This window comes from Cricetulus griseus, chromosome 2 (genome assembly GCF_003668045.3).
Source record: "Cricetulus griseus strain 17A/GY chromosome 2, alternate assembly CriGri-PICRH-1.0, whole genome shotgun sequence".
NCBI classification, from domain to species: domain Eukaryota; kingdom Metazoa; phylum Chordata; class Mammalia; order Rodentia; family Cricetidae; genus Cricetulus; species Cricetulus griseus.
Window position 1 is genome coordinate 151,250,996 of NC_048595.1, and position 288,358 is coordinate 151,539,353.

The window sequence follows — 288,358 nt, forward strand, 5'->3', positions numbered from 1 at the left end:
TTATGGCTGGTTGAAAGTTGAACTGGTTTCCTGTTTCCTTTAGGTTGTTCAACTAACAAATCTACCTACCAAATGCTTAAAATGTAAAATAATTTACTAAGCATTATCAATTAAAATTTTCATTTGATATTAAGCACTCTGGTCATATAAGTAAGTGCCTACGTCCTACAGAGGGGTGGGGGATAAAATATCTGCATATACCCAACTGGTCTGGGAAATGTGGTGTAAATAAAAAATCCTAACCTTTAACCTCTGTTTTCTTTCTGACTTCCTGTGGGTGGGGACTGGGGGTCTGTTTCTAAGGAGAATGGATAAAGAAGTAGATTGGTCTTTGGCATTTCATCTTGCATTCCTGGTCTTCTCTTAGCTCTTAGCTCGGGACTTAAATGCTGAGCCATCCTTAAGGGTCTTTCTGTGTAATAGACTGTCTGTCCATTCAGGGCCTTTTCCCACACTTCATAGGATGGTGGGGAACTAAGTGACTTGCTAGCACTTTTCTTTTAGAAACCCAAGAACTAACTTGAATGGACTCACTCGTCAGTGTGTTGGGTTTTGTGTGTGTGTGTGTGTGTGTGTGTGTGTGTGTGTGTGTGTGTGTGTGTGTGTTTATTTTCAACGAGTTGCTTCCTCTCTGTAGACATTCCCCCAGATGCCTACAGGAAATCACTTTGCTAAGATGAGGCAATAATTTGTTAACTGCCTGTGACTTCTTTAAAACCAGTTCATGAAGTCAGCTGGTGGTCTGACAATATGATGTCCAAATCATTCTTGCAGGATATTTAAATTAAAACCTTTGCAAACAACAAGACCTGTGAGATCGCATTCTCAGGCTGAACACTTAGATGCTGGTGATGGGTCAGAAAATAAGTCAATAAAACTGGAAATTATCGGAGCTACTATTGTCTTGGGGTTCTGCACACCATTAAGCTTGATGTTATGTCTGCACAGTTTAACTCTGTTGTATTTATTTGGAAATGCACTTTATCTTAATTTGCAAAACCTGGAGAGGGTTCCTGTGTGAACCTTTAGAGCAGTTCTTGTCCTAATGTATATGCATCAAATTCAGTCTTTCCTTTTTTAAGTACATTTGCTACCATAAATATATGGGGAGGGGGAATCATTTTTACTAAATGCCTTGCTTCATCTCCTAATCCCTCCCTAAAACATAAATTAATTAGTTAAATTAAGTTTTAAAAGCATCTTTCAGATCTTTGTCCAATGTGGGCTGCTCAGACCAATGGCTGCTGACAGTCATGGCTGGGATGGAGTGGAGGACCTCTAGTCAAGCTGAGCGGGTGTCTGGAGGTCAGTCGCACAGGTGCTTCCTGGTTGCTGCTCCATTGGAGGGAGACTTGTGCATAGCAGCATCACATGGTGTGGCTCAGTCCAGAGCCAGCAGTGGCTGAGTGTTCTCGTTTTCTCCCTTCTCTTCGTGTTTCAGGGTCCCAGCTTCGACCACAGACTGAGATCTAACAAGAGAGAAAGGAAACACACAATCACAGAGAGTTCATGCTAATAACAGTTGTTAATTCTCCTTGAGAATCAAGATATAGGTATTAGTATTTCCATTTTGCTATCTGTTTTCCACACAACACTTTATTTTTTTTTTTTACTGAAAATGGAACCTGACCATGCTGAGATTATAACTATAAGCCTTTTTCTTCTGCTGTATCTTTTTGCTGTAATATAATATAACTGTGAGTGTAACATTTGTGCTTTTATCTATCATATAAAAATAAAGGTGATCCCAAAGACACAAAAACACTAATAAGTGTTTTATGTGAGCTTGGTGAGTGTCTAAGGCTTCCTCATATGTGTGAGGTTACCACTTTCACAGCCTTGAAAAATGGTACTACTTCTCCACTTTTAACAGTGGAAAACAAATTAAGGGATTAATAGACAAGTAATTTAGGCAAAGCAATATGACAAAGTGGAGAGCAGGTTCTGTTCATTACAGCTCTGCCCCTGAAAGCACTGTGGGCTGCAGAACTGTCTTTCAGAAAATATAATGACCCTTCCTTCCACTCTACTAGGAAAATAACTTACTGCCCAAGGGTCTTAGCCCCTTTCATAATACATATATAGCACAGAAAGCCCAAGTCTAAGAAGTAAATTAAAGCTGAACATGAGAGGTGTGTTTGTAATACCAGCTTTGAGGAGACAGAGGCATCATAATTTCAAGGATAGCCTGGGCAATATAGTCAGTTCCAGATCAACCTAAATTGCATAATAAGATCCTATTTCAAACAAAAAGAAAAATGAAAACAAAACACTATAATTGCTGTACAATACACAAACAGCTAGTTTCTACTATGAACACCAGTCAACTCAAATGCCATAACTAGATGTCGTGTGCAGCATTCGGGGGCGGGGGGGTGAAATGGATCCATCTGCTGCGGTGGCCAGATGAGCTGTGGACAGTAGTAGAACTTTGGATTTTTTATACAGTTCCTATGCATTTCTCTGCCTGTTTTATTTAAGAGCCCAGCATGAATGTTAAGGTGAGAGAAATGCTGATTTACATAAGTACCAAAAAACATTAGAAACTCCAGAGGAAACAAGACAAACAGGCCTGGGGTTCACACTGGTACAACCAGAATCTGGGAGGCTGAGGCTAGAAGATTGTGGGCTCAAGGCTAGTCTGAGCTATATTTTGAGGTCTTATCTAAAAAGTAAATAAAGAAAACATGAATGATACCCAGGGGATCACATAGTGTGGCTACCCACACACATCACCTTCTTCCAGCACTTTAGCCCGATGCCTAACTGCTTTGCACTAAGGATTTTGCAAAAATAATGGAATCTGATGGCAATCTACCATTGAAACTTTAAAGGCTGTTTTCTTCTGTCATGTAAGTTAACTTTATTACACAAAGGTGCACCTGGACCACAGTCTGAAGCCAGAGTGAGATCCAGCAGTTCAGAGGTGCTGCTCAAACATGCTTATTGAAGATCCATCTCAGGAAGCTTACTCTTCCATGCCTCCAAAGGTCAACCCCGAGATTCTCCTTAACATTGAACTCAAACCTGGTTGTGAAAACATCTACATCCTATCTTTTGTTCCTTCTCCCAGAGGCAGAATTACTGCCATCCATCCCTCTCTGCATGTGGGGGTTGGTTCAAGGGTCCTCATGACCATCAGAATCAGCAGATGCTCAAGTCCCTCATTAGGGTCCAGTATCTGCTCATCCTCTTGTACATTATAATGCCTGACACAAAGTATAGACTATAGTGTTTAGGGAATTAAGACAAGAAGCAGAGTCTGTACCCACTCAGTACTTGAGTCCACTGTGTACAACCTTTGGCTGTGAATAGCTCGGCAAGTGCAATTCCACCAGGAGCCTGCTTCAACGCCTTGTTTTAATTCAAGTTCTCCCTCCCTAACTACACTTCGCAGTGAGGTTAGCTGGATTCTACTTGTGCCAAGATTTCTAGAATTTTCCACCCCTGGCTGTCTTCATCTGCCAGGTGATTACCCACCATATTCACGGTGTGACTCTAGAATAGCGTAAAATGATTACTTCATTTGTCATTGTTCTGCTGGTGTTATCAAGGACGACATTCTCAGTTCTGGCATCAGTGTACACAGGCTGTCCTTATAAATGATGCTGCTCACCCATCTCCTTCCCATCTTGAAGGTTCTTCCTATTCAAGAAACTTGAGGTGAAATAATAATTTTCATCTTTTTTAATTTGCTTCATATTTCCATCCTTTTAGATCTTAAAATGTTTGCTCTATCCATGTTATTACCTATGACTATTAGATTTGTTTTCAAATGCTCCCTTCTAATACTATGATGAGAGAAAATGGAGTAGATCTCAATGAGTCTTCAAACCATCATTTATTCCTAGTGACTGATGCTAAGTGATGTTTGTGAAGCTTTGCTAAATACCAATCACTATGAACAAATGTACAGAGACCTTCATTTTTAAGGCACCCAGACACAGATCCAGAGAAGAATGCTGACTTGCCCAGATGCCTCATTGCCCAGCTAGAGAGATATTCTTGAGAAGAGAACGTGGAAAGAAGGAGTGGAAGGATAAATTTATCTCACACACAAGTGTCATTTGTCATTATTCAGATGACCAGTGTTCACTCTCCCTTTCACATGAGATATAACTGAGAGCTTATGTTATTTCTTTCAATAGATACACTGGTAGCAATGACCTGGAATGTCTTAACCTAACACACTGTGTCTTGGTTGAGTGGTAAGTGACATTATGCCTGTTCCAAGATATAAATAATGAGGAAGCAAACAACATTTTACCCCAGGTTTGCATGTTCCCTAATTGAGAAGAGTGCCATGACTTCTTAACTTTCAACATGATGGAATTCTTTTTACCTAGTGACTCAATAGATATTAAGATGTTATATAACTGTCTCACTGTTTCATGAAAATTTGAAAACCACTGGAGAAAAATTAGCAAACCCTTTTTTTAATGGAAAGGGTTAAAATGAGATTTAGCCAATGTGAGCACTTTGGGAAGAGAGACATTGGCATGCAGCAAACCCTTCAAGTCCGTCTTCTGGTTTCTAAAATGAGATCAAAGTTTAAATATAGGGTGGAGGATATGAACAGTCTGGGTCAAGGTGTGGTCTCAAATACCATGGACCCATGGCTATCTGGATTTCAGTTTCATCTTGTCAGACAAATTGCTAGAACTGTTGGAAATCTTTCCAGGAGACAATTCCCCCCTCTGGCTGCACCCTTTCTTTCTCCCAGCATGAGATCGCTGGGGGAATTCCCATTTCTTGGGGATCCTTCTTGAATGCCTCAGTGCATTAGCTAAATTAAATTCTCTCTGAAAGTCAAACCAGCTACTCTCTGATGACAATGTCTCAATCTGGACAGAGTGCTCAAGTTCTGTGTTTAGTGCAGCACAGTAGACAGGTCCATTCATGGGCTCCATCTACACAAGAGAAGCTGAGTTTTTGTGCTAAAATAAACATTTCTATTGGCCATCTTTCCAACACAGAATACCATCCAACCCCAGCCTCAAGCAGGGAATGATGTGTAATTTCAGTGGTGGAGCAGGCAACCCCTAAAAGGCTTCGCCTAGATGCTTTCTTGCTGTTCTCTGTCTTGGTCTGTTTTTCTTTCTCCCTCCTTTATTTCCTTATTTGTCTCTCTTTTCGCTCTTTCTTCCTCCATGTTTGGAACTTTTCCTACTTCATATGATGAAGGACTATGTCTAAGGTTTAATATTTGGCAGATCCCAATGATGGGCTTCCAGGAAGAAGATGCAATAGAAAACACGGGACATGAGCCAGTTCATAGATCAACAACAGGGACTATAATTTTGGTCTCAGGAGGTTTATAACCAAAACCTTATTTAGCCATGTTAACAGCTGACAATAACATTGTGTTCTTACAATGGACCTCCAGTGCCCATCTGAGCTACGGAGGACTCCTACAAGGGCCTGACTGTCATGTCTTCTACATGAAGTATACACCATGAGTTACAATGAAGTGCCCAAAGGAGCACAGAGAGAGTTTGGCTATGCACTCCCTTGAATCAGAGGCTAACCATTTGTTTTCTACAGATAAGCCCCTGTGTTTCACCAGAAAGAATCCCACAAAGGTCATTTTAGGTTTTCAAGTCAATAGTGGCTTTGGTGTTGTGGAAGAACTCAGAACCATCTGATACCATAACATATAGGACTTCTCTCTAGGAAGAGAAATTTCTATTGAGGGTGGGTAGCACAATGTATTCATGTTTGGAATTCTCCAAGAATAAATTTAAAATATATTTAGGTCTGAGGAAAAAGCTGTCAGTTAAGTGCTTGTGGCATAAACATCAAGATCTGACTTAAATCCCCAGAATACACATTTTAAAAAGCCAAACAAACACGTCTTTGTAATCCCAGTGCTGGGGGAGAGGAGACAGATACATCCTCAGGAGTTAGCCCAGCCTGCTCAGTCTACTCCAGGCCAATGGGAGAAATGTTCATAAAGAATCAAGGTGAACTACACGAGGAACATGGTCTGAGGTCTGAAGTTGTCCTCTGACCTATACAAGAATGCACACACATGTATATGCACCCCATGTACACACACACCCATATAAAGTGCACATCACACACAGAGACACCGACACACACACATAGGTGTATATATACATACCCCATATAATATATATATATATATATGTATACATACCCCCATATTATATATATATATATATATATATATATATATATATATATATATATATATTCCTAAGCAATCTGTATAACTTTTTCTCCAATAACTACAAATGTCAAAGAAATTCCCCCAAGAGACTCCCTGTTGGATTAGAATGATGGCGCTACTACCAACTTTATGTCCTTAGGTAAACTCTGTTTCCTCCTTTGTAAGTTGGAGATGATAATAATGCCTATATTACAGGGGTGGTATGGTATTGGTCATTAGGGACATTAGGGAACACATATGGATTAAGGGTATACATATGATTAATGTTGGCTCTTATTCTTATCCATTTATATACATATATCATTTTCATATCAATGATTTAACTTTTTATTATTCTTATTTGTATTTTTTGTTTTTTATTTAAATTGTTTTTTATTTAAATTGACATGATTTTACATGTCAATTCCAGTTCTCTCCCCTCCTCCCTTGCCCCCCACAGACTGCTATTCCATCCTCTTTCTGCTCCCCAGGGAGGGTGAGGCCTTCCATGGGGGATATTCAACATCATATCATGGAGCAGGGCCTAGACCCTCCCCCTTGTGTCTAGGCTGAAAGAGCATCCCTCTAGTTGCAGTGGGCTCCCAAAGTCCATTCGTGTGCTTGGAATTAATACTGATCCACTACCATAAATTAACCAGACCTCCAAACTGACATCCTCATTCAGGGGGTCTGGAACAGTCTTATGCTGGTTTCCCTGCTATCAGTCTGGGTTCCATGAGCTCCCCTTGTTCAGGGCAGCTGTTTCTGTGGGCTTCTCAAGCCTGGTCTTGACCCCTTTGCTCATCATTCCTCCCTCTCTGCAACTGGCTTCCAGAGTTTAGCTCAGTATTTACCTGTGAGTGTCTGCTTCTGCTTCCATCAGCTACTGGATGATGGCTCTAGGATGGCATATAAGGTAGTCATCAATCTCATTATCAGAGAAGGAGATTTAAGGTAGCCTCTCAACTATTGCTTAGATTGTTAGTTGGGGTCAACCTTGTAGATAAGGCCTCACTATGTAACTCAGACTGGACTTGAACTCACAGTCCCCCTACCTTAGTATTCCAAGATCTTGAATTATAAGCTTTGTGCCAATACTCAAATTCTTATAGAAACATGTCTTCCATGCCTGTCAGGGAATCCAATAATTAATATGATTACCCATTATTTATTAAAACTTTATTTTGTGTCAGGAGCCAGCTCTGGTTAGATATAAAAATGTCCTCCTTTGCAAGAGGCCTGGCAACCTCCATGCTCAGCTAACCGCCAATTAGTCAAGCATCCCACCCTTTAGGTTAGTGTTCGAGATAACCACAGGAGGTTCCAGATACCTGCCTTGGCCTGAGAGCAATTAACACCCATTCCTCCCCCACTTCCTCTTTCTCTGCTTCCTCCTCTCTCTTAAAAAACCCCTTGTTTATAATCAATAAACAGACCTTGACAAGGAAAAACTGCTTGGTCTTGCTTTTCTTTTGTGCCCATTATTTTCAGACTTAGTCCACCTTGGACCCACGAGTTACCAGAACCCCGAGGGCTGGGGCAGGTGGCGCCCAAACATGCGGCTGGAGGTATGGACTCTTCGACGAACAGAGACCCCCCCACCCCAGGGAAACCACGGCAGTGCATGCCGTCAAGGAAGTCTCACTCACTGAATTGCGAAGGACGTTCGTCTGGGAACGTCCTCACCACTCATGAGTGACTGATTCCCTGGTAAGTCCCCCTCATTCCGTTACATAATAATGGGCCAAAAGTTGTCTAAGGAGGTCAAAGACTTCCTTTCCGGAAAGAGGAGTTTGAGTAAAATGTAAGGACTTGATTCAGTTTTTTGCCTTTTTGTCAAGAACATGTCCATGGGTCATTTTAGAAGGCCCAGACATTCATCCCCTAACTTGGAAAAAAGTCGGAGAGGATTTTAATAGATTACTCAAAGAAAAGAGACCTGAGGCAGTTCCCTTACAGAGTTTTAGTTATTGGAATCTTATTAATGATATCCTTACTAACTCCCCTGGCTCTGCTCACCTTACTTCTGCAACATATACCATCCTCCTCTGACCAAGACCCCTCCTCTACTCATACAACTAGGGAGGAGGACGAGGAGGAAAACTCAGAGGATGAAATTAATAAGAGGGATAAAAATGACTCTGAGTCAGATAATGAGGACCAAGATAAACAAACAGAAATAACCAAAAACACCTTTAAAAAATTAAAATTTAAAGCCCTTAAGGAACTTAACTCAGTGGTCAAAAATTATGGTCCCACTGCATCTTTCACCCTTGCCTTGCTAGAGGCCCTCTCAGGAGCAGGATACCTCACCCCAGTCAAATGGCACCATGTTGCACAGGCAGTCCTTAGCCTTGGGCAATACTTAACTTGGAAATCTGAATTTTTTGACCATTGCTGAGACCTTGCTACCAAAAATCAACAAAGTCCCTCCATTCAAGAATGGACCTTTGATAAACTCACTGGTTAAGGAAAATTCATCTCTGAAAATCTCCAAATTAAGCTTCCCATAGGTCTCTTAGGACAAACCTCTTGGGCTTTGCTTGGTGCTTGGCGGGCTCTCCCAGGCCGAGGGTCCATGTTTACACCCCCACTAAGATCATTCAGGGAGCCAATGAACCTTATACAGAATTTGTAGGGAGACTTACAGAGGCCGAAGAATGGGTTTTGTGCACAGAAGAAACTGACAGCAGACTCCCTAAATAACTAGCCTTCGAGAACGCCAACAGCGTTTGCCGCAATATCCTCAGAGGCACCTTTAGAAACAAGTCCCTTGAGGAAATGATTCGGGCCTGCAATGATGTTGACCCTTTTTCTCAAAAACTCTCACAGAGCATTTCCCAGGGGGTCACTATGGCTATTGGTGCAGCTCTACAAACAACAGGTAACAACAGAGCTTGCTTTAAATGCCACCAACGCCCATGCCTGTAGTCCCAGCTACTCGGGAGGCTGAGACAGGAGGATCGCTTGAGTAGGGAGTTCTTGGCTGTAGTGCGCTATGCCGATTGGGTGTCCGCACTAAGTTTGGCATCAATATGGTGACCTCCCTGGAGCGGGGGGTGGGGGGAGGGTGGGAGGTGGGGGGGAGGAGGGTGGGGGGGCACCAGGTTGCCTAAGCAGGAGGAATTCTACACCCCACTAAAGGCAATCATAAGAACCTACTCAATCATGCATTGTGCTAAATTTCCTCACATATGATGCTACAGGAAAATCAGCCTCGGATTGCCTCTGGCATCCATCAACGGCTCAAAATTATGCTCAGGCCTTATAGAAAGATCCCCTAACTCACAAATGGCATGGGCCAGACCCGGTCCTCATTTGGGGAAAAGAACATGCATGTATTTTTGATACTCAGGACAATAATGCTAGATGGTTTCCTGAATGCCTTTTAAAACTATATAATCCACCCAGGGAAGCCCCTGAGAAGTCTTCTAATTCTGCTTAATTTTCGATAAAAGATGCTGTTTTTTTGGCTACTCGTGTGTTCTCACCTTTGATTGTCATTGCTGTTGCAAACACCTGGATGATCATCAACCAAGCCGGTGATGTTGCCAACGCCTCCACAACTATTTCGACCACCCCCTCCTATTCCCCCCAGGACCTCCCTCCTCCGCTGACCTTATTCTCTCATTAATTAACTCTACTGTTCAGGCCTTTCATCAAGCCAACCACTCCCTCATAGAGGACTGTTGGGTCTGCTATTCTTCCACCCCTCCCTTTTCTGAGGGAATTGCAGGCATTTACTAATTCCTACCTTGCCTGTTCTACTGCATTGACTACTTATATTGTCACCTCTACCTTCTTGTCTAAGAGAGACTATTGTGTTTTAGTTCAGCTGCTACCCCGACAATCCTCCTAAAGGCCTAGATTTTTCGGGCCTTGAACATCGAATCTCTTGGTTCCCTTTGCCTTGGAGATGTCAATGACAGGATTATCATGATGCTGCAGGCCAGATGCCGACCCATGTCACTGGTTGTAGTGCCCTCCATGACAGGATTAGCATGAGGCCGAGACCCAGATGCCCACTCCAAGCCTCTCGAGCTGCTCAACTTATGAAAGGTCCCCGGAGTGCTGGGGGCAGATGCACCTCATGTAGCCTAAGACAGAGGCTCTACCCCTCATTGTCATATAAATGACAATATCATAAACATAGGGTCCTGACTGCGGATGCCCATCATGTAGCCTAAGGCAGATGCTCCATTCTATTATACATAGAAGGGGGAGATGTCAGGAGCCAACTCTGGTTAGATATAAAAATGTCCTCCTTTGCAAGAGGCCTGGCAACCTCCATGCTCAGCTAACCGCCAATTAGTCAAGCATCCCACCCTTTAGGTTAGTGTTCGAGATAACCACAGGAGGTTCCAGACACCTGCCCTGGCCTGAGAGCAATTAACACCCATTCCTCCCCCACTTCCTCTTTCTCTGCTTCCTCCTCTCTCTTTAAAAACCCCTTGTTTATAATCAATAAACAGACCTTGACAAGGAAAAACTGCTTGGTCTTGCTTTTCTTTCGTGCCCATTATTTTCAGGCTTAGTCCACCTTGGACCCACGAATTACCGGAGCCCTGCAGGTCGTGGCAATTTTGGTCACAGTGAATGAAATCAGAAGAATCGAAGATCTTCTTTGAGAACAAAAGTGCCATAAAAATCACAGGCTGTAGAATATCATTTTTATTTTAATTACTAAAGGTATTTAGTAATATCTGAAGACTCTTCAACCTGTGCAGCGTTCATCCTAATGCCTCAGACACCTACAGGGAATGAGCGCAGCCAGTCAAGAGTGGTGAGAATGGTGAAAGAGCAGAGCAGGATTACCTGAGAATAGAGCTCAGGCAACAGAAAAATCAGAAACAGACTGGCAGTGCAATAATCCTTCTTTACACTGAGAGGATATGTTGCTATGATTGGTTTAAGAAACAAGGTGACTGGCCAATAGCTGAACAGGATAAAGATAGGTGGGAAAGCCAAACTGTGAATGATGGGAATGAGGAAGGGCGTGGGGGGGGCATCACCAGACAGACAGAGAACAAATCAGACACACAAAATGGGATAGAGGTAAAAGCCATGAGCCTCGGGGCAGCACATAGATGAATATAAACAGGTTAAGTTGTAAGAGATAGTTAGTAACAAGCTTGAGCTATTAGCAGAGCATGTATAATTCATATTAAGTCTCCAAGTTAGTTATTTGGGAAGTGGCTGCCGGTTATTTGGGAACAGGCAGTAGGGATAGGAAAATTCTGCCTACAGGAGAATGGGACCAGGGAGGCCACAGTGAAACTAACAGCCTGATGTGAGATTTATGTTTGTTTATTTACAAAGGGTTTTATTGTCTATTATGAAACCATCTCAGTGATGGGTATTCTCCTGCATCAGTCTTCCTTCTACAAATGAAGTTAAGTGATTTCAATATGTCCACTGGAAGATGAAAATAGAAGTACTCAGTCTTTGAAATGTGAACTAATTTATAACTGTTACCACATGAAGACGTGTCCCTGAGTGTGCACTTTCTGAAAATGAGTGCCTGAGGCTCAGCTTACTTGGTAACAGAGAGAGCTGGCATTGCCTCTTTTGAAGAAGATGAAAGACAAGACCAAAACTTAACAAAACACACGCAGAGCAGATTGCTCACACTATAAAATTGTTTGACTAAGCAATGATCAAACAATTCTTTTAAAAGAGTCACTCAATTATACACCATATAAGAGAGTACTTGGGGTCAAGACTAGAGTTTTTTGTGCCCATTCTCTTTATGAGGACGGCAGGCACTGAAGTGAGAGCTACAGGAGTTCTAGGGCCTCGTCTGTGGCTGAAACAGTCACGTCTCTGCAGTCAGTGTTTGGTGTGTGAAGATTTGTGAGTATTGAGGTTTGTGGTGTTTTGCAAACACCCATTTTGAAGTGAGCTCAGGTGTTGGAGATGGTCATAAGGAGCATGAGATATGTGTGGTTTGAATGCATAGCTATTTCTGGAAGTTCTTATCAACTATTAAATCAGAACTAAAAATAACAGCCCAGAAAAATGACTACACGTGTTCACACTGCCTATTTTGAGCTGAGTCATGTTTCCTCAGCATTAGACCAGCATGGAGAGCAGTGATTCGGCCTCTGCATCCACAATCCTTTCCCTCCATCTGAAATCAATGGTGTGAACCCCGTGAAGTCACCCCTGGGATGTGATGTTGGAAGAGGGAAAAGAATGATGGGGGCTGCCAAGAGGCAATGCTGGTGACTCATTGTGTCCATGGCTTGGAAAATAATGGCTAGTGCTCTTGATAATAGTGACCTTTCATAGATCTGTTTCTTTAACCAGATGAGAGGATGTTAATGGAACTTCTTTGACATTATTAGATCCGTCTGGGTTTTAGTCTTCTTCTGAATATCTGTATCTATCCTATCAGAATGGGGCTTGCAGAATGGGCAACTGTCTGCATGACGCAGTCAACTTTCAGCTGCCATGGTGGGAACTAACAGCCAAGACAGCAGCAGATGGTAAGCAAAGACCCAGTGAATAAAGGAGAGGAATTAATGGACAAATGGGTGAAGGAAGAATGGACACTATCTGTCCATCCAATGGTGACTTAAATAGCATTTTTTTCTGGAATGGAGAAAACAAAATGGGTTATTTTGCTCCCTGAAGTTTTTGTGAACTTATAGCCTGGTACAGTAGTGCATACCTAGAACTTCCACATTCAGGAAGCTGAGGCAGGTGACCGGGAGTTTGGAACAACTCCAGACTCTATAGCAGATTCCAACCTATCCTCAGCTACACATCAACCGTGACCCTGCTTATAAATACATGAGTAAGTAAGTGACAAGAGAGAGATGGGATAGGGGACATTGCTCTGTTGGGAGAATACAGTTCCTAAGAGAAGCAAGGATGGAAATGGCAGCCATTGCCCAGTGCTGAGAAAGACCGAGCCAGTTCCATGGCTGCTTCTTGGCAGTGAGGAGGCACATTTCATCACACTGAACATCCATGCAAACAGGATTTACTGTGCAATTGGAGCATCTTAGATTCAGTGAACTGCTAGTTTTCCTTTCTGAAGTTTAGAGGCTACAGATCAGAATACAAGGAGAAGAATGTCTGGGTTTGTATTCAGGGAACTGCATGCAAGCCCAGTAAGGTATAATACTAAGTGTGCAAGACTTTGTCCTGGGGCAACAGAGACTTGAACAAAGGCTGTACGTGGAAGAAAGAGAACTGAAATGCTTGTTTCTCTTTCTTTGTTCTGTGTGCATGTATTGCATGGAAGCTTACATATGGGAATGTGGAGGCCAGAGGACAACCTTGGAGTCTTGTGGGAAACTTCACAGGGAATCTTTCCAACACCTTTCTCTGCTGTGACTGAGTTATGGGCCCCAGTATACAACTCCTGGGTACACCCACAGCACTGTGGGACCCTAGAGGAGGGCTGCTTGTACAGCAGCATCTGTCTTCTACATAGGCCACAGACTTGTAGGCAGGCAGGGACATCTCAAACCTGCTTATAGCTTAGTCCTCAGCATCTAGTGTTAATGTTTGCCCTTCATTTAATCTACACAGCACAATAATAAAGTAGATGGGGGATTGTTGTTCACTTCAGACAGAGGAAAATGAACTCATAGATTGTTAGCTACTCAGGCACACAGCTGCTAACTTGAGTTCATGGAGCCTGGTTCCATATCCTAGTTTCTTAATGGCTCTTTATCCTTTACTATATGTTGGCACTTAGTGAATGGTTGTTGAATGAATGAATGTTCTGAAAAATAAGAGCTGTAAGTTTTAGTTGTTAATGGAATTTCAGAATCTAGGAGGAATCATAAGACTATTTTTGTATCTTAGAGATTATTTCAAATCCTAATTGAATAATGAGTACAAAGGCTGTTACTGTTCACTCCTCTACAGATTGTAAGTAGTGTTTCCTTCATCACTCCACAGAGTAGAGTGTCTATAGTAATATTTGCTATTGTGGAATTACTTCCTTCCCTGTTCTCCTTTGCTCCTTTGCTATTTTCTTCTTTTCTTTTTTTCTTTCTACTCCCTTATCTGCCCTTCATAGACGTTGCCCTGAGCACCTCTTATACACCTTTAAGATTACATGAAACAAAGGACATCTAATGAATGACCATGCAGTGTCTACCCTTGGAGAATATTCAAACTTATAGAAGTGTCATTTGAAACTTGACAAGACTCACTAATATATAATAAAATGAAGTGATGCTTGTTAACAAAAGGAGAGTAGAGAACTTGCTTCAGGGATGTGATCATGTAGTGCAGACTTGATGAGTGAGGAGTGGCTGAGAACCAGAGGTGTGCAGTCCTGACACTGCGAGAGTGGTGAGAGCTGAGCATGCCATGGATGAGGTGGGGTGGGAGGGAGCAGGGGTGGTCTTCCATAAAGACAGAGGCAGTTATCATTAAAGACTGAAGCATGGGAGAAGAGGTGCACAGATAATGGTTTCCATGAGAGCAGAAAGAGGAGACAATGGCCCTGATAACAGACTTGCCACCCAGGCCAGAGGGCAGGCTCAGGCTGGGATAGGATGGTGAGCAAAATATGAGGGTCCTGTAGGGGACAAGGCTCTTTTGCAGACAGGGAAGGAGGGAGGCAGAATGCTGTCATTACTTGTTTTTACTTTCTTCTCTTTTTGGCTTACTTTGTTGTTCTATACTCACAATGCCTGGCCATATTCTGAGTGCAAGAAATGAAAGGTTTAAAGGAGCCTAGATTTGACTTTCTGTACAAAATATATCCAAAGAAGAGAGACATGGCCAATAGAAACCTGATTTCTAACCAGGAACTCAAAACATCTTCCTGGAGGCCTGGGCCTTCCCTGTTTCTCTGGAAATCCTTGTGCATGGTGCTGGGAAGGGAAGAATACAAGTGTTCCTCACCTAGTTCTTCTATGGTGTTCCACAGTTTATATTGTCATCCTGCAGTCATTTGACACTTGCAGCAATACCCAAGGCCTTGCAAGTTATTACACACACAATATAGCTGAAGAAGATGAGACTTTGTGAGGTCAAGTGGTTTGCCCAAGACCGGTGAAACAAGGTGACAAGACGGAAATAAAAACAAATACAGAGGAAAACAAGTGTAGCCATTCAAAATCACGGAACTGAAGCAGGTGGGATGAGATTAGGATGCAGTGCAGCAGACACAGGGACCCATGAGGAACAGCCCAGAGCAAAATGAAAATTCCCTGTGCTGATAACAGGGTGATAGGAACCCAAGTGTGCTTTCCAAGTGGGCTTCCCACAGGGTTTCCAGTTAAAGTCTCATCCCTTGCCATCTTGATGGAAAAACTCAAATAGATCTGTTTGGACATCTTAAGCTCAAATGAGTGCTAGGAAGATGGCTCAGTTGGCAAAGTACCTGCCATATAAGCATAAGGATCTGAGTTCAGAGGCCCAATGCACAGTTTTACAAGCCAAGTGTGACTTTGCACTCCTGTAAAACCCCATTGCTGGGAAGGCTGAGGCAAGAGAGTCCCCGGAGTCATGGGTCAGCCAGCTAGCTGAATGGGAAATATCAAAGATAAGTGAGGGACTCTACTTCAAAGATAAGATGCAAAGGGAATGAGGACTCCTGTTGTGGCCCATGGCCTCCACACACATGAATGCAACACACACACACACACACACACACACACACACACACACACACACACACACACACACACACTATATGCACATAAAAAGATAACAAGACACCTACCATAACATCACTTTGAAGCAAAAAGTATTGCTCTAGCTGCATGCAGCTCTTCAACATGACAGGACTTTCATGTTTCTCTCATACACTATGTCAAATATTTTGCTTTGCTCATATGATCATTAAAGGCTATAAGAGGTTGGTTGTGGGCTGGCTGTTAAGGACAACAGCTTCAGCTTATTGGAATCAGCCGAGCATTTGTTTATCAGTACATGTCACACAAAATGGATATGCCTTGCCTTTCTTGTCTGGGTTGTGGCTCCTTTTCTAAGAGGCTGCATCCAAACATGGTGCTTTAGCAAATAGGAAATCTCTCAGAGCACACACTATTTCATAATTCCCCATGTCATCCTTTAAAAGGAGAGACAGCATGCCTCTGTACACAGGCTTTAACAAGCTCCATTCATTTTCTTGCTAACAGATTCATCATCCAGATTTTCTTTCACTCCACTGAGCCATGGCTACATATGATATGATTGGAAGAGATGGCTCCCTTCATTCATGCCTCAGAAAAGAAAGCTAAAAGCTGCATGTCTTTCTCTGTCAAATTCCCAAGTAAGGAGCAGGCTAGACAGCTAATTTTCTCCATTCTTTACAAAATGCTAACAAATTCCTGTCAGTGTGTGTGTGGACCACCCCAGTATTTATTAGCCTGAACAGATACAGGACTTGTATGGCTTCCTTAGAAGTTTCTTCCTTCGAAGTGCTAGCATTTAAGCACCATCTACCTGAGCAGCAATAACACCCCAAAATAAGTTCAACCTTATTTGAGCTGGACACCAGACTCTGGACAGCTGAGAGTGTAATATAGACTGTGTCCCACTTTTTTTTTTGTTTGTTTTCTGTTTTTTTTTTCGAGACAGGGTTTCACTGTGGCTTTGGAGCCTTTCCTGGCACTCGCTCTATAGAACAGGCTGGCCTCGAACTCACAGAGATTCACCTGTCTCTGCCTTCCAAGTGCTGGGATTAAAGGCCTGCACCACCAATGCCCAGCTATGTCCCACTTATTAAAAGATGATGAGCTATGTGACATCTGTGGATGCAGTGAGTATTTGTTCTTTACTTCAAGACCCCTTTGCCCTGCTGCTAAAAAGACAGGGTCACACAGAGATAGTGAAAGACAGAGACAGAGCACTTGGGTTACATTTTTAAATCTCACTAAGGTGATGGCCAACTCTATCGATAGATGAAAATCAGTCAAATTGATTTAACTAACCAGGCAGGAACCAAAGTGGAACACATGGCTGGAATTTTCCATCTTGCTCAGAAATTTGAACTCAATCAAAGCTATCCTCTGTTCAGTCACTCCCCAAAGCAGGTGCTCACAGTATCATTGTATCATCTCCTCACTTGTGTGCATAATCTAGCCAAATGTTCTAGGAACATAAGGACGAAGATGTTTGGCAAAAAAACTCAAAACAAAACAAACAAAAAGTAGACTTTTTACTGCAAAGCTGATCAAGACCACAAAACACTGGCCCCTCCCTATGAAGCTGGAACCAAAAGTTTCTCTTTCCTTGTGACTGAAGTCATAGCCAGAGTTGTTTAGTGTTTCTCATCTGTGAATTTGCTTTCTGCACCTGTGTTAGTAGACTTTCTATCCCTATACAAATATTAGAGATGATCAAAAGGTAAAGAGAAAAGACATATTTGATTTATGTTTTCAGAGATTCCATTTCATAATTGATTTGCTCCATTGCTTGTAGCTCTATGGTTACCCAGTACATCACATCATGGAGGGAGCACGTGGCAGAGGAAAACATCCCATTTTGTGGGGCTTGGAAGGGAGACAGAAACATGTAGACACACATGTCTCCAATGGCCCAAGACCTCCCACTCTAGATCTTCTACACATCCCCCTCCTCTTAAAGTTCTACTGTCTCATAGTAGTACCACACTGGAGAGAAAGCCTTTGTATTCAATGTGTCAGACCATTACACAACCACTAATAAGTGCTAATATTTAGCTTTATCTCTAAACATGCTGCAGCAAAAACTTACTCTAGGAGTCCTAGAAATTACTAGAATTGAGTTTTCACTTTATATAAACAACTCATGTCACTTTCTGAACAAGATCCAATTTAAAACCCAGGCATAAAAATATTTCAACCTAAACATATACCAAAGGAAGCCATGACATCTCATATCAACCTAGGATATCAGCACAGTGTTAATAACCAAAAGTGGGATGTTCATTATCTACCTCATAAATGAGGCAGCAGAATCACATTTGTGTGTGTGTGTGTATTACTGGGCCAGGCAGACCCTGGTCTTTCTGTTCCATGATAGACATCTGTGACCTCAGACCCACTGGACATGCTCTTAGAATGCATGCTGATACTATGGATGGGGTGGGCAGGCATGACTCTTTGCCTGGTATTTGGATCCTATAAGAGGTGCCTCTTCTCACTGTTCTTCTGTCTGCATTAGCTCCTCTCAAATGGACTCTATTTAATGTTAGTATCCATAGCAACTGTATCTTAGGTAGAGGGATCTGGCTTATTCACTTCATCTGCTGAGCAAAGAATGTTCCCTTGCTGCCATTACTTCTGGGCTGTTCAGAAGGGATTGGTGGCTTCACAATCATTAAGCTTCAAGTCTCTCTTTTCATTGCCAATGTGCAAATGAAGTTCTTAGGCTGCACAAGGCTGGAGTAACAGTCAGTACATTTTTTTGTTTTTTCGACACAAGGTCTTTCTAGGCATTCCAGAATTTAACAATTCTCCTGCCTCAGATTCCCAAGTGCTGCAATTGCAGGCAAATGCTCCTAATTGTGTCTTTCTTATATAGCATGGCACCCAGACTGAGCTCAAAGTGGAAAGAAGATGCTTCTGAGCAGCCCAGGAGGGAATGTGGAGCTTAATGGTCAGTCAAGATTCATGCAGGTTGGGTTTCTCAACTCCAATCACCTCAGCAATTCTTCCACAGAACCAAGAGAAGGCCAATATATGGCAAAACAGGAAGTCATTCTACATGGAAAGAAGCTTGAAGAAAAGCCAGTTTATTGATATGAGATTCTCTCTGCTCCCCTGCATGACTTCTCATGATATTGGCTATGAAGAAGGAGAAATGGTATACCTTTGATGTAATAGAATGTGTATACACTTGTATTTTTTACACTAAAAATATTAAATTTGTATAGATCACGTGCCAGGCAAAAGACACTAATATGCTTGCAAAGGAAATTAAAAATAATGGGGAAAGTCCTTAGGTCTAAAGTCAGGAGGCTCAAGCTTCAGCCACAGTCACAACTCATGAGCAGAAACAGCAAAAAGATGGATAAAATACTTTCAAATTATTCTTCATATTACATAGAATGATGGGAATTTCATACATGTGAGAAACTAAATGTATCAAGCGAATCTGTTTTGTTGAAATCTAAGAAAGTTTTATAAACTAGCAATGTCTGTATTACATATAGATTTGTGATTACTCAATAAATGTGACACCCTTAGTAGTCAAGGCCAGGTGCACCCATAAGTATATGGAGGGTAACAGGAAAGATCTTTAGTGGTGTAGACCCTGAAATCTTCTAGGAGACCTCCAAGGACATCCGCTGCATCTTAAATGTCATAAATTTCAGAGACGAGTAAGTAGTTCTCTCTCTCTGTCTCTCTCTCTCACACATGTACCCTCACTCTCTTCTGAGACATATACATCTTTCTCTCTTATTTTGAGACTGCAGTCATATACAGTGAAAAAGCAGCTTTTTCAAGTTTAGCAAGAGGATGGGTTAAAATATGCTTCTCTTCTGCCATCCCTGGAAAGGAACTGCCTGTCATTGTTGAGGTAGGGATACAGTTTTGATCTGGTCCATGCTCATTCAGCTTCCACCCTCTTCTATAACAATCTGATGTAGTTCAGGGCTGTCCCCTGCCTTTGCTGAGTAACCTCATGGCATAATCCTGCAAATCAGATCTGTCTTTTCCCTGGGAAACACAAAGCCTGGCCTTTCAAAGTCCCCTCTTCTATTTGTGCCCAAGAAAACCAAGAAAGAAAGATGCTTTTTAATTCCTTGAGACCATCAGCTGCCATGTCAACAGCTGCCTTGGGGTTGAGGAAAATTAGAAGAAATAAACAAAACAATGAAATCCAAGAGCCATTTGGGATCTCCAGTATGCTGCAAGCTGCCAGCCCTGACTTTCCCTTCTCAATATTGCCTTCGAGCCAAGTTCCTGACAGAATTCCCTTCTCTGCACCAACAACCTTCAGTCAGATGGCTCCAGCTTCAGCTCAAATTCCTAAGCCCAAGTGAGTCGAGGATAAAACCTTAATGAAATTTGTCAATAATCTTCTAGTCAATGCTTATATACATATACATACACATGCGTATGAATATGTATATATGGTTACATGGATACATATCTGTATATATACATGTATGTCATACATATGTTGTATGAATGTATGCATGCATGCATATATGTATGTCAAACTCTCAGGAAATGTCTAATCATTCACCAGCAGTCACTTCAAAACAGTGTCTCTGTGGGTATTTAGATTTTTATCATGTCTATAGCCATTTTGATCACTTTACCAGCAAGAAAGGCTAGAATCAGAAATTAATAAATATTGCCTAATGATTAGAAGAGATGTCATAAAATCTGCACATGGCCTTAAAAGTCATGCATTTACTTCATGGGAAAGAAATTTCAGACTTACATTTCTAGCTAAGCCTACTTCAGGACAGTTGGTTTCCAGCCCCAGGCCCTCCCTCCTCCATTCCAGCTAACAAAGCCCCCTTTGTCTGGACATTGTTTTCCCACAGACATTGGGGCAGTAAGCCTGGGGATCCCACAGTTGTGTCAGACTTGTTGGAGAGAACCTGGGTTCTGTGGTCATCACTCAACTCCAGTTATCCAATTCCTGCAGTCATGTTAATCTGACACATCTCATTATGTATAATAACAAACTTCCCTTCTTTTTAAAGGCAGTTCATTTGAGGTTTTGTCTCATTTGCAACACAAACAATCATTGCTGATAAAAAAAAAAAAAGCTGCACACATTTGGCCACATGCTCCTCAGACACATTGAAGCAATGAATTATGGAGGAGGAAATGGGCTATTTCACACTTAAACTTTTTTTTTTTACTTTATTTTTTCTGCAGATTTTTTTTATTTGAATTAGAAACAAGATTGTTTTAGATGACTCTCCCTTCTCTCCTCCCCTACACGCCCCCCCCCAACTAAAACCCTTCCTATCACATTTCCTTTCTGTTTCCCCGGATGGTGACATACTTAAACTTTTAAAATACAGTTACCAGACTAAGAAAGATGAAGAGGGCTTCTATGAAAATAATAATTAAAATTCTCCAGGAATGATGGGCTCAGAGAGGACTCAGTGGTTAAAGTACTTGTTGTGCAACCATAGCCACCCAAGTTTGAATCCCAAGGACCCATTTAAGCCAAGTGTGGTAGCAAATGCCTACAATCCCAATTCTCATACATGTGATGGGAGGCAGAGATGGACAAAGTCCATGGGTCAATTAGTCTGGCAATTAGTGAAAATTAAGGGAAAAAAAGAAATACAGATGGTAAGAAACAGCATTTTAGATTCTCCTCTGACTTCCACACATTCCCTGCAGCAAGTGTGCAACACACACACATACACACACACACACACACTAACACACACTAAAATACAGAACTAAAAGAGCCTAGCTGAATGGGATCTTGCCCTAAGTTCACCATTCCTTTTATTCCTTTTCTTAATCTGTTTATTTTGTTGAACGCAGGAGTTTGCTCCTTTCTATTTCTTGGTGCCCCTATAGTCTTCAATCTGTCAACTTTGTATTTTTCCTTGCACAGCTTGCTTCTTCATTATAAATCTTCATTAGCGTCAACACTAGTAACAACCAACAAACTCCATGCCATGCTGTGTTGAGATTTCCCCTGCCAATGCAATTAATTCTAAACTCTTTACTTCAGCATCAGGCAGATTCTTTCTGGACAAGGGCAAAAGCAGCCATATACTTGACCGAATCATGACAACAAGGCTCTCTAGGCAACATACTAAAATTCTTCTCCTTTGAAATCTCTTGAGCCAGGCTCCCACAGTTCAAATCACTCTCAGCACCACTGTCTTCCAGGCTCCTACCATTAATCCCCACTTAAAGCATTCAACCTATATTCTAATTCAAACTCCCAAAGTCCACATTCCTCCAAACAAAAGCATGGTGAAACCTATACCCTAGTCCCTGGTACCAACTTCTATCTTAGAGTTTCTATTGCTGTGAAGAGACACCATGACCAAATCAACACTTATAAAGGAAAACATTTAATTGGGACTGGCTTACAGCTTTAGAGGTTTAGTCCTTTATTACCATGACAGCATGCAGGCAGACATGGTTCTGGAGAAGGAGTTGAGAGTTTTACATCTTGATCTTCAGGCAACAGAAGCAACTGTGTCACTGGGTATAGCTTGAATATATGTAAGACCTGAAAGTCTGCCTCCACAGTAACACACTTTCTCCAACAAGGTCACACCTACTCCAACAAAGTCACACCTACTAATAGTCCTACTGCTTATGGGCCAAGCATTCACACACATGAGCCTATGGGAGCCATACATATTCAAACCATCACACACACCATATATGAGAAGTTAAATACAGGAGATTCCAGAGAGTTTAATATTGGAACAAAGAATGCCTCAAACTCCAACGTGATATTCACTGATTAAAGAGAACAATCCTGAAATAATCTGTTTAAAGAAAGTTCCATCAAAATAATAATTATTCTCACTTCTGACTAAAGGCAGAATAACAATTATTGAAGGGAAAAAGAACCAGTACCTGTTGCAATCACCCTTTGATGAGAGTGCCAGTTGTCTCGGATTTTACTTTACACTATTCTGTTGAGAAACACTGTTCCAGTGAGCCACTTGGAACTCAGTGGCCATGTGTGCTCAGAGGCCTCATTATAAAAAGTGATCAATTCCCAAAGATGGTCCACAAAAGGCCACTTCCTTCCTAGTGGACATGAATCATGTAGAGAATTGTGGCAGAGACAAAGACTGTGACACAATGCCACTCCAAGATCATAGTCTGCAACTTGGACATAGCCATGCAGCAGGGGCATGCTGTCTGAACCTGGACAGTGAAAAATGAGGCTTCCTGGATATCTGGGCTTGAGAAAAAGATTATCTAGCAGATGAGAAACCAGAAAAGTTTATCTTGTAGTGTTTCCTCTAGTTGTTTTCATTTTCCCCTGCATCCCTGCAGGTTCAAAGAGGTGAAGAGATGCCATGAAATACACAGTTCTGTACTTCCATCAGTGAGGTGTCTGAGGAAAGTTGAATCTTAATCACTGCTGGTAAAACTACCCCTCAGTATGCCTCTGTTCAGTATGGGCTGAAACTTAAAATGACAGGCCCTCTGGTCCAGAATGGAAGGGATCTGAGGATTTCCAGACAAACCTTCCTAGGAAAATGTATAGACAAGTTAGGGACAAATACTGAGAAAATAATTGAAATAGCAAAAAACCTGAGCAACAGCCTAATAAATGCTCTCCATGTTCTAGGATCCTGTGCAACACCAGATACAGTCGAAATATAACTATATAGACACTGGATATTCTCTCACCCTTGCTAAACTTACAGTCTGTATTTCTCACTCCAGTCCCTCTGGTTGTGGCTGTATTTGAAGATGGAGTTTTAAAAAGGGGTCATTAAGGTAAAATGTGGTCAATAGTGTGAGCTCTAAACCAATATTTCTACTGTTCTCGTAAGAAGAAATTAGGACACAAACACACAAAGGAAGATTTCCTGAGGACAAGGGTGAAGATAGCCACCTGCACCCCAGGAAGGGAGGCCTCAAAGATGCCAACTGTCTTGGCACGTGAATCTTTGCTCTTTCTGTTCCAGAACTGTGAGGAGATACTTTCTTGATGTTTAGGGAACCCAGACTGCCTTATTTATTAGTGCAACTTCAGCCAATGAATCCTTACTATTAGATGTCATAAAACACCAAGGTGTTAGCACAAATGCATATAACCTCCCTCCCCCCCCAAAAACTACCCCAAAATAAAACAAAACAAAAACAAGTAGAAGGGCTGCCCCAGTCTGGTAACGGTGGTCACATATGGAGAGAGATTAGAGGGGGGATTGAGATGGTGACTAAAGGGATTTTAGCCTAAAAAGCTAACAGTTGAGAGTGTACAGTTGTCTAGCAAATTTAAAAAGCCACCTTCAGCCTGGGGATGTACATCAATATTAGGCTGTGTGAACTAGCATGAACAAAGCCCAGATTCCATCTCAGAAATGCCAAAATAATTACAAGTGGTCAAGGAAAGAATGAAAGGAGGGAGGAGAGAGAGAGAGAGAGAGAGAGAGAGAGAGAGAGAGAGAGAGAGAGAGGGGGGGGGGAAGGGAGGGAGGGAGAGAGAGACCTGAAAGCAACCTTCTTCCGTGGCACTGTCCTTAGCATGCATGCAACACAATTCACCAGCTAAGTCCAGCTCCCTCTGTGGATTTACTCCATGCCCATGACCCTCTTTCCACTTGCAAGCCTGCATCACAGTGCCATCTGTCTTTGTAAAGCTCTGTTCCTCTGTCCATCCCTCATGCTAGGCACACCAGTTCTCTTTTAACTCAAGAGTTTCTGACTTTCAATCTAAGAGTAGCCCAAGTGCCAGCCATTTCATGCACAAAAGTCTTTCTTGGTCTGTTTTCTAGGCACTCCTTCATCATCTTATTGGTATTGATGACCACAATGCCTAATGGTGCTATAGTTAAATAATGCTCCTTTGGTTTCAAAGAGATGAATGATAGGCAGTTCTCTACTGGGTTGTTTTGCCATCAGAATATTCCAAAGATCTACCATTTCATCTGAGTATCTTAACAGGCAGACTGCAATCAGGACATAGAGTTCTTCCCTCAATTTGTGTAAAGGAGACAACTACATTTCTGGGTGAGCTGAGCCCATTTGCTGTAACCTCTAATGAAAATAATTTTATTCAATTATGTGTCTACAAAATTTTCAATTTCTTAAGCCAAGGTAGATCTACATCAGCCCTCTCATGGCCTCTGGAAAGCCTTACCTTTTCATGGGCTTGGGTGAGCACTCTCTCTCCAGGTTGGAGCAGGTGTGTTTCACGTGCATGGCATTATAGGAAGTGTGGGTATAGTCATTTTCATCGCTGTAGTCAGGACCAAGTAATGTCCGGGCCCAAGTCCCCATGTCATAAGGAGGAAGGGTTCCTCCAAATTCAGAAGGCAGAAACTCAGGGTGTATTAGCTGGTGAAGGCTGTTCAAATTATTTCCATGTAGGAAAATCTGGAAAGGAGAACAATTAACCAACATAAAAATTTAAAATACAAGTGTTTTGTCTAATACACAATTTAGCAAAGACAAATTGTGTCTCTGGTGACCATGGTGTTCAAGGAGGCAATTTATTTTGTGCCCATGGCTTAGTCATCATAAAAGGCTGTTTGGTTGCTTAGAAAATGGTAAAATTGATAGTTGTTTTAACAAGTGAAGTTTAAGAATAGAGTGGACATTATTTGGCCACCACTCAAATTTGCCCACACACACAGCCATCTCCTAGTTACTCCTGAGAATGGGGAAGTGATGTCTAATGCTCCAAGGCTACTCATGCTTTAAATGCCCTGAGAGCTCTGGTCCCCAGAACCTCCCCAGTTCTACCATCTTCTCAGGCCCCTCCAAGTCAGCCTCTCCCTGTAGAGGTCCTGGACTCTTGCCCATTCTGTGTTTCCTCCTTAATTCAGTCCCAGGCCCTAGCCACGCTGATTCTCCATGCCCTTCCTCCCATATACTCCTCTGTATCTGATGGCTTCTAGCTCTGTTCCAATGTATTCCATTGGGTCTTAGAGATGATATTTTACTCTTCTAACATACCCTGTAGTTCCCAAGATGGTGTGAAAGCACTAGATAGACGCTCAATCAGTTCCTGTTCGGTATAGAAATATGATCTGAGAATGTGTTGTAAGAAGTTCTTTGAGGTAGTTTTTCCTTCTTGTCTGCATAGAGTCCTGAGAGCCAAACAAGTTTGTGTTTTCTGAGCACACAATATTTAATGTTCTAAACTGGCCAAAATGAGGGGTGGGGGAGCTTCATGTTTTAGTTATTTTTAGATAAATCCACAAATGGCATGTAATAAGTAGATAATTGTCACTGATGACAATTTAGAAATTGACCTTGAAAGTCCATGTAAAGTACATCTGTAGTGACGTTGGTTCCTAGATACATTGCAGGCATGAAGCACTTACATCTAATGCATAAATTACACACAATTAACTGCATGGAGTAAGTGGTACTCAAGTAGACCACCATCAGTTATATGCTTGGACATACATGGCACAGCTGACAATGGTGACATTTAAATGTGAGTTTTAAAATACCCACATTCAGACTTCAGCAACAAACTCCTGTTACCCCTGTTACCCCATTCTCTTCATTTTTACCCTGCCATGTAAATAGCATCATGTAAAGACAAAGGGGAAAGAAGGTAAGTGTGGCCCTCTGCTGAGTGCCACAGTGCCTGGGAAGGCAATGAGCATTTCTGACATTACAGTTGGATATGACCAAAAGTTAGTAAAAAAGATTTGTTGTAAATAAATTAAAATATTCTGTTTTTTATGAAACTCTGAGGTAGATGCTGGAGAATTAGAAGCATATAAGTCCTGTCCCTGGTGTTTACATTCAGCTTTGTGTTCACACATCCCACATACTCAGTTCTTAAAGGACAGGGCATGCTGCTGAAGATGACTCTTACCGAATCCCTACTGATTGTACAGTGGGACAGAGAGGAATGCAGAGGAGGAGGCTGGGCCCTCTTGTCCCTCATCAAGAACTCCAAAACTCCCTGCTCTGATTCAGCAGACAGTGTCCACTGTGGGAGGAGTTCCCACTGTCCTCATTCTAGGTAGATGATGCAGGTTCTGAGGCCTGAAGTCATGTTGCAAACAATACCAGGCACATGGTTCTTGATACTGCCCTGGGCAGACTATAGAATGTCTCAAAACGTCTTTGCTTTTTGATGCTGGTGATATCTAGTTCAAAGTTCTGTCCTTGTTTGGAAACTGGAACTTGTCCTTCTCCCACGGACCACTATAATGTTCTCCAAAAACCAAGAAGCATCCAAGACTTAGGAATTTGGAACCCCAGTGTGTGTGTGTGTGTGTGTGTGTGTGTGTGTGTGTGTGTGTGTATCAGTCACATAACTATGCAAGATAATAAATATCTAATCATAATTGTGGTTATCATGCTACAATGTATTTATATATTATATTTATATATAAATATATATATTTATGTATAATTTATATTATAAATTGCTGTGTTGTGTTCCTTAAACACACACAATGTTTACTTGTCAAGTATATTTTAGTAAATATACTTGGGGGGAAAAGAGATAAAGGGTAAAAAGGAATAAAATAGCCAAGTTTCTGGTATGTGAATGGCATTATGCTGTGTGTTTTCATATGTTGCCTCATTAAATTGCTCCAAAAAGTCTGTGGCGTAGGAGTTAGTTTCCCACATAATAAATGAGAACAGTGAGACTCAGGGTAGCTAATGGAGGCTTGTTACTCAGCTGAATAGAATGCCATGCCAGCCCTGCTCTGATGAAAGGGACAGGCTTCTAAAATGTAGACTGATGTCATTACTATTTCAAGCCTTCCGTTAGCCATTATTACATCCAATGAACAATGCTTTCAATCTTACAGATGATGGATCTGGCTGTTGCCATCCAAGGGCCAAAGGGAAAAAATATATAAAGAACCATTTTTCATAGTGATAATACAGGACAAAATGCCAGCTACTGACATAGTCCATAAACAAGAAGTAGCAACTGTGTGAATGCCTATAATCCCAACTCCAGACTTGGAAACCAGAGGATTAAGAATTTGAGGCTAAGGGCTGGAGAGATGGCTCAGCAGGTAAGAGCACCTGTTGTTACTGCAAGGGACCTAGGTTCTGTTGCCCACACCGACATGGTAGCTCACAATCGTCTAACTCCAGTCCCATGGTATCCGATATCTTCTCTTGTCCTTCATGTTCCCTGCATGCATGTGGTCCATATACATACATGCAGGCAAAGCACTCATTTACATAAAATGAAAATAAATAAATCTTTAAAAAAAGAAGTTGAGGCTAACCTGGGCTACATTATAAGATTCCCCCACAAAGAAACAAACATACCCCACAAAAAACAAAAATAATCAAATAGGAGCAGGAAGTGGCTTCATGTACCACTCCCAGAAGCATCTGCACTGAAATTGGCATCTGGTATTTGCATGTTTTCAAAGTTTCTTTTGGTTTGTCTGGTGCTCTAAAAACAACCCATTATGCTGAATTATTGATAAAATACAAGTCATTTGCAAACTCTTGCTAAGGTGCAAATGTTCAAAAGTTGGAAAACCCATGGTAAACACTACTGGGGGAATGCACACATATAATAGCACTGTACTTGTCACCAACACGCTGGCAACCCTCTCTCCCCCATTCAGAAGTTAAAAGACACTTTTTCTCATTACCCGCTTTCTTGTCTTGTCTTTAAGGAATGGCTTGATGAGCGTGTACAGGGCATGGATGTACCAGGGCTGGTTGACAAAATGGACTCCTCCAAAACGGGCTGGAAAGCTGTCCTGAGAAAGAAATACAGAGAGGAAGAGGGCATATTGGTTACCAACACTCCAGGCTAGGTGACAACAGCATAGCAATGCAGGGGGCAGCCTGTTCCTCTGGCAGAGGCTTCCACTTTCAGGTAAAGAAAGAACTCAAACACTCAGTTCCTCACCCAGCTACCTGTCCCTGCTATCCTTTTTCATTCCTCCTCCTCCTTCCACTCCACAGCCTAAAACTTGTTCGTAGGTCAGGCTAGTCTTCCCAAATGGCAATGACTGATTATCTAGGTGGTATGTGAGACCCAGATCATTGGGAGTGAGAAATTTTCAAAGATTTGGTAAGCACGTTTCAGTTCCTGAAGGCCTGAATACAGCTCTCACTCTCCGCTCTCCTTCCCATTTCTCTCCAAGATATGGTGTCACGTTGACAATAGCCCAGAGCTAGAATTTTGTGGGTGAGTAGAGCAGGTTACACAGGACAAGACTGAAAAGGACCCCAAAGGATTTTATGAGCTGAGGTTCTCTGCACTGACCCTGGTCTGACAACAAGTGCTGTTGTTTTCTCTCTGTACTATCTGTCCACTCTACCCTGGAAGCACACAGCAGATCCTAGAGAAAAGATAATACTGGTAGAGGGCTAGTTGACCACCCTAACTGAAGAAGAGCTCCTTCCTCTGCAGATCAGCACAGTTTGGAAATATCAAGCCCTTAAGAACATTTTCAAAATGTCTCTTAGCTTGGAGTCCAGGCCAGAACATAAGCCCATGCTTTGCAAGCTCGTAAACTACTCTGAGGGTTTGAAATCACAGGAGGAGGGATCTTGGCCAGGAAGTCCTGATGTATGGTTTCAGCAGGCTGGGTTTGCCACTGCTAATGGAATAGAAAAAGAGGCAACACCTAAAATCTATTTGTGTCACCAAGGTTCATTGCAGCAAACATCTTGTAATGTGTTAGCAAGACAAGAAGAAGCAGGGCAGTTAGCAGTTCAGGCAGTGTGCACTCTCCGTGGGTGTATGAAATGCCATGCCTTGCTCTCTTTTAGTATAATAACAACCAAAGAGGGCCGTTAACTTTCCCAGAACTCTCTGCATCTACAGGATCCCTAGGCATCTGTCATGAGGAGACCTAGTTCCAATGAAAGGATATGGAACTGAGATTAAGGGCTGACATTTGGAAATCTTAAAAATAACTTTTACATCTAGCTAGACATTTTACAAAATAGGAAATAATGAAATACTTTAAAGGCTAAACTAGACAATTTCAGTTTATGTATTCATTTTATTTATCTTGATTTTTAAAACTCAATGGAACCACAACCAAATATAGGGATTGAGCAACCATTTACACTAATTTAAGTATTTGCCACTGTGTGTGATGTTCTCCAGACATGAGGGCTGTTGCCCTCTCGCCCTCTCCACCAACATGATGTCAAAGTAGATCTCACAAAATTTTGGCCCATTATCCTTCTATCAAGGAGAGTGAGAGGGATTCAGTTCACTACAAGGAGGCCTGGCTACCTTCCAGTGCCCAGTAAGTCTCAGTGAAGGTAGTTCCCTTTGCTGTAGGAGCAGCCTGTGGTCACTCTTGTTCTTGCAATTAGTTCCTCACCCTCACTCATCAAGTAGACTTGGTAGAATTGTTACTTTAGTCTGTCTGGGGAGACTGCATGTTTGTCTCCGAAGGAAGTTTATGAACAGTGGTGATCTTATTATTGCATCTGCTTTCAGAAAAGGCAAAATTTTCAATAAGCTAGGTTTTTGTGTGTGAGGGCGGCAGTTGGAGCTTTTGTTTGTACCAAGCATTGAACATAGGGCCTTGCTCATGCTAGGCAAGCACTGTACCAGCAAGCTACATGCCTAACCCAATGCTATCTTTTTATGTCTAGTTTGAGACTGAACAATGTTTTTTCATTCCTTAAAAACAAAAGGTCACCCTACAAAGCTCTTCCCTGTCACAGGGTAAAACCTCAGTTTCACGCTTTGTGGTCCTTTCCATCTCTTATTCAAAAACACAACTTACATGATAAATGTGAACTCCGAGAGGCTATAGAAAAAGAACATGAGTGACGAATTTACTCACAAAACTCAGGCTTTACTGTCTCTATTTTTTACTGGAACTAATAAGAACATGTTTATTTCTATTGGTAGTCTTTGTATTCTATATTTTTAGGTTAGTAAGGTGGAAGAAAATGCTGAGAAATACTCAAGAGACAGTTGGAAAAAAAATCACAATGACAATATTATCCTTTAAAAACACCTAGAGACACTTATGAAACTTCAGTCATCAATGATATCAAACACCATCCTCTGTTTTATAGCAGGGGAGGTTGAAAAGAAGCTCTCCTTGCAGCAACTCTAAGTTCTCTCAAGTTTGGCTCAGGTTCAAGATTCTGCCAGAGTGCAGGCTTTTGTTGCCCTCATTCAGGTCAGCCTGGGAAAATATGCAAACAAAAACACATGAACCTGGGCTTGGGTTCAAGTAGAAACCAGGTTGTTTTTCTCCAGGTCCCTCCCATAAACTTCAAATGAGGGGTCTTTCTGCTTGATAATGACCATGTAAAAATGTTTTGGGAAAGCCTGGCTGTATGTTAGTGTGTGTGTGTGTGTGTGTGTGTGTGTGTGTGTGTGTGTGTGTGTGTGTGTGCGCGTGTGTGTGCAGGCATACACTTACACAGGAGCATGCAGAGGGAAATACTGAAATTAGGAAACCCATTGTTATAATTTGAATCTGTAATGTCCTCCATGGTCTCATGATTTGAGTCCTTGGTCCCCCTCGTTATAGGGATGTATTGGGAGGTTGTGGATCTGTAAGTTGAATGCTAGGAATGGGCCTTTGAAGTCTACATGCCAGCCCTACTTCTGCTTCCTGTTCTGCCTATCTTTGGCCACCACAGACCAAGCTGCTTCAGCCACTAAGTCTTGCTCACTGAAACAAACTGTTTTCTCTGAAACTACTAATGGCACGAATTCTTCCTCCCATGATATCCTGGTTGGAATTCTGTCACAGCACAGTGATGATGAGAGAAATGACAAATCAAGCTTCTCAGAGTTAGCATCTGCCAGTGCAGCACACTTGGCTGACCACACAGTGAACTGCAAGGAAAGGGGAAGCTGTCATCACTCAGGCATCTCACACAGACCTAAGGGGCTTCATGGAGGTGCATGTCTTATGGGCTGGAACAGATCTCAGATTGGCTGACCTTGATCCAGTTAGTGCATGCCTTGTCCTGCTTCATTTTAGCACATACTTATGAGTGCCCATTATGCCAAACTGGGGCTACATTGTCTAAACTGAATTTATCTTAAATGTTGAGCTGCCAGAGTCTTTTTCTGCCTCCTGTCACTTGAGGGTTACCTGTGTCCCTCCCTTGCAACACTAGCAAAGGCAGCATAAACTGTCACCCAAGTGAGGGTAAAGCTAAATAAGGGACACCCCTGTATGGAGCATGCTGGGATAGACCCAGGGGAGGTCCAGAACCTCCATCCCCAAGGTCAGCAGCTACCCCTTCATCCATGCCTATGATGTCAGTAAATACCATCTGGAGAGCAAGGTCTCCCCTCAAACCTCATCAGTAATGATAGCTTCTTGACCTTACCCACTGGTAACTTACGTTCATATATTTATAAACTATTCCACCCAACAGAAGAATACACTTTCTTTATATACAACCTTGAAGCATAGAACAAGACAAAGCAATCCAGACCACAAAAGATCTAAACTAAAGCCAAATAAAAGCAGTCAGAAAACTATATTCAAAACTGAAAATGGATCAAAGTCGAAAACAGAAAAATCTCAAAGAATTGGAAACAAAACCACTCAATTCTAAATAACTCATGGATGGATCAAAGAATGGCTGGAGAAAAAATGTAAAAATATATGTAACTGAATGAAAATGAAAATAGAGCACATCTAAATGTACAGGACACAGCTAACCTAGTGCCAAAGGGAAATCTGCAAGACCAAATGCGCATTCAACAACAGAAGAAAAGCCTCAATCAATGAAGTGAAGCCCACCTGAGTTTGGAGAAGAAAACAAAGCCACAGCAAGAAGAAGAAAGGAAACAATGAAAATAAGAGTGGAAATCAATGGCATTTAAAATGGAGAAATGCTCAAGAAAATCAATGAAACCAAGAGTTGGTTCTTTGAGAAGGTAAATAGAATTTTCCAGGCTTTTATCAAGACTGACAAAAAGGGATATCATAAAATACCAATGTCAGCAACAAAACTGTGCCTGTCACTTTGTCGGCTTCAAAAGGACAGCCATGGGACAAAGTTACACTCTACATGGGGACTTGACAACCTAAAGGACAGGAATCACTTGAATTTCAAACTGCCACAACTCATCAGAAAATAGGTAATTCTAATAGCCTTCTAATTACTAAGAAAATTAATATTGTCATATAAATAATTATTCAGGCTTACATGGTTTCATCAGAAAAATATAGTTCCATACAATCTCTTCCAGAAAATAAAGGAATATGTCCCAACTTCCTTATGAAGCACATATCAAAACAAGACAAGAATAACACTAACAAATCAAATTATATACTGATATTCTCTGTGAGTGCAGATGAAAATTCCTTCACATTACATTGGTAAATGGAACCTAGTTTTTTTATGAGGGGAATTATATACATTATGGCTAAATAGGGTTGACTCCAGGTCTACAAATCTGGTACAATTTCCAAACAAGTCTATGTAATTGTTTTGACATCTTCTAGTTTTTATATTGGATACTTTGACATATGGGATCTTCCTGACTAGGGTAAGGAGTTGTCTCCCTTATGAGTGAGAAAGTAAATGAGGAGCCTGGGAGCTTTCCTTGCACAGTCAAATGAGTCACCCATCTCAAACTTCTATGAACATCTTTCTCAGGCTCTTGAATGCTGCACTGTTGTTCCTTTGCATTGTTACTCCAGGTTCAGAACCCCGAGTGCATGGGAAGACCCCATACCCAGGAGTCCTTGAAATGATTCACTAACCAATCTTAAATCATCGTCCTGGAACTAGCTCTTGTAGACCAGGCTGGTCTTGAACTCACAGAGATCCACCTGCCTCTGCCTCCCGAGTGCTGGGAATAAAGTCATGTGCCACAACTTTGGGGCTGGCAAGCTGTGTTAGTAGTGAAACAGCTTGCTACATGAGCATGAAGACTTCAATGAGTTCAAATGAGCAGCAGCCAAGTAAATTGCCATATAGACCTGTACCTGAGCCCATAACCTCGGCACTGTGGGGGGATACAGACAGGAGCATTGCTGGGGATGCTGGCAGTAGTAGGCTTTTCCATAAGATCCATGATCTCATTGGCCCCAGAGAGTTGGCTATGTTTCCATTACTAGGGTTTCCTTCCTGTTGAGTAGGCCTTAATTCCAACTAGACAGTTTCAGTTGCTGCTGAGATGCTAAGCATCACTGTTGTACATTTGGGAATATTTTGCCATGCTGACCCTTGTTGTGGTTCATGGGTATCATGGCTCTGTCATTTGATGACCGTCTCTCCCTTGGCAGTTTTATATAGTGATACATTCAGGTATTATGAAGGTTAGTCCTGAAAGAGAAGGATTTCAGATCTGACCTAGCTCAAACATCAAAGTCCTGTGTCAAAAATATATGGTATCCTCAATCATAAACCTTTGACTTCTGGAAGACAACCAAGGACAACAGCAATGACCTCTGTTGTTTGAAGTCTCTTGGACTCCTCTGACCAACATCTTGAAAGGAGGCTTTTGCTGCCTGACTCTGTGGTTTCTACTGAAGAGTGTACAGTTCCTGAGGGGACATTATCTCCTTAACTGGTACAACTTTATTGAAAAAATATGGGTACATGCACTTCTTTGTATTATATATAATTTTATGTAAGTGTAAAACAATATGATCTCACATAGCTTTTTCAAACATCTTTAGTGTTATTTATTCCTCTTCCCTCTCTCCTTCTGTATTAACCTGCTTCCTCCTCCTAATTCAGTTCCGACCATTTTCCTAATGTCCTTTTTATCACTGCTATCCTGATATTTCTCTCTCTAGCATTCCTGTTCCTTCCCTACCACCCTCCACTATCATCACTTTTTACTTTCTTGGTTTCTGTTGTTACTCTAGGTTATGGACTATACTTGAAGATTTGATGCAAGGAACCACAGACAAGAGGAAACATGTGGCATTGTTTTTCTGGGTCCAAGTTACTTCACCAAATATATATTTTCTAGTTTCATCCATTTACCTTAAATATTCATGGTTTTATGTTTCTTACCACATTTTCATTATCTGTTCATCAGCTGAAGGGTCTTTGTTTTGTTTTCCTTTTCTAGCTTTTATGAATAGAACAGCAATGAACATGGATGAGAAAGTATCTGGAATAGGGTGTCAGGCCCTTTGGACACATGCCAAAGAGTGGCATAGCTGTGCCATATAGTAGATTTACTTTTAAATTTTTGAGGCTTTCCATACTGATTTTCAGAGTGGCTGCATAAGTTTGCAATCCCATGAACAGTGAATGAGGGCTCCACATCCTCTCCGGCATTTGTCGGTTGTTTTGTTGATCTTAGCCATTCTGTCTGGGGTGAGGCTCAGAGAACTTTACAGAAGAGGGGCAGAAAGATTGGGAGAGTCAGAGGACCAGGAATTGCTGTATGATGTTGCAGGGAGACAACCTAGCCCCGCCCTGGGACAGGTACCAGGTGGACCCGGGACTCACCCATAAGGGCGTGGTGTAGGAAAGACAAGGTGACGTAAGGGAGGTTTCTTAAGGACGGCTCGTGGAGACCCCTGGCTGTGCTTGCTGGGTTCTATAACCTCGCTCTGGCTGGTGTTTTGCCCTGGTGTTTTCTTGAATAAAGAGACTTTAATCGGTACATGATGTGTCTTCTAGACTGACAGGGAAGCTACCCCCGTGATACCTCAACCACATGACTATCCAAATTATACCTGAAAAATAACAATACCAATGGTCATGCTAACATGGAAGGGGGGAAATCGCATGGGACCCTATACCTATACAAAGAACTACAGGAAAGTAATTATGCTGAGAAAGCGAGACGTCATCTTCCTTGGGGAGGTACCCCTAATTGGTTATCTAGTAACAAGTGGTGAGCCTTGAAATCATGTACATATAAGCAACATTAAACAGACCCAACAGGTTGTATTTATATGTGTACATGTCTACACATAATTAAAGAGAAAAATAATAAAATTTGAAGAAGAGATGGATATGGTAAGGGTGGGGGAGATGGTTCAATTATATAATCACACTTTAATTGCAAAAACACAAATTGGATGAAGAGGAAAAAAGAAATAAAATTTAAAGTGGGATTCTAAGTATTCAGTTATGTTTCCCAGCAAAATATAAAACAACAATAATAACAGGGCTAACCAGAGCTTTTCTGAAGAATAAATGCATGTGACTGACTATATTTGACAGTCTTCAGGGTTTAATTAGGCAGTACTAATCCCTACAGTTTACTTAGCCCATCTTTTCCCTAAGAATAAACTGATAGATTATATTAAAGGAAAAACTGGGAGAAAGAGGGTATAGAGGAAAAAACTGAGGGAGAAACTAAGGAAGAAAGATAGTTGAAAAATCAAGTGATGATGCAAATCTGTTGAATCTTCAACAAGGCAGTAGAAAACTGGCCATAAATTTAGAGACTGTATTAAAGACAATGATACCTGCCCTGTGCCTGAGGGACATTCTTTAGTGCAGGAAAACCAATGTTATCTTACTGGCCTGCCAGGCAAGATGTGCCTGCTAGTATAATAATGACACAACTGTTAAGGGAAAATAAAACACTTTCTGATAGGTTTTGAGGCCTCGTCCACAAGAGCAAACTCTACACCTGGTACTGTTACCCTGGTTAGTCAAAAGCCCATGGCTGGGGAGACCATATACTCTATGGTTGAACCTGCTACTGTTAGTTTGCTAAATGCATATTCTGTCAAATTGCCTCCTAAATATTTACGCGTAGACTATAGACCTGGGTTGCTCTCAACCTTGGTCTATGAAGCTTCATTTTGCAGCGGGCATCAGTCAATGCAGAGATGCATACGGGTCAAAATTCTGATGATAAGAGACAGTGTGCTCAGCCCAGACACAACATCTACATCAATAGAGCTCCAAATAGGAAAGCTATCTACATTGCTAGCCAGGCAAGATGACCAGGGAGGTAACCTCTATGAGGACTTGGAGATAAAATGGATGGAAAATAAATCCAGCCACCTGGTCATTCCGTATCAGCAGAACTGAACCCAAGCACTGGAAAGTTAATTTGCTATCAAAGTCAGGTCCAGCTTTTCTAACCATGCTGATCTTAAGGCAGGGTTATATCTGACTATTATATAGCAAATACATTATGGTTATTACACAATGTTTCATCTTCATTCAAGTCTCCCTAAGGACCTTTAAGTGGTAAATAGATAATTGCTGCTCATTATTTAAAAGCCAATTCATGGAGAGCCCCAGATCCCTCAAATGATTCACAGAGGAAATCAATGCCAGCAGAGACGGGCTTGCTTTGTATGACTCTCTCTGCTGGTTAGTCCTTAGCTCTCAGTCCTGGTGTCTCTGTGAGAAGGAAGCAGAGCAGAAAGGATACAGAGAACATTCAGGGGAAGACTTCTGCAAACATTGAACTTTTAGCTAGTCACTCATCCTTTTTGTCTGTAACTAATTTTGCAATAAGTAAGTATAGCAATCCTTCAAAGTCATAACAGATATAATTTGAGAGAGCACAATAAAATTGATAATAGTTAATAATGAATTATTCAGGGAATGGGAAGATGGCTCAGTGGGTGAAGTACTCACTGCACAAGAGTAAGGATCTCTGTTAGGATCCCCAATACCCATGTAAAAGCTCGTCAAGGGTGTTCACATCTCTAACCCAGTACACATGTAAAAGCTGGTTGAGGATGTTCACTCTGTAACCCCAGCTGTAGGAAGAGAAAAGGTAGAGAGAGGTAGATCCCCAAGGCTCTCTGGTCAGTCTAGACAAACCAATGAAGTCCATGGTCAGTGAGGGATCCTATATTAAAAATAAGGTGAAGAGTGATAGACGAAGACATCTGACATCGCCTCTGGTCTCTACCTGTGCAGAGGGCTAGGTGTGTCTGCATACACATACACACACTCACATACATACATACTCACACAATACACATTCACACACACATACTCACATACATGTATACCCACACACATACACACTCACATACATATATACCCACACACATACACACTCACACAATACACACATGCACACTCATAGACTTATAGACATGCACACTCATACTTACACACATACACACATATATACTCATACACATACATACCACACAGTACACACACACATACTCACACATATATACACTCACACATATACAAACTTACACACGCATACACTCATAGACATACATACTCACACAAATACCCACACAATACACACTCACACATACACACAGATATACAGATGCATACATGAATTATTTGTATCTTGTGTACCAAAAGCCATACTAATAAGTTTTACATGCTATCTCATCTAACTTTTGGGGCAATATTATGCAGATTCCATTGCTATGTTGTCTGGCCTTTCCAGATAAAAAGACACTGTCCACTGTGAGTATTTAAAATGTGCCCCAACCCTGACCATTTTTGCCTATGCTGTAATCTTAGTGCTCTGGGCTGGTCCAGAATGTTCAAGAGTTTACAGCCAGGCTGGGCTACATAGCAAGACTCTACCTCATACAACAACAAAACAGTTGTCAAAACCCATACATTACCCAAGAGGCTGGGTGGGACTAGACTCTGCTTTGTCAGACCTTGTAGTCAGATGAACCCCATTACACCATAGACTCTGCAAAAATTTGCTAAGATTCCATGTATCTGTAAAATGTAGACCTTTTCTGGTCTTCACTTGGGTTTTTGAAGATGCATATGCCTACAGCTTTAGCTGAAACAATAAACATTCCTAAACACATTGCCAAGTGCACAATACAGCATCCCACTTAGCTGCAGGACTTACCCTGCTGTTGACAAGAGTGCCTTGGTTTAGAGGCCATCACTTAAAGGGAAAGTTATGAGAAAAGAAAGGAAATGTGTTCTTTTAAAAAAACATGTATGAGTATGAGTGTTTTGTCTGCAAGCATGTGTGAGTGTTTTGTCTGCAAGCATGTGTGTCATCATGCACATGCCTACTGTCCAAGTAGGTGAGAAGAACTCATCGGATCTCCTGGAAATGGACTTACAGATAGTTATGAGCTACCATGTAGGTTCTGGAAATCAAATCTTGGTCCTCTGGAGGGGCAGTAAGTTCTCTTAACCACTGAGCCTCTCCTCAGTCTGGAAAAAAAATAACCTTAGTAGGGTAAATACTCTTTATGTTTTGCAGGGAATGTTAAAGATTAACCTGCCTACTCTGGATCCTGTCTTCTTGGGGAGTGCTGTGCTTTGCATAGTGTAGAAGTATTCATTTCAATGTTTCCTTATTTGGCAAGAGATATGAAACACCCAGAATTTTCTTATATTTGAGTATATTTCATGTTCTAATCATTAAATATACCTCAACTCTCCATGGCAAAAAATATGAATAAACTCATTTATAAAATAGAGAGAAGATTTGATTAGGATGGCCTAAAGAAAGCCATCCCTTTGTGAGGGACTTGGGGTTGGAGTTTTTACCAGCATGTTCTCCTAAGTAGCCTAGTTAATCTGTCCCTGCTCAGTGGCTTCTAGGTGAATCCATTTGACGAAATTCTGGGGAGCAGAATGCAGGTGAAATCAAAGTCTTCAGTTTTCAGACCAGAACATCAATTAGCAGTGAATATGCCACACTTTCTCACTGGTCCCTGTGGCTAAAAAATGAAGGGCAGAAAAGAGTTACAGAAGGGAAATAACATCTGTCTCATTGAAGGAGAGGATTCTTATGATCATAGACAGAGGCAAACTATTTCATGCATACAAGAAGTACAACCCAAGGCAGTATCAGGTATCTTATCCTGATAAGTCTGAACACTAACCAGCTTGGATAGGGTGGGGGACAGTTTGGATAGGTATGCAATGTAGAAGTCTATAGATAACACTTAAAACCATATCTAGGTGAGGCCACCTAGGAAGTTGGTACAGGTGGAGAAGAGACAATGCCAGGACTAAATTCCTTGTCTCAGCAGTGTTTGGAGGGCAGTAATACATGGGGAACTCAGAGCATGTGGTTACAGGAAGTTCTTTTTTAAAGTGGACTCAAATTGTAGTCATTCAAGAATCTCCAGTATTCACATTCCATCTGGCTTCCTTCAGGTCTGCAGTATTTGAAAGAGAAGCTTACTGTTTGATTGTTAGAAAAGACACCAACTAACAATCTAAGCAACAGAGGAGAGGCTACCTTAAATGCCCTCCCCTGATAATGAGATTGATGACTGACTTATATGCCATCCTATAGCCTTCATCCAGTAGCTGGTGGAAGTAGAAGCAGACACTCACAACTAATCACTTAACTGAACTGGAATCCAGTTGCAGAGAAGGATTAGTGATGAACAGAGGGGTCTAGACCAGGTTGGTGAAATCCACAGAAACAGCTGACCTCTGTTATGATAAATCTTTCTGCCAAAAGCCGCCAAGCCCCACCCCCACAAGTGCGCTTTACGCCAGTCGCCCGCCAGAGTTAGGCCTAAATGAATACACACAAACTTGTATTAGGTACAAAGCTGCTTGGCCAATGACTAGGATTCTCATCTGTTAGCTTAGTCTTAACTATCATATACCTATATATATTCTATAAGACTTATTTTATCAGACGCCTTATTGGCATCCCTCCTCACCGGTGGATCACATTGTGCTGCTGGAGCAGGAGGTGAGGGGAAAAGAGGCATACTTCCTGTTTCCTTGCTTAGATATGAGTTTCCTTGCCATTTCACTTCCTGCCTGGATCATCACTTCTCTCCTACATTTCCCAGAATCCTCTTTGACTCCTAGTCCTTGCTTGCCATTGGCCAAACAGTATTTTATTCAACAATCAATAAGATAAACATACAAAGAAGTACATTCCCCATCAGACCTGAACAATGGGGAGCTCTTGGTCCCCAGACTGATAGCTGAGAAACCAGCATGGGACTGATCCAGACCCAGGAATGTGGGTTTCAGTGAGGAGACCTTGGAAATCTATGGGGCCTCCTGTAGTAGATCAGTATTTATCCCTAGCATAGGTGTGGACTTTGGGAGCCCATTCCACATAGAAGGATACTCCCTGAGCCAAGACACATGGGGGTGGGCCTAGGCCCTATCCCAAAGGATGTGACAGACTCTGAAGACCCCTATGGAAGGCCTCACCCTCCCTGGGGAGCACAAAGGGTAGTGTTTTAGTCGGGGGGGGGAGTGGGAGGGAGAGGGAACTGGGATTGACATATAAAACAATCTTGTTTTTAATTCAAATAAAAAATGGAAAAAAAAGAAATAGGTAACACAAGAGGAACTAAACTTTTTCTCAGCAGTCTATTCCCTTCACCAACTCTCAACCTGCATTGTCCTTTAGAGTTTCAATGGCATCCAATTTGTCTGAGGTTAGAACAGAGTTCAGTAAACACACACACACACACACACACACACACACACACACACACACAGAGAGAGAGAGAGAGAGAGAGAGAGAGAGAGAGAGAGAGAGAGAGAGAATGGGTTTGGTGTCATTCTAAGAGCAGGATGTGAATAGCAGCAGAACCTACAGAGACATAGGCTAGGAACTAGTAATGGGTCCCCATGGAAGGGAAAAGCAGGATTCGTCTGACCTTAGGCCAAGTCCCCAAGACAAGAGTCTATCTACTATGACTCTTGCATAGTGGCGTGTGCATTGCCAAATGGCCCAGCATAGCTATTTAGACCCATAGACCCATGTAGACAGTATATTCCCTTTGCTGTTTTTCTGTCTGTGTGTATGCATACATACATATAAAATTATATATATATACATATATATATATATATATATAATATATATATATATATATACAGATTTGAACTTTGAACTTGGGAAGAGTTTTATTCCTTCTCAAGAAAGTTGTCATAGCTGGGACAAATGTTAATTATCCTCATTTAATCATTCAATATGTCAAGTCAATGTATCGACTCACACTAAAACTCATAAATAACAGCTATGTGTCAATCTACACTTAAAAATTCCCACACATCACTTACTTGCTTCTGGTCACCTGTCTGCAGTTTTGAATAGAGGCCTAAACTGATTTGTGACAACTTCATTGTCCAGAGGAAACTCTCACTGTCTGTCATACAACAGCCTCAGTGGTGTCAGGAAGTATAAAACTTGATTTAAACATGACTAAAGAATGAAGAGGTATATTCGTAAGTCTAAAGATGTCTACAGAAAAATTGTGAAAGGAATGTAGAATTTACAACAATCTTGACACATGGATTTGCGTACTGCGTAGGTCTGAGTGCTCTTTCAGGGCACAACTTTAAAAGCACAATAGCTTCCTGGCGCATGTCAACCATTGTAAACATTTGAGCACTGGTTTTTTTTTTTTTTTCCACAGAAAGAACAGCATCTATTGACATAAGGAAATAGAGACAAATACGTTATAAATGTCTAGAGAGAAAATAACAGCTCTCCTGTGAGACTCATGACATCCTGAATTCCACTGTTAGTGCTTTTAACTCAGCTATTTGAATCTTGGGAAGCCTAAGGACCAAAGGAGAGATGATTATTATTAATAAAATTAGGTATTTGTCCATTAAAGAAAATGTACCACCACTCTTACAATACACCCTGGGCATTGTGGCTTTCCTGGTCTTTATTACACAAATCCTCATAAGTGTTTCATATTTCATACTAACAGTAAACATTAGATTTGTCGTAAGTTGTATCATTAAGCTCTTCTATTGCGAATTAGTTCTGTCAGAACTTGCTATTATCTTTAAAAAATATTTTATGAAATTATCACACACACACACACACACACACACACATACACACACACACTTCTGCTGAGTGACACCATTAGGGAATACCTGGAAGGGAAAAAAGTGTGTCTTTTCATATGCACATAACACAAGTCTGCTAAACTAGTGACACACTCTCCATGAAGGACATGTTTAGGAAATGAGAAACCCACTAATTATAAGAAAAGACAAAGGGTTTCCTGCATTTTTGAGACCTACTCTACATGCTATACCATTACTATCCTTTTTTAAAAGTCTTCATTTTATGGTAACATTTTATCCCTTGTTTTGACTGAATATTTATTTTCCTGTATGTAAACATGCAAAAAAAATGTCTCAGGAAGACTGGTAATATCAATACTAAAAAAAACTCTCTGTCTTAATTTTTAATGAACATCCCCATTCTAGGATTCAATGTATTCAAATTCATAAAACTAAGTTGTTTTGAAATTGGCCATCTCAGCAAGGAGACACAGCTGTCAATTATGGGACATCCATCACCTGAGGCGTCATGACAAGTATTCATCTCTGAGACAGGCTAATTCTCTCACTACTAGAGAATGGCTCATTCCTACATCTTTGAAAACTTCATCCCTTGGCTTGTTAAAAGAAGAGATCATTATGGATTTTCTGTTGCAACTTCATGGAAGTGGGTTTGGCGCAGTAGCAGCCTGTGTCAGGAGTGTGTCTCCTCAGGTGGTGGGAGAGGAGTATGCTGCTCCTGCCTGTGGGCCTTCTCTGAGAAGAAGGCCTGCTAAGGAGGTAGATGGAGGGCAAGATGCAAGCTCCCTCACCATTTCAATTAACCTTGTTACTATAGTGTTGGGATGTGTTTATGGAGACCTTTGAGAATATGACACAGAAGCTTTGCTGGTCTTCTAAAGGGGGCTTTCAGCAAGTTGGTTAACCAGTCTGTACCCACTTCCCTCCCTACAGTTCTGCAGGTTATAGTGACCGTGCTGTATTGTAACCCTGTGTCTGGGGACAGGACTTTGCTAGGCATTTCCCTCTCCTAAGCCTTAGCTTCCACTGCTCCCTCTCTGTTAGAATATGCATCTCAGCATGACCACACGGCCAACCCTGTACCATGATGTCTTTGTGTCTTGGCTGTACCATTAGTAACACTCACAGACCATATGAACAGGCCTTTGTGGATCATGACTGTTTTTTTAATGTTCTGTCTCTCCTCTGGGTTGGAGGGCTGTGCCTGATCCTTCTCCTCTTACCCACACCACTTAGGGTTGTCTATGACCCACAGACACTGCTCTTGGAGAGTCTGAGGTGATTGAAGTGGGAGAAAAAGCAGAAGCCTACCTCTCATGGTTCTACATGGGGGCCCCCTCCGATAGTGGCAAGTCATCTTCTGGGGTGCCAGCTCCCTCTCAGGACAGACCTATGAAATTTAGTCTCAGGACCCCAGTAACCTGCTATCTCTGATTCCAGTTCTCTGCTTCCCCTTCGTGCTAACTTCTAGCTCTCCTCATTGGCTTCTCAAGTTTCCAATCACTGGGTCAGTCTAGGAGGTTCCTTGTATTAACAAAACAACTTCTGCTTAAATATTAGTGGGTTCTCTTCTGCTAGTGGGACCCTCACTGAGACAGAGATGCCATAAATACTGTACTTTAGCATCCAGATGGGAAGCTCATGCTGTGTGATACAAAAGGGTGCATGCTTAGACTTTCTGGGAAATGGGGATAAGGCCTTGTAGGACCGAATTGGCATCAGAAGCCAGATGAACACAGCTGTCCATGTGAACATAAGGAAGATGAAGGTGAGTCTGCTTGGGTAGGACTTCTGCATAAGCTGGGCATAGATGACACTTACCCAGGAAATGAAATTCCCAGAGAAAAGGGCATAAAGTTCCATGCCCCAGCAGGTCTGAGGGTAGAACACCTCTTGCATGAGCCCAGTACTCTTTTCCATGATAAGGAATGACACCCCATATGTTCCTACATTGTCCCAGACTTCAGTGGTCATCTAGATCTTCTGTGTGCTTCTTGCCACTTGTCACAGCCTTGGGGCATGCCCTGATGGACAGGAAGGCTCCTAACCAACTCCAAGCAGGTTTTACCATTTACTATTTGTATTGCTCTTGTTTAGAGATCACAGTACTGTCCACAGTTTCTCCATGCAGCCTCTCCATTTACCTACCTATTTCCTGGAGGGGAGGAGTCACTGGCTCTCAGCTGACTTCAGACTTTTTTTTTTTTTTTAACAATGCAGACTTGGGGAAATAATGGGAACAGAAGACGTAAATAAGACTGTGTATGTCTGCACTGACAGGAAGGACTGGGAAGCACCCAGAAAGTAGTTATAGCTAGATGTGTGAAAGAAATGTTGGGGGAAGAGTGACAGCTGTGGGGTATTAAGGGAGATGGGAGGACTGGGAACCGAGGGGGCACAACACAAAGTGTCTCTTGGCAATGTGAGTGATATCTCCTTTAACTTCTGAAAGAGATGCAAAACAAATCTAATCTACATGTAATTGAATGGTGGTGGTTGACTTGTATTTAAAAATTATCTTTTGTCAGTTCCATGCTGTATGGGCTCTTGGAGGAGAATCTACTATCTACACTTTAATAAACTAGCATAATTCCTAACTGCATTGTAAATACTCATCCTTATTGGTTTGCAGATTTTCTGATTTGCATAATTAGCACCCAAATGATCATAGCTTCTTGCTTCAAAAATGTTGTCTTTATAGCTAGTCAGACAGAAACACAGTTGCTAGAACTGTGATTTTTATTTATTCATTCATGATACAAATATTGATGAAGATCCTGTTATGGACCAAGCTGTGCGTAAGGCTCTATCCTCCCCATAAAAATGGCACATAGCCTATGGAAGCTCAGTCTATATAGGGAGATGGAAAACTAAATATTTACTATGGCCATGGTTCTTGGAAGAGAATATACTATCTACACTTTAATAAACTAGCATAATTCCTAACTGCATTGTAAATATTCATCCTTATACCCACTGATATGTATAGCTTTCAACCCACACCAAAGAAGCTTCTATTTGAAACAGACAGGGTGATCACAGAAAACCACAGCTGATCAAAGCACAGAGACAAGTGATTCAGGGGTACCCAGTCCCAATGGATATATCTAAAACACAAGTCCTGCATATAAGGCTTAGGGAATATCTTGGAAGGCTGGGTAAAAAGATTGTAAGAGCCAGAGGACTGGAAAATATGATTTGAGATTGTGTCTCCTAGAAATGAAAGGGAAGCTTCACCCATGATATATTCAACATTATAACTACCGAATCAAGACCTGAGCAATGAAAACAAATATATATATATATATGAGAGAGTGCTATATATATATATATATATATATGAGAGAAATGATACATACACCAAACACACAGACGAGAGAGAGAGAGAGAAGAGAGAGAGAGAGAGAGAGAGAGAGAGAGAGCAATAGAAGAAAAAGAACCAGGAATTTGGGCAGGAGAAAGGGAAATACAGGTAGATTGAGAGGAAGGAAAGGGAAGCAGGAAAAGTGATGTAATTATAATTTAATAAAAAACGAGTGGAAAAAAGTAAGGGTTAGTAGAAAAAGATGGTCCATGCCCTAACTTTCTACCTGTCAGCTATACGAGTTCAATCAGCCATTATGCTTTTATGGCACAGGAACACACTATAGTGAGATGGGCTGAGACATACTGACATGGACAGAGACAAACATCTGAAGGTAACTTTGTATTATCTTTTTTTTTCTTTCTCAAAGTGCTGGTGATCAAGTCCAGGGCCTTAGATAAGTTAGGCAAAAACTTTACAACAAAGATACTGAGCTACATTCCCAGCCCCAGAAGGCCTCTATTCTTAAGGAACCATCTCGATATTTTGGGAATACAATATAAATATAAAACACTGTTGTGTGATATTTTGCTTGTGTTCTGACAAATAAAGCTTGCCTGGAGATCAGTGGGTGGAGCTAGGCACTAGTTAACCATAGAAGCTGGATGGTGGTGGCTCATGCCTTTAATCCCAACACTTATGAGGCAGAGAGAGGAAGTGATTAGGTGGGACAGAGACAGTATCTTGTCATTGTTGGATAGAGGCAGAGTAGGAAGCAATGGGTGGCTGCTCCTGGTTCTCTGATCTTCCAGGTCTTTACCCAAATATCTGAATCCTGGTTTTTATTGATTAAGGTTAATTAGATTAATGCTTCATCTGATGCCCAATGTGGGGAATGAATTCACAAAATCGCTGCTTGGCCACAGTTTCGCATCCATTGGAGCTGCACATGGAGGGAACTGCACCTGGTGGAGTCACCACACCCTTCCCTTTCTTCCCCAAGCCCTCTGAGGCGTCTGGGATTTTTCTGTTGCAGTCCACCTACAGCAAACACCACAGGCACTTGGGTTCTAAATGCTACTGGAGTCAGCCTCTTGCCACGTTCCCCTGTGCAGATGGCTGGTTCTTTGTCTTCTTTCTCCCATGGATTTTGGGCTTTCCCCGAACCCCTTCCTCAGGCTGCTGACACATGATCAGCCACAGCTGTCCTTAGCCTGGCTGTTCAGCACCTGTACTCTCTGCTCAGACCTGCTACTCCTCACATCTCACCATCATTGCCACCAGATTTGGTGAGACAAATGGGAATTCTGAAAGGGAGGAATTAGATTTAACAAAAGAGTTTTTTTCCATGTTGGAAAATGAGAAACAATTACCATAGAGGGAATTAGGTCTCTTTATGATTATACAATGGATGGTTTAAAAATGGAACAATTAAATGAGGGAATAATCAACTTAGATGGGATTTACATAATGTCAAATGTAAACATTATTGGTTTGATAATTCTTGTTTTATCCTTAAAAAGTTTGGTTGAAATGAGTGTCAAGTTGGTTGATACAGACCTTAGAAAAAGTTACTAGAGAAAAAATTGCTAATTTGATAAGTTACAGGCTTTAAGAGATATTCAGACAAAGACAAAGGAATTTAAGGGAGAACCAACCTCAAAATTACGTTATAAGTGTAGAGAAGAACAGCCTAAGGTTTTCAAACAACCAACATAAATTTATCTAGTCACCTTACAGGGCCAATTACCAAATGACAGGTATCCTCAAAGCTGTTTAAGAGCTGAATGGATTCCTGTGGAAATGTTAGATTTGAGGAGATTTAAGGAAGAGATAGTCTCATATGGTATGCATTAACCTTTTGTGAAGCAGATGCTAAATTCACAGTCAACTAGTGACAGAAGTGTTCCACAAGACTGGAAAGACTTGGTAAAAGCAGTATTGGATTCTGGCCCTCAATTTCAGTGGAGGACCTGATGGAAAGATGAGGCTAGGACCATTGAACAATGAAATAGGGATAGAGGTATTGAAATCTCCCAAGACCAAATTCTTAGGGGAGGCAATTATGCTGATGTACAAAGACAGTCTCTGTATGATGACCATGCCTTTGCTCTACGCCAAGCAGCAGCTTGGAATGCTTGGGACAGAATTGAAGAAGTCAGAAAGAGAACCGAGTCATTACTAAAGTTATACAGGATCCAAAAGAAACCTTCTTTGATTTATTTTTTACAAAGATTGACTGCAGCTGTAAATAGAATGTTACCAAATTCAGAAGCTAGACAAATGCTAATTGAATCTTTGCCTTTTGAAAATGCTAATTCAAAATGCAAAAGTGTAATTAGGCCTTTAAAGGCAAAATCAACACCCATGGAAGAATGGGATTGAGATACAGTCAATAATGAATCTTGTAACAATGGTGATGTTTGGATAGGAAAGGTGATTTCCAGAGGCTTGAAAAAAAATCAAAATGTGAGGTGTTTTAATTATGGTAAACAAGTTCACCTGAAAACAGATTATAGAACGGGCATTCCTAGAGACAATGTTTTTTTCTATGAATAATCCAAAGAAGACCCTTGCAAAAGGTGCTGCAAAGGTCTACATTGGACCAATGAATGCAGATCAACCATGGAAAGACAAGGTAACCCTTTACCATCAGGAAACACCTTGGAGGGCCATTTGCTGGTCTCAGTGTCAAATTTGGTTCAATCATTCGCTATTACCATAGGGGAAACTCATCCCCAGAGCAATTAAAGGACCTCATATCTATTGTAAAAAAAAATACTGCTCTGAATGACAGAACAGTTTTAGAAGATTAAAAAAATCAGGAGCAACCATAAAACAAATTATTTTGGCAAACTTCAATAAATGATCAAAGACCTAAGTTAAAAATATGAATAAATGACATTTTACAGGAGAAGAAAAGCTATGGATATTATCAAAGCTGATAAAGGTTAGATTTCAACCAGAGAGACCTTTTGATTAGAGGAGGTGATAGTTCATCAAGCAGGGTGACCATTCAATCTAAACTAATTTATAAGACTAACAAATGATTTTTGATTGATCAGTTATAAGAGATCCTCCCCCAAAATTAGGATTGGGACATGGTTTATTTATTTATTTATTTTGCTTTATTTTGTCTTTCCAGGAGATTGAGACATCAAGCTAAGGAATTTGAAGACCACTGGACAAATGAGACATCTGAAGAAAAATGGACAAATCACCCAGAGAAAATGTCCCAAGGGAAAAAAAAACAAATTGGTCTATCGATACATAACATTTCCAACAGGATAGAATTTAATAAATCTTTCCAAATGTTTGTTTCTGCTTTTCTCTAGAGACATATAATACAAATGGTATTTTTGTAGTCCCAGTTCAATAAAAAATTAAAGCTGGCTTTGGAATTAGAATATGGCTCTATCCTTCTCTAAACCCAAGCATGCTTGTTAAAGGAAAATCCAAAATTTGTGTCTCATGTCAGAAGAGCCACCTGATATGGAATAGAAGAAAAACTAAAATTAGGGACTATTCTATTACCACTAATCTCATAATTCTTTGGTTTTATTTTGACTCTTTAAAACTTTTCTTAAGGTATAAATATTATCTCAAAATTCATAAGATTAATATATATTTTAAGCTTTTTGTCATGATATTACTGGTCATCCAGAATACAAATTCTAGAAAAAGACTTCATCTAGCTTCCTGTACTTGATTTTGGGTTTGAGTCTCTATCAGGTAAAATTAAGACAAATTATGTTTTTTTTAAACATCTTTGAGATCTACTGTATATGCCATTTAAAATGTTTAAGTTTTCTGTAGTGAATCATACCTAACAGTGACCTTTGAAGTCTTCCAAGGAGAAGACTTCCACAAAAGGATTCCACCAGCTGACAAACAGCACCCAAAGATCAGCTTTGGACTACAAATGCTCAGGACAATTTCAAGGTGGCTACCTGAGATGGTTCAGCCTCACAGACTACTCTAGCCAGGACTTGATACAAACCCTGCACTTTCCCTTTGCACAGAGACTGGACAAAAAGTGATACAGCTAGCTCTCCCAGGACTTGATAATTATCCCATTTTTTCAAGGTCCCCTAAAAATGCTTTCACCCCAGACAGCAGGAAGTAATTTTAAGAACATGACATCCACATTTCCAAGAGGTGGGTGGGCAGTTTTTGGTTGTTCAGTGGGTAATGTATGTTTGTCATCATTTAGGGAGGTTGGTTACAAGTTGCTATTGGTAATGTTCAGAAAAAAAAAAACAGTGAACAAAGGAGGTAAGAATCAGGGATCTTGCTCTGAAGAGAAAAAGGTGGGATATAGATAGGATAAAAAGAGTAGATTATTGACTCTTTTTTTAAAACAAAAAGGCAACTACTAGTCTTAAATATTTTACATATTTTGTATATTGTTCAAAATTGAGTTTATCTTTGTTATAGTGGATATATGTTTCTATTCTTGTTTAATATATTTTTGCATATTGATCCAAATTTGAGGTTATTTTTGTTAGAACATACTGTACATATATTTCTACTCTTGTTCAAGGTATTGTATCTATACAACTCATTTAATAATGTAATGCAAATTTCTAGTCCTTGTAAGTAATCATTACAAACTATTTAGGATAATAAATAAATGCAGGTTAGAAGTTAGTCACCTATTACAATCATAATTTAAGCCATGTTAGATATGTTTTCATGGTCAAACAGATATATTTTAGATAGACAGGTGATTTTCAAACACTTCCTAGATCTACAGAATAATGGCATTTAAGATGTTTTAATGATGTAATAAGTTCTTTTTTCTATGACAATGAGACATGTCTGCTTTTGGCAGCACCAATCAACTACAGAGAAGGTGATGGGCATTGAAGAAACTCCATATGAGTTTACTTTCTTAGTGGCAAAAGTAAACCTCTGAGCAAAGAATTGTACTTACCTTGACTGCTGACAGGTGTGCTGTTAAGATTGGATAAGCAGGACACAAAAGAAAGTGACTGTCGAACTCTGCCAAGACCAAGGCAGGAAAGTCCTTCAAAAATCCTGTTTCACTGAAAAGTCTGTCAGCTGCCTGTAGGCTGAAGAAGGATACTCCAACATTACAGGAGTGACTGTCCAGACAACCAGCTGTTTCTGTCATTTCTCACATATTTGGAAGTCCCTTGTTTACACTTCTTGCTTACTTAGGTAATATTATTTCTTTCTCATGTCTCTAATGGAGTTGAAGCCTAGATAGTTACATTTTTCCTTGTTAACAAATTCAGAAAAGAAACTCACAAAAGAGATAAAGTTTATAAAGTTGAAATACATAAAAGAATAGTTTTGAGTTGTGATACAAGTTATGACAGAAAGCGAATTAGATATGACACTTTGGACTCACCAAGACAGGATAGGTAATGGAGTATTTTCTCTGAATTTGTCAAATGTTAATGGACTAGACATCATTAATGTAATTATTGTCTTATATAATTGTATATAGTTATTGCACATATTTTATATAGTTTTTCTATGTTAGTTAAAACTTTTGTTTTTTATTTAGACAAAAAGGGGAAATGTATGATATTTTGTTTGTGTTTGGACAAATAAAGCTTTCCTAGAGAGCAGAGGGTAGAGCTAACCACTAGTTAACCATAGAATCCAGGCAGTGGTGGCTCATGCCTTTAATCCCAGCACTTGGGAGACAGAGAGAAGAAGTCGTAAGGTGGGGAAGACAGGATCTCAGATTTTTGAACTGAGGAATGGAGAGGGGGAGAAAGCAACTGGCAGCTGCTCCTGGTTCTCTGATCATCCAGGTTTTTACCCCAGTATCTGCCTTCTGGTTTTGTTGATTAATATTAATTAGATGAACACGCCAATTATTATCAAACAATATAAGTCCATATACAGTAAAATAAAAAAAAAAACAGAAATCATGATCTGGAAGTTATCATGGACTTTCAGAATTATCTACTAGGTAAACCTTTCCTACATCAAAGAATTCCTATGATAAAAACAAATAGTAGAAGAAATGTTAGGAGTATTCTATGGTGATGATGTGGATCACCTGGCAGAGGCATATGGGTGTAAGAACAAGGAAAGGTAACCAATGGCATACCCAGGTTGGTTTCAATAATATAACAGAGAGAGAATGTGAAACAGAGTGGGACAAACACTCATCTATAAACCCTGTGGTCCTGCTGTGAGAGCCAAACTCTATCTGAGCAAACCTGGAAGCCACAGGCCTAATTGCACATCCCTATGAAAGTTTGTCCATGGTTCTTCAGGGTCAGAGATAGTAGGTGATAACATTTTAGAAACTTATAATGACCTTCATGCAATGTGGTGCTGTGTCTGATTTTACAGCAACCAAGCATTACCTGAGACATTACCTATGCACTCTGAGCACACCCCACAGACAGATGTCCATGCTCCTTCACTTAGCCCTCCAAACATTACCCAGCAGATATTTATAGAGCAGATGAAGAAGCACATGGTTTGGGGACAATAAAGAACCAAACTCTAATTGTTCACTGTCAACTCTAATTACAAAATCCCCAAGCTTTGAATTTAAGTTTTTTCCCAGTTGCAATGTAGCTATTTTGGGATAGAAAGGGGTGCTGTGGGGTGAATATTAATGGGAAAAGAGTTTTCCACTGGGGTGTTAAAATATTTGGAAATTAAATGGTGTCAACAGTTGGACATTTCTGTGGATATGCTAAAGTCCATAGATCTGTGCACTTGAAAGAAATGTATTTTATTGCATATGGATTACATATCAGTGAAATTACTTTTAAAAAAATCACTGTTGAAAGTCTGTAAAACATACCTTATAACTCACAAATCCAAAGTAGAGTTCTTTGTGTGTTATGCAATAAATTAGCCCTATTATTGAAAGCAAGAGGATTTATATTATAATCCAATGCAAATAATGACCTTGGGCTTGAGATAAATTTTATTCTTTTGAATTATGAAAGCCATTTAAACAGAAGACCAGCATACAAATGAGCATGGGCCCTGAAACCTGGGACTGGAGATGTTTTACCATCAGAGACCTGGTGGCAGGCTATTGCTTCATTTTGTCTTTTACCCAACATGCAATTATTAAGAAACCTGATTAGTACTTTTACATTTTCTGTATTTCTTCTTTTAAAAATATATATTTTAGTTTTAATTATGTGTATGGGCGTGTCTATATGTGGGTATGTACAAGTGAGTGCAGGTGCCTTCAGAGGCTTAAAGCTTTTGATCCTTCTGGAGTTGTGAGCTGTCCAACATGGCTGCTGGGAACTGAACTTAGGCCCTTTGCTAGAACCGTATCCTCTCTTCACTGTTGGGTTATCTCTCCAGCCTGGTACTTCAATATTTCTTGAAAAACCAAATGCCATCACTATTTGAAGAATTGTGCATGGGACAGGCTGAGCTTCTCTAAGGCCACTTGAACATATTACAGCATTACTCAGATCCATTTGCTACCACACTAAGATTTTTCATCTCTCAGATGGAAAGTCAAGGCAGAGTTTATACAGAAACCATGGAAATGGGTTCATCTTGAACATAAATCTTGATGTTTGTAGTACAAAAAGATGGAAGTCCTTTCCTTACATTTTGGGTACAGAACTCTTTCAGTTCCCTGTGCAGCCTTCAGTGAATACTTCTACAGCCTGTGGCTGGAAGGCAGCTGATGCCTACAAGCCTACATGCTCCAGGAAAGGAGTAAGCAGACACAATTGGTGACTGAGCATTTGAAATGTGTTATGTCTAAATGGACATGTGTTGCAAGTATCTAATAGCCATGAAAAATTGAAAGCTGGGGTTCAGAATATAAACATTTTCCTTACATAAATGTAGCCTTCACCTCTTACCAGTGAGACTTCTCTTTACAACAGTTGGCGATAACTACAACAAAACAAAACAAAACCAAACCAAACCAAAAAACAATTGCCAATCAAAATGCAGAGTTGTGGAACCCACATCTACAAAATGCCCCTATACCCAAGGCACAGGAAATATTGCTGAAAACGGAGAAGAAAGATTGTAAGAGCCAGAGGATCAGGAATTTTGATGTGAGATTGTGTCTCCTAGAAATGGTCAGAAGCTACACTTATAAAGTCTCACCCACATGAGAGCCTGTATGTGAGCTGAACAATGACACCACCAATGGACATGCCAAAGTAGATGGGAAAAAGCCCACAGTACCTGAGCCCTGCACAAAGAACTGATATCTGGGAAACCAGCATAGGACTGATCCAGACCTTATGAATGTGGGTGTCAGTGAGGAGTCCTTGGAAGGCTATGGGGCCTCTTGTAGTAGATCAGTACTTATCCCTAGCATAGGAACGGACATTGAGAGATACTCTCTCAGCCTAGACACACGGGGGAGGGCCTAGGCCCTATCCTAAAGGATATGACAGATTCTGAAGATCCCCTAAGGAAGGCCTCATCCTCCCTGGGGCGCAGAAAGCGGATGGGATAGGTAGGGTGTTAGTGGGGAGCAGGGGAGGAAGGGAGGGAGAGGGAACTGGGATTGACAGTTTCTTGCTTCCAATTTAAATAACAAAAAGAAAAAGAAAATGAAAATAGAGCACATCAAAATGTACAGGACACAGCTAACCTAGTGCCAAAGGGAAATCTGCAAGACCAAATGTGCATCCAACAACAGAAGAAAAGCCTCAATCAATGAAGTGAAGCCCACCTGAGTCTAGAGAAGAAAACGAAGCCACAGCAAGAAGAAGAAAGGAAACAATGAAAATAAGAGTGGAAATCAATAGTATTTAAAATGGAGAAATGCTCAAGAAAATCAATGAAACCAAGAGTTGGTTCTTTGAGAAGGTAAATAGAATTTTCCAGGCTTTTATCAAGACTGACAAAAAGGGATATCATAAAATACCAATGTCAGCAACAAAACTGTGCCTGTCACTTTGTCAGCTTCAAAAGGACAGTCATGGGACAAAGTTACAGCTCTACATGGGGACTTGACAACCTAAAGGACAGGAATCACTTGAATTTCAAACTGCTACAACTCATCAGAAAACAGGTAATTCTAATAGCCCTCTAATTATTAAATAATACTCAACTTCACATGTAAAAACAAAAAACCCAGGATAGTCAAAATAATACTGTACAATAAAGAACTTCTGGAGGCATCACTATCCCTGACTTCAAGCTCTACTACAGAGCTATAGTAATAAAACAGCTTGATATTGGCATAAAAACAGAGATGTGTATTAATGTAATGGAATCGAAGACCCTGACATTAACCCATGCACCTAGGAACACCTGATTTTTGACAAATAAGATAGAAATATAAAAGAAAAGAAAGCATCTTCAACAAATGGTGCTGGTACAATTAGATGCTGACATGTAGAAGAATGCAAATAGATCCATGTCTATTGCCATGCACAAAACTCAAGTCCAACTGGATCAATGACCTCAACATAAATCCAGTCACACTGAACCTGATAGAAGAGAAAGTGGAAAGTATCCTTGAATGAATTAGCACAGGATGCCACTTCCTAAATATAGTATCAGTAGCACAGACACTGAGAACAACAATAAATAAATGGGACCTCCTGAAACTGAGAAGCTTCTGTAAAGCAAAGGATACAGTCAACAAGATAAAGCAGCAACCTATAGAATGGGAAAAGATTTTCACCATCCCCACATCTGACAGAGGGCTGAAGTATATAAAGAACTCAAGAAACTAGACATCAAAATCACAAATAATCCAACTAAAACTGCTGTACAGATCTAAAAAGAAAATTCTCACCAGAAGAATATCAAATGACCAAACATTTAAGGAATTGCTCGACTTCCTTAGTCTTCAGGGAAATGCAAATCAAAAGGACCCTGAGATACTTTTTTTTTTATTTTCGAGACAGGGTTTCTCTGTGGCTTTGGAGGCTGTCCTAGAACTAGCTCTTGTAGACCAGGCTAGTCTCAAACTCACAGAGATCCACCTCCCTCTGCCTCACGAGTGCGTGTGCCACCAATGCCCCAGGAGATACCATCTTATACCTATCAGAATGGCTAAAATCAAAAACACTAATGTCAGCTTATGTTGAAGAGGATGCAGAGTCAGGGGAACACTCTTCCATTGCTGGTGGGAGTGCAAACTTGTATAGCTGCTGTGGAGATCAGTATGGCAGTTTCTCAGAAAACTGGGAATAAATCTACCTCAAGGCCCAACAATACCACTCTTGGGCATAGACCCAAAGAATGCTCAATCATACCAGAAGGATACTTACTTTAGTATGTTCATAGCAGCATTACTGGAAACAATCTAGATGCCCCTCAATGGAAGCATGGATAAAGAAAATGTGGTATATTTACAGAATGGATTATTGCTCAGTGGTAAAAAAATGATGACATCATGAAATTTACAGGTAAATGGATGGAACTAGAATATATCATCCTGAGTGAGGTAACCCAGACTGAGAAACACAAACATGGTATGTACTCACTCATAAGTTGATATTAGATGTAAAGCAAAGGATAACCAGGCTACAATCCACAGCCTAAGAGAAACTAGGTAACAAGGAGGACCCTAAGAGGGATGCATAGATAGCCCTAGGAAAATAGATAAGATGCCCTGTGTAAACTGGGAGGAGTAGAGGGGAATCGATGAGGGATGAGAGCAGGAGGGACTGAAATGGTCGAGTTAGCATAGGGATAGAGCAGGAGAGCAATGAAAGAGGCATCTTGATAGAGGGAGTCATTATGGGGCTATAGAGAAACCTGGTGCTAGGGAAATTCCCAGGAATCCACAAAAATGACCCCAGCTAAGATCCTAGAAATAGCAGAGAGGGTGGCTGAATCTGCCTTCTCCTGTAATCAGATTGGTGACTACCCTAATTGTCACCACAGAACCTTCATCCAGTAACTGATGGAAACAGATACAGAGATCCACATCCAAGCACTGGGCCAAACTCCTGGAGTCCAGTCAAAGAGAGGGAGAAGGGATTGTATGAGCAAGGGGGAGTGTGGTGGTCAAGATCATGGCAGAGAAACCTACAGAGACAGCTGACTAAAGCTAGTTGGAACTCATGGACTGACAGCTGGGGAGTCTACATGGGACCAAACTAGGTCCTCTGAATGTGGGTGACAGTTGTGTGTTTTTTTCTGTTTGTGGGACCCCTGCCAATGGGACCAGGATCTATCCCCAGTGCATGAGCTGGCTTTTTGCAGCACATTCCCTATGGTGGGATGCCATTCTCAGCCTTGATGCAGAGGAGGGACTTGGTCCTCCTGAACTTGGTTAACTTCCCATGGGAGGACTTACCCTTTCTGAGGAGTGGATGATGATGATGGGCAGAGGTGGGGGGAATGGGAGGAGGGGAAGGAAGGGAACTGTAGTTGGATTGCAAAATAAATAAAAAGTTTGAAGTGAAAAATAAATACATGCATATACGTGCATGCAATAACAATTCCTGAAAAAGAGGCCATGAATTTGAAGGAGAAGGGAAGAGAATATGTGAGGGTTTGGGGGGTTTAGGGAGTGGAAAGGGAAGTGACAAATGTTGGAATTTCATTATTATAATCTTAGAAATAAAAATATAAACTGTTTTTAACATTTGTGAATGTTAATTACACATCAAAGCGGCAGTATCTAAGATAATTGGGTTAAAGTACACTTTACCTTCCTCTAAAAGCGAACAAACAAATCAAAACCAAAAATCCCCTAACGTGTCCTTTCCGCTAGGATGGATGATAAAGGATGATCAACTCTGTGTCTGCAAAGCTAGGCACAATGAGACGGGGACAATGACAATCAAGATGGGTGAAGAAAGGCATGGTGAGCACACCCAGCCCAGATTTTAGAAATGTTCCTAAACAAGGAGAAATTATGAGAATCAGGCTTGAGATGTTGATCTTTCTTGCTCCCCTCTCCATTCTGCAACTTTGACATCATTTTATAAGCAACATTTCTTTCTTAAAAGGAAATTCCACCTATATGCAGGTGGTATGTACAGTGGGGAACTGAGGGCTGGCCCTTACACAAAACTAAAGGAATTGATGTCATGTTAGATCAGCACAATTGGATGGTTTGTGGAGTTGAGCCAGATAAAATCGGTGGATTAAAACTGCTGGAGTCGTTGCCAACACAAAAGCAGTCATTTTCAAACTCTTTTTAATATACATGTGGATAGAAAAGTCACAGTAAGGAGAAATAGATAATTACATTTGCATTTCATAAAAGATAATCTTAATGCTCTATGTTGTGTGAATAGTCTCAATTAAAGGACACCCACATTTTGTCAGAATAACTGATAATGTGCATAAAGCTCTTAGTCCTGTTTATCCCATGAGACCCTCTGTATTCAGGGATATTATAAAGATTGTGTGACTGTAGTGTCCCTTGAGAGGTGATCATCTGATGGGGAAAAAACCACAGGAAAAAGTAAAACAATGATATATATGCTATGATTGTGACATTTATATACTAGTGGATTTAAGAGAACATGTATCATTTTGTAAATAATTAAAAGAAACTCTGTCCACACTATTATTTAGTTAATGAAATGTCTACTGTCATGTGACATGACTGTCATGTAAATAACTTCTGTGGCAGTTATAACTTATTCACAGATATTAGTCCAACATATGTTGACATCTGTGTTAGTGTGTTGTTTGTTGATATGGATACAGAACAGGAAACACAGGAGTCAGCCTTTGTTGCAATGTGCTATTCTGAAGAGTAACCATTCATCAAGAGAAGGTCTAGGCTTCCTGACATTCTCAACATGCTGTGGGCTTTGCCCTGTGGATGAGTGGAAGACCTGTGTGAAATGATTCGTTTACTGAGAGCCACAGGTGAAGCCAATGATGTCAAATAGCCCGTGAAGCAGATAAAAGCTCATCACTGACAACCATGGTGGGGAAGTAGGAGCCAGAAAGTATGCCTAATGGGGCTTCCCAGTTATAACCGACAGCTCTGAAGGGTTATCTAATGTGTAATACAGTATCATGGGCAGCTTTACCCAGTGTGTGTGTGTGTGTGTGTGTGTGTGTGTGTGTGTGTGTGTGTGTGTGTGTGTGTGTGAGTGTGTGTGTGTGTGTGTGTGTGTGTGTGTGTGTGTGTGCCAAACTGACAATAGACTAAGAATCTATATAAAATCTTTATGTATTACAAAATTCTTATTTTATGGAACTGGAAAGATGGACAATTAGTTTTCAGATAGGCTTAAACTGTACACATGTGCTTGTGTGTGTGTTCATGTGTATGTGCATGCAAGTGTGGTGTGTGTATGTGTGTTTTGTGTATGGCATGTGTGCTTGGTGTGTGGTGTGTGTGCATGTGTGTGAGGTGTATTGTGTATATGGTGTGTGTGTGTGTGGTGGTGGTGTGTGGTGTGTGTGGTGTATGTATGTGTTGCTGGGGATGAACTCTAAAGCCTTGCAAGTGCTAGGAAGTGCTTCATCACCAAATATATGTCCATCCCCAAATTATTCACTTAGTGCTTTAACATGACACTAGTCTGATTTAGGACACACTCTCCATTAGCAGTCATTCCCTCAATGAATAAATAATTTTAACCATGATTACATAACACTGTCGGGACAACATTTTATAATTAGGTGCAAAAAAGAAAGTGGATGCCCTCTGAATGGAGAAATCCCTTTAGACCATTTCTATGCTTGTCCTGCCCTAGAAAAGATATAAAAGTCATAGCTTGTTTTGAGTAGCTAATGAGTGTCATTACTTTAAAATGCTCTGCAAATTAGCTAATGCTCTCTATGGCCTGACTTTAAGAATGTACTTAGTATATTGCTGCTGAAGGAAAGGCATGGAGCCCCTCCGATGAGTTTGTGAGTCACAATTACCTTACCTTTCCCGATGCCACAGTCTGGGGAATCAGAGGTGGGTGCCACTGTAGTGCGGGGTGGGAGTAGGGAAGAGGGAAGACCAGTGCAAGGCAAAACCCTTTGGTATAAACTTCATGGTATACCGGTAACTACAGTCAGTACTGTTGAAGGCTAGCAGAAGCTGCCAACACCTCCATAATGGGGTTTGCTTCTAGTCACTTAGCGCTCCAAAGTGAGCATTCACCACCAGGGGGTGGTCTGCCATGGAAAAGGCTAAGAAGAGAAAGTCAGCTGTCACTCTGCTGACCTAACTGCTGCAGACAACTCAACACAGGCTTTAAAGACGTTTGTTCACTTCTGAAAACTTGAGTCCCATCAGGGCTACAAAGCCATACTCTTTTTCCCTTTTTTCCATAGTCTTTGGACTCCCTACACGATTGTTTCTGGGTTTTATTTTTATCCAGGTTTTTGTTTTCTTCTGTATTTTTTGTGACCCTGTTTCTATTTAAGTTGATATTTCATCCTGAGGACTTTTGTAGATTATGTTTTAGGGAGAAAGCTAAGCATTGGGCCTTAGAAAGAAAATAGTTGAAGCAATTAGCCCAAACAACTCAGACTAATGGGATAAAAAACACTTAAGGCAGTTTTCCAAAAATGTATCTGACTATACAGATTCACATTCTTTTCTTCATTGTGCTTAATATTATTTTGACTTGCATGTTTATTAAGTGCATGCTTTCTTCTCCTCTGGACCCCAGTCCCTCTGATGGTAGATCACATGGATTTTACACGCTGCAAAACCAGCGTCCAACTCAATGGCAATGACTCAGTACATGCCCATGGACTCATGTCATGCTGGCAAGTGTGTTATCCCAGTACCACCCAGACATGTGCATTCTCACTGCAATCAGTTCATACTGTTGCAAGACCCTTAAGGGTTTGAGGTTTTGGTTTGTTCGTTTGCCTTTGATCTTTGCTTTGCTTTTAATTAGAATATTGATCATAAACTGCTACATTTCAGAAGGTCTTTAAAGCTGACTGAAAAGACACTTCAAGAGAAAACAGAAAACCACACTGGAAGAAAGAATCACCTAGCTAGAATAGAGGCAGACCCATACACACATGGTGTTTCTCAGATAAGAAAATATTCCTATGGGCTGCAGGTGTAGCTTTTTAAAAAAATTTTTTATTAGTTCAAGTTAGGGAACAAGCTTGTTTCACATGTAAGTCCCTTCTCCCTCCACTCACCCCCATCCCTCCTCCCCCACCCCAACCTACCCCCACCCCATCCACCCACCACTCCCCAGGCAGGGTAGGGCCCTCAATGGGGGCTCTGCAAAGTCCACCAAATCTTCCTGTGCTGGTCCTGGGCCCTTCCCCATGTGTCCAGGGCCAGAGTGTATCCCTTCACGTGGGATGGGCTCTCAAAGTCCCTTCTTACAAGCTTAATGGTAGAGTTTGTGCCTTGGATACTTGAGTGTATCTAATTCTCAGATAAGAAAAAATTCCAAATGTATTGACCTGGGTACTCAGTTGCATACATTTTTGAGTATTGAATAGAAAAATTGATGAGTAATAGAAACATCTTTCTTAAGATAATAAGATCTTTGACCACACTAAGACACTCCTTTGAGTCGGGGGACAGAGGTAGCGACTAGCTGACTGGAATTAGCCATAGAGAAACCATGAATGTAGATAGAGAAGATGGACAGGAAAGAGAAGCGATGAACTTGGAACACATGCTTTCTTTGATCTGGGGCATGTGGAGAGAAGAGGTGCTGGGTCTCAGGTAAGAAAGGGAAGGTCAGCTGGTCGCTCCTCCTCTGTTTCTTTGATCTGTAAGGTTTTCACTCCAATATCTGACTCTCAAAGTATTTTAGTAATAGAACAATTTAACAAAACACAACAATTTGTTTACAAACATATGCTTGATTTAGAGACAGAGATGATGGACAACAATCACTAATAGATAACTAGACTCTTTGGGGGAACAAATCAGGAATAAAAAAAAACTAGTTTAATTAAGAGAAAAAGCAAGTGAAGAAATTCTAGAAAACAGGACAGAATAAGAGCCCATTCTTGGGAGCTCATGTGAGTACTCTGCCTCCATTGTAGAATGAGTGTAACTGTAGAGTTTTGGAACCACAGAGAGCCTCAGTAAAAATCTCTCCTTGTTGCAGTACCAGATAATTTTTAGAGGAGATAGAGATAAGCATGGAGCAGATGGAGAAGTAGAGCAAGAGAAGGAGCAGAAGAGAGGTAATACACAATACAAAAGTAGAAAGAGGTGGAGAATAAAGAAAAATAAAACAAAACCTTAGATGCACAGCTGTTACTAAATATATCATTGAACAGATTTGCCATTCAATTACACAGAGATCTTGGTGTTCACAGGCCATATAGATTCTGGGATAATCTCTTCAGTATTGGAGAAGCAGCAAGTAACTGTTTTTAATAAACCCATGCTGAGCTGTTGACATGATACCTCTAGGAGCAAAGATCTCTCCCTATGTGAACCTCTCCAGAATCCCGAGGAAGGGTCAGGCAGTTATTTTCTGACTCCTGGCCTGAAGAATACCCAATTTAGCTAGATAGAAAAAGCTTTGGGTTAGAACAGTGCTGTGATCCATGCTGTGGAATCTGCTCTGACCTGTAGAGTGAGACTCCCTCGTTCTCTAGAAGAAAGACAAGCACTTTTAATTGCCTAAAGGTGCTGGGGTCTCAGGCACTCCAGTGGAAATTTTGGTATCAGACTTTCTTAGGATAATGCCCATTGTCTGGCCATGGACCATACATTCTGATTGTGAGACAACCAGCACCATATCCAATACAGGAAGTATGATACCAAAAAGGCTCCATTCTTATTGGAATAATCCATCCAAATGTTCAGAGAAGGAAAATTAAGATGGTGAAGAGAAAGGCTCTGTACCTACTAGGTGAGTAGCCACATAGAACAGTCTACACTTGAGCTCAGGTAGATGTCCACATAGAAAGAGACCCAATTTAATACCAGATACTAAATCTATAGACTGTTTTGTCCTGCACTCTTCTTGCCAGCCCTTTTGGAGACAGGCTGTTTCAAAAGGAAGAGGACAACCCTCGGGGTCTCCCTGCCTCTGCTTCCAAGTGCTGGGATTGTTTGTAGATTGTGTTATTGCATTTCTCTACCTCTTTGTCTTTTCACTCTGCTTTTAGCTGGAGCTTCTCTATTACTTTTTCCTTTTCTTTGTCATTCTTCCCCTCCTATCTTTCTATTTCCCTCTTGTATTTTTCCTCTGTTGCTTTAATACAAATTTCTAGTCTTAGCTTATTTATTTCCCATCCCTATCATCAACAACTAATACTTTAATATATGCCATACTACCTTTGCACCTTTATTTCCTCAAAGTTATTACAGTCAAAGGAATATTTGTTTTAATTGGTTGTCACTGTATTATATATCAGACCTACACATCAGACATAGTTGCCATTAGGCCAGTGGTACCTATACAAATATCAGACAAAGTAGATTTCAAACCAAGATTAAAATAGATAAATAAGGTAACCTCATATTGGTTAATGAAGCAATAAACTGAGAGAAGAAAACCATGCTAAGCATATACCCACCCAATATTGATGTCCCAGACTTCATAAAACAAGCACTGTAGATTGTAAGGAAAAGACACTGACCTCAACACAATAATACTGTATTATTTAAGTACCCATTGAAGCCCATGGGCAGGTCATCCAATAAAAAGTCAAGAAAAACACAAGAAATTGAAGAAGACACCAGAAGATGTATGGCCTCTCGTACTCATGGATTGGCACAATAAATATTATATTTTGGTAATATATTATCAAAAGTGATCTACAGAATCAGTTCAATCCTCATTAAAATTCCAGTGAAATTATTTTCTCAAAGTAGGAACAGCAACCCTTAAAGTCACATGGAAGCACAAAAGACTCAAATAGTCAAACAATCCTGAACAAAAGGAGCACTGCGGGACGGTGGCGGGGAGGTATCACAATACAAGATGTGAAGCTATACTGCTGATCTGTTGTAAGAAAACCAGCATATTATTGAACAAAAAATAGAAACACAGACCATAGACGAAACACAGCAGGGCTTCTTAAAGTTTCCCATTCATGTCCCGTTTTCATCTGAGTTATCATGTAGTCTTGGGTACATAGGCATATAAAATAGGTGCACAAATGAAACATTTGCTGGCTGTAAATAAATTTTTTTAAAACAATTGTTGGTATGACACAAATGTACTGTTTCTTAGGAGCTGAAAGAAAATTTACACACTAATGAGAGAGATGCCAGTCTATGTTTACATAAAAATTAAATGTTGGCTGAATATTTATATTGCAGTGCATAGGAGATCTTCATGGTATTGACTGATAATTTCATTTTATCATCAATGCTAAAAGTACTATTTTACCTAAATACATAGAACAAAGTGGCAGAAGCATATTCAGGGCCAATTAAGAAATTGTTGGAAATTCTATCCTAATCCCAAGCCAAAAGTAATTTTTTTAAAAAAATCAAACACTGTACTACAATACAATCCAAAGACATAAAAATTTGATATTTACATGCTGAATAATGCTTGTAGGAAAATTTTTAAAGTGTTTTCTGCAATTAAAGGCCCATGATTCTGTAAGTGCACAATACTTCACACGCACAGAAAAGCACTGTAATTCTCCATAAACAGTAATCTCTAATCTGAGCCAGGCTGTTTTGGCAGTGTTCCTGATGTTGCATGGGGTCTCAGATGCCTCAGTGCAAAGTGCTCATGTGAGCTCACAACCAATGCTGTGCTCACTGATCATTCATAAATCTTTTACTATTGCCAAATGTTTGCAATTTCCATACTCCATTCTGTATGGAGTCATAATCTATAGTTTAAGAAGCTGGGAATAGAGGTCCAGAAATAAAAGCACTCAACTATAGCCACCTGTTTTTTTTTTTTTTAACAAAGGAAATAAAACATACGTTATGGAAAACACAACATTTTCAACAAGTGGTGCTGGGAAAACTACATCCACATGTAGAAGAATGAAACTTTAGCCTTATCTCTCACCCAGCATGAAAATCAGTTGAAAATGATCAATACTTTTTCTGAAACTACAAGGGGAGATATTTCAGGGTGTGGATGTAGATATAAACTTTCTGTAAAGGACTCCTGTAGCTCAGGAAATATAACCTGAGGTGATAAATGAGATTATATTAATGAAAATTCCCAAGAGAGCAAAGGAAACAATTGAGTGAAGATACAACCTTACTATAGAAGAAACTCTTTGCTAGTTATAGCAAAAAAATACTATCTAGACTACTAAAAGAACTAAAAAAGAAAGAAATAGCAAAACAACACCTCCCAAAATCTGTAATCAATAAATGAGGTTTTTGAAACGAACTGACAGTTCTTAGAAGAAATATAAATTGTCAATAAACTTGTGGAGAAAATGTTTAAGGTCTTTAGTCAACTAGGGAAATACAAATTAAAATTACGTTGAGATTTATCTCACCCAGTCAGAACTAATATTGCCACAAAAACAAATAAGGACAAATGTTATCAAGGATTCACAGAAAACAGAATTCTACTATTGGTGACTATGCAAATTAGCACAGACGCTGGAAATCAGAGGTCTTCAAAAAAACTTAAAATAGAAATGCCATATGATCCAGCTGTGCCACTATTGGATATTCATCTGAAGAATTTTAAACCAACATACCACGAAGATACCTGCACATCTATGTTTGTTGCCTTATAAGTTATAATCGTTCTACCTTTTTTTTCTGTTTTGTGTGTGCACATGCAGAGTTCAGAAGACAACTTGTTGGGGTTCTTTCCTTCCATCATCTGTAGCTACACACACACACACACACACACACACACACACACACACACAAGTGCACATGCATGTGTCTAAGGCAGGATGCATGAACAATAAAAGGAGAAGGATTTTAGAAAATAATAACATGTTAAAGTTTTGTGACTTGAAGAAATTACAGGTAATTTCCTCCATCGCTTCATACTTTATCAAGCCAATGTAGGAACTAGGCAAATGTCAAGGTATCGGAAAATGAGTCTTGGGAACTCTAATTTAACAGTTCACCTTGGGCCCTTTGGATATTAATTGTGTCATCAACAGATTAGCAAATGTGCAGTCAAATTCAAAATATGGAGTGCAGAAGCATCTAGAATAAAGATGTTATGCCAGAAAACTCCAAGACAGTATGGAGACGTAAAGAAAATGTAGGAGGAAAGCATTTAGCTCTGGGGTAAGATGCTTCCAGAGGAGTATTGACCACAGAAGAGTGCAGAAAATGACGATGAATTCTGTGAATGCATGGGGGTAAAAAGAAAGCCCAACTTATGATTCTGCTCTGGGGTTCCCTTGGCTGGTGAATACAGGCCCCCTGCTATCTGTCTTCAGTGTGTGTTCAAAGTAATTTCAAATCTCTTTAAGGAAAAATGTCCTATTTCATCGCACTTTCTTCCTTAGTTTCACCTTAACATTGCTTAAATAAAATGTCTCTGTTTGTGGTCTTCTTGGTTTTCTGTTTGTTCCTCATACTACATTTATTTATTCTCTCTCTCTCTCTCTCTCTCTCTCTCTCTCTCTCTCTCTCTCTCTCTCTCTCTCTTTCTCTCTCTCTCTCTGTGTGTGTGTGTGTGTGTTTGTGTACATGTGTGCATGTGCCCATGGAGGTAAGAGAACAACCTTGGTTCTCTTCTTCCACCCTGTGGGTTCCCTGGACCAAATTCAGGTTGTTGGGTTCATCAGCAAGCAGCACCTTTACCTGCTGAGGCATTTCCCTACCCTTCTTTGTTTAATTTAAAAATGTACTGATTTATACTTTGGTTCACCTGACATTTCTCTTTTCTCATCACATGTTTCTGGGTTGGCCACCCTGTCAAAACAACCCACATGTTTCTGTGGTCAACTGTGCACACAGTAGGGATTTTTAGCCTCTGACTACCACTAATAACCATTCCACCAATTTATACTCGGTCTTGACCAGGCATTTCGGACAATTCTGTGCTCTATGCAACACAGCTGCTAAATTCATCTGTGTCCCACCAACTCACTCATCTACTTGCTCCTTTCTCCACTTCCTGATGCTAAGGAGGCTAACTGAATGCCTGATGGTTTTTATTTTTGTTTGTTTGTTTGTTTTGTTTTCTAGAAGAGTGGTGATTACTTCTCGGTTCTTTTCCTGGGTTTCATTTCATTTGACCCTTAAAAAACAAAGGAAATTGGTGCCGAGTTTGCCTACAGCACATGAGGTGGACATGGAAGGGCTAGTATAAAATTTCATATTTAAAAACAAATACAATTTTACATGGTTGAGAATAGCTATTCTTCACTCTTATGGCCAAAGACATCAAGACTAGTGTAAACATGGGTCTGTTCTCTTGCTGGGCCCAGGAGCATGCAGAGCCAGCCTCTGTTTTGAGATAGTACTTTTTTTATTATTTTTTAAATTGGCATAAAAACAGAAAGGTGAACCAATGGGATTGAGTTGAAGACCCTGACATTAATTCACACACTTAGGAATACCTGATTTTTGACAAAGAGGTTAAAATTATAAAATAGAAAAAAAGGAAGCATCTTCAACGAATGGTGCTGGAATAGCTGGATGTTGACATGTAGAAGATTGCAAATAGGATCCTCCTTGTTTCCTAGCTTCTCTGGTGGTGTGGATTGTAGGCTGTACTCCTTTGCCTTAGGTCTAAAATCCATATATGAGTGAGTACATACCATGTTTGTCTTTTTGTGACTGGGTTACCTCACTCAGGATGGTTTCTAAAAGAGATACCATAATAGAGGGTGTACCATTATAGGTTTAAAGAGAAATCTGGCACTAAGGAAATGTTCAAAGATCTACAAGGTTGACCCCAACTAACAATCTAAGCAATAGTCAAGAAGCTACCTTAAAAGTCCTTCTGCGATAATGAGATTGATGACTACCTTATATGCCATCCTAGAGCCTTCTTCCAGTAGCTGATGGAAGCAGAAGCAGACACCCACAGCTAAACACTGAGCTGAACCCTGGAATCCAGTTGCAGACAGGGAGGAATGAATAACAAAGGGGTCAAGACCAGGCTGGAGAAACCCACAGAAACAGCTGACCTGAACAAGGGGTTGCTCATGAACCCCAAATTGATAGCTGGAGAATCAGCATAGGACTGTTCTAGAACCCCTGAATGAGGATGTCAGTTTGGAGATCTGGTTAATCTATGGGGCCTCTGGTAGTGGATCAGTATTTATCCTTAGTACACGAATGGACTTTGGTAGCCCATTCCACATAGAGGGATACTGTCTCAGTCTAGACACATGGGAGAGGGTCTAGGCCCTGCTCCAAATATGACAGACTTTGAAGAACCCCAATGGAAGGCCTCACTCTCCCTAGGGAGTAGAAAGGGGATGGGATAGGGGGTTTGGTGGGGGCGGCAGGGGAGGAAGGGAGAGTGAGGGAACTGGGATTGGCATGTAATAAAATTTAAATAAAATTTTAAAAAGTAAAGTTAGAAGCTGTGGTGGAGACACTGTGATATCAAGATGACTAAAGAAGAAGAAATGGCAAAGGCAGAAAGGAAATTTAGAAAAATAAACCAACTTCACCAATTTCAAAAAAAAAAAGAGAAGAATGCAAATAGATCTGTATCTATCACCATACACCAAACTCAAGTCCAAATGGATCAAACCTCAACATAAATCCAGTCACACTGAACCTGATAGAAGAGAAAGTGGAAAGTATCCTTGAATGAATTAGCACAAGATGCCACTTCCTAAATATAATATCAGTAGCACAGACACTGAGAGCAACAATTAATAAATGGGACCTCCTGAAACTGAGAAGCTTCTGTAAAGAAAAGAACACAGTCAAAAAGACAAAACGGCTACTTACAGAATAGGTAAAGATCTTCACCAACTCCACATCTGACAGAGGGCTGATCTCCAAAATGTACAAAAAACTAAAGAAACTGGAATCAAGATAACAAATAATCCAATTTTTAAAAATGGGGTTCAGTTCTAAGCAGAGAATTCTCAACAGAAGAATTTTAGGCCTGGCGAGATGGCTCAGTGGTTAAGAGCACTGGCTGCTCTTCCAGAGGTCCTGAGTTCAATTCCCATCACCCACATGGTGGCTTACAACCATCTATCGTAGGGTCTTGTGCCTTCTTCTGGCATACAGAGCACTCATGCATAAAAATAAATTAATTAAATAAAAGAATCTCAAATGGAATTGTTCAACATCCTTAGCTTTCAGGGAAATGCAAATCAAAAGAACTCTGAGATGCCATCTTTCACCTGTCAGAATGGCTAAGATCAAAAACACTGATGATAGCGTATGCTGGAGAGGATGTGGAGTAAGAGGATCACTCCTCCATTGCTGGTGGGAGTGCAAACTAGTACAGCCACTGTGGAAATCAGTATGGCGGTTTCTCAAAAAATTGAGACTCAATCTACCCCAAGTTCCTGCATTACTGCTTTTGGGCATATACTCAAAGGAGGAACAATCATATCACAAGGACATTTTCTCAATTGTGTTCATAACAGCATTATTTGTAATAGCCAGAACCTGGGAACAACCTAGGTGCCCTTTAATTGAAGAATGGATAAAAAAATGTGATATATTTACACAATGGAGTACTACTCAGTGGTAAGAAACAATGACATCTTTAAATTTGCAGGCAAATGGACAGAACTGGAAGAAATCATCCTTAGTGAGGTAACCCAGACCTAGAAAGATAAATATAGTAGGTACTCACTCATAAGTGGATACCAGACACAAAGCAAAGGATAATCAGCCTACAATCCACAACCTCAGAGAAGCTAGAGCCCTCTTTCAGAAACATATGGAAGCAGATGCAGACATCCACAATTAACTATTGGGCCCAGCTCCTGGAGTACAATCAAAGTGAGGGAGGAGTCATAATATGAACAATGGAGTCAAGACTATGATGGGAAAACACACAGAATCAGCTGACTCAAGCTAGTGAGAGGTCACTGACTCCAGACTGACAACTGAGGAACCTGCATAGGAACTAGGCTCCCTGAATACATGTGACAATGCTGTGGCTTGGGTAGTATCTGAGGCTACTGGCAGTAGGACCAAGATCTAACTCTAATGCATAAACTGACTTTGTGGAACCCATTCTCTATGGAGAGATACCTTGCTCAGCCTAAGCATGGGTGGGAGGTTTTGTCCTGCCTCAATGAGGTGATGGGACAGACATAGTTGACTTCCTAGGGGAGGCCTTACCCTCTCTGAAGAGCAGATGGGAGGTGGGGTAGGGTAAAGGTGGGGGAAACAGGTGGAGAGGAGGGAAGGGGAACTGGGATTAGAATGTAAAAAATAAATAAATAAGTAAAATCTCATATATAAAGGATCAGGAAATCCATGAAATATAATAAAAAATATTTATTTTACATCCAAACTGCACCCCTTCCTCCTCTGCTCCCTCTTCTCCTTCTTCCTCTTTTCAGTCCTCCTCCTCATCCACTTCTCCAAAATCACTCAGAAAGGGCCAGGCCTCCCATGGGCTTCAGCAAAGCATGGCATATCAAGCTGCCATAAGTTCAAGCACCTCCCCCTACATTCAGGCTGGGCAAGGCAATCCAGCATGAGAAATATGTTCCCAAGAGCCAGTCAAAGCACCAGGGATAGCCCTGAAACCATTGCCAGGAGTCCCACAAATAGACCTAGTTACATAACTGTCACATATATGCAGAGAGCCTATAGGTGGGTCCTATGCAGGCTCCCTGGTTGTTGGTTCAGACTCTGAGTTCCAATGATTCAGGCTAGCAGGTAATGTGGGTTTTCCTGTGATGTCCCTGATCCCCTGTCTTCTATAATCCTCCCTCCCTCCCCTCAGTGGACTCCCTGAGTTAGAGCCAATGTTTGACTATGGGTCTCTGAATCTGCCTTTTTAATATTGGGAAGATGGTGAGATTTTTTTTTGCTTTCCATGGAGAAAAAGGATTTCAGAAGTTTTCCAAAGTAAAACACAACTTTCCAGCACTGACGACTTGGACACTTGACTGAGGCATTGATGTTAGACTTCGGATGAGATGTCAGCCATCAAGAAAATGGACTGCAGTGTGGTCCTGAATGTTTCTATGCCTTATTCTGAATTCAGACACCTACTTACAGCTCCTGACTCTTCCTCATAGAATGGCTCTTAGGTATTCAGCTCTGGCATAAGGGACTAGATTAAGGATGACTGAGTACTTAATTGGATAATACCTTAGGATATTTTTCTACCTAAATTTTCTTTGGAATGTAGATTTTTATGTTTGATACCAGTAATAATTAATTTATGGACTGAAGTTTCTTCACCTCTCCCTTAGAAGATTCTTAGAAGAGAGAGCAGCTTTCAGTGGCTACATTCCACAGTGGCCAAAGAAGTTAGCTGAACCTGGGGTGGAGAAAATGAGTAAGTAGGATAATCAATCGAGACACTCAGGATAAGCCCATCAGAAATCCATAAAGTTCAATAACTAATGCTAAAATCAAGCCTAGAACTTCGTGTTTCAATTTCTGCTTGGAATCACACAAGAAGACAAGAAAGTCTGCAGAATTATATATCCTAAATAATTCAGATGCATAGAGTATTCCTCAGATCACAGCACACACAGGTGCACAATGGGAATCCAGGCATGGATTCTGGCTTCAGCCATGTCATTTCATTTTTTCTTTACATGTGTCATCATTTCCCATCTCATTCCATGCCCTCAGCAACTGCAACACAAGATTGGTTTTCTCTCCAGTCAATTGTCATTAACACTTGCACTGCCCGACTTTCCATTTTGCTGTCATTACTCACACTTTCTGTATGCCAGGTGTACTCTCCCACCATCCCCCTGCCCCATTATGTCTCATCATTGCTCAGAAGCACCTTCTCTGCTGCACAGTGAGGCTGGCTTCCACTGTGCTTGGTAGTCTTGCAACAACCCCATTCTGGCTTGTTAAACACACACTCAACCTCCCCCAAAGGCACTGAATTTTGGCTACTTGAGCTTTCTACCTCATAGGACTGACTTCCATCTGAAAGCTTAATGTTCATAATTATAATCTGGCAGATCACAGTGGGCTATCAAAGTAAACTCAAAATGATTGCAGTGAAGAGCAGTGGAAAGACTGGATTCAAGGGCCATTTGAAATACTTCCCTTCTGTTCTTGGATTCTTAGACAGAAACTGTCCACTCTCTTCATGTGGTAGGTCCATTCATTTTATGGAGATATAGCATGCAATAGACTGTCCTACATAAATATTTCTTATTTTGCAAAACAGCAAACATGGAGAGGAATAAAAGACTTAAATACAAGTGACTGGTGATTTGGGATGAAGCAAAGAAAATTTGTTTTTGGTGTTTGTTCTATGGCTGAAAAATCCATCCATCCATCCATCCATCCATCCATCCATCTATGCATCTATGCATCCATCCATCTATGCATCCATGCATCCATCCATCCATTTTGTTTAAATAGAATGTTTTTAAGAAGCCAGTAATGTCATACAGAAGAAAAACTGATAATATACTATGTCAACACCATAAATAAATGAGTTATTATAAATAAATGAATTCTACAAGTAGATTCAGAAAATAACTGTGCATCTTAGCAAAAATGAGACAGTGATCATTTCTTCTTTTTCTCCTTTTAGAAGTTTCATGACCTTGTCATTCAAGTACCTGTTCCCACATCTGCATGTTGGTGGGGCTCCTCTCCACCCTAAAGAAGTGTTGCCTGGAAGTCTCACTCACCTTCCACACAGTACACACCATCTGTCCCTGAATTTGGGAGAATGATGCTGGTGACTCACCAGGCTTTGTTGAGGGGTCATTAGAGTTTAGCTCTGAAGCTTTCTACACACAATGGCTCACCCTGCATAGCATTTGGGACTCCTCACGGTGTGGTTCCTTCATAACTACAGTGCACGTGATTTATCTCCTCGAGGAGTGATTTATCTTCTTGAGGATTTGGGCACTCCTCAGACATATTTTTCAGTCTGGAGAATGAACAGCATGGGGCAGATAGAGCACACATGGAGGTACTGATAATCTTTGGAATCCCTGGTTTTCTGCTGCTCTGCTGGCATTCTTGCGACTGTGCTCCCATCCACATTTTGATGAACATGAAGAGAGACTATGGGGCACTGGGTTATTTCGATATTTTGAACAAAGTTCTATGCCTTCAGACAGCTGAGCCCCAAGTCATTAAAAAAGACAAATGGAAACCTCACCGGGGCTATTTTTCTTTTTACAGATTTGCCATGTGTTACTCAGTAAGGTTCCAGCCACAATTTATTACTGCAAAATAAAGAGATAAGGAGGCCGTTCACATCTCTCAGGTCTGGCAGCTCCAAAACAAGAGACTGTGTACACGGGGCCAGGTTGATGACACCTAGGTGGCACACAGAGGCTCCCATCTTTGTTTTGTCACCAAGGAATTGCTAGCAAGCAAAATTTGTGAAATGACAAAGAACATGGGAGCAGGGACAGGCAGGCAGAAGCAGTTTAAGAGGAAAGTGGTAGCACACAAATGAAGATGGAGCTAGCACAGGGAACCACAGTGGAAGCCTTGAGCCTTCACCCAGAGCATATTTCAACTTTCTCTTCCCTTGGGCTGGGAATGTCACTGTTCACCAGATGAGGCCAACGTCCTGTCTCTCTCTAGTCTTACAGTGGATAAAGAATAAGATTTATATCTTATGAATCTATAAAATATGCTAAATGGTCTAATAAAGATAGAAGGCTTGTTAGAAGGAAGATATAGAGCAGACACATGGCGTACAAGGATGAGAGCCATGTTGATACCTCATCTATCTCCATCTGAGTGGGCCTGAAGGAACTTGCAGCTGTAGAGGACAACTGATGGCCATTTTTGACCCTATGAACTCTCAACATCTTTGTGGGGTTTCTTTTCTCTTCTCTTCTCTTCTCTTCTCTTCTCTTCTCTTCTCTTCTCTTCTCTTCTCTTCTCTTCTCTTCTCTTCTCTTCTCTTCTCTCTACTCCACTCCTTTCCTCAGAGTTTCTCAGTTAATTTCAGGCCAGCAAGAGCTATAAGGCAAAGGGATAGCTGGTTCTATTGGTCTCTCTGCAGGCAGACTGTAATTGTAATGTCAGACAATGAAGAGATGTTCCTCAAGGTTTGGGGAAACATTCAGAGTCCTGGCGGGCTACAGGACCATCTTTATTAAAATGCCTCATTCTGTCCTCATTTTGTGTCACTAAAGAAATCTGAGCCCCAAGATGGCCCAGTGGGTACAGAGTCTGCCTTGTAAGCCTGGTGGACCTCAGTTCATTCCCCAGAACCCAAGTGAAAAAAGAGACTCTTCAAAGTTGTCCTCTGACCTCCACACTTTTGTCAAGGTGAGTATACTCCATAAACATGTATAATGCATGGACATACATGTCCATGCATATACACACAAATGAATAAGAATATTAAAAATCTCAGCCCTGATACAAAAACTAAAAAAAAATGTTAAAACAAAATAGATAGACATTTCTGGTAAATTCCAAATGAGGCTAGAGTACTCCATTGATCATCTTTTACCGTCTGTAAATGCTAAGAATCCCCTGCAGATTTGACTTCAGTTATAGTCCTTTAACTCTGAGCACATGGACTCCCAAGCTGTGTGTTTCTTTTCAATGAAGTGAGACTAGTGTAGACTTCTTTTATTCTAGAGAAAGAAGGAGAAACTTGGAAGAAAATGAACGCCAAGGGTGGATGAGTGAATGAATGAGGATGAGTGACAGTGAATGTGAATGAATGACAATGAGAAGAATGTGTACAGGAGTGGGGTGTACGCAGGGACAGTGTGTGGGACAAGACTGTGAGCAAGAGCACAGGTGAGCATGGCCATGGAAATGAGTGTGAAGGGAGTGTCAGTGGGCAGTGTGGCTGACACCCACACACATGAGTATGAAAGGAGGGAGTGTGGGCATGTGAGGTGAGTGAACCAAAGGAGCATGGCTGTGGGAGTGGGAATCCAAGTGTGTCTGTGTGTGTGTGTGTGTGTGAGAGAGAGAGAGAGAGAGAGAGAGAGAGAGAGAGAGAGAGAGAGAGAGAGAGAGAGAGAGAAAGAAAGAAAGAAAGAAAGAGAAAGAGAAAGAGAGAGAGAGAAAGAGATAGGGGAGATGAGAGAGCCCTGAATCTCTTGAAAGGGAGAGAACCCCCTCTAGACCCCTCTGCAGTCCAGCCTCCTTGTCTGTCTTGGGGTTCATCTCCCCTGGTGTCTGAGTCTGTTTTCCCAGTGCTGTGCTTCTGACACATGTCCACATGTCTGGAGTGTCATAATTGGAGACAAAGGTGATCCCTGGTGCCAAAAGTAAGGATATACCTCTGACACCTTGGTCCAAGAGGATAACAGTGGGCCTTGCATTTGTATCTTCTGTCCCAAACAATCTTGTCAGGCTCAAACTCTGGGGCACCATTCACTTCATGGCAGATATTAACTGGGGACAGTGAGGAGGGGGAGAATTCATTATGGAGGAGCTGAGGATGGAGAAGCTAGGCTTCTTATAATGGGGATTTCATGGAGTCCTCACTTCTGTGACCTGTGACTTCCTATGTAGCAGGCCTTTGTTTAAAACTACCAACAAAATGTCAACCTTAGATGGTCTTAGGAATGACTTCAATGTTAGTCCTGGATCAAAAGTTCCCCCTTCAAGTTCTCTGGCCCTCTTTCCACTTCTCTTTCTCCCCTTCTCACTCCATTTTAAATCCCTTTTCTTTATTTTTAAAATTTTCATCCATGTTTGCAATGAAGTACAATCATATCAAGATTCATTTACTTCCGTTAACTCCCCCCACATTCCATCCAACATGTTCCTCCCCCATTTCAAGTCTTAGTGGTATCCATATGTGCATGGGTATGGAGCCATGCACTTGAGCATGAGAGACCTACTGCATCCTCAGAAAGAACTGTTTTCCATCCCCCCAGAGGCTATCAATAGTCAATAGTTCCTCAGTAAGGGATATGGCCTAGAGAGTGCCTCTCCCATCTCTGCTGAAATCTTATCTGGCTTGGTCGTGTGTAGGTCATGTGTAGCTGCTATGAGTTTATAAGTGTGGTGGCCTTGTCATATCCAGAAAACAGTGTTTCATAGACTTGACGCATCTCCCAGCTCTTAGGTTCTCCTACCATCTCTTCTGAGATGTTCTCAGAGCCTTTAGGTTAGTGAGTTGAACCCCTCAATTCTCTCTGTTGCTAGGGGTCACCTGCCCTTCCAGTGTGAAGGCAGGATGAGTATGGGCTCAAGCTACTTAGGAGAGAGGTCGCATTCAATGCTTTTCTGAAAGCCAAGCAACAAACTCAAGAGCCTCAAAAATGCCCCTTTTTTCCTTATTCATTTTTTTCTTCAGCTGGCCTGCATACATTATTGGACATATATGTTTCTATAATGATGCTATTAAAAATTAATGGTTATCTGTTCCCTAGAAAACCAGTTAGGATTTGCATTCAGTAGCCTGGATTGCAGATAACATACTCCCCATGTCAGGAGCTCTGTGAGACACTGGGAAGCACAATCCAGAGAGGAAGGAGCAGCTTACACTCCCCCAAGCAGCAGTTTTAATAAGAGTGTGGGGGTAGAGAGGGCTGTGGGTTTGCAGGGGATATATGTGGAGGGGGAAGATTGCTCTCATAGATCCTGTGTGACTCTGACTTGAAAATCCATGCATTTAGCTTTGAGAAATCATCTCTATTTCTGTTCACAGCAGATACATTTATACTGTGTAGAATTATGCAAGGGAACCAAGTGATTGGATGCAAAACTTATTTTTAAGTGTCAATTATTAAAACAGTGTGGTATCTCTGCAGGAATAGACTCAACTATATGTGGTATGGAATGAAGACAGCAGTGTAATCAGAACAGGCAAAATATAGTCCTCCAAAAATTGTGTTGGGATGGCACTCAGTCCTCTAGGAAGCAAATATGCATACAAAGACACCTCTCTTGGTAAAGTAGGATGGAAGGTTTACATCAGCTATGCTGGAGCATGCATGCAACTACAATACTAGGAGTCTGGGACAAGTGGATCACAAGTTTGAGATCAGTCTGGAATAGTAGTATCCTGTCTCAAGGAAAAGAAAAGTTAAATAAAAGCTACCAAATTTTAGAGAATAATCCAGAGGCTATTTAAAATTGATAAACACCAGAATAAAGAGTCCTACTACCCAACAAAAACACAAGAATTAAGGAAATGTCCTATGGGTAAATGTAAAAAGTTACACAATGCAAGATGTGAGAGATATGAGTTATTTATATCATAGAAAGCTAATCTTATTAATACAAAACACTGTGAGAAGAAACCATAATAAAACACAAGGAATAGGGAAAGAATAGAAAGAAAATACAAATTCCACTCAAATATATGAAAATATGCTTCATATCATTCGTGATTAGGAAACAGCAAAATAAAATCTCCTTGAGACTTTCTCATCTATGAGAGTTTCAAAACCCTGAAAATGGGGAGAAGTGTCCTTTGGAAAGTAGGTGTTCCCAGGCATTATTGCCAGTGGAGGATGCTAGGACATGCCCATGTAGTTACCCTTATTACAAATAAATACTTTTTTATTTTATAAAAAATACCATTTAGGAAACCTTCTCTTGCAGATATAATTGTCCCAATTCAAAAGAATGCTATGCATAACCTTATTCACAGCCATACTGGTTTACATACCAAAAACTTAGAATTAGCACATATCTATTTGTAGATGTTTAGGTTTAACAGGCAATGGTGTGTCCACATAGTGGGCACCATGCGTGTGTAAAGGAATACAATGGTTTTCTCCATCCTAATACTGAAAAAGATGATGGAACCACTGTATCTTCAATATACAAGAATATATACTCGTATAAGAGTATGTAATTCTGGAATTGGAGCAGTGGCTCAGTGGTTAGGAACACTTTTTTTTTTTTGCTCTTTCAGTGGACCTAGGTTTGGTATCCATATGGTTGTCATAGTCATTTGTAACTGCAGTTCTAGCTCCAGGGGATCTGATTCCTCTGCTGACCTCCTTGGGTACCAAGGCACACACATGGTGCACATACATACATGCATGCAAAACACATAAATGAATGAATAAATAAATAAATATAAAAGAAAAATATATATATTCCTCTTGTGTAGTGTACTAAACAAAAACAAAAAGATACCCCTTCAAAATCCAAACCTAGCAGAAATCTGTCATAGTGGGGATGAAGGACAGCATGGAGTAGAAATACTTTAATGAATATCTGTTTTTGCTGTTTTTCATTTACATGCAGTGTGAATGGATAATCTATTTAAAATACCATGCTTATCACATTGAAGTATGTCTGATTTTAATCATTCACCGGGGAGCCCTCACTAAGGAAATAAAAACAACTGTTTTAGACAAATTACATAGTCTTTCTGGTTTTGGTCTGTTCCCACTAGGCCTTTTAAACCTGATGCATTTCTTCCTTTGACTTGAGGCAGGAAATAAATGACCATGATGATGAGTACCCCAAGGATTAGGGGTGTTCTGTCAATAGGATGGAGTTTACCTCTTCACTATTTATACTTCTCACCTGTCTCCAAATCACCAGCTTTTCTTAATGCACCCAGTGTTCTACTCTACAGGTCATTGTCATCAGCCTCCTAATAAGATCCAACAACAGCAGCAGTTGCCAGTTCCAACTAAGAATGACTAAAGCCATGAATCTCAGTAGATGACTGCTATCAGGGTTCCCTTGCTGTCACCATTTTACAAGCCTACTCAATTAAAAACCATGGCTGAAAACCTATTATTGATTTAAGAAAATGCAAACATTTTGAAATTGTATATGCAATGCACTCTAAGGACAGGGAAGATATCAAAGGGCAACAAATAGCCTAGAACTGGATTTACAGATGTTTGGCCACCATATGAGATCAAATTTGAGATGTACATCTATGTCCTCCTCCCATGATCTTGCTTTGTTGTCTTGACAGAACCAAGCTGCTGTCTGAGTGGTTATCTTCATTCATTAATGTTTTCATCAAGTGTTGTCCCTCTTATCCTCACCACTGCACTCCAGGAGAGCGGGGACTGTGTCTGCTTTGCTATCCTAAATGCTCTGTGCCTGAAGTAGTATCTGGTCCACAGAAAGACCTCAGTAATACTTTTAGCAGGAACCAGTGGGTGATTAGGTTCCATGTCAAATGGTGTGGTTTTATTTTGAACACAAAATCTAGCAAATGAAAAATCTTTAACAAATACATATTCTGTGAATAAATCCACTTAGGAATGAAGATCAAAGGGGTACCAGGTTGGAGAAACCGACAGAAACATTTGGCCTGAACAAGGGAGAGCACATCGACCCCAGATGCTGTCTGGGAGGCCAGTACCAGACTGATCCAGACCCCTGAACACGGATGTCAATAAGGAGGCCTCTGCACTCCAGGGAGCCTCTGGTAATGGATTAGTATTTTTTCCTGGTGTAAGAAAGGACTTTGAGAGCCCATCCCATGTGAAGGGATACACTCTGGCCCTGGACACATGGGGAAGGGCCCAGGACCAGCACAGGAAGATTTGGTGGACTTTGCAGAGCCCCCATTGAGGGCCCTACCCTGCCTGGGGAGTGGTGGGTGGATGGGGGTAGATTAGGGGGGGAGGAGAGATGGGGTGAGGGGAGGGAGAGGGAGAAGGGACTTACATGTGAAACAAGCTTGTTCCCTAACTTGAACTAATAAAAAAAAAATTTTTAAAAGCAATGCTTACATTAGACATATCTGTTGTTGTTTTGACACTCACAGACAAGGAAAAGGTGGTTTCACCCTTTCATGCTTGATAATCACTCTCTTCTACCATACAGAAATTCAAAAATTATTTTTGGACTTATTTATTTCATTTTTCGTTCATCTGTGGTTTTGCCTGCATGTCTGCATGTATGTGTACCAGGTGGAAGCAGTACCTGTGGAGGCCAGAAGAGGGTGGCAATTCCCCTGAAACTGTGGTTAAGGGTAGTTGTAAAACATTATATGGGTGCTGGAAACTGAACTGCGGTCCCAAGCAATAACAAATGCTCTTAACCACAGATCTATCTTTCCAGCAATAACAAATGCTCTTAACCACAGATCTATCTTTCCAGCCCCCTGTTTACAGCTCTTTAAAATCTGAATAAAAATATAGTTTTCTTATACGATTTTATTATTTCTTTAAAACTTCAATACACATGGAAAGATTTATTTTTAAATTAAAAAGCTCTTGTTTTAAATTAAGATAAGAAAACTTATTTATTCAACATGCAATTTCTTTCTTGAGGATACATATAAATTGCAAAAACTGAATTTATTTTTCTCCACTAACTGATTTAAAAGAAAATTGTTGTTGTGGTTTGAATAGGACCTTAAGAGAGACATACATGGTCCTCTTGAGAAGGGGAAAGGGTCATACATTTGAATGATTGGTCACTAGGGAGTAGCACTATTAGGAGGTGTTTGAGTAAGTGTGTCACTGTGGGAAGGCTTTGAGGTTTCAAATGCTCCAGCCAGGCCCAGTATCATTCTCTTCCTGCTGCCTGTAGATCTAAATTTAGAACCCTTCACTCCTCCATCACCACATCAGCCATATGTTTCCTGCCATGATGATACTAGACTAAACCTCTGAATCTCTAAGCCAGCTCCAATTAAATGCTTTTCTTTCTAAGAGTTGTTTTGAAAGACAAACATGGCATGTACTCACTCATATGTGGATTTTAGACATACAGCAAAGGATTACCAGCCTACAATCCATACTGCCAGAGAAGCTAGTAAACAAGGAGGACCTTAAGAGAGACATACATGGTCCTCTTGAGAAGGGGAAAGAGTCAAGATCTCATGGACAAATTGGGAGCACGGGAAGAGGAGGGAGGGAGCTAGGAGAATCAGAAGGGGAGAAGAGGAGGGGTGGGGAGGACTTGAGGGAGCAGAAAGGTTGAGTCAGGGGAAGAATAGAAGACAACAAGAATGGAGATACCATAATAGAGGGAGACATTTTAGGTTTACAGAGAAATCAGGCACTAGGGAAATGTCTGGAGATCTACAAAGATGACACCAGCTAACAATCTAAACAACAGGGGAGAGGCTACCTTAAATGCCCTCCCCTGATAATGAGATTGATGACTGACTTATATGCCACCCGATAGCCCTCATCCAGCACCTGGTGGAAGTAGAAGCAGACACCCACAACTAATCACTGAACTGAACTGGAATCCAGATGCAGAGAGGGAGGACTGATGAGCAAAGGGGTCCAGACCAGGCTGGTGAAACCCACAGAAACAGCTGACCTGAACATCGGGGAACTCTTGCTCCCCAGACTGATAGCTGCAATACCAGCATGGGACTGATCCAGACCCCAGGAACATGGATTTCAGTGAGGAAACCTCAGAAATCTATGGGACCTCCTGTAGTAGTCAGTCCGTATCCCTAGCATAGGTGTGGACATTGGGAGCCCATTCCACATAGAGGGATACTCTCTGAGCCAAGACACATGGGGGTGGGCCTAGGCCCTATGCCAAAGGATACGATAGACTCTGATGACACCCTATGGAAGACCTCACTATCCAGGGGAGCAGAAAAGATATGTGATAGGTAGGGTTTTAGTTGGGGAGGGGGTGGTAGGGGAGGACGGGAGGGAGAGGGAACTGGGATGGCCATGTAAAACAATCTTGTTTCTAATTCAAATGAAAAAATATGTGAAAAAAGAGTTGTGGTCTTGGTGTCTCTTCACAGAAAAAGAATCCTTAACTGAGACAACTGTACAAGACCTTTTGTCACTGGTAATGAAATTTTTCTTTAGACACCTTATTCCAATTTCTTTTATTTTAATTGCATTTACATTTATTCATTTTGTTTCTAAGATTATAATATAAATACATCATTTTACCCCTCCCCTTTCCTCCCTCCAAGCCCCCCATATACTCTTCCTTGCTCTTTCAAATTTATGTCATATATTTCACTAATTATTGTTACACACACACACACACACACACACACACACACCCTGTTCAGACTATATAATGTTACATGTATGTATATCTTCAGGTTTGACCATTTGTTATTGGACATCCAGTTGGTGTGATCTTCCCTGGGGAAGACTACCAAGAGTGGTAATTTTCCTCTTTTTATTAAACATAGATGATTTTCTCATATTACATAATCTGAATACAGTTTCCCAAATTTATCCCTCTACTCCTCCCAGTTCCTCCCCACCTCCCCTTCCATCTATATCCACTTCCTTTCAGTCTCTTGTTAGAGAAGAACAGGCTTTCTAAGATATAACAACAAAACATCACACAATAAAATATCATAGGATAAAACAAAACGCATCTTATCAAAGCAGAGGGAAAACAGCTCCAAGAGATTTTATTCCAATTTCAAATATCATTTTTATAAGCTTGAAAATAGATGTTTTAATTATACAAACATTCAGGTTTGTATTGGCTTAATAAATCTTAGCTATACTTAACACACTAGTGCTAAATATTATTAGCTACAAATAGAAGTACTAGCATGCATGTGTGTTTTCAGGAGAGCGACAGTTGTTTCTAGAAAGAACGATTTGCTCATTGAAGGTGTTCTTTCCTGGGGATGGGAAGTTACAGGTGTCACTGGGATTGAAGGGACTGGCACCTCTTATATGTCTAGGTCACCAGGTTTTGGAGGGGAATGAACACCCCTTTTGAATGTCTAGACACATTCTAGACAAGATGTTAAGTATCTTTCACATGGTGGGGACTAACTGCACGCCCTCAGTTAGTCCCCTCAGTTTTTGCCAAATGCATCAATCTTTTGGGAACTTCTGTCATGTGCCTATTGTGCTGCGTGCAGTCTACATTCTGAAGCCATCCCTTGGTGACTAGGCACATTTGATTTGGAAGCAACATAAATCTTATTTTTATTAAATTTGTCACTAATCATAATGCCACTCACTATAATATGAAATCCCTAAGACTACAGAGTTTTAGCTTTCTGAGAGTGTTTTGTTATGATAACTTCGGCTTGAAGGATTTTTATGTCAGTCCTCCTCTAATCATGTGAATTAACCAGGCACTGTCTTCCATTTCCTTCCATTCCTATGATTATACACTGGATATATTTATGGTACAATTTTATCACAATGAAAGTGTGGATAAAATCACATTTTAAATGCATGCGGTTGCAGCCCAGCTGAATGTAGTGTCTCTGTAGTAAATCAGAGGATCAGAAAGATTTTGGGAGCACATATCCTTGCCTACTCTTCTTCTCTAAATTTACAAATCTGTTGGGACAGGTATTAGAAGTTGGTTTGGAGTTTACACTAACAGTCTATCAAAGAGTAGAGGTGTCTGAGTTGGGAGAAGCAAAGAAAACTGAAAAGAAATTACTACCCCTACCTTCAACAAGAGAGAACTGTGAGTGAATTCCAACCTGGATACTTTCTCTTCCTTTAAGCAAGCCAGGCAGGAGCACTAGCGTTGCAGATCTGAATGGACCATATCACATGACAATTGGCTAATAGTATCAGGAAACTAAAATTTTTATGGATTTGGTCCACACATTTCAAGGCACAGATGTTCAGTTGTGGCCCAGCATCCCTTGGAGGTCTTTGAGATGTTTTATGAAGAACAAAATGGTCAAAATTACCTTAGTAATAACATTAGCATTTTTGACTTTTTTCTGAATTACCATTTGCTTCGATGGCAATATGAATAGAGATCGGCACAAAGTACACTAGAAATTATTTCAGCCTCACGTCCACACCCCACGAGTGAAATATGTCAGTTTTACCAGAGGAATCCCTGATGAAACAAGAAAAAGTTAGTAGAATTACTTAACCATTTAATATTCTGTGTAGGGATGTAGTACTCCTCTGGCAGACTGAAGTGTGTGTTGTCGTGGTTACTCTCTGAGTGTGGGCTGTGTGAACTAGTTACTCTTTACGTGGAGTATCCTCTATATAAAAGAATCGCTGAAAGGCAAACTATGATAATTCAGACATGGCTTTTTGTTTTTAGCAAGAATTTTCTTCAAAATGAAGGAAGTGACCCTGTCCTTTTGAAGAAAACAAGTAATAGTGTTTGTAAATTGGCTAACACATTTGTATGCCTATGAGTCAGAGAAGTCAGGGTAGGAAGCAGAGCAAGCTACAATGACTAATGTGGTTTTATTTTAGGATAAATGAGTATGCACATTAACTGCCTACAGAAAGCTCTTTGGAGCATTCATACATACCTGGGAGTGTGGTACTGGGGACTCAAGCATCTACCACTCCCCACTTGCCTGTGCTCAGCAGAGCCCTTGGTTTGCTTCCTATAGCTAACCCTCAGTTGGTAGAAGCACAAGGCTGTTTAGTCATGTAAGTCTGGCTCTTTTTCTGTCAGGGTTGGAGGCTGTTGACTTCTCTGCTCTATCAGCATGGAGGTTATTGAAGAGGCTCTTGGGGCATGCTGAACCAAGCTCTCTGCTTCAGATCTCTGAAGGGATGAGCACTAATAGCCATAGTCCTTGTCATCAATCAGCAGAAGTGTTTCAAAAGTTTCATCCTTATAAAAGTACAACTAGTGCCAGAGTGACCCTCAGAGGTCCACATGCTGGGCTTGGGTCCCCATCCTGTGACAGCATTGGGAGGTGGTAGAACTTTCAGAAGGTAGAACCTTATAGAAAGAAGTTGGTTACTATGGTAACTGATGCCCTTGGACAGGATGATGCCTCTTCTTGAATTTATCCCTTGTTCCCCATCCCCAGTGAGGTGTGAAGTTTCTTCTGTGTGGTGCACCAAGTTGCCACATGCCCAAACAGAAGTGACTATGGGCCTCTGAAACCATGAGTCCAAATAAATCTTTCTTCCTTTGAACCTGATTGTCTCCAGAGCCTCATCGCAGTGATGGAAAGCTATCTTAACTGGTCTCCAGAAACCCTCACCAGCCACCTACTTTTCTTTTATGAATTCATGACAACCTGTCTTTTGCCACTGTCATGTTTCCAAAGTTTCCACCTTTGCACATCCTCAGTGACTGTGGTGTTCTCCGCCACTGGCAATTACTCTTCGGAAAATTGCTTTTTTGCAACTTGTCTATTGCATTAACTCTTTCAAGGTGGCCTCTTGTTAAAAGTTTATTGCTACCGAAAGACAGATTTTTTATTTTAACTAAAAGTGTTTGAGTAGGCATTGAAATAAGATAGAATCAGGAAGAGCACTGTAAAATATAAAAATAAGTAGCTTTGAGTCTCGGAGCCTGACAGAAAAGTGAATAGACTCTTAGACTATTATGGAATTGTTCCAAGATTAAAGTGTAGACAGTGGTTGTACATCAAGCTCTGGACTGACAATAGGTGATGTTCTTGAGGAAGCCTGACCTTTAAAGTCCACCCCCCAATGACTTTGTCCCTAAGTTATCTGTCTATATGTCCTCAGCATTTCCATAAAACTCCCTTCTTAGCAGTCTCTCTGCTAACTCCCAAAACCCCCTGATTGCTCCTATTGAAGGGTCTGGGATGTTCTATTATCTCTTCATTGTCCAGTGTCAACTTCACTTCTCCAGCCCTTCCTGACTACACTAGCAACCAGTTCATTTCTGAGGACAGCATTTCTCATTTCCCCAGGAAGCCCACATAAGTAGATAGTGTCCTTTCTACAGCCCCCTATGTGAACTTCAGCCATAGTTGGGCCCAGTTGCTGCAGTAATGGCTTTTCTAGGGTGAGTTCATGAACAATTTGCAAAGCTAAGCACTCTCTCTCTCTGACCCTATCTCAGGCATTTTCACTGAATTCTTCCCCATTCTTCCCTGTGTTTCCAAGGAGAGGGTATTTCTAAAAAACGCTGAAGGCACTTTAAGCCCACTCATTGCCCTATATGACACACCCAGTTCTGCTAACCTTAATTTTAAGTGTATCTGCTACCATAAATTTAAATATATTAATAGAGTATGAAAGCTCCTAGAATTTCCATTGTTTATATCTCAATTTCAGCCACAAAAAATGTCAAATTTAAATTATACTAATAGTTTCTCAACTCGCTTTTTTACACTTGCTCTTGAACTTTAAGTCGCTTGTTCAGGAAGAAAAGAGAGTGCAAACACTCCCAAGATTATGATGGGTTATATCCTGGAAAGTTCATCATAGGATGAAAAGATCTCATATCTAAAATTCATTTTACATATCTAAGCCATCCAACATCACAGTTCAGCAAAACAGCTTGCTGTGGGGTGCCAGTGTCTCTGACCAGAGTGACCACCATTAAAAGAGAGGCTGAGACCATCCTTCCTTAGCCTGAGCAGAGTACAGCTCATTTTGAAACAGTTTCTGTTGAGTTGTAAAATAAATTATATTATGTTGTCACATGCTCTTTGTGTCTACTAAGAACTTCCTTCCTGGGACCAAGAGACAGGGTTCACTGCATCATATTCAATGTTTATTTCAAATAGCCTGCAAATCTTCCTGTTCTGGGTCAGGCTGGTTCTCACAGGGCTCTGTACAAGGAGCAAGGAGAACAGCAAAGCATTGTTCCCTAGAAAACAGCTAAAGGTAAGCCATTTCCAACTGAGGTGATTATTGTTTACCCCATGGTATAAAGATGCTTACAGTGGGAATAAAAAGCTGGAAGCCCACCCAGGGTGAGACCACACTGCTTTGCTGGGTAATCACTCAATTGGGGATCCCAGCACAATGGAGCAGGGCTTTCCCAGTCGTTTCTGATGACTTTGGTAAGCCCTGTATTTTATTATGTTATCTATCTGCTACTGTTTATTTATTCTATTATCTTTCCTTGCCATGTGCATAACAGACTCATTTAAAATCAGCTGTATGACTATTTTAGATCATTTTCTGGACAGAAACATGCAGCATTTTGCTTTTGTGCCATTAAAAAGAAAAAAAATATCGATAATCAGGAATTGTCTGTAATGTGTTTAAAACATGAATCAAATCAAATCATTCTTTTGCTTGAAACCTTCCAATTGCCACCTGTTTTATGAGTCTAAAATCCATCCAAGCTAACAAGGCACTCCACAGTGTTTGACTAATCTACCACTGCTCACAGCACCTGACCAGAATCAGGGCATCTCTGCTGTGCTATGGACTCTGCAGGGGCCCTACCTCTCAGGGCATTGTCTTCACCCTCACTATGCCTGGAACATCGTACCTCATAGCTGTGCAGCCAACAACTTTACTTCCTTCATGTTTGTACCCAAAATCCACCCAATAGTGATGGCCTGTTCATCTTTAAGTTTAAGTTTAACTATCTTTAAAAACTTTGAAAACTTCTTTTAACAAGTTAATGTTACACAAAAAATAAAATTATACATATTAATGGATTTCATGTGATTTAAATATATGTATACATTGTGTAATATTTTAAAATCATTTAAAATATAACTGCCTCATTATATATTTATATTTTTAGGGGCAGAACTCAGAGTCCTTTCTCTCACTATTTGATATATTTTCTAGTCTCAATCTTCCTAACTGGCTCTTTTCTTTCCAATGGTACTCATCATGTTTAACATCTTTTTTATATGTGTATGTTCATACACAGACATAATGGTTACCATTTACTGCTGTACTTCTCACTATAATGTATGCTCTGTCTGGGCAGGGGTCTGTTTATTTTGATTTACTGCTATATCCAAAACACTCCTAGAATACATCTGTGATGGCTTTCAATAAACACTTGCAGAGTAAATAATAAGCAGCATGTTAAGGAGTGTTTGTCTTCACTCAAACACAGATCCCTAGAAAGCACAGATCTAAACTGTCCAGCATTCTGCACTCACCATACAGTCCTGGGAATGAATATTGCTAGCACACAATCCACAGTTGTTGACAAATGAGCCTCACTTTCTAAGGAATTTCTCAAGACAGTAAAAGACAGAACTCATGTATGCACTTCTCATTCCAATAGTTATTAGTGGGTTTTGTGTTTCACTAGCTCTTGTTTGAGTGTCAGCCACTTGGTGAAACTTGCTTTAATGGCAATCGTAGGCAACAACCATTGATCCTTTTGTATGTGAAAGTGGCTAATTAATGTAAATACTACATTAATGTAATTCTTAAGTTGAATAGAACATAGAATAATTTGTCAGAGATTATGGTACTGAGGGGGAGAGACAGGGGATGGGATTCCTAGATGCAATGTCATAGGGAGAACTATTGCTAGCAATGGAGAAAAACTCCTGACAACTCTAGTTTCTAATATTTTTTGCTTGAAACGTCTTATTTGTTAGTCATTTTTTATTTCTATTTTCTAAAGGCTTTAGAACAATAATGCATTTACCTTTAGGGTCTCTTGCTTTTTATAGATGTATGTGAATCTTTTCCTAAGTTATGAAGGCTCAATATAAGAAGTGGAATAAATCTCATTAATTGTGCATACACCTGACCATCAACAATATGGTGTAATCTAAATCTTGTATATGAAAGATGTCTAATATAGCCTCTGACTTTAAGAACTCTATGGAGAGGCAGAAATTAAAATTGACAAGGCAGAAAAACACATTGAATTCTAATGTGGAAATATACACAACTTGCTATGGGCATACAAAAGAGTGACATAAGCAGCTCTAGTTCATCAATACAGTTTTGAAGTTAGTAGCAATAGATCTGTGTGTTGAGGAATAATCAAGTGATTATTCAGGAGTAGTCAGAGAGAGAGACAGGCAACATGAGCTGTGTGCAGTGTCCTATGTGGCCTGTTGAAGGCAAGGCTGGAAGAGATGGTTGTAGGGATGAGGTCAACAGACAAGGTTGGAAGTTGGACTGGGGAGGGGTACAAGAGTATTTCCCAACAGGCTGTGAAGCATTAACTTCATTTGAGATGAAAACAGGACACATTGAAGGATTGTTTTAGAAAATATGGTCATGATTCACTGAACATTCTCAGAGAAATGGGAGCTTCACTAATCTGATAGAGTTGCATATTTAACGATAAGTAATAAGGCACCTACAACTTATCTCACACCTAATGATAAAAGACTGAACACTGTTGACATAAAAAAGCAAATATATCCACTCTCATCACCTCTATTAAGCATTGAAAAGAAAATGAAATGTAAAATTATTTCTGTTTTTGGTATACAGAAAACTCTATGGAATCCTTCAAAAAAAAAAAAAACCTTTGAAGCTGTAAAAGTGTTTCGGAGTTTCCCACCCAGTTCTATAGCTACCTCAGAGCACAAATAAACACTTGGATGCTATATTACTTAAGAATACTGTTGGATGGTGACTAGGGCTTCTTATTGGCTAGCTCTGTTTAAATTAACCAATTTCTAATAACCTAAGTATTTCCATGTGGTCTTCTCTTACTGGAGAAAGGGTCCAGACCTGTTACTTCTACCAAGTCCTACATGGTGACTGATTCTGCCTATGCTTCCCAGAATCCTCCACCTCTCCTAGTCCCACCTACCTTGCTTCCCTATTGGCCAGCAGTGCTTTATTCATCCACCAATAACACAAATATATACACAGAAGAACATTTCCCATTAGGTAAGATTATATAATATAATTCAATTATACTAATATCTGTTGTATCTTAACACATTAGTATGAAATATCTAAAAATAGGAAATTAAGTTTATTTAAACTGCAAAAGAAAAACCACATGATCATTTCAGTAGATGCTTAAAAAGCCTTTGACAAAATCCAACACCCCTTCATGACATAGGTCTTGGAAAGATCAGGAATAACAAGAACATACCTGAACATAACAAAAACAATATACAGCAAAACAACAGCCAACATCAAACTAAATGGAGAGAAACTCAACCTGATTCCTCTAAAATGAGGAACATGACAAGGCTGTCCACTCTCTCCATATCTCTTCAATATTTACTTGAAATTCTAACTAGAGCAATAAGACAACAAAAGGAGATCAAGGGGATACAAATTGGAAAGGAAGAGGTCAAACATCCACTGTTTGCAGATGATATGATAGTTTAAATAAGTGACCTGAAAAATTCTACCAGGGAAGTCCTTTAGCTGATAAACACCTTCAGCAAAGTGTCAGGATACAAGAATAACTAAAAAAAATCACTAGCTCTACTATATACAGATGATGAATGGGCTGAGATAGAAATCAGAGAAACATCACCCTTTACAATAGCCACAAACAGGAGATCTTGTCCCTTTCCTCTTCTCCAGGGGACCATGCATGTCTCTCTTAGGGTCCTCCTTGTTTTCCTAGCTTCTCTGGCTGTGTGGATTGTAGGCTGGTACTCCTCTGCTCTATGTCTAAAATCCATTTATGAGTGAGTACATACCATTTTTGTCTTTTTGTGACTGGGCTACCTTACTCAGGATGGTTTCGTCTAGTTCCAAAATAATCAATAGCCAGAAACAACATAAAATATCTTGGGGTAACACTAACCAAACAAGTGAAAGACCTGTATAACAAGAATTTTGAGTCTTTAAAGAAAGAAATTAATGGACATATCAGAAAACAGAAAGATCTCCCATGATCTTGGATAGGTAGGATCAACATAATAAAAATGGCAGTCTTGCCAAAAGCAATCTACATATTCAATACAGTCCCTATCAAAATCCCAGTACAATTCTTCACAGACCTTGAAAGAACAGTACTCAACTTTATATGAGGAAACAAAAGACCCAGGACAGCCAAAACAACTTCTGGAGGCATCACCATCCCTAAGTTCAAGCTCTATTATAGAGCTATAGTCCTGAAAACAGCTTGGTATTGGCACAAAAATATTCAGGTAGACCAATGGAATTGAATTAAAAACTCTGATATTAACCCACACACCTATGAACATCTGATTTCTGACAAAGAAGCTAAAGTTATACAATGCAATAAAGAAAGCATCTTCAACAAATGGTGCTGGCATAACTGGATGCTGGCATGTAGAAGTCTGCACATAGATCCATGTTAATCGCTATGCACAAAATTTAAGTCCAAATGGATCAAAGACCTCATCATAAATCCAGCCACAGTAAACCTATTATAAAAGAAAGTGGTACCCTTGAAAGAATTGGTACAGAAGTCCGCTTTGTGAACATAACACCAGTAGCACAGACACTGAGATCGACAATTAATAAATGGGACCCAGTAAAACTGAGAAGCTTCTGTAAGACAAAGGACACAGTCAACAAGACAAAATGGCAGCCCACAGACTGGGAAAAGATATTCACCAACCCCACATCTGACAGAAGGCTAATCTCCAAAATTTACAAAGATATCAAGAAGTTAGTTTCCAAAACACCAAACAATTAAAAAGTTGGGTACAGAACTAAATAGACAATTCTCAATATAGGAATTTAAAATGGCTGAAAGACGCATAAGCATGTATTCAACATCCTTAGCCATCAGGGAAATGCAAATCAAAACAACTCTGAGATACCATCTTACTCTTGTCAGAATGGCTAAGATCAAAAACACCAATGACAGTTTATGCTGGAGAGGATGTGGAGAAAGGGGAAACACTCCTCCACTGCTTGTGAGAGTGGTAACTCATACAGCCACTTTGGAAATCAGTATGGTGTTTCCTCAGGAAAATGGGAACCAGTCTAACACAAGATCCAACAGCAATTCCATTCTTAGGCATATACCTAAAAGAAGCACATTCATACAACAAGGACATCTGTTCAACAATGTTCATAGCAGCATTATTTGTCATAGCCAGAACCTGGAAGCAACCTAAATGACCCTCAACTGAAGAGTGGATACAGAAAATGTGGTACATTTACACAATGGAGTACTACTCAGCTGAAAAAAAAAAAAACAAAAAACAATGGAATCCTGAAACTTGCAGGCAAATGGATGGAATTAGAAGAAACCATTCTGAGGGAGGTAACCCAGAGGGAGGAGTGATGAGCAAATGGGTCAAGACCAGGCTGGTGAAACCCACAGAAACAGCTGACCTAAACAAGGGGGAGCTTATGGTCCCCAGTCTGTTAGCTGGGAAACCAGCAAAGGACTCATTCAGACCCCATGGATGTGGGTGTCAGTGAGGAGGAGTCAGAAATCTGTGGGGCCTCTTGTAGTGGATCAGTACTTATCCCTAGCATAGGAATGAATTTTGGGAGCCCATCCCACATAGAGGAATACTCCCTCAGCCTAGACACAAGGGGGAGGGCCTAGGCCCTATCCCAAAGGATATGACAGACTCTTGGAAGGCCTCACTCTCCCTGGGGAGCAGAAAGGGTATGGAGTAGGTAGAGTATTAATGGGGGGCAAGGAAGGTGGGGAAGAAGAGGGAACTGGGACTGACATGTAAAACAATCTTGTTTCTAATTTAAATAAAAAACGAAAAAAATGTCAAGAGTAAAATACACAGAAATAAAAATTTAGCCTGAAAAGTACAAAATATGTAGAAAAAATTGTTTAAAACAACTCAAGATCTAAGGAGATGGCAAAGCATCCCAAGCCTGGAATACTTGATACCATAGTGACAGTGTACCCCAGGTTACCATGGTGACAGTGTACCCCAGATTCACCTTGATCTAAATTAAAACCCATCTTCAAGTTCATGGTTGTTGACATTGTTTTCTTGGTTGGTTTGTTTTTGACAAATGTGTTTTAAGATTCACATGAAACTGTAGAAAATCTTGAATAACTCAAGCAGTCTAGACAAAGAGAATGAAGCTGGGAAACTTGCATATCCTCTGTCTTTACAAACAATAACAAAGATACCCTTTCTAGTCAAGATAGTGTCACAGTTTAGAAACATGTCAACCAGTGGGATAAAGTCAGGCCCAGAAACTAATGTCTGTGGTCCATTAATTTCTATAATGGAATCAAAATCATCCAGGAAAAAGGACCAAAGTTTAATAGCAATGCTAGGGCAATCTCAGTGTGAAAGGATCTCAATCCTGCTTCATACCATGCACACCAAAAAGCCTCAAGATGGAACACATGTCTCAAAGTAAATCTCTTAGAAAAAACATTGGAGCAGGTCACCTAGTTTAGTTAGTAACAGTTTCGTAGATACAAAACCAAAAGCACAAACAGTTAAGAGAACAGAGTTGATTAAGTCAGACTCCATCAAAATGGAAACCTTTTATGATTTTTACATTTTTGTTGGTAAAGTGAAAAACAATTGCATAATGGGGAGATGCTTTATATGAGAAAGAAATTTTATCTAGCATATACCCATATCTCCTACAATCCAGTAATTTAAAGATAACAAGTCAATTAAGAGTTGTCAAAGCATCTAATCAGTATTTCAAAAGACATGTGAATGACAAGTACATGAAATGGCTTTCACTATCATCAGCCAAAGAAATGCAAAGTCATAGCATGACACTGCTTCATAACAATCATGGCTTTAACTTAAAACCCAGTAACAGAAACCTCAAGTAGGTGAGTGATTGAGGTTTATGAAGACATGAAGAAACTTGGATCCACCTTGCAAGTGGGAATATTAAAGGATTCAGCAACTTTGGAAAACAATTCAGTAGCTTTTCAAAATGTTACAATGTGATCCAGCCATTTATTCCTAGATGTATATCCCAAACATCCTCCCTTACAAAATTATTACATGCCAGCAAGATGGCTCAGCCAGTAAAGGACACTGATGCCAAATCTGTCATCATGAGTTCAAGTTCTGGAACCCACATCATGGAAGGAGGGAATAGGTTCCTACACATTGTTGTCTACCTCTATGTATGAGCTATGGTATGTATGAACTTGTATGCACAGACTCACGAACTAAATAAAAATGAGAAAAAGCATTATAGACAGTCATAACACTATTCTTCATAATTGCTTAAAGTGGAAATCACCAAATGCCAGGCAACTGAGAAACAGATTAAAAGATACTGTGGGCATACAATAGAATGCTATTCAATAATATAAAAGAATAAAATACTGACACAAACTCCCATGTGAATAAGCCTTGTAAACATTATGTTAAGTGAAAGCAGTTAGGCACAAAGGACTATTCATTGTATGATTCATTTTATAGATAATGTCCAAAATCGGTAAATCTATACATAGAGCAAGTAGATTCCGGATTCCAGCTCTAGGAAGGGTGAGAGAGTAATCTTTAAGTGTATACATAGGGGAAGTAGATTTCTAGATTCCAGCTCTAGGAGGGGTGAGAGTGTTATCAGTAAGTGTATATATACATAGGGGAAGTAGATTTCTGGTGGCTTCCAGCTGTAGAAGGGATAAGAAAGTAATGACTGAGGAATAGCTGCTAATAGAAATTGAATTGCTTTGTAGGGAAAAGCCAGGAATTCGGGTAGCTCTAGCTGCCCTTTAACTGGTTATGTAGCCAAGGACAGCCATGAACTTCTGTCCTTCTGCCTTAACCTTCCAAGTGCTAGGATGACAGATATGTATTGCCACGACTTATTCATGTAGTGGAGTTCAAACTCAGGACTTTATACATCCAAGACAGTCCTAAATAAATGTTTGTTCAAATCAGAATAAAAGTAAGTGTTGTATACTAAAGAAGTGATTTTTTAGAACCACAACCATACGTTGTATGAGTGTGTCAAAGCCTGTCTAGACCAAAGCCCAAAGAACAGCAAAAAACTCTCCTGTCCTCTGGGAACAACTAATGAGGTCCCAACCAAAGCAGCAGCACCTGGGATGGAGAAAAAAGATGAAAGTTTGTAAATCATTAAATAAAGTCACTTAAGATTGGAGACCAATTATATACACAGGAAAACAAGAGATTTATGAATCTAATCAGCTTTCCTATGTGGTATAAATATGTGAACAGTAAAACATTGTAGCATCCTAAAACATTTGAAAATTGCAAGAAATAGGTATTCGAATTCAAACCTAGGTTTTGCTTAAGGAGAAAATGGTCTTCATATCCAGGAGTCAGGATTTCTGACCCTGAACACCTGCCCCTGGAGCTTATATCGAGGTATCTGCATGAATCATTAGGTGGCTTTGGAGCACTGAGCCAACCACCTGGTTCCTGATTCCTTATTTGTATAAGAAGATCCTATAAAGAAATGATGCTCCAAGATACTGCTGATGATTCTGGGACCAGAAGCAGCAGCATTACATGTACTTTTGTACAGAAATGAAGATTCTCAGACCCCACCCAGGTTCACAGAAGCACAAACTCAGTGAGAAGAACAGTGTGTGTGTGTGTGTGTGTGTGTGTGTGTGTGTGTGTGTGTGTGTGTGTGTGTGTGTGTGTCTGTCTGTCTGTCTGTCTGTCTGTCTGTCTGTCTATCTGTCCAAGTGTGTGCATGTATGCATGTCTGCTCACAGAGGCCAGAAGATGACATTGACCCTCCCACTCTGTGCAGCAAATGCCCCTCACAGCATTGGGGTTACAGACGTGTGTATGACTTTGCATGGCTTTTTACTCGGATACTGAAATCCGGACACTGGTCCTCATGCTTGAGGAACAGTCACTCTTTTGCACTGAGCATCACCTCTGAACCCTGAACCATCATTTTCATCTTTAAAACTCTTCTGTAGATACCAAAGTCTGGTTGTTTGGGTGACACTAATGTATAATCCTTTGGATCTAAAACACAGTGAGAGCAGAAAAATTCACAAAGGATTGTGACATCTAGGGAAAATCTAAGGTGCTGACACCTGACTAATGCCCACTGTAGGGATGGGTGAGATGCTAGACGATGGAATGGAAGGGTAGAGGAGTTTATGACATTACAGAACGAGGTACCAGTGGGAATGAAAATATGGGAAATGTACAGTTCAACCATGATCTGAGAAGAAAATAATAACAGGGAAAGAAAAGGGAGTGGTGTTGGGTAGTCCTGAAAAATAGGCTTGGGTGCGGAGGAAAGGACAGTCTCAGATAGTGAACATTAGCTTCATGCCTGGAGTTGCTGTGCACTTTATGTATTTATTATTCTTGGGGTTAAAATAATCATTATGAACAGCTAACTTTCTGAGGGAGTTACTTAAACATCAAACACACATTAGAAACTAAAGGAGGAGTCAAGAACAGAGCTTTGTGGCAAGGTATTCAGTGAAGATGTACTCACCTGAGACAGCATCTGAGGACAAGTTCATGTGCCCACCTGGGACAACATCTGAGGATGGGAGCTCATGTGCTCACTGGGACAGCATCTGAGGATGGGGGCTCATGTGCTCACTGGGACAGCATCTGAGGATGGGGGGGCTAATGTCCTCACCTGACAGCATCTGAGGATGGGGGGCTCATGTGCTCACTGGGACAGCATCTGAGGATGGGGAGCTCATGTGCTCACTGGGACAGCATCTGAGGATGGGGGGCTCATGTGCTCACTGGGACAGCATCTGAGGATGGGGGGGCTCATGTCCTCACCTGGACAGCATCTGAGGATGGGGGGCTCATGTGCTCACTGGGACAGCATCTGAGGATGGGGGGCTCATGTGCTCACTGGGACAGCATCTGAGGATGGGGGGCTCATGTGCTCACTGGGACAGCATCTGAGGATGGGGGGCTCATGTCCTCACCTGGACAGCATCACTCACTGGGACAGCATCTGAGGATGGGGGCTCATGTGCTCACTGGGACAGCATCTGAGGATGGGGGGCTCATGTGCTCACTGGGACAGCATCTGAGGATGGGGGCTCATGTGCTCACTGGGACAGCATCTGAGGATGGGGGGCTCATGTGCTCACTGGGACAGCATCTGAGGATGGGGGGCTCATGTGCTCACTGGGACAGCATCTGAGGATGGGGGGCTCATGTGCTCACTGGGACAGCATCTGAGGATGGGGGGCTCATGTGCTCACTGGGACAGCATCTGAGGATGGGGGGCTCATGTGCTCACTGGGACAGCATCTGAGGATGGGGAGCTCATGTGCTCACTGGGAGAGCATCTGAGGATGGGGAGCTCATGTGCTCACTGGGACAGCATCTGAGGATGGGGAGCTCATGTGCTCACTGGGAGAGCATCTGAGGATGGGGAGCTCATGTGCTCACTGGGACAGCATCTGAGGATGGGGGCTCATGTGCTCACTGGGACAGCATCTGAGGATGGGGGGCTCATGTGCTCACTGGGACAGCATCTGAGGATGGGGAGCTCATGTGCTCACTGGGACAGCATCTGAGGATGGGGGGGCTCATGTCCTCACCTGACAGCATCTGAGGATGGGGGGGGGCTCATGTCCTCACCTGGACAGCATCTGAGGAAGGGGGGCTCATGTGCTCACTGGGACAGCATCTGAGGATGGGAGCTCATGTGCTCACTGGGACAGCATCTGAGGATGGGGGCTCATGTGCTCACTGGGACAGCATCTGAGGATGGGGAGCTCATGTGCTCACTGGGACAGCATCTGAGGATGGGGAGCTCATGTGCTCACTGGGACAGCATCTGAGGATGGGGAGCTCATGTGCTCACTGGGACAGCATCTGAGGATGGGGGCTCATGTGCTCACTGGGACAGCATCTGAGGATGGGGGGCTCATGTCCTCACTGGGACAGCATCTGAGGATGGGGGGCTCATGGGACAGCATCTGAGGATGGGGGGCTCATGTGCTCACTGGGACAGCATCTGAGGATGGGGGGCTCATGTGCTCACTGGGACAGCATCTGAGGATGGGGGCTCATGTGCTCACTGGGACAGCATCTGAGGATGGGGGGCTCATGTGCTCACTGGGACAGCATCTGAGGATGGGGGGCTCATGTGAGGATGGGGGGCTCATGTGCTCACTGGGACAGCATCTGAGGATGGGGGGCTCATGTCCTCATGTCTGCTGTGCTCACTGGGACAGCATCTGAGGATGGGGGGCTCATGTGCTCACTGGGACAGCATCTGAGGATGGGGGGCTCATGTGCTCACTGGGACAGCATCTGAGGATGGGGGGCTCATGTGCTCACTGGGACAGCATCTGAGGATGGGGGGCTCATGTGCTCACTGGGACAGCATCTGAGGATGGGGGGCTCATGTCCTCACCTGGACAGCATCTGAGGATGGGGGGCTCATGTGCTCACTGGGACATCTGAGGATGGGGGGCTCATGTGCTCACTGGGACAGCATCTGAGGATGGGGTCTCATGTGCTCACTGGGACAGCATCTGAGGATGGGGAGCTCATGTGCTCACTGGGACAGCATCTGAGGATGGGGAGCTCATGTGCTCACTGGGACAGCATCTGAGGATGGGGGGGCTCATGTACTCACTGGGACAGCATCTGAGGATGGGGGGGCTCATGTCCTCACCTGGACAGCATCTGAGGATGGGGGGGACTCATGTCCTCACCTGGACAGCATCTGAGGATGGGGGCTCATGTGCTCACTGGGACAGCATCTGAGGATGGGGGGGCTCATGTCCTCACCTGGACAGCATCTGAGGATGGGGGGGCTCATGTCCTCACTGGACAGCATCTGAGGATGGGGGGCTCATGTGCTCACTGGGACAGCATCTGAGGATGGGGGGCTCATGTGCTCACTGGGACAGCATCTGAGGATGGGGGGCTCATGTGCTCACTGGGACAGCATCTGAGGATGGGGGGGCTCATGTCCTCACCTGGACAGCAGCTGAGGATGCGGGGCTCATGTGCTCACTGGGACAGCATCTGAGGATGGGGGCTCATGTGCTCACTGGGACAGCATCTGAGGATGGGGGCTCATGTGCTCACTGGGACAGCATCTGAGGATGGGGGGCTCATGTGCTCACCTGGGACAGCATCTGAGGATGGGGGGGTCATGTGCTCACTGGGACAGCATCTGAGGATGGGGGCTCATGTGCTCATGTAAGATATCTCACAGCTTAGGTTGAATCTTGAGTAGACTCTCTTTCAGAATTTACTTGTCTCTTGCAATGACTAAAAATCCACTTTAATGCTGTCCTATACTACTGCTTTTCCAGTGATAGCTTCATCAAAGTCTCATTCAGTTAATGGAAAAAGAAATTCATAATTTCTTCCAAAGCCTAATGAGTCTATGGATTAGGGCATTAGGAATTATTCCTCTTAACTAATAACATTTCAGCTGAGCTGGCATTAGCTTGGCTTCTTGCTTTTTCACCTTCTTAATACTTTCCAGAAAATGTCTTTAAGTTTGTAAAGCCCAGTCTATTATTAAGGCAGAATAAATTACCTTCAGTAATAAGGAGTAGTTTGCCAACTCTTTAGACTAGATTTTAGGTCTTACAATAACTGCCTTGCATCTAGATGGCCAATGTCTTTCTATTTTCCTACAGGTGGTCCCAAAGAAACAGCTAATTTTCATTCTGTCCTCGTAGTCTGACCTGCTGGAAAAGCACCCCTTCTAGTTCTGACTGTGGTAAATAGTTTCTGACTGGAAGGGAGCTTTTTGTTAATTCTCATTACTTTTTCTTATCAAATATTAGGTCAGGTTTCTCAGACAAAGCAGACAGGGCTCTAGCTCTGCCCTTGCTGTCTTAATAGTCCCCTGACATTGATTTATCTGCCTTCTAAAGTGCACTTCAGGCTGCTTTGTCCAATAACTGGCATCAGGGCACACTAAGACACAATTAAGGTAAATCCCTTCCTAATATCTTCTAAACACAAATCCCAGATACAATAAAACGATGGATTAGAAAGAAATCCCAGTCTAGAAAATGCTAGCAGATTTTATTTAACATTTGAGATACATGATAAATCTGTAAGTCTAAGCAAAGGCAATTAACAGACTTCATAAAATCCTCTATAACCATTTGAAATAAGATCGACACAAATTTGAGTATAAATTGTATAAACACTTTTGTGACATGAGGCAAAAGGTTCATTTCCTTAAGTAAAAAGATTTCTTACAAGCTAGTAGTAAAATGAGATTTTAACCCCACCCTGAATGGCTGATGCTTATTATCAAGCAATATGCAGAGAAGAGAACAAAACATTTTAGAAATTTGTGCCCTATCACTGGTAACCACTGTGCTAAAGCTACAAAAACAAGGTGCTGTGTGTAGGACGCATCATCAAGTATCAAGTACTTATATTTGGTGTCCAGGAATGTTTTGACTTAGGGTGCAGTGTTAGACCTCACTGGCGATTCTCCCTTCTCTCCGGCCCTCCCTCCCCCATTGCTTCTTCTGTCTCCTCCTTCCCTCTGTTGAAAATGACCCCAGGGCCTCCTACATACTAACAGAATATGTAATGAATGGTTTTGAAAGCATTTGAATTTACATAGCATTCCAATTTTGCATTATTATTATTATTGCACACTGCAGATCTTAGAGCAACTAATTGTTCTTTCATTTCCAAGAATCTTCAAAGAGCTTTCCTGGCAGTGTGAGAACTATTTTCACTGTCAACTCTTCTCAGTCTCTTAAAGCAGGATATATATATATATATATATATATATATATATATATATATATATTTTAACCACTGAGTAGTACTCCATTGTTTAAATGTACCACATTGTCCCTATCCATTCTTTGGTTGAGGGGCACCTAGGTTTTTTTCAGGTTCTGGCTATTACAAATAATGCTTCTATGAACATGGTTGAGCAAATATCCTTGTGGTATGAGTCTGTATCCTTTGGGTATATGCCCAAGAGTGGTATTGCTGAGTCTTGAGGTAGATTGATTCCCAATTTTCTGAGAAACTGCCATACTGATTTCCAAAGTGGGTGTACAAATTTGCACTCCCACCAGCAATGGAGGAGTGTTCCCCTTATTCCACATTCTCTCCAGCATAAACTGTCATGCATAAACTGTCGATCTTAGCCATTCTGACAGGTGTAAGATGGTATCTCAGAGTTGTTTTGATTTGCATTTCCCTGATGGCTAAAGATGTTGAGCATTTCCTTAAGTGTCTTTTGACCATGTGAGATTCCTCTCTGTTTAGATCTGTACCCCATTTTTAAATTGGATTATTTGTTATTTTCATACTGAGTTTCTTGAATTCTTTATGTATTTTGGAAATCAGTCATCTGTCATATATAGGGTTGGTGAAGATCTTTTCCCATTCCTTGACCATATGCTTTGCCTTACAGAAGCTTCTCAGTTTATTAGTTGTTATTCTCAGTGTCTGTGCTATTGGTGTTGTATTTAGGAAGTGGTGTCCTTTGCCTATGTGTTCAAGGTTACTTACCAAAGTAGTTCAAGGCTATTTTCTCTTCTACGAGGTTCAGTGTAGCTGGATTTATGTTGAGGTCTTTGATCTATTTGGACTTGAGTTTTGTACATGGGGATAGATATGGATCTTTTTTAATTCTTCTACGTGTCAACATCCAGTTATGCCAGATGCTTTCTTTTTTTATTGTATACTTTTAGCATCTATGTCAAAAATCAGGTATTTGTAGGTGTGTGGGTTAATTTCTGGATCTTCAATTCACTACCATTGGTCTATCTGTCTATTTTTGTGTCAATACCAAGCTGTTTTCAGGACTATAGTGCTATATTAGAGCTTGAAGTCAGGGATGGTGATGCTTCCTGAAGTTCCTTTATTGTACAGGGTTGTTTTGGCTATCCTGGGTTTTTTGTTTTTCTATATATAGGTATTACTCTTTCAAGGTCTTTAAAGAATTGTGCTGGGATTTTGACAGGGATTGCATTGAATCTGTAGATTGCTTTTGGCAAGATTGCCATTTTTATTATGTTGATCCTACCTATCCAAGTGCATGGGAGATCTTTCTATTTTCTGATGTCTTCTTCAATTTCTTTCTGTAGAGACTTGAAGTTCTTGTCATACAGGTCTTTCACTTGTTTGGTTAGAGTTACCCCAGAATATTTTATATTTGTGGCTTTACAATATATTTTATATATTGTAAAGGGTGATGTTTCTCTGATTTCTTTCTCAGCCTGTTTATCAATTGTATATAGGAGGGCTACTGATTTTTTTTAGTTAATCTTGTGTTCATCACATTACTGAAGGTGTTTATTGGCTGTAGGAATTCCCAGGTAGAGCTTTTGGAATCACTTATGTATACTATCATATCATTTACAAATAGTAATAGTTTGACTTTTCCCTTTCCAATTTGTATCCTTTTAATCTCCTTTTGTTATTTTATTGCTCTAGCTAGAACTTTGACTACTATATTAAATAGTTGAAAATTTCAGGCAAACAAATGGAACAAGGAAAAAAATCATCCTGAGTGAGGTAACCCAGCCCAGAAAGACAAACATGGCTTGTACTCATTCGTAAGAGGATATTAGACATAGAGCAAAGGATAACCAGCCTACACTCTACAACCTCAGAGAAGCTAGGTAACAACGAGGACCCTGAGAGACATCCATGGTTCTGCCTAGGAAGGGAAAAATAGACAAGATCTCCTGAATAAATTGGAAGGGGACGAGTGAAAGGAGTGGGATAAAGGGAAGAGAGAACATGAGGAAACAAGATGGTTAGGTTGCAGGAAGGACAGAGAAGGTGAGCAAGGAAAGTGATTTGTTGATAAAGGGAGTCACTATGGGGCTATCAAGAAACCTGGCACTAGAGAAATTCCCAGGAATCCACAAGGATGACCCCAGCTAAGACTCTAAGCAATAGTGGAGAGGGTACTTGTGGCCTTTCCTTATAATGAGATTGATGACTACCTTAATTGTTATCATAGAACCTTCATCCAGTAACTGATGGAAGCAGATGCAGAGATCCACAGCTAAGCACTGGAACAAGCTCCTGGAGTCTATTCGAAGAGAGGGAGGAGCGATGACATGACAAAAGGGGTCAAGACCATGATGGTGAAACCCACAGAAACAGCTGACCTGGAATATGGGAGGTCACTGACTCTGGACTGAGAGCTAGGGAACCTGCATAGTACTAAACTGGGCCCTCTGAATGTGGGTGATAGTTGAGTGGTTTGGGCAGTTTATGGGGGGAGGGCTACTGGCAGTGGGACCAGGATTTATCCTTAGTGCACGAACTGACTTTTTGGAGCCCATTCCCTAAGGAGTGATACGTTACTCAGCCTGGATACAGGGGGGTAGGGCCTTAGTCCTGCCTCAAGGTGATGTGACAGACTTTGTTAACTCCCCTTGGGAGACCTCACCATCTCTGAGGAGTGGATAGAAGGTGGGGTCAGGGGAAGCTGGGGGTAGTAGGAAGACGGGATGGAGGGGGAACTGGGATTGGTATGTAAGATAAAAAAGTTTGTTTTAAAAAATAAAAAATTAATGCTGGGTGGTAGTGGCACACCTTTAATCCCAGCACTCGGAGGCAGAGACAGGCAGATCTCTATAAGTTCAAGGCCAGCCTGGTCTACTAAGGGAGTTTCAGGACAGGCTCCAAAGCTACAGAGAAACCCTGTCTCAAAAATAAAATAAAATAAAAATAATAATAATAAGTAAAACAACAAAAAACAAAACAAAACAAGGGATAGTTAACAGTTCCTATAACTCTTAAGATACATAATGAATGAAGGTGAGCTGCAAACATTTTATATTGCATTGTAACTATTGTAGACAAAAATCCCTGATAGTCTACATGTGTCCATGTCTTTCATAGCGCTGGTTGAGTGTGACAGACTCTTCCCGATTGCTTAGGATCACAGCTGTGCACATCGCATCTGATGCTATGATACATGATTCTCTCAGGGAACTGTTGAATAGAAGCATCTACATAAAACAGCCCGAATTCTGCAGTTTCCAGGTTCAGAAGGAAACATTTACATGACCTGTGTTTCTTCTCTAGCTGCCAGCTAGGTAAGAAAGGTAGGGGTTGAGCTCATTGCCTTGGCCATTCTTAGCACATGTTCTTCCCTTGAGCAACACCCAGACAGCTGTTAATTTCTTAACTTTGCCTACATTGTGGATATACTAAGGAATCCACAAATTCATCATCAAGAATTATTGGTAAAGTGGGAGCAAGTCGGCTGAACCATATTAGTGCCAGCATGCAGCTGATTGTGGTGATTCTGTAGCTCTCGTATGATGCCGAAGATTCAATATTCTGTGGGATGCAATCACTCTGAAATTTCTTAAGGAATGTTTTACTGCATTGCTTTGTCTCCAAAGTTCCAAGTATAATTACCAAATTCTACATGGAGACACATAGAGTGTTAGACCATTTATGGAAACAACACACTCAAGACAAAACCCCAGGAATGTTGAGCTTCCCTGACTGACTTGGGAGCAACTGGGTCATTTGCGTTGGGGGGGGGAGATTAACCTGTGCTCTACGAAAACCAATCTGGTTTTGAAGAGAGGAAAGTGGCTGCTACCTTTGGTGTCAAAGTTTAACACACAGTACCTCTGGGTCATAACATCTGATATTTCTTGCTCTTCCACTAATTACTTGTATGTTTTCAGTTTCTAAAAATTTACCTGAGCTGTATATTTTGTGAATGTAACTTACACATTAATATTTCCACATATAAAACCAGATCCTTCTAATAAAAAACAGAGCCTGCATTTTGTACTGACTAAAAGGGGTTAGCAATGTTTAGTGGTCTCAATACATCTCAGGAGCCTCTCTGTCCAATCACCAGTACATCGACTGCTGGCTGCTTGCTGAGATGCTTGGAGATCTGACTGACAACCACAGCTTAAGGTGTGGATGAACAAGTATGGTTGCAGAGCTGACATATCAGGGCATATTTTCATCTGCATCCAGGAAGAAAGCATAAAGCCCAAGAACATCGTGGAGAAGATCGACTTTGACAGTGTGTCCAGCATGATGTCCTTCTCCCTTTAACTGCGAGCCTTTAATAAAGACTTGTTCACCCCATCACCACCACCACACATACACAAAAGTGTAAAATACCATGTACAGCTTCATGGCTTCAGAATGGCCATGGTAATTGGACAAAGACTCACTGAGATGTATTGAGTTTGAACAAGGCAAGTGCTTACTTGAGTTGATTCCTTAATCTAGCTATGTGATGTTTTTATTTATGTGTTCACTACAATAGCATGATTCTTAATTAAAAATATGGGCTGAAGAGGTGGCTAAGAGGTTAGAGCATTAGCTGCTCTTCTAGAGGACTCAGTTTTGATTCCTAGCACCCAAATAGCAGCTGCTGATCATCTGATATAACTCCAGTTCCAGGGGATTTGATGCCTTCTTTTGGCCTCAGCAGGCAATAGACAATAGGTGCAGACATAGATGCATATAAAACAGTCATGCATGTAAAATAAATACATTTACAAATTCTTTTAAAATTAAAAATACTCATATTTATATATACTTTGCCCAAAACCCTCCTTTCGTCTCTGACTTGATGCAAATCATTAGACAGTCTCATAGGATCTTAAGTTTACATGTCCTGTGGTTTTAGTTCATTTTCTATAACTATAGTAAAATGATCATTTATTATAAAGAAGAGAGCTTATTGGGTTTAATTTTGGAGGCAGAAAGCTCATGATCTGATGGTCCTATCACCTTAAGGGACCCGTTGACTGTATCACCCTCTGTGATAACCCAGTAAGGTCCCACAGGAGCCATACAGGGACAGTATCCCAATGACCTATTTGATCCCACTGAGTTCTGCTTCTTCAAATGAACTGTTATCTACTTTTACATCACCACACACAGGACCAACTTTCAATACATGAACCTTTGGAGAATACAACCAAACTATCTCTTGAAGCACAGAACTAATGCAATGCTCTGTAACACTTTTGTTGCCACACCTGCCCACTTCCCTCAGTGTTGTCTCATTAGGTAGCTTCACAATGAACCTTAACTTCACATCGGAACCTTGCCCTTCCACACTTTCATGAATCAAATTACCATATCTTCTCATTTGGTTACTGAATCACTTCCATTTCTTCTAGTTTAGAGTATTATCCTTCCTTATTGGTATTATTTAAGCTGACTTTTAATTGGTTTATTCAGTATTGCAACTTCTATTGTGGTTTTAATGTGAAATGAACACATACCACCCCCAACCCTGCTTATGAGTACTTAGTTCCCAGTGGCTGTCATTGTTTTGGGAGGTTGTAAGACCTTTGGAACTCGGGATCAGTCTAGAAAACACACACTTCTTGGGATGGGCCTTTGAAGGTTACAACTCAGCATAGAACAACTTCCACTGGCACCCTCTGCTTTCTGATCTGCCAAGATGATATCAGCAGCCATTGCCTGCGTCTAGATCTACAGATAGGGCAACTCTCTAGCTACACTGTTCCTGTCACAATGGAGGACTCATTTGGAAACAACAGGTTGACATAAACCTTTCTGACCCTCATTTGCTTCTGTCAGATAGTTTGATCATACTGATGAAGAAAGTAACTAAAACTCCTTCCTCACTCACAAGCTCCGAATGATCACCAGGGGAAATATCAACCTGCCACCTTGCTCCACTAACATATTTTCAGGTCATTGGATCTCTCAGATTCCCATGAATGAATGCACTGAAGTCCTTTCTGCTGTTTGTGAGCTGCAGGGTTAGAAGTGAATTCTAATTTTCTTTTCTACTGAGCTACACCTGGCTTCTGTGTCTTTGACTATAGTCCCCTCATTGCCTAAAATTCTTCCCTTCTGTCTTTACTCCCCTATTCCACACTCATCTGCTAAGAATGAGCTGAAGTGGTGGCATTGCCCAGGAAACCATTCCTGACTTCTTGGGGTTGTATTATTTTCTTCATCTGTGATTCTAGTAGCTCAGTGTTTTTTCTTCCTTTCCAAATGTTGTTTTGTATAATTTGTTTTTAGGTCTGCCTTTGCTTTGCACACACCCTTCCCAACATTAGAGATTGCGTGCTTAACCTTTGTGACTAACTACAGGTAAAGGCTGAGAGATTGTTTCTCCATGGACTGAACTGACTTGGAAGACTGTCTGGGTTTATAAAACAAAAGAGTCTGAAAGACCATTATCAAAAGCATGCCAGAGATAGACCTAGTTAACTGGAAGCATTTTAAATGGGCCACACTAGGTACATCAGGATCACCAGGCTGTCATTAGCTCTGATTATCTTCCTCAGTTTGATTGATGCTTAACAAGATAGAGCTTTTGAAGAGATGTTTTAATCCTCTAGTATTTCTATAATAATAGATTGCACTATTACAAATTCAGAATTATGGGTTTGTGGTGTGAGAAGGTAAAACATTGTTTGCTCAGAGTAAACATGTTCTTTTGAAAGACCCCTGCCCCTTAGCCCTTTCTTTCTCAAGTTTGTCTCCTCTTCCTCCTGTCCGCGGCTTCCCGGATCCCCACCCCCGGCGGCTTCCACTTCCCCCGCCACCCGCCGCCAGGTGGGCCGGCACGAGGGCGAGCACCAGGTGGGCCGGCACGAGAACAAACACCAAGTGAGCCGGCCTGGAGCTCTGCCCCTGAGCCCCCGCCCGATGAGAAACACTCCGTCCCAAGGTCTCCGCCCCCAAGGTCATCCATCTGGACGCGGAGGGAGGGGGAATTGAGTCTGTTGTACCAGACACCAGACCTTGAGAATATGCTGATCTGGAATGGCTCTGTGTCTCATTTGAACCATCCAATAGAAATGATTCTGTATTTCGCCTCATTTGAAAGACTCTGTGTTTCACCTCATTTGAATAACTCTGTACTTTGCCTCATTTGAATAACCCTGTATAGCGCCTCATTTACATTGACCAATGGGAATAGCTCTGTACAATGCCTCATTAGAATTATCCAATAGAATCCCTGCTCCTAGCTTGCGCCTTTTTCCCTATATAAGGACCCCTTTCCCTTGGCTCGGCGCGCTTGGCCTCACAGAAGCTAAGTCTCCCGGGTACCCGTATCTCCAATAAAGCCTCTTGCGGTTTTGCATCCAAGCTCGTGGTCTCGCTGATTCCTGGGTGCGGGTCTCCCTCTACGAAAGTACCTCTTCGGGGGTCTTTCACTTTGAGCATACACAGAAATTTAGAAGACACAAATTTATAAGCTTCTTTGTTCAAAAAATATTTTCTTCTTCAATTTTTTCTTAATATGCTTTAGTATACACAGTCAAAGATGTTGCAGACACTGATGCTGCAAGAGTCTTACAGGGAGAAGATGGATTTCAGCCCCATCCATCACCCAAGGCCAAAGCATTGTGACTGGACTTACTCTTCCACTACTAGGTGATAATGGAAAAGATCACACTACAGTAATAAAAATGAAGGCACCTCTGAGCAGGCAGGTAACACCATCTGTGCCTGAGTTATGGCAACACAGATAGACAAGGAACTTCCTTGTTTAGGATTAGTGACGAGCCTGGCTAGGTCCAGTGCTCAGAAATTCAGGTTTATGGATAAGCCAGGCAATGTAGACTTCAATTACACAAATACAGTACGGTCAGTGAATCTACAGACTACGCTAGTCTCTTCATGATTTTAGTACCACTTGGACATTCATGAAGAATGCACTGACTAGATACAGACACTTTTCATTTAATTTCTGCTATATACTTGTGAGATAGATATTGTTATGACACTACATTGTGGAGATGAAGAACTGGAACCCAGAGAGATAAGGACTTGTCTGAGATCAAGTGCAGAGACAATATCAAAGTCTAGATATGCTCTTACACACACCAATGTGTGGTCATACCTGCAACATCATCACCTAGAAATGTTTATGAAGGGTCAACTCTCAGTCTGTGTTCCAGAACTAAGAAATGAGAAAGTCTGGTAGAGAGTACAGTGCTGTGGGATAACTTGGTCAACAGGTGGGTATTATGTTTATAGCATGTGTTACAGAAGCAATTCTCAAGACTTAGTGTCTTACAAACCACACAGAGGACTGTTGAAGAATGAGAGCAGGGGCCATGCATCTGCATGAGAACTAGACCTTGAAAAGTAAGGACCTAGAAATAATGTTCCCTGAAGCCAGGTTAGCTTCGTCATCTCCTGTAAATCCCATTATTAGAGTATCCAGCCTACATTTGAAGAATACATGTGTCAGAATGTATTCCTAGGTCCTAGGATATGGACCACAAAGTGGAGACAGCCTACTGCTGATTGTAATGTACAGGATGCTTTTCCAAATTTCCAAGCATAGTATGGTCTATTCATTTATACTCAGGAACTGTCATGTTGCCCATGATGTGATGGATTTTCAAGGAGTTTACTCTTTCAATTCAACATGGCACTTTAGATTACCCAGAGCAAGTAAACACATGTGTTTTGGGAAAGGGGATGAAAAATAGAAAGGGAGTGGGGCAGTACTGAATGGCTATAACAAAATAGGCTGTAAGGAGATGGATGATTTGAGTTGGCCAAGGTTCTAAGCATTGTTTCAAATCTTCAACCATTGGGTTAAGACTTGAGGTGAAAGAGGAAAGAGATGGGACAATACCTCATTTTGATAAAATAATTGCCTTCAAGCACAAGGACCTTAGTTAGATTCCTAGAATCCAGGTATAAAGAAGGCAAGCATTTTGGTGCTCACTTACAACCCCATCATTGGACAGTTAAAGACAGGAAGATCCCTCAGGTTTACTAGCCAGGGAGTTCTAGATGAGTGGGTTCTAGGCCCGTGATAGGCTATGAGACCATGTCTCAAATGCAGGATGGATATATTCAGCAACAATACCTGAAGTTGTCCTCTATCTTCTACATACATACATACATACACACATGTGTGTACCAGTACACAAATGCACACACACACACACACACATACACACACACACACACACACACTAAAGGGAAACAGCTGTAGACTATTCTTTCCATAGTCTGGCTTAACCCTATCTGAAAGAGGTTGATTCAAAGTTGACTGAATGCTATGAAAACATCTTTAATACGATAACGAGTCACAGATACATATTGAACAAAGAGCTAATGACTTGGTAAAAACTATCTAGTTTGGTCAGGAAATAATGACATGAATAAGAAAATCAGAGAAAAACAAAACAAACAAATAAAAGAAAAACCAGAACAAAGCAAAACCCCAAAACCCAAACATTTCTTGGGTTCCCTCAACTGAGTGAAGAACAGGATGCTCTAAACCACACAAATATTTGAATCCAAGACAAGACATTTTGTAAATAGCCCCCGCCATGACAAGCATCTATTGAGCTTTCTGAGACATGAGCTGGCTGTACATTGAGAAAGACCAGGTGTTGACTGTAAGACTTGTGCTGAAATGACTGACAAGAATGAATTTCAAACTTAATTTTGAAAATGTTACAAAGCTCAGGAACAGGACTTTGATGTATGGCTCCTTCTGCCAGAATTCCTAAGTTCACTAAGAATCATAATATGCCGTGTGAAAATGGTCATGTGCAAATTGCTTTGAATTTGATTAAAATATGAGGAATTTTAATGAACAGACGGAATGGTTATTTAGTCTTGGATAACATTGCCCACATTTAAAAATCAGGGCAAACAGAGAGAAAGAAAGGACATGGAGTTGGGTGGGTGGGGTGGAGAGGATCTGAGAGGATTTGAGGGTGAAGAAACTGTGATCAAAATACATAATTTTTTCAGTAAATAAATCAGAGAAAGGCTTTTTCAGCATCTAGTGAGATGATCATGTGTTTTTTTTTCCTTAGTCTGTTTATGTGGTGGATTACATTGATGGATTTTGGTTTGTTGAACCATCCTTGCATCCCTACTTGATCATGGTGGATGATTTCTCTGATGTGTTCTTGGATTCTATTTGCAAGTATTTTATTGAGAATTTTTGCATCAATGTTCATGAGGCATATTGGTCTGTAGTTCTCTTTCTTAGTTGTGTCTTTGTGTGGCTTGGGTATAAAGGTTATTGTAGCCTCATAAAAAGAGTTTGGCAATGCCCCTTCTGCTTCTATTGCATAGAACAATTTGAGGAGTATTGGTATTAGCTGATCTTTGAATTTCTGGTAGAATTCTGCACTGAAATCATCTGGCCCCGGTCTTTTTTTTGGTTGGGGTACTTTTCATGACTGCTTCTATTTCCATAGAGGTCTGTTTAAGTTGTTTTTGATTATCTGTTATCTGTTCTTGATTCAATCTTGGTAAGTTATGTCTGTCCAGAAAATTGTCTATTTCTGAGCAAATTGAGAGCATGGGAAGAGGGGGGAGGGAGCTACGAGAATGAGAAGGGAAGAAGAGGAAGGATGCAGAGGTCATGAGGGAGCAGAAAGGTTGAGTCAGGTGAAGAATGGAAGAAAGCATATGTGATAGGTAGGGTTTTAGTTGGGGGGGATGGTAGGGAAGGAAGGGAGGGAGAGGGGAACTTGGATTATCGTGTAAATCAATCTTCTTTCTAGTTCAAATAAAAATGATAAGAGTTCTAAATAAAAAAAATTCAATTTTGTGGAGTACAGGTTTTCAAAGTATGACCTGAAGATTCTCTGGATTTCCTCAGTGTCCATTGTTATGTCCCCCTTTTCATTTCTGATTTTATTAATTTTCATGTTCTTTCTCTGCCTTTTGGTTAGTTTGGATAAAGGTTTGTCTATCTTGTTGATTTTCTCCAAGAACCAACTCTTTGTTACATTGATTCTTTGAATTGTTTTCTTTGTTTCTACTTTATCGATTTCTGCCCTCTGATTATTTCCTGGCATCTACTCTGCCTGGTGAATTTGCTTCCATTTGTTCTAGAGCTTTCAACTGTGATATCAACTCTCTGGTGTGACTATTTAGTTTCTTCATGTGAGCACTTAGAGCTATGAACTTTCCCCTTAGTAATGCTTTCAAAGTGTCCCATAAGTTTGGGTATGTTGTGTCTTCATTTTCATTGAATTCTAAGAAGTCTTCAATTTCTTTCTTTATTTCTTCCTTGACACAGGAATGGTGCAATTGTGTGTTGTTCAATTTCCATGAGTTGATAGGTTTTATGCAATTTGTGTTGTAAGGATTACCAGCCTACAATCCACACTACCAGAGAAGCTAGTAAACAAGGAGGACCCTAAGAGAGACATACATGGTCCCCTGGAGAAGCAGAAAGGGTCAAGATCCCCTGAGCAAATTGGGAGCATGGGAAGAAGAGGGAGGGAGCTAGGAGAATCAGAAGGGGAGAAGAGGAGGGATGCAGAGGACATAAGGGAGCAGAAAGGTTTTGTCAGGGGAAGAATAGAAGATAACAAGAATGGAGATACCATAATAGAGGGAGACATTTTAGGTTTACAGAGAAATCAGGCACTAGGGAAATGTCTGGAGATCTACAAAGATGACACCAGCTAACAATCTAAGCAACAGAGGAGAGGCTACCTTAAATGCCCTCCCCTGATAATGAGATTGATGACTGACTTATATGCCACCCGATAGCCCTCATCCAGTAGCTGGTGGAAGTAGAAGCAGACACCCACAACTAATCACTGAACTGAACTGGAATCCAGATGCAGAAAAGGACGAGTGAAGAGCAAAGGGGTCCAGACCAGGTTGGTGAAACCTACATAATCAGCTGACCTGAATATCAGGGAAGTCTTGTTCCCCAGACTGATAACTGGGAGACCAGTATGGTACTGATCCAGACCCCAGGAACATGGGTTTCAGTGAGGAAACCAGTACTTATCCCTAGCATATGTGAGGATTTTGGGAGCCCATTCCACATAGAGGAATACTTCCTGAGCCAAGACACTGGGGTGGGCCTAGGCCCTATGCCAAAGGATACGATAGATTCTGATGACACCCTATGGAAGGCCTCACCATCCAGGGGAGCAGAAAGGATATGTGATAGGTAGGGTTTTAGTTGGGGGGGGGTAGGGGAGGAGAAGGAGAGGGAACTGGGATTGTCATGTAAAACAATCCTGTTTCTAATTCAAATAAAAAATCTGGGGAAAAAATAGACAAGAGAGAAAAAATAAAACTATTGGAGTGAATTATTCAAAAATTCAGAGAAAGAAAAAATGGGTTCTCATAAATTGTATTTTAACTAAAATTCTTTGAGAAACCAGTCATACATAGTTAAGTAAACCAGAACAAGTTGGTAGTCTCGACACCATGTTCCCTCAAACATTTTTCTGAAAAGAAAAGTATATGGTAGTTTTACTGGTATCCTGAGACTGGATGATTCAGGGTAATTTCACATGGGAGAATATGATGACCCTTTAAACAGTCTTTGGGGATGTCAAGATATCTCAGGGGTAAAATGCTTGCTGCCCAGCCTGCTGACCTGAGTTTGAGCCCCAGGACCTACACAGTAGATGGGAAACAATTCCCACAAGTTTTTCTCTTGTTATGGTAAATGCACTCACCCTACATGTAAATAAATAAGCAATGAAAATATTTAAACTGCAATATTCTGTATGATTACCATAATTAATTTACCTATACCATAACAAAAGTCTTTCACACATTCAGGATTTTGGATTATATCCAGAGGCAAAATAATTACCTTCTGAAGTATAGAAATACAACTAAAAGACCCCAATTAAAGACTGGCATCAAGTTGCTATCCCAGTTCCATTACCTCAAAACTATGGAGCACCACCTCCACTTTGAGTTAATTGGGATTTGGGGTAACCAAGAAAAAACTCCAGGATAAGCAAAGGTTCTTGGTGTTCCATTGCAGGATATTCCACATGCCTTTTCATTATTCCCTCAGATGTTCTGTACACTGTACCCAGACACTGAGCGACACCTGGAGAATGGTTCAGATGGCAGCTGCCTCTTGGCCTCAGAATGGAGATATTAAGTTTACAGACCTTTCTAGGGCAGCCAGAATGCAGTGACTGGACAATGTGGAAATATTAATTCCCATATCCTTAACATTGGGGATGGCTCTGAAGGGTCACCGAGGTTCAGAACCCCTGAGCTCTGTCATGGAATAACCGAATCCTATAAGACAGCACCTTCCTTTTTATGTGCTTCCCTGAAAGCATTGTCTCCTGAGTTCCCTTCATGATAACCCCCCTTCACAGCCCTTCATCCCAGGAAAGCCAGACCTGGAATAATTGGCAATCTCTTTTAATGACTCCTGTAGAAAATTAAACAGATCAGAAACTCGGGCCTCTTGAACCAGATTGGAACATGAGATTCAGGACTGGCCAAAACCTTAATGTTTTACTGCCTTAAGAGTGAACTGTCTGAGCAAGCCTTCTTTTTTCTTCCTATTGGAATTACTTCCTTCATTACCTACATATGCAGGAGTGGCAACACACCCCATGGCCCTAAATTCTCCAAGGCCTAAACAGCCAGAAATCCTAGATCTACCCTGTAAACAGCTGAAATCCCAAACCCAATGGTAAAGCACCACAGCTGTTTTGACTATTCCCCTGAGAAGTCCATTTTCCAGCCAGACCCTAGGCAAGAGGGCAGACAGTGTAAATTTTGTAGGTTGAACATAGGCTGTCTTTCCCCTGCAAGCTCCTGAGGGTCTGTCAGATACCTGGGCATTTTTAAGCCTCTGTCAAACTGCATGGGAAGAAGACAGGATGTGGCTTCTCTTCTGTTGCTGATGATGCCCTTGTGTAGCTTTTCTTGTCTCTACTATAGTCATCTAGTACTATTGTGTAATTTCTCTTGATCCATAATAGATAACATTTAGAAACCTGGAGAACTGTTGCTATATAGCAATGTTGACCAAAAATGAGTGAATTTTTGTTCCTAGTTATAGCCTTTTCAACATATCATAAAGGCTCATGTTCAGCTCGAGATGAGAATAACCCCAATGAGGAAGAAAGGTCCCTAGGATAGATAGTGGTAACAGTCTCTAAATGATCCCAAAGTCAGAGAGAGGATAGCATGGTATGAAAAGTGACGAATTACTAGATAGAATGACTACCTACTCTAAGGCAAAAGCAGAATTGCATGGGGTCAACTCAGTAACTCCTTCATGTCCAAGATAGCATGCTTATTAAAAGCACAGTATTGAACCATCCATATCCTAGGTCAGTGGATCAAACTGTGGGTCATGACACCTTTGGAGGGTCAAATGACCCTTCACAGAGGTTGCCTAAGACCATCAGAAAACACAGCCATTTACATTATGATTCATAACAGTAGAAAAATCACAACTATAAAATAGTGGCAACAAAAACAGCTTTATGGTTGGGGTCACCACAACATGGGAACTATATTAAAGGGTCACAACATTAGGAAGGTTGAGAACCACTGTCCTAGATGGAGGAGCTATACCTTAATCTAGCTTCCTTGGGATCATACTCTTCCTGCCCCATGAAGGGTCTATCACTTTCTCAGGATCCCAAGGCCTAAGTAGACAGAGTTGCACCCCTATTTAGACAGTTTGAATCCAGAACATTCTGATGCCTTCTCATAGTCAAAGTGACTTGTTTTGCCCTGTAAAAGGAAGCCCAGTTCTCTGGAGATGAGGTGAGCACATGCCTTGTTCCCTCTGATCTTACAAATCTCTCCTCATCCCAAGAGAGGCTACCCCCTCACTGGAGCTACAGGACACTGTGCCTTTCATCTTGGACTCTGACACATGGAAAGTGAAGACCTCAAAGGGACCCATCCTGAACTACTGAGGTTCATCAGATATTTCCTGGGACAATAGCTCAGCTTTATATATAGGTTCACTCACAGGTATAGTTTTGACTCAGGAAGACCTGCACCAGTCTAGTAAGGTTAACAAGGGGCCTGCTGTGTAATCCACACATTTTTCAGGTAGAAAAATTGGAATGAGGGGCTGACTAGAGGACTTTTTTTTTCTGGGGAAAATCATATAAAAGAATATAAGTCAAATCACAGCAATTCACATATTTAAAACCATCTTTTTAAAAGAAAAGACAGAAGCGTGTGCAGAAATTCCTGGAAATAATGGCCAGCCTAATTATGAGCATGAGGTAGGTAAATCTTGAAGCTTAAAATCTCCTTTAGCAAAAGACTAGAGAGAAGCTCTATTAAGAGGAGGTAGGGAAAGCTGTCACAGGCAAGGCTACTGATGGTCAAGAATGAGCTCTGTTTCTTTAAGCCAACAAGGGAAGCTGCATGTGTGGTGATTGTACATGCAAAGGTAGCTAAGCTATGCCCACAATGCACAAGGACAGTTTAGCATTCTTGGGACCATGTGCACGGGCGGGCTGTTCCTCTTCTGAAATGTCAGATCTACTCCTCTGGGAAAACAGGAAACCATTTTAATAACATAAAATCCATTCAATAGGCCTATGTTCCTCAGAGGCCTGTGAGGGCTATATTTGCTAGAGGCCAAATAAGGACAAGTCACAGCTGAAGAAATGGGACCATCAGTTCCTTGTGGGTGGTGGACTCTTGGATTCTGAGGAGCATGTGGAATTGACCTGAAAGTATTCACAGCCTGTGTTTTGCTGTGTAGCCACATATTAAGGAACTAGTCACTCCTTTGAGTAAACCTTTCTATCAAATTAAGAAGGGGTGTGAATTTTACCTATGCCGATTTTTGAAAGCCTGGAAATTTTGCCTTTAATTATGTATATGATCATGTGTCACCTAAGGATGTTAAGCAGCGTTTCTGAGTTAGGTACTTTTCAGAGAACCACTGACCCTTAAAAGCTCACTGCTCTGGGAGATGAGGGGACTGCTGAATGTCCCTGAAAATTGCTCTAAACACAAAAATCTCTTCCTCAAAGGACCCATTCTGACAACAGATTATATAAACTGCCTGCTAGGCTTCCTTTGTTCACAGGGAAGCAATCTACTTTAATACCCACACTGCAGCACAAAGCACTCTTGGAAGTAAAGAGCCACAGGGCCCACTTCTGGGGCTCAAAACTGCTTCTGGAGACCCAGGGAGTTCCCCACACCACCTCTGTAGGATAAGATCACAAAGCAGACTCTTCTTAGTTGTTAATTTGTAAACTCCATGGATTTAGCCAAACATTTCCAGGCTCTAGTTATTGTTCTGGCAGGTAATTTGTGCCTGTAGTAACAGCAATTTAATGTTATTAATGAAAATGAAAGCTAATTAGGAATAACAAACATATAAGCTCAGGCTAAGGGGAAAATAGGAAGAACTCATGGATGAATTTTATTCCTATTTCTTTTATCCACTTGAAAGGACAGACAGATAAGACTTTGGTTGAAATAATCAGCAAAAAGTACTGTCAACCACATCTAGCATCACATCTTGTTGAACATACCTGCAACCCTTCAATGGCCAGCTTAAGGATAGAAGGTGTCAATTTGGAGGCTTGTTTGAAGGAAAAATTACTCCAGTCTATAATTAAAATGAAACCATTTATCTGAAGCTCAGGATCTTCAATAAGGACTTCCAAGGACAGCAGAATGGCACGAAGGATGTCTGTGAAGGAGTTCCTGTGGCCAGAACAGAAAGGAGAGCATGTGTGAGTCTAGAGAGTTGACAGATGGCACACTGTAGTGAGTCTGCTGTCCTTACCCTACTGCCCCATGAATTCTGCATGCCAAGTCACATTGAGGTTCTATATGCAGAATTAATTAAAATAATTTGCTAAACATCAGGACCAGTCCTTCAAGATGGCCAGGATAGGTGTTTCCCTTTGATTTAGTCACAACAGCACCTTAGACTTAGTGGAATGTCATTCTTTTGCATCCCGTGGCTCTCTGTACTCAACTTCCACTGCATCACTGCTCACGCCTTGCAGAAACATCCCTGTGCCCAACTTCCCATGCTCTGATACCCACAGGGAAAGGGCTGGGCTGCAAACCTGGCAGTATCTTCAGTACCTAGACACTCAATGAATCACTGATGAGCAAACTGAGTGAAACCTCAGTCACGGGTGCTTATTTGGGTTAAGTATCTTTTATTTCTTTTCTATGCTAGAACCTTGTAGAGAGTATAAAATCACCCATACTATTGTTGCTGTATTTTTAGTATTGATTCATGGGAAACAAAAAATAAAGCAGGAAGAACAGTTTATTTTCATTTAAGGGCTACAGGTTGTGATTCAGAAGGGAAATCTCTTTGAGTACATCAGTAACTATGACAACCGGCAGACAAATACAAACTAGGGTGATAGCTCTTCAGGGCGGTATATAAGCCTCCACATTACAGGTCCAAATCACTGCTGACTTTGATTTAAATAGTTTTCAGACATGATGAAATGATAACATAGGCACTTGCAAATGAGGTGAACTGAAAATCTAATGTCACAAGATCTTTATAATCAGTGTCTTTGATGAGCTAGAAGATATAAGTCTCGATGTCAAATGTCTGTAAATTCATTCTATGACTTTCTTCAGGCTTTCATTAAAGCCAGAAGCTGGGTCATGGGGTCACTGTCAAAAGATTGGATTGCTAAGAAGATCAATGTGGTTTTGAACCCTAACCATAATGCCTGCGGAACAACGTTTGACCGTATATGATTGAATAGAAGGCCAGTGACTTACTACATACACCCCAATCATAAGCTCAGAGTTCTGTTTCACTCTTGTAGTTATGTTAGTTGCCATGTCTCTACTTTCAAAGATAATAGTAGGAGGGTGTCGGAAATGAGCTACATGAGTTGAGAGAGGTTGATACCACTTGTTCATCTGGGAAGCATGTATGAAGAGATGATGGCTTGGGATAAACCTGAAATAAACAGACTTGGGGTAGATAATTCAGATAATGAAGAATGCGATATTTCAGTACTGAAGAGAGACCTAAATAAAAATAAACAGCCCACTCTCTTTCTGCTCTTCGTAAAAGTTCTTTTTCTCTGATACCCAGCTAACATGTTCCTTCCCTTGACATATCCACTTAGATCAGACCTGGTATATGGGGGTTGGTAAGTGCTCAGAGCTACCCATATCATACACTTTCAATTGTGATAACATTATGCTTATGGACCTGTATGACCACCACAGGGAAATAGTAGCTCTTGGTGCTTTTCTTATCATTATTGTTTTCTTTTTAAAAACACCACCTGTTTTAGAGATACTGTGGACTTAGAAACTCAGGGTAAGTTTTAATGGAGTTGGTTTTGCTTGTGGCTTGGATTTCAGTTGGCACAGTCACCAGACAACTTACGTCAGAAATACACCTTTGTCTTATGAAGAAATACTGACTTAAGGAGAATATGGAGCCAAAACTATGTGTTCAGGCAATGCCAAATGGTGCTGTAAAATACCCAATGGCCAGCTGAAAATGGCCATTTGGGAACCAGGGAATCTGAGCTTGGATAAGCAAAGCTAGACATACAACCAGGGCTGAGAATCCAAGTCTTCCATAAATCCTATATGCAATATTGAAGGTGAAGGGAGAAGAATTAGAAAAACAATAAAGGTGAAAAGTTTAAGAGAGAATGGTTTAATAAGAAGAAGAGAATGTTCTTGTGCATGAAAAACTGTATTTCAAATCACTAACTCCAAGTTCTCATGTCCTACCTGTTTATTAAGGACATAACTTCTATCTATGTGATTTCCTTGATTGATGGCATGTACACAGACAAAAATGTTGCCAGTTTTTAGCCTTGTTCTTCAAGGACCTGACATGTCATCCTGTTCTCTTTCCCTTTTACTATGTCTTGGTCAAGCTGTAGCACAGCTGGAATGATAGATTGAGAAGGAGACACCGGGCGTTGGTGGCGTACGCCTTTAATCCCAGCACTCAAGAGGCAGAGGCAGGTGGATTTCTGTGAGTTCGAGGCCAGCCTGGTCTCCAGAGCGAGTGCCAGGATAGGCTCCAAAGCTACACAGAGAAACCCTATCTCAAAAAAGAGAGAGAGAGAGAGAGAGGGAGAGGGAAGAGAGAAGAGAGAGAGAGAGAGAGAGAGAGAGAGAGAGAGAGAGAGAGAGAGAATGAGACACACACAGGACAGTGAAACCCAGCCAGCTGTCAGGTCTCCCTTAGGAATAAGAAAGGCTTGACTCAGCCTTGCCTGAATAAACTCCCCAAAGACAGAAGATCAGGAATAAACAAATGCTTTTTAAACTATTGGGTGTTTTGGCATGGTTTGTTGTGTGTCAATAACTGTCCAAGACAAGAGAGTGATTTTAAAAACCAGGGCACATGTGAGGTTAAGGAGAATTGGGAAGGAGAAATAACCAACATGTTCACAAGGAGGTCTTGTTGTTAGCTGTTTTTTTGATTGATTTTCTGAGATTAGGTCCTACTCTGAATCCCAGAATGGCTTCAAATTTCCAGTCTAACTATCTCTGTCTCCCAAATTCTGGGAATATAAGTGTGAACCACTATTTTCAGCCACAGAGTACATCCTGAGGGAGTTTTGAGAGAGAGGGAGTAGAGAGAGAGAGAGAGAGAGAGAGAGAGAGAGAGAGAGAGAGAGAGTACTTTAGTTGATAGTTGAAGATGGGATTTTATAATCATGAAGATATTTAGTAAATTAACTATTTTCTACTTTATTTTAATTCTTAAGTAAAAGATGTATCTTCTCCCAGGGCATAGTCACTCATGTCCACTTCTAAAACAAAACTAGAATTCAGAGCCATCATCGGCAAGAAGAATGATGTTACATATATGAGATGATACTAAGAGTAACATAAAAGGATTGTGGACTCAGTTTCCCTTCCAAAAATTCACATGTTTCACTTTTATAGATGGGCAGGGAAACAGCAGACGGCCAGGTGTTAGGAGGCACCACTGTTACTGGAGTGTGTGGTCTTGCCACTAACCTTACCTGGAAATATACCCTCCCTGAGTTCTTGGTTTCCTCAAAAAAATTTCCCCTTCCTCTTTCCTTTTTGTAACATGCTTCACTTGTGAAATACTCCTAGCTATTTGGAATTTAAAGTCGACACCAAACTACAGAATTTATGTAGATAATCCAACCTGGAGGATGTGGAGCATAATTGTCCACTCCATAAATATACTGGCTGATCATAGTGACTCCTTTCTGAAGAGTAGAGTAAGGAGAGGAGGTGCTGCACAACAGGGAAATCTGGGGACACAGCTTGAGCCAGGGGACCACGGGTGGTATCACCAAAGAGAAATTACAAAGCATTCTTTCTTGCAATGATGTTAAAAATGATACTTTATTTCTAAAACTGTCCTCCCCCACATCATACTGTCAGACCAATAATGAAGAAAACACTAAACACATTTCACTTGAAGGACATTTCATGAAACAGATGACCAACAGTACTTCTCACAATTGTGAAGTGTGTCAAATCACAAGGAAATGCTGAGCGATTGTCACAGTTAAAAGGACTCTAAGGAGACACGACTGCTAATGTAACATGGTCTCTTGAGTAGGATCCTGAGATAGAAGAGACACTGGTAAAAAACTGAGGCAATCTGAATGATGTGTGGAACATAGTGAGTAGGAGTAGCTTAATGTGGGTCTTTAGTTTTGACAAATACTGCAGACTAAGACATTAATCCAGACAAACCAGTTGCATGCAGCACAAGAGTAACTCTCAATGGTGCCCTCCCCATAATTTATAAGTCTAAGATTATTACAAATACAGTTATTTTTAATACAACAGGCCTGCTGGAGCTTGTGGCCTGTCACCATGAGTCTTCATGCTCCAATAAGGCTTCTAGCCAAACCAAAATGGCCATAAGCAGTTCAACTTAAGGCAAACTGTGGTTGTAAGAACAAAAGTCATTTTCAGAGTGTCTTCACCAGATGAATTGTTTAACATGGATTGTTTAATTCTAATAACCCAGAGGAAAAAGATTAATTTTTGCCTGCAATCACAATTAGATCAGAATATTTTAGCATGTGTTTCAGAACGAAATAACAGATGAAAATTGATATTTGCATTTCATCCATGCTTCCCATAATTTGCATAGCTTTTGTATTGTCAGAGTTTAGTGTGAAAATTTTAACCTCCTATGAAAGCACTATGTGAAGGGTAAATTGCCAATCAAATGTAAGGAATTATCCTAAAAAGGGAATTTTGAAATATCCTCATAAGGATTTTTATTAACTAGGATGTAGCAGTGGGTTTTAACAGTACTCTCCATCATACTGAGACCACCTAGAGACAATGAATATAGCTCATTTTAAGGTTCTCTTGGAGACATGCATAGTCCCCCTGAGAAGGGGAAAGGCACAAAGTCTTCTGAGCTAATTGGGAGCATAAGAGAGGCAGATGGAGCTAGAAGAAAGAGAGGGGGAGAGCAGGAGAGGAGAGGAGGACATGAGAGAGCTGGAAGATTTAGTCAGGGGAAGAATTGAGGAGAGCAAAAAAGAGATACCACAATAGAGGGAGCCATTATAGGTTTAAAGAGAATTCTGGCACTAGGGAAATGTCCAGAGATCTACGTGTCTGACCCCAACTAACAATCTAAGCAGTGGTTGAGAGGCTACCTTAAATGCTCTTCTCTGACAATGAGATTGATGACTACCTTATATGCCACCCTACTGCCTTCATCTAGTAGCTGGTGGAAGCGGAAGCAGATATCCACAGCTGAACACTGAGATGAACTCTGAAATCCAGTTGCAGAGATGGCAGAGTGATGAGCAAACGGGTCAAGACCAGGCTGGAGAAACCCACAGAAACAGTTGACCTGAACAACTGGTTGCTCATAGACCTCAGACTGATAGCTGGGAAATCAGTATAGGACTGTTCCGGACCCTCCTGAAGAAGGAAGTCAGTTTGGAGGTCTGGAAAATCTATGGGGCCTCTGGTAGTGGATCAGTATTTACCCCGTATATGAATGGACTTTGGGAGCCCTCTCCACATGGAGGGATACTCTCTCAGCCTAGACACACTGGGGATGGTCTAGGCCCTGCTCCAAATGATATGGCAAACTTTGAAGATTCCCCCATGGAAGGCTGCGCCCTCCCTGGGGAACATAAAGGGATTGAGATGGGGGAGTGGGGGGCAGGGGCGGAAGGGAGGAGGGGAGGGAACTGGGATTGACATGTGAAAGAAGCTTGTTTCTAATAAAAAAATTAAAATAAAGGTTCTCTTGTTGTGTTTATAGTTTTATCATTGCTTAACATCACCATTTAGGGCTTTAAAATCTACTACAAGTGAGAAACAAAATAGTGTAAAATCGTGGTTACGAATTAGAAGATGTTTAGTTTTCAAGAACTGACTCATTTGTCATTAACTTTGTAGGAGAGATTCTAAGACTTCAATCCCAGTGCTTGACCCATATAAGAAAAAGAGGTCATGTGAGCAGATAACCAGGTAGGTGTGTGATGGGATTGTAAATAATCCCTGTTCTCAGGAAGAACGGGAGAGAACTTCTCAGCCATTTACATAACCACATTGCATATTCCTGCAGTAATTTTTCTGTTGCAGCAAGAAGTCATTAATATTTACAATTAAAGTTCTCATGTAAACTCTAATATTGACTGAAAATTGTGACTGAATGTCTATGAATGTTTTCCTTAAGAATTTTAAAGGTCACAATAAACCACTGGGTAATGCCAAACATGGTTCTTATATAGTAATAGAAATAGTTATCTACGCACTCTTGTATATTTCATCATTCCATTTAAGACTCCCTTCAAATTAGCCACTGTCCTGATAGTGTGGCGTTGGACAACAAGGAGAAGACATATGCAGTGGAGCTCCTCTGGTTTGGCCTACAGGCAAATAAGAGCCCTATTGACATGATGGAAAATTGGACTGTGCCCTAGGGAGGTGCCCCTATCACTTCCCACACAAGCAAACACCCTTGGAGAATGAAGTTCAACAAGAGGCAGCTTCTTCCATGTGCAAAAGCATTTTTCAAAGAGAAATGCGCAGTGGATATTTTTGAGTGGGGAAGCATCTGGACTGCATGAGATGTGGGGATAATCTTCCTGATGACCATGCTTCAGTGATGGCAGAACAATGAGAAGTATCAAAAACTCAAGTTTCTTCTTCTTTTAGGCCCAAGATTCTTTGGAAAATGGTCTGGAGTTTGGGTGATACACTCTCTTAGGTAGATTCTGACAATTCCTATGTGATTTGGCAATGCCATTGTTCTATGTGTTATTGTCTTCCTAAGCCTGTTAATCCACACTCTTCAATGTGACAATGAAAAATAAAAATGTCTAAAAATATTAGTGTTGAGAAGGTTGTTAACAAAACAATTTGGCTTCTCTATAGCAGGGTTAATATGAACAGAAGTTGAATCTTAAATTTACTCTACTAAGTTTTAGTTAGAAATTCCAACTTTCCTAAAAGAGAGAAGAGAACAGAAAGCAGAATCCTAGATTCTGCCCCACAATATGATAGGATAATCTTCTCAAAAGGATAAAGGAAGGAAGGGAAGAAGTGAGGAGGAGGCATACTAAGGAAATAAAGAAAACTACAAAAATTCATTTCTTTTAGTTTCATACTATTTTGGTAAGTATAGAACACTTTTGAATTTGTGTTAGCATAAGGACAAGTTTCCTTGTAATACCTGAATATTTAATTGCTTATTGATATGAGTAATTACAGTATGAGAAACCCACCTTCAGATACAGTCGCAGGTGGAATAACATCTTGAGTCCTATGTAACATCTTATAGGACACAAAAGTCAAGTTCCAGAATGTGGAGTTGTAGAAAAGAGGCGGGTTAGTGTTTTATCTACTTTCTTAATTGTGGGTTCAGTTCCAATTACAAAGACTTACTTAGCATGGTATGTGGCTTAGAAAAATAACTGAGTCAGTGCTAAAGCCATCTGTATAAAGCATGACAACAGTCCTGTGCCACAACACAACCACTGTTTTCTGAAGACAGAACACAGTCTAATCTGATAACAGGGCCCTGGTTTTGAAATAGTGCAGACAGAAGAGGCAATTCAGGCATCACGAAGATGGAAAGGAAATGGGAGGTGGGCTCTTATTGGGGAGGAGAGGGTATAGTCCAGAGAGAGGAATATATGGTAAATAACATTGAGAATATTTGAAAAGTCCATAGGGAAACATTTTATAAGCTTAAGTAAAAATACATATATAACAAAACCCCTAGCACCAGGCATGGAGAACCTCATTTTGAATTGTTGGGGAAAGTCTTCAAGAGACTCGCACAACAACATATAGGCCATTGCTGTTGTCTTGGTTGCCTCCCAGGGATTGGAGGTGAGGCCATATTGCTGAAGACACTGCACACTCTGGACATAGAACTTGGAGGATTCAAAATGCAATTGATCTAGAAGCACCCTCCATGATGACTAGCTCCTGTGGTATTGGAAGGTTTCTGTGCAAGCTGCCAAGAGGGGAAAGCAATTGATAATCCTACCCATCTGTAAAATCTGTGAACTACGACAATACCAGCTTGGCAGGATATCCCTAGTCATACAATAGTAGTACCATTATCCTTAGAGAAGTCAACAGATATCTAATTGGAATTAAGTCCCATTAGATGTGAGGGAATTTACGCCAGGTAATATAAAACTAGACAACTACTTATGGCTGGAGGGATCATAGACCTTAGAGGAGAACCTAAACCAATAACATTTTTACATGTATTCTCAACATTTATCCTTATACTCAGAGATGTAGCCCATCCAATTCTATTAAAAAATGCTGGCTGGCCTGAGCTTGGGCAGGTCTTATGCAGGTAACCATAGCTGCTGTGAATTCATGGATACAGTGATCCTTTAACTCTCACCCTTCATTAAAGAAGCTTCTTTTGTAGCAGACACAGGTTACTACAGAGAGCAATGACTAAAGAAATGCAGATAATGAGGGTTACTGTGAACTGAAGGGTGGGTCAGCCCTAAGTCAGGATTAGTGCAGCTCTCAGATCTCACCAGAGAAGTTTCTTTGTGCAGTGGATGGAGGTTAACACAGAAACTCATAACTGGTCAAAGTGCAAGGAATAAGTAACTGTGAGAAATGTAACATCTACATTTAGTCAGAAATATAACATCTATATAACATCCCTCCCCAAGGCTCAAAAACCATAGAGGAAAAGGAGGTGGAAAGCTTATAAAAGCCAGAAGTCATGGAGGACCAGAGAAAAAGGAGTGTCTTCTGGATATGACAGAGCCATTTCACTCATCAGCTAACAGTACCTGTGGTTGCCAAAATTGCCCAAAAAGGACTGGAATAATAACACCAGTTAACATTCCAGTGTAGATGGGGAAGCCTTCACCCAGCCACACCTTAATTGAAGAGCTATAAGCATTTGATGACTCTTGAGAGAGCAGAATCAGTCTTCTCCAGACACAAACCCCATGATGTGTTACCCAAGTGGCATTCATTTCTAAACATATGTGCATAAGAGCAATGTTAAATGAACTCAGAGAGCTTGGTTTTTTAAACAGCATAGGTGTGTAACAAAATAATTATAGAAAAGGCTGGAAATTTGAAAGAAGGGAAAGGACTGAGAGTCAAAGGGAGGATGGAAATTACATAATCACAGTACTTATGTGTGAAATTCTCAAAACAATAGAAATTTTAATTTTAAAGTTTTATATGAAAAGGAAAAAGCATAAAAGGATACTAAGAATGACACATAAGAAAGTGTTCAACATCCTTAGCCATCAGGGAAATGCAAATCAAAACAACTCTGAGATACCATCTTACACCTGTCAGAATGGCTAAAATCAAAAACACCAATGACATTATGCTGGAGAGGATGTGGAGAAAGGGGAACACGTCTCCACTGCTGGTGGGAGTGCCAACTCGTACAGCCACTTTGGAAATCTGTATGGCGATTCCTCAGGAAAATGGGAATGAGTCTACCACAAGATCCAACAATTCCATTCTTAGGCATATACCCAAAAGAAGCACATTCCTACAACAAGGACATCTGTTCAACGATGTTCATAGCAGCATTATTTGTAATAGTCAGAACCTGGAAACAACCTAGATGCCCCTCAACTGAAGAATGGGTAGAGAAAATGTGGTACATTTTCACAATGGAGTACTACTCAGCGGGGGTGGGGGTGGGGGGAGGAACAATGGAATCTTGAAATTCACAGGCAAAAGCATGGAACTAGAAGAAACCATTCTAAGCGAGGTAACCCAGTCACAAAAACACAGGTATTGTATGTACTTACTCATATGTGGATTTTAGACATAGAGTAAAGGATTGGCAGCCTGCAGCCCAGGCTGCTGGAGAGGCTGGTAAACAAGGAGGACTCTAAGAAAGACATACATGGTCCCCTGGAGAAGGGGAAAGGGACAAGATCTCCGGAGGAAATTGGGAGCATGGGGGGAGGGGAGAGGGAGCTAGGAGAATGAGAAGGGGAGAAGAGGAGGGGTGAGGAAGACATGATGGGACAGGGAGGTTGAGTTGGGGGAAGAACAGAAGAGAGCAAGATAAGAGAGAATAGAATAGAGGGAGACATTGTAAGTTCAAAGAGAAATCAGGCACTAGGAAAATGTCTGGAGAGCTACAAAAATGGCACCAACTAGCAATCTAAGTGACAGAGGAGAGGCTACCTTAAATGCCCTCTCCTGATAATGAGGTTGATGACAAATTCATATGCCATCGTATAGCCTTCATCCAGCAGTTGGTGAAAGTAGAAGCAGACACCCACAGCTAAACCTTGAACTGAACTGAAATGTAGATGCAGAGAAGGAGGACTGATGAGTAAAGGGGTCCATACCAGGCTGGTGAAACCCACAGAAACAGCTGACCTGAACAAGGGAGAATTCTTGGTCTGCAGACTGATAACTGGGAAACCAGCATGGGACTGATCCAGACCCCTGAATGTGTGTGTCAGTGAGGAGACCTTGGAAATCTATGGGGCCTCTTATAATAGATCAGTACTTATCCCTAGCATAGGAATGGACTTTGGGAGCCCATCCCACACGAAGGGATACTCCCTGAGCCTAGACACGAGGGGGTTGGCCTAGGCCCTATCCCAAAGAATATGACAGACTTTGAAGACCCCCTGTGGAAGACCTCACCCTCCCTGGGGAGCAGAAAGGGTATGGGATAGATAGGGCATTAGTTGTGGGGGCAGGGAGGAGGGGAGGGAGAGGGACCTGGGATTGACATGTAAAATAATTTTCTTTCTAATAAAAAAAGAGTGGGAAAGGATACTAAGAAATATCAGGATAAAAATAATTGTTTCTGCTTCCTGTACAACTGAATATCTAAGACACTGTTACCTAAGAAATGTGAAGAAAATGCTCCTTCACTCGTGGGACAGTCTTCAGGACTCCCTATGCAGAGGGGAGCATGGCTGAGCATGGCTGAGCTCCAGGAGGTAAGAAATAAGTCAGAATGGATGCACACTATGCTACTGTTAGCATTAACATGGCCCACATTGAGGCATTCCTGTCACATGAGAGGAAAGCTGCTACAAACTGGCAATGTGTCTTTAAGGGAGACTATTTATTGTCCTTCTTGTGCCATATGTATACCTGCCTCTCTGGGCTACTCTATCAGAGTTGGGAACCTTGTGTATTTCCTTCTTAATACCATGCAATCACCATCTATCTCTCTCACATAGTAGAAGCTCAATAAATAATTATTAGTGATGATGGAAGGAGAGAAGGCAATTCAAGCAACATAACCACATATTTCAAGACAATGAACAGACCAAGATAACTCTGTGCCTACTGGCAGGTACATTCTGATAATTCAGCACCTTCCATGTTTATTACTGATGCCTGCTGTGTGTCTTCTAGTGCCTTCCCTGCCCTGGGTCAGATTAATGAAGAGTGATGTGCTACCGAGCTCCAGGGAGGCAAGCAGAAGAAAGAAATGAGGCCTTTTAGCTTTGCACTTGATGTTTTCCTTTTTATGAGGTTTTGTTTTTGTTGTTGTTTCTGTTTTGCTGTGGTGGTTACTTGGCTGTTCCCAAACCCTTGCATTCAGGTGTTCTCTCATCTCAGTCTCTTGAGTAGCCAATACCACATGCATGCACCACCACACTTGGCTCAGATTAGATTTTGATTTAAGTAAAGGACATCCTTGCATTCACACAAGGTGTGTGTGTGTGGGTGAATGAAGTCAGTGAGGAGACAATACTGCAGAACAGTTAATAATGAATGATAGGTATACATGAACAGACAGGAAGGGTGATATGACATAGCATTTTGTTTGATGATAAAGAACTAATCCCCAAAGACCCCTTCATGACACCTTAAATGAAAGTGAGGATGGGGGTTACCGCACTGGGAAATCTTTATTGAGCAGGGAGATTAATAAAGAAAAAGAAAAGAAAACTTCAATGGAAGTGAGCATTCTATCCATTACTGAACAAGGATGGAAAATTAATTTCATGCTGTCTATTTTGGTAACTCCCTTGGCTGTGGAATACCAGAAAAGTAAGACTTAGGAAGAATGTCAAGAATGCAAATGAGTACTTGATATAGTTAAATAAGCACTGTTTTTAGTTCTTCTGTTCTGGCCTCTCTGTCTCCAACTGAAGCTTCTCAAACTAAGGCTTTCTTACATTCATTATCCAAAAGCACATGGCCACTTTCCAAGTTCCCCAGCATTCCTGTACAATGACTGAGTAATTTCACAGTGGAGAGCTCACTCTCCCCACCCCCCCACACTACCTTTAAGTTGATATAATTATGCACTGATATTCCACAAAAATTTACTGAGCATTAGATTACAGCTAGTATCATATCCAGCAGGCCAGGGTCACAAACATTACCATCTCCCCTCATGTGAGCACTGGTGGAATTCAGTGTGCATTTCCAGATCTTTTACTCTGTTTATGGTAATGTGCCAGTCACTCCTTGAAATGGAATATTCTTTCTCTTGAGTTGATCTAACTCAGAACCATAAAATCACTTTCATGTTAAGAACCTTAGCTGAGAGGGCACGTGAGGAAAACATCTCTCTGATGGTACCAAGGTGCTTTAAATGGTGCTACACTTTGAGCCTCTTCACTCTTCATATACTCTGCAGTCACTTGCAATTAGAAAATAGCCTTTCAAAGTAACCAATTCTGAAAATAGTGTGCATTACAAAGTAATTGTCATGGAAGTGCAGACTGTCATGGAAGGCACACCAGTAATATGAGAGTATACCATATCTCATCATTTTAATTAGTTCAGAAAAAATGGCCACTGATGACAAAACCACCAAAGCTTTGTCTTTAGTAAAGAGATCAATACATTCTGGAAGAATCACAAGATCTAAAAACAAAGGGAAACCCAGGTTCTAAAATTAGCTGTCTATAACTGAAAATCTGAGCCCACCAGACTGTGAGTAATTCCCACTGTAAGGATCAGGAGCCTGAACTTAGAAACTCCGCCATCTGTTTAAGAGTTTACAAAATTAGTTTATTATTTCTCCTTTTAAAAACTCTAGCCTTGGGGCTGGAGAAATGGCTCAGGAGTTAGAAAATTTTTCAGCTCTTCCTGAGGACTCAGGTTCAGTTCTTACAACTTCATGTAATTCCAGTTCTGATGGATCCAAAGACCTCTGGTTGGCCTCAGCAGATACTTGCCCACATGTGGTGCATGCACATACACATAAATAAAATTAATTTTACTGATGGACACTGGAAGCACACTTCTTTAATCCCAGCACTCAGGAGACAGAGGCAGATGGATCTCTGAGTTTGAAGCCAGTCTGGTTTACAGAGCTAGTTTAAGAACAGCCAGGGCTACATAGAGAAACCCTGTCTCAAAAATCCAAACTAATTAAATACATACATACATACGGACAGATATAATACATACACAAACAAGGCAAATAATCCTGTCTTCTTTACTGCAAGCCATAGAATCAGAAGCAATCACTTAAATTCACGAGAGACAGCAAGGAGAAGCCACAGTGCGTCATTAGGACATTTACATCATGAGGCTAGCTTCTCAGTCTTCATTTATAGGAATGCAATTTATAAGTTGCTGTTTTCTACATGCTGCTACCCTTCAATGACTGTATCTTCTTCATGACACCTCAATGGGATCTTAAAAAAGTTGAAGGATTCAAAGCTGGTGTCGCTTTTACAGCTCTTACACTCAGGGAGATGCTGGTCTCTGAGTGCACTGTTTCAGAGTTAGGGTAGTAAGAAACAAGTCTGATGGGAAGAGTTCTATGTCTAGATTATCTCTAATGCTTAATGTTTCACAATTAACAACTATCACTGATGATGACTTGGCCATCCCCTGTAACCAGAGTGCATGTGCTTTCATAGCCCAGAGGAAAAAAAGTCTCCTGGAAACTTCATCACTTCAAAAATGGAAGCCCAGAGTGCTGTGACTATGAGAGTTAATTGGCAGGCATGGACACAAATGATCTGCCTGTTTATGTTAAGGAAAAGATATAGAAATCTTAGCTTTATCATAAAAAAGAACTGTAGGTACCCACTATACCCAGCTGAGCCAAGCAGATTGTGAAGAATAAGAATGGCAGTTTAATTTTTTTAAATTTATACTTATTTGTTTGTCAGTTTGTTTTATTGTGTGTGAGAGGGCTGTATATGTGGAAGTCAGTAGATATCTTGAAGGATTCGTGTTTCTTCTGCTACTCATCGCCTAACACATGGGTTCTCTGCACTGTCTCATAAGCCAATGAGTTAGTAGTTCTTGTGACCATACTTTCTGTCCCTCAGTCAGATAATAGTCTCACCATTTCATTTTACCTAACTGTGCAAGTGTGTGTGTGTGTGTGTGTGTGTGTGTGTGTGTGTGTGAGAGAGAGAGAGAGAGAGAGAGAGAGAGAGAGAGAGAGAGACAGAGAGACAGAGAGACAGAGAGACAGAGAGACAGAGAGACAGAGACAGACAGAGAAACAGAAAATTTGATATCAAAATTCTAACATATAAAATAATGGACATAGGGCAACACAAATCAACAACAGAAAACAAACAAGAAAAATAAAGGAGAGTCCAGTGATTCTTATTCAATGTGTGGGACCAGTTTATTTTGTCCCACCAGGTAACTTTCCCCATGAGAGCTTTGATGCCTCCCAGGGAGTTATTTTATAGGTGTGGTTAAAGACAACACTGATTTCTTTCATTTAATTACACCACAGATTATCACTTGGCAATTCTCTAAGCAATTAGAGCCAGCAGTTATTATTTATTGCTGCCATTATACCACAGGAGACATCGCAAAGCATCAGCAATATTTATCTTATTCATCTTCAAAATAGGTCCCAAATATTCCACACTCTGAATACCAGAACAGAACTTTGGATATGCATTGTGTATTCATATAACTACATATACATCTTAAATTCTCAAAAAATAGAAAGTGAAACTTTTGACTTGGAATTTTGCCATAGAAGAAATTGGGTGCCTATATTTAACAAATCATAGAGATTGATAACTAGAAAACACTCAAAATAGGACCTACTTTAGAAAATCAGTAGTTTAGTGTCCAAGGAGATAAATTTTGATGCTTTTCCCTGAAAAATTTGATTTCAATTTTTCTTTCCCACTTTAATCCTTGAATGCTAAAAATTGATGGGTCTTTCCCTGCTTCATTTCTGTTAATCAAGCCCCAGGAATGAGTTTCCTAATTCTGATCACACAGGACATTCCCAGAAGAGAACACTAGATCACTCTGTCTCCTCTTCTGCATTCAGGAGTCATTGTTTGTACTCACCCCTGTAGGATTCTCTGCATCCTGAGATGACACATAAATACTGTGAGTAGCTGCTGACCATGGAAATCTCAAGTGCTGGTGAAGTACAGAGGGACTGAGCATTATGACTAAGATTGGTTCTTACAGAACAGACTTGCAATTAAAATACAAGGAGGCAGTTGAAAATTTGTGATAACATTGACTCTTAAATGGAACTAGATCCACTCCTCCTCATTTAAGGTATATTGGCTACTGTGAGCACAGAGAGAAAGGGCATGGATGATTTTCACAACACTGAAGAATGTTGCCAGCATTTGTTTGGCTGAGGCCAGTAATGAATAATAACTTTCAAGGTACAATAAATCCAGAAATCGATCCCATATGTTAGCAAACTCTTAAAACTATTATCTTAGATAAGGCAATGAAGTCCAGTTCCAGATAAGATCAATGAAATGGTGAGAACAGTTCATTGCATAGTTGGATCATGGATCATGGCTCCCAGCTCACAGAATAATTCAGGGAAGAAATAGTAGCTGAAAGGGGCAGCTGGACAATGCATGGAGATGCAGAGGTATGGATAATGATTCACTGTACTAGTCTCAAATATAGGTGAAAACAATTTATTTCAGGGAGAAGTTGCTTACACAAAAAGTAGATGGTCACTGCAGGTCCTCTCAGGATCTGCACAGGCTGCTCCTGTAACCCAAATGGCTGCAAGAGAGAGCCACCTGCCCAGACCCTAGATGTTGGGTGCCATTATGTTCCTGCCAGGTTCCACAGCTGTCTCATAGCCCCCAAATAACAGAGGAGACACTTTATCAATTACAAATCTGTTGGCTGGTGACTAGGATTTCTTATTGGCTGGCTCTGTCTTAGGTTTTAACCCATAACTAATAATATAAGTATTTCTACTTGATCTTACTTACTGAGAACACCAGACTCATAATCCTCTCCTCCCAGAATCACATGGCAATTTCTTTCTTACAATACTTCCCAGAATCATCCTTGTCTCCTAGTCCTGCCTATCTTGCTTCTCTATTGCCCAACAGTGCTTTATTCATCAACTGTCCCGCGCCCCCTCTGTATTCCTCGCCAGCAAGAAATACACGCAGGACACTCGGATCCTTCTGCAGGAAAGCTTTAATGCGTCTTGAGAGGAGAGCATAAGCTTACCAGAGCGGAGACCCTGAACCAAGAAGCCCGTCCCCTAATAAAGGAGGGCAACCGCCGCCTTGGACATGTCACCCCATGATTGGCTGCAGCTCATCCGGCCATATGACGCCACGGAATAGGCAGAGATCAAGGAATGGAAATTTACCCAGCGCCTGCGCAATAATCTTGTTTACATTCGGTGCCTGCCGGATGCAGGCGCCATCTTGTAATGGAGAATGCAGGGACGGCTCCCTACAGATCCCCCTTTTTTTATTAATTAATGATAAGGCTTTATATTTTTACAAGCAAATAGGTCACCCATATGTTGAGGGATAGAGGCAGAGGTTGAACCTTCCCAAAATCAAACATTAAGACTGTGTACGGGAGTCGCAACTAGGCTGTTAGCTTGACCCGAAGCACTCTCGACCTGTCCTCTGCCGTTTTTCTGGGAAAGGGAGACTAGGGCAGGCAACCCTTATGTAGGACAACATGCCTCCCAGAGAAGCCTGCATATTGGGCAACTCTCTGTGCGATGCCTTGCTCGACATCCCTCATGGGCTGCTCAAGCCAGGCATTCTACCCTGTGCAATGAGCCTAGGCTCCGGGTGTGCAAGAGCTGTCTGGCCAGCGGCCTATTGCTTCCTTGTTCCAAAGCTACAAGCGCTTGGGCGATAACCACCTTGTCTCTCTTAGTTTGAGCCCTGAGCCTACAGACCAGCCAGAGAAGCAACATCAATCCGCAGCAAACGGCTGCACCAAACAATCCCACCTCCACCCATTTCCTTAAAATAGGAGACAGCTGAAGCTATTTATGATGACAATCTCTCCGTCAAGGACAGGAGTTAATCTGGATAATAGCGGCTCTCAACTCCTGGGGAGAGGGTGGAGTTCCGACTTTTGAGGGTCCAAAGAGGCTCTTTGGGTGAGTCTTTCCGGGATCCACAGGGGATTCTCTTCATCCTGTGGAAAAACATATATCGCTCCCCTGGATCTTATGAGAATAGGATCCGGGCCTCTCCAAAGACCAGTTAAGACATCTTTCCATTTTACCATTTCCTTTGGCCTTTTAGGTTCTGAGATGTGGCATTTGGCCGCAGTATGGCCCTGAGCATCAATATTTAGAAAATTAAGGGTAAAGAGTGCCATGGATATTGCAACTCTTGGCACAGAGGGTAAGGATGCTCCCATTCCCTCCTTTTGTTTGATTAAATAAGACTTAAGTGTGTGATGGGCACGTTAAGCCGGCCCATTATCTGTTTTTAAGAAGCACATAGGTGGCTAGGTAAAGTCTTATTTTTGTAATACAGCTGAACTTCCTTAAACAGTAGCTTAACTTCTTTTTGAGGCAGGGTATTTTGTGACTTTGGAGCCTGTCCTTGAACTTGATCTGTCAGACCAGGCAGGCCTTGAATTCATAAAGATCCATCTGCCTCTTATTCCCTAGTGCTGGGATTAAAGGCGTATGCCGCCAACGCCCAAAACTTAAAGGCGTGTGTCATCAACACCCTGAGCTTAAAGGTGTGTGCTACCAACATAATAGATTAGCATCTTTTATAAAAACAAGAACTTTACATTGTCAGGCTTTGTTTAAAAATTCTAAATTGAAGCTCTTTAAGTACAAACATTAATAAAATTAAATATTTGAAAACTGGTTTTAAAAAGAAATTTAAATTCCCTTAAGGTCTTTCTGTAATATATAGAAGCATTAACATTTTAAATCTTAACTGAAAAACTTGTTTCTAAGATGGTACTTCTAATTTCCATGCGGTCACCTTTAGTTAAGATGGCGGTCTAAGTATCCTTTTTTTAACTTTAGCAAAATGGCTACCGTCAGTCATGTGACCAGCTACAAAATGGCCATACCAGGAAATAGAACATTTTAAAACAAGCATACATAAATTACTTGAGCAACTTTAGGATATGAGGCTTTTCCCAGGCATCCCAGGCCTCCAAGCAGTGTTGAATAACATGCATAGCCTTTTCCCCTATCAAAGACTGGGAAAGCCATCTGTAATTTTTTCCGCTCCTTTGATGGTAAAAAGGAGTCGGTACCAAATAGTGGGGGTGCTGATGGAAGCACACCCGCTGGCATTTTTGGCAGCCGATATCTATCGGGGTGGTATCGTGCTGCTTCTTTCTCTAGCTCTGTTTCCTTGCTAGAGTCTAAAATCTCAGAGTCTGAGCTGTTCAGCTCCAAGGCTTCCAGTTTCGTTGCAGGGCAGAGGCTAGGTTTCGAGTCCTCATCTCTCCTAAATTTACCGGGGTGTGACAGGTTATCTCCTATTTTCTCTCCCTCCATTTTTGTTTCTTTTTCATCTAGCTGAGCTGTTTCCTCTAAAACTTTATCTCTTGAGCTTTTAGAGTCATTAGAGCTATCAAGATTTAAAGCTTTAAACTTATTTACAGAATCATCTAACAAATTATTCACTCCCTTGTCAGTAGACATTCCAGGAGGTCCTTTTTTCTTATTTGTTGTTTTTTCTGTTAACAAATTATTCACTCCCTTGTCACTAGACATCCCGGGAGGTCCTTTTTTCTTATATTTTATTGTTAGGCGCGCCCCATCTCTCACCACATTCGGTTTCTGATATGTAATTCTGGACTTCTTTAAGATTGCTACAACAGTGAGAAAAGTCAAAATAGCTCCTAGTAAAAGCATAGAAGCCTCTATATTAACCTCCCAAAATAGCAACATTCCCAAGCCAAAGTCCAGAAAAATCATACCTCTCCGAATTTACCACCCTGCAGTTCTGAATCCGCCTCGTTAGAGGGGTCTCCGAGGTGCTGGAAATGTTCACATGTTCCCGGGTTTCGGCACCATATGTCCCGCGCCCCCTCTGTATTCCTCGCCAGCAAGAAATACACGCAGGACACTCGGATCCTTCTGCAGGAAAGCTTTAATGCGTCTTGAGAGGAGAGCATAAGCTTACCAGAGCGGAGACCCTGAACCAAGAAGCCCGTCCCCTAATAAAGGAGGGCAACCGCCGCCTTGGACATGTCACCCCATGATTGGCTGCAGCTCATCCGGCCATATGACGCCACGGAATAGGCAGAGATCAAGGAATGGAAATTTACCCAGCGCCTGCGCAATAATCTTGTTTACATTCGGTGCCTGCCGGATGCAGGCGCCATCTTGTAATGGAGAATGCAGGGACGGCTCCCTACAATCAACCAATAAGATAAACATATACAGAAGACCATTCCCCATCATGGAATCAAGATCATTTCTTCTCTTTCTTCTTACCCATTTAGAACCCTCTTCTCCTTTGTGGAACTGACTCATCACACTTTACTTCTTGAGCAAGTTTCACTTTCTTAAAGAGGCTTTCCCATTCAGGAGTTCACAATCTATTTACCAGAAATCCTACCCTGATATTCCTCTCAGCCTCACTTTGGCCTGTGACCTCTTACTCTCAACCCAATTAAAAAGTGGGGTAAAGAACTAAATAGACAATTCTCAATAGAGGAATCTAAAATGGCTGAAAGACACATAAGAAAGTGTTCAACATCCTTAGCCATCAGGGAAATGCAAATCAAAACAACTCTGAGATACCATCTTACTCCTGTCAGAATGGCTAAAATCAAAAACACCAATGACAGTTCATGTTGGAGAGGATGTGGAGAAAGGGGAACACTCCTCCACTGCTGGTGGGAGTGCCAACTTGTACAGCCACTTTGGAAATCAGTATGGCGACTCCTCAAGAAAATGGGAATGAGTCTACCACAAGATCCAGAAATTCCACTCTTAGGCATATATCCAAAAGAAGCACATTCATACAACAAAGACATATGTTCAACGATGTTCATAGCAGCACTATTTGTAATAGCCAGAAATTGGAAGCAGCCTAGATGCCCCTCAATGGAAGAATGGATAGAGAAAATGTACAATTACACAATGGAGTACTACTCAGCGGAAAAAACAATGGAATCTTTGCAGGAAAAATGGATGGATCTAGAAGAAACCATTCTGAGCGAGGTAACCCAATCGTAAAAAGACAAATATGGTATGCACTCACTCATATGCGGATTTTAGACATAGAGTAAGGATTACCAGCCTACAATCCACACTGCCAATGAAGCTAATAAACATGGAGGTCCCTAAGAGAGACATACATGGTCCTCTGGAGAAGGGGTGAGGCTCAAGATCTGCTGAGCAAATTGGGAGCACGGGAAGAGGGGGGAAGGAGCTAGAAGAATGAGAAGGAGAGAGGAAGAGGGATGCCGAGAACATGAGGGAGCAGAAAATATGAATCAGGGTAAGAATACACAATAATAAGAATGGAGATATAATAGAGGGAGACACTTTTGGTTTACAGAGAAATCAGGCACTAGGGAAATGTCTGGAGATCTACAAAGATGACACCAGCTAACTATCTCAGCAACGGAGGAGAGGCTACCTCAAATGCCCTCCCCTGACTATGAGATTGATGACAGACTTATATGCCCTCATCCAGCAGCTGGTGGAAGTAGAAGCAGACACCCATAACTAATCACCGATCTGAACTGGAACCTAGATGCAGATAGCTGGAATACCAGCATGGGACTGATCCAGACCCAAGGAACATGGGTTTCTATGAGGAAATCTATGGGACCTCCTGTAGAACCCCAGTATTTATCCCTAGGTGTGGACTTTGGGAGCCCAGTCCATATAGAGGAATACTCCCTGAGCCAAGACACACAGGGGTGGGCCTAGGCCCTACCCCAAAGGAAACGAAAGACTCTGATGATACCCTATGGAAGGCCTCACCATCTGGGGGGAGCAGAGAAGATATGTGACAGATAAGGTTTTAGTGGGGGGGGGATGGGTAGGGGAGGACGGGTGGGAGAAGGGAAATGGGATTGTCATGTAAAACAGTCCTGTTCCTAATTCAAATAAAAAAAGTTGAAAAAAAAAAGAATTCTGAACAAGTTTGCTTTCTCACCAGCAATGGAGGAGTGAACCTCTTTCTCCACATCCTCTCCAGCATAAACTGTCATTGGTGTTTTTGATTTTAGCCATACTTACAGGAGTAAGACGGTATCTCAGAGTTGTTTTGATTTCCCTGATGGCTAAGGATGTTGAGCAATTCCTTAAGTGCCTTTTGGCCATTTGAGATTCCTCTTTTGAGAGTTCTCAATTTAGATCTGTACCCTATTTTTAAACTGGATTATTTGGTGTTTTTATGACTAGCTTCTTGAGTTCTTTGTATATTTTGGAGATCACTCTTCTGTCAGATGTGGGGTTGGTGCAGATCTTTTCCCATTCTGTAGGATGCCGGTTTGTCTTGTTGACTGTGTCCTTTGCCTTACAGAAGTTTCTCAGTTTCAGAAGGTCCCATTTATTAATTGTTGATCTCAGTGTCTGTGTTACTGGTGTTATGTTAAAATTATACAACAGAAAAAAGAAAACATCTTTAACAAATGATGGTGGCATAACTGGTGGAATGCTGACATGAAGAAGATTGCAGATAGATCCATATCTATCACCATGCACAATACTCAAAATCAAATGGATCAAAGATCTCAACATAAATCCAGCCACACTGAACCTGATAGGAGATAAAGTGGGAAGTATCCTTGAATGCATTGGCACAGGAGACCACTCCCTGCACATAACATCTTTGGACTTTTAACCAAGTTCTCCTTAGTACTTTTTCATGTACTCCCTCACCATTTTGCTGTGTACAAACCCTCACTTGTCCTTACTGCTTTCGGGGTTGAATTCATTATTTATCTCCTGTTACAATCACTTTGACCCCCTACTGTAGAAGTTTTGCACAGTCTTTTCTTTTTCTACACTCACCAAGTGTGTGGTGAATAAGTTTTCTTTTGGAGTACAATATATGAAAATCAAATAAGCAAGTCCCTGGCATGAGCCATGTAAATAAATATCCTTAAATGGGAAACTTGGCCTGGAGGCAGAGAAGTTCTCTTTCTAGTGTATAGCATCAAGGCATCCATCATAGGCTGTGAACAGTAGTGAATGGATTTTTATGTCTGCCTTGTTTATCCCTGAAGAGCTTTCTCCAGGGACTGACACCAGGGAAGACTTGCTGCATCTGTGTAAACTAATGAGTCTAGATCCAAGGTCACCAGTTAAATCAATCTCTGGGACAGGAAATGGTTAAGTCTCTGTGAAGGTCAGAGAATATTCTTTGAGTAATTTGATTGGCTACAGTAGCTTGGGAGTATATGGGTAAAATAAAGGGCTAGGGCACTATCACATATGTCAAACCTTTCCTTTGCTACTCCACACTCATTGAAGGGACATCTTCATGTCTACTAATCTGCAGATTCTTTGTTAACTCATTTGTCATCATTAGAAGCCAGAATAAGTTTCTTAAAGAAATTTGACCATAGCATTTATTATTTAGTATTTAAGAAAAATGTCACAGATTTTTAAAGAATTGTTGAAAGAGCTTTTGTGTTCCACATTAGATAACCTTGGAGAGAGAATGCGTGTGCTTTCACCTGTTGCGAAACTACTAAGAAGGGGTTTTCTTTGTTCCCCTCCAGGCTAATTTTGAAACACCATATGTAGGGCATTTTCTTTTAGTGTGTAAGACACCAGATTAGAGCCATCTGAAAAGGCAGTGATTCTAAAAACACAAGATAACTTCATCCCAGGTGAATTTCATTTATCTGGTCTTAGAAGAAAGGATCAAGTATGGTATAGTAACCAGTGTGTAGCAGGTACCATGTACCCCATGTTCCACATACCCCATTTCATTCACATTCACAAGCACCCATTGGAGTGAACATAAGAGCACACAAGTGCAGAGAGAATGACCCAATGAGGAAATATGCAATGCATCTGTGCATTGGGAATCTCATGGGTAGGATGTGCGTATGCACCTCCGAAATAACTATCCCAATGTGTCCTGACACTTCTAAGTAGTTTGCAGCCGAATGCTCCCAGCACCTTTGTCTCTGAGGTCCAGGAGTAAGTTGGATCCAACTAGATGAGACACCGGCATTAGCTAAGTTTGTCTCTCTTGGTTGCTTGCTAACCTCCACCTCTCAGATGTGCCATCCTTCCTTCTCTAGAATGAAAATGCACAGGAATCAGTATCATGCATTGTGTAAAGGCAATTTGCGTTTTTGGTTTAAATGCATGCATGCTAATGCTTGTTTAACCAGGCTTTTGACATGTGTCAATCTCTGACTCTGAGGTGCTTTTCCCAGTGGGAGCTAAGAATAAGGACTTCCAGAATCACTCAAGTCATAAGATAACTGGGATTTTACCCTTTGGTGCTGAATAACAAGCATCTTCTCTTCACCCGCTCACAGCAAGGCCCACTCTGAGAGCAGTTGCAAGTGAGAAAGATGCCTCTTCTAGAGAAGGACCTGGGCTTCCATTATTTCCTGTAGAACTCAGTGCACAATGACTGTCCCTATCCAGCTCTCCCAGGACATAACTCTGTAGCATGTCCACGAATCTAAAGGCTGGGATGCATGTCCTTCCCAAGGTTCAGTGCAGGCACACAGGTAGTGTTCAGTAAACTAGAAGACATTCAGTTCTAGAAACAGGACTCAGCCACTGACAAGTCCAATGTCTTAAAGAGTCAGCTGGTACATATGACAAAACACAGTGCATCCAGCCATGGAGCCATCAGTTTGTGACTGCTGCTTGAGGCAGAACATTGAGCTGGGAAAAAGAACCAATTCACCTCAGGAGAATTGAATGAACCTAGTAGAATACAGAGCTTCTTCCTGACTCAAAGGAGGGATGAGTACCCGAATCCCCAGTTCTTACATCCATCAACCTTACCAGTCTTTTAATGTGTTCTTTAAGCAGAGAAACCCAATTTGTTTGAGTATGGAAACAATTTCTTTTTTCCTTTAAGTCCTTTAACAGATGCAGCGTTCACAGTCTCTGAACTTGATCCTAAGTGGTAAACTCTGCTACCTCTTAAGAAGACACCATTGTGTATAACTTAGTCCTTCAAAGGATGACTTGATCTCTCATAGTCAGCAATGATCAGAAAATAAAAACATTTTTCAAAGCAAAACTTATGAATAAATTTTTGTACCAAAAACATGATTTGGGGAAATGTAAACCTATAAATGTGATATATAAAAATGCCTATATAGAGCATATGTGAAAGGACTTACATTTTTAAATTCTTATAATACAAAATTTCAAGGTCTCATGAAATAAGCTTAGGTTATTTACATATCTCATAGCTTCCAATCAGCCAATTACAGTGAAACTGCTCTCAAAAGAGAAAAAAACACATCTGCACTGAGTATGCACTGTCCTTTCCTTATCATGGTTCCCTAAACAATGCAACACAACACCCATTTGCATAGCATTTACATTGCACTAGGTATCACAATCAATTAAGAGATTATTTAAAGACCAGAAAGGAGGCATAGGTGCCATACACAAATACTGTGCTACTGTTTGGCAGCAGCTTTAGTATTCCTGGATTTGGTATTACTGTTATATGGGTTAACACAGGTGTGTGTGTGTGTGTGTGTGTGTGTGTGTGTGTGTGTGTGTGTGTATAAGTATGCAAAATTATGCTTTGAAAAAAGAATATATCGGCATGTCTGGAATCATAAACAAATTTGGATTTACAACTGGAGAACTTACAATGGACAGTTCAGAGCAATCAAGGTAAATTAACCAGGATTAAGTCAGCTTAGGACTGACACGAATTTTGGAAAAGATACAGATGAAAGTAAACTATGGTTGACTGTGGACAGTGGAAAGGCATATGAGGCAGGCACGGGGTATTGTGAAGTCACACATTGTGACTTGATGAGAAGAGCAGACTTGGGAAAGATGCAGGCAACAAGGAGGGAAGAATGATTTCCAAGCTTTTGAGAATACTTGCCCTTCCTTCTTCCCCTTTTGGGTTGAGAAGAAAGAAGGAAGCTTTTAAATTACTGTTTGAGAGATACAGATTGGAAGCAAAAGTGTACTGTCACAGAGGGCTGTTCATAATGTGAATGGGTTACCCAGAGATTTCAAATCAATTTCGCTGGTGACCTTAAGATACACAGACTTTCAGAACCCTCCCAAAGCTTTCATCTTTATACATGAGAAAAGCTAAGACCCAGAGGACGCAGCTAATAAATACCAGAGCCAAGATTTGAACTTCAGTGTCTGAATATCATGATGGGGAGGGACAGAAAAGATCATATAATCCCCAGCCAGGCAGCGGGGTTTGTTTCTGCCAACTTTTTTATTAATAAAATGTCCAAGCAAACAGAAAAGTTGAAAGGATAGCACAGCAACACAGTTAGCATTTGATTCAAAAATTGTCAACATTGTGTAGAATTGCTTAATATATCTTGAATGTGCTTATACATAGCTGTGTGGGTAAAGCTAAAAGGAAGTTGAACAAAAGCCCCACATATACTCCCTCGAGGGTATTCTTGATTTTGGATTGGCTTGCTGTTTTCTCTTGATGTCTGTGAGCTTGAGTGGGTACCAGAGGCTAGCAAACGTTCAGTTGGACTCTTTCTGGAAGGATGATTTCTATATAAATGGTGATGTGCCACCACTTAAATTCATTGCCCATTTCAACCAGTGGAGAGTTGTTTCAAGACCTCTAGCTAAGGAAGGCAAAGACAGCATCAAAGCTTAGCATAAAAGAGTCCAAGACAAAACTGTTATGAGCATAGATTGGTGTAAAACCAACTCCATAGTTAAAAAGGTCAGGGGGTATATTTTCCTTTTTATTTATTTTTTGTGTCTTTCACATCATGCCTCCTGATTCCACCCATCTACTGGCCAAATAAAATTTAAAAGAAAAAAAGGAAGGAAGGGGGAAAAAAATCTCATCATGGAAGCTGTGGTGTGATACAGTGAGTCACAGAGTAAATCCTTTATATTTTTACATGCAAGAGTTCATCACAAAGAATCACTGGTCTGGTTCAAGGTCCTTGGTCTCTCGGCCCTCACTGAGACTCTTCCCGGACATCCTGTAGCTGCTCTGTGTTGTGGGGATCCTGCAGCCCTTGGTCCACAAGACCGACCACTTCTCCAAGCTCCAGAAGATCACAGATAGGGTAGATGTTGGGGTGGGCCAAAACATAACCCTGGTTCTGAACCTAGGTAGTTGCAGGGTTGGTTAACTTGCCAGTTCTCCTGTTTTCACCATCAGGGAGAGCTCTCCAGCATTGACCAGGCTAGTTTACCCCTTGCAGTAATGAAAAAAGGGCAGGGTCAGTTCTCCCACTTTTGTGTCCTCAGGTTTGGTTCTTCCACACTTACTGTTTACATTCACATATTATGCTTGTCTGCCCCCTGTCACCTGGCAGGATGTACTCAGCCTGTACTCTGAGCTGCTCAGGGACCTGACAATGTCATCCGCTACAGGGCTACAGCCCATGTGCTACATCCCTTCATAAACGTAGGTCCTCTTGCCTCCTGTCTCTGTCTCTGTCTCTGTCTCTGTCTCTGTCTCTGTGTCTGTCTCAGTCTCTGTGTCTCTGTCTCTGTCTCTCTCTCTCTCTCTCTCTCTCTCTCTCTCTCTCTCTCTCTCTCTCTTTCCCTCTCCCTCTCTCCACTGCTCCTGTCTCTGGAGGTCAGTCTCCCCCTTCCTTCCCCCCTTAAAAAAAACATCCTCCACATGAGCCCCGTCACATAATAGCATCCCTCTCTCCCACCATTTTTTAAATTATAACACTTAACACCTTCAAGGCCTGCTCTACTGTGTTGCCCAGGCGCTGTGTAAGGACAACTCTCGAGAGCTGCAGCTGATAAGGGGCAGGGACAGCTCTCCTGTTCCTATGACCTCAGGGACAGCTCTTGGGGCATCTCTCCCCCACTCATGCCACAACATGACAGTTGAATAATGGGGCCAGCTCTCCCATGCTCACAACATCTGGGTTGGCTCACCTATACCTCCATCATTGGGGTTGGTTCTATTGTGCTGCCCAGGCAAGGTACAGGGTCCACTTCCCCAAGTGCTGAAGCTGGTATGTGGCTGGGGGAGGTCAACTCTTGCCCACTGCAGGTGGCAGGGTCAAGGGGCAGGGAGAGCATTGTTCCCTTGTCCTCACCACCAGTGGCCAGCTACTCCACTCTGACACCCTCAGGGTTATCTCACCCATGCCTTTACTGTGCTGCCTAGGTGAGGAGCAGGGCCCCCTTTCCTGGGTGCTGCAGTTGGTAAGCAGGAGGGTCAGCTCATTAGTCTGTAGCAAGAGGTAAGAAGCAAGGGGTAGGGAGGGCGTCTCTCCCCCACCCACACTGCCACATTACAAAGGAGTAGCAAAGACAGCTCTTCCATGCTCACAACCTCAGGGCTGGCTCACCCACACCTCTGCCAATATGGTTTTTGTGCTGCCCAAGAGCAGTACAGGGCCTGATCTCCCAGGTGTTGTAGTTGGTGAGGGGCAGGGACAGTTTTCTGGCTCTTATGACCTGAGGGCCAGTTCTCCCACCGGCCTCAGATGTTGATGGAGGGACATCTCTCAGGGGGAAATATTGTATCTGACATAATTACAGGTTCACATGCACTTGTAGTCATTTGAATGTGTGCATGTTTTGTTTAATACACCCTTATCTGACATACGTGGACCCACGTGCCCCACTCACAGACTTTCATGGGTTCTATACTTTGTCCTTTTCTAACCTCTTCCCTCCATCCCACAAAGTCTGGCAATCACTAATATGCCCTTCATTTCTAAAATGGTATCATTCTTGAGATATCTTATAAGTAAATGTCATTAAACCATTCAGGATTGGCTTTTTCTTTCACTCAGCATAGTTAAACTCCACCCATGTTGGTGCCTATGAAATAGCTTGTTCTTTAAGTGATGAGTTATGCCCAGTGGTGCGGATACACAAGGAGTTAAATAATTAAATCTATGGATAGGAATCTGTACTGATTTAGTTTGGGATTGTTACAAAGAAAACAGACTATACACAGTGAATATAAGTTTTAATTTATCTGAAATATATGCCTGAGAACAATTTTGTGTCTTGTAGAAGTTGCATGTTTATGCATCTAAGAAACTGCCAAGCTGTTTGCTAGAAATGAGACAGCATTTTGCAACACCCTATAACCTGGTTCTGGTGCACCTTCACCAGTTCCTCACTGGTTCTGGTCTTCCTTCTGGTTGGAGCTGGGTCCTGGGAGTTGAGGCTGGAGCACTCTGATACTGAGCTGTACAACCTGCTTTCTTTTACTTATGAGCCCCTGATGGACATGAAGTGGTATCTTAGTGCCAGCGTGACTTACATCCTACAGTGGCTCATGGTGCTGACCAGGTCTCATCAAATGAATTCTTCTTGATAAGATTAAGTAAATGATATGCAATCCTCTTTAAATATCTCCATGCAACCATATAGGTGTGGAAATTTGTTTTTACATGGTGGCTCACTGCAGTAGAGACAGGAAGATCTCTGGGACATGCTGGCCAATCAGTACAGATGACTTGGAAAGTTCCAGGTTCAGTGAAAGAAGCTATGTTAAATGATAATGTGTTGAGTGAATGAAGATGTCAACTTCTACACACACACACACACACACACACACACACACACACTTTTCAGGACAATCCAAGACTTTATAGATCATATCTTTCACTCATGGTGGATTTGGCATTTTTTTTTAGAGATTGGTCCATTCTTTTTAATATGATAACACTATAATGATAAAGTTTCTATAAAGTTTCTTGTTTCTTGGAAGAATTCCTTTACATTTTCTCTTGATTTTGGTAACTTATACTTGCTTTTTACTTTATGTCAGTCTTGCTAGAAGTTGTTTGTCAATTTTATTTTTTAAACTAATTTCTTTTTATTTTACCTGTTTGTGTGTTTTGCCTGCATGTATGTCTGTGCAGCAGTTACATGGCTATTGCCCTCAGGGGTCAGAAGAGGATGCCGGATCCTCTGGAACTAGAATTATTGATGGCTGTGAACCATCATGTGGAAGCTGGAAACCAAATCCCAGCCGTCTGGAGACAAAGTCAGTGCTCTTACCGCTAGGCCATCTCTCCAGCCCCAATTTTGTTAACTTTTAAAACTGCCATTTTGGATTGGGACCTGGGGAGAAATGATATAAATTATATTTTAATTAAATATAAAATAAATATCTAAAAGGTGCATCATGCTGTTGCTTTAAAAAATGTTCTATGTTACATTTGTCAAAGAGACCTTGGTTAATGGTGTAGTTCAGATTTCCCATATGCCCTTGCAGAAATTCCTGGGAAGAAGTGTCCCCAAGTATAACTGTAGATTTATTAACTTCTCTAAGCTTATGAATTTTTGCTTTGTGTACCCTGAGACTCTTATTAAGTTTGCACACACTTAGGCTATTGATGTCTTCCTAATAGATTAATCCTTCTGTAATTATGAAACTTCTCTTTTGTCTACAGTAATTTCATTTCTCTGGTCTAACTTGTCTTAATTTAGCCCCTTTTAAAAATCTTTATTCATTTTCATATGACATATTTTTCATCTTCTTACTTTAAATTTACCTTTATAACTGAAATTCAAGAGAATTTTTATAACCAAAATACTAGAGCGTTTTTTAAAAATTCACTGATAATCTCCATTTTTAATGGGTGCATTAGACTACTGACATTTGACATAATTATTGGTATATTTGTACTTGCTTGCTGTACCATTGTTTTTTTTCTGTTTAATTTCATTGGTTATTGCTTCTTAGTTTCCCTTTTTGTGTTTCCTTCATGCTTCTTAGACACTTTTTAGAATTACATCTTAAATCATTTACAGTGGGATTCAATGTCCTTCTTTATGATTTGTGTATTTATGGCTATATAACAACATAATGATAATACTATTTCTACCATTTCCAGTGAAGTATGGAAAGTTCAATTTAAGACCCTTTGTTGGCCCACATTGCTTATGGGTCCTGCAGACTATCCCCTCCTAATTTCCTTCAACCCACTTGTCCTTCTCTCTCAGCCTCCAACTCTAGCAAACACCCCCCCTGGTAACTCACAGGCACTGCTACCAGAAAACTAGGTAGGCTAACTATAGATCTTCTCTTTCTGTTCCCCTAGATCCAATCCCCTAATCTTACTACCAGCTCTGCAGCAGAATAGCTGTGGCAGTCTTCCTTACTGCCCCATCCCTGTGGATCCCCCATATACTCTCCTTCTTACTCCCCCACAACTCACTGCTTTGTGCTAGCTACAACATCCAGCATGCACCCCCTGCTAACTCAAGGACAGCTCATAATAGGCTGTCAGTGGAGCCATACCTCTCCTTTTACTCCTCCAGATCCAATTCTCCAGTCACATCCCCAGCTCTGTATCAGAACACATGCTGTCGTCTCCCTTTCCTCTCTGACCACATCCCCAAAGGATGGCAGATATCTTCTCTTCCAGCCTTCCTTTCCCCCAACTCATCCTAGAATCCTACACCAGTAGACACCATTGGGAATATACCAGCTGAATAGGCCAGGAAATTTCTTACCAGGTATCACACAGCCACCTCACTCTCCTAAAGTCCAGGGAGGAGGCAGAAACCAAGGAGCAAAATACACACCCAACAGAAAAAAAGTTAAAGACTTTAAAACAGCTGTATGAAGATGAGGCCATTAAAGAGGAAATAAAAATCCCTTAAAGAAATTCAGGGAAACATAAACAAACAGTGCAAGGAAACAAATAAAACTGTTTAAGATATGAAGATGATGCTGAAATCAGTGAAGAAAACCCAATCTCAGGGAATGCCAGAAATGAAAATCCTGGGAATTTGAACATGAATTACAGAGGCAAACTTCAGCAACAAAATGCAAGAGGTGGAAGAAATAATCTCAGGCACTGAAGATATGATATAAAATATAGATACATTGGTCAAAGAAAATGTTAAATCTAAAAATCTCCCAATGCAAAATATCCAGGATATCTGGGAAACATTTTTTGAAGCCAAACCTAATAACATTAGGAATAGAGGAAGGGGAAGAAAGCCAACTCAAAGATGCAGAAAGTATTTTCAACAAAATCAGGAAATAAAATTTTCCTAACCTAAAGAAGGAGATGCCTATGAAGGTGCAAGAAGTTTATAGGACACTGAATAGAATGGAACAGAAAAGAAAGTTGCCTTGGAACATAATAATCAAAACACTAAACATACAGAATAAAGAAAGCATATTAAAAACTGCAAGGGAAAAGGGCAAAGTAACATATGAAGGCAGACCAATTAGAATAACACTTGACTTCTAAAATGGAGGCTGTAAAAGTCAGAAGAGCCTGGACAGATATGCTACAGATTATAACAGACCACAGCCTAGACTACTATACTCAGGAAATCATTCAATGACCATAGATGGAGACTATAAAATAGTCCTTGAAAAACATAAATTAATCAATATTCATCTACAAATCCAGCCCTAGAGAGGGTGCTAGATGGAAAATTTTTAACCTAAGGAAGTTAACTGCAACTATGAAAACAAACGTAATAAATAATCCTAAGCCACCAAAATCAAAGGAACGGAAATGCACACACACACACACACACACACACACACACACACTAGCCACCACCACCCATGTTACCACCACCACCAAAAACAGCAAAATAACAGGAATCAACAATGAAATTGGGCATTGATATCGCTCAATACCAATTACCAATAGTCCCCAAATAAAAACCCACACCCTAACAAAATGGATGGGAAAATTGGAACCATCCTTCTGTTGCATCCAAGAAACACACCTCACCATCAAATATATACATTACATTGAGGTAAAGGAGTAGGAAAAAAATTCCAAGCAAATGGACCTAAGTAACAAGCTGATGTAGCCACTCTAACATCTAATAAAATAGACTTAAAACCAAAACTGATCAGAAGAAATAGAGAAAGACCCTACATACTTCATTGAAAGGAAAAATCCACCACGAGGACATATCAATTCTTAATTTCAATGCCCAAAGTCCAATGGCACCCACCTTTGTAAAAGAAATGCTACTACAGTTTAAGTCACATATTGACTCTCACACACTGATAATGGGAGACCTCAATACCACATTCTTACCAATAAACAGGTAATATAGACAAAAGCAATGCAGAAAAATGCTGGAGCTAACATGTTATAAACCAAAAGGACCCAATAGATGTTTCACACAAACACAAAAGAATATAGCTTCTTCTCTGCACCTCCTGGAACTTTCTCCAAAATTCACAACATACTCAGTCACAAAGCAAGCCTCAACAGATACAAGGAAATTTTTATAACCCCTTGTAACTTATCAGACCACCATGGATTAGAGCTGGAGTTTAACAACTATAACAACAGAAAGCCTATAAACACGTAGAAACTGAACAACTCTCTGCTGCAGGAAAAAAGGCTCAAGAGGGAAGTAAACAAAGAAATTAAATAAATTAGATCCAACGAAAATTAGTACATAGAGTATACCAACTTGTGGGACACAATAAAAGTGGGGCTAAGAGGAAAGTTCATAGCACTAATTGCCTTCATAAACAAATTGGAGAGATCTCATAGTAGCAACTTAACTAAACTCCTGACAGCTTTAGAACTAAAAGAAATAATCACACCCAAAAAAGAGTAGATAGCAAGAAATAATTAAACTGAGGGCCAATATCAATAAAATAGGAACAAAGAATCAATTAAACAAAAAGTTGGTTCTTTGATAAAATCAACAAGACAAACCATTATAAAACTAACTAAAAGGCAGAGAGAGTATCCAAATTAACAAAATCAGAAATAAGACACCATGAAAATACAAAGAATCATAGGGACACACTTTAAAAAACCTGTACTCCACCAAATTGGAATATCTAAGAGCAATGGACAATTTTCTTGATAGGTAGTATTTACTAAAGTTAAGTCAAGATCAGATAAACAATTTATATGGACGTATAACCCCTAGTGAAATAGAAGCAATCAGTTAAAGTCTCCCAAACAAAAACAAGCAAACAAACAATAATAACAAAACCCTCAGGGCCAGATGGTATTCCTGCAAAATTATACCAGACTTTCAAAGAAGAGGAATGCCAATACTTCCCAGATTAACCCACAAAATAGAGTATTTATCTTTAATCTATAGGTAAATCAGAAGGAATAATGTCCAATTCATTTTATGAGAACACAGTTACATTGATACACAAACACATAAAGACACAACAAAGAAAGAGTGTTACAGACAAACATCCCTTATGAACATTGATGCAAAAATATTCAGTAAAATACTTGGAAACCAAATCCCAGAACACATCAAAAAGACCATCCACCATGTTCAAGCTGGCTCCATGCCAGAAATTCAGTAATGGTTCAATATATGAAAATCAGTAAACTTAATAACCATATAACAAACTGAAAGAAAAAAAACGCATGGTCATCTTATTAAAGGCAGAAAAGGCCTTTGGCAAAATCCAACACTCCTTCATGGCAAAAGTCTTATAGAGATCAGGAATACAGGAAACATACCTAAACATAATAAAGGTAGTTTACAGCAAGTGCATAGCCAGCATCAAATTAAATTGAGAGAAACTCAAATTAGTTCCGCTAATCAGGAACAGAACAAGGCATCTCCATATGCTATTCAATATAGTACTTGATGTCTTATTTAGAGCAATAAGACAACTGAAGGAGATCAAGGGGATACAAGTTGGAAAGGAAAGTCAAAGTGTCGTTATTGGCAGATGATATGATAGTATATTTAAGTGACCCTAAAAATTCCACCAGGAAACTCCTACAGCTGATAAACACTTTCAGCAAAGTAGCTGGATAAAAGATTAACTCACAAAAATTAATAGTCCTCCTATATACAAATGTCAAACAGACTAAGAAAGAAACCAGGAAAACAAATACCTTTCACCATAGTCTCAAATAACATGAAATATCTTGGGTTAACTCTAAACCAAGCAAGTAAAATACCTATATGATTAAAACTTGAAGTCTTTAAAGAAAGAAATTGAAGAAGATATCAAAAGGTGGAATGCTTTCCCATGCTCATAGATCAGTGGAATTAATGTACTAAAAATGGCCATCCTACCAAAAGTAATACACATATTTAATGCAATCTTCAAAATTCCAACACAATTCTTCACAGACCTTGTAAGAACAATTCTCAACTTCATAGGGAAACACAAAAACCCAGGGTATCTTAAACAATTCTGAACAATTCTTAAAAGTTGCTTGATATTCCACCATTCAAGATTTCAAGTTGTACTATAGAGCTATGGTAGTAAAAATAAATTGAATTAGCACAAAACAGATATGTTTACTAATGAAATCAAATTGAAGAACCAGACATAAATCCACATACATATGGACACCTGAATTTGATAAAGAAGACAGAAATATACACCAGAAAAAAAAGACAGCATCTTCAACAAATGGTGCTGGTCAAACTGATGTCAGCATGTAGAAGAATGCAAGTACATCTATAATTATCTCCCTGCACAAAACCAAAATCCAAGTACATCAAAGACCTCAACATAAAACCAGGTACATTTAACCTGACAGAAGAGAAAATGTGGAAACATTCCTGAATGCACTGGCACAAGAGACGCCTTTCTGAGCAGTACATACTCACTTGATGTGGGCACTGAGATCAACAGTTAATTATAAGGACGTCATGAAGCTGAAGAGCTTCTGTAAAGCAAAAGACACTAACAATCAGACAAAATGATAACCGACCTAATGGGAAAAGATTGTTTTCACCAACTCCACATCTGATAGAATATACAGAGAACTCAAGAAACTAGATAACAAAACAAACAAAGAATCCAACTAAAATGTGGTACAGATCTAAACAGGGAATTGTCAATAGAGTAAATTTAAATGGCTGAGAAGCACTTAAAAGAAATTACCTGTGAGGAGAAGTGGACTGGGGGTAGCTGCGGGAGGGATGTGACGTGGGAGGAGTTGAGAGGGGTGGGAAGGAGAATTGTGGTTAAAATGTAAAATGAAATAAAATATTTAAAAATGGAAAAAAGAGAGGGGAAAAAAGAAATATTTAACATCCTTAGCCATCAAGAAAATACAATTCAAAACTACTTTGAGATTCCATCTTATACCTGCCAGATGGGCTAAGATCAATAACTCAAGTAGCAGTTCATGCTGGAGAGGGTGTGGAGCAAAGGGAGCAAACTCCTCCACTGCTGGTGGTAATGCAAACTTGTATAGACACTATGGAAATCAGTATGGCAGTTCCTCAGAAAGATGGCATTCAGTGTACCTCAGGACCCAGTCATACCACTCTTGGGCCCTAAAGGATGCTCCACCATACCACAAAGACACACAGTCAGTCATGTCTATTGTGGCTTCATTCTTAATAGCCAGAAACTGGAAACAACCTAGATGTTCCTCAACAGAAGAATGGATAAACAAAATGTGGCGCATTTGCACAATGGAGTACTACTCAGCTTTTTAATAATGAGATTGTAAAATTACCAGGCAAATGAATGGAACTAGTAAAAAAAACTCATGCTGAGTGAGGAAACCCTGACTCAGAAAGATAAATATGCTATTATTCACTTATATCTGGATTTTAAACATTAAATAAATGATAAGCAATTTCAAATCCTTAGATCCAGAGTAGATAGGCATGGAGGAAGAACCTGGAAGTGGGCTATCTGGGCTATCACATGGATCTCCCTGGGAGGCAAAAATAGAATAGGAGAATCATTTGGAAAGGGGAAGGGAAATGGGATTGAGAGAGGGAATGAGGGCAGAGGCAGCTAGAATTGAAGGGCACTTGAGGGGCAGTATGGAAACCTAGTGCAGTGGAAAGTAACAATAAAATGACTTCCTAATGATGCTCAGCCATCATCAAAGAAGTTTCAGGCTGCAGCAGATGGGGGCAAAAACAGAGACCACAGACAGACATTACACAGACAGACAGAGAGACCTTTGAACACACAGATCTAAAGATGCCTCCACAAAATCCCTCCCCTCAGAACTCAGGGAACCCCACAGAAATGGAGGCAGGAGCAGAGGGGACAAGGGATGGAGGATACCAGAAGAACAAGGCCCTCTAAAACAACTGAGCAATGTTTATGCCAACTGGCAGAGACTGAGGCAGGAATCACAGGGACTACGGGGGTCTGTGCCAGTTCTCCTGCATATATACAATAACTTTTAGTTCAGTCTTTTTATGGAACTCCTGAATGTGTGCGTGAGCAGGTCTTTGATTCTTGTCCTTCTCCTGGGTCCCTTTTGCTTTTCTGTTGGCTTGTCCAACTTCAATATGATGGGTTTTGTTTTATCTTATTATAATTTATTTTATTATGTTTTGTTATTAGCTCTTAGAAGAGCTAATTCTAATTAATTAATTGTTCTTTTCTAATAAGAGACAGAAAGGGAGTGGATCTGGAGGGGAGGGGAACTGCATTTAGATTATGTTATATGAAAAAAGAATCTATGTTTAATAAAATGGGGGAGTGAATGTGATCCCCCCAAAGAAACCCTGCCTTTGTTTTATCTACTGTTATCTGGACCATCAGATAACACCAAACTCATGAAGTATGATTTCTAAAATTCATGAAATAAAAACCAGTCTATTATCTGTTTCCTGTTTCCGCTCATCTTTGTCCATTTATACCAAGACCTCACAACTCTTTCTTTTATTATTTGCTTTCTGATGGATGAGGTTTCTTGAGCCATGTTTTAAGAACAGAGTCACCAGGAGCAAAGTTTTGGTTGTTTGTTGAGAATATCTGCATTTCCTCTCTTGTTTGCAGAGCACTTGCACCAGCTGTGAAGGCCACTGCTGGCTGTTCTTTCTCTCTTGCCCTTGAAACACATGACTGTGCATACTATTGTTTTCTATGCTTCAACATCCTGGCTGATATGTTGTGAGACTCTACATCTCATTTATTTTATCAGTCAACCTCCATCTCCTGTGTAAGCTTCAGTATTGTTTTGTTTGGGAGATGTTGTAAGACAAGGCCAAGGCTGGTATGGAAATCCGGGGAGACCTCCTGCCTCAACCTCCTGAATGATGGACTCCCAGGTGTGAGCCACCACACATAACTGTTGCTTCACATCCATGTTAAGCATGCTGACATTTTGACTTGTGGTCCCAACAGAAGTTTTCTTCCAGAGCCTTTGCAATATTACCTCAATGGCTGTGGTTCCTCAACAGTCTCAATGGCTGTGGTTCCCCCTGGTCCTAGCTCTTTTGTGGGAAGAAGTTTTCACAGGCTGCTCTACTGGCCATGCTGGAAGATGAATTGGGATCTCCTCACCAATGTTCTCAGGCTATAACAGTATTTTGGACAGAATTTAAAAAGAAACAACTAAATCCCACAAGTTCAAAAAGGCTTCCTGGTCAAGAGTGTGTAGCCTGGATGCTCCTTTACTGGGTGCCCCTGCTTCTTCTGGTATTTCCTGTCTCAAGTGTAAGGGGCTTGAAAGCATCCAGCAGCCTGGAACCTTCTCTGAGCCCCACAGAGCTCAACTACAAACCATTTATGAGTGCAGGAGTGTGTTCTATGTGGGTTATGTCCTCATAGCTGTATTAGTCATATATTTCTGGGACAGACAAAAACATCCATGTTCTTCCAACACCCCTCATCTCTCACTTTTTTTTAGAAACTTTCTTCAGCCCACACTGCCTATCAGATGAGTTTCTCTTCAAATCCACAGCCCGAGAGAGGTGTGGAAATTTCACAGGAAATAACCCATGCTGGACTCCATGCAACAGCATCACAGTGGGGGTGCCTGAGAATTACCAGTGAATTACAGCCTCCATTTAGTTCCGTGTCCTCTGCAGGCGGACTGTGCATTTGTGCTTTCTCCTTGATTTCAGTGCACACGAGAAAAACCAGTTTGTTAGAAGACAGGAAAAGAGAATTGTTTTAAAGCTGCCAGGAGTCTGAAAATTATTTCATTGTGTATGTGCACTTAACAAGATGGTAGATAACAGCACAAGCTTATCTTTGGAGTAATAAAAATGACCATTCATGAGCCAATGGTCTTCTAATGGTTTATGAAAGTGATTCCCCCTTGTGATACACTATCACGGTACTTTATAGCAAGAAGAAAACTACATACCAGTGTAGCATCAGATAATGCCAAGTACTAACTTTCAAGAGGAATAGCTCATGGGAGGAATAGACGAACTGAAGCAAAATTACCAGGCAATTGTAAGGAGTGCTCTGGCCAGGGAGGTAAACAGTGGCCCACAAGGGATACCTGACTCTATTCAGTGATCAAAAACCCACAGGAGGACAGCAAGCAGATAGGAGCGGGCTCTTAAGGAGTTCTGCTTCATTTTCTATTCCACAATTTGTTACTCTATGAAGGAGATGAAGTCAAACCATCCTGAAAAATTCCTTGCATAGTGAAACAATCAATGATGGGGGTTTAGAGAGTTGATTTGGGCTAAAAGGTGACTGGCAGAGAGCACACTGTGTTGTGCTTGGGAAGTACCCTAGAACCTGGAGACTACACCTCCCCAACAGTGATAGTTCCTGTGGGCAATTTTAATACATGTTGGCTTATTTACATAATTTTTCTCTCTGGCATTTTCAAACCAGAAGAGCTTGAGATCAATTACACTAAAATTGCAAATCAAATCAAACTTACTGACTCCAATTGGGAAATGGAAAATGTTCTCAGCATTCAGTCTGAGTGTCTAATGGAAAACAAAGACAAGAAAACAAAACCACAACACATAGAGGGGGAAGGAGAGAGAGAGAGAGAGAGAGAGAGAGAGAGAGAGAGAGAGAGAGAGAGAGAGAGAGAGACTCTAAAAGAAGCTCCTTGGTGTGTGCCTTGAAACACATGACCACCTAGATTTGTTCCTGCTCCACTCAAGGGAATGGAACCACCTCTTATGTAGGCTCCTCTGTAGAAATACAGGCTCATATGTAGAAATCTCTGGAGCATCCTTGAATCCTTGACTACCTCTTCCTCTAACTCATATACAGTGACTGGCCAAGTCTATTGCATTTTCACCTCGTAATGGCCTGAGCTTGGACAGATGGAGTTTTGTTTGTGTGACTGCCTTTGCTATTAGCAGAGAAACCCCAGGAGTACAGACAATCATCTGTCTGGCTTCTGGCACTGTGCCTCACACATGGGAGGTACCCAGCACCTGCCAAATGAGTGAATGCATTATCTAGGGAGAAAGAAAATCAATTCACATAGAAACTTCCAGAGAGCACCATATTGTTAGGTTTCCTAGGGAAAGGTGATGCCAAATGGAAATTAATTATGCACTGCTTTTTAACTAATTAGAGATCTACAAAAGATTATCATTAGGGTTTGGTAGGAATTTTTATTATGCTGCCCTGACTGAAATACATCTATCTATACACAGTTTAAATGTACTCCAGAGATTCCCATTGTTGGTATGTACTCCTTGATTGTTTCATTTCCTCATCTACTTTTATATAGGGAATCCACTGTGGAAGTAGTTCTTAACCTTGCTTTCATATATGGGAAGATTTTCTAAATACCAACTCCCTTGCCTCTCCCACAGAAATGCTGGTATAATCATTTTAGGGGTCTCAGGCAGCCTGAACTAAGAAATGCTGGCTGACATTTTATACCAGATGTGAAGATGTCTTCAGGGAATGTTTTGTGCAGGGAAATTTGATAGTTACTCAATTCTCACTATTTTTCCTTAAGATCTGATGAGCAAAAAGATACCTTTTAGGCCATTAGACCAACCAATATGTCTCATTTTAAAGTAAGCTTGAAGAAAGTTAAATTCACTCTCTCTTCATTGTCTCTAAAACAGCAGCTTAGTGTAGATTATTTGAAGCCCTTCAAACACTTCCCTGGTGATTTGTCTGAGTTGCTTAAATACATACTCTGTAACTCAAGCTAAACCCCTTCCTGTCTAACCCCCAGAGACAGCCAGCAGCAAGATCAATTCCTCCGCCATCTCCCCTCACACCTACTTCCTCCTCTTCTAAGAAGCTAGCCTTCCCTCATACCTTTCTTTCTCTCCCTTCTCCATCACCCCTTTTCTTCTCTTGTTCTTTTCTGGCTTAATCAAGGATGAACATTTAAAAGCATACTAACATCTGAATAGTAGCCACACGTGATGGCACACAAAGCACCCCCCCCACCATACACACTCTAAAAAGGCTTCATCATGAGCATTCTAGTGTGTACCAACTCATACACGGATGCAGCATCTCTCTCCCTCTCCCTCCCTCTCTCTCTCTCTCTCTCTCTCTCTCTCTCTCTCTCTCTCTCTCTCTCTCTGACTTCTTTGAGCATCATTTCTATATTTCTATGCCCAGGCATACACTTGCTTTTAAGAAGAGTGTGCCATCTGTGCCCGTGTCTTTCTCATTTCTTCTGCCTCTGGAAGCTTCCTAGTAACTTCCTTCATAAAAAAATTGATATTGGAAACATTAGAATACCAGACTTACTTGTTTTGTGAACAAAAATGCAAATGCAAATGTGATTTTGTAAGTGACTGACTGGACCCTAAGACTCATTATCAGTAATGGGAAAATGTAATTACCACAGGACTATAGCAAAAGGAAGTCAGTGAAGAGTGCACAGGGCAGAGGGTTATGATCAGTGACATTAAACTCGCTTCCCTTTGATGGCTGTGGGTGTGCAATGTGATATCATTGCTCTTCAGAGTAACACACTCTCAAGCACAGGAATAATTTTTATCCTAAGGACAGTTTAGAAAATCACTTCTATTATCATGAAGGAGGCCCTAGGAGGGAGGCACAGCCCAGATAAGCAAACCTCGGCCAACACAATCCACATTTCCTTTTAGATACTGCAGCAGGACACACACAATTTTCCACGGTAACCCACATACGTTCCTATTCTTTGAAATAGTACTCTGTTTCCTTCATTTTAGACAACGAGTAGTTTAAATGGGGGAAAGAAGGCAAAGGGCCAGAGAAACAACTCTCACAGCCAAAAGAGTTAAAGCAAATTTTGAAACTAAGGCAGAGTAAAACTGGTTCTTTTAGTAGGGAAAAAGTGTCTCAGATTCTACATGGACATTCATTCATTCATTCATTCATTCACATGGTAAACACTACAGTCCAGGCTCTCTTTCTCTCTGGGACATCTGGGATAAATCAGTTGTGTGAATTCCAGTCTATACTTCAAGTGGTAGTAAATCATGGAGTTGAGAAAGAGTATCCAAGAGACCTGGATTGCTCTTTGCCAGGTGCTGTCTAGGACAATGTGCTGAGCACAATTTGCTGCTTGGTTCTGCTGGCTTGTGGAAGGATTGCTATTGTGATGGGTTTTGGACAGTCTTCAAGACATGTGACAGCCTGGGAGGCAGACGATGGTGTATGAAGGCTGTATCTGGGTTGACTAGCTCTTGCATACTCAGGGGTGTTTCAATGTCTTAAGTCTCTCTGGGCCCAGGGTCTCCATTTGTACATAAAGATAATAGTAGAAAGTCTTTAGGAATCTGTGGATAAGGTAATTAAGGGACTTAGAACAGGGCCTAGCATAGAATACACGCAGTATTAGCGATTTATTATAGTATGTGCTAGTCCTTTGGGGATTGCCACATTGTGGTTTGTATTAATAATATGTGCACTATATCATGGTTATTATAGTTCTTCAAAACAGGCACTGCACAACTTTGAACTCTCAGCCCTACTGTTAAGATTTGAAGTAAACTGAGGATGATAATAGCAGATACTCCTAATTTTATTTTATATAGCATTTTCTTTCTAGTAGAATGTTGACTTTCCTCACAGGCATCACCAAAATGAACTCTTTCATCTCTAAGAAGTGAAGTGCCCTTTAAGAATTTTGCTTTTGGGGATACAGAGAAATTAGATAGGGGATGGGAGACTTTATTCAATCTTAATTCTGTAATTACTCCCAAGACCCATGTTCACCCCCAATTGTATACAGTTTGCCCAGATTATTGTGGAGGCACACACATTTTGAGTTTTCACTTCTGTGTTTGTGAATGTCTCTCCTCATTCTGATTTTCTGAGTTCCCAGTAAATGGCTTTTATCTCTGGATACATTTTCCAGGAGATGCCCAAGGACGTCAGCAAGAAGAGAAACAGGCTGCACCGACTATGGTGACGACATCTCCTTTTGTTGTTAAACAACCCACCTGCCAACATTCAATAATCTCTTTACTCTAGATATGATCTAAAGGGAGATCCTTCTTGCAGTTAGCAACCAAGAAGTAATGTAAATTTTGTTGTTTAATACCAAGTTGAACCACAAATAACCATTCCCATGTATATATAATGAACAGTTCATTATAAATCAGAAATACAGAATAACTGAGGCCCAACCAATCAGGCAAAAGCACTTTCATGCAATGTGCATCTTGAATAGAAGTACACATGGATAAGTATTGTGGGTGTAAGTGGGGCCTAAAGGCCCATTTTAGGTGTCTTCTTCAGCTGCTCTCTACCTCTTTTAGGAACAGGACATTTCACTATACATGTGAGATGGCCATATTGAGTGGCCAGCAGGTTTATAGTCCCCCTGCTTCTGCCTCCTCAATACTGGGCTTAGAAGTGTGTGCCACTACATCTGCCTTTTTGTGTGGATGTTGGGGACATGAACTCATGTTCTCATGGCTGTCACTTGACCAACTAAGCCATTGCCCAACCCCACCTGTATGCATTTGAAGGGACCTATGACACAGTAGAAGTCTTGTTTAACTGAGTAGAACATTGAGGTCCCTGTTCTGCCCCTGTGTAGAGAACATAAGACCACTTTGATGGCAATAGCAGTACCCAAATGGACATTTGAAAAAAATCACACCCTTGCAATATTGGGTCTCCATTTCCCCTACTTTTTTACTCTTCTGTCAATCATTGCATTCTTTGTTGGCACCCAATGTGGCTCTTTTGGACATTGTTCCATCTTTGTAAAATTCATTTAAAACATGTAATAATGAAGCCTGGCTAGAAAAGAAGTCTGCTTATCACACTGCTGGGCTCTGCAGAAAGTGTCATTTCACCATTCAAGGAGACATGCCAGAGTGCTCATCTAGAAAGTTCCATTAGATACATAAAGCAGTAGCCTTCATAAACCACTGTCTCATGGTGGCTTGTTAAATGTGAACTTTAAAAGGAGTGATACCAATCACTCAGCTTTCCATCCAGTGGTACCTGTATGATCAGCACTGTGTCAGAGTCAGGGGCCTTGGGATGGAGGAAAGAAAGCACCATCTCTGGTTTTAAGTTCACCAGTCAGGAAGAATAGAAGAAAACAGACAAGCACAGCTATGGTGGGAAAAAATCTAGGGGTTACTGAGATGAGCTAAATCAGACAGGTCCTTCTCCTTAGGGGAATTAAATGTAGAAGAAACAAAGGTGCAAGTGCCCAAACTCAAGGTCTTTGACTGAACAGTGGAGAAATTGAACCCTCTCCTCCTTCAATTATCTTTCTCCTTTAGTAGGAAAAGAATTTACCCTCTTCTTTTTAAAAATCTTTCCTTATCAAACCAATGGTGCAAATAGAGAAACCCTAAGCTGCTCTGGCTGGGGAGATATTTGTTCCCTTTAGCAAGAGGCAGGATGAAGTTAGAGTGGATCTGGGACAGATAAAAGAGGGTTTTGTATTTTTGGTTTTTGTTTGTTTGTTTGTTTTTCAAGACAGGGTTTCTCTATGTAGCTTTGGAGCCAATCCTGGCACTCGCTCTGGAGACCAGGCTGGCCTCGAACTCACAGAGATCTGCCTGCCTCTACCTCCCGAGTACCGAGATTAAAGGCATGCACCACCAATACCCAGCTTAAAAGAGGGTTTTGAAGAGCAGGAGTGTGTGGAAAACTCCTGAAGACGTGGGCAAGGGCAGCCTTGACTACATCTTTCAGTTCTACCAGAGTGATCTTGAGTACACCACCAAGCCACCAAGCATCTGCCTCACAAATACTCTTTAACAATCTAGATGCTGCCAGGTGGCTCAAGGGAGCCTGGAATGTCTAGAGCTTTCTATGAGAGGACAAATTAACAAATCTTCATGACTTTTTAACCTGCTGAACACCGAATGACCTCCCTCTCCAGTGGCAGTGAATTCAGCATCCTTTCAAAGAATAGAGGCAGCAGCTGTGTTCACTCGGGGACATTCACACTCTCTGGGTCTTGCAGAATCCTTTTAAAAGCCATCAATCCAATTCAGGTAACAACTGGTACAGCACCAGCTTTCCCCTCCAGCCTTAATTTAAAGGGGAGAAAACACGGCTAGCCTGTCTCTTGTGTATGTTTCTTTTTGTCTGAAACAAAAGTTCTCAACCCCAAGGGAACTGCCTGCCCAAGCGACTGTTCAGAACAAATCAGACTGGATTGCTGTCAAGACAGCCTAGATAGAGAAGGCCACCAGAATGACCACACCAGATGGCAGGTCCCAAATTGATTAGGGGCCTCCTGATAGATGTTTGGGGAAATGCACATAGACATGAATTCCTGGTCTGGAAGCCAGGGCAATGACTTGAACATGCATATTCACAGAGGTCCCCCGAAGAGATTGGACAGCCAGCTGTGAACAAGTTGTATGTGTGGAAAATGGATGACAAAAAGCTTGCTTGGGCAAGCTAGAGGGCCACTTCATTCACTTGTGAATTTTAACACAGGTCTATTATCTTTAATGGCTTCCTGCTGCCATCCAATCTCAGGCCCACAGCAATTTGCAGACTTGGTTCTCTCAGAACAGAATGACAGGCTTAGCAACATGTGGAACAAAATTTATTTGTTGGGATGCCTGGAAATGGAAAACAACAAAGGGATTTGAAGCTGGAAAGGAGACGTTTTCTATTGTTTCCCTACTAGGCTAGGCATTATTTATTCTTTTTGGTGCATTTTGAAATTACATGTTTTTATCAACAATACTTTTAAGGCTATTGTCCTCATGCCTGCATCTTGTCTGCAACACCTTCGCTGAGCTGGCAGCATGGATATCTAAGACTCAAAACAAAGCAGATCACACCCACGGTGTCAAATTGTCTTTGCATTTCCCAAAGTGCCAACTCAAAAACATCCCACAGCAGAGATTAAAGTTATTGAGTCAATTAAAAACAGAGAAAGTATTCAGAAACAAAATTCCTGCTTGTTTCCAAAGAGCACAATATTGAAACTCATCCAAATTAAAAATGTGCCCAGTGATAAGGCAGTCACCATGGTGTGGAAATCCCTCAAATGCATTAAGAATGGAAACATCTTATGACCAGTTAGCCCACGTCTGAGTACAGAATCAAAACAAAGGAAGCCAGCATGCTGAAGTGACACAGCACCCGCATGTTTATTGTAGCTCTATTCACAACAGTTAAAATATGGAATCAAACCAATTTCCACCAATGGATCAATCAATAAAGCACAGTATATATGCAGAATGGACTATAATCTGCCTTTTAAAAGAAAGAAATCCTGTCTATTTTCACTACATGGGTTTTTGAACTGGGAAGACATGGTATGAAGTATGTGATATACACTGGACAAACACTGTATGGTTATCTTACTCTTGTGTATAAATTGAGAAGCACAGTAGAATGGGTTACCAGGAGCTGAAGGATGTTGGTAAAGTTACAAGATTTCTATTAGATAAGAGGTCTGTTGTATATCATGATAATTACACTATAGTTAATAACTATAATTTAACTGTAGTTAAAAAATTGTAATTTTAAAAATTGCTGAGATTATATTTTAAAGTGTTTACACCTCAGAAATCTATGTATGTGAGATAATGAATATGTTAATTAGATGATTTAACCATTCCATAATGTATGCATATTTTTAAAAACATCATGTTGTTTGCCATAAATACATGCAATTTTAGCTCACCAACTGAAATAAGCAGAGAGGAAGGAAGGAAGGAAAGGCAGGTCAGAATTCTGGAGAATGTGGTGGCTAATCTTGGTTGTCAGCTTGACTGAATCTGTAATGGACTAAAACTCAAGCCTCTAGGCTCTCCTGTGTGAGATTTTCTTAATCACATTATTTGAAGTAGAAAAACTCACCTAAATGTAGGTGTACTTCCTGGTGGTAGCCCAGATAAAGGACTTTTGCCCTCCCCCCACACACACACACTCACTGGTGAGTCTGCATACTCTGTTGTGGGACTCTCCTTAGAGGTTAGAGCCCACTTCCTTGGGCTTTCGATGTAGACTGAAGACCAGACGCTCCTCAGGCATCTACTGCCAAGCTGTCAGCACCAAGGCTGAGACATCCAGCCTTGTGGATTAAGTGGCTACTGGATTCTGGACCTTTCCAGTGTGAGACAGCCATCCTGGGACTACCTGTACATACCCTCTAAACTAGTCCAATATGTCTCCTTTGATATATGTATTTATTATGGTAGTTTCCTTTCAGGAACCTGAGTATGGATTGGTTATCTTTCCTCTCACAGCTTAATATTTCAACCTTGCCTCAGGGTTGCCTCTCCTGAATACTCTTTACTGATAAGACCTGTCCAACTACTTCAAATTGGAGAGGTACTCTCAATATGTACCCTCAGTGGACAGTTAGTAATTGCCTCATTTGTCACCCCTTGAGGGACATATGGTGACCTTCAAGGGTATAGAACATAGGTCACTGGCTCAGTCCAGGGCTTCACCCTTGAATAACTCATGAAGGGATGCTAATCGCCCATCAACAGCCAGATTCTGCCTGGTGCTTAGTTGATGATTATTAAAAAAAAAATAACCCACCCTCTCATATCTTAAGCAAAGTTCCAAGCACCCTTAAGCTCTGTTCGTGCAGCTCTGACAACCATGCCAAGGGCTAGAGCGAAACTTGGCCTGTGGTCTGATACCGATTTTCACTGTGTCAAGGCAGTCTCCTCATTCCTACTTAAGTAGGTTAAGGGATGGATAGGGCAGACCCATGACAACACCTTGTGCTAGCTGTGCCTGACCTAGTGAAGGACAACAAGAACACTTGTTTTCTTTCCCCAGGGCATCCCCCTCAGAATAGATGCAGCCATGCTAATACATAACCAATTCCTCTCCCTACCAGGCCTGCCACCCTGTAACACTGGGATGCATGTGCCAAGTAAATTAGACCCTGCCTGGCTCTGTTTGGATCTGGGCAGGGAAAACTCAGCAACCAGTGTCTCCAGGGAGAACAGGCAGCAGAACTCCTAGCTGGGGTCCCCAGGAGTGTTTTCCAACCCAGGACTCAGTCAGAGAAACATGTGAGCACATTCTATACCACAGGCACAGGGCAGAGACACTGAGCTCCTTCTGGAAAAATCTGCTGCTGTGAAAGAAGATGAATTTGGGAAAGAACAAGGACATTGTTTTGAAATCAAAATGTTTGGGTCTGGGAGCCTGCTGCTCTACCTCACTGCCATTTGACTCAAAGCCCAGTCTCATTCACTGCTTTAGACTGCAAGAGGGGCTGAGGAGCTCAGAATTAAGGATCCTGGTGATCCACCAGTCACCTTTCTTAGGTCCAACGTCAAGCATGGGCAGACTGACACTGAATTACTGATGTCACAGTCTGAGAAAGAAGTGGCACAAGTAGTGCAATCTCCTCCCTGGACCAGACTTTCTGACCAAGTGACACTGAGCATCGGTATTTGCTTCCCAGTCTGCTCCTTCTGCTGTATCCATTGTTGTCAGATCCAGATGGATTGTCTGTTTGTCTCGTCTTCTCTATTTTATTTACTTCTGGTAGACAACATTCGTTCTTCCAGCTTTCCTTAGTTGTCTGCATTTGGTAATACCTACTTCAATCAATGCTTTGGAATTTTCACATTAATGGGCTTCTCCTGGGCTCTACCATTGATTTTTTAGGGAGTTTGATTTCTTTCTTCTCCTTGCGGTTGCACTGTTATTATTACTAGGATGGTTGGTTTTTGCTCCACTTAGTCTCCTGTTCTTGCTTTGCTTACTCTTTACACACACACACACACACACACACACACACACACACACACACACACACAAATACACACCTCCCCATCATACAGACAGAATCAGGAAAGACTCTTCTCACTTCACTGAGCAAGCCCAACAGAGGAGGTGTTTGTGGTACAGAAAGAGGCAAGAAGGTAGATATAGTTTTACTTCTGGGATGTTAGCTTCAGGAAAGACATTTTCCCCTCTTGTTATAATCCGTACAACATATTTTAAAAGGACAATAACATGAAGTGGTGTGGTTAGGGGAGAGATACCCCCTTGCCCTCCCCTGGCTTTTACCACCTGGAACAAATGAGCTAGATGACCTCCCACTTGCCATCTGGGCATTCAGGAAAGTGGGACCTGCTCCTCAATGAGGCAGCACAGGAGAGCTGGCCCTGATGTTGGAGATGTGGGTGACCCAGCCCTAATGTTTCAAGCAAGGGAGAGCTGCCCCCACAACTCATCTGGTGGTGGCATGGGCAGAGAGAGATGCCCTCCCCCCACCTCCATCCCCTACCCATTGATGCCTAAGATAGGTGGAGGAGCTGGCCCTGGGGTCATAAGAGTGGGAGGGCTGTCCTTGCCCCTCACCAGCTGCAACACTGGTTGCAGCTATACACATTTACAACAGGAGAGTGGACCCTGCTCCTTACCAAGGCAACACCGTAGAGTTGGCTCTGAAGTGTAGGTGGCGGAGAGCCTACCCTGAGGATGTAAAAGCAAGAGAACAGGCCCCATCCCTCACTCATTGCTGCTAGGATGAACTAGCCAGGGCAATGCTGGAGAACAAACCCTGGTGATGAGAATGTGGGAGAACTGGCAGGCTGACCAACCCTGCAGCTGCCCAGAACCAGGGGTATGACTTACCCCACTGCTCTCAACATCCACCCCATCTATGATCTTCTGGAGCCCATGAAGGAACCTGACCTGAAGACCCAAACTGACAGAATCTCCACAACACAGGTCAACAACAGGATAACCAAGAGGAGTCCCACTGAGGGTCCAGTATCGATAGTCTAGCAGAAATCAGAAGCCTGGGATTGGACCGATGACTCTTTGCAATGACCACTTTCAAATACAGATATATGCACAAAAAGGTTAACTGCATGATTCACTATGTCTGCAGATTCCATGATGAGATTTTATATTCTTACTTTTTTTTCTTAAATTTTGTTTTATTGGGGAGGTGTTTGCCGGGGCAGGGGGCAGATGTGAAGGGGCAGAGAAATGACTGGGATCAAGATGCATAATGGGAAAGACACATTGAATAAATAAAAAACAAAAATGACAGTAAACACAAAAGGATCAAATACCAAGCAGGAGGTTGGTGAATGGACCTCAAGTTGGGGAAATGTGGCTCTTCTCAAAGCAGGGAATGTGAGACTGACCTTGGGAAAATCTCAGCACCATAGCACTATCTGGGATAGTCTCCTGGCCCAGAGGGCAGCATAGTGTGGACAGGAGGGCCCAGCGGGTGGGTGGGTAGGTGGATACGAACTCCCCTTATTTTCCTCACTGAATTTCTTATCACTGTAGGTATTGTTCATCCTCTTAGACTGCTTTCCATCTAGACCCTTCCACTACTCCCCATACTGTGGGGAGGCCAGAGTACCCTGATCTGCCTCCAAGGTGCAAAGAAGAAATCTGTTTTTCAGCAGCCTGTTGCCCACAACAAATGAAGTAAGGCAGTCGTTGCTGCCATATTTGCTTTTTAAAGCCAGAGTTGACAATTTTGAGACAATGGGTTTAATGCAAGGAGATGGCGACAATCTGGAGTTGGAAAATGAGCTCAAAATAAACTCCATGTATTAGCTGGGTTTTTAATAGATGTTTACAAAGAGACTCTTAATGTGAAGAAGATGGATGGAGCAGCACTAGAAGGGAGTCTTCCGTCAGAGAGAAGCCCATTTTCTTCCTCAGCTGCTCCCAGGTAAGCTTGTCTATACACATTTACAAAGCACAATCACCTTCATGCTCACCACTAGTATTTTCTAGTTTGGGGCTTATGGTCTATTCTCCACCTGAGTAGATCCTGGTCATCCATGGATCAGGATCTAACTCAGCCTATGCTGTTCGTCCCTCCTCTGTGTCACCATGGCAACCTGCATACCTCTTTGTCCCTTTACTAACTACCTTCTATTGAGATACTTGCCTTGGCATCCTCCCACCCCTCCTCTGATCTGTTGGGCACAGCCGTCCAGCTTACCCATACCGAAGATGCTCACATGACCGGTTTCTCTGTATCCTAGAGAACAGAAACAGTTCAGAAACCCACCACTGTTTGTGTACTGAGGACCAGCTGAACTCCCCAAAGGACTCATGATAAAGCTCCCACAGACAACCCCTTATTTAGCAAGGACAAGGCTGGGCATAGCCCCTCCATATGCTTGTCCTGTGCCTCATCAATAGTTAGATGATCTGTTTTCCCCAGAGATCAGTGCAAAATGCCTGTTAAAGAATTTTGGTTTAGATTCTGTCTTTCCCTCAGGTCCTTGAATGTAGCCTCTGTTTCAGACAAAGCCAGCATGCAGCTCTTGCTTCTACAAAGGGCACAACAGCAGACACTTGGATGGACTGTGGCGTTATGTCATGCCCTCATCTGCCTTCCCACACTTGCTTCTCTCTCACCTTATTTGGCTGCTTCCCTGCCCAGACCTTGCAGATCTGGGGGTCTCGGCATTCCTTCTAGGGCATCAGCTCTTCTTCTCCATTACCCACTGTGGTTATTTTTGTTTTGAAATTCACTCTAAGTTTTCTTCCTCTTTCAGAGGGCTACTGTTTCTTGGAGTCACCACATCCTAAATGAGCCTTAGATGATTGAGATTTGATTAGTTCAAGGTTTTCTGATTATAATTACTTCATATTGTGGAGAGTGCCTGTTTGTTGTGAGTTTTGTAAAACTTCGTTAATCACCCAACTTTCTCCATATTCTTATTTATGCTAATTATTCCAATCCAAAAGGCTATTTTTAAACAATTTCACTTCCTGAGAAATGTGATCAAAATATAATAAATAAGCACACACAAAAAATAATGAGTTAAAATCTTTGATGCCTTAAAGGGCAAATCATACAAGGGCTGAAGAGATAGCCCAGAGGTTAAGAGCACATGCTACTCTCATAAGAGGTCTGGGTTTGATTCACAGCATTCATAGGGTGGTTCAAAACTGTCTGTAACTCCAGTTCCAAGGAATCCAGTGCCCTCTTTTGACTTCTGTGGGCACAGACATGTATGTGGTATACACACACACACACACACACACACACACACACACACTTAGGCCAAACACACATGCATATAAAATAAATACATCTGAAATTTAAAAAAGAATTCATATAGATATTTTCAATGTTAAATGATATGGTTAATAATAGATCATAGAGTCGTATAATGAAAACATATGCAGAAAACCAAATAATAAAACTTTCAATTAAAGATGGCTGATTGAGCTGACATAGTGGACTTGGTGGCTCATACCTGTCATCTTGGCTCTTGGGAAGCTAAGGTAGGAGGTTTACCTGGACTGTGATGTGAGCTATGATCAGATGGCAGATTGAACTTGTGAGTTTGTCTCATCTTCAGCTAAATCACCATTAACATAGGGCAAAGGAATGTTTTTTTAATGATCAAAACTATGGAACAAAGAATGCCTGTGAGCAGCTGGTGGCGGAGGATGCACAGTGGCAGATTTTGGAAATAGGCTGGATGGGCAAGTGGTGGCTGTCCCAACACAGCAGAGAAAGCAAACTAGGAAGAAACGGGACAACTGAAACCACAAACCCAGGAGATGCTCAGGATAAAGCCTCCTGAAAATGGGGCAGGTGGCTGGCAGGGACTCCAGGAAGTGTCATAAGGAGCAGGCCCACATCCAAACAGCTGCCCAGCAGAAGGGCACTTTACTACCTGAGGTGCAGGGATAGGGAGGGGCTTCAGGCAGTCCCAGCTGAGGTCAAGGTCAAGGCTCCAAATGGACAAGATGAACATGTATATCTGAAGCTGAAAAATCACTCAGCCATACATGCTTACTGTTCCTTTTCCATTCAGCTCACAGTAACCTGGCAGCCATTCTTCCCCAAGTCAGGAGATGGAAGAGTCCCTCCAGGGACTCTGCTCAAGATAAAAGATATAGCTATCATGATGGTCTGCTTCAACACAGCCAACAGCAATGGAGCAAGTCGATTCCTCTGAGGCCATAAGTCTGACTCTTCCCTGCAGATCATCTAAGCACAACCTTCCTACACTTGAGGTGCAATAGTCAACCGATACACAACAATAATTTGTTCTCTCTTTTCAAACAAGAGAACAACATAGTCTGTAGAAAACTCTGGATTGGGAATTAGAATTGACTCCTCAGAAAGATAATAAAGGACGCTGCATTTATGGAGAGAAGAGGAAACAAGGCAAGTGCACAACTACTATGAAGAGTAGAAAATATAATATTTTGTGTCCTCCCAAACCTTCTGGAGAAGACACCAGAAATGAGTAAAAAGAGACACAAAAGAAAAAAATCTCAAGTTTTGAAATAATTTTGAGAAATTAAACATTCAAATAACAGTAGTTTTTAAAGGTAAACCCCAAAGAAAATACTGGAAGTAATTTAATAGTGTGAAGTAAGAAAAACCCCTGGCTGAAGATTATGGTTTTTCAAAATGAATGGGCCCACAGAGCTCTCAGCTGAGAATGTGAAAGAGGCCCACAGCACGAACAGCCATATGAAATTACAGAACAGCAGGCAATGCTCCTAGGAGACTGAAGAAGAAAAGGAGCAGAAGCCATGGGAAGGCCAGGGATTAAAGGATAGGCAGACTTAACAGCTATATTAGAAGCCTAACAATGAAGCATCACTGCCAATCTGCTGATTTCTACCAGGCTTAGGGGGAGAGTACTATACGTTTCTCAGCTTGTATACTCTCAATAAACCAAGAAAGAAAAGCATGGGTGATCCAGAAAACATCAGGGATGACACCTAGGAAAGGCAAAAGGGATTTCATGAAGGATGGCAGCATAGCAGGGCAGGTAGATAAAAGATCATTCAGGTTCTATACACACACACACACAGAGAGAGAGAGAGAGAGAGAGAGAGAGAGAGAGAGAGAGAGAGAGAGAGAGAGAGAGAGAGAGAGAGAATATAGAAGTGAAAGAAAGAAAGAAAGGAAGGAAGGAGAAAGAAAGACAGAGAGAGAATATAGAAATGACAAAATTGAAAGGAAGTAAGGAAGAGGAAGATGAAGGAGAGAGAGAGAGAGAGAGAGAGAGAGAGAGAGAGAGAGAGAGAGAGAGAGTGTGTGTTTCTTTGGGAATAAAAGGGAATTTAAAAGGAACTAAAATAATGTGGAGGTCCACATTAGGAAAGCTTTTGGTTTGTCATTATTGCCAGTGACGTTATTGCCATAGTTTATTCTTCACAAAATGCCTGAGTCAGGATGTAGTAACAATCATTAAATGCCCGGTGTAAACAGAAAGCAGGAGGGAGACATGGGAGATATAGCAAGAGACAACCTCTGTTTCCAGTAGATCTCTCTCCCCGTGACACACCACCATCAAAAGTGGGGAAACACAAAAATTCAAACAAGAAACACAAAAGCCACCCAGGATGGGTTAGACATGGATCCCGCATGCTAGGGGCACCCAGTCTACTAGCTGAACTGAGCAGTGTTTCTAGGGTTTTCAAGTATTAAAAGACAAAATCAGCAGTTCTCTGGTTGCATTTATTATGTGGAGAGAAATCCCCTAAATCACCAGAAGAAAATGCCTTTGAGAGCAAGGGGAGCTGAGTCCGCTGTAAATAGAGCATCAGATTTGACCTCAATTCTTTCTCCTTCCCTTCCACAAGTACCTATTATAGTGCATATTTATGCCACATGATCTTCTTCACGACATAAGGAATAAAATTAGTTGCCGCTGGCTTCTGTGATGCATTGTCTAACGGCTGCAAAGCTTTCCCATCTCAGGCCGCATTCGCCTCTAATGTGATTGTGCTGCACAGTCATTGTCTCCTTTCTCTCCCTTCCAGCCAACCTGGCTTTGTGACTTGCACTGATAAACAGGGTGTGCTGGAGGCTACAGCTCAGTTCTAGAGTCCAGACCAAAAAAGATCTGGTAGCTTTTGCCCCTTCTTTCTTAGAACTGTGTGGCCAGCATTCCACAAAGAAACCAAAGTTATACTACATAGAAAAGCCTGATGTGGTGACATATATCTGTAATCCCAGCACTTAGAAGCCAGAGGCAAAAGGATTGCAATTTTGAATCCATCCTCAGCCACACAGTATGACCTTGCCAAACAGACAACAACAAAATCATTGAGACAGAGGTCCAGCTCTCCAGCTGCTCCAACTGCACTCAAACTCATAGCCATCACTATACTTGAATATAGCCATGTGAGGAAAGCTATGCAAAACCAGCAAAAAAAAAAAAAAATCACACAACTGGATCACAAGAAATCTTCACTCAGTGCTACTATACGCCATTCAGTTTTGATACAGTTTATGATGCCAAGACCACAACTAACCCACACTGGGACTAGTAAGTGGGGACCTGTAATAGGATAGGCATGCCTTGAAGCACATGGCCTTGGATTTACTTCAGGGTTGGGGACAACAGCTAAAAGACAGTGAAAAGGCTGCTATTTAGGCTGGAAGTGCAGGAAGGCGGCTGCTATTAAAGGCTTGGGAAAGGCAATCCATTTATGGAATGATGGAACATTTACAAGACTATTTTCTGAGATGCTGTAGAGCATCAAAAATGTTACCTAATGAGTTCATGGATCTGGCAGAAAGTTGACAGTGTCAGTTGGCACTCTGCTGTGTATGATAAATTATGTCAAGGAGAGATGAACTAAAGAAGGAGGATTTCAGCTTGTATCACTTAAAGAAAGATAAATGGGCACAGAACTGGTTGAGTTGGAAAACTAAACTGTTTCATATTCTCAATCTGTCCTGCAAGCAAATAAATGATCAACACACAATATGACTTCAATGAAGATCAAAGCAAGGCTGTGGCCCTAGTGTTTTCAGGAAAACCTCAGGAATACCTAAATGGTACCCGGTAGACGAAGAAAGTCAAGGAATTGCCACACTGCTACTTATCTAATGGTAATGCCTGTTCCTCAAACACAATTAATAGATGGTGAAGCACAGCACAAACACTGAGACGATGCTCAAGAAATTCAGTGTTTTTAGGAAAGTTGTATTGATAAAACACCATTGGATGGAAGTAGACAACAGTTCTAAGTGAAAGGGGTCCCCCGAGGCTTCAGCATTTGAGGGAAGGAAATTGAGAGCACTACTCATTTGCCTAAGTTACATATTTTTTGTTTCATTGATATATAATGGACCAATGTATGCATATTCGATTTTATTTTTACTTTGTTTTAGCATTTGTCTGCATGTATGTATGTGCACCATGTGCAACCGTGGTGCCCACAGAGATAAAAAAGAAGCACTGGGTAGCCAGGAACTGGAGTGACCAATGATTGGGACCACCATGTGAGTTCTGGGTCCTCTGCAACAACAGTGAGTTCTAACTGATGAGCCATCTCTCCAACCCCCATCTTTCAGAGAAAGGGAGAACCAACAGCCATGGGTAGAGAGCAAAGGGCAAAGAGAATAATAAACTAGAAAATCGCCTCAAAGGATTGGGAGCAAGTTCACATTAAGCAGCACCCTCTGCCTCTAATGCGGGGATCGTGGTGTGACTGGTTGGGACTGCTGAGGACTAGGAATTGCCATGTGCTATCTGCTTATCCCTTCCTTGATCACAACTGCCCACTGCATGTTCACACCAGAGATAATGGCAAACTATGAACAGAGAACACAGACTGGAGAACCATAGTTATGTTGTCTTTGGCCTCTTAGGAAATCCCCCAGGAAACACAGCCACTAGATAAACCTGGGATGAAAGAAAAGTCCAACTACTCATCGATTCCAACTGAACCCACTGACTGAATGACACATGCCTTGCTTCCAACTAAATGTATCTGTCAGAACAGGCTCACATAAAGCCAGGGAAAAGCCTGGAAACAGGCTCCCAGAATTGTAGGAAATGATACTTTTTTGACTCAGTAAGTTTTTTATTGGTTCTTATGCAGCAATGAATAGATAAGATGCCCTTGTTCTTTGACTACTTGACCTGTATTAGGAAAAATAAACATATGATTAACTTAAGAATGTCTTCAAGGATGTTTTTGCAATGTATTACAACAGATTCAAGGCTAAGATGGGGTTGACTGACGTGATCCTCAATTTTGTTTGGGAAAACTGAAGAATGCCTAAAGTAAAGACAGTTTTTAGATTAAATCTAGAAGAGTATTTAAGTTGGAGGAATCATGAATAGAAATCTTAAATGTTCTTAAAAACTACTGTTTTATTCCTTTGATTTGTCACATTAACAAAAGCCCTGAGTCTGCATGCTATGAAGAGGTTTGTTTGACTTGGTTGTGTAGACAAGATGGTCTGAACAGGACGTCGCTGGCTTCCACAATGACTTTCCTTGGTTGGTGAAGCAGAAAAGGAAACAGCTGCATGCAGAGGAAACCAAGCACATGGGGTGGCCTCTCTATTACAATTTGCTCTTAAGAAAAGAAGAATCACTCTGCACAACCAGCATTCTGTAGATCCCATGAGTTTAGTTTCCACATTTAAAGGGGACCACACTACTACCATGATGGGGAGTTATAGGAACAAGTTATATTGAAAGCATTACCAGCCATAAATTCACATATTGATTTTTAGAATATGAGGAGTTGGCTCAAAAGATAAGAAAAATATACATGTAATCAATAGTCCATTCTTTAGTTCTCAGAAGAAAACAATAGCTGTGCTACCCCCTGTAGTTTCATTGTTTCCAGTTGACTTCATTTTCATTTTTTTTTTTTTTGGTAAGAATAATCATCTTGGGGTGGCATGGAAGACTATTGACACCAATGGAAGGCTCTGGGAGTCCCTCAGGCTTATTCAATCTTTGCTCTAGAAGAACAGATTTTCAAAGGAGAGATGACTCCAGGTAGCAGTCACTCTTCTGTAATTTACCCCCAGAAAAAGCATCCTTGGGATGATGGCTCTAATTCATGGCCAATGTACAGCTTCTCTTTCTTAGGTGATCAGGACTTGAAACTACTAGAAAGCCACACCAGGCTGAACCTCCCTCTTCCATACAGGAAGAGTTTCTTTGCTTGTGTAAATATGAGCAGAATATGACACATGCTGAAGAATTCAATCATTCATGTAGTATTTACTTAGTGAATGCCTGATAGTATTTGCCAGTGGCTGCCTGGGTACTAGGAATCCATCAGAGAGCTGAATCTGAAGATCCTCATTCTCCTTCTAGGAGTTTATATTTTGGTGGCATTGAAATTGAGGTAAAACAAGGACAACTACAAAAAGTGGATTAAGTACTCTAATGAAAAATGTAGTGTTTTAAAAAAGGACAAAACAGAATCAGGAAGTCCAAAGGCAAAGGAGACACTGTAGCACTAAACTAGATGGTCCTGTGAGACCTCACTGAGAAGATGATCTCAGAGCAAACTTGAGTGGACCTCACAATAAATCTGTCTATTGTGAGGGAGAAAACAACATTTGAAAGTAAAGTAAAAGTTTCTCTTTTAAAAGCTCAGAATATCTCATCTGCAGAACTTTAAGATGCTGGTGAAGGAGGTTACTCTAGCAAGAACTGCATTCAGTTAGAAACGTTCACATTATTATAATAAAAAACAAGAAAGCAATCAGTTGTTGCAATATGGGAGCTAGTCCCTGAGACAGAGAAATGCTCAAATTAGGAAATTTAGTGTGCATTATGTCTTAAGAAAATAAAATGCCACAATAGCACAGACAGGAAGTAGTTTTGAGTACCTGGCAAGAAGAGGAGGAAGAGGAGGATGCACCAAGGGAAAGAACATGTTAGCATCAAAAGCAAACAACCAGGTCACCCAGAAAGCAGTTCATAACAAAATCAGGCTGTTCTGGGAATTTAGCAGTAGGAATGCTGGCAGGCAGTTACCAAAGGAGGACAATCCCAGCCAGGTCCCGCCTATGTGAGGAAACAAAGCCATTAGCCTAGCATCCTCTCATCAGGGCTGCATTCCTGAATAAACTTTTTGAAATTCCAGCTCATTGAATCCAGAAAGAAAAAAGTTTATGTATTTACAGAAAATAAACCTAGATACACTGGATAAAAGAAGACATGGCCCTTGACTTATTATCTTAGCAGTTGGGAGGCTGAGACAGGGGGATTGCTATGAAATCAAGGTTAGCCTAGAGGGCATATTAAATGCCAAGCCAGCCAGGTCTACAGAATGAGAGTATGCCAAAAAGAAGAACAGGGGAAGGGGAGGAGGGGAGGCAGATCTGAAAACATTAAATGCAAATTATACAAATAAAAAACTATGTAACTTGAATTAAAAATCAACGAGATGTGGCTTTTAAAATATTGGGAAACTAGAGCACAGAACTGAAAAGCCATCCCAGAAATGTAAAAACAGATAGAAACATAGAAAATGTAAAAGAAAAGCTAATTGTCATAGAAATATAATGAGAACTTCTGATAATAGATTAATGGGAATTTCATATGGAGATGACAAAAGTAATGAGCACAACCCAGCAATTGAAGAAATAACAAAATATGTGAGAATTGAAGGAGTTTGTGGGTGCTTAGATTGGAAGTTTGAAAGTGAGTCCACTCATTCAGTCCTTAAAATTACTAATGAGCTCTTGTTGACCCTCGGTGAACTCTGTGTCCTGGCATCTAGACACATGCATGCAGTAACATAGAGACACACAACATGCAATAACATACAGACACACGGCATGCAATAACATACAGACACACAGCATGCAGTAACAGACACTCAGTGCATGTCTTTAAAAGGCTGGAAAAATTATGAGACAAAAATATATCAAACACCAAGAATCAGTAAAAAATAAACAAAGCACCTTGACACAACAGCAAATTTAAAGGCACAAGAGGAAAAGCAAATTAGAAATAGCAATTGGGCTATGCATACCCTTTTTAAAGACATACCAAAATGTAATCAATCAATATCTTCAAATGGTAAGGAAAAACCATTTTGATATGGAAGTATATACCCAGCTAACATTATTTAGAAGAAACCGTATTTTCTAACATGTTACATTTGTCGAGAGTAACTGCCTCAGCCCTACTTCAGAAGGAGGAAGGTCAGCCCACAGAGAGCATTATGGGTGTAAGATTTAACAGTGAGCAAAGAAATTTGAGAAATTTAAACAAGCACAAATTTCAAATAATAACAATAACAGTAATAGTAGCCTAGCTGTGGATTTGAGGACATAGTAGATATAAAAATCACTCAGCAAGGATTGTGAAGAAGATGCAAGAGTTTGATGTGAGAATGCAAAAGCTTTTTAATTTTAGAAAAACTATGTTGCTAAAACAGCTACATTAAAATATTGGAAATAACCATAGAAATTACTAACCTCTAAACTGGAAGTGTAGAAGTAAAGGAAAGCAGTGAAACTGCAGTTTGATTAGAACCTTCCAAAAGCAGCCTTTGAGGCTGAGGTGTAACTCAGAGGCTTAGCTCTTCCCTGCAAAAAGTCCCCTGCTTGATCCCCAGCACTGAAGACAAAGCCATGTAAAAGTGTTTGAATACATTTTATTGTGAGCTAAGAATAGTTGGACATTACAGGTGGGACTAGAGACTAGGACAACAGTCTAGAAAACAATTGAACTATGAGTGACAGGAATCATAAAAATTCATGAATTGAACCTCCTGGAATTTCTATATGGGGAAATTGAAAATGTGGAATATATATATTAAGAACTTCCTCATTGGACAGTGATGGCTCACACCTTTAGTCCAAGCACTCAGGAGGCAGAGGCAGGCAGATCTTTGTGAGTTTGAGGCCAGCTTGGTTTACAAAGTGAGTTTCAGAACAGCCAGGGCTAGACAGAAAAACCCCGTCTTGAAAAACAAAATGAAATAAGCAACAACAACAAAAGAAGAAAGTTCCTGATCATTGCTTTTGTTAGTAACAAATGGAGGCTGTCTGGTCTCTGGCATTAATTGTAGTTTAAACTACAGCTAAACCACTCCCAGATTCAACCACTGAAGCTCAGTGGCCAAAGCGGTGGTGCAAAGGGGTGATTCCCAGAAGCGGTCAGCACCTGAGAGCCCCCTTTTATGGAAAGAACAAGTAAAAGCACTAATGTAAGAACCCTCTCCTCCTCGTGTTTGGCTCATTTTTGCCCATCCACACTCCACCATGCAAGGACACAGCATCCCTTCTATCTAGAGAATGCAACAAAACCACACCTTTGCAAAGAATCTGTTGTTGCTAGATAACCCTGTTGCCTATAGTTCGTGAGCTTCCCCAAGAAATATTAGAAGTGAACTTGTTCTCTTCATAAGCTACCCATCCAGGCGCAGGTGTTTCACTGCAACACCAACAACTGGCCTAATAAGACAAATACTTTGTAAGCTCTTAAAGTAACTGCAATACAGTTTCGAGCAAAGAACAGAATAAAAACATTGACGTTGATCTAGTGCCAACTCTGGATCAGACATTTTTCTCATCCTTCTTCAGTCGTATTGACTACTTTAGTTATCATCATCATCCTTGGAGGCAGAAGACACCTCTTAATTCTTGTTTGACAGGTGAGGCATGGAGTGCTGTGGTCCTCCAGGCCTGACTCAGACAATGTTGGCACAAAGTGGTCTTTATCACTGTGCTGGGATGTCTAGATTCAGACTGACAATTCCCCCATCCTCTGTGTAATATACCTTAGTTCTTAATAAAAGTGCTGGCTACATAAAAGTAGCCGGATTGTAGGTGAACTTTAATGTCCAAATGCTTTTTCTATTTTCAGAATTTCCCTCCAGGAGAGTATTTACCATTGAGAGTCACATATCACTTTGTCTTTAGAATACAAACATTAGTCCATGCTATAATACAAAACCAATAGAATGGCACCCTCCTTGGTATGCCACAAACTTGTGCTCTTGCATTAACCAATAGGAGGGTAAAAGAGATGTTGAGTCTTACATTTCCTTGGGATATGACCTGCTAAGAATCTCCCAGAAACTACCTTCTCCTCTACTAAATGTACATTAATATCCAGTTTCGATAAGTCCATGTATTCCCAGTATCCAAGTATAGACCATTGGTACCGGTCCTGAAGTTTAGAATGGCCTGTTAGGATGAATGCAGTACTATATGTCTGTGATCCCAGCCCTTGGGAAGCTGAAGTTGGAAAATCCAGAGTTCTAGGCTGGCATGGGTTATTTATCAAGACGCTACCTCAAACAAAACAAAGTAAATAAAAAAAATAACAGGTTAAAGTGCCCTATTTATCCAGTAGCTTCAGCTACCCAGCCCTTTGCTGGTACCATGGTAAAAGTCTCACACATGCTTATCACCCTATGCTGCGCTGGCACTCTCTGACCCTATCTGTGGATGCCTTGATAATGGAGAAATCAAAGCAGTATAAATATAAACCTGCAAATATAAAAGTTGTGGCCTCAGTCGTGGGGGCACAGCTATATATGTCATGATGATCATCGCTCTGAAAAGAAAAGGCTGAGGCAGCTCAGAGGAAGGACCAAAGGAAAAGACAAAAGAGGTGACAATGATAAACCAAAAAAAAAGACACTTTATTTTCTTCCCCTAATATAACCTTGTTGAGAGACACAGTCATACATTCAATGGCTAGAAAAATCTAAAAATGAAGAGACAAAAAGTAGTCACTACTTGGGAAAAATGATTTTTAGTTCAGGTTTAGATGAAAAGCTAGGTCACTTTATGTAAAATTAGAAACTATTAAAGAGAGGAATGGAACAGACATCAGAAGAGGGCAAAGCACAAGGCTAAGAGACATTGCAAGAAAAACAGCTCAGGGATTCAGTTGTGCAGGGCTCTACAATTTAGAGCCTTTGGTGGACGTTTCCTGCCCTACCTATTATTGCTCTGGGCAGACTATATTTCTGGGCATAGAGATGAGGGCTGTAAATTCTTAGCTACAGCTTATATACTTCATTCCTTGGAATCCCTGGTAGGTCTACACCCAAAGCATACATTTCATTGTTTCCTGATTTCCCCATCCACAGAAAATAAGAAGGAAAGAGACTTTTGAAATAGAAGTACTTGTGGCTACTGCTAAAAGGAAAGGGAGGAACTACTGAAAATATTAGCTAAGTCATAAATTATGGAAGTGTGGGCAGTGTAGCAGGGGGACAATGCCCCATGTGCCCAGGAGCCATCATTCCATGAGGTTATTTACAGCCGGCCGGAGCAATTCACATCCCTCACAATTGGTGCTTTCCACCAAGTGCTGTGTGTGTGTAACAAGGTTTGTTTACTTTACACAGAACGGAATAAAATAAAACGTTAAATCGTGCCTCAAAAGGTATCCCTCTGTTATTTGGAAATTCAGTTTGTCCAGAATACACTTTTCCTTTCCAAAGATATAAGGCAGCCAAGGCATTTCCTAAGAAGATTCCACAGATCAAATACCAGCTATGGCAATCGACCCACGGGAGGTGCAGTTAGCCCTTCTGCACTCATGCGATGAAATTACATGACGGATTAGCCCCTCCGAAACACGCGAGGAAGTGTGTTGTTTGAGAATTTCCACAAACCCGTCAGGGTAAGGGGATGCTGAGTAAAGACGGGAAACTATTTGCTGAGAACAAGGCAAGAAGCTGGCCTTCCATTTGCCCTGAACAATGGAGGCATCTACATCATGAAACCTTTGTTTAAGCATCTTTGGTACACAGTGACAATGATTATGGATGTAAATAGGGAGCTGAGAGCAAACAATTGAGTCATGTCCTGCCACAACCATATTATTCGTCGAGGCAACTAAGCTGGAGCCACACAGTCCACAATCCTCTCCATCCTGAGCTCCACCCACTCCCTGGGCCTGCCCTTGTCCTGTTGTGGTGCCTAAAATACTATCTGTGTCCACTGGGTTTTTCAGAGGATCACTAGCCTAGGAATCTGCACGAGCATCCTACACTCATTCTCCTTCATTCTCAAATCCAATCGCTCATAATCCAATTTCCTTAGTAATGATGTTATTGGGAAGAGCCTAGAGCGTGCTGGCTCATCCGGACTTCCCATTTCTTCCAATTACTCTCCCATAAAGTCAGGAGGCCAACATGATGCTTCTGGGACCTGCTCAGTAGCCACGGATACCAAGGAGGTGCCACACAGAGCCCTGCCTTGAGAGGGTGCACAGTGAAGATGGTTGTGGTACAAAGCTTCTGGCTGAAGATATAGGACTTGAAAGGAAGTTGATGCATCCTTGGCATAAAACCAGATTTCATGGTCCTGGCCTCAGACTAGCTCCTAGTCTCACTGCTCTTGGTCCACTATGTCCATGGAACCAATATAGGTTCCCCCTATTGGCAACCTCTGTCCCCAAGGATCGTTGTATCCAGGGCAGTTTTGTCTGCAGCAGGCCTCCTATGTATTCCCCTCCTTCACCAAGGAGGGGAATTTCCTTCAAGCTAGATAATTCCTAGGGAAAGATCTCTTTGGCCTCCAGGTACGCAACAGGGTGATGTGTTTCTTCTCTACTTCTATAAGGCCCACACCCTCTTCACAGGAATGAAGGCTAAAGAGGAGAAACTACACCAGCAAAGATGGGAAGAGTTAAAGGAAGGAGACAGGAGAGATGGGGAGGAAGATTCTTTGACCCCAGGTGGAATATGCCCTTTAGATAGGGAAAGTGAGGCCAGATGATATAAGGCAACACGAAAAGCAGAGAGGCTGAGCCAACTGTATTAGGGAGCAATTGTAGATAAGGTGGCCCATTCTCTCACAGCAGGCCCCAAACTTAGGAGAGCAAATGAAGGGGAAAGGGAAAGAGAGATCAAGACCAAAGTGCCAACCAAAATTGTGATTTGTTCCAGACCAAATACTTTATTTAAAATGGAGATAACCGACTCCAGCAAGTGAAGCAGGTAGGTAGGCTGACTGTAAATCTTCACATCTCTCTCCTCTCCTCGAAACCAATCCACAAATCTTATCCCCCAAAGTGGAAAAGACCCCGGCTTGCCCCTCCCATCTCTAGTGGATCACACAAATCTTCCCCTCCAATCTTCCTCCCTCCAATTCATCCCTTTATCACAGTCCCAACTCCAGCAGGGGACTCTGGTCAGGAAGCAGGTAGGATAATTGAAGATCTTCTCTTCTCCCTCTCCTCCAAATCCAATCCCCCAGTCTCATTCCCAGCTCTGTATCAGACCTTCTACTGTGGCCTCTCCTCAGTCTCTGTTTCCATTCCCAGGTGACTAAACAGAAGCCTGTAGAACATCCTGCTTTCCTCCCTCCTATGGACACCCTCAGCCTCTCCCCGGCACATCTGCAATTTTACTTCTCAGCTCCCAGTACCTAGAAACACATTTTTCCCTGCCCAGTAGCCACACAAAGCAAAATCCCAAAAGAATTTCTTATCAGACATCACATAGCCACCCCACTCTCCTAAGAACCAGAGAGGGCAACAGAAACCAAGGAACAAAACATCCACCCGACAAAGACAAGACCAGATATCAGCACCTGGAATTGCAATTTCCCCAAACTCAGATGTTTATATGCCAGGGTAAAAATACAATCAATAAAAACCAGGACAATATGTCTCCACTAGAGTCCAGCAACCCTACTACAGCAGGCTCTGAGAATGGCAGCATAGCTAAAGCATAAAACAAAGATCTTAAAATAGCCTTTGTGGATATCATAGAGGTCTTTAAAGAGAATAAACCTCATAAAGAAACCTTTGAAAACACAAACAAAGAGTAGAAGGAAATTAATAAAACAGGTTGAGATCTGAAAGTGCAAATAGAATCAATAAAGGAACACCAAATTCAGGAAAATCTGGAAATAAGAAAAATTAGGAACTCAAACAGGAACCTCAGAGGCAAGTCTCACCAGCAGAATATATGATATAGAAGAAAGAATCTCAGGCATTGAACATATGATGGAAAAAATGGATACATGAGTCATAGAAAATGTTAAATTTAAAAACAAACAAGCAAAACAAAATAAAAACACTCCTAGCACAAAACGTCCAGGAAATCTGGAACACTATTAGAAGACCAAATCTAATAATAATAAAAAATAGAAGGAGAAGACACACAGGGCAAAGGAACAGAAAATATTGTTGAACAAAATCATAGAAGAAAAATTCCCAACCTAAAGAAGGAGATTCCTATTAGGGTACAAGAAGCTTACAGAACATCAAATAAACTGGACCAGAAAAGAAAGTCCCTTTTGCAAATCATAATCAAAAACTAGACATACAGAAAAAAGAAATAATAAAAGCTTCAAGAGAAATAGACCAAATAACATGTAAAAGTAGACCTAGTAGGATAACACTAGTAATCAGTGGAAACTTATAGGCCACAGGGGGCTGGACAGATGGTATAAAAACTCCAAGATACCACAGATGCCAGAAAAACTTACAGTCACAATAGATGAAAAAATAAGACATTCCCTTATAAAACCCAATTTGAGCAACATCTATCTACAAAACCCTACAGAAGATTCTAGAAGAAAAACTCCAATCTAAAGAGGCTAACCACACACACCCAAAAAACATAATGAATAAATAATCTTGGAACAGCAAATCAAAAGAGGGAACACACACCAAAACAAAATAACAGGAATCAACAAACAGTGTACATTGATATCTCTCACCACCAATAGTCTCAATTCCCAAATAGAAAGATACAGACTACCAGATTAGATGCAAAAAGGGTATCCATCCTTCCTCTTGTTGCATGCAAGAAACACATTTAACATCAAATATAGACATCACTTCAGGGTAAAAGGATGGAAAAAGATTCTGAGGAATGGGCCAAAGAAGCATGCTGGTGTAGCTTTATTAATATTTGACAAAATAGACTTTAAGCCAAGAGTAATCAGATGAAATAGGAAAGGACATTACATACTCATTGAAGGAAATATCAACCAAGAGGTTATAGCAGTTCTCAACATTTCTGCACCCAGCTTTGTAAAGGAAACACTACTACAGCTTAAGTAACATATTGACTCTCACACACTGAATAGTTGGAGACTTCAATACCCATCTCTGGCCAGCAGACAGGTCATTCAGACAAAAACTAAATAGAGAAATGTTGGAGATAACTGACATTATAAACCAAGTGGGACCTATATATGTAGAACATTTCATTCCAAACACAAAAGAATATACCTTCATCTCAACACCTCATGGAACTTTTTACAAGGTGATCACACACTAGAAGCCCATAAAAAAACAAGCCTCATCAGATTCAAGAAAATATATCCTATCTGGCCACCACAGATTAAAGCTGGATATCAACAACAACAACAGATACAACAGAAAGCTTATAAACACATGGAAATGCAACAACTCTTTACTGAATGAGAAGACCTTCAAGAATTGAATTAAAACAAATACATATCATACCCAAACTTATTAGACATGATGAAGGCACTTCAAAGAGGCAAGTTTGTAGCACTAAGTGCTTACATAATAAAGGAGAGATCTTATACTAGCAACTTCACAGCACACCTGAATGCTCTAGAACAAAAAAGAGGAAATCACACGCAAATGAAGTTGATGGCAAGAAATAATCAAATTCAGGGTTGAAATTAATAAAAACAAACAAAAACAATACAAATAATTAATGAAACAAACCTTGGGAAAAATCAATAACATTGATAAATCCTTATCCAAATTCACTAAGTGGTTGAGAGACTATCCAAATAAACAAAATTAGAAATAAAAAGGGAGCTTTATGACAGACACTGTGGAAATCCAGAGAATCATAACAGCATCCTTTAAAAACATGTACCATACCAAGCTGGTAAATTTAAAATAAATGGATAATTTTTGATACATACTGCACAAATTAAGCACTTATACACACCTATAACCTTTAGTGAAATAGAAGCAATCATTAAAAATTCCCAACCAGTAAAATTCCAGGACCAGATGGTTTTAATGCAGAATTCTACCAAACTGTCAAAGAAGAGTTATTCCACAAAATTGAAACAAAAGGGAACATTGCCCAGTTGTTTTACAAGGCCACAGTTACCCTGATAACTAAACCATACAAAGAACCAACAAACAAAGAGAATATCCCTTATGAGCACAGATGCAAAGATTCTCAATAAAATACTTGCAAACCAAATTCAAGAACACATCAAAAAAGACCATCCACCATGATCAAGTAAGCTTCATCTCAGAAACTTAGGGATGGTTCAACATAAAGTGATAAATGTAATTTTTCATACAAACAAATTGAAAGGAAAAAACCCACATAATCATCTCATTAGATGTAGAAAAGGACACTGACAAAATCTAGCTCCTTTTTCCTGATAAAAGTCCTGGAATGGTTAGGGACACAAGGGATTTAATTAAGGCAATTTACAGCAAGCCCACAACCCACATCAATTTAAATGTAAAGAAACTCAAAGAGATTCCGCTAAAATCAGGAATAAGGAAAAGCTGTCCATTCTTTCCATACTTATTAGGTATTAGTTAGCTAACCAATTTGACTTAAGGCCCATTCCATGAGACAGAACCCATACCTGACACTTCTTGGGAGATAAAATAGCCAAGGGACCTAGGTTACAATTAAATACTACTGTTTCACTAAAAGAATATCGAAACAAAATTATCCTAATGACATTCTGCTATATTCATAGATCAGTGTCTTTCTTGTTCAGCCATCATCAGGAAGCTTCCTCCTGCAGCAGATGGGAACAAATACAGAGACCTACTGGTAGACATTATGTAGATTATGAGAGACCCTGGAACACTTATCCCTAAACAGTATATCTCTATCAAATCTCTCCCCTCATGGCTTGGTAAAACCTGTAAAAGAGGAGACATAAAGAATGTACGACCGAGAGGGGATGGAGGATACCAAAGAAACAAGGCCTTCTAAATCTACAAGATGGATGAATATATGAAATTGTAGAGAGTAAAGCAACATGCACAAGCCTTCAACCAGCTTGCAACATATGAGATCCTAGAGCTGAAAGGAGAAGTAGACACCTGCCCCCATCCCTAACCCAGCAATTCCCAACCGATAACCACTTGCAAGTGAAAATTTAGTTTTCTCCTAGAGGCTCTCACTGGTGAAACAAACCACTCTTACGGGTATACTGCATGCCCAGTATTAGATGGCCAACAGAAAATATGGCATCTTTAGAGGTGCCTTGTCTCATAGTGTTGTGTCATGACTTTTCCTTAATTTTATCTCATTTTTATTTTACTTTTACTTTTTATCTTTTTACCTTCCAGGTCCTTTGGGTATATACTATGACTTCCAGTTGGTGTTTTTAATGGGATTCCTGAGTTGCAAATGTATGGGTCTCTGCACCTACATGTCTCTTGTGCCTTCTCTTGGGCTCTTTCCCTTACCTTTGTTTGTTTTCTCCTATTCTGAAGTGGTTACTTTTTACTTTATCTTGCTATATTATTTTTTATTATTATCCCTTAGAAGCCCGTTTGTTTTATAATGAGAGACAGGAAAGGGGAGGTGGATCCAGATGGGAGGGGATGGAGGAGAAAACATAATCAGGATATATTGTATAGAAAAAAATCAATTCCCAATAAAAGAAAAAGTAACAGATAGAATGGAGGTGAGAGTAGGTCCTGCAGACATTGTCATGAGGATTGGCTAAAACAACAGGACACAGGAACTTACATGCCCAGAGCAATTACTGATGTTAATGCCCTCCACCCAGAATGATACTGGTTGTTATTTGAAGGAGAAGCATATTTTAAATTATGGCTTAATGCACTCAGCATGGAATACTAGTGATCAGGAAGAGACAGGGGCAAAGAGAATGATAAGAAGCAGCAAGAGAATGGTCAAAGGAAGCAGAACACATCAGGTTAAAACCCGCCCAGCAAAATTTAGCCTCTCTTTATTTTCTTGTCCAATGTTACATTTTGCAGGATAGCAGCAATAACTTCTGCTGCTTTATAGTACACTCACAATAAATGGCTTCTGAGCTTGATTTACAGCCTCAGCTAAGCACAGCCACTTCATCATCTCCAGCAGATGCTTAAGGTTCTATATATCACCGTTGAGGAGGGTTATCTGGGAACCATATTTAAAGGGCAGGAGGGCTGCTGGCTGGGTATTGATGATGCTCAGTGCTTTGGTAAGGGGTGGTAAGTCTGGGCATGTGCCACAGGGTTTCTTCTGCTCTACACTGTCCTTCTCATAAAGTGGTCAGAAAATGCTGTCTAGGGTTCTTGAAAATTTGGAGAGCTTCAATACAGGAATAGTGAATAACGTGTGCATTTGAGTGCCTTGTACACCTACTGGAAAATACCCAGTAATGCAGAACACTGTGGTGAGCAAAGCTTTTCTATGTGCTCTTTTAGTGACACTGAACTTTTAAAGTGCTAACACAGGAATCAGCAAGATGGCTCAGTTGGTAAAGACTTTTGTTGCTAAGCTTGACCCCCCAGAACCCATACGGTAGGAAAAGCTGATTCCCACAAGTTGTTCTCTGATCTACACACACACACACACACACACACACACACACACACACACACGCACACACACACACACACGCACACGCACACGCACACGCGCACACACACACTATAGTATACACATTTACATATACACACAAACAAATACAAATTAAAAAATTAAAAATATTTAAGTTCTTGTGCTGGTTAGATTTTTCTCTGTTTCACATAAGTTAAGATCACCTGGGAAATTGACAAAAAGGACCCCAATCAAATTGGCCTATAGGCAAACCTGTGCAACATTTTTCTTGACTGATGATGCATGTGGAAGTTCTCAGCCCATTGTGAGCAGTGCCCTCCCTGGTCAGGGGATCCTGGTGTAAAGCAGGCTGAGCAAGCCATAGAGAGCTAACAGCAAGCAGTGTTTCTCTAGGGCTTCTGCTTCCATTCCTTCTTCCAGGTTCTTTCCAGTGCTTCCTTTTATGAAGGACTATGATTAGGAAGTATAAGCCAAATAAACCCTTCCCTACCTAAGTTGCTTTTAGTCTTGTTTTTTTTTTTTTTTTTTTTTTTTTTTTTTTTTTTTTTTTTTTTTTTTTATCAACAACACTATCAGAAAGCAAAGGAAGACAGGGTTGAAAGTATGGTTCAGAAGGCTGCACCATTTCAAATGGGGGAATTGACACCAAGCTTACTCCAGGTTGCCTTAACCAGAACCTGCCTGGAAAAGGAAGACATTATTATTTTGGCCTTGAATTTCTACCCACACCCAGAGAGTATTTTATTTACAAGATGAGAATTTGTGTCATGGAAAGATGCTCTGTCAATCAAACTTTGTTCACTGAGTCCTTACAAGTCCTTAAGTTCAAATCCATGTGCCTTTGAAATAGTGATTGCCATGTGACACATATATCTTCCTGGGAAGTAGCCATTTGCTTAGGAAGACATGCACCACTGTAATATCTCCAAAATCAGACCTATGGCTCTCCCATCCATTAGCTTACACAAGATATGGCTTCTACCAGGCAAGGAGATGTTGGCAGTTAGCAGAATTCAGGGAAGCACTTGACCTCTAGTTGCAGGGAAAGTGATGGGTTGTGTCTGACAGCAAGTACTTGTGTAGGAAGGAACTTGAAAGAGACAACGCATTATTTGGTCAACTCACATAACAAACTACGTTAAAGAAGCTGTAGTGAAGGCATACTATGAGCCCTTCTAATTTCATCCCTTCATTAATCAGTAGCTATATAAATGATTTTTTTGTCTTTTACAAAATTTTCAATTGAGAGAGAGCAGGATGAGAGATACCATATCAGAGGGAGCCACTATAGGTCAGAGAAGAGATCTGGAACCAGAGAGATCTCCAGAGACCTACAAGGATAACACGATCTATCAATCCAGGCAATGGTGGAGAGGATAACCTAAAAGTCCTTCCCCTAAAATGAGATTGATGACTTCTCTTTATGCCATCCTAGAGCCCTCATCCTGTGGCTGATGAAAGCAGAGACAGACATCCACAGATATACACTGAGCTGAAATTGGGGATTTAGTTGAAGAGAGGGAGGAATGAAGAGCGAAGGGGTCTGTACCAGGTTGCAGACACCCACAGGAACTGTTGGCCTGAACAAGAGAGAGCACATCGACCCCAGATGCTGTCGGGGGCCAGTACAAGACTGATCCAGACACCTGAACATGGATGTCAATAAGGAGGCCTCTGCACTCCAGGGAGCCTCTGGTGGTGGATTAGTATTTTTCCCTGGTGCAAGAAGGGACTTGGAGAGCCCATCCCATGTGAAGGGTTACACTCTGGCCCTGGGCACATGGGGAAGGGCCCAGGACCAGCACAGGAGGATTTGGTGGACTCTGCAGAGCCCCCGTTGAGGGCCCTGCCTTGCCTGGGGAGTAGTGGGTGGATGGGGTGGGGAGTAGGCTGGGGGTGGGGGAGGAGGGATGGAGTGGGGGGAGGGAGAGGGAGAAGGGACTAACATGTGAAACAAGCTTGTTCCCTAACTGGAACTAATAAATAAATTTAAAAAAAATTCAATTGAATGGGAAATTTTGTTTTGGGCTCTTGAGACTCTGGGTTAGGTCAAAGTAAGAGAACTGTAACAATGAAAGGATATCAAAATGCCTCCCTGTGTGGGAAACCTTCCTGTTGTACCTTATCTCACCCTGATGGCTCTATTGAGCACATGCTGTGTTACCAAATAAGGACACTGAACACAAAGTCATTGACTTTTTGAGGCTACAGGCTGGCAAGCCACAGAGTTGAGATCCTGATACCAAGTGAGAATCTACACAGGAACACTTAATCCTTTAAAAATGGAATGGGTAGGTAAACATGGCCCTTATTGTTGGTTCAGATTGGGGTCATTCTTAGCAATAAATTTCAAGCAATGTCAAATTTCCTTTGCTGGACAACGAATTTTTGAAAACAAAAGTTGTTTTATTTGTTGTCGTCATAGTTGACTTTGTGGAGTAATAATTGAGAGATTGGATTTGATGGCTAGATTTGGTGGTCAAGTTGACATACCTGCGTAGAGGGACTATAAACTGAAGAACTGTGCATATCAGATTGAACTGTGACCATGTCTGTAAGCATTTTTCTTAATTGCTAATTGGTGTAGAAGGCCTAGTTCACTGTGGGTGATGTCATCCTTAGGGCTGTGTGGCTGAACTGTATAAGAAAAATAGCTGAGCAAGTCATGAAGAGCAATGCAATAAGCAACGTTCTCCATGGTTTCTGCTTCTGCTGCTATCACAGCTTGAGTTCCTACCTTTTCTTTTTTCAATGATGAACTATAACCAGTAATGTAAGGAAACCCATTCCTCCCAGGCTGCTTTTGTTCATGATGAATGTCACAGCAACAGAAAGTCTAGCACATTGCATAAGGATTTTGAAACCTGTGGTCTTGCAGGTTTCTCTGGGATTAGAATAGAATGTGAGGGAGGATTTTCATTGTGGACTATAAGGTCTTCTATGTCTTTTGAGACAGACATAGAAGACACAGCTCAGCCACACAGCCCTAAGGATGACATCACCCACAGTGAACTTGGCCTTCTACACCAAGTAACTGGCAATGCTTCCCCACAAACTCCTGAACATCTGACTTAGCCTCGAGATGGGCAGATAGGTTCCAGTGCTGAGCTGCATGGTGTAGTATTGTACCTAAAGAGTTGGGGCTCAAATTCTTGCCCATGTTAGCAGTTTGCTACTCAGTGACCTCAGATAGGTGATCTAACCTCTTTGAGCCTTAATTTCATCATCTGCTAAGTGGATATTATCAGTGCTTACCTAAGAGCATTTCTTTGTAGCATACATTAAGTGCTTAATAAACAAGCAGTATTGTTTGATTTTGTGTTTTGATCACACTCACTCTCCAGCTCATCTTCAGACTCCTGAGAGTGGAAAACTGATTACATATGGATTCAGTGGTACTACTGTATAAAGAAGAGGGGGCTACACATTTTGCTGGATCTCCCTTTGGGATTTGGAGAACAGGGTTCACTTGACTCTAGTGAGATGTCTAGCATATTTCCTGGTCCCACCTCCTTCTTTTCTTTTTTCACAAGTATTCAGCATGTATAAATGAGAATTTGCTCCCTTTTCATTACACAACTTTTATTTACCACTCAAGACAATCAAACTGAACAAGGCACAGAACCCATGCCAGATGTAAAGGCTCTTGAATGTTCCTGTAATAGCTAAAGGAGAACTTCAACCAGCTAGCTTATTTATAGTTTTAAGAGGTCCAGCCAACATGTGGTCTCAGGATTTCAATCAAAAGAAAGAACTGACTTAAAACTCATCCCCTAGGACCACTTCAGCTACCTTGCACCCTCTGAACTTGGAGCTTTTTCTACATCAGCTATGGAGAGTCATTGCAGGTCAGCAATGACCAGTGAAGTTTGAAGGAGCTACCATCTCTAGAAAATTCATCAGATTAATTACTGCAGTGTCAAGGGACAACTGAATACCTTTAAAGAAACCATATTTAGTTGGAAGGCAACCATCTCTAAGCACAGACAGATCCAAGTGGCTTTCTACATTACATGGAAATGTTTCCTCACCTTGAGATGCCTGAAGGAAAGGTTACACTCTTGTAACCTTCACCTTCCTATCCTGCCATACCTAGAGGGGATGCCTGGGAGATACTGTGAACTAGGGCAGGAACACAGGGACCTTCAGAAAACACAAAAGGCCAGACTACTGAAGCAATGCTGGCTGTTATAGAATGCATGGGGAATGCATTCTTACTTATCACACCAAAGAATACCAAGTTTAATGAGTGTACAGATGTTCAGTCAGTAAAGTGCATGCTACTCGAGTGTAAGAGCCTGAGTTCAGACACCCAAAACTCAGATAAAAGCCAGGCAGAGTAACACAAATTCATAATCCCAGCACTGGAGAGTAAGAGACACTCGGATCCTTGGAGCTCATTGGAAAGCCAACCTAATTGAATGAATAAGCTACAGGCAGCATGAGAGACCTTGCAGAGTGATCCTGGAAGACCCCAGTGCTGACCACACACACACACACACACAGAGAGAGAGAGAGAGAGAGAGAGAGAGAGAGAGAGAGAGAGAGATTGTTAATATCACATATCCTTTCCATTTACTCAGACTGAACTCACGAGTTTCCCCCAAATTTTGTATCTTCCCACTCACAATGGGGACTGAAAAGGTTATTCACTCTGGTCATTCTGAGTCATCTCAAGTCCCTGTGCATCATCCTATACCTCACGGTCGTCCCTGGCTACACTCCATGGGGATGCTTCAAGAATATCTTCATTGTTCTCAATGAGTCACTTAGTGTCCCTCATCTGATAGAGAGTGGAGGGGTGTGATTAAAACTTTGAATTTGGATCCCTTGGCTACTTAGTCACTTATACAACAGCAGTGATTCAGATTTTTTGTTGCCAATGAGTTGAAACCCTAAGTTTGGAAAGGAATGAAATTATGCATAGAACATTCTAGGAGGACATAGCCTTCACTTTCAGCCTGGGGAAGACTCCCTTCTGTGTTGGAATACCTATGTATATATCACAGATCCTTGCAAATTTTCAGAAATAATGTGGCATTGAACTTCTGTATCTGTGTGTTCTGCATCTGCAGACCCAATTAACCAGAGATAGAAAACATTTGCAGGGGGAACTGTGTCACTACTGAACACATACTGACTTCTAATCATTGTTCCCTAATGAAGTATAATAATTAATAACATAATGCCTATGGTATTTTATTATAAGAGATGATTTAAAGTGTTTAGAAGGATGTGTGTATAAGTTGTATTGCAAATAGTATGCCATTTTATGAAAGGTACTTGAGCATGTGTGGATTTCAACATCCATGGAAAGTTCTCAAACTGGTCCTCCACAAGTACCAAGGGATAATGATATGAAAACACTGGGAAATGGAGGAGGAGCCATTGTGAATGGACTGACTCACAGATTCACACATAATAGGCCGAGAGACAGGGCCTGGTGGGGGAAGAAAGCCAATGGAGTATGGCACTGAAATGCATATTTGTCCCCAAACTCCTCTTCACTCTCTTTCTGCTTTTAGTCTGTCATGAAGTAAGCAGCTTCCATCTTCCGCCATCAGGCCAGGTATAAACTGAAACCTCAGAAAGTCTGAGACCAAACAAACCTTTCTTTATAAATGGATTACCTCAGATGTCTTGTCATAAGAAAACTGATTACTACAAAATGGATAACAGATGCTTCTACAAAATCTTTATCCAGTTTCCTTGATGGCTTTGGAAATGCAGGCTTCTTTTTGCTTTTGCAATGTCTGAGAAAGGGAACACTAAACATTTCAGTGATCAACATGATCCTGCACTAACAACCAAGCAGCCCTACCATATATCCACTGGAACTTTTGAGAATCACTCCTCTCGGACCTCAACTGTCATGTTTTGTGCTTCACTTCTCTCTCTCTCTCTCTCTCTCTCTCTCTCTCTCTCTCTCTCTGTCTCTGTCTCTCTCTGTCTCTCTCTCTCACTCCCTCTGTGTGTGTGAGAGAGAGAGAGAAAGACACACACACATACACACACACACACACACAGAGAGAGAGAGAGAGAGAGAGAGAGAGAGAGAGAGAGAGAGAGAAGAGAGAGCATCTTGCAGAAGCTCCAATGGTATTTTGAGACATCTAACAATGCCAAGGATGAGCAAGTGACTCCAAGTGTCTTTGGAATTAACTTGACACAGAAGCCGTGAGCTTCATCTTCCCTATGGGTGAGTCAAGTTGTTCCCTGAAGAAGACAGCACCATCTCCTCCCAAACCTTTTCTATGCCATCTGCAATTTAGTGATGCTTTGTCTCCCCAAAAGTTCTCAGCAATAAGTGAGAAAACATCCATGGAAATATTTGGGAAATATAAGGTACTTGCAGCTGTATCTGTGTGTGTTGTAGTATGGACTGGACCTGAAATAACAGGATCCAACTCAAAGAAGGCTCTTTCCCTGAGATACCTGGCTTGCCAAAGCAGAGCCATGCTGACTCGAACCAGGACAAAAAAGTGCTTGTACAGCCTTTTGAAAGGTTGGTTTTTATTAATTATACATTTTAATCTTAAGTGTGAGTTTCTAAAACATTCCATTAGAGTATGGTTTTTTGGTACCTTGTTAAATGTTTGCTCTACTTCTTCAGCTTTGCCCCAGCTCTGTGTCCCAAGCCATGCCTCTATCTTGCTAATCTGCAGTCTAGACCTTTTCTCTTATCCCATGTTGCAGGGTGAAGCAGCCTGTTGGATGTTTGCCCTTCTTGTTATCCCCGTTTTGGAGGCATTAATCAAGCTACTCAACAGCCTCCTTCGTGAATTATCCACATTTAACAGTTTCTTTTAGCACCTCATATGCCCAGAAGAAACAATGTTTCAAGCCAGTTTTCAACCTTCTTGCTGATTTCTGAGCCTTCAGCTGTGAGTGGCAATACTGACAGAAGAATGTTCCTTATATCTCCACAAGTTCTGAGTTGCAGTAATCCTATGTGCTATAGGACTGACCTGTGTTACCTGGAGTCCCCTAATTGTTTTCTTGTGACCTAAGAATATTATCAACAATAAGAAGAGGCCTTTAAACTAAGTATCTTCTCAGAGCATTCCAGCCCAAACTGCCTTTAGAGTAAATATGTAGACTGACCTGTGTTACCTGGAGTCCCCTAATTGTTTTCTTGTGACCTAAGAATATTATCAACAATAAGACGAGGCCTTTAAACTAAGTATCTTCTCAGAGCATTCCAGCCCAAACTGCCTTTAGAGTAAATATTTAGGATTTTTGCAGTTTTCTATCTAGAAAAAGCTGATAATTTAATCAAAGGTTTCTGCTTTTAGAAAGTATCTTTTGATCAGGTATTCCAGTGATTTACTTGTTTTGACTTATTTATTCTTTTTTTTTTCATTAAGACTTTTACTAAGAATTTAAGTATTGCCAGGTGGTGGTAGTACATGTCTGTAATCCCAGCACTCAGGAGGCAAAGGCAGGAGATCTCTGTGATTTTGAGGACAGCCTGGTCTACAGAGTGAGTTCCAGGACAAGCTCTAAAGCTACACAGAGAAATCCTGTCTCAAAAAACAAACAAACAAACAAACAAACAAACAAATGATTTCAAGTATTATATAAATTAGGTATGGGGAGATTGGATGTCCCTGTGTTATTCTTGATGTTAGTGAAAATGTGCTTTTCTTCATTTAAGTTGATACTGGCTATGGACTTGTTATAATTGCCTTTATTATGTTGAGATTTGTCCATTGTATCCCTAATATCTCCAGGACTTTTGTCAAGAACAGGTGTTGGATATTGTCAAAGGACTTTTCTTTAGTTAATGAGATGATCATGTGGTTTTTGTGTTTTAGTTTAATTACTTGGTGGATTACATTTGTTGATTTATGTATGTTGAAACATTCTTGCATTCCTGGCAAGAAGCCTACTTGATCATGGTGGATGATCTTTTTGAGATATTCTTGGATTCAGTTTCCAAGTATTTTTGAGAGAATTTTATTCATGTTCATAAGGGAGATTTGTCTCCACTTTTTCTTTGTTGGGTCTTTATGTAGCTTAGATATCATGGTAGCTGGACTCAGAAATAATTGGGTAATGCTCCCAATTTTCTAATTTGGTGAATAATTTGAGAAGTATTGTGGTTAACTCTTCTTCCAAAGTCTGGTAAAAATCTGTGCTAAAACCATCTGACCATGGTGTTTTTGTTTGTTTGGTTTTGTTTTGTTTTTTGGGGTGAGACAATCTTTTAAATTAAAATGTTAAAATTTCTTTTACACACTAATCACAGTTTTCCCTCCCTCCTCTCCTCCCAATCTCCTCACCTCCTTTCTACCCCACCACATCCACTCCTCTTCCATTTCTATTCAGCAAGGGTAATCCCTCCCCTGGGAGTCAACAAAGCATGGTATATCCAGTTGAGGCAGGACCATATTCTTTTAAGAACATCATCCTACATAAACCTGTGGTCACACCCCTGCTTTCCAGGTGAGATACTGGGTGTTAGAATTTCAACTAAGTGCTAAGGGGCGGGACTAATCAGGAGGCAGATGGAATTTAAGGTGGCCACCTGGCTTCAGGGTTTGTCATTTAATCTCCTCTGCTTCTTAGGCACTCCCAGAATTGGGTTGGTCTTTGCAGCCATCTGGGAGGTTTTCCCCAGTTTCCACCTGAGAAATTGAGGCTTTGAGAAGTAAAACGATGGGACCCAAGGTTAACTTTTGTTTTGGACTGGGTGAAATCCAGGGGTAAATACTAATGTGCCTCTCTGCTTGTCTTCCCTTTGCAGCACCAAAGGGAAGGGTTCTGACAGCAAAGGCTCGGATCCAAATCTGCAGCTCAGAAAAAAAAGCAAGAATAGATTTTCCATAGGGACCCTAAGGGGTCAAATTCTTCCCAATGCTGGGTATGAGATTAGGTGAGAGAGATCAAAGGAATTATTGATTAAGAGTGTCTCTTTGTGTCCCCACTGCACATCAAGCTGGTACACTGAAATAACAATTCTGCCAGCTCTAGAAGGACTGGCCATGTTCACTTTATGAAGAGCACATGGGACTTAGGTATTTAACTCATGCAGCCCAGCCTGGCAGCCTCAGAAAACAAAGAAGCCAGACAGATTTCTGCTGTTAGAGCCTTCACCTCTGGGTAAGACCAGCTTGACTTCTGGTCGCTCTATTGCTGTCATGCCTTTGCTGTGACCTGCTCCCAGCCCATCACATTTCTACATGTATCAGGTCAAGATGGATGATATGTACATCATTTAAATAAATATTAATAATAACCTGAATCTCAGTAAACCTTTCACATGAGACATTCAAGTCACTATCTGATCATCTAAGCCCCCAGAGAGAAGCAATCATTTTGCAAAGCTGTGAGAATTTCCCTGGCCTTTTGGACCTCATCTGGGCAGGATCTGTATGACAAGTATCTGGGGGAAGCTAGCAGGAGCTTTAGACAAGTGGGAGGGTGAGTAGCATGCATAATCCCACTCCAGTTTTGAAATATTGTCCTCCTGGATCCAGTTCTAAATTATTTGCCATCTGTCTCCCATTACTTTTGAAGTCAGATTTTTTTTTAAACACTAGTGATAACACAAGAACTCAGTGTCTATTGAATGTTTTTTGTATGCCAAGCAACGAACTTCAGCATGACACTGCTCTGTCCCACTTCACATAAAGACATCACTCTTTCTCTTTCTTCCAGGAGAGCAACCAGTCTCAGAGGAGCTGCTTGTCTAAGGTCACATAACCACCCAATGAAATGATCATATCCACATTCAAACTGGTTTGCTCGAATCTAATTTCATGTCAAGTGTATAGACTCACCAATATCATTTTGTGAAAAGAAAAGTGGTTTAGATAAAATTGTATAGTTAGAAGAAAATTAGGGCATGGAGCTATGAGAAACAGGAGAAGAGAGAGATTGTTTTCTTTTTAAGTTGAGAGAATGGGGAGCCTATAAAGTTATTTTGAGAGTCCCTTCTCATCCATCTGATGAGGCTGAGTGGGCATCTCATTCATGAGTCATTAGAGCCAGAAGCTTATTTTACACATGAGGAAATCAAGGAACAGAGAAGGAAGTAACTTGTCCAAGGTTATAATAATCATAAACATTTTCATTATTTCCTCAGAGATTTGTTACCTCTTATTTCTTCACAACGTATCTGGGGATATATACAGACCAAATCTTAAATGAAATAAAACATTTTACTGTGGTTCCTTTCTTTATGTGAACATCACAGCCTAGTGGAGCTCAGAGCACAGTCTGTCCTAGCAAACGGAAGTCCCAGAAAACTAACTATTTAGCACAGTGATGTCAACATGATTATTCCCCAGAATCATCAAAACCTTTCGGTTTCCAAGCCCATTCTTGGGAGTAGGACTGTTCCCTTCAGTTTAGATACTGTGTCTATGATTCATGTGCCCCGGAGGAGTTATTGAGTAGTGGATGGGGGCTAGCTGTTTCTATGCTGCACCATTTATGGACCATGGACTGCACATGGATGTTCACTGATGAACTCCACATGTTCTCACCATTGTCCTAAGTTGATTGAATGATGCAGATGAATGAATGTAAAATTCCAGCCGTGTTTCTCATCAATGGAGCTAAGTAAAGCAAGACTCACCATTAACGGCAGCATGAACTTGACAAACATGGTATTGATTCCCCTCCACTATTATTGTTCAAGGTGCAGAACTGACTAAAGTCTAGGCTGATTGTCTTGAAACATGTGTGTACTTTTCCGAAGTCAGGCGGTTCTGCCTTGATTTACCAACCAGGAAATAGTCAATGATGGTGAAGACCTCCTGCGCTACTGTCACTCTTAGAAGAAGCAGTGGCGTAAAGTGATGGAAAGGTGGACTTTCCTTTAAATAGCATTGGAAACATTTTTGATAAATATTTTCAGTTAAGCCTGTGTTTTCCCATTGACATAAAATTTTCATCCATGATGCTGTGAAGGCTCCACCCACAGCTGAGGCTTTAGAGATCAGTTCCTTTACTTTCCCCCTATTTCACATTGACTGTTTATTGTGCTGCCTGGCTAAGAGATGAACTCATGAATGGCACTATCCTCCCTGGTCTCATAAACTCACAGTGATATTACTTAGCTGGGCTAAGACTTCAGGCTCTCAAGTCACATGACCAAGATTCAATTTCCATTCTGGTTTCACTATTTGTGTGACATTGAATCCAGGTCCTTAACTTTTCAAATTTCTGTGCCATCAAATGTGAAGTACAGAAAATGGCAATAACATTTATCATTCCAATGGGTCATACAAATACCTAGTAAAAATGTGGTAAGCACCAAAAAAGATTATCTACTGAGCATCTTACATTTCTACTACAATTGTTTTTCATAGAATAATGCGAACCTAAAGAACTTAGACAATTGTAATAAAGGCAGTGAATGTTTTATGAAAGAAAAATGGGGGTGGGATGGAATTTGGGAAGAAATCAGATATTAGGAGGAAAGCAAAGATGATTCCATATTTTGGTATGAGGGACTGGATAGAGGGATGCACATGTATACAGAGGAGGGTGGTATGGCTTGCCTGTGGATAGCTCTAGAAGGAAGTACATTTGGGTTGAAAATCTGGCACCCAGAAGAAGAGGATTTTAAAGTCACAGAGAGCATCCACAAAATTATTTTATGTTTGGAAACCAATCCAGTGAATGCTTGTACTGTTGTCACTAAATATAGTAACTAAAGAGAATATATGGATCTTCCAGAATATCAGCTTTGAATTTATTAAAATAAATGTCCCAGTTTGATGAACGGAACACTTACTTCCAAAGTCCAGTACAACTCTGGCTATGATTCTCTTGTGGACTTGTCTTGGGGTAGCATCACACCTGGGTCTTAAAACCTCCTTTGACCTCATGTGCAATTAATTTTGACCTATGAGGCCATACAACCCCCACCCCACCCCCGCATGCAGTGATGATGCTATGTCAACACAAAGCCAAGTAAAGACACTATCTACATTTACCTACTCTGATCCCAATTGGCAGCAAAGAGCAGGAGAATCTTCCTGCCGTAGTGGTCACGGTTTTCCAGCACTCCAGGGAACCCATCAATCAAAGCTCTCTTAATGCCAGGATCGTCTGCCTTGAAGTTTTTGAACATGTCCAGGTTTAGTTGGCGGTACTGAAAGTACTGGGCCAGGAGTCTGAAGGCATCGGCTTGGTGAAACTTCCTGGCTCGAAGGAAACGCAGGATGAAGGCATCATCTGTACGTAAAAACCCAATGTCTGGCCTGGTGATGATCATGTCTCTGACCTGTTGAATGTCCTGATGTAAAACATCCGGGTTTTCATTCAGTTCCAGGCGAGCTTTCTCTATCGTGTCTGGACTGAGCCCAGCCTGCAAATGTGTCATCTTGGCCAAAGCTCCTTCCCAAGCGCTTAAGCTCTGAGGTTTGGGAAGAACAGAAACTGGTCCCATTCACGTGAGAGCGTGCTGAATCCGTAGCCCATTCGATGCTTCTCCTACAAGACTTCCCCCCAAACAGACAAGCCCGGAGTCTTCTTTCCGTCCTCAGAAAACAGCCGGACATTCAGGCTCTATGTGGTGGTGGCCATCCAAAAGAGAAGGAAAATCGAGGCCATTGTGTACTGAAAAACAAGTGCACACAAGAGAAACAAGAGAGAGATGATGCAGAGAAAATATGTGCAAATGAATTGGAGCCTAGTTAGAAAACAGTATGTTAAAATATGAGTCTGATGAGTGCATATCCTGTAACTAAACTACATATAATGCTTTAGGTAGGACATTTGGCTTATTATCAACAACTTAAATATTTAATATGCAAATATTTGAAATACATTCACAAAATTTTCAGTTACAGTGAGTGCCTCCTTAAGATAACGCTCTGTGGTCAAATTAGCAACAGAGTACTGTTTGATTATTGAAAATCTTTGTTGCTGTGGTTGTTGCTTTATGGGACTGTTCACAGCCTAGATATGACAGACATGGCTGCTGTACAACTCATTGCTTCCAGTTAACCTCATTTCTTAGACAGAAGTATCTCTCAGAGAAATCTGCCCCTCATAACTTTTGAAGGCAGACATTCACAGCTTCACAATACTAAGAGAATACTAAAGGTCACCATAACCTGACTCCAAGATGCCTAATTAATGGTAAGAGTATTGCCACAATGCGGTGTGCTGTGGCAGTCAGGTAGAGGGCTGGAAGACTGACCTTTAACAAGGGCATCCTGAAAGGTTTACAGGCTCATGTGGGATTTGTTTTTTTTGACTTCTTCCACTCCTGCAAAGAAACCACAGGCATGCAATGCTCTCAATCTGCCCTCTCTCTCAACCATCTGGGCTCTAAAACCTGTCCATTTTCTATAACTTATCTGTTGTCCTGAGATACTGTTTTACATAGGATTCTTTTCTTTTTTTCTCCATATAAATGGTAAACAAAAAAGGAAAGAAATCAGGTGTATTATTTGCATTTTCTTTTTGTTTTATGTATTAATGCTTAACCTCTCACAGGTATCTGTCTGAGTTACCCTTCAAGTTCTCAAAACCAAGAGGCAGGTGTGTGTATGTTTAAAACCATGCTTTGTGTGGAACTAGGAGAACTGGCTCTGCCCCTTGCCTGAGGGGGGTGGTCCCAGAGGGCTGGACTGACCAGCTTAGCTACCACCCAGATCCAAGTCCTGAGCCTTGGGTTGCCCGCCCCCCAACATCTACCACATCTATGACCTGCTGGAGCATGTGAAGGGACTGGTCCTGAAGAATGATAACCACAGGATCCCCATGACTCAGGACACAGGATATCTGAGAGGAGTTTTGAGGAAGAACCAGTGATGATGGTGTACAGAGGCTTTGAACCAGACCAATGACTCATTGCAATGAAAGTTTGCAGGAGGGGCTGATTGGACAAAAGGTTACAATATGTGACACACTGTAGTTCCCATTGCCACTAGGACAAATGAAGAGGTGGTCAAGAGGCGGGGAAGACAGAGAGAGGTATATTTTGTTTGTTTGTTTTTAATTAATTAGGGGGAGTTCTTTTGGGGAGGTTCTTTGGGGGGTATACTGCATGAATGAGGGGGTGGATACAGAAGGACTGTGACTGAGAAGAATTGAATGTCATGATGTGAAATTCCCAAAGAATCAGTAAGGAATTGTGAATATATATATATATAATATATATATATATATTATATATATATGTGTGTGTGTGTGTGTGTGTGTGTGTGTGTGTGTGTGTGTGTGTGTGAATATATGTATATTCTCATGCATGTATGTTTCACATGTTTCATAGGTGAACAGTATTTATAGCAAGAGGCAAAATATTCACTTCCCATCTAATCATTATTAATAGTGCTTCATTATACAAAATCATTCAAAAGACAAAATGAGTGCCCTACTTAGATGACTATACATGTCTACTTCATGGTGGGGGAGATAAAGAGCACTTTGAGTAACTGATATTCATCTTTAATATAAAATACAAAATAGCATATTTAAATGCATTTTCTCTGTAAAATAACATCTAGATCTATAATGTGTGAATAAGAAAGTTTTATTTTTCACTAGTCTTAAAGACCCACAATAGTGAATGAAAATAGTGCTATGAACTTTTCTAGGATCGATGGAAACTTCAAATTCTAGCTAGTCCAATATTCACCCAATGTTAAAATTTCTTTTATAACCTAACCACAAGCCTTCAAAAGGCTGCCTCATTGTGTATTTCCTTCTTCTAATTCATCTGTACACTCCCCACACCCTTAGATACACTGCTGAACATGTTCTCATCAACCAACCAAAGATGAAGGTATAATTGTTATCTAAATGTAGACACTAGTGACAGACACTGTGTTGTTTGCTTTATGTCAACTTGACATTAGCTCAAGTCATCTGACAGGAAGGAATCTCAATTGAGAAATTCCTTCCATAAAATTTAGCTATAGGCAAGCCTGTACAGAATTTTCTTAATAGTAATTTATGTAGGTGGGCTCAGCCCATGCTGGGAGTACACTCCTGGGCTGGTGGTCCTGAGTGTTATAAGAAAGCAGGTTGAGGAAACCATGAGGAGCAAGCCAGTAAACAGCACCCTTCTATGGTCTCTGCATCAGCTCCCACCTCCAGGTTCCTGTTTTCCTTGAGTTCCTGCCTTGGTTTCCCTCATTGGACTGTGAGTCAGGATATCTGAGTCAAATAAGTCCTTTCCTCCCCAAGTTGTTTTGGGCCATGGTGTTTCAACACAGCAATAGTAACCCTAGCTAAGACAGACACTAATGATGATGATGATGGAACAAACAGAAACTGGAAGAACAATCCAGACAGATGGTCACCTAGTATTGAATGGCATTCAATATTACTGCATCCAAGAGACAATTTTCAGTTTCCAGTTTAGGTGACATCTATCTGTATTTGACACTGTTTCCTCCTTAGAGCACCTTCTCCTTCACTCATTACATTCTCTGTCCATAAGCCCTGGCCACCCCTGCCCCAATTCATTCTTTTCCCTCTGTGCAAGCCACTACCAGAAACGTTCAGGATCCTGCACCATCATCTGTCTGCCTGCATGCAAATAGCTTCAGTCCCTAGCTTCCTCCTGATCACCAGGCTCCTCATTCAATTGCCCATTGAGAATCTCTCTGCAGATGTCCTACAGATTCTATAAACACATTGTATTCAAAACTGAACTAATAGTTCCCACCCTGAATTTGATCCTCCAGCTCCATCTCTTTGTGGATAACATCATCTTCCATGCAGATTCGCATACTGGAAATTTGAAAATCAACTTTTATTTTACCCTCTCATTCACCATCTCTACCAGGCTTTTTAAATATCTCTCAAATCTGCCCATCTTCCCAGCTCCACAATTTCTGGCATAATTGAGACCATCACCACTCCAGTGTTTAGATCAGAAATAGGCTTTCACCCACAGCCTTTGCTGCCAATCTATGGGTTCTCTGTATTACCATTATTCTCAGTATTACAACAGAAATATACTCATATAACACTGTGATTATCATCTATTGTTAGCTTCCAACTCCCTGTCATTCTTCAGAATTCCATCTGAAAGTCTCTTTCCTCATGAAACCCTCCCCAACCTCAGAAATCAGAAATCAAAAGATCTGCACACACTTCACTCCCCTTTTATCCAGAATCTCCTATAAAAGGGGGTCTATTATTTATCTGTGAATCTTCAGTATATGTGACATAAACAGGGCCAGCTCTGTGGGTGAAGAAGTTCATTGTAACCACTGACATTTTCTCAGTGACTAGGACAGAGCAGACAGTGCAACAGATGCTACCAGTTATACAAAGCATCAATGAAAACAGCAGACAAAATACTATTTTTACAAATCAGTGCTTCCTATATGTGTGGAGTGGGTTATTTTCCCTTAAATAAAGCCTTGTAGCTAACTTCTACTTCCCTCCCTTACCTCCAAAGAATTTCCCCATCCCCAGAGATTTCCCCTGGGCACATTATATTTCAGATCATGGTCTCACTGAAGCATTCTGGGTAATGTTCGCAGTTCCAAGCCAAGGAGCACAGTGCTAAGAGCACAAAGCATAGCAACAGCTTGTTCCCTGAAGAAGATTTAAGGCTGCTTTGGAGCAAGTTACTTACCTCACAGTTCAGGGAACTCAAAGTTGTTTCCCAGATAAATTACTATGGGTTCAAGGGGAGAATTGAAGTTGCATTTTTCATGCCCTGTCTCCATACAGAGCTATGCCTCCAAACTATAATATCTGAAATAAATTTGCTCCAATCTACATCTTTATTCTGTGCTCAGCATGCAACAGAAGCTTCTGGTGAGAACAGTCCAGCCAGGGTCACTGGATTGCATCCTTAAGATGATATATATATTTCATTAAAGGTAAATCCTTCATACCAGAAGGCTGAACAGCCAGCTATTTAAATAACACCAATCAATGCTAGTTAACGTACAAGAAAAGCTGTGTGGAGAATGTTTATCACAATGTAGCATTTTCAACCACAAGCTTTAGTTCTCACTAGACTTTTCAGAATTATAAATAGGTTACATTGGACTTGATGCCCTACTCATAAATGAGAGTAGTTTCTTTTCCTGATGGTATTCACAATAATGGTAGTAACTACAATTCATTATTATCACTTTGTTTATTATGTCCCAGACACTCTGATAGTCTCTTTATATGTTATAATACATTTTAGAATAACTACATGAAATGAGTAGAAACTGAGATGCAAAGAAATTAAATGACTTGCCAAGAGACACACATTTAATGATAGCCCAAATAGTCTCTCTGGGCTATGGTCTTCATTCTCGTGCTGATTTGCCTCTGCTGTGGAATAGAGGTCTAATTATTTGCTACTTAACATCTGTATGGCATTCCTCACTCTCCTTCCCTCACTCCTCTTCCATACTAACACTGCTATGAGCCCAAATCTGTCTTTGGGTTGCCAGGGTAGTGTTGCACCTTACAGATGGGTGACCACACTACCTTCATCCTCTTTTTAGCATTGTGGGTGACTAGGACTGTTTAATATGCAGTTGCTTGTGCTTTTCTAGCTGTCACATATTTTGCTTTTCTTCTTAATATTTTCTTTTGCCAACATAACAAATCAAAGACCCTGTCCTTGTTTGGAAAAACTCGCCCTTTGCCATGCCTCACGGAGTGCCAATCATGGCATCACCAGTAAAGTCTGCTCACCAACCAGAGAGGGAGCTTTAGGCAGGTGCACAAAGCAGCTTTGCCCGGTGCTGGAGAATTGCTCATAGCTTTGTATTCTGAAACAGGAGCATTTCTTGGGAGGACACATTGAAGAATGCCTGCACTTAAAATCCATTCATTTTTCTAGTAAACAGATTTGAATCTCTACTGTTTGTTGTTTAAATTATTGACATCCATAGATTCCAAATATTCATTGAACTCAAGTAAGACAAGAAATAAATCTATGCACATAATACACAATTCAGTCTTAAGGAAGTGCACTTATAAATGTATACCATTTTTTATCTTTGTGAATAGTAACAAAAAAGTCCTTTAAGGAAGCACAGGTTTTCAAGCATAACCTATGTCAGTTCTTTTATCACCTATTATTCTCATCTATTTTATTATCATCTTCAGAAAGCCACATTTAGTACCTGGATGGGGGGATCAGAACAATTGTAGCAACGTCCTCTCCAAAAATATAGAACATTTCAAGCATTTTACATCAATTATCTTTTGCTTTGTTACAATGATCCTTCCATGTGTAGAAGAAAGATAATTTCCTGGGAAAAGCTAAGGTAAAATCATGTGGAATAAGACAAGTGAAGGTGCTTACGAAATGAAAATAGCTTTTCCATTAGCTGTAATATTCTTGTTAATGTCATAATTATGTTGTCTCCAGATAAATAAACGATATTGAGATGCATACTAGCTGCCGAGCTGGCTTAAAATCAAGTAATGAGCCAGCAGTGGCATTGCGAAAGAGACAAGTATCTGTGAGTGCAAATTATACTCCAAGGGCTTTAACATTATATTATCTAATTTTTAGCCAGTTTTTAAAGTTAGGTTGTTATTTATTAGGTGAAGGAGGAGATTGAGAGCTTAAACCAAAATATGGCAAAAAGGACAAGTCTTCATACCCCTAATTACCTCTCCATATTTTGTTCATGGCTACACATTGTCTATTAAGAGGTACCATCTTTAACAGCACATAATTTTAGCAGCATCATAACACACTCACTCACTCACTCACATTAGGCACCAAATTTGGAGAGGGGAGGGAATACTGTTGTCAGGATCAGAAAGATAATGTCTATAAAACCTCACTAGGCATAGTGGCTAAACTTGTAATCACAAGATTCAGGAGGCGAAGGCAGAAGGATTATATATTTGAGGCCACCATGGGATATAAAATTAGATTCTCTCTCAACAACAACAAAACCCTGAACGACTTTAATATTATTTGAAATATATGAACATAAATCACTATTAAATAAAACTTCAGATTAGTGTGACTGCTGTGTGAATTTCACATAAATATTAATATAAATATAAAATGAAAAACCCATGTTTATTTTGTGAGCTCGTTTCTTTTACAAAAGGGTGAAAATCAAATCTTCATGGTAAACACTACCTATACAAAAGTCTAATCAAGTACATCCATTAGCACAAATGAAAATTTTTACAAATTTTAAACATATGTTCTCTAAAACTTCATTGTAAATATGTAAACTGCATATATATTCTCCTAGAAATGCTAAAGAGAGTTTTAATTTATTTGCTTTGTTTCATCTTTTAATTATTTATTGTTATTTTTGTTGTTGTTTTTTTTTAAAGGAGTCTTTCTACATAGCTCCAACCGGCCTCTGATTCACAATCCTCTTGCCTCAGCTTCTTGAATGTTGGTATTATAGGCATGTGCCACACCCAGATCAAAAGGTATTTTTGTACTAAATGAAATGAAAGTAGATGTTGCTGGAACATCTGGACCAATGTTTTCAATCACACTGACAATGTTTCCTCCTCTGGGTGACTCTCTCTGAAATATTCCCTGAGTGCTAGCATGTTCCCTTACTGTTAGTGGAGCCCACACTTCAGTCTCAGTGCTTGTTAATTACACATTCAGAAAGTGTCATTCTTTGTAAGACTCTTTGCTGTTGTTGGGTTTTCAGAGGTTGTTGTGGCTTGCAAGATTTAAGAAAGACAAAGTGCCCGAAGACCTGTTAGTAACAATGTGTTGCTATCTGCATTGACTTTCATCAAACATTAGCCAACTTGCAAATAGAAACTCTCTGTTCCAGGGGCAGAGAGACAAGTCTGGAAAGATGGACGGGAGACCTTTAATCATCAGAAAGTGTAGTGTGATCAGAATTTAGGCCTGGCTCACCATCAACATTCTATCACCTTTAGCTCAGCCCTAACCCAGGGCTTTCTCCTGCCCCATAAATATTCATTGTGTTGGCTCCCTTGGATCCTTTTAAAATAGCAACCAAACACACTATCATGTGCTTCCATTTGCTCCTGCTCTTGAGAAAGGTTAAAAGTAAATTGCAATGAGTTCCATCAATGTGGAGACAAGGAGAACTTCTTACCCAAAATAGATGCCAGACTGAAATGGAGATGGACTAGGCCTCAGGTAAATTGGAGATATTTGGCAAACAGTTGAATCCTGAGATCTAGAACAACATTCTGTCATCTTTTATAATTTTAGCTTGCTGCGTCACAATGCAAAAAGGGGCTAGGCAAGTGGGAAACAGCAGAGTACCCTTGTGCCTCTCTACTGGGTTAGGGTAGAAGTTACTCTAGTGATAGAGTAACTTTATCATCAGTATATCTTATAAAAAGACAGTGCATGGGGGAGAAGGTTATAAAGATGGGGAAAATTAGACTGAAATGTCTTCATAGGATGTCTCTCTATTGCCATAAGAAGGAACAAGCAGTTGGCACTCCTATGTCCAAAGTGGATCAGATTTGGTAGGCATATCACTGGGAGAAGAAGATGGAGGGGCAGATGCTTAACTATTTGATCCTCAAAGGAAGAAGATATTTTCCCCCAAAATAAACTCCATTATTTGAAAAAAAAGGAATCTGGAGGTGTAAGAAAGATGGGACTCCACAAATTGCCCTTCTCACTTTTTCTTCCAGGACATCTATGTCACTGGGACTCTTCTTGTGGATATGGTTGGGACAACAATGGCTGTAACAAGGATCAGAATGAAAAAAATTCCCAGGCAAAACTGGAATGGAGAAGGTTGCTTTGAGGTCAGGTGGGAGGAAAGAAGAGCTCCCACAACTTTCCCTCAACTGAACTTGTGATTCTTGAGCTCTCACTACCTCAGAAGGTGGAATGGTTTGGATTTTGTTTCAATTAAACTTCATGACTAATTACACTTGAAGGTACAAAATTTAAATAAGAGAATAACTGTTGTCTGTCCTTCTTTGAGAGTGTCATTCATCATGTTAAGTGAAATAAGCCAGTGCACAGAAAAACAAATGCCTTGTTCTCCTTCACATATAAGGGACAAAAACATTGATTTGATAGGAGGGAATAGTAATTAAGTCTGGAAAGAGGAGGAGGGATGGATGACAGGGAGAAGTGAGACAAGTACTAGAGTACTGTTAGATCAGAGCAACACGCTTCAGTGTTCCAGAGCACAACGGGACAATTATATCTTACAGTGACTATATATCTTAACGTCAGCAGTAGTGTAAGGAGGTTCTCAGCACAAATAACTGATAATTAACCTGATTTGATCATTGCAGGCTGTATGTATTCATTGAAAGATTACACTGTGTCCCCAAAATACACATAATTACTATATATCAATCAAGAATTTCACCAAAAGTAGCATATTAACCAGCAGCAGCCACAGAATTTCACAGGTTATTGGGAACACAGACTACTGAGATGCACTTCTGACCCAATGACTAAGCAATAAAATCAGACTTGACCCCAAAGTGCTGAGGTGAATGACCTGACCCGAAGCAAATCTCAAAATGTCTGTGTTTTCGGAAGTTCAATGTTGTTAACAGAAGGATGAGCACACCACTAGGGTATCCATTTCCATGTGCAGTTGATCCTATGGCAGCTTACTGTATCACCCTATAAATCACACCCACACATGCTTGCATACTATATAGCATCTAAAAAGAAGGAAAGGGGAAGAAAGGGAAGAGAAGAGAGATCTCTTCTCCAAAGGAAGGCAAAAGGGAAGAGAAGGAAGAGGAAGGGGAAGGGAGAAAGGGAAGGAGGGGGAGGGGAAGAAGAAGAGAGGGAGAAAGAAAGAGAATGAAAGAAAAGAAAGTATGGGGGAAATATGAAGTGACTCCATTTTGAGAAGTTTCCATATGTAGCTTGTAACTTGAGCCCCTTGATCATCCCTTGGCCCACAACTTTGTCCTTGTCTCTCCTAAAACTGTAAAAAAGAGAGCACCAAGTGACCTCATCATGTGACACACATAAAGGTCTGGAAGTTTACACAATACATCTGAGCAATAATAGAATCTGAATCCAGGTGATTCTATTTTAAGGTTCAAAAATTGGAAAGGGATAGCCAGACATCTACATGATGTCTAAGAATCAAAGATTCAGCTATAAGTGCCCAAGACAGAGTATATTCATCCCAACACAAGTAGGGAAATTCTTCCTAGTCCACAATTCAAACTGAACAAAAGCTCCCCGAAAATTAGGCTACCATTAAGAGTACTTTCCATAATATCTCCTAGCATAGAACAAGTCCATAGGAAGAAAACACCACACGTCAACCTGATAGAGAAAACTGAGAGGAGGTGGGGAATAATGAACTCACGTCTGAACACATAAGGGTTCTTCATGGGCAGACAGGATTTGGCCAGTTGGTTTAGCCAGACAGAATATGAACTTCCTTTAAGCTAAGCAAAATTTGGATTCTCTAGAGAGATACAGCACTCGGGCCAATGAGGGTTGCAGACTTGTAGTCATTCACACTGGGCCATCTTGTGAAGCCTCATTCCAGTGAAGTCTGGATATGAGTGATAATGATCAGAACAATAATTATTCGGGAGAGGATGTAAAAGGGAGAGCCAGCTCTCTTAATGACCGTGAGGGCTTTTCAGGGTTTATACCTATATACAAGTTTTTTATTACCTCATGCTGCTTGTCACCTCCTCTGTCCAAGTCACAGTGTCACAGCAGCAGAGAAGATCAAAGCCAGCCAGAGTCCATTTAAGAAGGATGGCTTTGCAACAAGGGAGTTGTTGAAGTCAGGGGCAGATGTCTCAGAGATAATAGGGTGTCTCTCTTGTTGAGCCCAAAGATGCAGGCAGACATAACCAGTTCTAACAGCTCAAGATTTCATCTTTTAGGAAATGAGCCTTGCAGCTGTGTACACAGATTCTAAAATGCTGTTCCCTTCCCCTTCTGGAAGTGTGTCTACAAAAAGGGCACTGTGCTGAAAAAAAAATGTTTCTGTTTCTGTTTAATTTCATTTTTAAATGGGAAAGTTTTGTTATTAGCAATATGAAAGATAAACAACCCTAACTAAAATAAATAAGTGTGGAAGCCTCAACAGTATTACGAAATAAAAATTAATGAGCTCATCATAACATTTCAGACAGGGAGAAGAAGCATTTCTTTAGAGACAGGTGACTGCAAATCTCCCTGAAGCAGCTCGGCTCTGCAATCTCACCAGCCTCAGGGAACTGTATTAAGCACAGGCCGACAGTGGCTCTGGAGGCTTTGTATTCGGGTCTGTGTTTCTGGTGAAATAGCTCAAATTGGCAACATGTACATAGTTTTCAGCCTCCTGGTCTGGACCATTCTTTGCACATAGATAAGGGTGTTTTAAGAAGTCTTTTTCCCAGAGACTTGAGAGCTCCTGTTTGTTGTGCCTATTATCAGTCTGAGGACGGTAGTAGGTGACTAAGTGCAATGCATTTTGCCAAATATTTTCACTGATTTTCTTGGTTTGAGCTTAAAAATGAGTAAAATTTAGAGGCAAATAGAACTGAGCTTTTTAAGTTCATAAAATTAGTAACAGTAAGCAAACTCTGCATGATGCTACTATTCCTCATTCATAAAGATTGTTGAACATGAATTTCTGCACAAAGCTTCTTCCAGAACATATCTGTTTGTGAGTCTCTTTACTTTGGGTGGTGCCTATAAAGATGAGCAAGAACAGAACTTGCTTCACTGTCCTTTTTCCAAGAGGCAGATTAAATACACAAGGGTAGTGTCAAGTGGGGCTTTCTATGCCTTGGTTTAAACCAAGTGACCAGTGACCTGACAACATTTTTACTTAGAGACAACACATGTAAATTAAGATGCCGATTTTACAAAAACAACTTGCAAAAACAACAGCAACAAAAGAAACTACAATACTTTGCAGTTCAGTACAATCAAACCAAAGAGTCCCTTTCAACACATTTATGGCAGGTGCAAGCACTTGTTTGCTGTTGTTGGTTAGCTCTTATAAAGCAAATGATCCTAGTTATATCAAATAGGTGCTATGACCTAGGACTGGACCATCAGGTCCAAATTAATGAGCTATTTGAAAGATGTTCCCATTCCCCATCAGCTTTGATAGAAGATGATAGCACTGTAAAGCAGAGCCAGGCAAACCACAGTTACATAAAATGCCTTTTCAATTTCTGCACTCTATTACCCTTTACTATGCTAGGAAAATGGTGTTATTGCCTGATTACTGAGAAAGCACACGAAAATCTCGCCTCCCAAATCTGAGCCAGTCCTTGACTAGTAATGAACAAAGCCAGGCCATCTGCTCAGAATATCATTACCACTTTGGCCATTTGGGCAAGGGATATATCTGTTCTCTTTCCAAGAGAGATTTAAGATTGGGAAATTGAAATAAGTATACAAGAAGAGACATTTTAGTAAATAGAATTTCCAGGTGAAAGGCTTATTTGTTACATTCTCACTATCATCATTTTCATTTTCATTTTGGCCACAGAGTTAGCCTTTGGGGTTTTCATTTTATAGAACATTAAAAAAAAAACTTAATTCCAGAGTTTCTACAGTAAACGCTTAGGAAGAAAAACAGCCATGTGGGTGCTGTGAGTCACCCATCACCCCCACCCTGCTTCCTGCTGACTCTCCATTGGAAAACCAGAATATCGGGGCTGAGCTAACATTTCTTCCTGGAATCACACTATGCCTCAGGCCATATTAATTTCCTGAACTAAACAGTCTCTAATCTGCTGAAAGGCAGCTGGCTAACTGCTGGTGTCTGGCAAGTCCCCATCTGTCCCCTTTCTGGGGTCTCTGCCTGCTGCCTCCACTTTCCCTTTCTCTCAAGCAGGCGTCTCTCTTTGTTTTCAGGGGTCTCTCCACCTGAACTTTCCCTTCTATGCCTGTGAACTTGAGCTCTTTCTACCTTGCGGACCTCAGGCTTTGTCTAAGTGACAAGACACAGTTGTGTGGACTGTAGTTACCGCGCCGGTGATGGTGGAGATGATGACGGCGATGGTGGAGATAGGATGCTGATGGCTGGGGAGCGCAGGCTGGGCAGCGTGGCAGGACCGCGGAGGCGGTGGAGAGTGGGGTGCTGAAGGGATGGAGCGCATTGGGAATGCAGATGGGAGCTGTCCACGCGCCTAAGTGCTGAAACGCCGCAGCCATGGCATCGCTAGAGCGGGGACAGGCTGGGAGGCGCTGAGAACACAGAAGGAAGAAAAAGGCAACAAATACCTTCACACCGCCGCCCAGGCTTGCTTTGAGAATGTGTTCCTGCAGGTGTCCTCGCGGCTGAACTGGGTGGGTGAGATCCCCTATCCTGGCAGTTGGAGCTCAGATTTCTCTAGAAAGCTGTGAATGAGAGCCCAGGCTGCACGGGGCTGTGATTTGGGTAGGAGGCGTGTGCGCCAGAGACTCTGTCCTTCTATACCAAGCCTGGCTTTCCCCTGGGTCCTAAATGCCTCCGCAGGTTGTTCTCACCAATTCCAGCAATACAGTACTAAGAATTGTCGCAATTTGTTAACACCTAGGACAAAAAGTATAGAAAATTATCACTCCCCGCATTTAGAGCAGAATCTTTTAGACCGTTTATTTCAAGTTCCAAAATAGACCAGTTCCTGTGTATGTAAAACATGACAGATGATGGAGCATCATATGCCTATGGAAAAAATTATTATTTTATTAGCAAACCACATTCGGAAAATAGGATGTAGGAAAAAGCTCAAATTAAGGCATTATCTTATCAAAATAAATATACATCCAAGTTAAATCCGCCAATAAAAATTAAAACACCAAATAATTAAAATATATTTATTTTAATGATCTTAGGATATGAAACATTTTCTAAACAGAATAATAAAAGAAATTACAAGAGGTCAACAAGTTTGAATGCATAAAATATTTCTTAATGTCAAAAATTGTTAATATAAATTATCACTTGAAAAAATCACAGCAAATATGTGTTCTTGCATAAATATTTCATAACAAAAAGAAAAATGTTGAAGAATCAGCAAACATTCTAAAAATCAACTTCCCCACTGAAAAGAATGTGTAATTTAATATAGCACCAAAGAATACCAAAAGAAGAAAAAAAGAAAAATAAAAGAGCAATGATGTATAGTTTGGGGTGAAAATCTTAAATCCACACAGAATCTTATATACTGCTAAGATACTACTGAGAAAGTGTAACCTTCCTACAGAACCACTTCAGAATGTACTTCAAGAATCCTAAAATTTATATGACATGCAATCTTGTAATTCTCAGCACTTTGTGTAGATAAAATCTTATGCATATAAATTTCATTTATGATCATAGACACTATCAACAATGATAAGCTTAGTTTTATACAGGATACAAGATTTTCCACATCGAAGCTCCATTTCTGAAGAGTAAAGACAAAGAAAATGCTTGAAAAATAAAAATGAAGAAGACGAGGCATAAATGTAGCATCCAGCCTCTTCCTCTCAGGTTGGCAAGATCACAGGGTGGTATGAAGACATAATAAGTAAATGTTATTTTCCCTAGGGTGACTCAATTTTCTTCCATGCATTTGCCTAAATTTATCACATTTATCACAAGCTGAAAACTTGTGAGTCTCTTTCTAATATTCCTATTACATAGTTCACCAAGACTATGATAATCTAGCTCTCACATGGCATTTGCTCCCTCTCCCTCCCTTCCTTCCCCTGCCCCCTCCATCCTTGTCTCTCTGTCTCTGTCTGTCTGTCTGTCTGTCTGTCTGTCTGTCTGTCTCTCTCTCTCTCTCTCTCTCTCTCTCTCTCTCTCTTCTCTCTCTCTCTCCTCCTCCTCCTCCTCCTCCTCCTCCTTTTCCTCCTCCTCCCTTCCCCTTCTCTCCTCCTTCAAGCCCTCCCCTCCCTCTCCTTCTTTCATATGTGTTATGTATAACTCACGTGGCAGATTACATCTTTATTTTGTTCATGGTTGGTTATAAGCCATGGAAGGCTGCCTGAACTTCACAGTAGTTCAATAAATGTGTCCTGAGTAGAAGAGTAAATGGACGAATGACATAACCCACAACACATATAGGTGTATTTAAAGTATTTTATGAAACTATGAATTTTATATAGAAATTGATCTGAACAGGCTCAACATATCAAAATGGTCTTAGAGGATGCTGAGCTTCCATTACTTAAGCTTAGTTAGAAGAATATTTTCAAAGGCACAGCTCAGTGCATCGTAGACACATGCAAAGACACGAAATGTGAGCTTGTCTAAGGAAAACACTTTCCCCAATTAATTCCCACCTGTGCTATTTTCATTCGTGCACTTACATACTTTGATCAATTCTTTTACCCTGCCTTTCTTCATCCCGTTCTACTTCCTGTACTGTGTAGTTTCCCCCTTTTCCGAGTAATCCTTTTTTCCATTTATAGATTCTATATATGAGAAAAACATGTAATATTTGTATTGTCTGCATCTTACTTATTTTTCTTAACATGGTGATTTCCTATTGCATCCATTTGTGGGCAAATTACATGGCTTCACTCTTCTTTGTGGCCAAAAAATATAATTTTCTTTATCTATTAATCTCTTGATGGGCATCCATGCCAGTTACATAATTGACTATTGTGAATAATGCTGCAATAAACATAATTGTTCTGTGGTACCCTGACTTAGATCCCTTCAGATATATTTCTAGGAATGGTACAGCTAGATCACATGGTAGTGCTATGCTAAGGTTTTTTTAGGAATATCCATGTTTTATTTCCTTAGAAATTGGACTAATTTACATTCCCAACAGCAGTGGACAAAGATTTCTTTTCCCCAATCCTTTCCAGTATTATTTGTGTGTGTGTGTGTGTGTGTGTGTGTGTGTGTGTGTGTGTGTGTGTGTGTGCTCTTGATAATGTCATTGTGACTAATAGTCTATTTTTCTTGATTTATGGCCTTTTAGCAGTGTTGTGGGCTTGATGTTTTGACACAGGCTTATAATTCCATTCCTTGGGAATCTAAAGTAGGAGAGTGCAGGTTGAATGCCACTCTGGACTATATATAAAGACCCTGAGTTTATTAAAAATATGTGTTATAGACTTTTCCTTCTTCTGAGATATAGTATTGACTGACAACATCCCGCACTTTCTTGATTCTATCAATACTAACATAAATGTAAGCCAAGATGTGAGTATTTTAGAAGTGTATAGTTTTAAAAGAATTGTTTGGCTTTAAGTTTACCTGTACTTCAATGTCTTTGCTTCACCAGTATTAACTTTTGGATAACCTTCACTATTGATCAAGACATTTGAATGACACCATTGATAACAGAGTTAAGTTTAAATATACTTTCTGTGTGGAGAAATAGAAAATTATGTTTATATATGGGAAAATCATATTATGTGACCATACATATTGACCATATACATGCTGATGATACTCTATTCATTGGGAAAACCGTGATGCCATAGTGCATTAAGAGAGATGGATGGTTACCACTGAAGCTAGCTGCTAGAGGAGTACAGCCTTATAAGCTAAAGTTTAAATATCCAAGCTTAAAATGCTGTTCCACTAAAAATAATGCAAAAAAAAGGCCTTTTGTTTTGGTTTTAATCATCTGGGAGACAAAGTAGCATGTAGCCCAGGCTATCCTTAAACTTACTGCAGTGCAAAAAAAAATGGCCTTGAACTCCTGTTTTTCCAATCTGCCTCCTGGAATTATATGCATGTGTCACCTAACTCAGCTAAACTAAGTCAATTTTACTGATTACTAAACCAGATACATTTGATGTGTGTGAACATTTACTTTTTCCCAAAGTGCCAATGAAACTGTACCTTTTCCCTTTACATTCTGATTGTCAGTTATGTATTATTTATAATCCCATCTCTCTATTCCAGTGATTTTTCAACCTCCCTAATGCTGTAACACTTTAATATATTTCCACGTGTTGTGGTTACCCCCAAACATTAAATTATTTAGTTGCTATTTCATAGCTATCATTTTGCTGCTGTTATGAATCATAAAGTAAATATCTGATATGCAATATACCTGATATGCAGTGCTTGAAGCAGTTACAACCCACAGGATGAGAACCACCGGAATGGAATGGATTATATTATTAAATGTAATAGAGTCTGTTCCATTTTAAATTCTTACATAATTCATTTTAAAAATTCTTACATGTGTTGGGCTTGTCTTCTGTTTCCTAGGACTCAGGCTGTCTTTGTGCACATTTTTTCCTAATAACGGCAAAACCAGAATCTATCTTCTCTGATGGGGTTTTCTTGGTTTTCCTCTGTGCATTGGTTTGAATAAGAATGGCCCCTATAGGCTCATATGTTTAAATACTTTGGGGAGTGGAACTAGTTGGGAGGAATTAGGAAATGTGGCTTTTTGGGGTCCAGTGCAGCCTTGTTGGAGGAAGTGTGTCACTGAGGGTGAGCTTTGAGGTTTCAGAAGTTCAAGACAGGACTAGAGGCTCTTTCCTTCCTGCTGCATACAGATTCAGGTGTAGAACTCTCAGCTAGCATGTGTTCCTGGGGGCTACCACACTCCTTCATGCCCATGAGGATGATGGACTAAACTAAAAAAAAAAACTAAGACTTTTAAAAACAATTATTAGAATAGGCTGGTGTTTTAAGCAACTGGTCAGGGAATACCTTGATGATTGCTGACCTATCCAACCTCCTCGTATACAGGCAGGACTATTAGATTTATTTTGGCTACATGCCATGTACAGAAATGATTTCTGCTAAAGCACAAGAGCAGGCACAGGTTCTGCTGGCATTATTGTTCCTTGATGTAATAATCCCTCAAATGGCGTATATGTGATTATGCAGCACAGGCCACATTTTCCCTCACCTGTAGTGAGAGGGAGAAAGCACCATTGTTATGGAAAGCCACTAGGACTGTTACTTACCACACAGAACATACTGAACCCATCTCCAAAGACTGCTTCTATCACTACACCCATCCCCAATCTCAAGTTTCTTGATTTTATATGACTGTCTTATACCTATTGTGCCCATATGGGCATCTTCTCTCCTCTACAGATGTCAAATCTGAAAATACAAATTCCAACCAGAACACACCAACACACAGTAGTGTACAATAACAGATCAGGTAGTAACAAAATACTTCAACCTAAGAAGGGAAAGATGGGAGAAAGCTGGTCACTGGCTTCCCAGTTCTAAAATCCCAGTGGACAGGTTGAGGGAAGACTTGCTGTGCTGAGATCTGTGAGATTTGCTTCCCAGGAGAAGTTTCCCATGCTATTCAACTGTTCTCTGCGATGAAAGGAGAGTCTGGGAGAGTCTTTTTGCCTCTGTCACACTACCCAGACACATATAGAATGGTAATTATGGAAAATGCACTCAGCTAAATTCCGGTTTCCAAGTTTAATTTCAATCTTAGTAAAGCTGAGACTAGAGCAAAGTTGAGACTAAGTTCTTTGGGCAGAACTGTGATTCACCAGTCATATGGTTAGGGCTGGAGAGATGGGTCAGAGGTTAAGAACACTGGCTGCTCTTGCAGAAGACATGGGTTTGGTCTTCATTACCCACATCAGACAGCTCATCACCTCCTGTAATTCATGTTCCAAGAGGTTGAACACTCCCTTATGGCTTGTGCAGGCAACATGTACTCACACAATGTAAGCATATAATGCACATGTACTCACGCAAGCATGCACACATACAAGTAAATAGTTTTAAAACCACAGCATTAAATATTTAAACATTCCAACATTTATTTCCTTAAAAAAAGAACTAGTTAGCAAATTTAAAAAACAAGAAGGCTGAAACTAGATCTTAAGTTGAGCAGTCTCTCTGTCTTAACCACTAGCAGAGGGCTCCTGATGAGTGCCTACAACAGTTTAGTGTTTTCTGGAGACATTTCAGAACTGACTTCACAGAATGGTCACATGTTTCCACCAGCTTGGATGTGGATGCCAGTGATGTACCTCATATTCCTTTAGTTCAAAGTTTTACCCAGACTTCTGAAGGTAGCTTGAATATTCCTAGATTGATACATTCTAACCTATTCCAGGCAAGAGGGCTATGTGCTTATCAAAGGAAGCTAGCTTCCTTTGGAATGATATTAAAAAGTTCAAGATGAAATTAATTTCACATCTTGTCAACTTCCTATATAAGATAGTCACAAGCTAGTAGTTACAAATAATGCCTCTGTTCAATTCTAGGCCCTGGAACGTAAGAACCTGGAATCATGGTGGTTGTCCACCAAATCCTCATATCCATCTCTATCAGCTATATGTCTCCCAGAAGAACTAAGCAATGAGGACTGCCCCCATGTTTCAGCATCAGCTTCTGTGATCATCGCTATGTTTTAAGAACTGAAGCAAGGCCCTCCACACTTGTTCTAGGTAGGCAAGAGCTCTACTACTGTACTCTGTACAGCTCATCCCTTGCTCCTGTGATCTGACTGTCTAAGGACCTTGCCATGACCTTTTTTCTCACCATCACCCTGGGGAACAGTGATTCATCATTCAAATTTGGAAGAGATGTAGCTAAGTCCCCAACACCCCTTACCTTTTAGATTATAAACAGTGAACCATCAATACAACTTCCTCCCTCTTACTCAGTTCTCCTGCTGATGTAGTGTTCAGCACATCTCATCATTCCAGTGCTAATGAATGAACTTATCATCTACTTGAACCCCCACCCCATCCTCCTCCTCTTTTTATACTGGGCTTGAACGTAGGACCTTGTGCATGTTATATAGGCATTCTACCACTGAACTATATTCCTAGCTCCTGCCCCCTGCTTTTGTTAACGTTAAAATTTTGAGACTGGGTCTTTCACAGATTTTGAACTTAGCATCTTCCTGCCTTGGCCTTTCAGTAGCTGGGATTAACAACTTGTACTACCAGGCCCAGATTTCCTTGGGAGTTTCTGGAATTTTTTAAAAACAGTATTTGCTATTGATTCTACTCAAGAAGATTAATCTGAATAATAGAAATGCAACCAGAAGCCATTCGAAGACCATTTTACCAAGTGCAGCTGGGAGGAGTATGTGCATTTCTCAAGAGAATTGTAATGTTCTTTAGAGGGAAAGGCTATGAAAGTGCATGTGTGCAGACTAATAAGTAACCGACTGTGTTAAGGCATACTGTGGAGAATATTCTAAGAATGCTTTATCCTCTTTTTTGAAATTAAGGAGTTTGAATGAAGTAAAGTCCTGGGTTTGTTAAAAACTACTGTACTGACATATGTTAATGTAGATATTTAATGTTCTTAACATGTTCACTTTCAATTTCACTATAAGCCAATATTTTAATCCAAAATGAATGATAAAGTCCATCCCAAAGGAAAGGTCCATCTGATACAGAAGACAAACTACAGAAATGGTGGATTTTAGGCTTATAAACAACAAGCCTAAACTTTTCATCTTATGCCTTGAATAACGTGACCAATAACACAAACAGAAAATGTTCATGACGATTTTTATCATATATAAAATACACTCTTGTCCTCTGTTCAAGTAGTTTTCTTCAGAAAATTGCATACATGTATACAATGTATCTTGGTCATATCTAGTCTCCCCCCCCTTCCATTCTCCCATCTCCAAACATATCTCTCATCTCCCTTCCAATTTCATGACTTTTAAAAATTAAACTTAATACTTTCATAAAAAGCATTGTCATACCAGATGAATCCTAATTTTTTTCTTTTTCTTTTGGTGTGTGTGTGTGTGTGTGTGTGTGTGTGTGTGTGTGTGTGTGTGTGTGTGTTATGCACAGATTAGGGGGATGGCACACACCCAGAGGCCAGAGGAGGATGCTGTATGTTCTGCTCTCTCTCTCTCATTCACTTAAGATCGGGTTGTCTCACTGAACTTGGAGCTAGACTAACATCCAGCAAGCCCCAAAGATCCTCCTGCCTCCACTCCACACAGCACTGAGATTATGGAGATGCACTCCACCATTTCTGGCACCATGTTTTTACATGGGTGCTGGGGCCCTTAACTCAGGTCCTCAAGCTTGTATAGCAGGAGCTCTATCCACTGAGCTGCCTTCCCAACCCCAGGAATTAAGTTGAAATTTAACACTAAAAAAATAAATTCAAATTACTAGGGTCATTTACGAATTGCACATTGATCTTACCACAACTTTTGTTGAGATCCTGAACTTGAGAAAAATTATCTTACAGGTTTAAAAATTGGCATGATATATGTAGGTATATTCTCTACATATATCCATAAATGACTAACTTACAGGACATCAAACTTGCATGCACATCTTATTAGGCCAATATCAGATTAATTTTTATAAGCTAGGTAAAGTTTACAACCTTCCAGCCTCCTTGGGTACTCAGTAAATAACATAGCAGTGAATTAGAGTTACAGCTTGGAAAATTAAGGTGCAAATTAGCTTTAACTGATTCTAGCCACTGAAAGCCCTGTCTTCTGCAAATTTTGAATATTATTATTCGAATCTTGTAGAATTTTTCTCTGCAGATTTTTTTCAGCACCTAGAAGAATTTTGTATCTAAATTGGTTATTTGCAAGTCATTACTTTAGAGGCCATGAGAAACAGAGGGCACTGTCAAGGAACAGAAAAAGAAGGAGAAGCGGAAAGTACAGACAAGGGTTTTGCATGAAGACTTATAAAGGGGAAACAAAGGGCTTTCTAGGCAGACAGCCTTGAACTCCTGCTACATGGAAGGCGAAGCTGGGGTATAACATAGGAGCCAGTCTGAAGCAGGAGTTCTCTGAAATGCATTCTAGGTTTCTTCAAGCATAACAAATTTTGCACCCACACACCAGATGCTATCTAAATCTAGAGTCCAATACTGGACTCTAGAACTGCAGTTTGGCTCACCCCAGCCAATGCTTCTGTCAGTCATATGTGATCTGTGGGAGGGAGCCCTCCACAGAGGCTGCAGCTCTGGTCAGTGAGAACATTGCCATACTATTGTGGTCTCTGTACCAAACTATGGGATTGTTTTTTAACTTTCTTTTTTTTATTTGAATTAGAAACAAGATTGTTTTACATGACCATCCCAGTTCCCTCTCCCTCCCCTCCTTCCTTACGCCCCTCCAATAAAACCCTACCTATCACATATCCTTTCTGCTCCCCAGGGAGGGTGATGCCTTCCATAGGGGGTCATCAGAGTCTATCATATCCTTTGGAATAGGGCCTAGGCCCAACCACATGTGTGTGTGTTGGCTCAGGGAGTATCCCTCTACATGGAATGGGCTCCAAAAGTCCATACCTATGCTAGGGATAAGTACTGAAATACTACAGGAGGTCCCATAGACTTCCGAGGTCTCCTCACTGAAACCCAGGTTCCTGAGGTCTGGATCAGTCCTATGCTGGTATCCCAGCTATCAGTCTGGGGACCAAGAGCTCCCCATTGTTCAGGTCAGCTGTTTCTGTGGGTTTCACCAGCCTGGTCTGGACCCCTTTGCTCATCAGTCCTCCCTCTCTGCATCTGGATTCCAGTTCAGTTCAGTGACTAGTTGTGGGTGTCTGCTTCTACTTCCACCAGGTGCTGGATGAGGGCTATCGGGTGGCATATAAGTCAGTCATCAATCTCATTATCAGGGGAGGGCATTTAAGGTAGCCTCTCCCCTGTTGTTTAGATTGTTAGCTGGTGTCATCTTTGTAGATCTCCAGACATTTCCTAGTGCCTGATTTCTCTGTAAACCTAAAATGTCTCCCTCTATTATGGTATGTCCTTCTACTCTTCTCCTGACTCAACCTTTCTGCTCCCTCATGTCCTCTGCACCCCTCTTCTTCTCCCCTTCTCATTCTCCTAGCTCCCTCCCCCTCCTCCCTTGCTCCCAATTTGCTCAGGAGATCTTGTTCTTTTCCCCTTCTCCAGGGGTCAGTGTATGTCTCTCTTAGGGTCCTCCTTTTTACAGGCTTCTCTGGCAGTGTGGGTTGTAGGCTGGTAATCCTTTACTCTATGTCTAAAATATATATATGAGTGAGTACATACCATATTTGTCTTTTTGTGATTGGGTTACTTCTCTCAGAATGGTTTCTTCTAGTTCCATCCATTTGCCTGCAAATTTCAAGATTCCATTGTTTTGTTTTGTTTTTCTCTATCCTTTCTTCAGTTGAGGGGCATATAGATTGTTTCTAGGTTCTGGCTATTACAGATAGTTCTGCTATGAACATCATTGAACAGATGTCCTTGTTGTATTAATGTGCTTCTTTTGGGTATGCCTAAGAGTGGAATTGCTGGATCTTGTGGTAGACTGATTCCCATTATCTTGAGGAGTCATCATACTGATTTCCAAAGTGACTGTAGAAGTTGGCACTCCCACCAGCAGTGGAGGATTGTTCCCCTTTCTCCACATCCTCTCCAGCATAAACTGTCATTGGTGTTTTTGATCTTAGCCATTCTGACAGGAGTAAGATGGTATCTCAGAGTTGTTTTGATTTGCATTTCCCTCATGGCTAAGGATGTTGAATACTTGCTTATGCGTCTTTCAGCCATTTTAAATTTCTATATTAAGAATTGTCTATTTAGTTCTGTACCCAACTTTTTAATTGTTTGGTGTTTTGGAGACTAACTTCTTGAGTTCTTTGTATATTTTGGAGATCAGCCCTATGTCAGATGTGGGGTTGGTGAATACCTTTTCCCAGTCTGTGGGCTGCCATTTTGTTTTGCTCACTGTGTCCTTTTCCTTACAGAAACTTCTCAGTTTCAGGAGGTCCCTTTATCAATTGTTGATCTCAGTGTCTGCTACTGGTGTTATGTTCAGGAAGAGGTCTCCCGTACTAATTAATTCAAAGGTATTTCCCAATTTGTCTTCTAATAGGTTCAGTGTGGCTGGATATATGTTGAGGTCTTTGATCCATTTGGACTTAAGTTTTGTGCAGGGCAATAGACATGGATCTTTCTGCAGTTTTCTACATTCCAGCATCCAGTTATGTCAGGACCATTTGTTGAAGATGTTCTCTTTGTTCCAGCATATAAATTTGGATTGTTTGTCAAAATCAGGTGTTCGTAGTTGTGTGGGTTAATATCAGGGTTTTCAACTCTATTCCATTGGTCTACCTGTCTATTTTTGTGCCATTACCAAGCTGTTTTCAGGATTATAGCTCTGTAATAGAGCTTGAAGTCAGGCATGGCAAGGCCTCCAAAAGTTCCTTTATTGTACAAGGTTGTTTTGGCTATCCTGGGTCTTTTGTTTCTCCATATAAAGTTGAGAATTGTTCTTTCAAGGTCTGTGAAGAATTGTGTTGGTATTTTGATGGGGATTGCATTGAATCTGTAGATTGCTTTTGGAAAGATTGCCATTTTTATTATGTTGATCCTGCCTATCTAAGAGCATGGGAGATCTTTCCATTTTCTGGTATCTTCTTTAATTTCTTTCTTTAGAGACTCAAAATTCTTACAGTACAGGTCTTTCACCTTTTGGTTAGTGTTACCCCAAGGTATTTTATGTTGTTTGTGGCAATTGTAAAGGGTAATGTTTCTCTGATTTCTTTCTCCACCAATGTGTCATCAGTATATAGTAAGGCTACAGATTTTTTTTGAGTTAATCTTGTATCCTGCCACTTTGCCAAAGGTGTTTATCAGCTGTAGGAGTTCACTGGTAGAGTTTTTCAGGTCACTTATGTAGACTATCATGTCATCTGCAAATAGTGAGAGTTTGACTTCTTCCTTTCTGATTTGTATCCCCTTGGTCTCCTTTTGTTGTCTTATTACTCTAGCTAGAACTTCAAGGACAATATTGAAGAGGTGTGGAGAGAGTGGACAGCCTTGTCTTCTCCCCAATTTTAGAGGAATTGCATTGAGTTTCTTTCCATTTAATTTGATGTTGGCTGTTGGCTTGCTGTATATTGCTTTTATTATGTTAAGTTATGTTCCTGTTATCCCTGATCTCTCCCAGTCCTTTATCATGAAGGGGTGTTCGATTTTGTCAAAGGCTTTTTTGGCATCTACTGAGACGATCATTTTTTTTTCCTCAGTCTGTTTATATGGTGGATTACATTGATGAATTTTCATATGTTGAACTGTCCTTGCATCCCTGGGATGAAGCCTACTTGATCATGGTGGATGATTTCTTTGATGTGTTCTTGGATTCAATTTGCCAGTATTTTAGTGAGTATTTTTGCATCAATGATCTTGAGGGATATTGGTCTATAGTTCTCTTTCTTAGTTGTGTCTTTGTGTGGCTTGTGTATCAAGGTTATTGAAGTCCCATATAGAGAGTTTGGCAATGACCCTTCTGCTTCTATTGTGTGGAATACTTTGAGGAGAATTGGTATTAGCTGTTCCTTGAATTTCTGGTAGAATTCTAACGCTGAAGCCATCTGGACATGGGCTTTTTTTGGTTGGGAGACTTTTGATGACTGCTCCTATTTCATTAGGAGTTATAGGTCTATTTAAGTTGTTTATCTGTTTTTGATTTAATTTTGGTAAGTGAAATCTATCCAGAAAATTGTCCATTTCCTTTAGATTTTCAAATTTTGAGAAATACAGATTTTTGAAGCATGACCTGATGATTCTCTGGATTTCCTCTGTGTCTCTTGTTATGTCCCCCTTTTCATTCCTGATTTTATTAATTTGCATGTTTACTCTCTGCCTTTGGTAAGTTTAGATAAAGGTTTGTCTAACTTGTTGATTTTCTCGAACCAACTCTTCGTTATATTGATTCTTTGTATTGTTCTCCTAGTTTCCACTTTATTGATTTCAGCCCTCAATTTGATTATTTCCTGGTGTCTGCTCCTCCATGTTTGTATTGGCTTGTTTGTGTTCTAGAGCTTTCAGTTGTGCTGTTAATTCTCTAGTATGACCATTCTCCTGTTTCGTCATGTGGGTACTTAGCGCTATGAACTCTCCTTTTAGCACTGCTTTCATCGTGTCCAATAAGTTTGGGTATGTTGTGTCTGCATTCTCATTGAATTCTAGGAAGTCTTTAATTTCTTTTTCATTTCTTCCTCAACCCAAGAATTCTGAAATTGGGTGTAACTTAATTTCCATGAGTTTGTAGGTTTTCTGCAATTCGTGTTGTTGTTGAATTCTAACTTCAAAGCATGGCTGTCTGATAAGATACACAGGGTTATTATAAGTTTTTGTAGCTGTTGAGGTTTGCCATGTTGCCATGTATGTGGTCTATTTTAGAGAAGGTTCCATTTGACACTGAGAAGAAGGTTTTGTATTTGAATGGAATGTTCTATAGATGTCTGTTAAGCCCAATTGGGCCATAACTTCAATTAGTTCCTTAGTTTCTTTGTTAAGTTTCTTTGTCTGGTGTTCCTGTCCAGTGGTGAGACTGGGGTGTTGAAGTCTCCCACTATAAGTGTGTGCGGTTTTATTTGGGGCATAAATGTTCAGAATTGAGACTTCATCCTGATGGATTTCTCCTGTGATGAATAGGAAGTGACCTCCTCCATCTCTTTTGATTGATTTTAGTTTAAAGTCCAATTTGCTGGATATTAGGATTGCTACCCCAGCTTGTTTCTTGGGTCCATTTGATTGGAAAATCTTTTCCCAACCTTTAATTCTTAGGTACCATCTGTCTTTGAAGTTGAGGTGTGTTTCTTGTATGCAGCAGAAGGATGGATTATGTCTTCTTATCCATTTTCTTAACCTGTGTCTTTTTATAGGCGAGTTAAGACCATTAATATTGAGGGATAGTAATGACCATTGATTCTTCATTCTTGTTTGTTTTGGATTTGGTGGTGGTGGTGAAATTATGTGTGGGTTCCCATCCCATTTTTCTTTTGGCTGTTGGTAAAGTGGGATTATCTATTGCCTGTATTTTTCTGGTTGTAGTTAACGTCTTTGGGTTTCAGTTTTCCTTCCAGAACTTTCTGTAGGGCTGGATTGGTAGACATGTATTGTTTGAATCTGGTTTTGTCATGGAATATCTTGTTTTCTCCATCTATATTGATTGAAAGCTTCGCTGGGTATAGTAGTCTGGGCTAGCATCTGTGGTCTCTTAGGGTAGGTAAAATATCTATCCAGGACTTTCTGGCTTTCAGAGTTTCCATGGAAAAGTCAGGTGTAATTCTGATAGGTTTGCCTTTACATGTTACTTGACCTTTTTCCTTTGTTGCTCTTAATATTTTCTCTTTATTCTGTATGTTTGGAGTTTTAATTATTATGTGGCAAGGAGACCTATTTTTGGTCCAGTGTATTTGGTGTTCTGTAGGCTTCTTGTACTTTCATTGGCATGTCTTTTTTTAGGTTGGGAAAGTTTTCTTCTATGATTTTGTTGAATATGTTTTCTGCGCCTTTGAGTTGGATTTCTTCACCTTCTTCTATACCTATCATTCTTAGGTTTGGTCTTTTCATGGAATCCCATATTCCTGGATATTTTGTGTTAGGGATTTGTTGGACTTAAGATTTTCTTTGGTTGATTAGTCTATTTCTCCTAGTGTATCTTCAACTCCTGAGATTCTCTCTTCCTTCTCTTGTATGCTGTTGGTTATGCTTGCATCTGTAGTACCTGATCATTTACCCAGCTTTTCTATTTCAAACTACGGTTTTTAATGGTGTAGTGTTCAGCACCAACCTGGCCTGGAGGACCCAGGACATTGGAGCACAGAACTGAGTAAAATATAGTTAGTTTATGTACCAGAGCAAAGCCATCCTTAGAAGTTTCAAGATGAGAGATTCTTCCAAGAAAGACTCCTTTCCATTGGGGCTCTCTGATAAGCTGGAAGAGTGCTGGAGGAAGTTGATTTCAAGGTTCTTTTGTCTTTGAAGAAGACATATGTATATATGTGTATTATATGGGTGTATATATGCTATGTATATATGTGCATTGTACTCATCATATATAATGTGTATAAATGTGTATTACACACATACATATATATATAATATGTATATGTGTGTATTGCATGTATGTATAATATGTATATTTCATCTGTCATTATTGTAGCCCACAGTGTTTATAGATGAGCAAAATTTTCCCATTAATGTAAATGACACCTTCCAGCTCTATGAAAGGTAGCCAGTAAGGACAAGACCTCCAAGTCAGTACCAGCTTGAATTCTTTACAGTCTATAGTAAAGTGTTAGTATCTTCAGCAACAGGGTCTTACCATCAAATTCTGAAGGGGAACAAGGAGCACTAGCAATACCTTGTACTGTTTGGGTGTTAATGGGGTCTCATTGGCCAACAATTCCAAAAGATCTAAATCACTCCTCATACTGGGCTTTTTCTGTTTTTAAACTGGCATTTGGTTTTATTGTGCCAAGGACATTACAGATGGTGGATCTTGTCAACACCTGCGGGGCACAGGTGCCCCATCTGCTGAGGCTGCTCCCACTCCCTAAACTCAAATCTTGGGCAGCGGCCATGATCTCCAAAGATACCCCCACCTCAAGATTCCAAACAGGCTAGTGATGGTGGAAGCAAAAGGAATGAAGCAAGCTCAGGGTCTCATTGTCCAAAGCCAGTCTGTCACCTGCAACCCCTGTCACCTCCCTCTGGCTCATATCCTCTTCCCTTCAAAGGAGCTGGAGGTCAGAAAACAGCAGAAATCCATCTCTTTGCCTGCCCACCATACCCCATGGCCAGCTTGCCTGTGTCCAAACCGGAGATGCCATTCTCACAGAGCCAATGTTGCCATGGACATGATTTTTGACTTGTCGATTTTATATGATGAAAGTATGTTTTAATAAAGAAACATTTAACATGGAAGGCTCAGATTCTTGGGGTTCTAGGAAGGAAAATTTCCCACTTCCACCTTTCCTGTCACCATTGTAGGAGAGGGATACAAGTTTAATTGATCTGTAATGAAGGTGGAACAGTAGACTTCCTTTGTCTGGGTGTCTCTCTTCTGGGGCTGCCTAGCTGCCAGATGGTCTGACTCTGTGTGCTTCTAGCCTACCTTCAGCACCCTTTCCAGAGTCCGCTGGGGAATGCTGAGACACAAACCAGGCCTTTCATTGGTTAGTTTCTTGCATCTACTAAAGGTATTCCTGTTCTGTTACAGAGCGATCTATTCCTCTAGAAGTTTCTCTCTCTCTCTCTCTCTCTCTCTCTCTCTCTCTCTCTCTCTCTCTGTGTGTGTGTGTGTGTGTGTGTGTGTGTGTGTGTGTGTGTGAATGTGTCTGCTCGTGTGTGTCTTAGTTTGCTTCCCATCGCTGTGTTAAACATATACAGGAAATTTGAAAAAGAAAGATTTATCACATCCTATATGTCACAGCCTACCATTCAGAAAGTCAGGGCAGGAACCAGGAAACAGGAACCAAAGCAGAGGTGATGAAGAAACACTGCTTACTTGCATGCTCAGCCTACCTTTTTATACAACCCAAGGGTAGCGTTGCACACAGGGGCTGGACTTCCCACATCAGTCAATCAATCAAGAAGATGCTCACAGACATACCCACAGGGCAACCTTATGGAGGCAATATCTCCATTAAGGTTTCAGGTTCCTTGATGACTCTACCTTGGGTGCTTGTCAAGTTGAAAAAAAAATAACTAACCAAGATAGAAGAGAATATTACAGTCCACATTATTACCATTTAAAGAAGTGTTCAGTGATGGAGCATTTCCTGTAATTATCACATTATCTCTCCTGTTTTATTTAGCAAATGTGAGAAGTTTTGGGAAAAAAAAAAGAGGCTTTCCAATATTGACCAGTGGTGCAATCATTATATTACTGTTGGGGAGGCAGATAACCATGTTTTTAATGGATTTGAGGCCTGTTCCACAGCAAGAAATTCATGCCTGGTACCGTAAAACTTATGAAAAACCAATGACCAGGGATATCATTTGTCCTTGGAGAGATATGTCTATTGCTTCTTTCTGAATGTTTAGACCAGAAAGACAGCACAGCAGTTAAGAGCACATACTGTTCAGCCCCTGACATGTTGGGCAGCCTCCAACAGCCTATAACTCCAATTTCAGGGAGTCCAGTACCTCTGGCCTCCACAGGCACCTGTTTGAATGTGTACATATAATACATAAACCTAAAACTAAAATCAGCTTTTAAAATTAAAACAGGTATTTTCCCCTCCCCATGGTAATTTTGCATGGCAAACAGGCCAGCATGTGGGCAATACACACTAGATATCCAATCTCATCCCCAACCCATAGCACAAGGGTTCTCTGGCATCAGAACCTTTGCAAGAACCCCATGGGAGTTCTAAACACAGATTTAGGGGCCATTTACACAGGAAATTCTTACATGATGGGTTCTCAAATCATGGGAAGGTGACTCAGATTCTGAGTGGACATATCCCTTGGGACAGTGACATCTTGGAGGAACAATGCACTCAGGAAAAGTCTTTACTTGCCCAAGTAACCAACTTTAAAGCTGTGCTTGGGATTAACTCATGATGGGAGTGGTGGAGAGACAGAGGAGAGAGAATTCTGAGCCAGCAAAATGTTTCCTATCAGACAGGCTTGAACAAGAAATAATAGAGCAAAAAGGGATGGTGGATGAAGAGGGCATTGGTTTCTTATAGTGGTGTTATAATGAGACAGAAAAGGAAGGGTCTGAAAGCTAAGTCAAATTGGTCACCCTAGAACCAATGAGGGGGTTCAAGGGAAAGGAGAAGGGCAGGAGAATAAAGAGGGGACTTGACAGAGAGCACAGTTATTTTCTCTCTACTCACCTATCTGCTAGGGACATTGGACTGGAGTCAGCTTCCCTTCCGTTGCTGGTATCAGCCCCTGCATAAATTGTCATCTCTGATTCTTGCAGATTTGTCATTATGTCTCTCTTCTGTTTTAATATGTTAACTAGCACTTGGCAGTAATAAACATAGGCCTCTTCGCTGATACTTACCTTGTGACGTTTTATTCATTCATTCCTTTCTTTCAATAATCTAATTCAGACTGTGTTAGGTGCTAAAAACACAAAGCTGATTAAGATGTATCCTTTGTCCTTGAGGCACATAGAGTCAAATGAAGGAACTGAGTAAGTGAGAAAATAATTGTAAGGCAATCTGACAGTGCTGACACAGGTGTGAAAAAAAACCATAGTGTACAGAGGAAGTTTAAAAACTAAGAGTCTAGCTTAATGAAAATGTCAAAACAAGCAAGAGGATACTGCCAGAAACACAACCTTACAGTGCATAAATACATGGTTTTTCTTGGGCAATCTTTCTAACTCAGAGACATCTCTTGGTGGAACCCTTTAGGATCGCCTTGTAGAAGAGAAAACAGAATAATGAAAAGAGACAAATCCTTTTTTTAGATTTGTATTTTTATTTAACATTTTATTTAACATTTACAGGAAGAGGAGGGGAGAGGAGGAAATGGGGAGCAGGAAGGTTGAGTCGGGGGAAGAATAGAGGAAAACAGGATGAGAGATATCATAACAGAGGGAGCCATTAAAGGTTCAAGGAGAGATCTGGCACTAGGGAGATTCCCAGAGATCTACAAGAATGACACTGACTGACAATCTAGGCAATGGTGGAGAGGCTACCCTGAATGCCCTTCCCCTATAATGAGACTGATGACTACTTTATGTGCCATCCTAGAGCCCTCATCCAGTGGCTGATGGAAGCAGAGGCAGACACCCACAGCTAAACACTGAACTGAACTCTGGAACCCAGTTGCAGAGAGGGAGGAATGAAGACCAAAGAGGTTGGGACCAGGCTGGTGAAGCCCACAGAGACAGCTGACTTGAACAAGGGGGAGTGCATGGACCCCAGACTGATGTCTGGGAGGCCAGCATGAGACTGATCCAGACCCCTGAACGTGGATGTCAATGAGGAGGCCTCAGCACACTAGGAGGCCCCTGGTAGTGGATCAGTACTTATCCCGGGTGTAAGAAGGGACTTTGGGTGCCCATCCCACATGGAAGGATGCTCTCTCAGCCTGGACACATGGGGGAGGGCCTAGGCCCTGCCCAGGATGATATGACAGACTTTGGGGAACCCCTGTGGAGGGCCTTACCCTCCCTGGGAAGCAGAGGGGGGATGAGGTGGGGGACTGGTGGGGGTTCGTGGAGGGGAGGGAGAGAAAGAGGGGATTGACATGTGAAGAAGCTTGGAGTAGACACGCCCAGGCAGGGAGGAGCTCCCTGCTCCCTGAATCTGCCAGCACCCCACTCTTCCATTCCGCCAACGGACCCAGGAACTAGTGAGGAGACTACCAGAGAGTCAAGACCATCCAGAGTTGTAGACATTGAATTCCTGGCCCCCACACACCACTGGGTCACAAGAGGAGATAGAGGGACCCCACCTGCACCCACTAGAAGAAAATATGGGAAGAAGACAGAATACACTACCAAGCGAAGAACCTCCCGACTCCTGAAACATCTTTTAATATGGAAATCACACTGGCATAGGGAATCATATATGAGTAACACGGTGGCTAAGAAAAAGAATGTCCTTAATGCCACAAGAGTCTTATTCATTTAAATTGAGGAAATGTTCTTTTGAGCAACTGACGGCACTTTAAAAACAAATGATTTACAGAGATCTGTTTGGGAACTGTGATTTTACTATTATAGGAAGAAAGGCCAAATTCAGTTGGTAACTTTACCATCATTGTACAAAAGAACAATACAACAGCCCATAGAGGGATTGGACATAAGCCTCAAAACACAGCTTCCTCCTTGGTTCGGTCATGTGAGTCTACCTCTAAATGAGGTGATTTACTGCCCTTTTTGATGGTTGTTGTTCTAAAATGCTTTTGTGGTATCAATGCTATACTGCTGGCCCAGATTTCTAGTTCATTCCGATGCTAAACTATCCTGATGAATTTAACCACACGTAAAGTAGAAAGGCCTCAGGATGCAAAATCAGGCTACATGTGAAATGCCTTCTAACATACACAGATGTCAGCCCTGAGGGTCAAAGAGTTCTCAACATGCAAGCTAAAAGTCCTATTGCCAATCAGTTACCTTGAAGTCATCATCTCCTTGCTACCTTATCTGTTAACAAAGTCTCAGAATCAAATGCCTGTAGGCTCTAGGCAAATGAGGTAATTTTGTGCTTGTGGTGATGGTAGAGCATGGTAAACTTGAGATCAATTGCATTTCCTAAAGATGCCCAAACTCAAAACTGAAGAACAAGCTGTCTGTAAACCAGACCAAGCCTGGAGACCTTCTGCTTATAGTCTCTGGGTTAGATGAGGTTTTTCTTCCACTCCAGTTGTAATAATTTTGTACTTCTTATTTCTCTGGTTTAATTCTTTCAGGATTTGATCTATCCTCTGATTGCATATTCATTAATTCATTGCATCACCACAGAGCCAAGCCATAGATCACTTTTTTAGTGGCACTCTATGCATTGCTCAATGATTGTAGGCTGATGTTGTCAGACAGGCCTATTTATACTTGGAGAAATGGAAAGAGTGATATTAATTATGAAGGTGTTAGAGACTGTAGAAATTAATCTATTTTAAAAAATGGTAGCAGATTTCAAGAAACTTCATCTGGACAAAAGATACGTGTTTTGATTCACCCAGACTTAAAATTAATGAGTGATTATGTAATTCTTTGCCATGACACCTCCCCAAAATAGAGATAAATTCTTGGGGCTTGAAAATCAATTGCAACATGATGAAAAAGAAAAGTAGCAATTGCTCTGCTTTGATTAAACATCTCAAATTTGTTAAATGTATAAAGATATCCAGGTACATAAAGCAATGAGCTCACTAATCAGAGTTTGGTTGCAATAGGAGAGTAGAAAAAAGGACAAGAGTCTCAAGAATTAGTATGTTGTTGGTTAAGAGATTCATCCTGGCAGAGAAATGGCATTATCAATAACTATCAAGGAAATTTAGGCTTGGGGAAAGAGAGCTAATTTCAGCTGGAACAAGTGAACACATCTAGTAGCAATGCAAGAAAAATAGAACCAAAGAACATTTAATCTAACCTAAGCAGACAATGACAAAATAGAGCAGTCTTCCTAAAAGAGAATCGAGAACAGGCACCTCCAGCATCTTTACTCTCCCCTTAGCTTCGTACAAATGGCTAGGCACATGGCGTTGATCAGTACTTTAGTGTGGAGTCCCTGCTGTTTGTCAAAACACTTAAAACATTTCTGAATGCTATTTTTAAGAACTTTGGCCAGAATAATTAACCAGATAATATTTGCATGTTTAAAATGGCCATCCAGTCCTGAAGCAGCTGCCAGAAAGACTTTTACATCATGTTAAGTAACCACCCAGGCTTGTGAATGGCAGTCTCTTCCCCTGATCAATCCATCAATAAAGAGCTAATTAATGGCCTTTTCATGCCCAGCCCTGAGACAGATTCCTTAATAGCAGTGAGCAGGATTTTCCTACGTAAATTAACTTAAAATGACAATAGAGTTACAATAATTTGGAGCACATTTTATGGGTGCTCCAAATGAAACTAACTGTGAAAGCTCATATTTGTTATACATATAAGAAGGTAATAAACCCAAATTAGTTATGTACCTCACTCATGATTATCATTTAATTTATTTACAGTTGGCAGGGATGCTTAGTCACAAGAAGAGGAAAAACTAAACTTGGCTGGAAAGTTGTTTGTTTTTTCAATCAGTTGCTTAAACCGTGTAGGAAAAATACAAGTTTTCTTTCAAGAGCAAAGATACTGTTTCTTATAAAATCATCCTTACCTAGGGCTGGAGATGTGGCTCAGTTGGCAGAATGCTTGCCCAGCACACACAGAGCGTCACATCATCAAGGCATGGTATTACACGTTTATAATCCCAGCACTCAGGGGAGGAAACAGGAGGAACAGAAAGGCAAGAGCATCTTGTTACACAGCAACTTGAGCTACATGTGAGACATATCAAGGTATTTTTTTAAAATCATAGTCACTTTAATATTCAATACTCAACAGGTAGACCAACCTTATGTTATCTAAACAAAAAATCTAAATATATTAGATGACTATAGAGATGTGCTAGAGATTAGGGGAACATTTATGGTCATTAAATTTTGTTTCTCTTGATTTTAACTTAAATACAGCCAGGAAAAAAATAAATAAATACATACATACATATAGCCAGGAATACAATACAAATTTCTAAACATGTTTTTAAATGAGACTTCTTGATTTAATGATGGATTTTCCATTTCTTTTACTAAAGATCTTTGATTGCATGGATATTTGGAATCATCTAGATATAAGAACACACCCTTCATGCCCTTTTTTACCTCTCTCGGTGGACTGGGTGATAAATATAGGAAATAAAGCTCCAGGAGGTCTGACCATGTTTCTTTCCCCTGTGAGTGAATATAAGTAAAATGAGTTAATGTGATAACTCCACTCTTATCTAAGTAACCTATTCTGAGCAGAATGAATATGTCCCATTGTTTTCTGTCTTTGCTCCCTAGAATCAGCTCAAAGTGTAACTTCTCCTTGGGAAAGCCACAATGGTGGAAGTTGAACAATCAGCATTGGAACTCACCAGGAACAAGGTACAAGCTACAGTATTTTGGCTAGAATCTCACATATAAATCTGCTTTGCCTACATAAAAAAAATAGGAAACTATCATGTGCCATGCACTGTTCAGACCTCATGTGTAGTGGTTTGAATGAGACATACTGCCCATAGTCTGGGGCATTTGAACACTTGTTCCCCAGTTGGTGGTGTGTAGGGAAGTTTAGGTTCCTCAACCTTGCTGGAGGAAGATTAAAAGTCTCTCCTACTTCCGTTTTGCTCTCTCTGCTATATGATTGCCATTTGAGATGTGCGCTCTCAGCTTTCTGCTAACACCATGCTTGTATCATGCTTGTTACCACATTCCCACAACAAGATGGACCCTAGAACCATAAGCTCAAATAAACTCTTCTATAAATTGTCATCATATTTTATCAGAGCAAAAAAGTTCACAAAGCAGCATAACTATCTAATTAAATCAAATTCATGTTTATTAAAGAGATATTTTCCTTGAAGAATTTTTGCAAGAAAGTAAAGAAATGTCCACCAACCCACCCACGAATGAGGTGAGTGAAACTCTGCGCTTACCCAACCCCCGTCCAAACCATCATACATCCCGACCTCCCTGGGCCTGAGCCTGCTTGGTGTAGACACGCACTGAGATGGACCTCAAAAATTATCTGGACAATATGAAAGAGACCTTTAAAGAGGAAACAAGAAAATCCCTTAAAGAAATAGAAGAAAAAGCGAACAAAAAATTACACGAAATGGAGGAAAAGACAAACCAAAAAATTCAAGAAATAAACAAATCTCTTAAAGAATCTAAAGAAACCCAAGAAAAAACATACAAACAAGTGAAGGAAGTTCTTGAAACAGTTCAAAGCATGAAAGCTGAAATAGACACAATAAAGAAAACACAGAATGAGGTGATGCTGGAAATGGAAAGGCTGATAAAAGATCAGGAACTAAAGATGTGAGTATAAATAGATTTCAAGAGATGGAAGAGAGAATCTTAGCTATTGAAGACTCGCTAGAATATATACATTCATCAACCAAAGAAAACCTCAAGTCCAACAAATCCCTAACACAAAAAATCCAGGAAATATAGGTCACCATGAAAAGACCAAACCTAAGAATAATAGGTATAGAAGAAGGTGAAGAAACATTGCTCAAAGGTACAGAAAACATATTCAACAAAATCATAGAAGAAAACTTACCCAACCTACAGAGGGATATGCCTATGAAAGTACAAGAAGCTTACAGGACACCAAACAGACTGGACAACAAAAAGAAGTCCCCCCCCCCAACACATAATAATCAAAACACAAAATCTACAGAAAAAAGAGAAAATATTAAGAGCAGCAAAGGAAAAAGGCCAAGTAACATATAAAGGCAAACCAATCAGAATCACACCCAACTTCTCAATGGAAACTCTGAAAGCCAGAAGGTCTTGGATAGATACCCTACAAGCACTAAGGGAGCATGGATGTCAACCCAGACTACTGTACCCAGCAAAACTTTCAATCACTATAGATGGAGAAAACAAGATATTCCATGACAAAAACAGATTTAAACAATACATATCCACAAATCCAGCACTACAGAAGGTTCTGGAAGGAAAACTCCAACCCAATGAACATAACTACACTCACAAAAACACAGGCAATAGATAATCTAATTTTACCAAACACAAAAAAGAAACAGGAGGGCGAAATCCACACACAAGGACACCACCAACAATAAATTCAAAACAAACAAGAACCAATGAACAGTGGACATTAATATCCCTAAATGTCAATGGTCTTAACTTACCCATAAAAAGATATAGGCTAACAGAATGGATACGAAGACAGAATCCATCCTTCTGCTGTTTACAAGAAACACACCTCAACTTCAAAGAAGGCGATACCTCAGAATAAAAGGATGGGAAATGATTTTTCCAATCAAATGGGCTCAAGAAACAAGCTGGTGTAGCAATCCTAATATCTAACAAATTAGACTTCAAACTAAAATCAGTCAAAAGAGATGAAGACGGGCATTTCATACTCATCACAGGAAAAGTCCATCAAAATGAAGTCTCAATCCTGAACATCTATGCCCCAAATACAAAAGCACCCACATTTGTAAAAGAAACATTACTAAAGCTCAAATCACACATAAAACCACACACACTTATAGTAGGAGACTTCAATACCCCCCTTACACCACTAGACAGGACCACCAGACAGAAACTTAACAAAGAAACAAAGGATCTGACAGAAGTTATGACCCAACTGGGTTTAACAGATATCTATAGAACATTCCATCCAAACACAAAAGAATATACCTTCTTCTCATCGCCACATGGAACCTACTCAAAAATTGACCACATAGTTGGCAGCAAAGAAAACCTCCACAGTTACAAAAGAATTGAAATAACCCCCTGTATCTTATCAGATCACCATGCATTAAAGCTAGAATTCAACAGCAATACGAAATGCAGAAAACCTACATTCGTGTGGAAAATGAATAACACCCAATTGCACCATTCCTGGGTTGAGGAAGAAATAAAAAAAGAAATTAAAGACTTCCTAGAATTTAATGAGAATGTAGACACAACATACCCAAACTTATGGGACAGTGCTAAGAGGGAAGTTCATAGCACTAAGTGCCCACATGAAGAAACTAGAAGAAAGTCACATTAGAGAATTGACAGAACAACTGAAAGCTTTAGAGCAAAAAGAAGCAAACTCACCAAGGAGGAGTAGACACCAGGAAATAATCAACCTGGGAGCCGAAATCAATAAAGTAGAAACTTGGAAAACAGTATAAAGAATCAATGAAACAAAGAGTTGGTTCTTTGAGAAGATCAACAAGATAGACAAACCTCTAGCCAAACTAACCAAAAGGCAGAGAGAGCATGCTAATTAGCAAAATCAGAAATGAAAAGGGGGAAATAACAACGGACACTGAGGAAATCCAGAGAATCTTCAGGTCATACTTTAAAAACCTGCACTCCACAAAATTGAAAATCTAAAGGAAATGGACAGCTTTCTGGATAAATATCACTTACCAAAATTAAACCAAGATCAGATAAACAGTTTAAATCGACCTATAATCCCTAATGAAATAGAAGCAGTCATCAAAAGCCTCCCAACCAAAAAAAGCCCAGGGCCAGATGGCTTCACTGCAGAATTCTACCAGAAATTCAAACAAGAGCTAATTCCATTACTCCTCAAAACTGTTCCGCACAATAGAAGCAGATGGGATATTGCCAAACTCTTTCTATGAGGCTACAATCTCTTTGATACCCAAGCCACACAAAGATATGATGAAGAAAGAGAACTACAGACCAATATCCCTCATGAACATCGATGCTAAAATACTCAATAAAATATTAGCGAACCAAATCCAAGAACATGTCAGAAAAATCATCCACCATGATCAAGTAGGCTTCATCCCAGGGTTGCAAGGATGGTTCAACATACGAAAATCCATCAATGTAATCCACTATATAAACAAACTGAAAAAAAGAAAAACCACATGATCATCTCACTAGACGCTAAAAAAAGCCTTTGACAAAATCCAACATCCCTTCATGATAAAGATCTTGGAGAGAACAGGAATAACAGGAACATATCTAAACATGATAAACGCAATATACACCAAACCAATAGCCAACATCAAACTAAATGGAGAGAAACTCGAAGCTTTTCCTCTAAAATCAGGAACAAGACAAGGTTGTCCACTCTCTCCATATCTTTTCAATATTGTACTTGAAGTTCTAGCTAGAGCAATAAGACAACAAAAGGAGATCTAGGGGATACAAATTGGAAAGGAAGAAGTCAAATTTCCACTATTTGCAGATGACATGATAGTCTACATTAGTGACCCGAAAAACTCTACCAGGGAACTCCTACAGCTGATAAACACCTTCAGCAAGGTAGCAGGATACAAAATTAACTCAAAAAAATCAGTAGCCCTACTATATACAGATGATAAATCCAATGAGAAAGAAATCAGGGAAACATCACCTTTCACAATATCCACAAGCAACATAAAATATCTTGGGGTAACACTAACCAAAAAAGTGAAAGACCTGTACAATAAGAACTTTGAGACTTTAAAGAAAGAAATTAAAGAAGATACCAGAAAATGGAAAGATCTCCCATGCTCTTGGATAGGTAGAATTAACATAGTAAAAATGGCAATCCTGCCAAAAGCAATCTACAGATTCAATGCAATCCCCATCAAAATCCCAACACAGTTTTTCACAGACATTGAAAGAACAATACTCAACTTTATATGGAAAAAATAAAAAACCCAGGATAGCCAAAACAACTCTTTACAATAAAGGATCTTCTGGAGGCATCACCATCCCTGACTTCAAGCTCTACTATAGAGCCATAGTTCTGAAAACAGCTTGGTATTGGCACAAAAATAGACAGATAGACCAATGGAATCGAATTGAAAACCCTGATATTAACCCACGCACCTACAAACACCTTATTTTTGACAAAGGTGCTAAATCTATACAATGGAAAAAAGATAGCATCTTCAACAAATGGTGCTGGCACAATTGGATTCGGACATGCAGAAAATTGCAGATAGATCCATACCTGTCACCATGCACAAAACTTAAGTGCAAATGGATCAAAGATCTCAGCATAAATCCAGCCACACTGAATCTTCTAGAAGAGAAAGTGGGAATTACCCTTGAACAAATTGGCACAGGAGACCGCTTCCTGAACATTACGCCAGTAGCACAGACATTGAGGTCTGCAATTAATAAATGGGACCTCCTGAAACTGAGACACTTCAGCAAGGCAAAGATAACAGTCTGTAAGACAAAAACGACCACCCACAGAATGGGAAAAGATCTTCACCGATCCCACATCTGACAGAGGACTGATTTCCAAAATATATAAGGAGCTCAAGAAGCTAGCCACCAAAACACCAAACAATGAAATTAAAAAGTGGGGTGCAGAACTAAATAGAGAATTCTCAACAGAGGAATCTGAAATGGCTGAAAGATACTTAAGAAAGTGCTCAAAAACCTTGGCCATCAGAGAAATGCAACTCAAAACAACTCTGAGATACTACCTCACACCTGTCAGAATGGCTAAAATCAAAAATACCAACAATCTATGCTAGAGAGGATGTGGAGAAAAAGAAACACTCCTCCATTGCTGATAGGAGTGTGAACTTGTAAGACCACTCTGGAAATCAGTATGGCAGTTTCTCAGAAAAATGGGAATCAGTCTACCTCAAGATCCAGCCATTCCCCTCTTGGGTATATACCCAAATAGTACATGTTCACACAAGAAGGTCCTATGTTCAACCATGTTCATAGCAGCATTGTTTGTAATAGACAGAACCTGGAAGCAATCTAGATGCCCCTCAACTGAAGAATGGATTGAGAAAATGGGGTACATTTATACAATGGAGTACTACTCAGCAGAAAAAGCAATGAAATCTTGAAATTCACAGGCAAATGGATGGAACTAGAAGAAGCCATCCTGAGTGAGGTAACCCAGTCACAAAAAGACAAACATGGTATGTACTCACTCATATATTAATTTTAGACATAGAGCAAAGGATTACCAGCCTATAATCCTCTTCACCAAAGAAACTAGGAAACATGAAGGACTCTAAGGGATAAATGGTCCCCAGGAATGGGAAGTGGCATGAACTCCTGAGCTAATTGGGAGCATGAGGGTAGGGGAGAGGGAGCTGCCACAATAAGAGCAAGAGAAGAGGAGTAGAGGAGAGGAAATGGAGGAATGGAAATATTGAGTTGGGGGAAGAATAGAGGAGAGAGAGCAAGATGAGAGATACCATATCAGAGAGAACCACTATAGGTCCGAGAAGAGATCTGGAACTAGGGAGATCTCCAGAGACCTACAAGGATGACACAATCTGACAATCCAGGCAATGGTGGAGAGGATAACCTAAAAGTCCTTCCCCTAAAATGAGATTGATGACTTCTCTTTATGCCATCCTAGAGCCCTCATCCAGTGGCTGATGGAAGCAGAGACAGACATCCACAGATATACACTGAGCTGAAATCTGGAATTTAGTTGAAGAGAGGGAGGAATGAAGAGTGAAGGGGTCTGTACCAGGTTGGAGAAACCCACAGGAACAGTTGGCCTGAACAAAGGAGAGCACATCGACCCCAGATGCTGTCTGGGAGGCCAGTACAAGACTGATCCAGACCCCTGAACATGGATGTCAATAAGGAGGCCTCTGCACTCCAGGGAGCCTCTGGTAGTGGATTAGTATTTTTCCCTGCAAGAAGGGACTTGGAGAGCCCATCCCACATGAAGGGATACTCTCTGGCCCTGGACACATGGGGAAGGGCCCAGGCCCAGTACAGAAAGATTTGGAGGACACTGCAGAGCCCCTGTTGAGGGCCCTACCCTGCCTGGGGAGTGGTGGGTGGATGGGGTGGGGGATAGGTTGGGGGTAAGGGAGGGGGGATGGGGGTAAGAGGAGGGAGAAGGGACTTACATGTGAAACAAGCTTCTTCCCTAACTTGAACTAATAAATAAATTTTAAAAAAGAAAATAAAGAGATGATTGCCATAGAGTAAGATGTGCTATTGTAATAAGGAGAACATTGTGACCATAAAATTCATGTGCACCAAAAGAAATACACAAGAGGGGGGGTTTGTTTGATAGGAAGGGGGACAAAAGGCTTGAAAGAGCACAATGTGAAGAAACAGAATGAGAAAATGGCTAATCCCATAGCAGTTCAGATATTTACACTAGTGAGCACAAATTCATACATGGGCTGTCTTCAGCTGAGCCAAGTTTAGTGACCTTAGCAAAAGAAAGATGGTCAACAAGCTTAGTTCACCTACTGTGTGCTCTGACTGACAAGGAATAGATGACCAATGGGCAGTTCATCTAGTTACCCATGAGGCAAACCAAGAGTAGGCTGTAGGTGTAGGGAGACACCCTAGCCCCCCCCAATAGTCATGGGACAGGTGCCAGGTGGACCCGGGACTCGCCCATAAGGGCGTGGTGAAGGAAAGCCGGTGTGACGTAAGGGAGCTTTTTAAGGGCTGCACCGGAAGATGCTAGCCCTTTTCTGGCCGCGCTTGCTGGGTTCCTTTAACCTCGCTCTGGCCTGTGTTTTGCCCTGGTGTTTTCTTGAATAAAGAGATTTTACCATCCCGGATCACAGTTCATCTTTGAGCACACGCCGCAACCTTTAATCTTCATGTAGGTCTTATCCAATTTCTTTAGGGAAGGGCTGTTCTTTACTAGCCTGTTTCCAAAAGCACAAAAGATAGAGAAATGCTAATTTTCTCCATTTTAAAGAATTACTAAACAGATGACATCCAAGATTGTCAGGCCACATCAACAAAACAAACTCTCCCTGGTCCCCAAAGGCTAGTAGCCATATCCTAATGCAAAAAATACATTCAGTCCAACTTCAAAAGTTACCATAGTCTGTAACTGTCTCAAACTTGTTTAAAAGTCTGAAGTTCAAAGTCTCTTTTGAGATTCATGGACTCCCTTAACTGTAATCCCCTGTAAAGCCAAAACCAAACAGAAGATTACATGCTTGCAACATACAGTGTCGCCAGATATACATTACCATTCTAAAATGGAGGGAAGGGAGCATAGTGAAGAAATACTGTACCCAAGCAAGACTGAAAACCAGCTGGGAAAATTCCAAACTCTATCTCCATGTCTGATGTCAAAATCCTCTTGAGATCTCCAACTCCTTCCAGCTTTGTTGACTGCAACACACATCTTTCTCTTGGGCTGGCTCCACTCCCTTTAGCAGCTTTCCTCAGCAGGTGTCCCACAATCTAGCATTTCCAGTGCCTTGGGGTCTCCAAGGCAATGTAGGCTTCAACTTCACAGCAATCCAGGCTTCAGCTTCACAGATTTACAAAATGGCCTCTCTAGGCCTTCATTTAGGGACACCCCTGACACATGTCTGGTCTCGGTGGCTTTTCTTAGTTGCAGAGGCAAATTCAATGGCCCTTTTTTTCTATTCTTATCTCCAGAACCATGTAGACAAAGCTGCCAAGTTCTGCTGCTTGATGGGGCTGGAACATGGCCCACTCACTCCTTCAATTACATCTTCACCAGCTTTCTTTCCATGGTTTCCTTCTTTACTACCTAAGCTTGGCTGTCCTGGAACTTTCTCTGTAGACCAGGCTGACCTCAAATTCAAAAATCCACCAGCCTCTACCTTCTAAGTGCTAGGATTAAAGGTATGTATCACAACACTAAGCTCTAAGCTTTTCTTTAATTCTTTCTCAAAGTTGGAAACTTAGCTGGGTGGGATCTAGCCCTGAGGTAACCACTCCCTTTATTTCATTTCTTTTTTAAAAAACAATCTTTTTTTTTCACATCTCCTTAAATAAAGAACTTAGTTCCATTCTACTTCCTGGTGCTCTTTTTCTCCTCAGATTGTACCTTTTGTATTTCTCTTTGCACAGCTTGCTTCTTTCTATTATAAATCTTCATAAGCATGAACACTAGTGACCACACAACAGAGTCTATACTAGAGTCTTCCATTGCTGTGAAGAGACACCATGAACACAGCAAATCTTATAAAGGAATATCTCTAATTAGGTGGCTTATAGTTTGAGAGGTTTATCATCACGGCAGGACATGGCAACATGAAAGGCAGGCAGGCATGGTTCTGGAGAGGGAGCTGAAAGTTAATATATAATCTATATTATAAGATTTCCTCTGCCAAAGAAATTAATTCAAAACTCTTAACTTCAACCTCAGGCAGACTTTTTGAACAAGGACAAAAAGCAACTATGTTCTTCACCAAAATATCACAACAATGATCTCTAGGATACATATTAATATTATTCTCTTCTGAAACACCCTGAGCAAGGCCCCCACAATAGCAAATCACAACTCAGCACCACTATCTTCCATGCTCCCACTAGTATGGCCTATTAAGCAGCACTTAAAAAATTCAACTGCTTTTCCAATCCACAGTCCCAAAGTCTATATTCCTTCAAACAAAAGCATGGTCAGACCTGTCACAGCAATAACCCAGTCCGTGGTACCAGCTTCTGCCTGAGTTAGGGTTTCCATTGCTGTGAAGAGACACCATGAACACAGCAAATCTTATAAAGAAATATCTCTAATTAGGTGGCTTATAGTTTGAGAGGTTTATCATCATGGCAGGACATGGCAACATGAAAGGCAGGCAGGCATGGTTCTGGAGAGGGAGCTGAAAGTTAATACATCTTGATCTTCAGGCAAACAGGAAGTGAACTATCTCATTGGGTGTAACTTGAGCACAAGAGACCTCAAAGCCCACCCCCACAGTGACACATATTCTCCTACAAGATTATACCAATTCCTACAAAGTCACACTTCCTAAATAGTACCATTCCCTTTGCGGGGGCATTTTCTTTCAAACTACCATCAAGATGTCTAAAACAAACTAACTTAAAGGTTCTCTTTGCATGGGTGCCTTCATGGTTTGGGGGTCATTTGCATGCGACTCTGGATCTGTGGTGGGGTAGAACATCATGGAAGCATATTAAATGCAGCCTGCTTATCTAGTGATAGACAAGAAACAAAGGGAGAGAGAAAGGAGCTGCCATTCGAAACACTGCTTTCAAGGTCAATTTCCCAAGAGCACTACTTTCCTTCCACTAGACCCTACTTCTTAAGAGTTCTACCACCTTCCAATAGCTTGACAAGTTGGTGACCAAGCCTCCAACAGGTGGTCCTTTGGCACATTTAAACTCTGACCACAACCGATCATTTTCCCACTGCTTGGAGAGGAATGGCTGAAAGCACAGGAGGGGCACAGTAACGGCGGTTTCAGCACATGTTCTCATTGTAGAATATATAGAAACTTTATTCTCAATTGTTCTGCTAATGATTACCTTCTCCACCCGAGATACCTGCTTATATTACAGCCCCAGACTCTGAACTATGAAGGGCCATCCTACAACTTACTGGGTTCTTTCATTTGTTTGACCTTTATAACCACACATGATAAGAAAGATATTGATGAAAGCCTTTTACTGATGAGAGTTTATGCTCGGCGACACTAAATGCCCTGCTTAAGACTGGGTGTGATGAGAAAGGTGGGGACTCCAGCTGTATCTGGGGAGACCATGTTTCTCGTCCTATCTGCAGCACTGTATCCACTTAGCAGCTCGGGGTGCTCCATGCTTGAAACTCCCATTCATTTTACCAAAAGAGGAAGGTGGAAATGCAAGCACTTAACTTTATCACTTTTTCTAGCCCAAAGGCCTGTGGGTTGTTGATATTTAATGCCAAAACAACATGGATTATATCTAAGAGCCCATAAAAGGAGTCAGACAGGAACTGAATACCTTCTCACACTTGTTCTTGGAGTCACTCTGCAAAAACACAAATTTTCAAAGCATGAAACACACCTACTTTCCTATGCAAACACAAAACCAAGCCCAAAAGTCTAACAAAATTAATCAACAGTTTTTAAAAGCACAATTGCATATCTGAATTGTTATAAGTAATTGAGCATGTTTTTATTTTTTGGCTTTTCGAGACAGGGTTTCTCTGTGGCTTTGGAGGCTGTCCTGGAACTAGCTCTTGTAGACCAGGCTGGTCTCGAACTCACAGAGATCCTCTGCCTCTGCCTCCCAAGTGCTGGGATTAAAGGCATGTGCCACCAATGCCCGGTGAGCATGTTTTTAAAATCCACTAGCGTACAGAACCTCAGTCTCACTCTGCATGCTCAAGAAAGCTACAGCAGAAATCTCAGGCAAACTGGGGAGGTGTCAGCTGTTTGTTTTACACAGGCACAGTTGAGTGACTAACCAGGAACTTTTTCTGGTGTAGTAACCCAGGTTGTGGGCATCTGTTGGGTCCAGCCAACCTGTCTGGTCCATACCTGAGAGGAGAAGCGTGGATTGAGAAAAGGAATGAACAAGAGTCAAGAGATAGAGTTGGGATGGCACCTGGTAAATACTAAGATCAGTTCCAAGTTTATTCTTTAAAGCTCTTTTATACCCAAATCAAAATAGGAGGAAGCACAAGACTTCATTACCAAGATACAAAGAATAAGCAAGCATAATTACCTGCTCAATACCAAAAACATATGGTAACCACACCCTAAACCAAATATACTGTTGTTAAGGTAAGACATCCATTAGTTACTCCTTAGGCCAAATATCCTGTTATCGAGGTAAGACATCCATTAGCCACACCTTAGGCCAAACACTCTGTTGTTTAACCTTGAAAGAGCAATAGTGGGTTTGAACTCTCTGACCTAAGTCAAGATGAAACAGAATCACTTTTATGGGCCCCAACACTCTGGATCATTTTCACCCATCAAGTGCCCCAAGGAGTCCCAAGGAGATAGTCTCTCTCTCTCTCTCTCTCTCTCTCTCTCTCTCTCTCTCTCTCTCTCTCTCGTGTGTGTGTGTGTGTGTGTGTGTGTGTGTCTGTGTGTCTGTGTGTCTGTGTGTGTGTGTGTGTGTGTGTGTGTGTGTGTGTGTGTGTGTGTGTGTGTCTGTGTCTGTGTCTGTGTCTGTGTGGTGTGTGCATATGCATGCATGCACACTTGAGCCCATGTTGTGGTGTGTATATGGATGTGTGTCTCTCCTTTCAAATTCCGGTGAATTCAATCACTAAAGAATAATTCATCTTCCTGCCTTGAGACAATGCCATGCTGCTGATGTAAGTAAATTGCCAGCAAGTCCACCTTAAATCACAGCATGCCCCCCCCCTGGGCCTCAACTCCTCTGGGAGGTGCAGATGAGGTTTGTAGCTTCTAAAGGAATGTGTGCCTTTTGCTGCTGTACACCAGAAGCTTCTTGAGGTTGCAGTCAAGAACCAGTATGTCAATGACAGGGAACAGGCTGGAGTGAAGACCTGCCACTCTGCTAGTGCATGCTTAGCCTGAAATCCAGGACATAGGAGTTCTGTCACAAGGGCAAACTAGTGCCTTCATGAGATTTGGCATAGCATTTGGCTTTGGTCAGCAGGATGGAAACACAATCTCCATCTGTCCTGGCACTAAAACCAATGTTAATTGCATATTCTTTCACTGAAATAGTACAAACTCCCAACTGGAAAAGAAGTTGTTACCAGGTACAGCCAGGAAGCTGTACATATGAGGCATGGACACTGCTCCTTTAGACTAGCAAGAAGCATCCTACAGTACAGTTTCAAAATACATGGCAATGATCATTGCTGCCAAAATATAAAGGAGCAGAGAGTTGCTTACCTGAAGAATGTGAACTGTTTAGTCCTGCATTGCCTTGCTCAGCTCTGGTGAATATAAGAAATACTGTTGACTCAGTGGTTCACCAAGAGAGATATTGAAAGACCCCCAGAGGCTCAGGGCCCCAGGATCTCGGCCAGGACCTCAGCCACCCCAATCACCAGGTGGAGGAGAAAACTTAATGTAAACAGCATGAGGCTTTATTGCAGTTGTTTAATGAGCTAACCCCATGTTAGCTCAGGCCTTTCATCCATCCACCATGGTGGATGGCTAGGAAAGACGCCTCGAAGCCACAGCATAGAGATCTTATAGGGCAGTATAAGGAGAGTGTCTAAGGGTACGCACAGGCTCAGGATTGGTGTACCTCCAGGCTTGCCCTGTGTTGATTGGTCAACTGGTTGTTATGACCCATAGGCCCTCCCAGGGTGATTGCTATGCTCTGCACATAATTGCTGTGCACTTGTCCATAAAGCACACCCAGAGCCGTAAAGCATGGCACCACCAACTAACTTCTGATTGGTTCCTTGACAAGAGGCAGGCATCTGACCTCTTAGTGACCAAGGCAAGGTCAGGCAAGCACATGTTAGGCTTCCATGGCTGCCCAAATGGGGAGCTGGTCCCTTCAATATGTCCCTCACCAATCTAAGATGGTGAGACATTCAAGGTCAAGTCATCCAACAGACTTGATGTTTGGTGAGGATTCTCGGGTGGCCCCAACTGCTGGAAGAGTTCACTAGAAGAGTCCAGTGAGCTTTGTAGACAGTTGCATGCTAGACAACTGATCCAATACAAAAGGGCTCCAGGCTCCTATCCATCATATCCTGAAGTCTCCCTAATGCTATCATCACATTTGGGGTCAGGGTTTCAGATTGTATATTCAGTAGGGGCACAAACGTCCAAACTACAGCTTATACTCTCCAGCCTTTGCTTCTCTCTGGATGCATTGAGTTTGGAACACAGTCAGCTGCTGATCTCCCTTGGACCTAAATCACAGTAGCCCTCCATCTCAAGATCTGAGGAGCCAACAAAACACAAGTCAAAGCATTGAAAAAGATTGTATCTGCCATTTATTTTTCATGTCACCATTCTCTAAGAAATTACTCACAACAGCAATTCATATAACACTCACATTTATTCTGTACACCAAGTGCTCAAGGGATGGCTTAAAATATTGGGAAGATACATTAACTGAATGTAATCACACCACCATGTTATATCAGCAACTTGAGTATTTGAGGATTAGACTACATTCGGGGGTTATGGAACCCAGGCTTTGTGGACCACCATGGGAAGACTAAGTCCTCTTTGCACAATTCATCACTTAAGGATAGCGGCCTATTTAGGTTCTGAGGGACTGGTACTTAGCCAACCCTCTTTCACATTGGGACTCTCAGAAACAAAGACAATATATGTAAGAGATAGTAAGGTATGTAAATGAGACTAGATAATGTCTAGTCTTTAGACAGAATCATTAAGCCACCTCTGGAAAACTGTGGAACACATGTGATATGGAAACTGACTCAGATCTCAGAGCTTTGAGACTGGCATAAACAAATGAAACACATCTTCACCTAGTTAAAGTGATATTCCACAACAGATAAGTAACTCAGTAATCAAACACAGGACTTGGGCCCTGGGTCAGTATGTTTGGCCTGTGCCAGGAAGGGTGATCTTCTTACATCCTCCTGTGAGTGAAAGGAAGGAACCCTGAAATCTGCAACCGCAGCCCAGCATCCTTAGGCAGTAGCTTGGCTGGGAGTAAGAAAATGAAATGATGGGTCCTTGGTAGGACAGAAGAAAAGAGGAATGGAAACACTTGCTTTTGCTCTGTGGGTGTATGGGAAGAAGGGGACCCCATGGCTGGCTCTTCTAGAGACACAGAGAAAGGGAGACAGCAAAAGGCCCTGCTTCTTTCTATGGACCATATTTGCCCCACCATTTAACAGGTGGGTGTGTATGAAGTCAGACTTTCCAATATTCCTGTCCTATTGCCATTGTTAATGAAGTTGAGTGGCCTCCAGCACCTCCATTAAGTCTGTGCCCATTAATAATTTTGTTTATAAAAGTATGGGATTAAGAAGAACAATACACACATCAATAAAACATAGCATGTAAATACAATGAAAGACATCAAGAAGGATCTGTACTTTAAATGGGGGAAAGGGCAGAGAAAGAGGTGACTTTGAAAGCAAATGGGGAGAAGTCTGAAAGGAGGCTGACACATTCTAGGTAAAGGGACCATCTGTGTGGACAAGGAACACAGTTTCTGCAACAGCTGGGTCATGGGAATGGGCAAGGAGGAGATCCAGGCTGGCACAGCAAATGCTATCCTTCAGCTGGAAGAACTGGGTTGGAGCACACCTTGCACACAATACTATGCCAACAGCTGTAGCCAGGCAGTCTGACACATAGGCACGATCCTGCTCAGCACCAGCTGTGCATCCTGAACACACACAGAATTAATCACAGCTCTCACTCCTGAGCCAAATGCGTTCATCCTCAAGGTGAAGCCAGGCTTTACTGGATGCCATGATGATGCCACGGTGCTGAGTCTTGGAACCTCTGTGCAGAGCATGTGAGCACCATCCTGTAACAGGTCTCAGGTGGACCTGTTAGAGGAAAATGACTGGCTCAGTGGGAGATCACACGGCACAGGCTAGCTCTTGCATGGATAGGAATCTGGCTCAATGGGAGAGCACGTGGCACAGTCCAGCTCTTACATGTACAGGGATCTGGGTCATCGAGAGAGGGCAAGGCACAGGCATGAGTCTCTGGGTCCCACCCCAGTACCAAAACCAAGTGACAAAAATCTAGAACTTTGATTTTTTTAATTGTGCCTTTGAACCAAATGCCACAATGTTACATATGGTGGCTGCTTTAATTACATCCCGGCCAGACAGCTAACATTATAGATATTCCTACCCATACAGAACTATCATGATGTTTAGGAGTTACCGAAAAGGTTGTATTCTGAATGTCTATTGATATGCTGAAGTAGTTTACAGGGAGTGCACTATGACGCTGTTGATGCTATAAAATAGGACCCTGTGAAGAATGACAGGAAGGGGCATTGGCACTTGCCATCTGTCTCTACCAGGTGGACAGCTTCATTTCCTAGCTAAAAATAACTCTGCATTTTCTTGTCCTCCCTTTCTCCTTCCCTCCCTCCTTTCCTGGCTGTCTCTCTTTCTTTGGGGGGATAGGATCTCACCATACAGTTCATACTGGTCTCAACCTTATAATATAGCTCAGTGTATCCCTGAACTCACAGCCTTCCTCCTGTGTCAGCCTCCCATGTATTGGGTTATAAACATGTGCCAACATGTTTGAACTGTATTTCATTTTTAAATTGCACTGTCTAAAGCCATTTGCTAAAGATATGCTGTAGTTTTTTAACAGAGGCGGTATATTGAACTGCTTTATGGGTGGTTTATACCATAAGCTGTGACTAGAAGACTGTGATAGTAAGGCTATGACATTCTTGCTAGACCTTTCTTGTAAATCTTTAGCATGCCATTTTGCAGACATGGGAGATTTTAAGCATTTTATACCTAAGGGAGCACAGAGTTCAAGAAAAAGCTTCACCCTCTCCCTATACACTATGTTGTGTATTGTGCTTGGAACGTATAAAATGAAATTACAGTTAGGCATTACTTCCTCACACACAACACATTCTGTTGTGCTGAGTAAGTACTTACAGGAGCAAGAACACTAGTCAAGTGATCAATTCTCTCATCAAGTCATCTTAATAATGCAGAAACTCAGCCATATCTCCTTTTCCACACAAAAACTCATGGGTGCCTTTGAATAAGAGGTTCAGGTGAAAGTTGTTCAACTGTCCTGAACAAGGAAGGAACTAAATAACAACCGTATGTTCAGGAGGCTGGGGTGAACTTCTGGGTCAAAGGTGAGGGCTGACTCCTCTATCTGGGCACAATGCCTTGTCTTCTGGTCTCTTCCTCCCTTGCACTTCCTGTATTGTATTCTGGATCAAGCTTGATTCAAATAGTCGGGTTCACACACACTTGCTCAGTTGTGTGACAAGACACCATTTCCTCTCTTTGCAAGGTTCAGGGTGAGCTTTGCCATGTCTACAAATGGGAGCCACTGTAATCTTAAAATATAACACACTCGGTGCTTTGGAAATGGGAGGTAGCTTGTTGAATGCTATTATCTTGACTGGCAAAATGCCAAAGCATGTTTATGCATTTGACTTATCAAAAAATTCTGAAAATCTTACTTCATGTTCCCTATTAAGTTCACTGTGAATTAAGGCTTTTGAAATTAGGTTGAGCTGCACCCCCAACTTCAAAAACAAAAGGCCTGAGCACTTTCAACAGTGAAATACAGCTGGGGAAGAAAGGGGTGGGAAGAGGTGAGCTGGCTCTTCTTCCCTAAGTCTGTTCTCATTCCTCCCCATACCCTTTCCCCGCTCTCCCTTTTGTCTTGACCTGTCTTCTTTTCCTGAGTTTTGTGGTGACTTGTTGCCATGATTACTGCCACCATTAATGCTGACAACCATAAGCAGCTACATAGCAAACCTCAATGCAAAGCCAGGCCATGTAAGAAAATGTACCTAGGAACTAGGAAGTGAGCAGTGTGGTGTACTGCCGTGTTTGCCTTCTCAACTGCAGATCTAAGTAGAAATGTTGATTTTTAAGCTTAACATTGGATCCTAGATTATCCGTTTGCCTCATTGGGCTAAGGATTTTTCTTTTCCTTCCCTTGTTCTTTCTCTCTTTAAGTCACCCAGCCCTCATCCTTTTAACCTCATAGAAAACACTCAATGCCTAATGATCTCCCTGGGACATGGGTAGAAATCTTGATGGTTTTACAACCTGTGCCATAAAGTAGTGCAGGGAAGCCACCCCCAACTTTGCCATCAGGCAGGAAAATTTCCAAAGTTGGATTACAAACAGGACAGAGAACTGAAAGCTTCTCGGTGACTTTACCACCCTTTCAAGAATATACAAGTCTCATGTAATTTAAGTATTTATAGTCTGGAGTTAAGACATGTTTAAAGCTCATAAAATCTTAGAATTCAAGATCTAAACTGAGGGGCTTTGGGGGATAAATATCAAATTTATAGGCCTCAAAGACTGCCCACTATCAATTTAATGGATGACAGAACCGAAAGAGATGTTTTATCAATATTTGTTTGCTGTAAAGGAAATGTCTGTCCACTCAATTAGCACAGTGACAGTAAATGAAAGTGACACTGCTAATGCATTTGTTGGAGTTATCCCCACAGCTAGGGTTTTGTTTAAATCAAATAGTGCAACTGTAATCAGTTTTAGCCAGTTTGGAATGCCTGTGTTATGATCAATCAAAAGCTTTTGGTGATGGTTCAGGGAAGAAAATCATGCTGAACAACAAGGAAGGTACCTCCTCTGCATCAGGACCACCACCCCATAGCCACAAAATGTCAAACCCTGCAGGTCTTGGAAACTTATATTTCCAATTAGGAAATCAATAGCAGCAGTGTGTAAGTAGATAAGTAGGCCTGGTAGTGAAGCTTGCTTCCTTTAATCCACTTAGAAGCTCTGTGTGACACGAGAAGCTGCAGTGATTTATTTGATTTGAAATTTTCTAAAATTGCCTCCTTCACTAAAACCACCTCTCAAATCTAATCAGCAGAACACGTAAGAACCACAATCTATAACAATGTGATGGTTCCATCGCGTTTGAGTCCTCTAACATGTAAGTTGGCTTTTAAATAGTGTTTAAATATATTGTACACCTTCACATATGTAGGCAAATTTATAGAGATAGAAAACGCAATGGATCTCAGCACTCAGAAGTCAGAGGCGGGTGAATCTCTGTGAGTTTAAGGACAGCCTGATCTGCATAATAAGTTCCAGGCCAGCCAGAGCTACACAGTGAGAACCTGTCTCAAAAAAGAAAGTAGAATGGACTTTGTTATTAGGAGCTAGAGAGAGTCAGTGTGTCACAGGTTCAGTTCGGATGGTGGAAGGTTCTAGAGAGTGATGACAATAACATTTGCACAACAGTGGTAATATAATAAATGTCACTAAGCTTCATACTGAAAAATGGATTTAGTGATAAATTTTGCTGCATGTTAAAAAATGAAAATATGTTAGCTAATCTTTTCCCAAAGCAATAATATATAATGTATGTGAAAGAAATCTGGGTCACATATTGTTAAACCAAAGATGGCATTTAGATTTGAAAAGTATTCCACTTTTTCGAGTAAGGCCAATTTGAGGTTATTTTTCCTAAGCCAAACTACATCCACCTTTATTAAAAATATTCTCACAATCAAGACACTTCAGGAGGCTCTAGACAGGTAATCATTAACAGTATACAACATTTCAGCTCTCTTGTATAGACTATAAAAATCCAAAAGCCACTGTAAAATCTAACGAGAGCTTCTGGTTCTCTAAGCAGAACAGTTTAGAGTGGGGATTCACATTCTTCATGGACCATGTTGCTTAACAGCTTTTACAGGCTTTTTTCCTTCTGGGACCTGAAATCAAAATAGCAGGATTATGAATATGAAGACCCATGATCTTTTTGTGGATTTTGTTAGCATGGATTGTGTTCACATAGCGTTGAGTTTCATCATCCCATTTCATACATATACATAATGTATTCTGATCTTGGAAAAGAAATCAATGACGTCAGGGCCCAATCCCAATCATCTGGCATGCTGGAAAGACAAATTTTAAGGGCTCGGTTATCACCAGGTCTTTGGTTTGAAGGGTAAATTTAATTTGTACTGATGGTGGAATGAAAAGAAATTATAAAAAAAAAACGTTGAATTCTTCCCACATCATAAAGCATTTGTGGCAAGGTAGATATATGCACTGATGTCCAGGAATCCCTCCTCCTGAGAGACAAAAAGTCTCTCGTAATTGGCAGAGAAGTTTGTCCTCGGCATCAGCCTGGCCATACATAGTCTGCTATTGGCACTTGTATCTCCCTCCAGTGAAGTGTTCTGTATGCTGACAATAGAGGGTTTTCCCCATGACTCCTCAGTGAAGGGTGGAGACTCATGATCCCCTCCTCTGTATATGATGAAGTAATGACAAGTCCAATCTTGTACAGGTTTTGTGCAGTGAATTCTTGAGTGAAATCCTTGTGTACCATCCAGAAAAAAAACAGCTCAAGGCTGCTGGGGAGGGTGAGCCATTTCCTCCAGTGATGTAGTGACTCTTAAGTAGGCCGTATTTTAATAAATATCGCCCAACTTAACTCATGAAAGCAAAAATTAAATTTGGTGTGTCAGAAAATGGGGGACATTAAAGCTCAGATTAGAAGGGGATGTTATGAATACGGCATGAGGTAGGCCCTTTAGTGGATCCCATGGCGCGTGAGGGACAAACAACAGGTAAGAGACAGAGACCTGCAGACAAAACTTATGTGGAAAGTTTATTGGAGGGTAGAGAAGAGAGACAGACAGACAGACAGACAGACAGACAGACAGACAGACAGACAGTGACCTGCCTCCTCAGAGAAAAGGCAGAGAGAGAGAAAGTAGATAGAGCTTGTCTCTTAAAGAGACCTTTGGAGCCTACATACAGAGCCAGGGGGATACCCTGCCATGTGCATAGGGGTGGCACATTCTGCCGGGTCCCAAATGGGTGGGGCCAGGCTTGCCTAGATTACAACAGGGGTATCTTTTGAAGGAGCAGTGCTCAAAATTCAGTGCATGTATGTGTGAAATTGTTAAAGGATGACTATAAGGGGATAAGTAAGGTAAAAATTATGTATTTTGTAAAATTTTATGAAAATTATACTTCAGACTCTGTTGTCATCAGAAGTTTAGATATCAAAATTCATTGTACTGGCAAACACAGCCCCTTCTGCTATTTGTGCCTGGTCCTGGTCTTCAGCAGGGCTCTCCCCATACTCTTCTTCACCCGAGTGCAACTCTTCCCCTTAGGGAACCCTCTCTCCTCCTTTGCAGGAGCATTTTTGGACTGAGCTTTGGCTTTAGAACAGCACACTTAGCAGACAACCTCCTGAGTCTTCTTTGTGGTTCCCCCTGCATCATTGCTTTCTCTTCTTTATTTCTCCTCCCAGTCTTTCTTGGGGACAAGATAGCAACAGGAAGGACACAGACCCTAAATGTGAGGACGGAATTTAGTGGGGTTGCTCTCCATTCTTCCAAAGCTTATGGTTTTTAATTTTAGAACTAGGACTTTTTTCTTTTTAATTTTTTAGCCCTCCCCCCGCCAGCCTCCCACCTACCTCCCACCCCATCCACCCTCCACTCCCCAGGCTGGGTAGGGCCCTCGATGGGGGCTCCCCAAAGTCCACCACATCATCCTGGGCTGGGCCTAGGCCCTCCCCCATTTGTCTAGGCTGAGACGTGGGATGGGCTCTCAAAGTCCCTTCTTACACCAGGGAAAATACTAATCCACTGCCAGGGCCTCCCTAGAGTTCGGAGGCCTCCTCATTGACATCCATGTTCAGGGGTCTGGATCTTCCCATATCCTCCCCGTGCTGGCCTCCCAGACAGCAGTCTGGGGTCCATGTGCTCCCCCTTGTTCAGGTCAGTTGTTTCTGTGGGTTTCACCAGCCTGGTCCTGACCCCTTTGATCTTCATTCCTCCCTCTTTACAACTAAGTTCCAGAGTTCAGTTCAGTGTATATCTGTGGGTGTCTGCCTCTGCTTCCATCAGCCACTGGATGAGGACTCTAGGATGGCATAAAAAGTAGTCATCAGTCTCATCATAGGGGAAGGGCATTTAGGTTATCCTCTCCACCAATGCCTAGATTGTCAGTTCATGTCATCCTTGTAGATCTCTGGAAATCTCCCTAGTGCCAGATCTCTCCTGGGACCTATAATGGCTCTCTCTTCTTTTTAATTTTTTTCTACACAATCTTGATCATTTTATCCCCCTTCCCAACTCTTCCCATATCCTCCCCCAATTCTTCCCAGATCCTCCCCCAACTCATCCCAGATCCCCCATCCCCTCACCCAATTTCATGTTGTTTCTCTTTCTCTCTCCAAAAAAAAAGAGTCAAAATAAACAAGCAAAACAAATAAGGCAATTTTTAGCAAAACAAAAGAAAGAAGCATATGCATCATGATTCTTTCTTTCTGTTATACATTTGGTAGATTTTTGGTAGATTTTTATAGTGGATATTGTTAAAAAAACTATTGGTAGCTAATAAAACAAGTTGTAAAATATTTAGTATAGACATAAAATAATTGCCAGCAACATTAAAATCTTATCTTGATTCTTACATGTAGAGCACTGTGTCTACCCACTATAGAAATACATATCTACGTGTTCAAGAAATATTCTAAAATATGGCTACATAAAAGGCCATAAAACAAATCTTTGTGTTCTCTGATTTCCTTTCACAGAGTTCGGAGGTGGGGGTTGGGGGAATCTTCAGTACAGGGATCTAAAGAAGCAAAATTTTTCATTAATTTCAGACATTTGATAAGTAATAAATGTATGTATAACTAATTTGTAGGTCAAAAGGAAAACAAAACTTAAATTACAAATATTTAAGGCAAAGGAATGTGAAACACAGAGTCTACCCCACTTCATTACTGTGCATCGGCTCAGTTTTCTTTCCTCTGTATGAGAGAAGAGACGAAGGCAGAATGCTGCTTGACCCAACTCCACTGGAAATGTTCTCACTAAGTAATATAAATGTTTTAACCATGCTGAGCATGAACGCAAAAGCATGAGAAGTATTAATTTCAAGGATACAAACAAATTTTGATCTGCTTATGAGTATGGATATTACAAATAGTAAGAACAAACCCCACTAGGAAGGTTCTTTAAATGAATGAGTCAAGTATTCATTTCTAGAAGCTAGAGGCATAACCGCAAATTAACACCAAGGAAAGTAGCAGACATGATTGTTGTGCCCAAATTCTGAACCCCCACATCACCAAGAGACCCAATCTGATGCAAAAGCGAAGAGTCTTTAATAATTAATGAGTTCATCTGACACAGCAGGTGGATTGAGAAGGACCTGGAGGGACTATGGGTCAGGAAATTTATCAGGATGGGACAAGGGAAGTGTCTGGGGTCCACAACAGTCTCAGGGCTTGGGTGACCTGGCCTGTGCTGATTGCTCAACTGGTTGCTATGGCCTATAGGCCCTCCCAGGGCTGTTGCTATGCTCTGTATGCCACTGTTACCATAAAGCACATCCAGATCCCGCCAGCTAACTTCTGATTGGTTCCTTGCCACATGGAAGGTATCTGGCTTCCTAGTGACTGGAGCAGGTCCCACAAAGTCAGTAGGTCAAAAACTCAGCAACATATTGCTGAGTCAAAGGCCTAACATCTTGCTGGGTCTTTTCTGCAGCCTGTCAGGGCTGCTAAAGCAGAGGGCTGAGTAAGGGCCTGATCCCTTCAGTAATGAAGAAAAATGACACAAGAAATCTCTCTATTAGCCCCCAAACCCAATTCTCAGAGTCAGAGTTGCCCACACCTAGGGCTGCAACAGAACACCAGCAGCAGTTTCCCATTCCTGCTGCCTGTCACCACACCTCCTGTGGATCCTTCAAACCACCTCTCCCCTCAGCCTTCACTCCTCACCTCATCACTATGTCCCAGCCCCCAACTCTGGTAGACACCCCCCTGCTCCCCTGCTCAAATGCAAACCAAGCCTGCTAGATAACCAAGTAGGCTGCCTAGGGACATTCTCCACTCTCTCTTTTCCCCCAATTCTCAGAATCACTCTTAGCTCTGCAACAGACCTGCAGAGCTTTTCTCCTGGCTTCCCCTTTCCCCAGCCACTAACAGCAGCAAGCATTCCCTGTGAACAGCACAGCAGGCCAGTACAATAGCCAGCGCACACTTTGAAAATCAAAAGAGGAAACAGAAACCCCAAAACAAAACATCCACCCAACAAAGACAAATCCAGAAATCAGCAACAAGACTTATAATCTTCCCAAACCCATATACCTAGACACCAGTATAAGAATACTATCAACAACAGCCAGGGTGATGTGTCTCTACTAGAGTTCAGTTATCCTACCACAACAGACCCTGAATATTCCAACACAGCTGCGGCAGAAGAAAAAGACCTTAAAATTTCTGTATGGAAATGATAGAGGTTCTAAAAGAGGAAATGAATAAATCCCTTGAAGAAGTCCAGGAAAACACTAACAAACAGGTGGAAGCCAAGAAAAAACAAACAATTGAAGGAAAGTTCAAGACCTGAAAATGGAAATAAAAGCAATAAAGGAAAGATAAAATGAGGGAATATGGAAAATTAAAAATTTAGGAATTCAAACAGGAACTACAGAAGCAAGTATCACCAACAGAATATAAGAGATGGCAGAGAGAACCTCAGACATTGAAGATACAATAGAAGAAATGGATACATCAGTCAAAGAGAATCTTAAATCTAAAATATTCCTGACACAAAATATCCAGGAAATCTGGAGAACTATGAAAAGATCAAACCTAAGAATAATAGGAATAGAGGGAGGAGAATAATCCCAGCTCAAAGACCCAGAAAATATTTTCAAAAAATCATAGAAGAAATTTTTCCTAATTTAAAGGAGATGCTTATAAAGGTACAAGAAGCATAAACATCAAATAGGTAAGACCAGAAAAGAAAGTTCCCATTCCACTTGATAATCAAATCACTAAATGTATAGAATAAAGAAAGAATATTAGAAGCTGCAAAAGAAAAAGATCTATCTCAATGGAAAATCTAAAAACCAGAAGGTCCTGGACAGACTCTAAGAGACCATAGATGTCAACCCAAACTACTATACCCAGCAAAATTTTCAATCACCATAGATGTAGAAAATGAGATATTCCATGACAAAGTCAAATTCAAACAATATCTATTTACAAATCCAGCCCTACAGAAGGTACTAGAAGAAAAAACCCAAACCAAGGAGATTAACTAAACTCAAAGAAACACATGGAATAAATAATCTCACCAACAAAACCAAAAGAAGGGAAGTGCACTAGCACACACACACACACACACCAACAACTACGATTAACACAACCATCAACAACAAAATAATTGAAATTAGCACTCATTGGTTATTGATAAATCTCAATGTCAATTGCCTAAATACCCCCAATAAAAAGACATGTATTAACAGATTGGATGGGAAAACACGACCCATCCTTCTGCTGCATTCAAGAAACACTTCAACATCAAGGATAGATATTACCTCAGGGTAAAAGGTTGGAAAAAGATATTCCAAATAAATGTCCCTAAGGAAGAAGCTAGTGTACCCATTTTCATATCTAACAAAATAGACTTCAAGCTAAAATTAATCAAAAGATATGGTAAAAGACACTACATATTCACCAAAGGAAATATTCTTTTGAATATTTGATGATGATATTTGAATTCTTAACATCTATGCCCAAAACACAAGGGCACCCACTTTTGTAATAGAAATGCTACTACAGCTTAAATCACATATTGACTCTCACACCCTGATAGTGTGATACTTCAATACCCGACTCTCACCAACTGACAGGACATTCAGTCAAAAACTAAACAGAGAAATGATGGAGCTAACTGACATTATAAACCAAATGAACCTAACAGATAGTTACAGAACATTCCACCACAAAACAAAAGAATATACCTTCTTTTCAGCACTTCCCCATATTTTCCAAAATTGACCACATACTCAGACACAAAGCAAATCCCAAAGTTACAAGAAGATTGAAATAGCTCTCTGCATTCTATCAGAACACAATATATTAGTGCTGGATTTCAACAACAGAAAACCTACAAACTCATGGAAACTGTACAACTCTCTAGTGAATGAAAAAAAGGGTCAAAACAAAAATTAAGAATGAAATTAGAGACTTCCTAGAATTCAATGAAAATGAATCCACAACATACTCAAACTTATGGAGCACAATTAAAACAGTGTGAACAGGAAAGTGCCTAGCATTAAGTGCCTACGTAAAAAAGTTGAGAGATCTCATAATAGCAACTTAACAGAACAACTGAAATCTCCAGAACAAAAAAGAAATAAAGTCACCCAAGAGGAGTAGATGACAAGGAATAATCAGAGGTCTAAAATCAATAAAATTGAAACAAACAGAACAATACAGAGAAAAAATGAAATAGAGTTGGTTATTTAAGAAAATTAACAAGACAGACAAACCCTTATCCAAGTTAACTAAAAGAAGAAATGAGACTCTTCAAACTAATAAAATCAGAAATGAAAAGGGGGCAACAACAGACACTGAGGAATCCAGAAAACCAGAAGAACATAATTTTAAAACCTGTTTTCTAGAAAATTGGAAAGTCTAAACGATATGGATAATTTTCTTGATAGGTACCACTATCAAAGTTAAATCATGATAAGATTAACAATTTAAACAGACTTATAACCCCTAATGAAATCAGTCATTAAAATTCTGAAAAAAAAAAGTTCAGGGCCAGATGGTTTTAGGGCAGAATTCTAACACACTTTCAAAGAAGAGTGAATGCCAATATTCCCAAAATTATTCCACAAAATAGAAACAGAAAGAACTTGTCCAACTCATTATATGGGGCCACAGTTACCCTGATACCCAAATCATGGAAACACCTCCCCCAAAAAAGAAAATTACTAACCAATTTCCCATAAGAACAGAAATGCAAAAAATACTCAATAAAATGCTTGTAAATAGAATCCAAGAACACATCAAAAAGATCATCCACCATGGTCAAGTAGGCTTTATCCCAGAAGAACCGGGATGGTTCAAAGTATGAAAATCAGTAACTGTAATCCATCACATAAATAAACTGAAGAAAAAAATACATGATCATCTCATTAGATGCCAAAATCCTTTGACAAAATCCAACTCTCCTTCATGAAAAAAATTCTGAAGAGATTAGGGATATACCTACATATAATAAAGACAATTCACAGCAAGCTGATAGCCAATATCAAATTAAATGGAGAGAAACTCAATGGTATTCCACTAAAATCAGGAGGAAGACAAGGTTGTCCACTCTCTCCATATCTATTCAATATAGTGATGGGCATTTTCACTAGGGCAATAAAACAACTGAAGGCGACCAAGAACATACAAATGAGAAAGGAAAAAGTCAAAGTATCTTTCTTTTGCAGGTTATATGATAGTATACTTAAGTGATCCTAAAAATTCCACTAGGGAAATCCTACAGCTAAAAAACATTTTCAGCGAAGTAGCTGGATACAAGATAAACTCAAAAATATTAGTTGCCCTCCTATGTAGGAATGGCAAACAGACTGAGAAAGAAATCATGGAAACAACACTATGCACAATAGCCTCAAATAATATAAAATATCCTATGGTAAGTCTAACCAAGCAAATAAAAGACATATATGATTAAAAAAAAAGTCTTTGGAGAAAGAAGGTGAAGAAGACATCAGAAGATGTAAAGATCTCCCATGCTCATGAATCAGTGATACTAACATAGTAAAGGTGTCCATCTTACCAAAAGCAATTTATAGATTCAACGAAATCCCCATTAAAATCCCAATGTAATTCTTTACATACTTTGAAAGAGCAATACTCAACTTCATATGGAAAAACAAAAAAACCTAGAATAGCCAAAACAATCCTGCACAATAAAAGAATTTCTGGTTGTATCACCATCCCTGATTTCAAGCTGTACTAAAGAGTTATAGTAATAATAATAAATGAAACATGGTATTGGCATAAGTATAGACACATTGAACAATGGTATCAAATTGAAAATCCAGACATAAATTCACATGCCTATGGACACCTGATTTTTATAAAGAAGCCAGAAATACACACTAGAAAAAAAAGACAACATCTTCAACAAATGGTGTTGGTCAAACTAGATGTCTGCATGTAGAAGAGCACAAATTGATCCATATTTACCACCCTGTACAAAACTCAAATCCAATTGGATTAAAGACTTCAACATAAAACCAGACACACTGAATCTGATAGAAGAAAAGGTGGGGGAATAACCTTGAACACATTGGCATAGGTGAAGCCTTTCTGAACAGAACATTGTTAATGCCGGCACTAAGATTAATAAATGGAACCTCATGAAACTAAAAAAATTCTGTAAGGCAAATGACACTGTCAATGGGACAAACAGGCATCTTACAGAATGGGAAAAGATTTTAACCAACCCCATATACAATAGAGTTCTAATATCCAAAATATATAAAGAAGACAAGAAATTAGATATCAAAAAATCCACAAATAATCCAATTTAAAAATGGGGTACAGATCGCGTGTTGGTGGTGCATGCCTTTAATCCAGCACTCGGGAAGCAGAGGCAGGTGGATCTCTGCGAGTTTGAGACAGCCTGATCTACAGAGCAAGTTCCAGGACAGGCTCCAAAACAATACAGAGATACCCTGTCTTGAAAAACCAAAAAAAAAGGGGGGGGGAATACATATTTAAACAGAGATTTCTCAACAGAAGAATCTCAGATGATCAAGAAACACTTAAGGAAATGTTCAACATCCTTAGCCATCAGGGAATTACAAATCAAAACTACTTTGAGATTCCATCTTACACCAGTCAGAATAGCTAAGATCAGTAGAACAAGTGACAATGCATGCTGGAGAAGATGTGGAGCAAGAACTCCTGCATTGCTTATGAGAGTGCAAACTTGCACAACCACTGTGGAAATCAATATGGCAGTTCCTTGGACTTTACTCATCCTGACCAGAAATTGGAAACAAGCTAGGTGTCCCTAACCAAGGAGTGGATAAAGAAAATGTGATACATTCACACAATGGAATATTACTCAGCTGTCAAAAAAATGGCATCATGAAATTTGAAGACAAATGGATAGAACTAGAAAAAAAAACCATCCTGAGTGAAGTAACCAAGACCCAGAAAGCATAATTTGCACTCACTTGTAAATAGGTATTAGTTGTTAAGTAAAAGATAATCATGCTATAATCCACAGACCCAGAGAGGCTAAATAACAAGGAGGACCCTACAGGGAATGCATGAATTGCCCTGACAACGGGAAATAGAATCGATTTTGCAAGTGAACTGGGGACAGGTGGGAATGAGAACAGGGTATTCAGATGGACGGTGGAGAGAGAGTGTGGGGAAAGACAGCTGGAATTGGGGAGCATTGGGTGGGTGTAACAGTAAGTCTTTACTACATCCACTGGAGCCCCACCAAGCCACCTGAGTCCTGTTGCCACATGGGCACTTGCCACCAGGCCACCCAAGTTCCGGCCACTACCACGTTATGGTCCCAAGTAACACACAGAGACTTATATTAGGTACAAATGCTGCTAGGCCAATGACTAGGATTTCTCATCTGCTAGCTCAGTCTTAATTATCATAAATCTATATATTCTATAAGACTTATCTTATCGAGGACGCCTTCTGCTTGCACCCTTTCTTGCTGGTAGATCACATGGTGACTCCAGAGCAGAGACAGGGAGGAAGAGCAAGAGAAAAAGAGTGACTTCCTTCTTGCCCTTGTTTATATACTGAGTGTGCCTGCTATGTCACTTCCTGCCTGGATCTTTTACTACATTTCCCAGAATCTTCCTTGACTCCTAGTCCCACCTATCTTGTTTCCTCATTGGCCAAACAGTACTTTATTTAACAATAAGATAAACATACACAGAAAGACATTCCCCATCAGATGGGGGAGGTGTGCAAACCTAGCGCAGTGGAAACTTCCTGGAATATATGAGGGTGACCCTACTGAGGAGGATACCATCTGAACTGGCCATCTTTTGTAGCCAGGCAAGGCTTCCAGTGGTGGGACTGGATTGTATTCAGTTGAGTTGTTGGCTGATTTGGTCCTGTAGAAAACCCCAAACAACCCAAGCTAATACTAGGACAGAAGGTGACCTTCTGAAAATGATAGCTAGTCCCCATTGTGTAGGACAATATCCACACAGCTCAATGAACACAGAAAGGCCTGCATAGACCCTTCACTCTGACATCCTAGTCTCTTTGATAGAAACAGAAACCTGGACATCAACCCAGCCACAAAACCCTTAAGCTACAATCTGTGCTGCCTGCAAAATGTGCTGGAGCAATGGTGGCAATGGACATGTGGGAGTGGACAACCAATATCTGATTTAACTTGAGGCCCATGCCATGGGAGGGAGCCCATGCCCTCCCTACACTGACTTGATGGCATGAAACCAGAGACTGGATAGCCTAGAAACCGAGGGTAGAACCAAATACAACTAGCAAAGAAAGAGAGGTGGGGAGAGAGGGAGTGAGGGAGGGAAGGAAGGGAAAATAAATGATTCCTAATGATATTTTGCTACACTCATAGATCGGTACCTTGTCCAGTCATCATCAGAGAGGCTTCCTCTGACAGCATATGGAAACAGGTGCAGAGACTAGTAGCCAGAGATTATGCAGAGAGTCTAAATTGGAGGTTTCCATCCAGTCCCTCCCCTCAGAGTTTAGGGAATTCTCCAGAAGAGGGGAAGGAAATATTGTAGGAATCAGAGGGAATGAAGAATACCAGAATATGGCCCACTGAATTAACTAAGCAGGACTCACATAGGCTCATAGAGACTGAAGCAGCAAGCATGTGGCCTGCAAGGATCTGCACCAAGTCCTCTTTAAATATATTACTACTGTTAGCTTAATCATTTTGTGGGATTCCTAAGAGTGGGAGCACATGTATCTCTGACTCTTTTGCCTGCTCATGGGACTCTTTCCCCACCCCCATTAGGTTGCCTTATCCAGCCTTAATATGAGGGCTTTTGCCGTGTCTTATATCTTGTTTTGTCTTATTTGGCTGTCATCACTTGGAGGCCTGTTCTTTTTTGAAGAGGAAACAGAGGGGGAGTTGATCTTGGAGAGAGGGAATGGAGGGGGGTGCTGGGAGGAATTGGAGGAGGGAAAACTGTGGTCTGTATGTATTATATGAGAGAAGAGTCTATTTTCAATAAAAATAAATAAATAAGTGTAAAAAAGACACAAGAAAAACAACCATACAATAAGGAGCAACATCCCACAACTGGTTCACTGGAAAATTAAAATGGTTGATAATCCCTTCATAAGACTGACTAAAGGAATGAAAATAAGTATATTTTGATAAATAATATCAAAAATATAAAATGAAACATCACTATAAATCTCACAGACATTGAAATCATATCAGGATATATGATAATCAAATTTATGCCAACAAACTGATAAACTTAGATAAAATGCACAAATTTAGATTTTTCTCCCCCTGAAAGATCCAACTCAACGCCATGACCAAGTGAAGCTAAAACTTGAAAGCACATCACAATTCAAGATACTATACTTGGAAATAAAACCTCCCAATGCAGACCTGAAGAGCTCAACAAACTCTATCTCTCTCAGATAGCTTCAAATTCTGAATAAACTAGAAAATAATTTACCAAATTTGGAGATGACCAGCAGATTTGAAAGGGAATAAAAACTCACAGGATATTATCAGTATGAAGAAAATTTCACATTTTCTTCAATTGCTTTATTCTAAGGACAGCTTCTGTTGAAATGGTGATGACATACAACTAATGCCATAGTAGAAAAGTCTGCCTGTCTCTGGAGAGAGGAACTAGATGTGAAGGATTCTGGGGTAACCAGGACTGTAAAAATGTAAAGAGAAAACTCTGAAGAAAAAAAAAAAAGGTATCTATAGAAGCAGAAGCCAGTTGGCTCATCAATTCTGCCTGAGCCCCTGACCAGTCCCCAATTATGTGCATTATCTTAACAGACCTGAACACCCATGGCCGGCATGAGATAACTTGCCAAATCAAATTATATTATTTTCTGTTTAAAATAAAATCAACATTTATGAACAACATGATAGAACCTCTGAGAAGTAAAACAGGACCCCATATAGCATTCACAAAATCCAAAGTTATTTTTTTCTTCAAAATAAGAATGTCTTAGCTTCTTTTCTATTGCTGTGAAGAGACACTATGACCAAGGAAACTTACAGAGGATTTCATAAGTGGCTCATGATTCTAAAAAGTTGGAGTCAACTTTTTAGTTGGGAAACATGACGGCAGGCAGGCAGACATGATGTTGGAGCAATAGATGAAAGCTTTCATTTCATTCACAAACATGATGTGCAGAGAGAGAGAGAGATCAAAGCCCATTCCCAGTGACACACCACCTCCAACAAGGCCACACCTCCTAATCCTTTCCAAATAGTTCCACCAACTGGGAAACAAGTGTTCAAATATATGGGCCTACTGGGGCCATTCTCATTTAAACCACTACATTAGAAAAGACAAGAACAACAGTTCTGAAATGACGTAGGCTCAGGCTTACTGGAGACGAACACAGTCTGTACTCAATGTGTGAACTGTGTCCTCAGCACATTCTCTACTACTCTCAGTAATTCATTAAAGAGAAATAAGTACGGCCATTTTACCCTATTGAGATCACATGAAATATTGTGTCTAAATATTGGCACAGTGAAAACACTTTCAAAAATTATTTTTTGTATTGGAAAAGACTGGTTGTATATATATGAGACACCAACAAAATTGTAGATATCTCTACAGAGCTAATACATCAAGTTGTGTAAATTTTTCAATTATGTTTCTCCATGGAGCAACAAACAATGCATTTTTATAAAATGACCATGTATAAAATTAGAGAGCAGATATATTAGATTTTAAAATGAAACAAATGTAAACTTTAATTTACAATATATAAAGAGTTCTTAAAAAGGTAGAGTGATAGTGGACAGGGAAAAGCCCACAAGGCCTCAACCCTATCCAAAGAATTACAGGCCGCTAAGGAATGTTGAGAGGAGGAGAAATGATCTTCCCCATGGCAGGGCATACCAACTAGTTATCCAATACCAAATTGTCAGCCCTGAAAACATACATAAGAGTAGCATTATTCAGACGTACTGGGTTATATTTAGGAATGTGTATGTTTACACACACACACACACACACACACACACGCGCGCGCGCGCGCGCTGGAATAACAATTAATATAAACAGAAGCCATGAATTTGGCGTAGATCAAGGAAGGGTTTTAAAGGAGAAAAGAAAGGTAGAAATGATGTAAATACATTATAATCTCAAAAATAAATGGAAAAATGGTAAATTGAAACAAAAATCTCATGTTTTTTCTACTATCAAAATGAGAAAGATAAATTTGTGAGTATTCTGTAGATTAGCATGTATTCTACTGGCAGTAGAGGGCTGTGAATTGCTTTGCTGCTTCTACTAGAACACACGTAGCTTTAAACCAGTCTTCCTTCTCAACACGTGGGAGTTTACCACATGGAAATAGTGCTATCTATGGATCATGCATACAAAAATGAGCATCATCATGAAAAATTAGAAACCACCTAAATGGCCTCAATAGCACACTAAATAAACAAAACATGTTATTTTTGGTTGGTGTAATATTCTTAAAGCGTGTTCATGAAGAATATGTAATAGCATGAAAAACTGCGCACAATATGATACAATTGTGGGCAGTATTATCCAGTTGATAGATTTAATTGGCAGGAAGAATTGAGAGTTTGTGTGTTTTGACCTTCTTTCTACCTGTTGCTTGCATTGACAAGCAGTGAAAACCTTCCTACTCAAGGAAGAGAATGAGGTACATTTGCCAAGTGAAATAATGTACCAATTCCAAGGGCTAGTCTCGGCTCATACCTAGTCCCGTGCACCAACAGCAGCCAACTTCTAAGCTCCAGAAAGCTCCTTTCTGATGAAACCCTGGTTTCAGCCAGCTCAGTCCCAGGGACAGAGCAAAGTAGGGTTGCAAGAGAATAAACAAAAGACATGCAGAGAAACACATACAAAAGCTTGGACCGGGTGTCTCTGATGGAGAAACTGTGGCACCCCAAAGCTCAGAATGCTTGCTATATACAGTTGAACAGAAAGGCAGGCATATTACATATGGCTGAAGAAGGAGGCAGGGTTTATTGGTACACAGCTGAACAAGGAGCCAAGTTTATCTAATCTCTGTAGGAGCAGTCCTGCAGGGGAACAGTCCTCAGGCTGTAAATACCTGGCAGGGGAGTAGGGGAGATAACTGTGGTGGACATTTTCTGCACAGACTCTCAACATCCACACATGGACCAGAAAAAGACTTTGCTTCACTTCTGGGGGAAATAGGACTTTGCCATTTTCCCATGGGTCTAAAGTTTTGGTCCTTGACATGGCTGTGCCCAAGTCAACAACACATTCACTCAGGATATGATGACTTAGGATTTTCTCTGCTCTCTGTATCACTTTTTTGTGACAGAATGGAAGAAAGGGACAAAAGAAAGGAAAGAGAGAGAACAGAGAAGGGAAGGCAAAGAAGAAGAGAAAGGATGGAGGGAGAGAAGGAACAAAAGGGATGAGAGGAAACATTTGAAGACTCTTTAGGACTGTTCACAACTATAAATGTACTTCCCTTTTGAAAATATTTATGGCATGATCTCAGATGGTCTCTTCACTGTTTCCTTTCTTTATAGATGTCCAGATAACACATGCCTGTGAAGAATAAACCTGCAGGAGTACTCAGAACTGCATACCTTTAAACCAGGTCAGGCTTTCTGGCCAAAGCAGTGTCTAGCTAGCTCGGCCTGTTCATGTGACTCTGGTAGACTCTCAGTGTCACAGAATTCTACTGTGACTCTGCTCCTCCTCAGTGCAGCTCTTGGACGGACAGGGACTGTGGTGACCACAAATGGCAGAAAGTCTACCGGTGTGTCTGAGTTTAGGCGACTCTAGAAAGCGATGGATGCCCCCATTTGCCTCAGCCTCTCAATCCTGTAGCTTCTTAAATAGAACAACAGATTTTTGTTGACCTCTGGGCCCCACAGGATCCCATCAAGCTAGCACCACTAGAATGGATGCTGCTCCAGGGTCTGTACTGGGGTTCTAACCCTTTGTGAGAGCAGAGGAGAACTTGCCTGATTTCTAGACTTCAATACCCTCAGACTCCAGTTAATAATTCAAGACTCAAGAAATAACTTGAAGCCACTATCAGCCTTGGGGGGAAGGGGCAGCTTAGAGATTCTCAGAATGCAGAATCTGTCTTCTCCATGGACCATTACCTCCCTTTCCATTTCCTCCTCCTTGAAGCTTATTCTATTGCTATGGCCAGTGGCCTGCTGGGTGGTTAGAACTGGGTAGGAAGAGTGATCTCTGCTCATATACCAGTCATGCTGTGCCTTGAGTTTAGCCCGATAGATTTCTCATAGGTTTGAGACAAAGTTCCAGCTACCTGAAAATATCCTCTTCTGTCTTCCTGATTACTTTCCTGTGGATCTGCTTCTTCCAAGTGGGCATGTGAAGAATGATGGATTGAGGGTAAAAGTGTCCCTGGGTAATCTGGCCAAATTGTTCATACTGCCATATTAATATAGCACACTGTGTTCACTGAAGAATTGCTCTCTGTTCCCTCCCCCATGAGCACTGTGGAGGTGTGGATGGTGGGATGCAGGTGCTGGCTCAGCTGACCTCACACTAAGAGCAGGCCCATCCTTTTGAATTAATTTCCTGCAGTAGTTGGATGACTTAGGGAAGTAACCACATCACTCTTGGCCTCCGTTCTTCATTTTTAAAATGATGTCAATGAACAAAGTGAACCCTACTGTCATTTCTATTGAGAAACCTGTCCTTCTTGTTTCCCTAAATGCAGCCCAGCTGGAGGCTGGCCCAAGGGAGCTGTTAAGAACAGAGCAGGTGTGGAGGCTGGAGGGAGAGATGGGATTTCACAAAGAGCCAAGGTGGTGGCCAGGAAGTGTCACTGCTGCCTTTGGACAGCTTCACTCCCAGTGCCAGGCTGTTTGAGGGTCAGGTTTCTCAGTCCCAGAGGAATGCCTGAGGGAAAAAAGACTTGTAGAGGGAGGACTGCATGCTCCCTGCAGGCCACAGTTTGGAAGAAAGCCTTCTCGGGGCCTGCTGCCACTAAAAACAAAGTTGGAGCAGGTAGGCGTCACTGTGGACCCCATGGGGTGTAAGTTGCACACATTTATTACTAATTGCCAGCTGTTACCTTCCTGAGACACTGTGTAAATATTGGTAGCATGCTCTTCTGACTCTCCTTCACCCTTGGTTGATCTTGAGGAGTGCCCTGAACTCCTCTGCTGCTCTTGGCCAGCTCTATCTCCTCTTCATCCTGGCAGCATTCTGCCTCATTTCAACATCAGATCAGCATAGCCAAGATGGGTGGAAGGGCTCTATGGCACAGCCAACTCATTACCAGCAGGCTTTGTTTTCTCACCAACTATGGAAAGCAGGCCAGGAGTGTCACAAAGGATCCAGAGGATAATAGCAAGTCTCAATTGGACCCCAGACTCTGATTTCGTGGATCTGAAACCTGCTTGCTTGATGGGACTAGAACCATCTATCTGACCTGGAGACAAATGACTGGTTGCCTTTGTCAGCAGGGATTTTGGTTTAGAGATAGGGACAATTAACATGGAGGTGAAGTCTCAGAAAATCTTGATCCTTACAGTCTATGTTCCCAACAACCGGAAGTGACTTGTACATGCAGTTTTAACTGTTAGACATGGGATGTGTGTGGGGAGGGCATTCATATACTGACCTTCAGTTGTAATCACTAGAAATCTTTGATTTTCAATGCTCTTATAAAGAAGACTCCTTTCCTTTGGATATAAGATGAAGACGGCATGGCAATGTGTATACAACCAGGGAACTTTCCCCTCCCTCTCTAATCTGTACTTTCTAGAAAACACAATCCTGAAAATGTATGATTGTTCTATGGAAACACATTGAAATCCTTCGGAATTAAAATGGTGCCTTAGATTGAATTTGCATAATTTAAAAAAACTGCATAAGATGAGTTCCACTAAGTTCCATTTCCTCGGTTATTTGTAGTTGCTGATAACCACACCCTGCTAGATAACTGCATCCATAATGTGAAATTCTTGCCTTCTGAGACCATTTTTCACTGATGTGTTTCAGAGCCATGCAGTTAGTTGTAGGCTGACCAACAAAGTTCTCTGAGTTTGGGGCTAAGCACCACCATGGTATCATCTCAGCTTTGGGTGCACCAATGGATCTCCCCAGCACCAGCTCTGTGTGCATCTCACATCCCAGGTTGGGACTGCTGGAATATTCCACAGCCTGCGCAGTAATCACTTACAGAACAGCCAAATCACTGAAACATCTACACACAGTGTGTCAGCCCTCATGTGCTAGGCTATCACAGTTTCTACTTAGTGGACTTTAACTACACCTCTCTGTGAGGCAGTGAGTCTCATTTTGGGTGTACTGATCTTAGTCTGGTTAGGATGACAGCAGCCCTTCTGCAGTGTCCTGTAGAAGATAACCACAACATACTTTGGCTCACTCATCTTTAAAGAGCCCACTATAAAAAGAACCCAAATCACTCATTCTATGGTTGGTAATCTCTGAACATGTCCCATTTACCTTCTGGGACACATGTCCTCTGGTCTGGTAAGAGCTAATCATGTGAAGATTAACAGCAACTGTCAACGTCAGAGGCCCCTGGCTGACCCTTAGCTCTGCTGCTGTCACTGTCCACTGGAGGCAGGTCTTGGGCAATTTATGGACATGCCTAAGCCTTGACTGTCATCTGAAAGATGGGGACATTCTAATTTTATTATCTCATACAAATGTTATTAGCACATGGGCTAGAGCATGAAAACTCACAGACTGCCTTAATTATGTGCCCATTTTGATTAGCTTTCCCTGGATTATTATGATAACTGACCGTATGCTTCAAGTCATCTTCACTTGGAAATAGGAACATGTGTCTCCACACCTAGCACAAAATTTTGCACATAAAATAACTCCACATTAAAAAATAAATAAAAACAAGCAACCCCAGAATGTTGAACACTGCAGAATGTTCTGGATAGGAGCCAGAATGTCCCCCACAGATACGAGGCAATGGATAGTTGTGTGACTTGCCACTGATGGGAAAGGCTTACTTCTAAACTGTCAGGCCTCTTCCCTTTGCATGTGGGGTGGCAGAGAAGCTGCCTTCCCTCCTGCTGCTACAGCCAAATGGGAGCAAGGCTCAAATGTGTTTTGGGCCCTACCCTGCCTAGACTCAGATAACAGACATTTACAAGCACTGCCTGTACAGATGGGCCTGGCAGGGACAATTCACCTTTTCCTTTGGAGTAATTATGCAAAATGACTTATTCACAGAGACAAGAATTCTCTGCCAAGCTGACACACTCCAGCAGGAACAGTGGAATGAAGGACAGCAAGTGCTAATCCAGCCAGGCGCTGTCCTCAAACCAATTTGCACACACTGTTCAACAAGCCAAGGACAGAAGCCACACGCCCTTATTCTCCAAATCCTAACCCAAGCAGACTGCAGCTGCTGGCCCAGTGTGCCCTGATGCATGGTGTGCAGTGAGAATCAGGACTGAGGCTGCTCCAGGACAACAACAACATGTGACAGAATACTGAGAAGGCCTTCCTATTAAGACAAAGGGGTGTGGTTACCCCTCGATTTTCAAGGTAGTTACCCTGTCCGTAACTTACTAGGAAGTGATTGTTCAATTCAGCTACCCATTTCAAAGTCACTTCCTCCCTTTACCCATTCTGAAGTAATGTGGGGAGAGAAAAAAAAAAAAACTACCTACTCTGTAATGAGTGTTCTTCCCACCAGCCTGGTCCCAGGGCCGCATCAGCCCCAAAGAAGCACACGGATGCTAGATTATAAAACTGTTGGCCAGTGACTTGGGTTTCTTGTTGGCTAGCTCCATCTTAATTATTAACTTATAACTACTAATCCATGTATCTCTACATGGTCTTATCTTACTGGGGAATGCCGAACCTGCAACTCCTTTGCCTGCTACATAATGACTGTTCAGTGTTTCTGCAGAGAAGAGAAGAGAGTGATTCCCTGTGACTGGAAGTTCAGTTGTAATAGTTGCCTAATTACTAAACTACATTTCCTTATTATTATCCTAAGTAGATGATAATAATAACTTTCAAGTACTAGAAACATTATGTTTTAGCAAAATTAATCTCAAATTTGTATCAATATACAACATTTGTATACAATATACAGAAGTCCAATCCAACGTAAAATATTTAACACTAGTAGTTGCTTCTCAAGAGTAGATTCAATAATCTACCTTTTCATTTTATCATATCTATATCCTCCCTTTCTTCATTTCAGAGTATATTTAATAATCTACCCTTTTATCCTATTATATCTGGATTCCTCTTTTAAAAAAATAAAAACCTTGAATATAATCCCCTTTGTTCAAGGATTGGGAAACAGAGTGTTGATGGGAAATGACTAACAGCAATGATGAAGAGGAAAATTAACCCATTTCTTGTTCACATCCCACCAAATACATACACCAAAAGTCTTCATCCCTAACAATCAAATAATTTCAGATGCTGTTGCTGTGTTGCTTAATTTTCTGTTACTGAGATAAAACACCATGACCAAGGCAACTTACAGAAGAAAGAGTTTATGTGGGCTTATGGATTCAGAGAGATAACATCTGTCAGCACAGAAACCATGGCATGGCCACAGGCATGGTAACAAGAACAGGAAACAGAGAGCTTACATATCAAGCACAAGCACCAAGCAGAATGAAAAAACTGAGAGTAGAGTAAGGCTTTAAGCTCTTGAAGCCCACCTTAGTAATGAACTTCTTCCAGCAAGGTCATGTCTCCTAAGCCTCCTAAACAGCATCACCAACTGGAGAACAAGTGTTCATATACATGAGCCTAGGGGACTGCCACATTCATCCTCTTCAAATTCCTATCTAGCCTACTGGAATATAAATAATTGACAGGCTCTCATTTACCTTGTCTAGCAGACAAACCAGTATTTCCTATTACTTCTCAGTTATTAAGGTGAATAGTGTGTACAATTTCCTCCTGTGTGATTTTGTTACGGAAGTTCAAACCTCCTTGTGTGCAGAGCTCCAGATAACAAGACACTTTTCATTTGATTAGTAACATTTTTTAAAAGACATTATCAAGGCTGATCTTCACACATAATAAATAAAGAAATAGCAGTTTATCCTTTACTAAATTATTTATATATTAAATGATCTCTATATGTTTTGATCTCCAATGATGCTAAGAAACCAAGACTAAATGTGAAGAAAATTCCAGACATTAAATGAATCATTAAAGAGATGGCTAGTTTCAGTGAAAAATGTCAAGATAAAAATCTAATCAAATGTCAACTTTATCCAAGTGGCACTGCTTGTCTTAAGGAGACAATGACACAGCCATGTTGCTGCCATCATATTCCCTTGAATGTTTGATCAAATTGTCCAGGGTAGGGCATGCACAAAGACTGATATGAGGGGTATAGCAGGCTCTGTCTCACTAAGAAATATTTTTTATCTGTTCACAAATTGTATTTTAACCCATTGATGTGCTGTAGGAAGAGGTGAGGCCTTTGAGAGGTGATTATAATACAAAGCTGGGGTGCTCACCAACTGGATCACTAAACTTATAAAAAAGATTTCACAGCCCTTACCGTTTGTACCACATGAGGACTTAGCCAGAAGCAGTCATCCATAAACCAGGAAAGACTTTACTTTCAACCACATCTGTGGGCATCTTCATTGAGGACTCCCAGATTCTAGAACTGTCAGAAAATAATTTCTGTTATGTGTAGCCACTCAGTCTATAGTACTTTAGTTATAGCATCTCCAACCAACTAGGACAAAGACTAAGTTAAAGATCTAATTCTGCTCAACTCATGTACAAAGCTTGATCAGCTAGATAGGCAAAGGGGATAATAGAGTATACTATGCTCATTTAAATGATACAATATTGCCTTATAAGTAAAATCAATATGCTTTAGTCTTAAATAATTCTGTCTGCCAGAGACCTTTCTTAGTGCTTGTCTCTGTTTCTTAAATGATCCTTTTAATGACCTTATAAGGTGCTTTATTGTTAGTGTTTTATAAATTAGATTATTGACATTCAGAGAGGTTAGTCACAGACCCAAGACCACACAGCCAAGTGTTGCAGAGCAGGGATTTAAATTCTGTCTGACCACCCAATAAATAAAAAGAAAAGCAGAAATGGGCAACAGGATAGTGTGTGAGAGTAAGCAAATTATCTTGATGTTCTCATCTATCATTGCTCCTCCCAGCTTTATTTTGTTTGTTCAGGTTTTTTGTTTGCTTGTTTTTCTTCTCTTCACATATCTTATCTTGACCTTTCAAGCTTGAATCCTCAGAGATCCTTATCAACAGAGAGATTCTCAGGTCTTAGAGAAAGTGTTTACTTTTCTGACCTTGTGATAAAACACTGTGAGCAAAAGCAATTTCGAAGATGAGAAGTTTAATGTGTTTTCACTTCTAGGTCATAGGTCATCACAGAGAAGTCAAAGTAGGAGTCCAGCTAGAGTCTGAAGGCAGGCTTTCTTGTTCTGCACAGCCTACAGCAGGAACCATAGCAGGGTCTCTGACTTAGGCCCACCTGCTCTGGGATGGCACCACCCTCAGTGGGATGGACCCTTACACGTCAATCATCAACCAAGACAATCTCAGGACAATCTGATCTGGAATATTATTCAGGTAAGGTTTCCTCTTCCCAGAAGACTCTATATTATGTCAAGTGGACATAAAAAGCAACTAAACAAGCCATAGGCACTCCTTTTGGATGGTGCAGTGTCTTCCCATCTGCCTTCAGCAGATAGGAGGACCTATGTCGAGGCTGTGAAATATGTACAGCCCAGGCAGATGTTCCTTAACCCTACCTGGGTCCAGGGCTTTGCTTCAGGGACTGGAACTCTCCCTCCCCCATCATGGCGAAGGAACTGTTGGGGATTCTGACTCACAGATTTTGCATCTGTTGTTGTGCCTTGGACAAAGTACTTTGTTTCTGGAACTCTAATTCTCTGTGTGGAAAGTGAGACAAATGGGGGACTAGACAGAGTTGTGTGGAGCAAATGAGAACACAGGAAAAGTGTCTTTGCATGAGGCAAGTACTCCATAAGAGCCAGTGTTGTCATTTTAAATATAAATCTCACAAAAAGAGAGGCACTGCTTTATCCCTGGATTTATTTCTCCTGACAGGGTTTGGCATAGAGCAGACATTCAATATTTTGGATGAATTAATGAGTAAATGGTTGAGACAAATCACTTAGCTACTATCTTTACCTTGCTCATTGAAATTCAGGGAACCTAGACCTGAACAGACATTTCTCAAAAGAAGACATACACATGGCCAGGTATATGGGAAAATGATGCACATTGCTAATCACCAGGGAAACACAAATTAAAATGACGATAAGCCATCCCTTCATAACTATCAGGGTAACTACTATCAAAAAAGACAATAGATGCGTATAAAGGTGAGGAGGAACTGGGGATTTCACACTGAAGTAGAGCACTTGCCTAACCTATGTGAGCACCTGGGTTCTTTCTTCGCTGTAAAACAAACAAATGAAATTGTCAATGAGGGTGTGGGAAAGTATAGCCATATGGAAAGGATAGAATATTTCTCTAAAAATGAAAATATACAGTTCTCCAGTGATCGTATACCTAAAACTACCAAATGACTCAGCCGTCCTGCCCTGGGGTATACTGAGGCATCTGACTCCCATGATTATTCACAGTCGCCAAGACATGTTATCAAGTTGGGTTTCCATTGGCTGATGGGGAGATAGAGGCAGTGTGGTCTGTCTCTACAAGAAATATCATTCATACTTTCAGATAGGAAACTGTCAGTTTTGACAACATAGATACAGAAGTCACCAAAGGAAGCAGTCCAGGCATTGAGAGGCAAACAGCACATGGTCTCACCTATATCCACAGTGCTTAAAAAAATAACTGGACTTACAGAAACAGAATGAAATGAAGAGTAGAGAAACTGGAGAGATGTCAACCAAATGACACCAAAGTTCCATCCGATGTCAGAAATAAACTGTATAATACATTATGCATCATGGTGACTACAGTTACATTGTGGTCTTGCACACTGTTAAGGAGTGATTTGAAATGGTCTCAACAACAAAACCATATGTGAGGTAACAGATATATATTTTTTTAATTTTAATTTTATTTTATTAGTTCAAATTAGGAACAAGCTTGCTTCAGATGTCAATCCCTTCTCCCTCTCACTCCCCTCCCCCCAACATCCCACCTGCCCCTAGCCATCCCCCCTCCACTCCCCAGGCAGGGTAAGGCCCTCAAAAGGGGCTCCCCAAAGTCTACCATATCATCCTGGGCCAGGCCTAGGCCCTTCCTCATGTGTCCAGGTCAAGAGAGCATCCCTTCATATGGGATGGGCTCTCAAAATCCCTTCTTTTTTCTAAGACCTTACATATTTAATACAGTGCATTACCCCTGTACAAATGGAAAAAAATTAAGTTCAACATTTCTAGAACAATATGGGTGTTAATTTTTGTACAATGCCAACTGAAGGCGGTAAACTGGGATGCTTTTTTCCAAAGTTGACAGCATAGCTAAAGTTTCCAAAAATTCAAATTATATATGTATGTATATATATATATATGTATGTATGTATGTATGTATATATTTATATTAAAAGACCAATAATGGCAGTATGTTATGCATCAATAGCAGCAACAGCTTTTCCAGGTTCTGCAGTCATTTGAACAAAATTGTAGAGACATCCAGCACACTCCATTTAAAAAAAAAAAAAAGGTAAAAAACAAAATCCCAGAATTGAAAAGCTCAGTTGAATCATTCCAGAGTTACATACATGAAAACATGATGCCACATGTAGTGATGTGTGTGTGTGTGTGTGTGTGTGTGTGTGTGTGTGTGTGTGTGTGTCACTACACCACATACCACATGCTAGGAATACAATTTTGTCAGTGACAAGCTTAAAATTAAATAAAATAAAAGTCATTAAAATAGGTACTAAACAAATTAACTAAAGGGATCCGAAAACCCTGCAAGGCTTCTGAAAGGGTGTGTCACTGGCCTCCCGAGCTAGGGTAATGGTTTAGCTGCAGCACACCCTCTGGCTTGTATTGCATCCTGAAGATACCTCCTCTTCACTATGAGCATCTTTCTCTTGCCCCTTCCCGTTTCATTATTTAACGCTGGCCAGCAGCCTTTGCTCTCCCAAGGTCTCACTTTACCTGCTGAAACTCTGTGCTCGAGAAAGCCCCTCTTCACCTCACGGGCACCAAGATGTCTATCTTTGAGCTAAGAAGGTGTAACATGTGGGTACCACTGGCTTTAATCCAGAATGCCTCCAAGGGTCACCCCTCCAAAACTGTCATCTGCCACCAGCAAGCTCTGCCTTCCCTCACTGGCTGTATTTGGATATGATTAGAAGAGTGAAAAGATAAACATGAGAGAAAATGGCACATTTATGGAAAAACAAACAATACTTTTTTGCATAAATCATAGTGGGAAATGATTCTTATCCCTTCAAGTCTTTTTTTTTTTTTTTTTTTTTTGGTTTTTCGAGACAGGGTTTCTCTGTGTAACTTTGGAGCCTATCCTGGCACTCGCTCTAGAGACCAGGCTGGCCTCGAACTCATAGAGATCCACCACCTCTGCCTCCTTAGTGCTGGGATTAAAGGCGGCGCCACCAACGCCCAGCCAAGTCTTCATTTCTTAAGTGGGATTGTTTAAACAGAAGACAATGGGACATGGATCATATAAGGAGGCAAGTGGCGGCGAGCTCCTGTGAGACTGCTGTAGTGTGGTTGCCGGCACATGGTGCTTCATAGGCTTTCAGGTTATGTGACTTTGACCTTCCATCTGTATATGTGTGGATCAAGACTGTTCAGCCCCTCACGGGAGAAAGGGCCAGCCTTTCTCACCTAATCCTTGCAAGGTCAGCTTATCCTGGTTCTTCAGGAAAATTAACTCAGTGTGGCACTGCTTGTCTTATAGACTCTTGGTTTCATGATGCATGTGCCTTGATGCTCGTGGATGATAAGGACATGGTTACACGGCAAAGACACACAAGCATCACCTCCCTGCTGACAAGTTCCTTTCCTGCACAGGGTTCCTCCCAACTATCATCAGAAACTACTGCCATTTAGAAACAGCCCTTGAGAGGCAAATACTGAGGTACCTTGGGAAAGCCCAGGGTAACACTGATGCTACAGAAGGAAAAGCACAGTAGTGGAACAGGACAGGAATACCTGGAACCCTGGATTCAGCTCCTCAGGAAGCAGCTCTCATTCTACTCACTTTGAAAGGAAGTTCCCATTGCCTCACCTGTGGCTTCTATAGATTTAGATTTTCATTCATGTATTTATTCTTAAAATATGGGATGCTTCGTGGGTTTCCTGTCACCCTTGTCCCTGGTCATGCTGATATTTCCTGTGTTGTTGCTACTTTAGTATACGCACTGCTGAAGAGAGAAGCTTGTTTTGAGTTTGTTTTTTAAATCAGCATGAAGGAGTCTCTGAGCTTCTTTTTCATTTTATGTTACTGTCGCAAAGCATCAAGAAGTTCAAACTCAGCTGTGTGCAAAATTAAAACATTTTTAACTTTTTAAATTTATTTTAGAAGCACTCTTATTTACATATCCATCCTCCCTTTCCCTTGCCCTCCCATCCTCCCATGCTCCCCACTGACCTCCCCACATCATGTGGGGGAGGGCTCAGGCCCTCCTTCCCGTATCTGGGTTGCAATAGTATCCCTCCATAGGGAATGTGCTCCCAAAGTCCATTTAATTAAAACATTTTTATATGAAAAATATCTTCTAGTTTTAGTGTCAAGTTTCAAGTTGGGACACTATATGTTTTATCATAGTCTTTTGGTAAAAGACAAAGTCTCACTATGTTGTTCAAGCTGGTCTCGAACCCCTGGAGTGAAGTAACCATACTACTTCAGCCTCTCCAGTAGCTGCTACAGGCATGCATAACTGTACCTGATGGATGGTTTTCATTTTTTTCTAATCAAGTGTCTTCTTATTTTTAAACTAAGAGTGTATTCACTGTTCGAAAATTACATTTTCTAACAATACCTTTGCACAATACATTGTGGGCAGATTTCTCTCTTTGAAAGTAACTTACTATTTACTAATTGATTCTCCTATCTTGAAAAGACTCAGTGAGTTTTTTAAAAGTAATTACATAGATATGACCAACATCTGGTTTTTCATTTCTGATGCATATTAATGTTACCCGAGTGAACATGTCTGCTCCTGCTGAATGCTCCAAAGCTGAAATGAACCTAGTGATTATTTATATTCCCCACAGTTGAAGGTAGTGGCTATCGCCCTTGTATCTCTAACTGAAACTCAGGCTGGGTTTTTATTTTCTTCTTGAGAGCCTACATGAAATGCCTTCAAAACTAGGCTAAGGAGAATTTGTGGGGATAATATGGAACTTGATGGTTCCACTGAGCTTCCTGGCAGAAGTGTAAAAGACCAAAGATATCTATAATCTGAAGAGAAACCAATGTATCCCACAGCATAATTGGAAGTAGTGGACACTGCTTTTTCAACATGCTACATTGAACAATTTCTCCCTAGGAGAACTCTCTATACAGAAGCAAATGGAAACTGGGAATTAACAACAGGATGTGAGGTGCCTGTGGGCTCCATTGAAGCCCCAGTTCCCTTTAAGTCTAACTAATTATTTTTGTCCTGCAATGTGGACAATGTCCAGCTAAGTGGCTCTGATCACTGGAGGCTGTGCAAAGCCTGAAATACATGAAGGCTGTCAGAATGCATTTTCCCTCCTGCTGTTCAAATTCTGCATTCTGCAGAGCAAAAATCTAAGATTTCTTTACTTCTGGTTCAAGTCTCGTGATCTCATTCAATTCCTGTAACGCTGGAAAAATGACTGACAGGAATTTAGAACAATCCTTTGGAATAAAAAAACCGGCTCACCAAGGTTTTAGAATTCTGAGGAAAATCTCATTTCCCAATCTGAATCCATTCAGAAAATTGGATGACTGCCAAGGACTTCACCTGGCAAGAATGTAAGATTTTTGGTGGGCATGGTAAGTCTCACTTGTAATCCTAGAACTTGGGAGACTGATACAGAAGTTTGTGGCTAACTTAGACTACACAGAGACCCTATCTCAGACGGACACAGAGAATAAAAATGGTACTTTTAAAAATCCCATTTTCTAGGATTTGATAAGTATCAAATAGAGGTAGATTACAGTCAGTAATAGCCATTAGGAGGGGCTAGAGTGATAGCTCAATGGTGAAGAGTGGTCACTCCCCTTCTGTAACCCAAATTCAGCTCTCAATGCTTACACTAGGCAGTTCATAACCACCTGTTATGACAGCTCCAGGAAAAACCAGTGCTTCTGGCTTCTTTGGGCGTGCGCACACGCACGCACGCACGCACGCACGCACGCACGCACGCACGCACGCACACACACACACACACACACACACATGTACAATCATACATACACACATGCACACACAAGTATATATATAAACACACACATACATACATATGCACACATAAAAATAAAATATATCTTTAAAACTATAACCATGCATAAAATACAATGAAGCATTTATGCTCATGTTTTTATTTCTATATCCAAAGCTACAGAATTACTTTGGTAAAATACAAATGTGCTATGCATCTCTGTGTCTCCCAAGACTGTCTTAGGGGTCAGTCTGAGTGAAGCCATCTGAGTCAATGCCATTTTCCCACCTGACTAGTCCTAGCCTCTTTTCTTCTCCCAGTTCCCCAGTGTGCTACAGATAAGCAAAGCATCTGAGTGCAATATGGAGCTCTGTACCAGGCCCAGGACCCTCAGCCTTGGGAGCACTCCTGACATCTTTGACATTAGCTTGAGAGAAATGATAAATGAGGAACACTCAGCTTAGATGAAGCCACTGTTGCCCTGACCCCTGTAGGAGCCCCTGTCCTCTGACCCAGATCTCAGGGGTCTGCTTATCTTGAGGCCACTTTTGATCACACTTCTATCAACAAAACTTCACCAAATTGTCCTCTGCACAACCCTGGTTCTACCCCCTGTCTCTGATCTCACATCACTTTCTATATACAGCAGTCAGTTCTTTTACAACAATTTTACCACCCTTAAAAAGGAAAAAGAAAAGAAAAGAGATTGAGAGGATAAGCAAGACTGCATAGCTTTACAGAGGGACATAAAGAAAACTCCCTGAAGTGACAGTTGAGTTGTTCCTATGCACTTTCTATTTATGTATTCATCCCTCACCTGCAACAATTGTGAGCAACTTCGACTCAGTCACCCCAACAAGTTTTGTTTTGTTTTGTTTTATAGGTGGTAACTGTCTTAGTGTTTCTATTGCTGCAGTGAAACACCATGACCAAAAGCAAATTGGGGAGGAAAGAGTTTATTCGACTTATACTTTTACATTACTGTTTGTCATCGGAGGAAATCAGATCAGGAACTCAAACAGGGCAGCAACTTGGAGGCAAGAGCTGATGCAGAGGCCATGGAGGGGTGCTTCTCACTGGCTTGCTGCTCATGGCTTTCTCAGCCTGCTTTCTTATAGAACCCAGGACCACCAGCCCAGGGATGACACCACTCACAGTGGGTTGGGCCCTTACCCATCAGTCACTAATTAAGAAAATGACCTACAGGCCTGTCATCAACCTGATCCCATGTAGGCATTTTCTCAAGTAAGGTTCCCTCCTCTCAGAGGACTTTAGCTTGTGTCAAATTGGCATAAACCTACCAGCCCAATGATATAGCCATGGTGTGAATGTGAGGTGCTTACCATGTGTCAGAATCCACATGGTAGAAGGACAGAACTGATTCCCCACAGTGGTGGGGGATGCACAGATGCACAGTGGTACACACACACACACACACACACACACACAGGTAAATGTAACATAACTATCAAATGCTGTGTTTTAGAAGACAGAATTTGGGAGGAGCAGTCATTTTCACATAAAAAATAATAGAGGAAAACTAAAAATTCCTAAGTCTGTGCATTTTGACATTAATTGTGGCTCTCTCTCTCTCTCTCTCTCTCTCTCTCTCTCTCTCTCTCACTCTCTCTCTCTGTGTGTGTGTGTGTGTGTGTGTGTGTGTGTGTGTGTGTGTGTGTGTATGTGTGTGTGTGTGCATTCACTATGAAATGAAGAAATAGGATTCCATGAAGAAATTTGTCCAAACATGGCACAGACAGTAACTGGAGACCCAAGTCAGAACTGAGGCTAGAGCTGAACTCTGATAAACTGCCTCCCACTGGGCAGGGATCAAAAGCCAGATCATAGCAAAGACAGGAGCTGTGAGTTCACTTCTGGGGTTTGTCTGCATGTTCTTCACTACCTTGGGTAAAGTATCATTCCTAAGCCAAGACCTGCAACTCTGCTTTCAAGTTACAAAGTGAATGTGAGCTTTCTATCTTCATCCTGAAAAGGGAACCTGTCAACACAACTGGAGTTGGAGGGTCTGTGAACCAGAGTCTTGTTTCTTAGGACTCATCTTCATCTCTCTGAGGAAATTACAAGATTCAGTATGCTCCCCAACTCCCTGTGGGCATATTGGAGATTGGGGCTCAGGCAGATCAGGGGTGCATCAAACAGACCTCTTAGAGCAAGATGTGGCTTCCAGAACATGGTTTCAGTAAGGCTTTAGGACTCTTCTGTATTTCCTATCAATCATGTTCCCTTGGCACCCATTTTTGCCATGTGACAATGAAGTTTCAAAAAAGATTAGTGGGAACCTGTGCTATTATTTAATCTGTGAAGGAAGCCTGTGTACAAGCCAATTACAGATGCTCTTTAGTAAGATGATTTTAAATCCAGAATAACTCTAAAGGAATTGCTAACTTCAGCGTAGACTAGAGAGGACAAATAGACTCCCAGGCTATGGTGTGTGTTCCTCTCACACCTGCCACAATTGTCTGATCTGCTCTTGATAACTGTTCCCAACAAGTAAGAATGGGCTGTCAATCACTAAGCTCCTGCATTCTCAGCTTAGGAAGGACTCAGGAAGTGCAGTGGATGATGGAGAAATGACTTAGGTGAAATAGATGAGAACAATCCACTTTGGAACTCTAGCATGGTGCGTGGTGTGTGTGTGTGTGTGTGTGTGTGTGTGTGTGTGTGTGTGTGTGTGTGTGTGTGTGTGTGTGTGTTAACAATAATAAAAAGAAAAAAGAGGCCATGAATTTGAAGTCACTTTGGTAGAAAAACACTGACTCTTTGCCAAAGCCCATAGTTGTACTGAAATAGGTGAAAGAAGGCTGGTCGTCTTTTTCACATCCATTTAACCTTTTGTTTCCTGGCCCTGTGAGGCTGATACTACTCTGCTCTGTCTGCAGACAGGTGATCATTTGGGAAACGGTCTGTCCAACAATAAGGCAGGGTTAACTTGGCCTAATTCCTTTTAAATCACATACATTTTCTTTGAATAAATGACTGTGGGGTTGGGGACAGGGTCCTATGGAGTTGTGCTCATGTGTGCCTGTGCCTACAGAGACCAGGTGCCGCCCTTTACAGCTCAGTACCTTAAGATACACATTTCTTCTACACTGCCTAGGCTTCCTCAGCAGCTCAAGCACCTAAACAAGCTTGTCCATAAAGCCAATGTCAAACCCTGAGATCAGAACATTTATGGAAGATGATGATGCCAGCTCCAGGAGAACACCCAGTTCCTGGGTTGTCACTTTTTTTTTTTAAACTTGGCACAAACCAGAATCATTTTGGTAAGAGAAATCTTCACTTGAGAAAATGCCTCCATTTCAAGTTGGCCTGTCAAATCTGTGGGGCATTTTATTGATTAATGACTAATTTGGGAGTATCCAGTCTGGTGTGGGTGGTGCCATTCTTGAGCAAGTAGTCCTGTGTTATGTAAGAAAGCGGGCTAAGAAGACATGGATCCTCCTAGGCTTCTGCTTCAGTTCCTATATCCAGACTTGAGTTCCTGTCTTGACTTTCCTCAATGGACTGTGTCCCAGGACATGGCAGCAAATAAACTTTTCCTCCTCAAATTGCTTTTGGTCATGGCATTTATCACTGCAATAGAAATTTACCTAGGACTATCTGTGCCTGTTAGCCCACGCACCAGGAGCTCAGAATGTTTAATCCAAAGGAAATCATCTCTAGAAATCTTACCTATGACCGATGGATAATTACCAAAGTGTAGTCTACCCTAGAAGAAAAAAAAAATCAATAAAAGCCTGATGTTTCCTGTGTTGATACATTAGTCTGTTCATCTCTGAACAGTGCTAGCTAGCTTTTACTTGAGACAGCTTGCTCAAATTGAATTTGTATTAAAGGATATTTGCCTGTTTTGTTCATAATATGTGACTTGGTCTTTTTTCCATCCCATAAGACCTTCCTACTACCTGACATCACAAGGACAGCAGGACATTGAGATTCTCTCCAAGGTTAGATTCCTGGATGGAGACAGCATTTGCATTCTTCTACCTATAGGCACTGCCATTGGACTGAGCTCCCTTTCAGGGCCAGCCTAGCAAAAGCTGTCACTGCAAAGACATATGCAAATATAAACAGCTGAAGGACAACAGTGCTTTCCTACTTACCAATTGCCACCTCACTCTGCAGAGTTAAAAACAGTACATTTTTAAATGTGTGAGGAGGATGGAAGATGAACACATTTTCAATTTCAGTGATATAATAATGAGCTAAGCATCATTGGGCATAAAGGAGGAAATATGATGTTTCAAACTTTTTCCAGACAGGAGGATCCTGTTTCTAGATAAATGAAAATTAAAGTGTAAATGATTTTTCTCCAGAGTCTCAATTGAAGATGCTAAAATGGCAGTGACTAAACATCACCTTTGATCATTGAAAAAACAAGTTTTGTCATGAGGCCATCACAGTTAAGATATTTAGCTCCCAAGCTGTCAAGTTCAGGTGCACAGTTTAACTCCAGTACAGTTACTCATCATTTCTGCTGTCAATGTTCATTCCCACTGACCGTGTACCATATGGTCTTGCCAAAGCAATCTAGTGCTATTGTTTTTATACTGTCATTGTAGAGTGCATGCTAGAATTTTAACACATCCTTCAGAAAAAGTCTACTGAACTTTGAGGTATTTTTAATGTTCTTTGAATAGGACACCTCATCCATCCCAGCCTCCCCCATCCTCTATCTTGTCTTTGTCCACATAACTTTAAGGGGCTGGAAATGGAATAGAACTATCTGTTGTGCAGATTTCTTAGGAAGAGAGCCTTGTAAACTGAGCACTTCATGTTACACAATTAGAGTAAGTGTAGAAATATTTCAAGTGAAAACAAAATATCCTTTCCTGTCCAGAAACTCAATTTTACCACCTCTCTCAAATATGAGAAGCATTTAAAGGTGGAGCCATCCCAAATATAACAAAGATAGGTGCATTAACCAGAAAGCCACCTAACTCATTCACAACAGGAAGTGGGTCAGGCAAGCATATCAAGGTTCTAAGGAAACCTGATCATTGTATTCTTTCCACATAATGATAGTGCTATGGCAAAGTCAAACTCAAATAAGAAAGTTACCCTTGGAGTTTGGAAGCCCAAGTGAGGGGAGTGGGCTAGATATTATCTTGCTAGGACCATTAGTTACTTTTCTAGTCACTGCAGTTCACAGTGGCCAGAGGCACCTTAGGGAAAAGTTTACTAGAGTTCACAGTTGGAAGGTGCAGGCCTCCTTGGCAGGAGATGGCTGGTGGCTTTGTTGCAGGTGTGTAAGGCTGCATGCTCACATCTTTGTGGGTCAGGAAGTGAAGCACCAAGGTAGAAGCAGGCACACTGCTGGCTTTTTCCTTTTTCTCTTTTTCATTCAGTTCTGGACCCCAGCCCATGGCATGGTGCTACCCCGGTTCCTTGTTGAATTCAACTTCTCTGGAGAAGCACACACACACACACACACACACACACGGGGGGGGGGGGAGGAAGGAGGGAGGGAGGGAGGAGTGTCTCCTAACTGGCTCTAAATCAGACAACTTGACAGTGAACATTAACCATCATGGGCTGTCAGAGAATGGGAGAAGGTGGGTAAACAAAGAATTCATCTGCTCGCAGGGCTGAAGGTGAAAGTATTGGCAGTTCATTTGTTATGAGTTTTCCCCTCCTGAATTATGAATGACGACCCTCTCTCTCCTTGTGTGTTCAAATGGCCTGCCCTGACTCTGTGACTCTGTCTTAATGTCTTCTTACAAGGACACACATCATATTGGAGATGGACCTATCCTGATGACATTATTTCATTTTAAATATCCCTTTAAAGAATTTTTCTACAATGCAGTTGCATTATGAGCTATCTGGGATAGGACTTCAACCCAGGAATTTAGGAGAGATGCAGTTTAGCCCTGACAATATATGTCTTTGGGGACTGCTTCACCAAGCATATTAGCTTCATGTGCAGCCAGTATGCAAGGAAATCTTGACTTGAAAACAAGTGCTTGTGTCTTGAGGATACACTCCCCTACAGCACTGGAAGAAACTTCACACTCTTGAGTTCAACAATGGAAATTCCACTGGTGTTACATGTTTTCTTTATGAGGAGGGGGGTAATGTTGAATAAATATGATCTGAATTTTATCACTTATAATTTCCCTTCAATCCTGCCTTCCTCAGCTATCTATTTGACTACATATGTCTCTCCCTCAGGCTTCTTCCAGAGCTTACTAAACCCCAGACACATAGTGGGATCATGGGTTTGATGCACATGGGGCAACTATATTTTGTATTTCCTTGTTTTTGTTGCTTATTGGATGAAATAATAAGAATTAAAAAGAATGTAGCTAAAATAAGTTGTCTGAAGATGCCAATTGCAGGTGTCACGCAAGTTAATTTAACTCTGTTCCTTTCTACCCAGGGTTAATGCAATATTGCAAGTTAAAGGCCCCCACTACAGCTTCTGGTCATAAACCCTGGACCTCTAGTCAGTTGTACTTCTGTCTACTAAGCTCCCAGGGGTTGCCCCAACTTCAGGACAAGAGTTCACTGCAGCAGCTCACAGATATCAGCACTTAACATACAGGATTATTATGATGGCTGCAGATTAAATAGATAGCATACATAAGCACTTAGGTGTGCTAAGAATGGAGCTTCCCATTAAGGTATGGATACTCTGACCTCATGGCTCAGGAATACATTCTGAAAACTCTCTGAATTCCTATCTGTATTGTCATGATTGATTACATAATTGGCTTCCAGTGGCTAATTCAACCTCCAGCCTCCAGCCTTTCTCCATAAATGGGCCAGGAAGGCCCAATTCTCTAGTAATATCTGGATCTTTCTGGGACAAGACCCCATCCTGAAGTTATCTCTTGGCTCTTCGCCCATCAGTAACCTCATTAGCATACAAAATATTGATCACAAGGAACATGGGACTAGGACTAAATATATAACAAAAGATGCCTCTGTCAGGCCTGTTACTCTGGAAGTTTAAGAATTTTAAGAGTTCTGTGCCAGAAATCCAGATTAGAAAATCAGTGATATGGTTCTATTCTTATGGCAAAATACCCAAAAAGACATTTCATAAAGATGGCATTGGCAATGCAAATTTCTTTTTTGTTTTCTTAAATATATCAATGATGAGAGAGAGAGAGCGTAACTAGTCTAGCTACACTTTAAAACAAAAGAAACAGTATTTAGGCCATAATGGTCACATGGTCACAGTTCCATATGAAACTAAGATACACAAAAGTTATGTACAAAATAATTACCACATTGGTCCTGAGCCAAAGAGCCCACTGCTTCAGTGACTAGATCTTTAGTCTCCAATATGCCAAGGGCATCAAGCTACCAATATAAGAGCAACTTCTAAATGGAGTCATGAAAGATCAGATGACGACTATAACTGTAGGGCCACCAGGCTAAAAAGCTAAACCAATGGGGGGGGGGGTTTTCTCTGAAAATGACACACTTAAAATCTAGCTCCATATAGCAAATGTAGTATATGCGTATAATTCCTACAGCACTCCACACTAGAAAGTTCCTGTGTGAATTTAAGAAACATGTTGAGGAGAAGAAATCAAGACTGACTTCTTGATTCTAAAATAACTACCATTTTTTGCCAGGGCAGAGGTGGTCAGTTAAAGGAGTAGAATACTGGAGGTGCCTGTGACTGAAAACAGAGGGACTCAATAAACAAGTAAAATAAACACTATCCACAAGGAGTAGCCATACAGTAACATACAGGATACAAAAACTAATGGGTGAGTGAAATCAAAGTCAGGTGGTGTCTTAGGTTTGGTTTCTACTGTTACAACTTGGGGAAGAAAGGGTTTATTTCTTCTGACAAGTCTCAGGTTACAGTCTATCACTGAAGGAAGTTAGGGCAGGAACTCAAGGCAGGAACTGAATTAGAAGCCATAGAGGAAGACTGATTACTGACTTGCTCCTCATGGCTTGTTCAACCTATTTTTTTTACAGCCTCCATTACCACCAGCCCAGAGGTGACACCACCCACAATGAGGTAGGCTCACTGCATCAATCATTAATCAAGACAATACCTCACAAGATTGCCTATAGGCCAATGTTATAGAGACATTTTCTCAATTAACAAAAGGCAACCAGCATAAGTGTGCTAAAGGACCATTGGTGATGGTACACATCTAACCTTAGCAAGACTTATTGGGAAACAGAAGAATAATTTCCAAACATGAGTGTTTGCCACTTTTAGGCCTGCTAAGAAGGTTCTAGAAAGTTGTGGTCCAAGGCATATCATTTCTCAGTAAAATTAACAGCACCAGGGTCTATATGACCTTCCGAAAGGTGCTAGAGTCAAACACTTTCTTTGACTCCAATACAATAAAATTAAATATCGCTAGCCACAAAAACTGACCCCACAGTTCATATAAAAGAGTATTCACTAAAATGACCAAGGAAAGGGGACTTCTCCTATCAGATGATAAAACTTCATTAAGATGATAATCCAAAACTGATATTATGGACTGAGAGATAGATCAATGGCATAGAATTTTAAAAACAATCCTCAAGTCAATGTGAGAATATGCACATGGATATTGTGGTGTCATGAAAGGACTATAGATATGCAGGGAAAGCATGATTCAGCACACAGTACCAAGAATGTTGACTTTCCACTCACAGAGAAAATGGGAAGCTCTTATATCCTTACCACATGCCATATGCAAAAGGTTGCTGGTGTTGTATTTAAACCCCTAACTGCTGAGGCTCAGAAGAGCATGTTAAGATATTGAAAGAGATCTTTATGACTGTGGAGTAAGAGATGTCCTTTAATATTAAATGCATTGCATTTAAATCTTATGATAGACTATTATTCCCCATTAAGAATGAAGGCACTCCTGCTATTTGTGACAACATGAGGCATTATGCAAAGTGTCATAGCCAGACAAAGAAACACCAATATAGCATGATCACATGGGCACACAAAGCAAGAGACAGGGAGACGGAAACAGAGGGAGATCTGGGGGAATCACTTCAACTCCAACTCTATCATCTGTGGTGTCACTCATGGCTGAGGCAGGAAGATGACTAATTCAAGGTCAGCCTGGAAGAGAATAGAAACAACACTCAAAACCCTGTAATATGAAGGTAAAAGGAAGAAAGGCCAAAACAATGGCTTCCTCATGAGCTTTGGAGTTCTCAGATTTGCTCAGATACTCACCTGTTCAGGGCAACCGTCTCTAAGCTGTTCCTCCTCCCACCATGACATGTGTATTATGACAGCATTTACAGCTAGTTAATGTTCATATTAAAGCTCCACAAAATGTCCTAGTAA

General features: G+C 40.9%; 1 protein-coding gene across 1 annotated transcript; it reads right to left on the minus strand.

Annotated features, from left to right (window-relative positions):
• Positions 1-1,381: 1,381 nt before the first annotated feature.
• On the minus strand, positions 1,382-198,036 carry LOC113833774 (clavesin-1). Its single transcript, XM_035440024.1, has 5 exons — positions 197,582-198,036; positions 116,112-116,286; positions 28,362-28,472; positions 24,905-25,140; positions 1,382-1,469 (listed from the first exon to the last, which is right to left on the minus strand). The coding sequence occupies exons 1-5, from the start codon at positions 198,034-198,036 to the stop codon at positions 1,382-1,384; spliced, it is 1,065 nt and encodes a 354-aa protein (XP_035295915.1).
• Between the last annotated feature and the right edge of the window lie 90,322 nt (positions 198,037-288,358).

Bases quoted from the DNA above. Each gene is read 5' to 3' on its own strand.
- LOC113833774 (XM_035440024.1), bottom strand. From the start codon at position 198,036: ATGGGACCAGTTTCTGTTCTTCCCAAACCTCAGAGCTTAAGCGCTTGG. The intron at 116,287-197,581 runs GTAAATGTAGAT...TTCTGGCCACAG, and splicing joins GCCAATTGGGATCAGAGTAG to GAACTCCTTCACAGACATCC. The intron at 28,473-116,111 runs GTATGTTCAACA...TTTCTTTCTCAG, and splicing joins TGGCCATTGAAGGGTTGCAG to GACAGCTTTCCAGCCCGTTT.